General features: G+C 43.2%; 1 protein-coding gene across 6 annotated transcripts; it reads right to left on the reverse strand.

Moving 5' to 3' along the window:
• Window positions 1-30,950: 30,950 nt before the first annotated feature.
• On the reverse strand, window positions 30,951-167,552 carry RNF157 (ring finger protein 157). 6 transcript variants are annotated; one of them, XM_073606162.1, is made up of 21 exons: window positions 167,399-167,552; window positions 166,368-166,520; window positions 150,031-150,149; window positions 121,441-121,529; window positions 116,686-116,832; window positions 113,853-113,970; window positions 106,315-106,381; window positions 102,884-102,927; window positions 94,508-94,555; window positions 94,358-94,429; window positions 91,884-92,043; window positions 88,633-88,745; window positions 86,504-86,736; window positions 86,273-86,378; window positions 79,652-79,763; window positions 71,600-71,802; window positions 71,470-71,523; window positions 61,462-61,507; window positions 60,569-60,664; window positions 35,703-35,743; window positions 34,707-34,843 (listed from the first exon to the last, which is right to left on the reverse strand). In XM_073606162.1, exons 2-20 carry the CDS (start codon window positions 166,453-166,455, stop codon window positions 35,703-35,705), a joined length of 1,956 nt encoding a protein of 651 aa, XP_073462263.1. In that variant the 5' UTR covers window positions 166,456-166,520; window positions 167,399-167,552; the 3' UTR covers window positions 34,707-34,843. The 6 variants fall into 6 exon arrangements, with proteins under 6 accessions (XP_073462261.1, XP_073462259.1, XP_073462260.1 ...); XM_073606160.1 differs by lacking the exon at window positions 35,703-35,743 and having other exon boundaries at window positions 30,951-34,843; window positions 106,321-106,381; XM_073606158.1 differs by lacking the exon at window positions 35,703-35,743 and having other exon boundaries at window positions 30,951-34,843.
• Between the last annotated feature and the right edge of the window lie 79,783 nt (window positions 167,553-247,335).

The following is a 247,335-nucleotide window of genomic DNA, read 5'->3' on the forward strand; positions in this document are numbered from 1 at the left end:
GAGAACTTTTTTCTGGAGGATCTGAAAGGCAGAAGATGCTTGAGGGTCATTTAGTCCAAGTGTCCACTTTAACTGGAAATTTACTTTTGGCTAGACTAGCTTTGCAAAGGTCCATAGTCCTAAACCAGCCAGCAGTAGAAGTTTGTTTAAAATGTATTGTTTTAAGAATGTTTGTTTGACTTTCTAATTTCTAATTTTGACCACGTTGATGAAGAAAATTTAAACGAGCAGGATGAAAAGTTCTTGAACAAACTAAAGTCTAATAGTAAACGTGGTTTTCATTTAAGAAAGTCAATTTGTTGTTCTAAAATCAAATGGCATTTTGAAGTACTTTTAAATGACAGGTCATTAAATGTACTAAGCATTTTCGTACTACTTTTTGTACAAATGTTTGCTCTTTCGGAAATCCAGCTTTAGGGATGGACCCAGTCCATAGATGCTGCGTCATGCATTACCACACAGGTGAGGACCTCTGACCTGAAAGCCACATGTACAGTAATGCCTAGAGGCATAAACCTCACATGGAATGAGATCTAGCCTTAGGCAGCAACTGCTGACAAATACCTGTGGAGCAGAAAACTGATCCTTCCAGTTACTTTCTGTAATTAAGCAGATTTCATTTTATCAGATATTTTAACAATTATAAAGATTGTATGTTGTATTTAGAATCCCTGGATACATAAGTAGCCAGCAGCCATAAGAGCTTTGCTGCACGGACACATCTAGACTACTCAACTCAGGAAATGCCTGTTCCCCAAGACTGGTTCTGGTGGGTAATATAATAACATTTAAATGCACGTTGTGGCTGATTCACTGAAGGACTAAAGCCTGTTCACTTTACAAATAGGGATGAGCTTGATGTCTCAAACACCGGGTGTTCACCCGTTCGTCGAAGAGCGAACATTATGGGGCGTTCACGGCAAATTTGAGCGCCATGGAATGCCCCATAATGCACTGCGAGATCACGGTGCATTGCTGTATGATGATTGGCCAAAGCATGTACCTGACCTGCATGCTTTGGCCAATCCCAGCGCCCTCTGCTAAGAGAGCCATAATTTGCCAAAGGCAGGGTGCCTTTGGCCAATCATGGCTCAGGGGGACTAAGTCCACGCCCCACACTATATAAGGCTGCCTACACGGCGGCCCTGTGTAGTGTTGTTGGTGTGGACGGAGAGATAGCTTGATTTAGATTAAGCAGGCAGGTTATTCAGTTAGTGACAGTGTATTTGAGATTTTATATATATATATATATATATATATATATATATATATATATATATATTGGGGAAGAATTAGCTCATGGGGGTCACCTTTTTCTGAATCACAGTCAGCAAATGGGCACTTTCTTCAAAATCTGTCGGATGCCAGGTTTATTTGCAGGAGGTTTGAAAAATAAAAACAAACAGTAAATTAAATCCTTGCCGTCCGGCGCTAACTAGACAAATAGTCTCCTCTCTATACAGTGCGGGGCTGGTCCCCGTCACCCACAAAACATGCGGAAAAGCAAACCTTTTTAGTCCAACACCCAGGACTCCTCTCACTCAGGCTCCTTCCTGAGTCTCAAAACCAGAGAGCTCTGTTGTGCTCTCTTCCCGGTCATTTAAAGTCCAGCTGAGTGTGGGCTCAAGTGGACCAGAACATCCAGACCGCAACCTAGCCTGCCACAGAGGCTGGAAAAACCCAGGCCGGATTCTGATTCAATCCCTTACAACAGAACAAATGTGAGGTGAAATATAGCGATTATCCACTATATCACCTCGCATACCGTCACATATCCTCCCCCTCTGCTCAAGCCCCTGCGGCTGAGCAATTGACCCAAGCATACAGTGCATGCGGGAGAGGGCATCTGCATTGGTTTGGAGCTTGCCCGGCCTATGCTCTACTGTAAACTGGCTGTAGAGCCAGGAACCATCTTGTCACGCTGGCATTTTTCTCCCTGTTGTCACACATCCACTTTAGGGGTGCATGGTCGGTGACCAGCTTAAATAACTTACCCAACAAGTAATACTTAAGGGACTCCAAGGCCCATTTAATAGCAAGACACTCCTTCTCGACAATATCATAGTTTTTTCATGCTTATTCAGTTTTCAGCTCAGGTATACAACCGGGTGCTCCTCACCATCCCTGTTCTGGGATAGAACAGCACCTAGGCCCACCTCAGAAGCGTCCGTCTGTACCACAAACCCCTTTGTGAAGTCTGGGGTCACCAGTACCGGTAGTACACAAAGGGCCCGTTTTAATTTCTGAAAAGCCTCCTCGGCTTCAGGATTCCATTTGACCATGACCGACCCTCTACCCTTCGTCAGGTCGGTCAGAGGGACGGCAATGGTGGCAAAGTCGGGTATAAACCGTCGGTAATACCCCGTAATGCCTAGGAAGGCCCGAACTTGTTTCTTGTTTACTGGTTGGGCCCACTTCTGAATTGCCTCAATCTTATTGGTCTGAGGCTTGACAATACCCCGGCAAATAACGTACCCAAGGTACTTGGCTTCCTCCAGGCCTATGGCACAATTTTTTGGGTTGGCTGTGAGACCTGCTTCCCTAAGGGAATCTACCACTGCTTGTACGTAGGGCAGGTGCGATTCCCAATCTGGGCTGGGGACGACCACATCGTCCAAATAAGCAGCCACATACGGGCGATGTGGTCTCAAAGTCTTGTCCATCATTCGCTGGAACAATGCAGGGGCCTCGTGCAGACCAAAAGGCATCCGCTTGTACTGAAACAAGCCCTCGGGAGTGAAAAAGGCAGTCTTCTCCCTGGCGGATTCAGTTAGCGGTATTTGCCAATAACCTTTCGTTTTCAGTTGTTATGTATCGAGCCTGTCCCAACCTGTCCACGAGTTCGTCGACCTGGGGCATCGGGTATGCATCGAACTTGGAGACACTGTTGAGTTTCCTAAAGTCATTACAAAACCTGATAGTGCCATCAGGTTTTGGAACCAGCACTATGGGGCTCGACCACTGTGGGACTCTTCTATCACGTCCAGCTCTAACATATTTTTGATTTCTTCCACGACTGCCTCTCGCCTGGCCTCTATATGCCTCTATATGGCTTTACATTTACCCGAACCCCTGGTTCTGTCACTATGTCATGTTGGATTACCTTGGTCAGTCCGGGTAAGGGGGACAAACGCCCTAACGTCACTTTGTTGTGCGACGGACAGGGAATCCATTATGGGAACGTCAGGTGTCACTGGTACCCGGCCTGTTGGAGGCGGGGAAGCAGCCAGTAAAGTCTCTCTGTCCTTCCAGGGCTTTAAGAGATTCACATGATAGATTTGGTGTGGTTTCCTTTTCCCTGGCTGGTAGACTTTGTAGTTTACCTCCCCCACCCTTTCGACAACCTCAAAAGGACACTGCCACTTGGCTAGGAGCTTACTTTCCACCGTGGGAACCAGTACCACACTCTGTTCCCGGGGCTGAAAGTTTGGACCTTGGCACCCCGATCATAGACCCTCCTCTGGGCCTCATGGGCTCGATCCATATGTTCTCGCACCAGGGGCAGGACAGCTGCGATTCGATCTTGCATCAAGGATACATGCTCTATGATGCTTCTATATGGGGTGGCCTCTCCTTCCCACGTTTCTTTGGTGACATCTAGCATCCCCTTGGGATGTCTACCATACAAAAGCTCAAAGGGGGAATAGCCTGTGGATGCCTGCGGAACCTCACGTATGGCAAACATGAGATATGGTAGCAAAAAATCCCAATTTCCCCCATCTTTGTCGACCACCTTTTTTAGCATACTTTTCAAAGTTTTATTACATTTTTCGACTATGGTTTGTAGCAAGAGATATACAAATAAACCGCCTCTGAATCTCTCTTACTCCACTGCGCCAAAGAAAAGTGCAAAGCTATATAAAAGATGTGTAAATGAATACAAAATGTGTGTACATACACAGTGTACAGTGAAAAAAGCTGCCACTTAAATAAATACGTAAACTGATCAGAATCCCAAAACTATACCTCTCACACGTGTACAGATAGAGATAGCGGCGCTAATATAAATTGTGTAAAATAATGGGTCAGAGCAGCATAATGCCTATGACCCTCTACTTATACATAATAATAATAATAATAATAATAGTGTCATGAAAAATGTTATTTTTATCATGAAAAGAAATTTCTTTAACACCCAGTGAAAAGTGTCACTATAAATAATAAATTACAAGAAATGAATGAATAAGTTCAACAGTTGTTTTTCAATCTTCTTGTGTGAAAAATCTTCTACTCTTCCACCACACCACCGTGATAGTGACACCACTCCCTCTTAAGAGCGCACTCACCAGATTGTATAGCCTCCCACTCTCGTGTTCGGCAAAACAGCAATTGAACCACACCTGGGTTGCATGTGATGAGCCGTGAATCCAATCAAGCCAGCTCCATATGTGAAAACGTGAATAAAGTGCTCCACATAGCGTGATACCATTTTGATAGATTTATTAAAATCACTTCAGACACACTTCAATAGTTACACTCACTTTTAAACTGAAACATAAAAGCCTTAAAAAAAAATCCACAGCAAGCAACAGGATCAGTGATCCAACGGTGCACTGCGGTCACAGCGGACCTGAAGTGTAAACTGGTGTATCTCTCACCCAACCTTCTTCATGGTTACACGGCATTCCATCGCACTGACATTAGATGCCGCTGTCTGAGGAGGACTACACTGATCGGATGGCTGGGCCTTAGAAGGTTGGGTGAGAGATACTCCAGTTTACACTTCAGGTCCGTTGTGACCGCGGTGCACCGTTGGATCACTGATCCTGTTGCTTGCTGTGCATTTTTTTTAAAGGCTTTTATGTTTCAGTTTAAAAGTGAGTGTAACCATTGAAGTGTGTTTGAAGTGATTTTAATAAATCTATCAAAATGGTATCACGCTATGTGGAGCACTTTATTCATTTTTTCACATATGGAGCTGGCTTGATTGGATTCACGGCTCATCACATGCAACCCTTCAGAGGGAGTGGTGTCACTATCACGGTGGTGTAGTGGAAGAGTAGAAGATTTTTCACACAAGAAGATTGAAAAACAACTGTTGAACTTATTCATTCATTTCTTGTAATTTATTATTTATAGTGACACTTTTCACTGGGTGTTAAAGAAATTTCTTTTCATGATTGTAATGGAATTTTTAAGTTCTGTATATAATTGTATTGTATTTTGTATGTATCGCACATTGCCCTCACTGTGCACACAGCACTAATAATGTTTTCAGTAAATGTTTACATTCTTTCGAGTCCTGATTAGAATTAGCCTGCCTATGTAACGCCCCTTGTTACCATAAACGTACAATTGTAATATTAATGTGATACCTACGTAATCATGTGCATAAAAACCTTCAATTGCGTCATAATAAAGCAGAACAGTTATTTGGAAAGATGCTGAGCGTATCTTTTGTGTCTGTTCCCTACTGCAGTAGTTATTATTAATTTGGAACCACTAATCAATATGAGGATAGGAGTTGCCTATCATCAATTTAACCGAGTCAGCATGGCGAGCTTTGCCTTAGGAGGGGATTCCAGGTGACCCTGAGTATCCGAAACAAGGAGCTTGAGACGATCCGGGAATTTCTGATAATCAGCCGGCTGAGGTAAGCCTTTTGCTTACATTTGAGTTATCAGACTTCCTTGATCGGTAAGGCATTTTCGGGACAAAGGGTACCCATTTTACTCCCCTTAATCGAACTGTATTGATTGGTGGTTATATGTTATGTTGTCCCTGTCTATTGTCCATTGGAGTGTTATAGATAAGAAAGGGAAGAATAGTGCTTTTCACAGGTATATGTTGTACATCTGCTAGATAAAGTAGTTTAGAGGCAAGAGGGTATAGGCACAAGTAGAGAAGAGAGAAGACTGGCCAGTCATTATGGGCATTGAATTAAGTAAGGGAATGAAGGGTAAGAGACCCTCCAAAATGCCCTGCGCAAGAGGAGCGCTACATATGAACCAAAGGTGCAGTTCCGCCTATACTGAGCCCCTAGATTAATGGTAAAAGTGGACAGGGATCCACAATGGGTAACTGGGTTACCAAGGTCCACAGGGACTAAGAATCATGCAGAGTAAACAGCTAGAGAAACAGCTATCTATGTGAGCAGGATGGATCAAGGGTGACATTAACACTAGACAGAAAGGGACATTTTCATGTTAAGTTGTGGGATGAATTTGGGGTTAGGCACTACAACTATTAGAGTCAGAAACAGAGAAGTGAGAATTAAAACAGAATACTTTATATGTTGGCAGAGAGGGAAGATGGGATGAGCACTGTGGCTCCCCGTCTGATCATAGAAGCTAGATATAAAAGATATCTGAACAAAATAAGGAATTTAGGCAGGGAAATATTAATGAGAGTTAAAAGAAATTGAGAGATTGATATGCATGTGTTGTGTACAAATGGGAAAAATGTAAGCGATTTTAGAGAGATATTGGTGTATGTGTGCGAATGCTGGGAGCTTTAGTTCTATTGCTTGTGTGTGTCATGTACACAGATGTGACCCCCTCCTTTGCGCTCTCATGAAAGAAATGTGGCTGGGATGAGAGGTTAGTGATAAGCTGGAAGGACACCATGCCAATTTCTGTTTTTTAGACAAAACATTTATAACAAAATGTGCCGGGTTAACGAATCTAAACAATGTGATCACAATTATTTTGAATCTGTTTTCCAAACATGGTAAAATGAAGGTTACATTTAACCGTGTATTACACAAATTGAATATCCTTTGATAGTGGAAACAGTGCATTTAAAAAAGGGAAATTAAGTAAAATTAAGTAATAATGAGTATTAATTTCTAATATGAGTTTAACAATTTTATTAATAATATACATATATTGAAACTGGTTTAGACAACCTTTGGTTGGAAATAAAATCCAGGTTAATGGGGAAATTTGTAATGAATGAGATTAGTTTAGATTAAGATAACAATTTTTGTAATTTTACGTTTATTCAATAAGCCCTTATTGAGAGAAAAAAAGATTAAGATGAGGTTGTTATTTGGAATAAAGCTGCCATAATATTTAACAAAGCCAAGATGGATGGGATACATAAGAAGTTTTTCTACAAAAATGAAATTTTAAGGTTCTTGATAATAACTTGATATGCGGTCCATGATGTGAGAGTAATAATAAATAAAATTTATATATAACAGACCCATCACATCAAGTCCACACACCCTGTTAGGATAGATGCCACCTGCAGCCAGTTGTTTTATAGTTTTTGATGCTTTCTGGTCCATCATACAGATTTTTGATCCTTTTGTTTTTATTTATTTTTATTTTTGAAATCCAAAGCAGAATGTGTGGATTGTGAAATGATGTGCCCCTTTTCCCTGTAAGTGCCGTGGTATAAGCAGAAGAATATTTTGGATTTATGGACATCTCTCCATGACCGCAGGGTATTGTTATCATTTATTATAATATTGCCAGGAAAAAGTTGTCTTTTGAAACATGAAACTGGAGTTCTTACACAAACAGTATGATAGAAAACCAGCCATTGTAATATATTTATGCAAGCTGGACCCAGTAATAAATGGTTCACCCCGATATATCAGAGCTGTAGCTTTTATGCAAAGGTGCTATTAGACAAAGTTAGATATTGTTTTGGTCAAACATTTAATTTTTAATGGTCCGACATTCTGTGCAGCAAATATACAGCTAACTAAATGTTTGTCTAATGAAAGGTTTAAAATATGAGTTTGTTTATGTACAAATATAACAATGAAAAATGTGTACATTTGAATCCAGCCACCTTATTGCCTCTATTGGAGGAGGCTGGAGACAAAGGAAGACACGTGTGTTAAATTGATGGTGTAGGAATCAACTGCTGTGAGCCCAGTGCGGGACACACTCCCTGAAGACCCAGATATTACATTTTTTGTAGATTTGAGTATGCAGTTTATCACCCAGAAGGATACTCTGTATTCAAAGTCATTGGATCCTTTTTCCCCAGCTCAAGAAGCAGAGCTCCATGTTTTAGCAAAGCCTGTGAGCTATAAAAAGAATGTATATTTATATAGATAGTCGAGATATAGAGAGCTTTTGGTTCCATTTAAAGGGCCAGAAGTTTGTTTTTACTTCGGCAGGTAAACCAACCAAGCATGCCAAGTTAATTTGATTGGCTGTTTTCAGCCTTCCAGGTTCTTGCTGAGGTAGCCATATTAACTTTAAAACTCACACATGGAAGCAGACCAGGTGACTAAGGATGCTGCATTTACAGCCCCGGACACTTGATGGGTCTGTGCAACTCACAGATTCCACCCTAGTTCTGGCCCAGTATAGCTGGGATTAATAATTCAACTTTAAGGACCCCAGAACGAGAAGAACAAGTGGTCCACAGGGGCAACTTCTTATGAAACAGGACTTTGGAAAAGGTGATCATTTATATCTGCCAGCCACTCTTTTCTCTCCAGCTTGACACATGGACCGTGTCATCAGTCACAAGCAGTTATGGCTGCCTTAGTAAATGAGCGTGGGATAGAGCCAGGGTTCACCACAGTTGTTTTTATAACATACCACTTCTTGTTTTACCTGTTACCAAAGGTGTTACCAAAAGCTGAACATCCCTTCCAAAGATCACAAAAAAGATATATCCCAATGCCCAAGTCAGGATCTTACAAGTATGCATTTTGTCTGTATGGACATGTTTTCTGGATGTCCAGTGGCAAATGCTACTGCAAAGGCCACAGTAAAAAGTGTTATCAGAAGTAGTTTGTAAGTACAGAGTGCCAGAAAGTACAGAGAGTAACAGAGGAAATCATTTTTTATAGGAGAGTCCTTACTAGAAGTTTTGAGGTTTTATTTTTACACCCCCACTGTCTACAATATAGCGGACAAAGTAAAGTAAGAAACTAGAAGACTTTTGCCTGAATGTTTTCTTATATTTTATGAAGCCCCTAAGGGGGATGTTGGACTCTCTCCCTATGGGATTTGGTTTGGGAGTGTGTTACTCACTTGCTTATATTTTGTCTCAGCAGCTGAAGTCCTCCATTCGGATCTCACAGATAATGTTGCTGATCTTTTAAGGTTTTTGACAAACTCATTTATGTGTTTTCTCCCCAATTCCAGATCCTAAAAGTTTGGAAGGATCTAAAACTAAAGCCAGGTGACTTGTGGATTGTTAGGAGACATTTATATATAAGGAAATGTTTGGAGACTCAATACAGCATCTATTTCATGTACAGTTTTTGCAAAACTTGAAGGAAGTCACCTGGATCCACACCAGACACTGCAAAAATGACCAAATTAAAGAAATCTGTGTTTGATTTGTTTCCCTCTTGTGATCACAGTCTAGGGTACTTTTTGATTCAATTACTTTAATTGTAAGGGATATATATATTTGAAAAATAGTTTAGCCATGTTGAAGTCATATTTGTCTTTTGTACGTCTTCCATTTTATGTAGAATTGTCTGTGTTTACATATGCTGATAAGTAAGCATGCCAACAATTCAGCTAGAAGGCCATTCTGGCCACAGGAGTGTACAGCCACTACTCTGTAAATATGTCTTATCAATCATTTGTTTTTCACAATGAAAAGTCATTTGGTAATGAAAAAAAGTTGCTCAGCTATTATATTCTCCACAATGGAGTTTTTGCCTCTTTGGCCAGGACTACCTCCACCTAAGCGTGTGGAGGTTCCAGGTTAAAGGTGATAGCAGGTATGGTTAGTGATCAAAATATTGATCAAAAGAGGGGAGACTGTAATGGAAATTTGTAAGTTCTGTATATAATTGTATTGTATTTTGTATGTATCGCACATTGCCCTCACTGTGCACACAGCACTAATAATGTTTTCAGTAAATGTTTACATTCTTTCAAGTCCTGATTAGAATTAGCCTGCCTATGTAACGCCCTTCGTTACCATAAACGTACAATTGTAATATTAATGTGATACCTACGTAATCATGTGCATAAAAACCTTCAATTGCGTCATAATAAAGCAGAACAGTTATTTGGAAAGATGCTGAGCGTATCTTTTGTGTCTGTTCCCTACTGCAGTAGTTATTATTAATTTGGAACCACTAATCAATATGAGGATAGGAGTTGCCTATCGTCAATTTAACCGAGTCAATGATAAAAATAATATTTTTCATGCAACTATTATTATTATTTTTATGTATAAGTAGAGGGTCATAGGCATTATGCTGCTCTGACCCATTATTTTACACAATTTATATTAGCGCCGCTGTCTCTATCTGTACACGTGTGAGAGGTATAGTTTTGGGATTCTGATAAATTTTTCGACTAGACCATCCGTTTGGAGGGGTGGTAGACAGAGGTACGGAGATGGGAGATTTTGTATAATCTACACAGTTCCTTGGTAACCTTGGACATAAATGGGGTGCCCTGATCGGTCAAGATCTCTTTAGGGATCCCCACTCTACTAAACACCTGGACCAACTCCTTGGCGATAGCCTTGGCAGAGGTGTTGCGCAAGGGTATGGCCTCGGGATAGTGTGTGGCACAGTCCAGGATCGCCAGAACATGCTGGTGACCCCAGGCGGATTTCACAACCGGCCCCACCAGGTCCATGCCCATCCTCTCAAAGGGGACCTTGATTATTGGCAGAGGGACAAGGGGGCTGCGAAAATGGGGCGACAGCGCCATTTGGCGCTCGGAGCACGATTCGCAGTACTCCTTGACATCTGCATACACCCCAGGCCAGAAAAATCTCTGGGAGATTCTCTCCCTGGTTTTTCCAATACCGAAATGTCCCCCCATTATACAACCATGGGCCAGGTCTAGAACCACCCTGCGGAAGGGTTTGGGAACCAGTAGCTGTTCTATCTTGTCCTCTCCATGTTTTACCACTTGATACAATAAATTGTTTTTAATGGCCATGTAGGGGAAAGACACCCCCCAGTTGGGATCTACGGTTTCCCCATCCAACATCTTAACGTTTTCCCTGGCTCTCATGAGGGTGGCATCTCGCAGTTGCTCAACACAAAAATCCTCTCTCCTGACCTCTAAGTCGGGTACCACATTCTGAGGGAAAGAAAGCGGTGCCTTCTAAGCATGGTATATTAAAAATTTTATGGATTCAATGTAAAAAAATAGCGAATACATTCAGAAACAGATAAGAGAGACAGGCATGTATAATGGGTGTCATTTGCACTTATCCAGAGGATGCAGGGCTGGGACCAGTGTGTACCGAGAAGCCGTCCTCGGTAGCGAACGCAGTGGTGGAGTCCAATGCCTTCAGTATCCAGGGGAAGGGATCCGTGAACACCGGAACGTCCTGCTGCGATGTCGTCACTTCTAGATTAAAGTTCAGCGGGAGGGTGCGTGCGTTTGAAGCATGCATGCTTCTTCCTCAGGCTCTGATCAGAGCCTGAGGAAGAAGCGTGCATGCTTCGAACGCGCGCACCCTCCCGCTGAACTTTAATTTTACATTGAATCCATCAAATTTTTAATATACTACGCTTAGAAGGCGCCGCTTTCTTTCCCTCACTTCGTTTCAGATCAACTTCTATCTGCAAGCAGGCAGCCTTCCTTCCTACTAGTTTTTACTGCTTTTATGGACATTGCCAAATGGACTTTATTTAAATAATTTATGTGCTGGTTTATCAGCTGCATCCTCACCCAGAGTGCGCTCAATCCACCTCACTTTGGGTACCACATTCTGGCTACTCTCATTGTCAAGGTCAGTGGTGTTCTCCTGTTCATTACTCTCAGGCTGGGAGCTAGCTTCCAGGTCCTCTGGCTCCCCATCCATGACAGGGAAAAGAAGTGGATCTCCAGCTTCCTCTATCCCACCAACAGCACCCCCCTCCTTTTGGCAAAAAGGGTCCGGTGAGAGTTCCCCTGCTTCCCCAGCAGGGGGAGCTCCATCTACCAGCCTCCCTTTGCTCTCCCAAAACTTCCAAAAATGGGGAAAATCTCTCCCCACTAAAGCTTCATGAAGCAGTGAAGGTACCACCCCCACTGAATAGGTTACAGTGCCCCAGGGGGTATCAACCTCAACCACCGCTGTCTGGTAGTCCCGAGTGTCCCCATGGATGAAAATTACCTCAATAGTACTGGGGTGTAGATTTGTGGGATTTACACAATCATTCCTGACTAGGGTCACCACACTACCAGAGTCTAGCAAGGCTGTGAGTGGCTTTCCATCCACTGAAATAACACACATCTGTTTTTCAATGCGACTCTGACATGATGCAGTCCATGCGACCTGTGCAAACAGAGACATGCGTCTTTTCATATAAGCATAATCGCATTGCATAGGTTCATCATCTATAGGACAGTTTGCAGCAATATGCCCTAATGCATGGCAATGAAAACACCGCATGTGCTCTACCCCCAGTCCTCTTAACGGTCCCAAAAACCTTCTTGGCTTCTTTGGCTAGTCTACAGGTCTAGGACCCACAGTCTCGCCAGCTGTAACAACAGTCTTATCAAACTTTCCCATGCTCTTGAACCCCGGAACAGTCTTACCAGAACGGCCGGGCGATCTTGTACCCCTAAACACACTGAAATGGGGTGTAGACGGGTGCACCAAGTCCTCGGTAGCGATGTACCTCTCTACTAGGTCCACCGACTGGGTTGCAGTTTTGGGATCCCCTTGTCCGACCCACTTCCTCAGAGCAGCAGGGAGCACACGCAGGTACCGGTCCATTACCACACGCTCCACGATCTGAGGGCCTGTCAAGGTCTCCAGCTGCAACCACTTCCTGGTGAGGTGGATCAGATCGAACATTTGAGAACGGGCTGGCTGGTTGCTGGAGTAGGTCCATTGATGCACATGCTGGGCCCTGGACCACCATAGTGACACCTAAGCGTGCGAATATCTCTGTCTTCAGCGTCTCAAAGTCCTGGGCCTTGTCTGGTTCCAGATCAAAAATAGGCCTTTTGGGGTTCTCCTGACAGAAATGGGGCCAACAGACCCTCCCACTGTTCTTTTGCCCATTCTTCGTGGATAGCAACTCTCAGAATTCGCAAGGTATGCCTCGAAATCATCGGCAGGTGTCATTTTCTGTAGCTGGTAGGAAGCACGTACCATCTTTGGTTCCACTTGCACAGGTGGCGAGGACCCCTTCCTTAGTTCCACAAGAGCTTCTGCAAACTGCCGGTTCATCTCCTGCTGGGTCGCCTGTTGTGCTGCAGCGGCCTCTGCGACTTGGCGGTTGGTTTCCTGCTGGGCTGCATCAATTAGCTCACGGGGATCACCTTTTTCTGAATGACAGTCAGCAAACGGGCACTTTTTCCTTTAAAATCTGGCGGATGCCAGGTTTATTTGCAGGAGGTTTGCAAAATAAAAACAAACAAACAGTAAATTAAATCCTTGCCGTCCGGCGATAACTAGACAAATAGTCTCCTCTCTATACAATGCGGGGCTGGTCCCCATCACCCACAAAACATGCGGAAAAGCAAACATTTTTAGTCCAACACCCAGGGCTCCTCTCACTCAGGTTCCTTCCTGAGTCTCAAAACCAGAGAGCTCTGTTGTGCTCTCTTCCTGGTCATTTAAAGTCCAGCTGAGTGTGGGCTCAAGTGGACCAGAACATCCGGACCGGAACCTAGCCTGCCACAGAGGCTGGAAAAACCCAGGCCGGATTCCGATTCAACAGAAGGAATGCGAGGTGAAATATAGCGATTATCCACTATATCACCTCGCATACCGTCACAATATATACAGTCAGTCTAATATATATATATATATATATATATATATATATATATATATATATATATACTCTGCATCCAGTGTAGTACAGTTGCTAATACAGTGCAGGCAGTGTACACAGTATCTAATACAGCGTGCACATTTTCTACTACACTTCTGGTAGTGTACACAGTACACAATACAGTGCAGCCGTAGTACAGTTTCTAATACTTTTCTGGTGGTGTACACAGTATCTAATACAGTGTGTACATTTTCTACTACACTTCTAGTGGTGTACACAGTACACAATATAGTGTAGCCATAGTACAGTTGTTAATACAGTGCAGGCAGTATACACAGTATCTAATACAGTGTGTACAGTGTCTACTACATTTCTGGTGGTGTACACAGTACACAATACAGTGCAGACGTAGTACAGTTCCTATTACTTTTCTGGTGGTGTACACAGTATCTAATACAGTGTGTACAGTGTCTATTACACTTCTGGTGGTGTACACAGTATCTAATACAGTGTCTACAGTGTCTACTACACTTTTGGTGGTGTACACAGTATAAAATACCTTGCAGCCTTAGTACAGTTGCTAATACAGTGCAGGCGGTGTACATAGTATCTAATACAGTGTGTAGAGTTTCTACTACACTTCTGGTGGTGTACACAGTATCTAATACATTGTGGTGTGGTGAAAATAAAATATACATCATGTCCGTAAAGCCACCAAGGAGAGGCAGACGCTCACAGGCAATAAAAGAGAGCAAGCATCCTCTGTGTCTACAGTCAACAGTGCTAGTCGTGGACATGGTGCATCCTCTGCAGGTGGCCGTGGGGCACGCTTGTCCTTTTTTTCTGCTGCTGGCCATCTTATTGAGCCAGAACATGCAGAAGAGTTGGTGGAGTGGATAACAAAGCCGTCCTCATCCTCCTCATCCTCTGTCACCCAGGCTCAGAGTAGATTGCCTTCCAATGCAGCTGCCAAAGCAGCTTATTCCACCGGCTCCTTGTCCACAGTCACTCCTTCCATAGCCCCACCATCTTGCACTAAGGAGACCCCAGAACAATTCGACCACAGTGTCGGGTATATGCTGCTGGAGGATGTGCAGCGATTTGAAGGCTCCGATGTTGGTTCCCAGGTTGAGGAAGAGAATAACGTGAGCCTAGAGAAAGGGGGTGCCCAAGAAGGACAAGAAACTGGCAGTCATGTTCCCCCAGTTGCAGCATACTGCCAAGTTTGCTCCAGTGATGAGGAAGGAGGGGTGGATGAGGTCACTGACTGTACTTGGGTGCCTGAGAGAAGAGAGGAGGAGGAGGAGGCACAACTCCGAGGCAGGATGTCCTCTAGGGGACAGCTTAAGGGAAGCCACCCTATTGCATCACACTGCAACGCTCTGCAGGTACAGGGCGCTGCTGACTCCCCGCTGACTTTTAAAAGTTCCTTGGTGTGGGCCTTTTTCGACACGTGTGCAGCAGATCGCGCCATTGCTGTTTGCAACCTGAATGGATCAAGCGTGGCCAGAACAGCAGCCGCTTGGGCACCACATGCTTTACCAGACATATGACGACCTGCACGGCAGTCCATTGGCAACAGCACTTGAAAGACCCACATCAAAGAAAAAGGCGGATTTCTCCTTGCTCCTCATCTGGGATCTCCAACCCCACTATACCTTCATTCCTCTCAAAAACCTGCACTGAGAGGAATGAAGGTATAGCAATAGGTGTCCCAAGTACTTGCAGCCAATCTGCTATCAGTACACCACCATCTGATTTTAGCAGTCAAATTTCCCTAACCCAGTTGCTGAACCGTAAAAAGAAATTCGGTCCCAGCCATCCACATGATCAGCGTCTGAATTCTAGCTTGGCCAAATTGCTAGCACTGCAACTGCTGCCTTTTCAGCTGGTTGACTCTGCCCCCTTTCGTGAATTTGTGGAATGTGCTGTACCTCAGTGGTAGGTTCCAAAACGCCATTTCTTTTCACGGAAAACCATTCCGGCTCTCATGTGGAAGGCAATATTTTGGCCTCGTTGGACAGGGCGGTCAGCAGTAAGGTGCATATTACCACTGACTCATGGTCCAGCAGGCATGGGCAAGGACGTTACCTTTCCTTCACGGCGCACTGGGTAACTCTGCTGCAGCTGGGAAGGATGAAGGACAGGGTTCAGTATTGTTGGAGCTTGTTCCACCACCACTCCTCCAAAATGCTAGTGGTGATTCTGCCACAGCTCTCTCCTCCACCCCCTCCTTTTCTTCTTCCTCTATGGCCTTTTCTGCAGATTTGTCCTCTGAACCAGCGATGCTCCGTAAGCGTTCAAGGGGCTACGCAAGCAGTCAGGCAAAAAGATGCCATGCGGAGCTTGAGTTGGTCTGCTTAGGAGACAGGAGCCACACTGGGGCAGAGATTCTGTCAGCTCTGCAGGGGCAGGCTCAGAGGTGTTTGACGCCACGCCAGCTTCAGCCAGGAATTGTTGTATGCGACAATGGCACCAACCTTCTCTCCGCCCTCCGACAGGGACACTTGACCCATGTTCCATATTTGGCACACGTCTTGAATTTGGTGGTGCAGCGGTTCTTGAGCAGGTACCCAGGCTTACAGGATCTCCTAAGGCAGGGCAGAAAAGTCTGTGGTAATTTCTGCCGGTCATACAATGCCAGTGCTCGGCTGGCTGACATTCAAAGGGAATGCAACCTGAGGAACCAACTGCCTCATTTGTGACATGCCCACCAGGTGGAACTCAATGTTGGCAATGCTGCAGCGGCTGCACATGCAGCAGAGGGCCGACACTGAGTACCTGTGCGAGTATGGCTCCTGGACAAGGTCAGGGGAGCTTGGCTTCTTTTTGCCACGCCAGTGGCTACTGAGCAAGGATGCATGCACTGTCCTGTCACCATTTGAGGAGGCCACAAGGATGGTGAGCAGCGACAATGCATGCATCAGTGACACTGTCCCTCTAGTCTTCCTGTCGGAGCACATGCTTGGACAGGGGACACAGCACTTGAGGCAGAACAGCGGGAGGAAGAGGAGGACTTCCTTACCTCTCAAGGCCCCCTTTATCCAGATAACATTCCAGCGGGCCTGCCAAACACACAGGAAGAGGAGGAGGATTGTGTCAGCATGGACGTGGAGGATAACACTCAGCAGCAGTCTTCTAGGGATGGTTTTCAGTCCCCAGAAACCCAAGGAGTTGTAGGTGGCTGGGAGGAGGTTGTTAAGGATCATGTGATCCTTAGGGACCCAGAGGACTCAGAATCGAATGCTTCTGCAAACTTACACTGCATGGCCTCCCTGATTCTGCAAAGCCTGTGAAAGAACCCTAGGATTTGTGGTATCAAGGAGAGGGATCATTACTGGCTGGCAACCCTTCTTGATCCACGTTACAAGGGTAAGGTTGCAGAACTCATCCTGCCTTCGCAGAGGGAGCAGAGGATGAAACATCTTCAGGAGGCCTTGAAGAAAGGTTTGTGCAATGCATTTCCAGACCCTGGGAGGTTACAAGGAGGTTTCCTGCTGCTGGACTACACGTTGCTGAGGCTTCATTCAGTCAGAGGAAAAGTGGTGGAGAAGGTGGCCGGCTGACCAATGCCTTTAAACAATTTTTCAGTCCTCAGCGCCAAGGTCTGATTGGTTCAAGCAACCATCGCCAGCGTCTGCATTACATGGTGCAGGAATATCTAGCGGCAAGAGTAGACTTGGAGACCTTTCCAACAGAGCATCCACTGGGTTACTGGGTCTTGAGGATGGACCACTGGCCAGAACTTGCTCAATATGCAATTGAGCTACTGGCCTGTCCTGCATCCAGCGTTCTTTCTGAATGCACATTCATTGCTACTGGAGGGTTTGTAATGGATCATATAGTGTGCCTGTCCACAGACTCCGTTGATAGGCTCACATTCATAAAAATGAATCAGTCTTGGATCAGCAGCTATCAAGCACCTGATGCTGATGTAACTGATTGAATTTTCTATGGATGTGGGATCCCTTGAAGACTGCCTATGCTGACTATCCTATTCCTCCTCAATCTTGATGATGCTAGCTTCCAACAATATTTTTGGTTTAGGGCACCAACACCACCACCCAAGGCCCAATTTTTCTGCCCCTGTTTAACAGGGTCATGTAATTCCAAATCTTGATATAATATTTTACAGCAGGGCCCGTTCCTGCGCCCAACAAGATTAACTGTGAGGGCTTACAGTCTTCTGGTACCACCACCACTACGACCAAAGGCCCCATTTTTCTGTCCCTGTTTAACAGGAGCATGTAATTCCAAATCCTGATATAGTATTTCACAGCAGGGCCCGTTCCTGCGCCCAACAAGATTAACTGTTAGGGCTTACAGTGTTCTGGTACCACCACCAAAGGCCCAATTTTTCTGCCCCTGTTTAACAGGGGCATGTCATTACAATTTTTGATATAGTATTTCACAGCAGGGCCCATTCCTGCGCTCACCAAGAGTAACTGTGAGGGCTTACAGTGTTCTGGTACCACCAACACCTAAGGTCCAATTTTCTGCAGAGTATATAGGGCAGGCCGTATAGTATATATACTGCTGTTCAAAATATATAGGGCCTGGGGGACCCCCACGCCATTTAAAAAAAAAAATTGGGTACGGGGTTCCCCTTAATATCCATACCAGACCCAAAGGGCCTGGTAATGGACTGGGGGGGACCTATGCCATTTTTTCAATGATTTTTATCTTTATTGCCAGGACCCAACAATACATTACAGCCACCAGCAGTTTTTTTTTCCTTTAGAAATGTCATTTTGCTGTGGTATTGTTCCAAACACAGGAAAACTGTGCCACTTTACAGGCATACTATAGGCACCCCCAGGCACGATATTTAAAGGAATATTTGATTTTTATTGTTTTACTTTAAGCACTATTAAAATCACTACTCATGAAAAAACGTCCGTTTTTAAAACTTTTTTTGCATCGATACATGTCCCCTGGGGCAGGACCCGGGTCCTCCAAACACGTTTTATGGCGATAACTTGCATATAAGCCTTTATATTTAGCAATTTTGATTTTTGACGTTCGTGTCCCATAGACTTTAACAGTGTTCACGTGTTCGAACTAATTTTTTGCCTGTTCGCATGTTCTGCTGCAAACCAAACCGGGGGGGGGTCGGCTCATCCCTATTTACAAAGTGGAATTTTACTTTGTAAGATAATTTAACATACCTTAGGAACATTTTTAAAATTTACTTTAAAAAGAATACCCACTCACGTGCACGGAAAATTAAAGAAAAACTAAATTTTTGCTTGCATATGATTTGATGAAGGCAGAACTTTATCCCATTTACTAAGCAAAAATTCACTTTCCAAAGTGCACAGGATTTATCCCTTTAGTATATCAGCCACTGTACATCCAAATGTGGTGGACCCCTGGCCACAACACTTATATGAGGTTGTTGAATATCCCATTCCAAAACCATGAGCAGTAAGATGGAGATGAGAAATGCCCCCTCCCCAACACACACCTTCTTTGAGGCAATAACAGCCTTGATTCCTTCTCCTCTGGGAAGGCTTTCCAAATTATTTTGTGGTGTGTCTATGGAAATTCGTACCTGTTAAGCTAAAGAGCATTTGTGAGGTCAGGTACTTATTGGACAAGAATCTCTGAACTAAGTTGATAATGGTTTAGAAAGATAATGGGATGCCAAGCCATGAAGAGCCCTATAGGTGAGCAAGAGGATCTTAAAGTCTATGCGAAAGCTGACGGGTAGCCAGTGCAAGGACTCCAGGATAGGGTTAATATGATCACATGTACCAGACCTAGACAGGATTCTGGCTTTAGAATTTTGTACATATTGTAGTCAATTAATGGTGGATTTAGGTAAACCAAAAAGTATAGTATTGCAGTAGTCATGTCGGGGAGCACAAATGTATGGATCAGCTTTTCGGCTACAGTGTATGATAGCATAGGACGCAGCAGAGCAATTGTGCTGAAGTGGAAAAAAGATGTTCTGACAACATTTTGTACATGTGGATCAAAGGTTAAATTCGCATCACATATAATTTTTCAATTTACTGTAGACTGAAGCTCAAGTACAGTGCCATCTATAGATAAGCTATTAGGACTGGCCTTACGTAATTGATAGGGGGTGCCAATAAGCATGACTTCAGTCTTGTCACAGTTTAATTGAAAGAAATTCTGGGCCATCCAAGTTTTCATATCAAAAATACAGTTAGATAGGAGAGAGCAACTGTATTAGTGTCACTGGTGATGTCAGTAGCATGTTAGTCAGTTCCCACTCAGTGTCAGATTGCCTGCCGCACTATCGCAGTCCTATTATAAGTCGCTGATCACCGCCATTAATAGTATAAAAAAAAAAAATGACAGTATATAAAACCATAGCTCATAGACACTCACGCAAACCAATCAATATTCACTTATTGGGATTTTTTACCAAATTCATGTAGCAGAATACATTTTGGCCTAATCTTATGAAGAAATTTGTTTTTTTCTTTTTGTTTTTTTATTATTGGATGTGTTTTATAACAAAAAGTAAAAAATATTTTTTTTCAAAATTGTCAGTCTTTTTTCATTTATATAATAAAAAAAAAAACCCAGGGGTGATCAAATAGCACCAAAAGAAAGCTATATTGTATGAAAAAAATTATACAAATTTTGTTTGGCTACAGTATTGCAAGACTGCAACATTACCAGTTAAAGTAGCGCAGTGCCAAATTGCAAAAAATGGCCTGGTCATGAAGGGCGTAAAACCTTCTGGAGCTGAGGTGGTTATAGTTGCTGTCATTGGTACCTGTGGTCCCCAATGAAAGTTATGCACTGAGATTAATGAATGAGATGGAACTCTGCTGAAATTCATCATCCAATCATGTGCAAGCAATATTCTGTTTTTTTTTATTTCCATGCATGTGATTGGGCATTTCTTTGCAATGTGAATTTTCATCATGTTTACTAATCTAATGGTAAAGTTTGTTTTACGAGGGACACCTTAATGTGTAGATGACATGTGGTGTGCATAGAGTGCCATGGTGAGAAGTGGGCATGACTACATTGCAGTGAGTATTGGCATGTCTTTAATGTGTTACTAAACCCACAACAGTAAAATCTGCCTGTATATGCAGCATAGCATGCTTGTTATACTCACTGTGGAACTTAAGGGTTTAATCCTCTTGCATTGTGTAAAAAGGCTGTTTTATCCTGTATGCATAGGTCCTTCCCTCCTGCACTGTCTATCTGGGGAAAGCCAGCTAACATAGGCATAGTAGCCAACCTGCACATGCTCAGTTCCGTCTTTTATGCTGAGAGAATAATTACTTATTCTCAGAGATAGCCAGGTCACATGATATTGACATCATACATTTGGGCGTGTATACAGGCTGAAGTGGAAATCTTCACCTTCCTGAACTCTCAGCACTTGAGAAACTGTGCAGTTTATCACTGACTGGGGTATACAGATCAGCCAAAAAGGTATATAGTGGCAATATTTTAATGTAAAAAAGAAGATTTATAAGCTGTGGGCACTGTGTGTGTGTGTGGGTGCACATGAACTATTTTCATATTACTGGGTTTAGTAACACTTTAAGAAGCAAAGGCAAAATGTAAAATAGAGAAATAGATTGTTTAAGTCTTACAATAGCCCACCTTTTAAATCCTGCCTTCTCCAGGTCTACATCTGACATTGCACCCACTTTTATTGAGTATCCAAGGTAATCTCACTACCCCAAAACACTTTAAACCCTTCCTCTTCTCTATATATCATGCTATGTTAGATGGAAAGTAGTCCTCAAGTGGAGGTTTCCTTTCATGTTTCCTATAAGGACTGGTGTTTGGGTATTCAAAATAGGCTCCCTATGTACTAACTGACATATATAAGTAAAGGTTGTCTCGCCAGGTATGACAAAATATGGTCCACATGTTTAAATTCCCTCTGAACCCAATCCCCCCTTCCCCATGTTTACCCTTCTTCTCCTTTCCCTCCCCCCATTGTCTTCCCAATGTCCCTATAGTACAACATCTTTATGCATATTGCTACTGAGAAACATCTTTTTATGTTTCACTTGTGTTCTGTGTTATTGAAGAATAAGGTCATAGTTCTGATATTAGTAATGAATACCTTTGTCAAAAAGATTGGTGTACCCCCTTTGTGGACTCTTTATGTTTATAATTTACACATGCAATCCGTAAATTAGCTACTAATCAAACTAAGGTATTTACATATTCTGAACAGGCAATAAAAGTGCTTTAAAACCAGCCCTTGTTCACCTCTGCAGCTATAGGCATTATGAAAAAGTAATTGATCTTTGTGAAGGAATTACTTCACAGTACATGCAGCTAGAGATATCAGGGATGCTTTTTTTTAAAGCTCTTTTACTGCTTGTTAAGAATATGTAAACACAGCTGGTGATTGAGGGGGGGGGCAGTTGTGGGTATATAGGGGTTTTAGTAATGTTAGTTGGTCTCAGTTAGTTGGAAGTAGATATTGTTTCTGTAATTATGTTGGGCCTGCGCCACTGTTTTTCTTGCACTTTACTTAAAACTTTAATAAAAAGAATATGTAAACACTGTATTGTCTATTGTTGGGGCACAGGTCCACGTAACTATTTCAGCACAGCTACACATCTTGATCCTCTCACCATAGCCTAGTTTTTCCCCAAAAACATGTATGTATTACTTTGTTATCTTAAGTGATGACAGTTATCACTGAATAAACATAGTCTCATAGTGAAAAAGTAAAAACTGTTCCAGGTGTATAAAGGTACAAAAGCTGTAGTGGTTGAATAGGCATACGTAATAATGCATTGGTATCAGAAGTAAGAAAAAAAACATCTTGCGTCTGTGGAAGAGAAAAAAGTGCCCCAGCATTGGTGGGAAGAAGAAATTCCTGGGCATTGGTGATCGACCCTTGACTTTTGACCTTCCAACAGCTTGGCCAAGCAGCCGCTTATTCATTTCTATAGGGGATAGCTTGATTCTACAGCAGCCCATTCCCTTCAATGCTGTGGCATGTCCTGGACCCCCAGGATTCTGTTCCAAAGCTGGGACAGTCCTGTGGGATCTGGAACAGTTGGGGGGGCAAGGACTGGTTTATATAATAAAATGTTTAGCTTTTATGAAAAATTAGATAGTATGTGTAAATGTAAGACATACTGTAGTAACCTTGTGCCTGTATTACACTGCCCCCTACTGTTCTTACAACACAACTGCAAGAAACCACACCAAACCAAACCAAACAGAAGGAAGTTCAAGGTTTATTCATTTGTGTTCATGCAGGATCTAAATAAATACACATATACATATTGCATTGATACAAATTTGAAGAGCGGCGGGCATGTATTACCCCATCTGGAAATTTTTTTGAATCCTCTAGTCTGAGTTTGCAGCAAAGGTAAAACTAGCAGGGCGTTCTCCATAGTGAGCTGGTCGTGATTTCACATATGCATAGAAAAGGCAGGACACGCAACCTGTTCTCTATAGTACTTGGATGTACAATGCCCTGCAGTTACATACATGTATTATTACATATTGCTCTATTTCACATACATAGGTACAGATGTACAACTGACAAGGTGTTATACAGAATTTGGTATACACAGTGAGGGACATTATTGGCGATGAAATCTGGCACTAAATGTGTACAGCCTTGTGTGTGTTATAGGAGCATAGCGATGTGATTTGGTTTATGTATAGAGGGATGTACAAGGCGTATGGCTTACATGTTGCAGTTTTCAGTTCCTAGCACAAAATATAAAGGTGATATTGCATTCTTCTTCAGTAGTTTGTGCTCAGCTATATACCTGTTGGCTGGGAGTCACATACCCAATTACTTTTATTCCACGCTTACACCAAAACTGACATTTCAGTAATAGGTTGACAACAGCAAATTGGATTATTCCTCTAATGCTCCTATAACTCTGGAATTTAGCAGCAATATCTTCTCCCCGAACAAGCTCCTCCACTCCCTGCGGTCACCATTATTACTTTAATGAGCTTCAGGCAAAACGACACAGACAACCAACTAATCTTTCCAATGCCTAAAGCTGGACAAGATGTTATTGGTGACCATGAGGAGGTGTGAAGTGCAGTTTGAAGATCTTGCAGCGGCATTCTAGGTCAAAAAAGCAACTGCCCATTGTTTTATCTCACCAATCTTCATTAAAGACTAGAACATTAATGAAGAAAACAGGTAGTTTAAAAGTGTCCATACACCACAGGTTCCTGATGAACTGCTCAAAATGTACTTAGTGGATTGCCCCGTCAGCACCCTCCTGCCCAACTTCCTTGAATTAAAAAAATATCGAAGGAACCAGATGGAAAATTGATTTCCAAACAGAAAGCTGCATCCAATCAGCAACGTTTTCGGTATTCTGACACTAGCCACTGTCAGAATACAGTAGCCTAGCAGGTAGAGTTGTCTATCCGTACTGTATAGCATGGATGAAAGAACCTGTTAAACTTTATTTAGTCTTATGCCCCGTACACATGGTCGGACATTGATCGGACATTCCGACAACAAAGTCCATGGATTTTTTCCGACGGATGTTGGCTCAAACTTGTTTTGCATACACACGGTCACACAAAGTTGTCGGAAAATCCAATCGTTCTGAACGCGGTGACATTAAACACGTATGTCGGGACTATAAACGGGGCAGTAGCCAATAGCTTTCGTCTCTTAATTTATTCTGAGCATGCGTGGCACTTTGTATGTCGGATTTGTGTACACACGATCGGAATTTTGTTGTCGGAAAATTTTATAGCAAGCTCTCAAACTTTGTGTGTGGGAAATTCCGATGGAAAATGTGTGATGGAGCCTACACACGGTCGGAATTTCTGACAACAAGGTCCTATCACACATTTTCCGTCGGAAAATCTGACCGTGTGTACGGGGCATTATAGTGTATGGCCATTGGTGCTATGATTTAGCTGTGTATCTGGCTTCCTTAGCATTAACCCAATCCAAGGTGTAAAGTATACCTTTGAGTGTATTTAGGAAATTGTAAAGTGAACATGTTAGTAAGTGAACAGAGGTAAACTAAAGCCAGCCTGAAAGATGATGTATACTTACCTTTCTGGTGGCCCACATCTTAAAACTGCTGGTCTGTACACATCTACAGGAGACAGAGGCATCTGGAGGAACCAGAATGTGTGGTGGGGGGCCAGGAATTCAAACCACCTGAAAGTATGGATACCAATGATGACGGAGATTTACAACTCAGTGTTACCGTTACAAAACTAAACTCCAACCTTCTCTTCAGTCATGCACACTTGTACAGGCTTCCTCTCCTATACTGAAATTGCTTAGTCTGATTTCACTGCACAGAGTTTTTCACAGTGTGCATTAGAAGCTGCAGCAAGTCAAGCCGCCTTGTTTCCTGGCTGGAGGATGTCCAGCATCATCTAGCTCTTTCTTCCTGAGCTTTAAAAATGTAATCATTGTGTTGGTAAGGGGGAAACTAGGGAAGGGAAAATATAAGCAGGTTAAACTTGAGCTTTAAAGTGTTACTAAACCCAAAACAGTAAAATCAGTCTGTATATACAGTAAAGCATGGGTGCTCAACCTGTGGCCCACTAGCTGTTGCGGAACTACAAGTCCCATGAGGCATTGCAAGCCGCTGTCAGTTACAAGCATGACTCCCAAAGGCATTGGCATGATGGGACTTGTAGTTCTGCAACAGCTGGAGGGCCAAAGGTTGAGCACCCATGCAGTAAAGCATGCTTATTATACTCACTGTGGAACCTTAGGGGTTAATCCTCTGCATTGTGTAAGAAGGCTGTTTGATCCTGTCTTTTCTGACCCTCCCTCTCTTTTACTGTTTCCAATTCATCTTCTGATAGTACAAAGCTTTGGAGGCACTCTGCACATGCTCAGTTTAGTGTGTATTGCAAGAGTTTTTTTGCAAGAGGGTGCATGTGATCAGCACAGGGCCAAATCAGCACTGTCCAGACAGAGGGTCAGGGGTCATGCAGCCTTATAGGAAAGTCAGAGGAGAATGAAAACTCCTTCTACAAGCTTTAACCAATGCTCGGCAGGACACTGATAGATTATAGAAGTCACAAGACTGCTATATACTGCTGATGAGAAAAGTTATTTAGCAGTTTATATTTACTAAAATAATTGTATTTCCATGGTCTGTGGGAGACCAGATATAGCGAATACAGGGTCCTGGGTTTAGTAACACTTTAAGGTCCATACTCTTAGAAAGTAAGTATACATCATTTTTTTTTTTTTAAGTTGGCTGTAGTTTACCTCTGTGCATTTACTGACAGGGTCACTTAAAGATTGCCTGTATTTTGTGGATCTGATAGCTAGCCAGGTACTTCTAAGACCTATACTGTCCAGACACTTGACGATACAACCATTCAATATAACAACTGTTTCATTAAAAAGATATTTTCCAGAAATCGACTGCGCTAAAAAATCATCTTGAAGTTGATGTAAACCCAATTCATGAAATTTGAGCTAGACACATATCTGTAGTGTTTTCTTATCTCTCTCCAAAGCACTGAGTCCTGTGTGTTTCTTCTGTCCCATAGCTCTGTAATCAGCCTGATATATTCTGACAAGTTCATTGCAAAGGGGAGATAAAAGCAGCCTGAAGTTTGTGTTGTGGGAGGTTGCTATAAATAGATTAGCAGAATGCTGCTCCATTCACAGCAGAGCTCTGCACATTACTTCCTTTCTTTGCCAATGTGGAGTGGGGGCGTGTGCCTTTCCTCCAATCAGTTGTCTTGGCTGTATGCCAATAATCCACTCCCAGTGCTGAACAGGAGGAGAAAATCTGTAACACAATGTGCATTTTCTAAAGTATATATAAATCTGAAGACAGTAGATATACATGTAAAACTTATGTAGGGAGATTTGTTTCATCTCTGTGTATCACCTGAGGCTGTTCACTGCACTGGGTATATGTGAGGGTTTACATCCACTTTAAGCTACAGTCAAAAAGGGACAATAAATCCTGCATAAAAAAAATTATCTATCTAAACAAAATTTGTGTGTGATAAATGAATGATTGATCAAAGATTCGATGATTTCAATCAATTTTGCTTGTCAGGATGAATTGAAGTCCTGTGATATTTGGTTATTTTGTCAATATGTGTATAGCCATCATTAGGGGCTTTCCGGGGCTCTTAGATTTCTTCTCCCTTTCTATATCAGTGACAACAGTAAAAATCCTTTCCCATGCTATCCAAAAATAAATCAAAAACGTTTTAGCTGGACATTCACTTCAAAGTGGACTGATCCTTTGAAAAAAACAAGTTAACAAGTCAATATTGAAGGGAACAATGACAGGTCAGAGCGAAACAGAGGACAACAAACCAGACAACTACGAAATGAAAAAATGTATAGAACCAATATTATAACAGCTCTTTGCCCTTAAATAAATAGAACAAATATTTAAAAAAAAATATATACACATTAAAAGTCTGCTGTATCTACATATAGAGCATGTAAACATTGCATATATTCATATTCCCTTCTCCATTTCCAGTCCTTGTGAAGATCTGCTATCCAGGGTTTCCTCTGTCAATCTCCTGCTCTTGCTGCTGTCCCTTTCCCTGTTACATTTTGGCTCCATTGTCTTTAATAAGAAAACAGAAGGGTATGGTGATGGAAGCAGTGAGGGGAGAACACTGGCAGAGGAACTTCACAGCGCGGCAACTTTCAGCACGCAATTTCCAAATGTTATGAATGAAGATCTCAAATAAACAGATGCCCGTTCTTATGTAAACTTCCATTTTGCGTATTTAAATGCTCCCATGGTCTGCAGCAGTCTGTACTGTACACATAAGAGGTATAGTCTATAATGAGGTTGATCCATATTATGGGAGTTTCAGTGATTGAGTAATTCTTGCCTACTCCATATTAACATTAGATTTATACAGATATGTAATAAAAGTATACAGAGCTGTACATTAAAGCAATGACTGGAAGATAAAATTTGTGCAATCCTTCTCCTTGTAGAAGAGTTTATGAAGGTAATTGTATGTAATCTGACAATTTGGGCCCATTCAGACCATTGCATTGTGATAATGCATGTTTTACCATATGTTACTGCAATGCACTGGCACGTGTGAAGCTGTGTCTGTGTATTGCCATTTATTTTCAATGGCATCCACACAGCGCAACACAATGCACCAGCGTGTGAGCTATCGGTGTGTTATGGTGCATGGTGTTGAAAAAAAATAGCGCATGTCAGTTAAAAGTGCATTGTGATGCGTTGGCAGTCAAATTTTTTGAAGGCAGCCCAATCATTTGAAACAAAAATTACTGTCTTCAAGTGGATCTAAACCTTCCCATCCTTTACATCCAAGGAAGTTGGCATTTTGGCCTCAGTTTGATCTGCAGTCACCATATTGCTGCACATGTGATCAGCTATGACACAAGCCATTTAATGACTTGAAAGTTCCATTGAGGGCCCAAGCAACCATGACAGTTATCATTCATGGCATTTACCGGATATAATTTAACCAATAAACTGATGGGTTTAGTTCCACTTTAAGAAAACATATTTCATACACAGTGTGAATAGGCCCTATGCAATAATTTTATATAGGATGCCAAAGTCAAGATTATTTTGATAAGACATCCGATTTTGGAAATAATATTATTATTATACAGGATTTATATAGTGCCAACGGTTTGTGCAGTGCTTTACAACATGAGGGCAGACAGTACAGTTACAATACAAATCAATGCAGGAGGAATCAGAGGGCCCTGCTCGCATGACAGCTAAAGTCTACACCGAGATAAGTAAACCAAAACCTTTGATGCCTGCATTTCTAGATAAGGAATTGGTCCATAATAAAAGTATTTTAAAGTAAAATTATTCTTAAAGTGGTTCTAAAGGCAAAAAGTTTTTTTTTATCTTAATGCAGTCTATGCATTAGGATAAAAACCTTCCGTGTGCAGCAGCCCCCCTAATACTTACCTGAGCCCCATCTCTATCCAGCGATGTTGTACAAGAGGTTTGGCTGTACGGGACTCTCCCTCCTCATTGGCTGAGAAAGCAGTGGGCGCCATTGGCTCCCACTGCTGTTAAAGTTAGTGAGCCAATGAGGAGGGGGGGGGGGGCTGGGCCACGGCTCCGTGTCTGCATGGACACAGAGCAGCGGCTCAGCTCGGGTGTCCCCATTCCAAAAAGCTTGCTGTGGGGGCACTTGGCATTGGTAGGGGTCAGAAACGTTGACAAGGGACCCGAGAAGAGGAGGATCTGAGCTGCTCTGTGCAAAACCACTACACAGGGCAGGTAAGTATAACATGTTTAAACAAAAAAAAAAAAAAAAAACTGAGACTTTAGTATCACTTGAATTAACTTTTTTTTTTACCTATTTATCCCCACCCCCTAGGTGCTGCACAGCCTTTGCTCTAAAAATGGCTGACCTTATACTGAACAATCATGCTACAGCCCCATTAATTCCTATTATAAAACCATACTTATGGGAGCTTCGAGCAGTTGCTTGGATGCCAACTTTCTCATAGAAATGAATGGCGGTGTGGTGTGAATGCAAAAGGTCATTTTCAGAGAAAAAGTTGTGCAGCTTGGAGCAGGGCCACATTGTGAAGATTGCTGCATCAGTGGTGAAAGTAAGTATAACACAAGGTGGGCAACATTTGAGGGTTGGAGGCAACAAAGTAAGAAAAAAAAAAAAAATTAAAGTTCTTCCCGGATTGCAATGACCCTCTCTGGCTTCCAGATCTCCATCTACCCTTGGAGGAGCTAAAACAGGCTGTGTACAGCTTTTTAACAACTCTCATGGTTTTGCCTACCCACCACTGTCTACATGTTCTCCATACACCTCTAGGTAGCATCTACAGGAGAGCAAATAATATATACAGAACCCTTTGGTGGACTCTCTATAGGAATATATAGAAAATTTACCTTGGCTGGCGAGTCTAGCTGTTTGGCTATAAAGTCAAACTTGGCTCTCTTCTGCCATACTTGTGGAGGAGTGTCCTTCCAGGGTTCCAAACCCTCCTTACTCCACCCAAAATGCATAAAAAAAAAGCTACAAATAGCCACTGCCTTCTTTAATATCCTTCTAGCAGTCTTGTCTTTATGGCACTCCACTGCATTGCACCACACAATGACTTTGGTGAACAGCTCAGTGTGTAGATGGATGTTCTTGTCAAATGCAGCCTTTTTCATTCCAACATAGTGCTGCTCAAACGCATGCATTCAAATTAAAAACTCAGCATTTGCAAGAAAAAAATGTCCTGCAATAGGAATTGTGCAACACTAATGCCGCGTACACACGACCGGACTTTCCAGCAGAAAAGGTCCGACGGAACGAATCCATCGAACATTCCAATCATGTGTTGGCTTCAGTGGACCTTTTCTGTCAAAAAATCTGACCAAGCTTAGAAATAGAACATGTTTCAAAACTTTCCGATGGACTTGATTCCTATAGAAAAAAAACGTTCGTCTGTATGCTAGTCCGACGGACCGAAAACGACGCAAGGGCAGCTATTGGCTACTGGCTATTGAACTTCCTTTTCTAGTCTGGTTGTACGTCATCACAATCGAAACGATCGGACTTTGGTGGGATCGTGTGTAGGCAAGTCCGTTTCGTCGGAACTCCGTCAAAGTCTTTCGGAGTTCAGTCCGACGAGAAGTCCGCTCGTGTGTACGCGGCATTAGCAATACAAAAAGTGTTAAACACATCGCTGAATGGCCATCTACTCTGCTGAAATCAATAGGGATCTGTTGACGTGAGAAAAAGCACAGATAATTTAATAGTGTCGCATGTATCTGTAGATATAAAACTGCTGTATACTGCAGGCAACATGAATTGCCCATCTGACGCTTAGAATATAGGTACTGAGATAAACTGGCAGAAAGATTGAAATACTGATATATTAAAGGGGTTGTAAAGGTAAAAATTTTTTCACCTTAATGCATTCTATGCATTAAGGTGAAAAAACTTCTGACAGAACCGCCGCCCCCAGCCCCCCCGTTTTACTTACCTGACGCCTCGAAAGTCAGCTTCGCGTTCCCGACATCTGTTCCTCCGCTCACCCTGGCCGCTGATTGGCTGCAGTGGATGGATTGAAAGCAGCGCAGCCATTGGCTCGCGCTGCTGTCAATCACATCCGATGACGCGGCGCGCCGGGGGGCGGGGCCGAGTGATACAGCGAGCGGCTATAGCCGCCGGCTGTATCACGGGAGCGCGCCCGCAAGCACTCACCACCGTGCGAGGGAGCTCGCATTAAGGTGGTGAATGCTTGCGGGGAGGAGCTGAAACAGCCGCCGAGGGACCCCAGAAGACGAGGTTCGGGGCCACTCTGTGCAGAACGAGCTGCACAGTGAAGGTAAGTATAACATGTTTGTTATTTTAAAAAAAAAAAAAAAACACCTTTACAAACACTTTAAGGCCTGAAGGATTTAAACACTTAAAGGGGTTGTAAAGGTAATTATTTTTTTTTTTAAAAAATAACAAACATGTTATACTTACCTTTACTGTGCAGCTCGTTCTGCACAGAGTGGCCCCGAACCTGGTCTTCTGGGGTCCCTCGGCGGCTGTTTCAGCTCCTCCCCGCAAGCATTAACCACCTTAATGCGAGCTCCCACATGGTGGTGAGTGCTTGCGGGCGCGCTCCCGTGATACAGCCGGCGGCTATAGCCGCTCGCTGTATCACTCGGCCCCGCCTCCCGGCGCGCCGCGTCATCGGATGTGATTGACAGCAGCGCGAGCCAATGGCTGCGCTGCTTTCAATCCATCCACTGCAGCCAATCAGCGACCAGGCTGAGCTGCAATGAAGATGACGAGAACGAGCAGCGAAGATTCGAGGCGTCAGGTAAGTAAAACGGGGGGCCTGGGGGCGGCGGTATTGTCAAAAGTTTTTTCACCTTAATGCATAGAATGCATTAAGGTGAAAAAATTTTTACCTTTACAACCCCTTTAATCCTTTTTTTAGGCTCTTTTTTAGGGAGAAAGTTAGTTTCAGTTTAGGGCGAATGCTTAAGGCAAGAATACTCAGCTATGCTCCAACAGTCCAAAGCAAGGTCCCTCACCGGTTCTGGCATCTTTTCCCCAGGCGCCAGTCTGTGTCCATCTTGATTGGCTGTTGCAGTCTGACATCACTCCCGTGCTTGTGAATGAATGGGAGTCATTCATTCTGGCACACTGGCACTGCGCTGGACATTGCACGTCTCTTCTGCAATTAACAGCCTGCCTGCTCACAATTTTTTAGTTTTGCCTTTAGTTCCCGTTTAAATAACAACATTGAAGAGGATCTAACCTGCAACTTGATGATCGTTTGTCAAAGCACCGTGTATCATAAACAACTGTCATGTTTTTTTTCTTCATAAAATACTGTTTTTATCTTGTGTATATGCTTTTTTTGCATCTCACACCAGCCTCCTTCAGCTACTTCCTGTCTAGATGCACCGGCATCCTGATAATGACAATGTTGGACTATCTGTGCAACGTCTGTCTACACAGCCCCTTGTAATCTCCACCAGGGGTGCATGTTATGGTGTGACAACACAGAAGCACAACTGGGAAACAGCTGTCACCCCATGAAAGGAAGTGTCTGAACAATGACCTTATGGGCAGGGTCACCAGGAATTATTTTAAATGAAAATCTGCAGATTTAAAATGATTGAAATTATTTTTTAAATGGCATTAACATGTTAAAGCATATATGTGAGATTTTTATTGATTAGGTTCATATCTACTTTAAAGGACAACTATACTCTCATACCCAAAAAATATTGTGCAAAACATCATTTATATTTATGTATGGTCCATTATTCTGCATTATACAAAATTTACATTTGATATAGGATAACATATATACCTGGTGATCCTGCCAGTGACCCCTCAGAGTGTTAGTCCTGAATGGCCTGCATTTAAAGTGGTCACCCTGATCAGCATTGCCAGATATGCTGAGAAGGAGGGTTATCAGCATTGTCACCAATCATCACAGAGCTGGTATCCAATAGTTCACCCTATGATGAACTTTGGTCTGGCACTGGGGCTTTATAAAAGGATAACTAAACCCAAGAACAATATGTATTATATTGCAACATACACTCCTTAGATGTGGTGGCTGCATTGTTTGTATTTTTTTTTCTTTTTAGCTAGGAACATTTTCAGCAAATATACAAGCTGCTTGTTGATCCTGCTAGAAATGCTGCATCATTGTCACTTTCTGTCAGCTGCACAGAAGAATATGTTCTTTTCTAGCTATCCTCTGTAAACTACAATTGCCCTGTCCCCCATATAATGGGGATGAAGAGATATGGATGTGTTTGCAGTCCATATTGGGTGAGCAACCTGACAACCATGACTCCCCTCACAGATACATTGGAGGAATGACGTAGCCACCCAAGGACAGGAAGTGTGGTATATGCAGGATCACTAGGTGAAAAAACAAAAGAAACGTAAATGAATAAAATAAAAAAAGAATGCAGCCACCACACCAAGGACTAGTAAGCTACAATATATTACATTTTTGCTCTTGGGTTTAGATACACTTTAAACAACTAACAACTTTCCTATACACATTTATTGTATATCTAAGCACTTTACACTAAAGCTTCAACTGGGCTTTTAGGACAACTACACTTTTAGATAAGCTGTACTTGGTGGATGGCTCTTCCTTTGGCATACAATCACGGTCCCATTCATAGGATTGAATGGGGATCGCAAGCTACGTGTGTGGCAGGCGGAGACCATTTTGAAGTGAAGATCTCACAAGCAGGGCCACAGGTGAAATAAGCCTCATGTTGGCAAAACTAGCAGCCACATTTCATATGAAACATGACTCTATAACTGCCAGAAATCATACAAAACTGCCAGGCTCACTGACAAATACAACAAAAGGCAATCAGGACCTAACTGTCACATGCCAGATTAGACCAGAACATAAAAGCCAACATCCAATTCCTTGCTACTGGTAAAGGCATTGTTCCTTGGCTCCAATTTCCATTAATGATCTGCGTTTTCTTAAACTTGCTGATGAATTTGATGTAGAATGGGCTCAGATCATAGACGAAAACAATAAATATATTATATAAGTACACTGGCAGTGCTATGCTCTTCACATGAAAGTACTGGCACTCCTAGACCCTACACAGCATGTGAAATGGCCTATGCTCCTATTATACATGGCTCAGCTCATATGTCTGCCACCACTGGCCTTATGTTAAAATCACTGACAAATCACTCTTATCAACAACACTGGGTCAGCCAATGACTCAGGTGATATAATTAAAGGAAAACTCCAGTTCAGAAAATAAAAAAAAAATAAAAAAAGATTTAGCATGTACTGTATAACTAAAATATGGATAGTTTTGCCAAGTTATCTTCTTATATTCATCTTTCATGTAACTTGTTCAAAGCTCTTCCCACAGAACCTGAAGTCAATTAGGTACCATTTGTCATGTCCTAAGGTTGACTACAATAAAAAATGTCATCTTTGGTGAAAAACATATACACCTTGCTGTACGCCTGCACGTACATTTAGAATGTGAGCAAGTGCATTGGCATAGCATATCTAATTATACAGAACAAAAGCAAGTAAGGATGCGCAATAAAATTTGCTAAAATCTATTGCCATCAGTATAGTGGCCCCAAAAGTGTTTTTTTTTTTTCATAAAAACTGGAGTTTTGCTTTAGGTAAATCACCCTTGTCTATTAATTCCTTCATCCCCCTGAGGATTGGACATTACTAGGCAGCTGAATTAAGCTGCACAGCCGTTAATGACACCAATGCCAACTTTTACAGCAACGAACAATGACAGGCACTGCTACTTACTGAGCACACAGCAGGCGGCGCTGTATTAGTGTGCAGATATCCACCACACACTTTCAGTGAACAATTGCCACCAATCTCTGCTGGAACAAATTTAGCAATGTCACAGCTTACATAATGTAGTGCATGTTTCAGCATTGCCAGTGCCAGGTCCCACTAGTTCAGGATTCATACACAAAATGTGAAGAGGGCAGGAACCACCTTCCTGCAAAGGCAGTGGGTGAAAATGTTGAACTTCTTAATGCTGGAGCGTGAAACAAGGTAGGAGATGAAAGCTGGCATGGGGTAGAGTCAGTGATGAGTCCTGAGCGTCTTAATGGGCGTGGGAGCCTCTCTGTGAGAGGTGTCAATGGGGAAAGCAGCAAATCTTAGAGAGAAGAGTCATCACACATCTTGAGCACCCAGCCGACCTTGTCTGTCTCCCACCTCCTGCAGAGAGATACAAGTGTCTGAAACATGGTATGGATGCCTCCTCTTCTGTGCAGGAACCCCAGGGTAATAGCCATCTAAAGAAAAGGAAAGGACATTATATATAAACCAGACAGAAAGAAATCTATAGGATGTGGATATGTAATGTCTGGAATGAAAATGATGGGCAAATAACATGAAATTCTTTGGGTTGGGTAAAAGAAAAGAATACAGAACATTAAAAAAAGACAAATTAGACAAAACTAGATACTGAGCCTTTTGCATGAAAGTGGACCAAGAACCACCACAGCCAAAAAGACTCTCTCTTTCATTTTCTAACCTAAGCTAGAAATATGTAAGGAAGGATCTGATTGGTTGCTAGAGGCAACACAAAAAAGGCCTTTAAATGCTTAAGGCTCATTCTATTCACTACAGTATGACGTGATTAACACAGAAATGTTAATATATAGTCTAAAACTGAACCATGAAAAACACACAATAAAGTACATTCAAGCAAATTAAAAACAAACCTTTTCCATGTCTTTTAAAACTGTAACCCTGACATATATGGGCAGATTTCAAGAAGATTCAATGGCAATAACACAAACATTTTAATTAGAATGACTAAGTTTTTAATCAATAGCTAATAATATCCCATTGATAGCAATCATCAAAAATAATACATTTGCAGAGAATGTCCACTCAACAAGTTGGAACATCATTACAATTATTGTCTCCATTTTTTATCCATTGTTCATAATTCTAGACTTTCACATTTTTAATTGAATCTTTTGAAAAATTGCCCATCTCCAGTCTAAGGATGTATATATATTCTAAATGTATATACATGGACAATATAATGGTTTATAACAATGGGAAAAGTGTGAAGTTTTAGAGGCTCTTTAATAATGACCAGAAATAGCACTGTTTTATTCAAACCATCAAACTATGTCCTACCTAATCTCCAATTGGAATGGGCTGGGGATCCGGAACAGCCACTGCGGATGGGCGGAAGAGAAAGAAACAAAAAGACAGTGGTAGAGAAGAGACTGAAGCAGAAGTAGGCAGATAGGAGAATGGACAACAGAGGTGAGGAAAGCACATATTTAAGCAGACAAGTGGGGCAGCAGCCTTAAAGCTGAACTCCAGGAAAACAAACTCTTGCCTCAAAGTGGGGCTGCAAGGGTTAATGGCTCATTTAGGTCTAGGGGATTTGGGAAAGCACTTTTTACTTACCCGAGCCGTCACTCCTGCAGGCTTCTCGGCACTGCTGGACTGTTTCCTGCAGCCTCTTCTCCCCTGCATTCCAGCAGTCTTTTCTCCCCTGCATTCCAGAAGTCTAAGGTCCTCTGACATCAAGACGGATGCAGGGTCCATAGCACTGCATTGGATGGGAGAATGTCAAAGGACAGTTCATTTCCAGAGCACGGTGGAGCACCACCCGGTCAGGGGAGTAGAGGATCAGATCAGTAAAAATAGGAATTTTGACATACAGTACTTGTAAATTTCACATTTTGGAGAACAGTACAGGACATGTGAGTTGAGTCCTAGACCATGGGTTATATGCCTTAACCTTCAGATGATTGGACTCTTGACAAAAGCTTTGCTGGGAAACCCCCCCCCAGTGTACCCATATAATTTCACAGTAAAGCATTTGAGCACAAAGAAAGGGCACTGTGTGGTAAAGAGCACCTGATGGAGGACACAGAGGGGCAAAGATCGCAACGGCGTCAAGAAGAGCAACTTCTGGCAAAAAGGAGTCCACAAGGTGTGCAAAGCCAAGGTGTTGGATATAGGAACCCTAAAAGCCAAATTAGGACCCACCAGGGCTAGATGTTTTTTGTGATTCTAAATAGAAGTCACAGCAAGAGAAATGGGAACAAGCTGGAGTTCCCTATTGCCACACTAGGTGAGAACAACCTCACATGACAAGTTAGTGGGGGAAGCAATCTGCATGCTCCTGAGAGAAATGGGGCACCCAATCCAATACAGAGGTTGGAATGTAGCTAACTGATAAAAATCAAGGCATTTGAGATACTGGAACATATCTGGGTGGGAGTCATCATTAAAGATGTATGTACAGCAGACAGTGACCAGGCTATAGGCGACCAGCCTGGAGGTTGGTTACTGTAGGTAGAATAGATGTTTTTGGAGCAGCAGGGGATGTGCATTTTTGAGTGGATAAGGGTCTATGTGCAGAATTTTTAAAAGTCCTTGTAATACTCCCTAAGAGGGAAGGCACTGATTACCCTTTGTGATTGCAGCAAGCAAGTAAGTCTAGCAGAGGAAAAAAAAACGGCGAGAGGACAGCAACAGAGCATCTTAGTGTACCTTTTGCTTTAAGTCAGGGGGTCTCCAAACACTCTAAACAAAGGGCCAGTTTACTGTCATTTAGACTTAAAGGGGGTCGGACTGTGGCCATTGGGAGTAGAAATTGCCCTGGCATCAGTTGGAGGAATAGTGTCCAATCTTTGGTGTCAATGGGAGGAATAGTGCCCCATCATTGGTATCAGTGGAGAAATAGAGCCCCATTGTTGGTGTCCTTGGGTGGAATAGATCCCCATTGTTTATGTCAGTTTGAGGAATAGTGCCCCATCATTGATGTCACCACCAGGAATTATGCCCAATTGTTGGTGTCAGTGGAAGGAATAACGTCTTATATTTGTGGGAGGAAAAGTACCGCAAAGGCCGGATAAAGGCGAGGAAAGAGCTGCATCGGGCTGCAGTTTGGAGAACACTGCTTTAAGTCAGAAGATTCTGTAGGATCATCTTCTGTATATGCAAAGAAAGTTATTATTGATTTCTCCACTTTTCCATGGCCTGAGAAAGTGATAAGGCAGCAATGGCCAGTTGCCAAAGCAAAGGGGGAATTCAAAAGAGTCCCCAGATGCCTATCAACCGATTCCTTAAAGGAGGGAATACAATCATCGGAAACAGTAGATTGAGTATGCAAGAATGGCCAGGTCCACAGTTGGAACAGTCCAAATTGTCTTAAAATCCCCTTCCATAGGGTACAAGGCATCAAAATTATCAGGAGGTGGGAATAATCTCTCTGAGTTGGAACAAACATGATATAGGAATAGACTTCTCTGTGCTCAGAAGAATATGTGGGGGAATAATATTACTAGATGGATCAAGAGACTTAAAAGCATTGCTTTCAAGTTCACAGTAGCCAAAATGTGGCGAGAAGCAGAAGTAACTTCACTAGATTCTGGCGGTGAAAAAAATCACCCACAGACTCTGCTAAAAAGTTAGCGCCCCCCCCCCCCCCCTTTAATTCTGCAAATGGACATGCATTAGGCATCTGTAAGGTAGACCAATTTAGGGGTCTGCAGTGATGTCCCTGTGATACCATTCTCCCAACCAAAAGAACTGCTATCACTTGGAAAGGCTCTTGGAGTTTCCTCAGGGCCTGCAGCGGAATCTATGCTGTTTGTCCCATGTGCTACTGCTCCTGATCACCTGCAGTACTCCATATTGAGGATTTACTCATGGAATAGATTCTAACTGAATAAACTAGGCTCAAGTCGAGTTCCTGTGACTGTATTTCTAAGGTATCAGACAACAGGTGAGACGGCAAAGAATCAGCTTACACTGTGAACAGCAGTGGCAGCCAGAACTGTGCAATTTAAGAGTCTTATACGCACTGCATTACTAGCCAGAAAGGAACTTCCATTAGTTAGATGGAAGAAAAGACCGCCAGTTTTAAATAGGTAAATGTTATAACCAGTGGCGGCCGCTCCCTTAGGGGGCGCTGCGCCCCCCTAATCCATGCGCCCGGCCCCTAATCTACATGCAGGGTGTCAGATGCATGGATTTCAATGGGGTTTTTTTTTTTGAAGCACATGATTAGAGCCTGAGGCTCTAATTGGCTTCAAAAAAGGTGGGCTCGAGATGCCCTGAGCCCATCCAGTTGTGTGACAATAGCGAATATTCGCTATTGTCTTCCTGCTTCTCTTCCCGGGCCAGTCAAGCAGCGGGTCTTAAGACCCGATTGGCTGAGAGGAGAAGCAATCGCATTGGCTGTCATGGAGGAAGCCGCAGAGGAGGAGGAGACGCAGGGTGAAGCCACCGTGAAGAATCAAGGACTAGTATGTAAAGCTACAGAGAAACCCTGTCTTTCCTTATCCACATTGCTAGTCCTGTTCAGAGATCAGGCTTTGCCAGTTGCGGTGCACAAACTCCCACAGGGGTCTTCAACGTCTGGGTGCCACGGAAATAGACCACAGCCCTTGGCCTGTATAGTACCTGGCAGCAAACTGTACTCATTGCATTCAGCGCCAAGAAATGCCCATGCAGGATTCAGTGTTCAAAACAAACATTACAGACCAGGTACAATTTCAAAGATGTACTTTGAGGTTAACCGATCATGAAACTGCTAGTAAACCATAAAGCAATAAGCAGTTAGATTTTGACAGAAGTGTCAGTTGAAGAAAGAAGGTAAAATGGAATAAAAAAATCTCTCCAACAACTGAAGGGGTCTAACACCTAAGGACAATAGCAAACAATTGGAACCGCATGGACTTGGCAGGGTTAAATGGGTATACTGGGGGCAGATCCCAACACAGATTTTGCCAGTGTCCAATTACCCGAAGGTAATAGTATATAACCCATGGTTTAAGAATCAACTCCTACCTCCTGTACTGTATAATTAAGATATGCTTTTACTGTCCCCTTGACAGAAACAAGCATTTAACCCTTGTAGTGCAGGTGCAGCCCCACTGAAAGAAGGAGTTTAAGTTTTACTGAAGTTGGACTTTTAAATGAACCTGTGGCCAGGGTAGGGATTAACATGTATTTAAATATCCTTACGAGGCAATCAATGCACTTTGATACTTTATTGACTTCTGTAGCAGCAAGTACTGTAGAGCAAATTATCTCTAACTACCCTGTCAGGTTTTTATCATTCATTCAGTGCCGCCGACCATAGACGGCAGCGCTGATCTGTGTATTCTGATGAAGGAGAGGTTTCCTTGCCGTCAGGATACAATAGCTCAGCAGGAAGGATTCCCCCATCCACTTCACATGTGTGAATGGGGGGATAGGGTCATTTATTTATGTTCAACCCGCAGGTTGAACGAAAAAAAAATGGATAATGTAGAGTATGGGCTGCATTAGACAACACCAATGCTTCTGCCATATACTTTGAGGATGAATTGCTCCAGAGCTCTACAGCTACAGAGATCAGTGAGGTCTGCAGAGATCATTTACCGCTTGTTAAGGATATGTAAATACTTCAATGTCCATAGCCTGGCCACAGGTTCCAATCCAACTGCACTGTGCAAAATCTTTTAGATTTACCAACAACTACACAAGGAAACAAATCAACTAAAACCCAATCAGGTAGGCCTTGCACTACACAATTGTAGATAAAATAAAAGGAAATTATACACACAGAGTGTAACTTGAATGGCCAGTTTAAGAATATTTTCTTTTCTTTATTTGTTCATTTTTATTTTCCATTAATTTACCCATTTATTCTGCTAAATACTAGAAGGGACAACAAGGCAGAAGTCAGAACTCCAGATCGATATTACAGTGTAAATGTTACATTATTAGATGAATAATAGCTGTAAAAGCCATCCAACAGCAGCCGGCTATATCTTATATGAATAGGCGACTGCAAAACCAATCCAACAACTGCTTGCTGTAGAAATCGTATCTTTAGAGTCAAATGTGGCAGACCGAGATAAGGAAGCTCTGAAATATCCACTGTAGTCACCAATAACCATATACTGAATCTCTATTAAATCCAGCTTCAGGATGCCTCACCATTGCTACCAGACACGGCTGGCAACTCCTGAACTTCAAGGGACCCAAGGAGAGGCAACCTATTATGTAACAGGTAAGAGAGGACAAAGTACAAAATATGACTGTCTGATAATTTTGGGTGGATCGGATGACCACTGCTCTGTCTATAGCTATCTTTCAGGACAAATCTTGTTTTTTTAGGATGCTGCAGCACTACACAGGTTGGATTTTCCTGTCATTTTTATTCCCTCCTCTTGCATAAAGTCAATATTGAGGAAGCCAGCCCAGTACACATACATGCGCACATGTGTGATATATGTATTCATGTTTTTCACGCTAATGGAAAGTCTTGAACTTGCATTAAACCACATTTGTTTAGTTTATTACCCTTTAAAGGCTTGCCCTTTCGTTCACGATATTATGATACCTTGACCATTATTAACTTGACTTTTAGATTATATTATTAGTAGCTTGACCTTTATTTTAAAGCATGAGTTAGCTAACCACACATGAAATCAAACTGTCACACCATACAACAATTTTAAGGATTTCCTGAGAATCTGGCTGTTCCTGAAGAGACATCAGAATACTTTTTGCACAGGTATCTTCAGCCCACATCCAGGTGTAAAATTAAATATGAACCTATATTTCAACAGCCTACCGGCCTTACATGCATAATTCGCACATGCCTAAACAAAGGCATTTAATCAAATACATCTGCGATTCCCAAAAAGCATTTTTTAGCTAGTACAGAAGCTCCACAAACTGTTGGGACATTTGTATGTTAAGGCATTCCATGTAAAAGATACCCATGACAGGCAGAAATGACCTTGCAGATCATAAAAGGTGTTGCATAAAAACTGTAATGGTGTGGAAAAGATGGTAGTGACAATTTGAGTTCATGCATTGTGGTCCAACACCATGCTAAAGCTCAATTTATACATCTGTTTACTTGCTAATAGCATGATCAGTTGTTGCAAATTCTTCTACTTACCTCCCAATATAAGGGTGGACTTACTTGGCGAGTGGGCACTGGGATAAGGTAGGTGTTTTGTGGGCGATGATAAATGAACATTTCTAAGCATTTGAAGTGCTTATTACAACTACAACTGGTTGCCAATTGTCCCTATTTGTCACCAGCACGTGTCGGTTGGTAAAAAGATTGTGGCAGGTCCTGGCACTCTGGTGACAAGTTTAAGGGTGGGCATTGTTTCCATTGAGACATCCGACTGTTTTATGACCAGCGTAGCCCCTACAAGATGCATGGCACATAAACTTGTCTCATCTAAATGAAAAGCATGGCCTCAATTAGTTCTTCAGTATAATGATATAGTTCTATGCACAGAGTGGATCTCACAAAATACTATTTATAGCGAAATGTCTGTATCTGTATAATTGTCCTGTGTATTCATCTCTGTATTGTATGCAAGCTAAGCAAGTCTATAATAAAAGTTTCTTTTAATAACTCTCCTTCCTGGCAACACATTATAACCTTTTCTTTGGTCTTCTGTTGCTCTGTTCAGCCACAGATGCATGGAAAGAAACCCCATGTATGCATGAGTCACTTTACTTGGAGCTTAAACACTCCCACAGTGACAATGCAGGTCCCATCCCTAAGCATCAGCACTATCACATAATGATAAGGCAAGTGAATAATCAGCTTCATACTTGGAAGTATGGGGGGGGATTTATCAAAACTGGAGAAGCATGGCAACGAATCAGCTTCTAGCCTCAGCTTGTTCAGATAAGCTTTAAAACGAAAGATAGAAGCCAAGTGGTTGCCATGCAGAGCGGATCTAGATCCTGGTTCATCCAGTTATGATAAATTTCCCTCCAGGTATTTTTTTTTTTTGCTCACAAAAGCTAAAAATTGAAGGGCCTTTGGGAGCGAAGGAAAAGTTAGAAAGTGATAGTAAGGAAGAAGAAATTCAAGTAAACCTGCACATTGCCGTACCTTGGCAAACCACAGGTAAGCGGAACTCAACCCATTGATTTAATGGTTTTCTAACAGTTACATTCAAGGCATGTCGTGAATGATAACTATTTAACCAAACTGTCATGCCATTAAATGACTGGTGTCACAACTGATCACATGTGCAGCACCTTGCCAACTGCAGATCAAACAGAGGCTAAGATGTCACCTCCTTTGGCTATAATGGATAGGAGGGTTTAGTTCCACTTTAATTACTTTTTATCTCAATGGGACTCATGTATCAGTGTGACGCAAGAACTGCCTTTTATGGAAAAAAGTCTGGCATTTTGCTTCTCAGCCAACTTTATGATAATGATGTTTTGCAATCATTTGATAAGTTGGCAGTGAAGCATCATTTGTCCAATAAATTATTTTTTCTATATTTACAGTTACGGCATGCTTTGCAGAGTCAAGCAAAGGCCTTTCTATTAAAATATAATCCTTCATCAGTTCTAGCTTTGGCAGTATCTGTAAGAGGTGTTAAACAGGGACTCATAGGAAGTATATATTCTTCTACAACCCCTGGCAAAAATTATGGAATCACCAGTCCCTGAGGATGTTCCTTCAGTGGTTTATTGTTGTAGAAAAAAAGCAGATCACAGACATGCCCAAAAACTAAAGGCATTTCAAATGGCAACTTTCTGGCTTTAAGAAACACTAAAAGAAATCAAGAAAAATAATTGTGGTGGCCAGTAACACTTAGATTTATAGAACAAGCACAGGGAATAAATTATGGAATCACTCAACTCTGAGGAAAAAATTATGGAATCATGAAAAACAAACAAACAAAATAACACTCCAACATATTACTAGTACTTTGTTGCACCACCTCTGGCTTTTATAACAATATGCTTGCAGTCTCTGAGGCATTGACTTAATGAGTGATAAACAGTACTCTTCATCAATCTGGCTCCAGCCTTCTCTGATTGCTGTTGCCAAATCATCTTTGCAGGTTGGAGCCTTGTCATGGACCATTTTCTTTAACTTCCACCACAGATTTTCAATTGGATTGAGATCTGGACTGTTTGCAGGCCATGACATTGACCTTATGTGTCTTTCTTCAAGGAATTTTTTCACAGTTTTTGCTCTATGGCAAGATGCATTATCATCTTGATAAATGATTTCATCATCCCCAAACATCCTTTCAATAGATGGGATAAGAAAAGTGTCCAAAATTTCAATGTAAACCTGTGCATTTATTGAAGATTTAATGACAGCCATCTCTCCAGTGCCTTTACCTGACATGCAGCCCCATATCATAATTGACTGTGGAAATTTGCATGTTTTCTTCAGACAGTCGTCTGCATAAATCTCATTGGAATGGCACCAAACAAAAGTTCCAGCATCATCACCTTGCCCAATGCAGATTCGAGATTCATCACTGAATATGACTTTCATCCAATCATCCACAGTCCACGATTGCCTTTCCTTAGCCCATTGTAACCTGTTTTTTTGTGTTTAGGTGTTAGAGATGGCTTTCTTTTAGCTTTTCTGTATGTAAATCCCATTTCCTTTAGGCGGTTTCTTACAGTTCGGTCACAGATGTTGACTCCAGTTTCCTCCCATTTGTTCCTCATTTGTTTTGTTGTACATTTTCTGTTTTCAAGGCATATTGCTTTAAGTTTTCTGTCTTGACGCTTTGATTTCTTCCTTGGTCTACCAGTATGCTTGCCTTTAACCACCTTCCCATGTTGTTTGTATTTGGTCCATGTTTTAGACACAGCCGATTGTGAACAACCAACATCTTGTGCAACACTGCGTGATGATTTACCCTCTTTAAGGAGTTTGATAATCCTCTCCTTTTTTTCAATTGACATCTCTGGTGTTGGAGCCATGCTTCATGTCAGTCCACTTGTTGCAACAGCTCTCCAAGGTGTGATCACTCCTTTTTACCTACATACTAACAAGCAGATTTAATCTGATGCAGGCGTTAGTGTTTGTAATTAAAATTTACAGGGTGATTCCATAATTTTTTCCTCAGAATTAAGTGATTCCATAATGTATTACCTGTGCTTGTTCTATAAATCTAACTGTTACTGGCCACCACAATTATTTTTCTTGATTTCTTTTAGTGTTTCTTAAAGCCAGAAAGTTGCCATTTGAAAAGCCTTTAGTTTTTGGCCATGTCTGTGATCTGCTTTTTTTCTACAACAATAAACAACTGAAGGAACATCCTCAGGGACTGGTGATTCCATAATTTTTGCCAGGGGTTGTATACAAATGATAACTAGAACTAATTCACAAGAGGGTAGTTTTGGACGGTGGAATAGAGATCTAGAGACACTTTGTGATGAGGAGTGGGGTCAAGCCTTAAAAAAATTATTTAGGGTATCCTTATCCTCCTCACAGTGTTTGACTTATTTATCATTCATAGAGTCTATTATACTCCTCCAAAACTGCACTCTTGGGGTAAAGCAAATACACCAAATTGTCCAAGATGTACAACTGGCACAGGCACACTTATGCATATGTTGTGGCGATGTCCAAAATTGCACCGCTAGTGGAAGGGTGTATTTGATACTCTAAATTCCCTGTGTTTTACACAAGTACAGCTTGATTCAAAAATTGCCCTGCTAGGGATTATACCTGAAGATACCCTCCCAGTTGAAATGCACGTGATGTGGCTGAGAACTATGTATATGGCTCGCAAACTTATATTACAAAAATAGATATCAAATTACCCACAAACGATAGATCAATGGATCAAAGCAACTAATCTTAATTTAAGAGGAGAACTGACATATAAACATAGGAGGTGCCCTAAAAAATGTGTAAAAATTTGGCAATGTTGGTTTCCAACTTACCTAAGAAGTCAGCGGAGTATATTGATGATAATATGGAAAGTTAATTTTGAGACAGAATTCTGGATGGAAATAATTAAATGTGAATATATGTAGTATCTACGGTAGTAATGTGTTGAAGGGGTATAAGTAACGAGTGAAATATAGTTTGGTGAGCGCAGATATGGAGGTTTTTTTTTGGTTTTTATTATTTGTGGGTGGGATTTGGCTGGGTAATGTTTTAAAATGTTTTATGTGTTTTTCTTTTATGTTGCATAATGAAAAAAACCTCAATAAAAATTATTTGATAAAAAAAAAAAAAAAAACTGCCTTTACAACCCCTAACATTCAACCTTTCATTCCCCAACTGTCATGTCCCAGTGCAGGTTAGAATCAGATTTTAGGCTTGATTCACCAAGTTATAACACAAGTGTTATCTGTCATAAGGATCAAAATTTTCAGGACAAACAGTTGTTTATAAGTGAAATGAGTCAGCTATCTTTGCAGCACCATAAATAGCTTGTCCCGCCATGTCTTGCCTCATGCAGCAGAAGCCTGTTAAGGGGTCCTATGCTTTAAAGCCCCAGTAGCGCAGAAAGCCCAAAGGGTGCTGCAATATTATTGTAGGGACATGCCAATGTACACGTTGGGCAGCAGGGTCAGGCCGAGCAGGAAGCAGTGAGCACAGCTGACACATAGTGAACATGAACTTTTACAGCAGTTAAGTGACACGTGAGTTATAGAGACAGGAAAAGCAAATATAGTATAAAATACACAAACTGTGAAAAGGAGAAAAGAAAGTGACTAGATGAGGAAAAACTGGAAGGAAAGCAACTTAAAACTTGAAAGTGGAAAAAGCATTGCCTGGACTGAGGGTCTGAAGGATTATTCTTTTTCCCTTAACTACCATATTCTCACATTCTGCACTAGACACAGGAAAGGAAAAACTGGAATGGTTGGAATGAACAGCAAGAATCATCCTTCCTTAGGACACTTTTTATAAGGTCTATAGTGTTGGGGAAATGCAGAGTGGGCATATGAACAATTGGTGAAGAGAAGCACAAAATAATTAAAGGGACCTCTGGAGATAGAAATATGAAAGCTGCCATTGATGACTTGTTCTTAAAGCAGTACTCAACTCCCCCAAACTGCCAAGCATTTTTGACCTATATTCCTGGGTTCTCTTCTGAACACATTCCCACCCACACCCCTTAAACGTTTAGGGCAGTATGGGCAGTATACGTCCAGGGACAAATGCTCAAAATACAAGCAGTCTGTGTTCCAAGTATTTGTCCCTGGACAGCCCATCTGTGCCCTCCGCCCACAGCAAAACACCAGAGGCTCATTCAGCAGGGCTAAATGCTCAGTGTGCCTAAGACCTAAAAATACCTATGGGTATACGCTGGGAGAAAAGAAGTAGAAGTGTGCCAACCTGAGGTCTTCAGTATAAAACAAATACAAGTAGATGGACTCAGAATATGACATAGGTAAATACCAAGCAGACAGGAGGCCAATCATTCATTTAGGAGACTTAAAGTGAGCAGAGTGCTCTGCTGTTTAAAGGAGACATGTCACAGATATAAATATCAGAGATGCCATTGCTAATCTCCTGAGCTGCCTGCCTGACTGTCATGCTCATCCACTGACTTTAAAGGCACAGTTTAAAGATAAGCTTTGAGATTCAAACAGTAGACATGGCCTTTGAATTTCTTATTTAGTGCTCCAATTCACTCCAGTCCCTTTTTCAATGATCTAGGAATCCTATTTGTTTACCAGTTTGAAATGCAGGCGTAGTATTTTCAAACACACTCAGGCCGGGTTCACACTGCTCTGACATGCCATTCCAACTTTGCCCTGCGACTTCATGGGACTTTAATGAATGGAATCCGACCATACGAGGCCTTTTGAGTCTGGTATGAATCTTGAGGGAGAACCCCATACCCAAATTTTTCTTGACCTGCCGGGCTGCATGCTCGGACAAGGGTCTGGTATGGATTCTGGGGGGGACCCCGCGCTGTTTTTTTTTTTTTGGTGTGAGGTTCCCCCTCAAGATCCTCAGAGCACAAGTCACATGCCACAAGTGATGATAATGACCGGACTTGGATGCGACTTACATTCAAATCAATGGGCTGAAATCGTGCTCAAGTCGGACAGGAACCTTTTTCAAAGTCGGACCAGTTAAGACAGGTCTCATTAGGAACAATTTATTTTGACATGTCATGCAACTTATGCTCTCGAAGTCGGAGCAAATGTCGGACCAGTGTGAACCAGCCCTCATTCAGATGCATTCAAGGTCACTCATCTGTTCCTAACTACAGGTAACCACTGAGTGTGCAGATATATGCAAATAACGATGATTCCTTACAGCCTGTCAGTTCATTATACAAGCTGAGCAGCTGCAACTGATCACATTCACCTGTGATGCGGTGCTGGAATCTGCTGTCTCAGATGATCGCCCGTGTGAAGAAGGCCTACCTGTCATTCATATACAATATAGAAAACCAGAAATTAACTGTCAGCGCTAGTTAATTTGGCAAAGCCGCCAGTCACATTCAAATTTGCTTTGGAAGATTGAACCTGATCAGTGAAACATCAAATAGAGAGAGAAATGTAAAGGTGTCAGTAAGCAGACCCACCCATATGTGAGATCTTTGAAATCTGGTTGCATTGGATCACTTGGAAAGTATGACAATTGCTGCCTGTTAAATCCCAAGCTTAGGTAAAAAAAAATAAAAAATATTCAGCATTATATTTTAGCATATTTAGTGAGGATTTGGCGAGGGATAAGTGTTTCTTGTGCTGTTGCCAACTGTCCTAGTTGAAATCCGAAACTCTCCAGACCCCCATACTAGTACCCTATTAATACGAACCACTGGACCTGTCATATGCATCAAGAGGGCTGACTATGCCTGTCCTTTCCACCTTGCTCCTCCATTCATAGAAGCTCTATTATAGTTTCCATGAATGAAAATTTAGGAGGCAGATATTTCATTCATAGTTACATAGTTGGCAAGGTTGAAAAAAGTCCACCCAGTCCAACCTGTGTGTGTGCGCTTTTATGTCAATATTACATTGTATATCCCTGTATGTTGTGAACGTTTAGGTGCCTATCTAATAGTTTTTTGAAATTATCGATGCTCCCTGCTGAAACCACTGCTTGTGCAATAGAATTCCACATCCTTACCGCTCTTAAAGTAAAGAACCCTCTACGCAGTTTAAGGTTAAACCACTTTTCTGCTAATTTTAGTGAATGGCCACGAGTCTTTTAAAATGCCCTATCACTGAAAAGTTTTACCCCTATTGTGGGGTCACCAGTATGGTATTTGTACACTGAAATATCCCCTCTCAAGCATCTCTTCTATAGAGAGAATAAGTTCAGTGCTTGTAATCTTTCCTCATAACTAGGATCCTCCAGTCCCTTTATTAGCTTTGTTGCCCTTCTCTGGGCTCTCTCCAGTTCCAGCACATCTTTCCTGAGGACTGGTGCACAGAACTGTACCGTATACTCCAGGTGCAGCCAGACCAGAGTCTTGTAGAGTGGGAGAATTATCATTTTATCTCTAGAGTTAATTCCCTTTTAAATGCATGCCAATATTGTATGGGCTTTGCTTGCAGCATTCCATTGCTGAGCCTGTCATCTACTAGGACACCCAGGTCCTTTTCCATCCTAGATTCCCCCAGAGGTTCTCCCTCTAGTGAGTAGATTGCATTTCTGTTTTTGCCACCCAAATGCATTATTTTACATTTTTCTACATTAAACCTAATTTGCCATGTAGTTGCCCACCCCATTCATTTGTTCAGATCTTCTTGCAAGGTTTCCACATCCTGCAGAGAAGCTATTGCCCTGCTTAACTTAGTATCATCCGCAAATACTGAGATCGAGCTTTTTATCCCATCATCCAGATCATTTATGAACAAATTACATAGTATGGGTCCCAGGATAGAACCCTGGGGGACCCCACTCTTCACACCGGACCATTCCGAGTACTCATCATTTATCAATACCCTCTGAACTCGCCCCGGTAGCCAGTTTTAAATCCATGTACTCACCCTTTGGTCCATGGCGACAGACCTTAGTTTGTACAGTAAACGTTTATGAGGAACTGTATCCAATGCTTTTGCAAAATCCAGATACACCACATCTATGGGCCTACTTTTAGCTAGATGGCAGCTCATCGCCTCATAGAAGGTTAATAGATTGGTTTGGCAAGAACGATTCTTCATGAATCCATGCTGATTACTGCTAATGATACCGTTTTCATTACTAAAATCTTGTATATAGTCCCTTATCATCCCCTCCAAGAGCTTGCAAACTATTGACGTTAAGCTAACTGGTCTGTAGTTCCCATGGATATATCTTGGTCCTTTTTTAAATATTGGTGCTACATTGGCTTTTCTCCAATCAGTTGGTACCAAACCAGTCAGTAGACTGTAAAAAATTAGGAACAATGGTCTGGCAATTACTTGACAGAGTTCCTTAAGGACCCTCGGGTGCAAGTCATGTGGTCCCGGTGACTTATATTAAGTTTTTCATGTCTATTCATAATTCTATCCTCTGTTAGCCATGAGGATAAACCTTGTAGTTTTGGTTACTGAAGCCCTCTTTCCTCTTGAAGACTGAGGAGAAGAATACATTCAAAACCTTCGCCATCTCTCCATCCTTTGTAACCAGATTCCCTTCATCATTCTTTATGGGTGTCAGAGGAATAACAGAAACTTTGTTTGCCAGTACCGGCATTTCCCTGTACGCCTGCGTGGCAGAATGGCTAATAGGCGTACGCGGGTACGCAATTCAGCACACCACGTCACGGCGTAACGGCGCACATAGACGTGCAAGTTAGCGGACGGCGAAACGGCGTAAGCACGTACGCATGTACGCATCTTAGCCGCACACGTGGGTTCCCCTATTAGCCCTATAAAAGGCAGCCCAGCTCTCTGGCTTATTGCTGGTTTGTCATTTCAGCTTCTGTGTTCCTGTTCCTTGTTCTACTATTGACTCCTGCCTGTTGTGACCCGGATTTCCTTGACCATCCTTGAACTTCTCCTGCACCTTGACCTCGGCTTGCTTAAACGGATTCCTCTTCAGTCTGCTCCAGTGTTTGACCCCCGGCTTCTCTTTAAGGACTTTGCTACTGCCTGCTCCAGTGTTTGACCCCCGGCCTGTCTTGGACTCTCCTATTGATTGATTCCTGTGTATGACCTTGGCTTGTTTAAACGGACTTCCTTCCTACCGGCTTGCTGTGTTTGACCCCCTGGCTTCTCTACATACTTGTTCCAGTTATCTACTTCAGGTCCAAGGTGTTGGAGCCCCAGTCTGATTCCTCTGCTGATCACCGTCCGGGTGTACCCTGCACGGACTACTACCAGACAGAAGTTCAACACGCAGGCTCCTACTAGTGCCTGGCGACCCATGCCTCTCTGTGCCCGATACCCTCTGTACCACCTCCAGGGGTATAGCGCACTCAGCTGCAAGGGGAGCCGCTCTCAGCATCTCGGCCCTGGTGAGTACCCTGACAGTACAAACCAGCCATGTCAGAGGCCGACAGAGCTGGTTCTCCCCTTGAGGCACTCTGTCAGCAGGTGACAGCTCTTACTCAGGCTGTCCAAAGACTTCAAGATGGCTACTTCCAAATTGAGGGCCGTCTCCAGCACCTGATGTCTGCTCCAGCTCCTTCAGATGCAGCCTCAGCCAGCGGGGTGGCCTCCCCTCAAGGTCAAGTCACCCCAGCATCTTTAGTTGTAACGACTCTCCCTGAACCCAGAGTCCCCACTCCGGAACGTTTTTCTGGAAACCGGAAGAAATTTAGAGCTTTTAAAAATGCTTGCCTACTGTATCTAGCTCTTCAACCCAGGACTTTCCATGCAGAATCCATAAAAGTGGGATTCATTATTTCACTACTATCTGAAGAACCACAATCTTGGGCTCATAATCTTCTTGAACAGAAGAGTCCTTTATTAGACTCAGTTGAAACTTTCTTTGCCGCTATGGCTCAGTTATATGATGACCCGCAACGCACAGCTACTGCTGAATCCATTCTGCACACCCTTACCCAAGGAAAAAGACCAGTAGAGGATTACACCGTGGAATTTCGTAAATGGTCTGGAGACACCACCTGGAATGAGGCCGCCCTTAAATACCAGTACCGTCAGGGCCTCTCCGAAACACTTAAAGACGAATTGGCACGAGTGGATACCCCCGACTCTTTGGAAGATCTGATCCAACTCGCCACTAAGCTCGACAGACGCCTGCGGGAGCGTCGCTCTGAACGCTTCCAGTCTTCCCGGCCTACCTGGATGTTACCCCGGGTTCCTCCAGTTCCTGTGCCTATCGCGGGTCCCTCAGCTTCTGCTGACAGTGAGCCCATGCAACTGGGACTGGTCCGGTCCCCACTCACTCCTGATGAGAGACTGCGACGGTGTCAAGCCAATCTTTGCCTCTACTGCGGAGAAGCTGGCCATTTCCTTCGTAACTGCCCTGTGAGACCCAGTAAGTACCGCTTACGGCATGCTATGAACTTTCAAGTTGCTGACTCAACCCAGTCTCACCTTATCCTACCGGTCTCATTACAGGTGGCGGAAGAGGGAATTCGACTGCTGGCTATCGTTGACTCCGGAGCATGCAGCTGTTTCCTGGATGCATCTCTTGCCCAAAGTCTGCACATCCCTCTTCAAGATAAAAAACAGCTCCTTCAGATTTACCTGGCAGACGGGTCTCTACCCAACTCAGGACCCATCACTCAAGAAACCAAGCCCATTCTTGTCTCTACAGACTCTGGTCATCAGGAATTTCTTTGTTTCAACATCATCAACTCACCCATGTTTCCCATTATCTTGGGGTTCCCGTGGCTAATGGCACACGACCCTCAGATCCTTTGGAGTAAAAAAGAAATTCTCTTCTCTTCAGCATACTGCTCCCAGCATTGTTTTGTGCCAACCTCTAATAAGACTGTCCCCTGTTTGACCGTACAACCAGTGCCAGATACGCTTACACATGTCCCTGCAGCATATCACAAATTCCTGGACGTTTTTGATAAAAAGAAGGCCGATAGTTTACCACCTCATCGGCATTATGATTGCCCCATCGATCTGTTGCCCGGCTCCGAGATTCCGTTTGGCCGAATTTTTCCCTTGTCGGAGACCGAGTTGGAAGCTCTCCGCCTCTACATTGATGAAAACCTTGAAAAAGGATTTATCCGTCCTTCTTCCTCCCCAGCAGGGGCTGGTATCTTTTTTGTCGAGAAAAAGGATGGATCTCTCAGACCATGCATAGACTATAGAGAACTTAATAAAATCACCATCAAAAATCGATACCCACTTCCCCTCATTCCTGAACTGTTCCAGCGGTTTCGATCTGCCCAAATATTTACCAAATTGGATTTACGAGGGGCATACAATCTTGTTCGGATACGTGCTGGGGACGAATGGAAGACAGCCTTCAGGTCCAGATTCGGTCACTTTGAGTATCTGGTGATGCCGTTTGGGCTCTGTAATGCCCCAGCTACATTCCAGCATCTAGTCAATGATATTTTCCGGGAATTCCTAGATAACTTTGTCATTGTCTATCTTGACGATATTTTGATTTTCTCTACCACTTTAGAATTACATCGAGACCATGTCAAGAAAGTCCTCTCAGTTCTCAGAAAACACGGCCTGTTCCTAAAAGGAGAGAAGTGTGAATTTGAAAAGACTACCATCCAGTTCCTTGGCTTCATCATCACTACTGAAGGGGTAGCCATGGATCCACAAAAAGTTAAAGCCATCCAGGAGTGGCCGGCCCCCTCAGACAAAAAAGGAGTCCAGCGATTTATCGGCTTTGCCAATTTTTATCGCAGGTTTATTAGGGGGTTCTCCTCAATTATCTCTCCCATCACTCAATTAACTCATCAACAAATCAAATTCCGATGGTCCCAGGAAGCTCAAGATGCCTTTGCCAAACTAAAGAATCTATTCACGTCAGCTCCCATACTTCAGCATCCGGATCCCACTCTACCTTATGTACTTGAAGTTGATGCCTCAGAATCCGCCACAGGAGCCATCTTGTCTCAGAGAAGTGGTATTAAGGCACTTCTCCATCCAGTAGCCTTTGCCTCCCGCAAACTAAGTCCTCCAGAGAAAAATTATAATGTTGGTGACCGGGAATTATTAGCCATAAAAACTGCCCTTGAGGAATGGAGATACTTACTGGAGGGTGCGTCCCAGCCCATCATGATCTTCACGGACCACAAGAACCTGGAGTATCTCCGAACAGCCAAACGTCTTAGGCCCCGACAAGCCCGATGGGCATTATTCTTCTCCAGGTTCAATTTCCATATCTCCTATCGACCTGGGTCAAAAAATGGGAAGGCAGACGCACTTTCCCGTATGTTTCCAGAGGCCAATGAGTCAACAGAACCTGAAACCATCCTGTCCTCTCACAATTTTCTTCATCTCATTCAACCTAACCTTCAATCTGCTATTGAACAGGCCTCTAGGCAATGCACGGAATCCGAGATATCCTCCTTAGAAAAAAGAGATGGTTTGCTGTGGGCCCAGGACAAGGTTTTTGTCCCCTCCTCTGTAAGGCTTAGAATTTTACAGACTTTCCATGATCACAAAATGGCAGGACATTTCGGAGTACGGAAGACTTCTGAATTAGTTCACCGCTCTTTCTGGTGGCCGGGTTGGAGGCAAGACTGTAAAAAGTATGTTCAATCCTGCATTACCTGCCAACGCAGCAAAGGGTCAAACACTAAAGCTTGGGGCCTCCTTAGACCCCTATCTATCCCTGAAAGACCTTGGAGTGAGGTTTCTTTGGACTTCATTGTTGATCTACCTCCCTCTGAAAATTTTTCCACCATCTTAGTAGTGGTGGATCGCCTCTCAAAGATGGCACACTTTCTACCGATGATTGGTACCCCTTCTGCTTTGGCTACAGCAAATGTTTTTATTAAAGAAATAATAAGACTCCATGGCGTTCCCCACAACATCACCTCTGATAGAGGAATTCAATTTACCTCAAAATTCTGGAAAGACCTTTGTAAATCCCTGGAGATCAAAACCTCCTTTTCTTCAGCATACCATCCCCAAAGCAACGGCCAAACAGAAAGGACAAATCAGACCTTGGAGCAATATCTCCGTTGTTTCTGCTCTAGCTCTCAGGATAATTGGTCAACCCTTCTCCCCTGTGCGGAGTTCGCCTATAATAATGCCACACACTCTGCCACCAATCAGACGCCTTTTTGGGCCAACTATGGGTTCCACCCATCTTTTCTGCCAAACTCCATTCCAGAAGTCACAACCCCCGCAGTTCAAGATCGAGTAAATCTCATCCAATCTAATTTTTTACAGATCCAAAAGGCCATGAAGGAAGCTCAAGACAGCTATAAGGAATATTACAACAAAGGGAGAAGGAACAATCCGGAATTTAAGGTTGGGGATAAGGTTTGGCTATCTGCTGTCAATCTTAGATTACCCTGTCCCTCACGTAAACTTGGCCCAAAATTCATTGGTCCTTTTGAAGTAAAAAGGGTAATTAATCCTGTGGCCTTCGAACTAACCTTACCCAGTACTCTAAGAATCCATCCAGTGTTCCATGCATCCCTACTAAAACCAGTAGTTCCCAATTCTTTTTCAGGAAGGGAGGAACCTCCACCTCCACCAGTGGAGGTAGAGGGTGAAGAAGAATTTGAGGTGGAAGCAATTATGGACTGTAGAAAGAGGGGTAGGCAGACTCAGTATCTGGTGAAATGGAAAGGGTACCCACCGGAAGATAACTCCTGGGAACCTGCCAGTAATATACACGCACCTCGTTTGGTTCAGAATTTTCACAGACGACACCCAGGGATATTAGCCAGGTTGGGCATCCGGAGGTTGCCCCTCGGGGGGGGGCACTGTCGGAGGAATAACAGAAACTTTGTTTGCCAGTACCGGCATTTCCCTGTACGCCTGCGTGGCAGAATGGCTAATAGGCGTACGCGGGTACGCAATTCAGCACACCACGTCACGGCGTAACGGCGCACATAGACGTGCAAGTTAGCGGACAGCGAAACGGCGTAAGCACGTACGCATCTTAGCCGCACACGTGGGTTCCCCTATTAGCCCTATAAAAGGCAGCCCAGCTCTCTGGCTTATTGCTGGTTTGTCATTTCAGCTTCTGTGTTCCTGTTCCTTGTTCTACTATTGACTCCTGCCTGTTGTGACCCGGATTTCCTTGACCATCCTTGAACTTCTCCTGCACCTTGACCTCGGCTTGCTTAAACGGATTCCTCTTCAGTCTGCTCCAGTGTTTGACCCCCGGCTTCTCTTTAAGGACTTTGCTACTGCCTGCTCCAGTGTTTGACCCCCGGCCTGTCTTGGACTCTCCTATTGATTGATTCCTGTGTATGACCTTGGCTTGTTTAAACGGACTTCCTTCCTACCGGCTTGCTGTGTTTGACCCCCTGGCTTCTCTACATACTTGTTCCAGTTATCTACTTCAGGTCCAAGGTGTTGGAGCCCCAGTCTGATTCCTCTGCTGATCACCGTCCGGGTGTACCCTGCACGGACTACTACCAGACAGAAGTTCAACACGCAGGCTCCTACTAGTGCCTGGCGACCCGTGCCTCTCTGTGCCCGATACCCTCTGTACCACCTCCAGGGGTATAGCGCACTCAGCTGCAAGGGGAGCCGCTCTCAGCATCTCGGCCCTGGTGAGTACCCTGACAATGGGGCCAATATGATCTGTCTTCCCCCTTTATTCTTAATGTACTTAAAGAATTTCTTGGGATTTTTTTTACTCTCCTCCGCTATGTGCCTTTCGTGTTCTATCTTAGCCGCCCTGATTGCGCCCTAAGGCCTCATACACACAGACGTTTTAAAAAAACGGGCTGTAAAGTTAGAAACAACGCCTGGAAAAAAAGCAGCGTTAAAAACGTGATTTTATTAGCATTTTGATTTGGCGTCAGTGTGCGTTTAACGTCTTTTGTAAGAGTTAACGCTAAGGTGCGTTTTTTTTAAAAAAACATCCCCCTGCTATTTTCCACTCCCAAATTACCCACATAAACATTTTTACAGCTTAAAAACGCTGACGCTAAAAAACGTCAGTATAGTGCTAATGCGCGTTTATGAGCTTTTTTCGGCGTCAACACAGCTCTAGCACTGGAGCCTCAGAACGCACTGGTCCTTGTTTTTTTTTGGAGCTTAAAAATGACCATGCCTGTTACAGCTCAAAAACGCCATGGTGTGTATAAGCCCATTGAATAACATGGAGTGGCGTTCTTAAGCAGCAAAAAAAGCTCAAAAAAGCCGCTGTTAAAACGTCCGTGTGTATGAGGCCTTACATTTCTTATTGCATTCTTTGTACAGTTGGAATGCTGATATGACCCCTCAGCCTTGTATTTTTTGAAGGCCTTCTCCTTTGCTTTTATATGCATTTTTACGTTGGAGTTAGGCCACCCAGGACTTTTATTAGCGCTTTTAAATTTTATTACCCACTAGGATGCACTGGCCAATACCCTTATTTAATATGCTCCTAAAGCACACCCATTTTTCCTCCGTGTTCTTTATTCCTAGGATTTTATCCCATTTAATATCTTCTAGCAGGGAGCGAAGTTTATGGACGTTGGCTCTTTTGAAATTCAGTGTCTTTGTATTCCCCTTGTGTTTCCTACTTGTGTGATTTATACTGAAACTAATAGACCTGTGATCGCCGTTTCCTAAAATGCACCTTATTTCCACATCTGTGATCGGGTCTGTATTGTTAGCAATCAGTAAGTCTAGTAACGCATTGTTTCTTGTTGGTGCATTTACCATCTGACCCATGAAATTGTCCTGCAAGATATTTAGGAAATGGCAAGAATTAAACGAATGTGCGGTTCCTTCTGCCCAGTCTATGTTTGGATAATTAAAATCCCCCATTATAATGACACTTCCCATCCTTGCCGCCTTTCCAAGCTGTGATAGAAGGTCCGCCTCCCCCTCCTCCCTCTGGTTAGGGGGCCTATACCATACTCCCAGTAATACTTTCCCCTTGGTTTCCTCCCTTTGTAGCTCTACCCATAAGGATTCCACCTCCTCCCTTGCTCCATTAGTGATGTAGTCCCTCACATTCACCTGTACATTGTTTTTGTTATACAGGCACAGACCCCCCCTTTTACCCTCCCTATCTCTGCAATATAGGGAATACCCTTGAATGGTTGCCAGCCAATCATGAGAGCTGTTGAACCAAGTCTCTGAAATTCCCACAAAATCTAAATACTCCTCATACAATAGCAGCACTATTTCTCCCATCTTGTCCGCCAGACTCCTGGCATTGGTGAACAAGTCTCGTAGTTGTGTTTGGACGCATGCTATCTCCTTATTGGGTGTTCTGAGGTTGCAATTAGGACTTGTCACTATACTTACTACGGGTTTAGGTGCTTTAGTCAACCTACCAGCAATGCCCCCAATACTACCCACTGAAATTTGTTCCACGTTGGCTATCTCTATATCTGGACCCCCCCCCCCGTCGCCTAGTTTAAAAGCCCCTCTAACTTTTTGGTCATCTTCTCTCCCAGCCGATCTGCACCGTCCCAATTTAGGTGCAGTCCGTCACCTGCTAAAGAGCTGGTAACCGACTAAGAAGTCGGCCCAGTTCTCCAGGAACCCAAAGCCCTCCTTTCTACACCAGCTCTTCAGCCACTTGTTTACTTCCCTAATCTCCCACTGTCTTTCTGGTGTGGCTTGAGGTACCAATAGTATTTCTGAAAATACTACCTTGGAGGTTCTATTCCTCAATTTAGCTCCTAAATCCCTAAAATCGTTTTTTAGGACATTCCATCTTCCTCTGACTGTCATTGGTGCCAACGTGTACCATGACAGCCGGGTCTTCCCCAGCCCCCCCAGTAATCTGTCCACCAGATCCATGATGTGCCAAACCCGAGCGCCTGGCAGACAACATACAGTTCGGCACTTCAGGTCTTTGTGAAAGATTGCCCTCTCTGTCCTTCTGGGAATTGAGTCCCCTACCACCAAAATCTGTCTTTTCTTTTCCTTGACTTTACCCTCGTTGGAAGAGTTCTTTCCCTGGCAGCTAGGGGCATCACTCTGCTCCAACAATGCTGGTCCCTGACTGGTTTCACCAATGTCACTCAACGGGGCGTACTTATTGGAATGTTCCAGTTCAGGATTGGTCTCCCTGACTACCCTTCCTGATTGTCACCCATCTACTCTTCTCTGGTGCCTGCACCTCTTTGTCACCTCCCGCCTCTGTGCTTGCCCTTGCTGGCACCTGCCGGGTATGATCCCAACTCTCCTTTAGTATGTAGAGTCTTCTCAGTGTTGACGGTTGCTTGCCTAGATTCAGAACCTGGGCTTCCAGGGAAACAATGTGCTTACATTTTGCACAGCAGTATTTACCCTTGATCAGATGATCAAGAAACACATACAGGCCGCAAGATGTACACCGAGTTGCATCTCCACAGAAGCCGGGCATCTACCCATTTTCCATTCACAGATCACTTTTCATTCATAGAAGTGATAGTACAGCTTTCATAAATAAAGGGGAAGGGGGGTTGGAAAGGGCAGGTATAGTCGGCACTCTTGGGGAATGTCTGTGCCAGTGCTAAATAGTTAACCCCAAAGCACTAAAAACAACAAGGGCTGACAACACTTAGGGGCTGGAGTATAACGATTGTAGAAGCCGTTGCAATAATCAACAGTCAATGTCCAATGAACTCACTGGCGATTTATTCACAACATGATTAAAGAAAGTAAAAAAGTACTTATTCCATAGAACTATTGATTGTATATTTTCACAATGGCTGTTTATCAAATTACTTTTTAAAAGATTTAAAGATTTAATTGGGCTTAAATCCTCTAAATGCCATCATTCCCGTGACTTGAAAAAGTGCACGTGCGTGAAACGCTTTCTCATGGCAACCAGGGACATGGATATGGAATATGTACTTTTATGCACCTGATACTTTGTTTTTATTGCCAAAGCACCAAAAGATTATGGCTGCGGGGGTTTGGGGGCAGAGACACCAGCAGCCCAGCACCAGCACAAAGGCAACTTTTGAATGTAAGTACTGTCCCGTGTGTGATTTTTAAAAAAATTACCAATATTTAAGCTTTAACTGCTGAACCTTATACACTGTCTCCTGTCTTCTGAGGTGCAGGCAACTGACAACCAAAAAACTGTCAACCTCTTACCCCATGACATGTCAGCTTCAGTGAGTTCCTGAACCTCTTTTTTTCCCTCACTTTTTTTTTTTTCAGAACCAGCAGTGATCGTTAGTTGCTGTCATGTGCACTGCTCTATGCACACTACACAGCCCATGTTCCCTAGTCTGTCTCAGGAGCAACCGAGAAAGGGTGGCTACATTCCTACATACGGTGGGACCATGGAGAATGAATGTAGCCACCAGTGGCGGCTGGTGGGGTTTTTTTTGGGGGGGGGGGCAAACAACCCCCCCCCCCCGGGCTGCCGGTGGAGCGGCACTACCCCCTGCGGCACTAACACAGCCCCCCCACCACCACCCTCTGTCCTTACCTTGGATGAATAGGGGGCAGCAGTGAATAGATTCATGCTATCCATGAATCTATCCACTGCATATAGGGGGTAGAGAGAACAGAGGGGGCGGCGCCCGGGCGCCCCTAATGGATGGGCAGCCCCTGGTAGCCACCCTCTCTCTAACAGGAAGTTGAATCACAGCAGCAACAAAAAAAATCCATTTGGAGGTTTGGAGGGCCCTGAGAGCAATAGAAGGGACTTTTCTGAGTTAAAAATACATACCTGAAAATATTTTTTTTTTTAACCTGTGCTTGGTGTCCCTTAGATTCATTAGGTGGATGTTCTGACACAATTGCAGTATATGCATGTTCACTGGCTTTCACTTTTACTTAGGACCTGCTCTTTAGCACCTTCTAATTCACTCTCCTATGCAGATTAACAGCTCTAATTTCACTTGTAGCATGCTTGTCCAAGGTCAGTGACTCAGACAGTATTGATATCTGGGACAGCTCTATGATTTTGGTTATACCACAAGTGCTCTAATAGACAGCACTGTCATGAACTCAGCCAACTTAAAAAAGGACATAGATGAGATGATGGTAAAAAATAAAAGCAGCAAGAAATGGAAAATAAAACTTAATGTAGAAACTAGAGAAAGAAAAGACATCCAGCAGATTTAAAGGAAAGAATGAGGAGAAGAATGAGAGGACAGACAGGGAAAAGTGAAACACCTACAGTTAGGAGGGATAATAAGTAGGCTTTTCTCCCACTCACTGCTATCTGACGCTGGTTCAGGTTTGTTTGGTGAGATAAACCATTATTAGGGATGGGGTGAAGAGGGAGAGTTCATGTTCAGGAGGCAGCCACTCACCAGCCAGGCAGCCATCAGAGCCCCGCACATTGTCCAGAGCGTCCAGTGTGACATGAGCTGCATTGTTATTGTCACACTCTCTGCCAGTCCTCTGCCCTGCAACAGAGTTAAGGAAGTTAGAGGTGGGCATGATTTTGTAGACTGCCCAACATATATTAGCCTGGGAATCTTGTGAGCACAGTAAGAAGAGGAAGAGAGTTGTCGACTGCAATAATGATGCCATGCATGAGTGGTCTGTACATGCATATTATGAATAACCAGCAAAATATTAAAAAGTACCAGTCCAAAATGGGAGTCTGATTCTCTAGATTATAACAGTGCTGCCATACATTTCAGATGGGTGTGTGTTGTTATTCACTTGTATACTCTCCCTGTCAGAGCAGAAATGTCAACTCAGTGTCAATGTGTAGGGCCACCATGGAGGATGACTGGTTGCCTCCCTCAGCCCGTTCTGATAACTAACACTTTGTCTTGCCTGCAGGAGAAGGGTACAACTGTCAATTAACAAAGTCTTTGTTTTTTTCATGCAATCCAAACAGCAACGTGTGATAGCACACTTTAAATAAGATGGTCTTAGGGCCTGAGTCAAACGGCCTTGGTCTTGTGTCGAAGGCATTAGTCTGAGATGTTACCAAGCTCATTCAGAATTCAATGCCCTATTGTAACAAATCAAAAAACAGAGATTAATATTATTACAAATGCCTTCTACTGACTGCCCATCTTTAATATTCTGCAGGTTTTATGGAGTCATAGCATTCCTTACCAGGTGTCTACAAAACTGCTAGACCCACAGGGAATTAGAGAAACATTCAAACAACACATAAGTGGTGGCTCAATGAAAACTAAAGCAGTACATGGAACATATTCAATGGGGTAAATACTGAGAGTGTTACCATCATCCTCTTCTGGAGATGCAAATTCTTCTTCTGTGACATTTCCCTGAAAAAGCCAAGAAAAAACAACATGACATCAGTGAGCCCATGTGACCATTACCACTTCTTTACAATAAAATCTCCTGGAACTGCTTTGCCAGATATTTCTTAGTGGGGCAGTTGTTTGCCAGATATTTCCAAGCAGGGTAGTTAGTTTTTTTTGCACACAGATGGTTGATCCCGCGGTAACTTTAGAAGCTGCAGTTGTAGGTTCCTATGAGGCGGTGTCCTGCTTGTTCTACGGGGGGGGGGCCTTATCCTATTACGGGATCCATGCACTCAGTCATCAGAGCATGGGATTTGCCTAGAAGGGCTGAACCCCAGGGTGGGGTGGTGTCACCGTATACTCCTCTGTGGCGTAATCCCCGTCTGTCTCACTTTTTTCATATCCAAACCCAATCACTTGGACCAGATATGGGATAAAAACAGTGGGTGTGGTGGGTGTGGTGGTTGGAAATGGGGTATTAACATACATTTGATGAGCTTAAAAGTAAGCACCAGCCCCCCAACTCGCACTTGTTTCATTTTCTCCAGTTCAGGCATGCTTTTTCTGCCCAACTTAGGTCCTCAAATCTGGATGTGCGGGTTGGTGACCTGGAATCGCTGCTCAGGGAAAAAGCCTAAAGCCTCGTCTATTATATACAAGGAATTATTCATAGACACTACCAAGGTTTTGGCCTCCTGTCATGTGGCATGGTTGTTGGATTTCCTACAGCTTGACAACGATTATTGGGACAATATATGGAGCACCACGTTTGCTAGATTGATGTCGGCACGCGATCACTTGATACAGTTCAAGTTCCTTCATAGAGTTTACTACACTCCTGCTAAACTGGTGAGGATTTTCCCTGCGCACCCATCGAACTGTTGAAGGTGCGATGCACCTGGGGAAGATTTTTTGCACATCTTCTGGCATTGCCCGCACTTCCGGGAGTTCTGGGTGGAGGTGGTGGATTGTGTTAGGTTGGTTACTACGATCACCATAAAACCATCTATAGAAGTCTGTCTGTTGGGCCTGGTGGACACGTTAGCACTCAAAAATGTGATCTGTACATTGCTCACCCTGTATTATACACGCAAAGTGATTATCTTGTCATGGAAGAAACCGTTGGCCCCTACCATTATGGCTTGGAAGGCATTGATAAATAATGTTCATACCGATGTATGAAGCCAGATATCTTAATAGCGGGGTGTCTGATAAGTTTAAATGGTATGGGTGGTTGGACAGAAAATAGCTCCACAGTATCGGATTAATTGCCTCCTGGTTGAGGGTTATCATATGTGGCGAGCAGAGAGGTTTGTGTAAGGTTTGATGGACACCAAATAAAATCTCTCAGGCAGGGGAGAGATATACTGTTTACAGCGAATATATATTGTATGCAACCTTCTCTCTACTAACTATAATTTTTCTCTGGAAAGATTGCTGCCTTTTTCTTTTATTTGGCCTGGGAGCTGCATTGTACACTGGTGCTGTTGAATTGTAGTGCTGAATGTTTACCACGTTTCTAAGTTTGTATTTTTCTATGTGAAAAACCTTTTAATAAAAATAATAAAAAAAAAAAAAAATCTCCTGGAACTGCCAACTACAAATAAGCCCTACAATAGAAGGCAAAGGCAGGCATGCCGGCGACTTTTTGGTCTGTAGGACTTAAGCTGGTTATATATGGATCAAAATTTGTCTGGTTAAGCAGGGACTGGCCAAATTTCGATCTGTCTATGGACGTTTCTGTTAAAGAGGAGTTAACCTTCTGATCAACTCCTCTCAAACGGGACTGCTGGAAAATGTGTGCTCGATCAACGCATGCAGCCAGTCGGCTGCAGCGCTGATCAATGTATTCTGGCAGCAGGGGAGTCCTGCTGTCAGAATACAATAATGCAGCGGGGAGGATTTCCCCATCCACCTTAAATGTGTGGATGGGAAAATCCATTTGTTTATTTGATCAGCTGCCTGGCTGATAAAAAAAAAACAAAAAAAAAACAGAATCATCTACGGTCAGTTTTATCTGCAGTTGGTCGTCTGTTGTAGACAATCTAAAGCCTGTACACATGGGCCAAATATTGGCTGGTTCAACAGAAACCTTCCCACATTCGGCCCGTATGTACACCAGCCTGTCCGGCTTCTGCTGAATGGCCCTTCTGGAAAAGCAACATCTGATCAACGCTGGCTGCTAATGGCTGTGAGCGCTGACCAGTGTGTTTAGCAGGGGGCAGTCCCCATGTCAGAACACAATAGCTCAGCAGTGAGATCACTGTACTAACATCGCATATAGTTAGTACAGGGAGCTCCTCCTGAGCTCCTCAGTTCTTTTTTGTTCAGCCCGCTGGGTTGAACGAAAAAAGAAAAAATGGATAGTGTGTACTAGGCATTAAAAATCCTTATGGGGGGATGGGGGGAGATGGGCGGAGCCTAGCGGAGCAGACATGCATTGTTAGAGCTCCGCACCGCTGAGGAGAGAAGAGAAGGACAAAGCGGAGCCTGCAGGCTCAAAAGGTATCCATTTGAACCTTTTTGCCCCAGGGAACAAACTGTGAAAGTTTGGGCAAGAAATATGGTACTGGGAGGAAACCGTGACAGAAATAAAAATCACCTCACAAAGAGCTCACAGGCACTCACTGCAACTAAAGCAGCTCCAGTCACCTCACAAGATACAGCATCAGGGCGCTCTCACAGACAGAAAATGTCACAGCAAGACTCTCCATTTGAGTCAGATACAGAACAAATCCTCTCACAAACTTCTCCACAAGCCTCCTCAGCATCCCCAGTAATATTATTACAATTTGAAAAGATGCTTCATAAGGCTTTAAAACAAACCTCAGACCAAATAACAAAAAGCCTAACCAAAGAAATAAGAGAGCTGGGAAACCGCACCGCAGCCCTAGAAATAAAAATGGATGAAATTGAAATTACAACCCAAGTAAATATAACAGAATTGGAACAATTAAAAGAAGAGAATTTAATACTTCAAACTAAGCTCGAAGATTACGAAAATAGAGCCAGACGTTCAAACTTGCGCATAAGGGGAATACCTGAAACTGTGACAGACCTGCAATCTACTATTACTGCTCTATTACAAGAACTAAAGCCAGATATCCCTATTGAACGTTTAGAATTGGACAGAGTACACAGAGCCCTCACAGCCAAAAAGAAAGATGGACCCCCACGTGATATAATCACAAAATTTCATTATTACAGAACGAAAGAACAAATACTAATTGCTGCAAGAGAAAAAAAGGAACTTAATTTTCAAGGACACAATTATCAAATTTTTGCTGACCTATCCCAACTTACTATTACTAAAAGACGATCCATGAAACCCCAACTAATGGAACTGCAACGCCACAACATTATGTATCAATGGGGCTTCCCCTTTTCAGTCAGATTTAACTACCAAGGTACAATTTACAGAAGCAGATCAGCAGATGAACTACAACAAACCCTTTTAAAATTAAATCTGACAGAACCCACAAGCAGCAACTCTCCCACACGCTGAAGAAAGGCATCATCTTCACCTTCAGGCAGCACTCAGAAAATTTCAGAACAAAATGGGAATCATCATTCTCACAAAAGAGGCCGTTATGCCACATCATCCATGGACCAAGAAGATTCAATGGACTGACATCCTAATTCCTGATATCTCTTCATTTATTATACTAAGAGATGGTTCTCTATAAAAAACCTGTATTTATAACTGAATGTAACTGCATTCTGATAGTCACACACTGTGTGGGATCATGTTACATTCCAGTTATATTTCTTATTACTTCTGATTCATATAGCCTTAGAATATATAAGTGAAACAAGGAAATTCTTGTTCAGTTATATATTATCAGGTAATAACAATAGATTTATTACTTTTTAGGACAAATATGTTCAATAATCCAGAAGTAATGGAAGCTTTTTCTTTCTTTTCTTAAAAAAAAAATTTATTATTACCTAACTAGTTCCTAGAATTATGTTTTTGTTTATTCTAATCTGAAGCAATACAACCTCAATTTTATGAGTTAACATATCTAAACAGTTACATATGAATAAAAAATGTAATTGTTTACTCTAAAAGGGTTAAAATCCCAAAATAATTCAAACTATCTTCATCAATACCAAAGTTATTAACAGTACCTTTCTAACTGAATTATTTAGCCTAGGGCAAGACTAACCATATACAACCACCCTGGAATAAATAATTTCAACAAAAACTATATTCTGCACTCCAATTAATGAAACATCATTTTGATGTCTTTTGACATAGCACTTCTCTCCTGTAAGCGGAAGATCCGTGTACCCCCATTAGCCCTCCTCATTCTCCCAACCATATTATGTGGGAGTGTGACGAAGGCACTTATTCCCCTGAGAGAGATATTTATTCTCTTTCACGGGTAAATTGTGATTACTTGCAAAAAATAATTTATACAATGTATCATCTAATCTCATATGTTTTTTGTTTACTCTTTACTCCAGAATTCACTGGTTTCTTTTCTATCTATTCATCTCTTCAGTCCACACAGGTTGATCTGCGCAGTCAGCTCTGCATAACAAAAAGTAAGTCAAAACTATTTGATCTGTTGCCATGGCACCACTGAATATACTTTCCCTGAATGTTCAGGGAATAAATGTCCCTCAAAAAAGGACCAAAGCCTTCCGTACTTTTCATAACAAGAAGGCTCACATAGTATGCCTCCAAGAAACACACTTCACCAAAGATTCTACTCCAAAATATATTTCTCCTTTTTATCAACAAATTTACACGGCTTCTGCCTGTACCAAGCAAAGGGGAACTCTAATTGCATTTCACCGATCCACACCATTCACCTTATCATCAGAAATTAAAGACCCAGAAGGTAGATACCTGATACTCATGGGTTATATAATGGATACAGCAATCACAGTGATTTCCTACTACGCTCCTAACAAACAACCTACACCATTCCTCTCACATATATTACAAGTGATTAATACACACAAAATAGGAACAGTGATAATGTGTGGGGATTCGAACCAGGTCCTCCTCCCATTTCTAGATAAATCACCTTTTACACCATCCAAAATAACCTCTAGATTACCTTTTTCTCAACTTCTTTCCAAATACAATCTGGTAGATTCGTGGAGAGAAAGTAACCCAATGAAAAAGAAATTCACTTATTTCTCGCACCCTCATCAAACCTTCACCAGAATAGATCATATTTTTCTAACAATAGGAATGATACCAGAAATTATTGCATCAGATATAATTCCGATTCCGTGGTCTGACCATAATGCAGTATACACTACTATAGCCTCAGCCATACCAAAAGCGCATGACCCAACGTGGTACTTACCGGACATAATGCTCAAACACCCACTACATCAGATGGCCATTGAACAAGCTTTAAAGGAATACATATCAATTAATAATACAACAGACATCTCCCCAATAACACTGTGGGAAGCTCATAAGCCTGTCTTGCGTGGTACAATACAAAGACAAATGGCACTATTTAAACGGGAACGCAAAAATCTAGCAAAAAAACTAGAACTCAATTTTAATGTAGCCTACATATCATTTCAAGATAATCCAGCTCAGAGTACAAAATCTCATCTGGAAAAATCTAGATTGGAATACGATCTATTTCTCACTGAGTCAGTTGATAAATCCCTCAAACGCTCCAAACACAATTTCTACATGAATACAAACAAACCAGGTACATATTTGGCTCGGGCATTAAATTCAACTAACAAATCTTTCAAACCAATACGTTTGAAATTATCAAAAATGTTTACACTTGTAATCCAGTTAAAATAGTCCATAAATTTCACTCACATCTCGCAACTTTATACAAGACAAACAATGAATTTAATCCTACAGAGGCTGAATCCTTCTTCTCAAAAATAACCTTACCTGAGTTATCTCAGAATCAAAAAAGCAGTTTGGATGAGCCTATAACTATAGATGAAGTTGCTAACGCCATAAAAGACCTAAAACTTAACAAAAGACCAGGCCCAGACGGCTACTCGGCTTTATACTATAAAACATTCTCAGAAATACTCTTTCCCATTCTCACTGAAACTTTTAACAAACTTCTAGATGGACATTCTTTTCGGCAAGAAACACTAATGGCAATTGTTTGTATGATCCCAAAACCCATTTCTGATGATACTTCCTGTGTGAATTATCGGCCTATCTCTCTGTTAAACCTCGATATTAAATTATTAGCAAAAATAATAGCAAAACGCCTCAATAGCATTATAGGAAAATTAATACATAGAGATCAAGTAGGCTTCATGCCAAATAGACAGGCAGGCGATAATATACACAGGGCAGTGTTATTGGCACATATTGCTAAAAAACGGAAAATCCCTTTATGTTTTCTATCTCTCGATATTAAGAGGGCATTTGACACAGTATCCTGGCAATATATGCAATATTCATTACAAAAATGGTGTTTTGGACCCCACTTTTTAACATGGATCAAAGCATTATATAATAAACCCAAAGCCTATATAAAATATGCTGGATACAAATCTGAAGCCTTTAATATCGAAAGAGGTACCCGACAGGGTTGCCCATTATCTCCCTTATTATTTGCCCTTATACTCGAACCCATGGCCCAATACATCAGAACAAACCAAACTATAACTGGCATTGAAGTAGGAGGTATTACACACAAATTATGTATATTTGCAGACGATATATTACTTTTTCTATCATCACCACAGGTCTCTGGTCCTAACTTAATACCAGCTCTTGATGGATTTGCAGCCCTATCCGGCCTTATGATTAATCCTAAGAAATGCCTAGTGCTTAATATTTCACTCACAAACATGGAAATGATCCCGGCTAGGGCTGCACTCCCATTCACATGGGCAGAAAAATCAATCCCATATCTTGGAATTCATTTAACAGCATCTCATTCTGACTTATTCTCAACCAATTATCCTCCTGTATTAAGACAGATCACAAATCTAATAAAACAATGGTCGCAACTTCCTTTATCCTGGATAGGGAAGATTAATGCAATCAAAATGACTATTCTACCCAAATTGCTTTATCTATTCAGAGTCCTCCCTATTCCAATTCCTTCCTATTTTTTGAGAATAGTACAAAAAAGAGCAACTTCGTTTATATGGGGCTCTTCTAAACCACGTATACCTATACACACACTACATCTTCCCAAAATTAAAGGAGGCCTGGGATACCCTAATTTTACTAACTACTACAGAGCAGCACATTTGGCCAGTCTGTCCAAATACCATGCAAAACAGGAAATCCCATTATGGGTATTTATAGAGGCTTCAGAAAATGACCCTCTATTAATATCAAATTTATTATGGCTTGATCCTAAAGACCGCTTTAAAATTCATAATCCCATAACTAAACACTTCTTATCTCTCTGGGATAAACTAAAAACCAAATATCAGTTACAATCTCCACACAATCCTCTCCTTTCTTTTATCAGAAATCCGGCCTTTTATCCGGCATGGATCTACCCAAATTCTTTTAAAGCTTGGACAACGTCAGGCATTCAGACACTAAATGACTTCATAGCATCTAAATCATTCCTTTCATTCCCATCGCTTAGAGAAAAATATGATCTACCAAACTCTGAGATATTTAGATATCTCCAAATCAAAAATTTCTATACACCATTCCTAAAGGGGGATACACCATTATCCCAATTATCCATTTTTGAATCAATCTGTACAAAAGATCCATTTGCTAAAGGTACAATTTTATCACTTTATAATCAATTATATGGAGTAGCAAATCTTAATAGACCCTCTTACGTTCAGAGGTGGGAGGAGGACCTGGGACGAACTTTAGAAGACACGGACTGGTCTAACATATGGCTCACATCTAAGTCATCTTCACCCAACATCTTAGCACTGGAGACAAATTATAAAGTCCTAACTCGCTGGTACCTTGTACCCGCTAGAGTGGCAAAATATTCACCTAATACCTCAGCTCTTTGTTTTCGAGGATGCCCAGAAATAGGCACATATTTACACATATGGTGGACGTGCCCAGTAATCCAAACCTTCTGGAAGGAAGTCTTCGTGATTGCATCTAAAATATTTAAAAAAATAATACAACCAGATCCATATTTAACTTTACTTAATCTAAAACCGGAATGGTTAACACTCTCTCAATTCAAACTTATGATCCAACTAATAACGGCTGCAAAACAAACAGTGGCCAAGGCATGGAAATCTCCTACATTGGTACTAGCAGAAACAATACACAGAATGAATAATACAATGTCCCATGCTAAGATGGTAGCCATCGATCAAAATCAAATTCCAAAATTTGAAAAACTTTGGCATCCTTGGATAAAACAACAGTTCCTGTCAAACTTCAATGACTCTGTCCTGTTGCCATGGTAACAGATTAAATGACTTACAGAGACACCCATTCTAAGGCTTCAAAGAAAACTAAAAAGAATAATAAACTGACGAGCGGGACAACCTTGTGGACCATACCTCTACCTTTCAACCCTTTTTCTTCTTTCTCTTTCCTTTTCTCCACCTTACGATTAAAGCTCATTATCAGAATTTATTTGACCTATATACACTCTACTTGTAAACAATATGTATAGTAGGTATAAATCATTTAAATACCTACAAAAGTAACTAAGGAAATGATATATATCTTTAATTTAGGTTTACGTGAACCCAATGTTTAATATTTGAAATTTCATGATATTTACCTATATAAACCCTACTGTAAAACAATGAGCTTACTTTATAGATCCTTGTAAACTTACTTTATGTATCTTTATAACATTGTATACTCAATAAACTTCTTTTGACAAGGAAAAATCCTTATGGGAGAGGATTTCTATACATCCAAAAGTATACTAGTATAATAAGAAGTTTCACTCAAGAAGATATACTTTGAGGATACTTTTTGATCCTGCCATAAAACCTAACAAACTAATCTACTACTAATCAATATTTTTTTAAAATTTCATTTGAAGAACTCCCGATTTACATATGTATAGTCTGCTTTCTTTGAAATATGCCTTTTTATTTCCCTAGCCATCACCTCCTGTTTGCAGAGGTTTACTTATGGGTTCACACCTGCGAATGCACCCACCCTCCAATTAGATGCGAGAACCCCAGTGGGGATTCCCACAATCAGCTGCGAGATACAGCCCCATTGAAAGCAATGGGAGGCTGCCGGTTCCAGTAGTTAACTGCTGCTACTTGCATTAAATCTCTCATGCAGGCAGTCTTCATCCAGGGCTGATCACTTAAAAAAAAAAAAGGCTTTAGATACATTGGAAAATAGTGCTAGTTTTAAAAATAATGAACATTATAGCTTTGTGAATTGCTCCTTTATTCCTCCCTGGGCATTGAAGACTCTGCAATAGCTAGTTAGTAGTTACTTTTATAAAAGTAACTGCATTAGCAAAGGAATATCACATTATGTCGTACTGAATTTTAAGGAGACGTCAAACTAGATCAACTGGTCTCATTGATCAGTGTCAGGAAGAAGCACCATCTGTTTTGCATACTAAATGCAAGATCCTCCTTTTCTGCAGCCTTCATTGGAATAGCAGTTGGGGTCCAAATGGTTGTTGTGCAGCAACACAGATTGTTCTTATTTCACGATAGTGAGAATGGGCAAGTTTTTAATAAGCTATGTAATTGAAGCCTGCAACATTTTCAGTGCTTTTTACGAAGCATAAATGCTGGATTCACAAACTACTGCTGCGTTACTGCGTGTGCGTTGTGTCAAGGTGGTCCATTTATTTTAAACGGGCAGCCAACGGAACACAACAAACCCAACAGTGCACATGGCCCTTTGGTTGACACAGTGCACAATGGATAACATGTGATGTGACACCTTGGTCTTGACTATATAGTGTGTTTAGGGTGCCATTCGCAATCATTGGACAGGCATTGCAGGACCCAAGCAGTGCTCTGTAATGTTGTTTCATGCCTTCTGTCTATTCACACCCTCCCCTTTTCACCCAGGCATTAGGGGGGTATACCTCTGCATCCATTTCATCTGCAGACACAGTCACAAAGTGCCCCTCTGGTGATAGCTGGAAAAGAGGCATGTAGATGGTTAGTATATGTTCAGCCATCAATGAATAGTGCTGAAAGCAATGCAAGATTTACCTCTCCCTCTTCTGATGGGGAACCGCTGGGTGCCACTGGAGGTGATGGTGTGATCCCCTCTTCCTCCTCCTCCTCCTCCTCCATCACGCCAGCTGTGTAGGAGCCAGACATGGAGGACACTGTGTCTGTGCTGAGCTGGGACTGCTGGCTGTGGGACGAGGCCATGGACATTACGGACTGTGCCAGGCTACTGCTCAAAGGGTCTGCGCAAGAGATGAGGGTGGAATGGGGCAATGGAGGAAGTAGTGACAACGAAGGATAAGACAGAAGAGGGAAAACAAGATAAAACAGGTGAAAAAGATGAGAGTGAGGATTACAGTACAGGGTACAGAGAAGAGCGAGGCACAGAGCAAGGAATGGTAAGCAGGGGAACAGAAATAAACCAGTATATGGCAGGGTGAGAGATGGGCAGAAAAGGGACGGGTGAGGAGTACAGTTAAATGGTTACAGAAGCATAAAGCAACAGAATTCTCAAAGCTGGTGTAAGAAATGTTTCAGTCATAGCAACAAACAATGTAAAACAAAAAGAGCTCCAACAACCCACCCAAAAAGGAAAAGCGAACAACTGCCTAAATATACATAAGAAATAAAATATCTACATTCACGAGTTACTTTCCAGAAACAATGAATGACATTCATTTTGATGAGAATTTTCGTGTGAAAACGCATCAGTAAAAATAAGAGTAATAAATCATAAATGTGACTGGTACAGTTATATTTTTATTTTGAATAGAGGAGGGATGGGTTACAGTTCGAAAGATTTTCCTTTAATCGTGTCCTGGTGACTATCATCTACAGGATAGAAAGTTAAAGTGTATGTCTGGGTAAAATAAAATAAAAATATTCAGTACATCTCTGCAATACATATAGCAATTTAAAGAGAAAAAAACATGGGGGAAAATATCAGCAAATCCTGCCAGAAATGTGGTATGCATATAACAACCCGTTTCAGCACAGTTATCAGTTAGGAGCTGTTCTGTAGACCAGCAAGGAAGAACTGGGCAGGTCCAATAACACGGCATGGGATTTATGTAATGCAGAGGCACCGTGTTGTCAGACCAGACAGGAATTTAGCTCACTGGATTTTTGGCAGGTCAACTAGTATTTTCTGTAATTGTATCATTATTTTAAAGGAATAAAACATGGGGAAATTGTACATGCATACCAGAAATATACCGATTTTTTTTTACCCTGATAAACACTTTAAGAAGAAATCTTCCTATCGGCGACACAACAAAAAGTAACACTCTCAAAAGAGGTTCTAATCCTTTCCTACTTTAGCCAAAAAAAAAAAAAAAGTTGGTTGAAGTTCCATTTACAGTGGGGACAGAAAGTATTCAGCCCCCCTTAAATTTTTCACTCTTTGTTATATTGCAGCCATTTGCTAAAATCATTTAAGTTCATTTTTTTCCCTCATTAATGTACACACAGCACCCCATATTGACAGAAAAACACAGAATTGTTGATATTTTTGCAGATTTATTAAAAAAGAAAAACTGAAATATCACATGGTTCTAAGTATTCAGACCCTTTGCTCAGTATTTAGTAGAAGCCCCTTTTGATCTAATACAGCCATGAGTCTTTTTGGGAAAGATGCAACAAGTTTTTCACACCTGGATTTGGGGATCCTCTGCCATTCCTCCTTGCAGATCCTCTCCAGTTCTGTCAGGTTGGATGGTAAACGTTGGTGGACAGCCATTTTTAGGTCTTTCCAGAGATGCTCAATTGGGTTTAAGTCAGGGCTCTGGCTGGGCCATTCAAGAACAGTCAGAGTTGTTGTGAAGCCACTCCTTCGTTATTTTAGCTGTGTGCTTAGGGTCATTGTCTTGTTGGAAGGTAAACCTTCGGCCCAGTCTGAGGTCCTGAGCACTCTGGAGAAGGTTTTCGTCCAGGATATCCCTGTACTTGGCCGCATCATCTTTCCCTCGATTGCAACCAGTCGTCCTGTCCCTGCAGCTGAAAAACACCCCCACAGCATGATGCTGCCACCACCATGCTTCACTGTTGGGACTGTATTGGATAGGTGATGAGCAGTGCCTGGTTTTCTCCACACATACTGCTTAGAATTAAGGCCAAAAAGTTCTATCTTGGTCTCATCAGACCAGAGAATCTTATTTCTCACCATTTTGGAGTCCTTCAGGTGTTTTTTAGCAAACTCTATGCGGGCTTTCATGTGCCTTGCACTTCCGTCGGGCCACTCTGCCATAAAGCCCCGACTGGTGGAGGGCTGCAGTGATAGTTGACTTTCTACAACTCTCTCCCGACTGCATCTCTGGAGCTCAGCCACAGTGATCTTTGGGTTCTTATTTACCTCTATCACCAAGGCTCTTCTCCCCCGACAGCTCAGTTTGGCCGGAGGAAGGGTTCTGGTCGTCCCAAACGTCTTCCATTTAAGGATTATGGAGGCCACTGTGCTCTTAGGAACCTTAAGTGCAGCAGAAATTTTTTTTGTAACCTTGGCCAGATCTGTGCCTTGCCACAATTCTGTCTCTGAGCTCTTCAGGCAGTTCTTTTGACCTCATGATTCTCATTTGCTCTGACATGCACTTTGAGCTGTAAGGTCTTATATAGACAGGTGTGTGGCTTTCCTAATCAAGTCCAATCAGTATAATCAAACACAGCTGGACTCAAATGAAGGTGTAGAACCATCTCAAGGATGATCAGAAGAAATGGACAGCGCCTGAGTTAAATATATGAGTGTCACAACAAAGGGTCTGAATACTTAGGACCATGTGATATTTCAGTTTTTCTTTTTTAATAAATCTGCAAAAATGTCAACAATTCTGTGTTTTTCTGTCAATATGGGGTGCTGTGTGTACAATAATGAGGGAAAAAAATTAACTTAAATGATTTTAGCAAATAGCTGCAATATAACAAAGAGTGAAAAATTTTAGGGGGTCTGAATACTTTCCGTCCCCACTGTAATTTTGAAAAATAGGTAATAGGGACAGCATGTGTGTAAAATATCATGGTGTGAAAACTGTTCTTGTAATAATTTCAAAATCAAAGATTTGTTCTTCAGTGGGAAACTGCTCTACTGTACTGTTCATCTTATTTAGTAATCAACAAATGAAGATTCCTTCTGATATTCATGCAACATTTTTTATCTTGCATAGAATTCAAACTATTCGCTTGTTTGAAGTAGGGAATGAGTAATTTTAAAGTGCTTTGGGATTTGGAGCTATGGACTATTTTGTCCATAAGAATGCAGAACTTTTAACACAGGTTCAGCACTTCCATGGTTAATATTTAGTTTGCATTTCTTTAATGTAAAAAAAGATTAAAATAAACATGCAACCCCCCCTTCCCCAGAGCTAAATGGCTTGGAATTTCAGGAATGCAGCACCCTATCTTTATGCTTATGGGCACCAGGCTCTTAGGCACCCCTCAGTGCCCAGGAGGGGGTGCCAGCAAGGGAGGGGACGGGGCCTTTGTCCCACCTACAGTATGTGCCACACATTGGAGGCAAGTTGGTTGTCGTCCCCTTACCAGTGAACTGACTTTAGGGGTCTTTTAGACCCCAAACCAGTTCTCCAGGGTGTGTTCTATGACATAAAAAAAAATTTAAAAAAAGACATCACATAAGTGCTTTTCTGTTCTTTTTTAAACAAATATGTAATTTCCAGGGCCCAGTGATGTTTGCAGATATCGTATATCATTCGATCCATCACTGGCAGGTCAGAGAAAGAAAGGAGAAACATAGTTCTGCTTCCTCATTGCTCAAACATATCCATGTGTCCCAAAACATGGGGTGCAGCCTTGTCCTGATACCAATCCAGGGGGTTAGTAAATGTAAAGAGAAAGGATAGCCGCTACTTCTGACCAGCCCCGGTGAATAAACAATAAAGAGCGGCCTCAGCCTACATGTCTCCACCAAACCACACACCCTGATGCATTTTAACCTGCCCACCGGGACAACCTATGAGACATGGTGCAAGACATCTGAAACAAATTATAAAAACTAGGTACTCTCACAAAAAAAAAAAAATTCATAAAAAGCGTCACTTCTCGAGTTCAGCCTCTATTTTAACATAGAGACTGATTTCTCATTATGCAATTGCTAGTGGCCTGTCTGCTGACCCTTTTGTTTCAGTTTTCTGAATCATTCTCCCAAAATAAGTATGCAGAAAAGGAACTCCTGACTTACCTCTGACTTTTGTGATCTGCTTTCTTTTTCCATGTCTGTGGTTCAGATGATATTAAAACCAGGGAAACAGTCAGGCAACTAGTATTACAAGAAACTAGCAATGGCAGCCATCACGTTCATCCAGTACCCACTGTGCTTACATTCATGGGTAATGAGTTGTCAGTGTCCACACAGCCAGTGTAGCAGTCTGGAGATTTTGAAACCCTTGTTTTTTTTTTCTCCTTCTTTCTGTAAGGCTTCTGTGATTGATCAGAGCAATACTGGTCAGTGCTGATACATAATTACTTTGACCAATCGGAATCACTCCGATTCGTCCCGAAAGCTCATCACCCATGAAGGTAAGTGCAGCAGGGCCTGTGGAGGGGGGGCTGCACCTTTTCATGTTTTTCTGAAAAAGTGGACTAGTCCTTTAACTTAATCTTCCCTTTTGACTTGAATGTATGAACACCCCAACAATGAACTTCTCTTATTTGCTCCCCCTTGGTTTGTTACATATACCTGCTGATCCTGCCCTGTGTCTAATCTACCAGCTCTTCTCTTATACTACAAAACGCCTCCCCCTAGATAAACTAATATTCAGTAGTTCTGCAGAAGACAAGGCTGACACCATTCCTTGCAATTTCAGTCTAGCAAACACTACGTTGTCTGCCATCCATCCACAATTAGGAGTTGGGTGTATTTAGTGCCTTTAGCCAGTTGTTTCTTTCACCTCACAGTGACTAAGTACAGGTAAGTGAAATAATGGAAATTGTGTACAACTGTGGTCCGGACACAAGTTTTTGGATTGACCAACGTTGTCAACTTCAATGGGCGAAGAAGTTTAAATGTGCATAATTTTGTATTACTTGAATATAGGGCAATAAAGAATTTTCTACAATAAAATACATTTACAGTATTACTTTATAAGCTACACTGCTTGGTTCTTGATATAGTAACCTACTATTTTCCGTAGGTTTCTCTCAACCTCTGTGATGTCATTTACTTGGTTATAAGATCTGCACCATTATCTTTGATGAGTCAGTGAACTTTCTATATAATCTTCCCTACTTTTTTAATATTACCTTTAACCAGTTGTGGATACTGGACATACTGTACATGTCCAAAAAACTTAATCGAGGTACACAGAATGTGTTTAGTACTTCCTGTTCTTCTCCCCCTTTGTACTTGTTAGTGTCAAAATCACAGTCGGGACCTAATGTTTAAATAGTAAAACCATTATAATATCTGCTGCTGTCAAAAAAATGTTACCGGATATATATATCTATATAGATAGATAGATATATATATATATCTATCTAGATATATATATATCTATCTATCTATCATCTATCTATATATAGATAGATATAGATATATATATATATCTATATCTATATCGATTTATATATAATATATATATATATATATATATATAATATATATATATATATATATATATATATATATATATAATATATCTATCTATCTATCTATCTATCTATCTATCTATAGATATCTATCTATCTATAGATATCTATATATATATAGATATCTATATAGATATCTATATATATATCTATATAGATATATATATATATATCTATATATATATAGATAGATAGATATATATATATATATATATATATATATCTATCTATATATATATATAGATATATATATATATATCTATATATATAGATATATATATCTATATATATAGATATAGATCTATAGATATATAGCTCTATATATATATATTAGAAACATTGTTACTTTTGTATCTGCTCGGTTTCACATTTTTGCAGATCAAAGGGATAAGCTTTAATCTGCATATGATGTCAGTTAAAACAAATGTAAAAATAACTTGTTTCTATTTATTAATTTACTTTACTGCAGGTGACCCTGCCAGGTCCTGAACCTACTTTACATTCCCATGGAAGCTCAAGATGTACAAAAATTCCACAGGAATTCTTTAACAATTCAGTATCAAACAAAAGCTAAAATATTAGATCTGGGCAGACTGACCCTTTAAAAAGTTGGAGCTGTCTTTTAATTCAGTAGGACACTTCTGATACTTTTGACTCCCTTACCACTATCTGAGTGGTTTTAGGGAAAACCCTCTGATACTCAGAGAGACAAAACGCAGAGTATGCAGAAGGAGGAGATTGTCAATGAAACGTCACAGCACTGGATGATTAAATCAAGTATCATTTTGCACACATGTTGCCTCTATCACCCTCCACCTCCCTGGTTGGATGACTACAGTGAAGACCTGTTATGTTTAAAAGTATATTAGTATGTATAATATATTCATATAGTATTCAGTGTTACTTTCTCTTTCTGAAAAACAGCAAACGGAATTACAGTACATACTCTATATACTTATCCTCTACACATACAGATGTCTCAGGCAAGATGACCAGACTGTCACTTTAACCAGCAATACCTATGATGGAGACCCTGTTCCCATCTGCAAATTTCAGCTGAGGTATATTGTGTGTTTTATATACTTTACTACTAAACTATATGTAATGCCAAATCATATCAAAGATGCAGAAAGCATGAACTTAATGCACTGTATTTGTACCTAAAAAATGCAATGTCAATGGGATTTTGCACACCTTCACCGGGTTAGCTATCTTTGTCCATTAGTGATGAGCTCAGGTGGGTTCAGATATGAATCAGAACCCGCCTGAGTTATCCCACCAGAAAGTTGTCAAAGCAGACAGAAAATCATAGGTGAAATAGGCCCAGGAGCAGACAAGGGTAGTGTATACATGCTGCTGTGGGGCGGGGAGCTTTTGCAGCCGATGATTGGCTGTCCGCGTAGACATTTTCCTGGTGGGAAAGCTAACCCGGGATCGGACTCATGTCCAAACCCGCCTGAGCTCATCCCTGGTGTCGATTTGTTCTGCTGATCATTTCACCTGTTGACCAACCTGTGGACCTTTGGAAGTCATGTGTTTCGCTGACTAATCATTTTATGACCAAGGAGCAGGAGTGGCCATAGAAATGTGCTGAAAACAGCCCTGATCACAGTGTAAATCCTGGGAGCCAAACATATGAAATTCTATCCAGTGACAAGTGTTATTTGACAGTGTTCATCTGATGATGTGTTGCAGCACTGTGTGAAAGGTTACTCTAAAATAGAAGTGTGTGTCATTCATCATGCGATCAAGTGTCTGAACAGATCTTTCTATTGACAGCAGTAAGGATAAGTTCCATTTTGGCCCAAACCCGTGGGAATGTCACAACAGCAGGCCTTGGAACTCCCAACCCTGCAACTGCACATAACAAGGGGAGGGAATGTTGGTGACATCATTGAACTAATATGGCTACATGGACACATTTGGTCAAAGAGATTATCCAAATATAGCCATGTGGTCATAATGGGTTACTGATGTCTCCAGCATTCCTGTCCCTTTGATATGTCAGGTTGCAGAGTGGGGAATTCCACTGCCATGGCTAAGTGGGCCAGCAGCCCGCTATTATGTGTTAGTTTCCCATTGGTTCAGGCTGAACCTTAGCTAATCCCTAGACAGCAGATAAGAGCAGCATTTCTTACACTTTCCATTTACTGTATGTATGTAATGGTGTTTCAGAGATTTCCACAAAGCATCAACAAAGGGTCTGGAGTGGACTCAGAAGGTGAAAAGCTTTGCCACACAAACCTGCAGCAAATATATAAAATGTAATCTGATATTTCTCACTATGAGGGACAGCTGCAACGTGACGCAAAGGGGGATTGTAATGACCACTGTCCTATGTCTCCAGTTAAACAGTGACCAGTGTAAAAAAAAAAAAAAAAAAGGCATGGATGTATACATGGTGGCCTATGTACATTTATGGCCTGTGACAGCATGAGCCCCTTGAGAGAATATAACATTTCATTGGTTAATCAAAAGGATTAATACAGAGTCCCTGACCTTCAGGAGAGGTGATGGTGGAGGAAAGGGGCGTTCCTGTACAGGAAGACTGGTCAATAGCTCCAGAAGAAGACAGAGTCAGGTTTTCGCTCTCTGGGGTAGCTCCATTCTCCTGGGGCAAAACACAAACAATAAATGTGAAGTTTATTTTCCAATAGTCCTTTAAGTTTTAGCAGGGCTCAAGTCTATTTTTTTTGTGTGTGGCAGTTTATTTCAAAGTTGTGCAATTTATTACAGTATAGCACTCTAAAATTCAAAAAGATAAGCCACATGAAGTTTTTTTTTTTTACAAGAACTGGCATTTTACTATATTGCCACCAATATAGTTGATAGAAAATGTCACCAAGGTAGACAGCAAGATGTAGTACCCAATATATCAAAATGGTGCCTGCAAAAATGTAAATGGTGTAAAGCCAGCCGTACATGAATCAAAATTAAGCCAGTTCAGCAGGGATCAGCTGAATTTTGATCCATGTATGCGCATGTTGTTTGTACACAAGTCTATCTATTAATCGATTTATGCACAACCAGCCTGCTGGAAAAATTTCTCTTGATCAGTGCATTCTGACAGCGGGAGTAGCTGAGTGGGAGGTATTCCCCTATCCACCTCAAGTGTGTAGATGGGGGAATCAAGTCATTTTCTTTCGTTCAACCTACTAGTTAAAAAAATAACTCACGTATGGCCAGCCTAAATGGTAGAATTAACTGCTTGCTGACCGCCGGCTGTCAACTGACGACCAGGCGGAGCAGCTCTCGTTGCGGGTGGGTGTCATATGACGGCCTCGCTTTCCTGGGCCACCAGGGGGTGCGCGCGCCGCCGATGGCGATCGCGCGTGCCCGCCGTGTCACTGGGCACTCGGTGCGTGTGCCCAGCGGCCGCGATGTCCGCCGGACACCCGCGATTGCCAGTAACACAGCAGGACCGTGGATCTGTGTGTGTAAACACACAGATCCACGGTCCTGTCAGGGGAGAGGAGACAGATAGTGTGTTCCCAGTACAGAGGAACAGCGATCGGTCTTCTCCCCTAGTGAGTCCCCTCCCCCTACAGTTAGAAACACTCCCTAGCAAACACAGTTAACCCCTCGATCACCCCCTAGTGTTAACCCCTTCCCTGCCAGTCACATTTATACAGTAATCAGTGCATTTTTATAGCACGGATCGCTGTATAAATGTGAATGGTCCCAAAAATGTGTCAAAAGTGTCCGATATGTCCGCCGCAATATCGCAGTCAGGATAAAAATCACAGATCGCCGCCATTACTAGTAAAAAAAAAAAAATAATAATAATAAAAATGTTATAAATCTATCCCCTATTTTGTAGACGCTATAACTTTTGCGCAAACCAATCACTATACGCTTATTGCGATTTTTTTTACCAAAAATATGTAGAATACATATCGGCCTAAACTGAGGAAAAAATTTGTCAGTCTTCTTTTGTTTATAGCGCAAAAAATAAAAACCGCAGCGGTGATCAAATACCACCAAAAGAAAGCTCTATTTGTGGGGAAAAAATGATAATTTCATTTGGGTACAGTGTTGTATGACCACGCAATTGTCATTCAAAGTGCGACAGCGATGAAAGCTGAAAAATGGCTTGGGCAGGAAGGGGGTGAAAATGCACTGTATTGAAGTGGTTAAAGAAAACTTGATAAAGTGCTGGCAGACTTGAATACTCTTTTGTATTGCAAATACTTCATCCTGACCGGATAAAAATATATTTTGTGGCTTATATGCTAAGGACTTTTTGCAGAGACCAAAAAAGGATATGGATTGTTAAAGAGGTTGTAAAGGCAGAAGGTTTTTTATCTTAATGCATTCTATGCATTAAGATAAAAAACCTTCTGTGTATAGCAGCTTCCCTCAGCCCCCGTAAAACGCCTCATCTTGATCTAGCGATGTGCACAAGTGCCTCGGTCGTCCAGGACTCTCCCTAATTGGCTGAGACACAGCAGCAGTGCCATTGGCTCCAGCTGCTGTCAAAGTCAGTTAGCCAATGAGGAGAGAGGCGAAGAAAAAATATGTAATGAAATAAATATTGTTACTGTTTGAAACAGAAACCATAGGCACTCAAAAATAATTCATAAATATATATACCTCAACATGTAACCATAGGCAATCAGAAGATGTTGTTGGTATATCTAACTCAATAGTTGATAATAACAAATAAATATAAATAAATGTTCAAGTGAACTCAGGGTGAGTATAAATGTTCATTCAGGAAAAAACACAATCAGCAATGATAGCAGACCTCCAACTGCTCTTCCAAACGATTGCACAAAGTCACCCGAAAAAGCTGCAGTAAACAGATTGGAATGAAGCCTGGACTGCCGACACTAAGATACAGCCTCGGGAGCCGCGGGCATCATACTCCACCCAAAAAACAGAAAAAGGGTATGGTGTAATACTGTGGGGTAAAGATCAATTGCACATAATGGCGCTACTCACAAAATGAAGATGCAAGACAGGCATTCAGAGTTGGTCAGTGATCGCCGCTAGATCAGCGTGCGCTCCACTGACTACAGGAAACAGCGTCACTGGTTTTCAGACGTGAGCCGGATATTGCGTCAACGCGTTTCGCCCCCCCTCCAGGGCGTCATCAAAGACATAAGTTATATAAGCTAAATTTATATTCACATTTAGCCCGAGGGCTTTCACACTGGAGCTGTGCGCTGGCAGGGCGTCAGAAAAAGTCCTGCCAGCAGCTTCTTTGGAGCGGTGAAGAATCAGTGAACTCACCGCTCCTCCACCTCTGCTCCCCATTGAAATCAATGGAGCAGCGCTGCGATACCACCGGCAAAACGCAGCTAGTGGCCGAATAGCGCCGCTAAAATGACAGTAAAGCGGCGCTAAAAATTTACCGCTGACGCCGGTGGCGGCACAGTGTAAAAGGGGTCTTATTCACAAAGGATCGTATCAGCATGTTACAGAAAATAGGATTTTTGTAATCACCATAAAATCCTTTTCTTAGAGTTCATTGAGTGATACAGGAAGTCTTTCACCTTCAGGTTATGCTGCTGCCTACAGGAGGATTGGACAGTCGGCTAAAACGTTTTATTATAGCACGTGAACAACAGTCAAAAAAACACCAATGCGTTTCGGTCATCAGGCCAGGCCAGCCCAAGACAGCTTCTCTTATTATCAGCATGCCTCAATTTTGTACCAAAGGGTGTAAACATATGCTTGGATAATGGTCTGTCTGAGCAAACTAGAAATAGTGGAACGAAAAACTGGTGTACAATTTCTCAGAAAATCGGGGATGACAAAGAGAGAATTTGTTTTTCTGAAAAAAAAACAGTTGTTGAGAGATAGACTCTTACCGCCCAAACCACAACTTGAGGGAAATTTCCTTTGGGGAAAACGAAGCCAGACAGAGGGATGGAAGAAAGATGACCTGGTTGAGGTGAAAGGCAGACATTAACAAAAAAGGTTACTTACAGCATAGGACCACCAGTTCAGACCCTCGCCTCACAGAAGTGATGGCTACAAGGAACATCACTTTGGAAGTGAGAAAGAAAAGAATGCATTTAAATAGGTTCAAATTGCAGGTTCTGAAGAGCAGTAAGAACCAAATTCAGATCCCAAAGAACCAAAGTCAAAGGGAAACAAATGGAGAGGGCTACATGGGCTACCACGGTCCTAAACAAGGAGTGAGAGGCCAAGAGTCTCTGAAATACCGTAGAAAAGACAGAAACCTGACCTTTGACAGTGCCAAATGCTGGTCCAGATATAGGAAGGAGAGACTTCATGCCAAAGAGAACTTGTAGAGTATAAGCCCTGAGATTTACACAAAGTAAAGAATGCATTCAATTTCTGATATTCCCTTCAGGAAGTAGACTGCTTAGCTTTTAACATTGTAGAAATCACAATTACAAAGATTTTTCTGTCTCCTAAGACCTAGGCTTCAACAGCCATTGTGTTAAGGCAGCGACTATGAAGCAGGATGGTAAATTAGTCCTTGAGACAAAAAATCCAGATGAGCTGGTAGAGCCCACGGAGCATCCACTAGGAGTCTTACTAGGTAAAAGTACCAAATCCATCTGGGCAAATTCAGAGCAATAAGGATCACCAGAATACTCTCCATCTCCATACAAAGCAGGCATTAAAAAGGTTTCAGAGGAAGAAATGCATATATCAGGGGTGTACTATTCCACAGAGTCACCAGAGCATCCACTAAAGAGTCCCTGTACCTGGAGACAAATCTGTACAGTTTTATGTTGAGCAAGAAGGCTAGGTACAAAACACTTGGCATTAGCCACCTGTGACACAGTTCCTGGAATACCCCTGGGTGTAAGGACCAGTACCCTGGGTCTAGGCTTTCCCAGCTGAGAAAGTCTGCTTGCCAGTTGTCCATGGCTGTGATCTACATAGCAGACAATGGTAGAATATGACATTCTACACAGGACAGCATCTGATGGATCTGTCTTGCTGCGGCAAGACTTCTGGTTCCTCCATGATGGTTGATATACATAACTGCCGCAGTGTTGTCCAACTGAAATCAAATCAATTGACCATCCACGAGGATGGTCCACTGCTGCAAAGACAGCCAAATTGCGCTCCAGGATGTCGATCAGGAGATGATTGTCCTTTGATGACCAAGTCTTGGGATTCCTACCCAGCGCAATAGGCAGGCCCCCATCTTGGGGATCTTCCAAAAAACTGGGCAGAAGAACTTCCCTCGATTCGAGAGTCGGATTCCAGAGCCTCCATCCAGGGACAACCTAGTCTTCTGTGCCAAACAAATCAGTCTGTTCAGGGACTGGACTGACTTGTACTATGATGATATAATTTAGTATTTTAGAGGTCAGGGGTGAAACTGGACAAAGGGCACTGCCTCAAAGAAACCTACCATCAGACTCAAGACTTTAATACAAAAGCAGAGAGCTGGATGATTTTTGGACTTTAGAGCAAGAGTCTGAGACCTGAGAGTCTGAAGTTTCTTTTATGGGAGAAAATTTTTTTTGTATGCACTAAGTCAAGGACTAAACCCAGATACTCCATACAATGAGATGGTACCAGCGACAACTTCTGAAGGTTTAGGATCCATCCGAATTGCGGTAATATTTGGAGAAACAATGTCACGTTGGCCGACCAAGCCTATGCTGACTGTTTACTCAAGAAGAGGTTATCGAAGTCACAAAATGGGGATGCCATGAGAACACTGCAGGGCTATTACTGGGTCCAGCACCTTGGTGAAATAGCAAAGTAGAGGTTCCACAGCAAAGCGTAGGAAATGCTGATGCGCTGGAAAGATGGGAACATAAAGGACTATGCCTTTGATTTCCACCTGAAGCTAGAAATTTTCCTTGGTTAAGGGAGGTGATGACATACCTTGTGGATTTCATACAGAATGCCTGAGCTTGAATTAAGACATTTAGTGCTTTTAGGTGCAAGATGAGGTGAATTCCCCAATTGGGTTTATGAACTGTGAACAGGCTTACGTAAACCCCTCTGAAAACGTTCTGCCACAGGAACTGGGGCGATGACAAGTTGATTCAGAAGACACAAGAGGGCTCAATGGAGATCTGCTAATCTGTACAGTGACACAGGAAGGAGGCCAGAAACCGAGGATGGGGAAGGGAGTGAAACTTCAATATGGAGACCATCTCCCAAAGGTTAACAAACTTTGGAAAATGGAGAAGCACCTTCATGATAAGGAAGGGTTTGTCAGATGATTGGCAGACTTTGAGCCCCAAAACTTGTGGGTAGACTGGGAGCTAAGCTTGGTGGGTCTGTACATGGATGCTGCTGGAGTGAGGAAATGTTAACAATAGTGAAAGGAAAGACTGCAAGTCTGTTCCCTGGGCTTCTTCCATTGAAGAAAATAGGTGTGCTTACCACATGTAGTGTGCTCGTTAATGGTATATAGCAGTTATGACGAACCTTGGCACCCCAGATGTTTTGGAACTACATTTCTCATGATGCTCAACTACACTGGAGAGTGCATGAGCATCATGGGAAATGCAGTTCCAAAACATCTGGGAGGCCAAGGTTCGCCATCACTAGTATATAGTGTAGAACTGAAGAGATGTCTCTTGATGGCCATGTAGATCGGACTCCAAAGTCTCCTCTGCATGTGTATGGACAAATGACCAATGGGGGAAATGAGTTAGGAAACCACCAGCAACCAAAAACAACTGTAACAGGTGAGGGTCAAATGGACAGATGTGACCAAAGTCACTGTAAATAGGCAGCAGAAATGGATCAAAGACTTGATATAATTGTTATCCACCACTATGTAAAATCTCATATATAATATTTTACAAAACATTAAATTCTGTTTGTATGCACTAAAATAAGGTTTCATGTATTTTTTATTGAAAATATAGGTTTGATAAACAGTTGCACAAATTTAACTACCATCTTTTTGTTTTACAAGTTCAACCCTTCAGAAAATATATACTGTTTTGAGAATTTTAACTATTCTTCAGGGCAAAAATGTGTATTTTGTTTAAGAAAATAGGCCAGTCAACAAAAGAGTTAAGGATGCTATGATTCACTTGTTCAATGACTGCTATATGCAACAGAATGCAACCCCTGCATGTCAACCCTAAAATCCCACGAATTCATAGAGGTGGATAAATGAATGCATTGATTATGAGCACTTTGAAACCCTTTACTGACCTCGGCAAGTTGAGGTGTTTTTTTCCTGGGACTTCGAATCTCAGCTTCACTAAATGATTTCTCCATTTCATCTTCTTGTAACACAGAGGAATTCTGGGAAATTGACCTGGAAAGGAATGGTATTGTCTAAATTCCACAGAGACTGAACAATGACAGACTGCATATCATTCAATAAACAAGCCTGGGCATTTTTATAAAAAATACTATTGCAAACAATGTACATTGATGTACCTGGAAATACTTTTCTTCAGCTTTAGAGCTTGGCTGCCACATAGGTGCTGCAAAGGTGAGTGCATCCGTAGGTGGGGGAGCTGAATATCACTGCCATATGACGGGAGCACGCCAGGCCGCCGAGAATCCCCTAGAGCCCTCAATGGAGGGGCAGATGGTGATGGAGTCAGGGGTCCATTCAAAGCTTCCAGGAGGGAAACCACCTCATACCCAGGGGGAACATGTTCAGCTGACTGATAAAGGGAAGGTAATAAGAGAAAAGAAAGAATTAGTAGGAATAGGGATAATACATTGGAACAGCCATATAATGAGAGTTATAGGAAATGTAGAGGTAGAGAGGTAGACTAATGACAATGGTGAGAAGTGTATAGCAAAAAAAAAAAAAAAACAAGTTGTTCATGTTTTGTTGATGTACACAAGTAACCCCCCCCCCACCAAATTTTTTTTTCTATCTTTGAAGTGTGACCCACCTTATTATAGTTAAATAAGCCTGAAAAATAACAAAGAGAGCACCTGCTTTGCCCTCACTGAGGAAAGTACAAGGTTAACTTTAAATTCCCCCTTCTCAGCAACACATTTACATTGCACACCAGACACTACGTTCAGAAGCATAAAAACAGAGCCCTGTATAAGCTCTGAATCACTCCAATGATAGACTTTCCCTGCTCTCATATGACAGCATTGTGCCAATCTCCAAGCAGGTTATTCACATGCTCCCCTACACCTGAAAATACCCAGCAGTTGAATGGAGCAGTGGGGAAGTGAAGAAAAGGTGCGCACTAGGTGCTAAGGAGGGGAGCAATAAAACATGCCAGATGCTTTGGCCTACCTGGCCAAAGCACATCTCTTTAGGCTTCTTTGTAAAGTTAACTCCTGTTTATTTAAATCTAGTCCTTAACAGCCACAAAGGGCATCAGGTGACTTTGTGCACCAAATGCCTTTGAAAACCTAGATATTTCCTTGTAAAAGTAATGGTGACATCAACACTGTGCTGTACTGTATACAAGATCAACCACCCTGCACAAGGAGAGAGCATAACAGTGATCAGTCTTTATTACAGGAATCTCCTGCACAAAGAAAAAGCGCAGATCCTTTTTATGCTTTATTACTGCACAAACATGGAGACAACACACAAAAGCACCAATATCCAAGTAGGAATACACATGACTCTTGTATTTGGAAATTTTCCTTTACCCCTGGAATTCAGCTTTCAAATTTCAAGGGAAAAGCTAGAGATCTGGATGTTCTTACTAGCGGGTACCTAACACATACAATGAGCCAGTGGGTGATCCAACTCCCTAACATTGACTAATTTCATGCTTATGGGTGAAGCAACCTATTAGACCTCTTAGACATTGAGGAGGATTTCAGGCGTTTTAGCTTTAGAAATAGCCTCTAAATAGTGCCTGAAAACTGCCTCCCATTCATTTCAGTGTGTCCTTTCACATTGGGGTGGTGTGCTTGCGGGATGTTAGGAAAAGTCCTGCAAGTAGCATCTTTGGGGCGAAAACGCCCTGTCCATTGAAATGAACAGCGCCGCTAAAGCAAGGGGGTAGGTTCACCGTTAGAAAGTTTCACCCGTATTTAACCTGTAATATGTAATATTTTCTAACATTTACCCTCAAACCCAGAATCCACCCCCAACACCGGGACAGTGGGCAGAGGTTTTCCTCTCCCGCAGCTGCTATTACATTTAAAGTCGATGCAGCTGTGCGGGACTCCGCCCACAAAAACGAGTCCTGTTTACCACTGCGGACACATTTGTAGTTCATGGAGGTACAACTGGCAAAAAGCTGGAGGATGTGTCTGCAGGAACCTGACATTGCACCCTCTATCCACTGATTGTGGGTGCAATGCTTTGCAGGCTCCTCTGGGGAAAAAAAATAATAAATGCACATATTTTTTTCCTGCAACCATATATGTATTTATCAATTTTTCCCTAAAAGTGAGTCTTATAAAAAAAAAAAAAACGAAAACACAAAGTATTGATAAATGAGGATTGGCACTTACAGAACACTCAGGTAATTTTACTTAACCATAAAAATAAATTAAATAGAAGATGCCCTAGTATGTTTCTACCTTATACCAAACTATCAAAATGCCTTTCAGAAGCTGTCAGCTACACTCACCGTGTGCTCTTCAGAGTCTGAGGTTGGGGCGGCAATGATAGGGCTGAATCCAGCAGGCGAATGAGGACCAGGGAGCTTTCTCATTGCCCGAATCTGAAGAAGAGCTCGGAAAGCTGCAGGACACAATAATAAGAATAAACAAGATATAAACAAGGACAGGAAATCAGGGAAATATCTGCAGCAAGGACACCTACAGCAATAAAACCCAATTTTTAAAAGGGTTAAGATGAGTTAGACCTTTTATCAGTATTTTGTTTCTGCAGTGTAACTAAGACAGAAAGTGAAGAAAAAATTAATAACTGGAAAAGGTTAAGTATGTTAAACTAATATAATAAAAACATATGCAGTATATCTCTTCAATACATTTCCCCATCTCCTATCCCTTTCTGGACCCTGCAAGTACAGAAAAATATATAACATGACAGAAATGCACTCAGCTCCTAAGTCTTGTTATGGGATAACAAACTGAGTGGTGTCAGCCCTGCCCAGTTGTCTTTTGCTAAACTACTTAAACAGAGTCCCTATCCCATTCTTCTTAACATAGAAAGTAATCATTCTCAAGTCATCATCCCAAGATATGAACAAGGAGGGCTAATTAGACTCTTTGGGATAACATAGGAAATGTGCATAAGATACAGGACAGCTCTGAATTTTTGACATGATCTACAGGTCAATTTGCACACTTATTAAACAAATACATTAGTACTTATTATTATTATTATTATTATTATACAGAAAATTTTCAGTGGAGTATTAAATGGAGCACAAAAGGTAGCAAATAGAAGTTAATTGCTGGGGTTAACATACACTTTAGCATTAAGGTTAAAACCATTCAAAAACATTTGTAAAGCTACACTGCAGCATCAAGGCACCCCTGCAACATGTGTTCCCTAAATTGCATCATATATAGCAATGCATTCATTCAGAGCAGGCTTGCCTTGGAGGTAGCCCCTTCCTTCTTAAAGTGTGACATAACTACAAGCTGCTTGGGGAGTTATTGCCATAATAGTTATAGTGTATCCAAACCCAAGAACCAAAATGTTACATATTGCAGCCTACCAGTCCTTATTTGTGGTGACTACATTTTTTATTTACTTAGGCAAACTATCTATTCTGCAAGTATAGAACATACTCGATGATACTGCCAGAAACCTTGAGTATTTGTGATTTCATGTGGACTGAACCTTAACAATGTTATCAGCTTTTCTGTAGCTACAAAAAAATGCACCCCACCTATGTAATTGAAATGAGGAGAGGAGGATGTGTTTGTAGTCCAAATCAGGAGAGCAGCTTAGGATAACAATGCCGCTCCCCTGTACTGTACAGTGGGTGAGCATTGTCAGTTAAGCACAGGAAGTGTAACTGGCAAGATCATTACATAGAAAAAAAAGAAAAAAACCTGAAAGAAGAAAACTGATACAGCCACATTTATGGACTGCAATATACTGTATTTTTTTTTTTTTTTTTGGTGCAGCTACACTTAGGGGCTTGATTTACTAAAGGCAAATAGACTGTGCACTTTCAAAGTCCAGTTGCACTCTACAAGTGCAATTGCTAAAGAGCTTAGAAAATGAGGGAAAGCTCATCCGACTTCCGTCATCCAATCACGTGCAAGCATGGGTATTTTATTGCAAGTGACGCTTAACCTCTTTTACTAAGCTCTGGAGCAACTGCACTTGAAAAATGCACAATCTATTTGCCTTTAGTAAATCAACCCCTTTAAGTTACACAGCATATTTGCAGATTATGGCAGACTTAACCCCTGGTCTGCTCTCCTCCAGCGCTGACAGATCCACACTCGCTATCACCATTCTCGCCTGTCGTCTTCCTTCGGTCTAACACTGTACCGGTCATCAGTTCCATTTTCACTCCGTTCCCGCTACTATATTACAGGTGCTGAGAGTGTGCACTGCCCTGCGCATGCCCCACAGGCAGTATACACACAAAAAAAAAAAAAAAACGTTCTGGCAAAAAAGACATGCAAGGTGTCTTCTACCAAAAAATCTACCTACTAGCAGTTTTTAAGGTTTAGTTCCACTTTAAAAGGTACAGCAAGACACCAAAAGCTTAAATACACTAAAAGAATCTGAATACCCCTAGTGTGTGTCTGCACCAAAAGTATACCAAAAATAGAAAACGGCAATACCAACTGGCAACAAGGACAGAAAGACAAGCTTGAAAGGAGTTCTAACACTTCCCCAATCTATCCAAAACCAAGTGGTGCTCTACTTTAACCAATGAAGGACTTGTCAGAATTGTGCAGTTTGCAGAGCTTCGAAGACCAAATCAAGCTCAGTCCCAAGTAACTTTTCGTACCTTATAACACTTAAAATGCAAGGAGGAAGTCATTAAAGTGTTTGTTAACTCAAACATAGATATCACTGGCCAGCCCCTCTCTGAGAGCTATGCATACCACACTGTACAAGTCTCTTATAATAACAAGCCATGTAAATACCTTTTTACAATGATCTTCAGGCCGGTCACATGACTCTGCAAAAGAGGCCGAGATCTCCCTCTGACATCAGCCGGGGAGATCACATGCCCGCTCAGTCCCTCCTGCAGAAGCCCTGGAAACCAGCCACGAGTCACATGACCGGCCTGAAGAAGGCTCTAAAAAAAATATTTAAATGCCTCGTTTTTGTAAAAGACTTCCACAGTGTGCTATGCCTTTCTGTAATAGAGTGGCTGGCAGTGACCATTTCTAATTTTTTATTTTCACTATATTGGGGTTTGGGGGGGGGGGGGAGACACAAAACACGGAGCTGACAGGCAGGGAGGAGGGGGTGAGGGGGAGAGAGGAGAGCAGAGCTGCGCTGTGATTGGAGGGACGTACACTGACCACGCAGGTCAGGGCTCAGCAGCCCTGATTATCGTGGTCAGCGCATAGAGATGGACACAGAAAGTTGCAGATTCAGACAGGTTTTTAACCTTCTAGAGGGGGGCAGATTACACAGCACAAGCACTGTGCTGTTTAATCTGCTTTAAGGGACCAGGATCTCTATTTTTTGGGGGGTTAACAAACACTTTAAGAAGCATGTTTGAGCCAACATTTAAAAATTTGCATAGATTAATCGAAAACATTTCATGTTTTTTTTACAGATCAGAGGTAATATAAAGTTACAGTAATGTCTAATAAGAACTGTACAGGAACAACCTTTTTACAGATCAGCAGTAATATAAAGTTACAGTAATAGCTAATAGGAACTGTACAAGAACAGTCTCTGTATAGTTAAAGCAGCTCTGCTACTCACGCAGTCGGCAGATAGGGCAATTGCTGGCCTGGTAACGTAGAGTATCTGCACATGTATTGCACAGGCAGAGGTGTCTGCATGGCAGAATAAGTGTATCTCGGACATCAGATAGACAAACCACACACTCAGCACTGTTGTCACTGACTTCATCTTCTGTTACCTGGTGCAGAAAAAAACAAAAATGGACATCTATAATCCATGCACATTCTCCAGGTCCAGTAACATTTGCCAATATCCATTCAAGGAGGGACTGCTATTTATTGCAATATTTGCCCTAACCCGGTAAATGTCACATTCACTTCAACCATGGGTGATAACATTAGTAATGTCACAGTGAGCCCCAAGGAAATAATTCCTCAGAGTTCCCTGTGCCCTTGCAGAGAAAAGCCACAGGTTTGTTTTAATGCCCCCTCACCAGCAGGTTATACTTCTCCTTCACTCCCCACCATTTTGTTCAGCTGCTGGGAGCAACACATATGGGGAACATTTTATTAATCCTGTCCCATGGCAAAGCAATGCGAAAATGGAGTAGTGAGATAGATTGTGAGACAGGTTTATTACTCCTTTGGCTGCTATCTGCGACGGAACGAAGCAAGACCCTGACCCTGTTTTGTGCCAGTTGTCTGTAGAGTTAAAAATCGGTCATATCTTAAGAAATATATCTTTAAACATTGAAAGCTATCACACTTTCCGGTCCAGAAATACACAGGTCCATAAACCTGTGAGAGACTTTGCTGAAGCAGACACAGTGTGATTTGCAACTAATTGTCTTGCTACTTTGCTAGAAAAATGTCCCTCATGGTACTTTCAGGTATGGAAGAGCACGTGATTTACTTCATGTGACAGTACTGAGCCAATTACCAAGCACCAGTGCTATCACACAGAGATTTCATAGTCCTGTGCAAACTAAACTTGAGTGACTTAAAGTGTATGTAAACCCTCACATATACCCAGTGAATTGAACAGCCTCAGATGATGCACAGAGATGAAACAAATGTCCCTACATAAGTTTAACATGTATATCTGCTGTCTTCAGCTTTATATATTCTTTAGCAAGTGCACATCTTGTTACAGATTTCCTCTTCCTGTTCAGCACTGGGAGTGAAGTCTGGGCATACAGTCAAGACAGCTGATTGGAGGAAAGGCACACGCCCCCACTCCACATAGGCAGAGACTTGCAGAGCTGTTTTGTGAACAGTTCAGTTCTCTGCTAATATATTTATGGCAGCCTCCCACAACACAAATTTCAGCCTGGTTTTATCTCATTTGTTGGAGAATTGTAAGAAGTTATCATGCTGATAACAGAAGAACGGAGCAGGAAAAAGCCACAGGACTTAGTGCTTTGGAGAGAGATAAGAAAATACTGAAGATATATGTGCCCAGCTCAAATTTCATGAATCGAGTTTACATCCACTTTAACCACTTCCAGACCTCCCACCGTCGTTATACATTGCTACTACCATAACCCCGGTATCCTCTTCTTCAGTGGGCAGTCTGCTTCAAGATAAAAGTGGTCTCTGTGGCGCATTCACTGCGAGATTACTTTTATCGGCAGCTGGAGAGGGGCCCCCCCTTCCGATGTGCTCCGGTGTCCTCCGCCACTTATCGATGTCGTCGGTAGCGGTGGAGGCGATCGGATCCTCTCCCTAGCCTGACATGGAGACGAGTGAGGGGACTAGCCTCTTCCTCAGAGAGGGCTCTGGGGAAGAGGCTATTCCTTGAAACGCGTTAGCCTATTGGATCTTCACCTCCTGCCACATGATTTGATGTACTGTGGACTGAACAATGCTGTACTATGTGATGAGCTTTGCTGAAATTGCTGAGTATAATACTTATAACTTTTTATGAAAATAAACTAAGGTTTTAGGATAATAAACTAGGTCGGTGCGCCTTTCTTTCTTTTTTGTGGCTCCAGTATTCCAGACTTCTGCAGTTTTATGAGGGCAGCAAGACTTATCCATATAGAACCAAGATGGAGATATAGCCTACTTATCTAGAGCAAGCATTTTCCCAAGTGCAGGAGAATTTCTGTTTGTGACCATTTGTTTTGCATTTGTAAATATGTAAAGCGTATGACGGCCTTCTTTACTACCTTACCAAAGAGGGGCAGAGGCAAGGACTCGGTGGATTTATGTAAAGTCACCACCTCTTGGGCCCCCTCGCTAAGCATCCTACAATGATGAAGCCCTCATGTGTTGGTAACAGCATGGCCTGATGACCACTTGCCTGTTGCCTCCTTGCTATGGGAATGGATACTGGCCAATTGTAGTCCATGCACAAGCTTAGTCAATGATCTACCTTGACCTGATCCAATAGGCTACTAGTGCTGACCATTTCTGCCAGCGATTTTACCTGGACTTGCTGGTGGCTTATGTACTGTGCCCCTTAGAGTACTTTTCTACATACAAAGTCTAAATTCCATGCAAACCCATTTACATATAATAGAATGCTACAGGAAGCATACATGCAGATACCTTGGAGTCATGTGAATTATATTTATTTTCAATGCCATAGATTTCCTGCAAGAGATAACTGACCCCATCCACCTAAAAGAAAAGACATAAGTTAGTTACTACTAAAGAAAACACAATTTGGAATATCCCTCATATTTATTTGTGTCTCACCACTTGTTTCTGCTTCAGAGGCTTTACACAGTAGCTACTGTCTGCATGCTGCAAGAAAAGAATCACATCAGTTAAAATTGGAGGGTGAAATCAGATCAAAGTAAGCAACCAAAAAAAAACCAAACATTCACTATATTCCCAATGTGATATCGCATATACAGTCTAGATTACACAGTCCACTCATTATATGTAGATTTTTGATCCCCCCCAGGAAGCCACCTGACCCTGTGGCGTAACATGTAGGGGAGGGGCTTATGACGTCACAACACTCCGTACATGAATTGAGAGTGGTAATTATACAAGACTGTTATACCGATTTCCATTGCTAGTTTTAACACTGTATATGCTGAATACGTTTGGTGTGCTTGAAACACCTTTTTAACCACTTAAGGACTGCCCCAAGTACATGTACTGCGGCAGTGCGACTCTTAAGCGCAAAATCACATACATGTACGTGATCATCTTCTTCGACTCTGGGGTGCGCGCATGTGCCGCCGGAGCCCCACTCCTACTGTAATTGGAGACAGCGGGAGCCAATCAGCGGGTCCAGCTGAAGCGATGTCCGTCGGGAACCGGTGATCATTCGTAGAGAGGCAGAATGGCAGTCTGCCTATGTAACTAATGCATACCGTTGTTCTGCCAGAGAGGTAAATGGAGATCTTGTGTTTCTGCTATACAGAAACCTTGATCTCTGTTTTCCTTTAGTCAAAGCACCCCTCCCTACAGTTAGAAAGCACACATAGGGAACACATTTAACCATTTGATTGCCTCTGATGTTAACCCCTTCCCTGCCAGTGTCATTTATGCAGTGCATTTTTTTTAGCATGATCACTGTATTGGTGTCACTGGTCCCCAAAAAGTGTAACTTCAAGTCAGATTTGTTCGCCGCAATGTCGCAGTCCCGTTAAAAATCGCTGATCTCTGCCATTACTAGTAAAAAATATGAAAAAGTCCATAAATCCATCCCATAGTTTGTAGATGCTATAAGTTTGTAGACGCTATAACTTTTGTGCAAACCAGTCAACGCTAATTTTTTTTTACCAAAAATATGTAGCAGAATACATATTGGCCTAAATTTATGAAGAAATTCAATTTTTTACTTTTTTTTATTGTATATGTTTTATAGCAGAAAGTAAAAAATATTGTTTTTTATTTTTTTTCAAAATTGTCGGTCTTTTTTTGTTTATAGTGCAAAAAATAAAAACCCAAGAGGTGATCAAATACCCTTAAAAGAAAGCTCTATTTGTGGGAACAAAAGGACATCCACTTTATTTGGGTACAGCGTCACACAACCACGCAATTATCAGTTTAAGTGACGCAGTGGTGTATTACAAAAAATGCCCGGGTCAGGAAGGTAAAACCTTCCGGAGCTGAAGTGGTTAAGTGAGTGTAACTCTGGAGAATTGGGGAATAAAGTTGTGTGTTTTTTAAAGAGATATCAGCACTAGGTTTTGGTGGTTTCTTTTTTTTTGCCTATGTGTATGGCAAAATATGGAATGATAAGATATACCAAGCCTGTGGAGAAGTGGAATGGTGTAATAGGAGAAACACTGGTGGAACCTACGGTGCCTTGCAAAAGTATTCACCCCCTTGGCATTTTTCGTGTCTTGTTGCCTCATAACCTGGAATTAACATGGATTGTTTGAGGATTTGCATCATTTAATTTACAGAACATGCCCACAACTCTGACCAGTTTCCCAGTCCCGACTGCTGAAAAACATATCCACAGCATGATGCTGCCACCACCATGTTTCACGGTTAGGATGATGTTCTTTGGGTGATGTGATGTGTTGGGTTTACACCAGACATAGCGTTTTCTTTGATGGCCAAAAAGTTCAATTTTAGTCTCATCAGACCAGAGCACCTTCATCCATACATTTTGGGAGTCTCCCACATACCTTTCCGCAAACGCAAAACGTGCCATTTTGTTTTCTGCTGAAAGTAATGGCTTTCTTCTGCCCACTCTGCCATAAAGCCCAACTCTATGGAGCATACGGCTTATTGTCATCCTCTCTGCAGCTCCTCCAGGGTTACCTTAGGTCTCTGTGCTGCCTCTCTGATTAATGCTCTCCTTGCCCGGTCAGTGAGTTTTGCTGTGCGGACGTCTCTTGGCAGGTTTGCTGTTGTGCCATGTTCATTCCATTTGGTTATGATAGATTTGATGGAGCTCCTAGGGATCATCAAAGATTTGGATTTTTTTTTATAACCTAACCCTGACTTGTACTTCTCAACAACATTGTCCCTTACTTGTTTGGAGAGTTCCTTGGTCTTCAAGGCAGTGTTTGGTTAGTGGTGTCTCTTGCTTAGGTGTTGCAGCCTCTGGGGCCTTTCAAAAAGGTGTGTATATGTAATAACAGATCATGTGACACTTTGATTGCACACAGGTGGACATCATTTCACTAATTATGTGACTTCTGAAGGTGGGCTGTGTAATCTAGACTCTGTATATGCAATAGCACATCGGGAATATAGTGAATTTTTTTTTTGGGTTGTTTACTTTGATCTGAATTCATTTTTATTTTATGATATTTGGTAACAAAAGTGAAGTGTGGCACATATTTATCATTATTAGTGCACACAGCTTTATGGGAATGTGTTTAGTGCAAGCAGCTCACAAATAGGGTGTATACACATAGAAGCTCACAAGGTTATATACACGATCGAATTGGGGGGGGGGCGACTGGAAACATCCCTGCAGATACAAATAGGCCTGCGATGATCCACTATCCACAATTTAGGGGACTCTGTCTGGTGGTGAAATGTTAACACCTATATTCTCTATACCAGGGGTGGCACTCCAGCTGTGGTGAGACTAAAAATCTCATCATGCCCCTGCCTCTGGGAATCATACCTGTGGCTGTCAGAGTCTTGCAATACATCATGGGACTTGTAGTTCCATAACAGGTAGGGTGCTGAAGTTGTCCACCCCTGCTCTATACTGAGCAGATGTATTTTTCAATTTTTACTTTCTCTGAATTATCTTCCATAACCTTTTATTTTAAAATAATGTATAGAAATCTGTTAGATTATTTACACAAAAAAAGTTTAAAAGAAACCTTTACTAGGAGAAAAAAAAAGAAAGCCAGGCAGTTGGTAATGTCCTCCATGGTTTCTCAGAACAGGTTTTCCTTATATTACACCTATCATAAGAGAAGCGCAGGGGCTGCTATTACTGGCCTTCTGAAAATGCTAGTTGTCTGGCTATGTTTGGCTTAAATGTTTTACTGGTCCATGAACAAGCATACGGCAAATCAGAAATCTACACTTGTTTCAGGCCAGTGATTTAAACTATTGACCAAAGCATCCTTATCACAGCATTTTTGGAAGGAGAGATCAGCAATGGCAGCCTATTTTTTTCTATGGGGAGACGAGTATAAGGGGGTCAGGTCAATAAAAGATTTTATCACTCTGTCTTAAAGGGGCAAAGTGTCAGGCTCTCTTTAAAGTGTATCTAAACCAAAAAAATAAGCATTTAATATATTGTAGCTTACCAATCCTTCCATGTGGTGCCTGCATTCGTTTTTTTTTTTTTTTCCCACCCTTCCTGGGTGGCTAAGCTCACTCCTTAACTGCTACTGTATTCATGGAGGTATCCATAGCTGTCTAGACAAACATGCTCTATTATATAGGGGATGAGGAGATTAGTTGGATACACAGGAAAGGTAAGCATGTTTTAGGTTTCTAGTTCAACTCATAGGAAGTGACAAGCACACTGCATTGGCAAGATCTTCAATTATTTTCTGTATTTGCTGACAAAGTCTACAAAAAAAGAACAAATGCAGCAGTGGCGTAGCGTGGGGGGTGCCGTGGCCCCGGGCGCGACATTTAGGGGGGCGCCAGTATGTGTCACTACTGGCTGCCTCCTCCTAATTTCGAGTTCCTGTGTCGCCCGCGCTCCGGCCGCCATGTTAAGTGTCCGGCGCCCTGTGATTGGGTGTATAGGGGTCATGTGAGGCGTAGGGCTGGCCTGTCCGTGATCGCTCCTGAAGTCCCACCTCCGCACATGGCCCCCATACACCCAATCACAGTGCGCTGGACACTGAACATGACAGCAGGCAGAGCGTGCGGGAGAGAAGCAAAAATGTGAGCCGCCGCTGTCTTCTCCTCCTCCTCTGGACCGATGCAGGCCAGGACAAGAAGGTGAGTGAGACTCCCTCGTGAGAGTCATGTTACTGGCCCCTGGGGGGGGGGGGTTGGGGGGAGAGAGAGAGACTGTAGGCAGGACAGTATACTGTAGGCTGTATAGTATAGTGGTCAGTATAGTGGTCAGTATAGTGTAGTGGTCAGTATAGTATAGTGTAGTGGTCAGTGTAGTGTTGTGGTCAGTGTAGTGTAGTGGTCAGTATAGTATGGTGGTCAGTGTAGTATGGTGGTCAGTGTAGTGTAGTGGTCAGTATAGTGTAGTGGTCAGTATAGTGTAGTGGTCAGTATAGTGTAGTGGTCAGTATAGTGTAGTGGTCAGTATAGTGGTCAGAATAGTGTAGTGGTCAGTATAGTGTAGTGGTCAGTATAGTGTAGTATGGTGGTCAGTGTAGTATGGTGGTCAGTGTAGTGGTCAGTGTAGTATGGTGGTCAGTATAGTGGTCAGTGTAGTGTAGTATGGTGGTCAGTATAGTGGTCAGTGTAGTGTAGTATGGTGGTCAGTGTAGTGGTCAGTGTAGTATGGTGGTAAGTGTAGTGGTCAGTGTAGTGTAGTGTGGTGGTCAGTGTAGTGTGGTGGTCAGTGTAGTATAGTGGTCAGTATAGTGGTCAGTGTAGTATGGTGGTCAGTATAGTGGTCAGTGTAGTATGGTGGTCAGTATAGTGGTCAGTGTAGTATGGTGGTCAGTATAGTGGTCAGTGTAGTGTAGTATGGTGGTCAGTGTAGTATGGTGGTCAGTATAGTGGTCAGTGTAGTGTAGTATGGTGGTCAGTGTAGTATGGTGGAAAGTGTAGTATAGTGGTCAGCATAGTGATCAGTATAGTGGTCAGTATAGTGGTCAGTGTAGTATAGTGGTCAGTATAGTGGTCAGTGTAGTGTAGTATGGCGGTCAGTGTAGTGTAGTGGTCAGTATAGTGGTCAGTGTAGTATGGTGGTCAGTGTAGTGTAGTATAGTGGTCAGTGTAGTATGATGGTCAGTGTAGTGTAGTGGTCAGTGTAGTATAGTGGTCAGTATAGTGTAGTATAGTGGTCAGTGTAGTATAGTGGTCAGTATAGTGTAGTATAGTGGTCAGTGTAGTATAGTGGTCAGTATAGTGTAGTATAGTGGTCAGTATAGTGGTCAGTGTAGTATAGTGGTCAGTGTAGTGTAGTGGTCAGTATAGTATAGTGGTCAGTGTAGTATAGTGTAGTATAGTGGTCAGTGTAGTGTAGTACAGTGGTCAGTATAGTATAGTGGTCAGTGTAGTGGTCAGTATAGTGTAGTATAGTGGTCAGTGTAGTATAGTGGTCAGTATAGTTGTCAGTGTAGTATAGTGGTCAGTATAGTGGTCAGTGTAGTATAGTGGTCAGTGTAGTATAGTGGTCAGTATAGTGTCGTATAGTGGTCAGTGTAGTATAGTGGTCAGTGTAGTATAGTGTAGTATAGTGGTCAGTGTAGTGGTCAGTGTAGTGTAGTACAGAGGTCAGTATAGTATAGTGGTCAGTATAGTGGTCAGTGTAGTGTAGTGGTCAGTGTAGTGTAGTGGTCAGTATAGTGTAGTGTAGTGGTCAGTGTAGTATAGTGGTCAGTGTAGTGTAGTGGTCAGTATAGTGTAGTATAGTGGTCAGTATAGTGTAGTATAGTGGTCAGTGTATTATAGTATGGTGGTCAGTATAGTGTAGTATAGTGGTCAGTATAGTTGTTGTCAGTGTAGTATAGTGGTCAGTATAGTATAGTGTAGTGGTCAGTATAGTGTAGTATAGTGGTCAGTGTAGTGTAGTGGTCAGTATAGTGTAGTATGGTGGTCAGTATAGTGGTCAGTGTATTATAGTATGGTGGTCAGTATAGTGTAGTGTATAATGGTCAGTAAAGGAATCAGGTTGGTCAGTGTTGAAATCAAGTAGGTTAGTGTAGTGGTCAGTATAGGAATCAGGTAGATCAGTACTATTGTATTTGAAGGGACTCGGGGAGTGCTAAAAGTCCGCAGGTTAGGGGGCGCAAATTACTTGCCTTGCCCCGGGTGCTGACAACCCACGCTACGCCACTGAAATGCAGCCACCACATCTAAGGACTGATAAGCTGCAATATTTTACATTTTTGTTCTTGGATTTATTTATCTGTTAAGTCACTGGAAAAAATAAATACCTAAAGTGTATCACAAAGCAATGTTTTATTTTCGTTTTGAATAGAGTGGGGAAAGGGTATTTACTGTCAAGTGTTTATTGCTGCCTGCATCCCCATTGAGAAGATTCACCCCTCTATTTATACCGGTGACCATTGTCACCAAAAAAGGGGAAATTCAAAATGTTAGATTTGAGATGAGGGGAAACTGTTTTAGAGGGGAAAGCCCCACAGTTTGGGAGTTTTCCTCTAACTTTCCGATGGATCTCTGGGACGTGAAGTGAAGAGAAATTTCTCCAAAGCTACAAAAGATAGCAAAAAATTAAATTAGCAGGGGTTTTAACCCTTCCTACTTTTTTTGCTGGCTATACATAAACTTTAAAGCGGAGTTCCACCCAAAATTGGAACTTCCGCTTATCTGATTCCTCTCCTCCTCCGGTGCCACAGTTGGCACCTTTCGGGGGGGGTACCTGTTTTTTACAGGTACCCAGTCCCCACTTCTGGGAGACTGGGCCGCGGCAAATTGCATCAGCAGCTCAGCGCACCTCCTCCCACCCCTTCTGCCGGGCCAGTGAGAGAGCGCAGCGAGCTTCGCGCATGCGCAGTAGGGACCCGGCCGTGAACCTGAAAGGCTACACTGCTGGGCTCCCTCACCCACAATGGCGGCGGCAGCACCCGACCAGCCGATGTAAACTTTGGTTGTGGTGCCGACATCACTGGACTCCAGGACTGGTAAGTGTCCTAATGTAAAAGCAGTATGTGGAGCTGCTGACTTTTTATTTTTAAAGGGGCGGACGGAATTCCACTTTAACCTGCAAGCTGTTCTGTAAGAACAATTTTCCTCAAGACCACTAGGTGTCACCAGAGTTCATCTTCTACACAGCCAGTCACACACACACATATTGTAGCGGCAGGAATCAGAGACTACTTGCCATGGCTCTGAGTGGCTAGGTGCGACCGCTGGCCCGGTTTACTATACTGACAAGTCACCGGCGGCCACAGCTATTCGCTGCTGTTCACACAGCCAGGAACACAACAGAACTGATTTAGAGTGCTGTGAAAAAAAGAAAAAATACTATCCCCAATGATCCTTATTCTCACTCTTGAACCCCTCTTCTGTATGATCTGGGCCATTGCAGACATAAGGAACCTTCAGAAACGCATAAAACCGCTGCATTTGCAGACGACTTTATATTTTATTATAGCAGACCCTCTTATAACACTTCCTAACGTCCTGCAGGCCTTGCGTGAGTATGGCTCTTTGTCATATTTCATATAACCTGACACATGACCAGCTCTCATCCAATCAAAGTGGACTCCATGGGGCTCTATTGGACTACACACTGAATGGGCTGTCAGTTATTTAACTAGGAATAGTATGCCTACTTCCAGCCCAGAGTAAAAACAGAGGGGGATAGGGGGGAAGTGAATAGAGTAAGATTAGGTGGAAGCATAAGATATGGGTACAGGTGCAATGGTGAAGAGGCTGAGCAGTTGTGTTAGTGGGGGGGTGCTTGTGGGGGCATGAATTGATAGATGGTCCTACTAATATAGTGGTGGCAGTAAAGGCACATTGGTAAGAGGAGGAGATAAGAGGAGGTGAGGGTGTACCAACTGCAGTGCTGGGGGAGGGGGCTTGTGCAGGCATAGAGTGAAAGCAATGAGATGCATGCACAGGTGTCGTTGTCAGAAGGGTTATAGGCACATCGGTAAAAGCAGGGGTGCATGCATGGTGAAGAAACAGGAGCATGCAGGTGTGGCCTTGACAGCATTGGGATGATGTGGATTATGTGGATGGAAGAGGGGGGCCTGTAGGAGCAGTGGTGGTAAGGGTATTGGCCTGGTAGTGATAGAAAGGCGGAAGTGCAGGTTCAATGGGGGAGTAAAGGGGGGTGTACGTGCAGGCATTGGGTAAGAGGCAAAGGACAAGGCTGAGAAATGTCCCCTGTATTTTGTATATCCCTTCTCCCCACCTTGCACCATCTTTTCAAGGTAGACGAACCAAGTGGCAATAAGTAAAAAGAGCGCTATTTAGGAGAATGTAGATGTTCTGAAGTACCTGCCCAATGCTGATGTGGACACAGGCTAGTGCTCCCAACATAGACCAGGAGACACCTAAAGCACAATAACTCACCCTTTCAAATGTTGCCATTAGCACATGGGAGTGACCGATATGTTCTGCAAAGAGATAGACACAAGTTACATCATACACTGAAATTTCTTTATCACGATCAATATAGATTTTTTTTTCCTTTCATTTCCAATCCTTTTTTTTGGAATCTGTACGCAATAAGGTTTGAGATCTGATTCTGATTTCACCCCTACACATGGATGTGTGGATCACTGACAAATGTAAGCAATACAAAGACATTATAAGGAAAAAATGGTTCTGCGCTATGGTGGGTGTGGTGTTGTAAAAACTGCAGGACTCCTGCTTTAGAAATTTTAGGCATGGGCCACCAAGCAGTCAAAAACATCATAGTTACATAGTTGTCAGGTCATACCCATCTAGTCCATCCTGTAACCAGAACACACTAGTTTGCAGATAGTACTTGCCCACTTGTAAAATAATGGACATCTACGACTGTTTAAACAAGGAAACAAACATTTTTTTTTTTTTTACTAGGAAGGCAGCAGAGATTAGCCAGCAATATCAAAGTTCATCAGCAGGAAAAAAAAACTGAAGAGTAGGTATAATTTGAATAGCATAGTTTAATTTGTCCAGCATGGCACAATAAAATAATACATAATACCTCCCTATAACAGTGATAGCAGCAGGCCTCTGGGTCTAATTCCGAGCAGCTGCCCTTCTTCATAGTAACCACAGGGGGTCACTCCTTTTATTTTACGCTCCAGTTTTAGCAAATCAACCCCAAGGTGTTCTTTTATTGGACAAGATGGAGGGGAAGGGTGGTGATCACAACCTCCACCACATCTAATCAGAGGAAGGGACTTCCTGTGGTTACTGTACAGAAGGGCTGCCACTCATCAGTGGACCTGGAAGACTGCTGCTATCAGTGTAGTAGCAGTGACTACTACTACAGTGAATGGCAGCTTCCACAGGGTTCGTTCAGGTATGAGATATGTATGTTTATATTGGTCCCTAGCTGGACCAGTGTAGCTATGCATTAAAAATCATACCTAAACCTCAGCTATAAGTGCTGTGACAGACTTCTGGCACCACCTGGGCTCAACCATACTTGGTCAGTCCACCCAAAACTGATGGATGGGATTCAGTTTTATTTATTGGAGGGTCTTGGAGATCAAAATCACCCACTTTATCTTCCTGCTAACTAGCAATCAAACCTTCAGGATTTGCAAAATGTCCAGCCTGTCGACTAAACATTAAAGAAGCAAGTCTTGCACAAGATTGCTACTAATTTATATTTTGGTACTTACACTTGCTGCATTTACAACACATTTATTAATGAACACAGAGATGCATTAGGTTTTTCTTTTGCTGCAGCAGGCACTGTTGATCAACATATCCGCAAAGTTCGCAGCAGATGCACTGAAGTGGTTGCAGTAAGTTTCCAAACAACCTACAGCACCTGCTCTTTGTTAACATAAGAAGGTTGGTAGGCTGCCAAGTCCTTACTAACAGAAAACAAAATAGGAGATAAACTGTGATTTCAGTGCCTCCCTTTTAAAGGATAAACTGCTCCACAGTGCTTGTAGCTACAGAGGTCATTTTACTGGTTGTTAGGAAATATTTGTCTACAGCATGGCCACATGTTCACTTTACATTACAAGTGTAAAGGGTGGTGGAAAGCATACTCAAAAGGAAGTGTGGGGCCATGTCTTTATCAGGATGACCCTTACACACTAGGGCGGGACAGGGACGTTGACATCACCGCGTTCACCAGATCGTATCCGCAGCTTGAATCTTTGGACGGGGTAATACGATCAAGCATTACTTCCCTAGTGTCGGGTTAACACTTTGTAAATGTGAGTGTTCTTAAACTAATTAAAAGCCTGTGTATTTTACAGATTTACGCTACGAGAGCCTTCCTTCTTTTTACTTGACCTCTATGCCTGATTGGGACCTGCATGTGAGGACCCACTGAGAAGGGATCATACTGAGAGCCAGCACCTTGGAGTTTACTATTCTAAAAGGTTCAGTAACAATCGCAGTAGCTGGTTCCATGGGACCAGCCATTAACTCTGGTGAGTTTATACTTTTTTTCCTTCATCACTGAGTACTATGTTCGATTTTTCAATTTTTATGAACTTTTTTGAATACTTTGAGTTATACTGTGTCGTTTAGCACTGTGCTAGCACTTTATTTTCGCATATATTGCACATTATGATATAAGTATATTGTTGCATATCGCTGAGTTGAGAGTTGAGTTGAGAGGTATCTTGATATAGCGTGGTCTTAACCCGAAGAGTCCCGACGCGCATATCGTGTAATTTGCATTGCACTAGCACTTTATTTTGTTTGTATATTTTAAACCTTATGATAGAAGCACATTGCTATATTGTTGCATTTATATATTTTGGTAGTTGCATTATTAGTTTTAGTAGTCACCATTTTTTGGATATGTTTTTAACACAAATGGTTTCATAACACTATCACTACTTTAATGGGTTATGATCAAAGGGATTGGTCTTTGGCCAGCGCTGCTCTCCTTTTTTATATTTTTTGATCACACTAGTGCAAATTGGAAGTGGCTTTCCCCGCATCCAGTTAGCATTACCGGAGATTGTGACCAGGTCTGGAGCGGGTTCACATATCTCCGTGGAGGCTTGTGCAACAGGGACGCACCGGACCCTGCTGCGAGCCACATCTGTCGGAGGTGTGAACCCAGCCTAAAGGATGAACTTCTTCGCAGTGCCTGTAGCTATAGAGGCCATTTTACTGGCTGTTAGGAAATATTTGTCTACAGCATGTCCACAGGTTCACTTTACATTACAAGTGTGAAAAGGGAGTAAGTGGAAAGGACACTCAAGAGGAAGTGTGGGGCTTCCCTAAACAGTTCTCTTCTTATGCCGTGTACACATGAGCGGAATGTCCAACAGAAAAAGTCGACGGGAGCTTTTCATCGTATATTCCGATCGTGTGTATGCCCCATCGGACTTTTTTTGTTGAAAATTCTGACAGACCTAGAAAGAGAACATGTTCTAAATTTTTCAGACAGAACCAATCCCTATCGAGAAAACCGATTGTCTTTATGCTGTTCCGACGTACCAAAAACGACACATGCTCTGAAGCAAGTACGAGACGGAAGCTATTGGTGTTCAGAGTTTTTCCCGACGGGAAAAACGGTTGTGTGTACAGGGCATAACACTTCCCACCCCAAACACTTATACACACACACACACACACACCTTACTATGGAGTATGCTAGCTTACAATGTAAGGAGTACTGTAAGATGTAAATGCTGTGCAAACTTCATTTAGGCTAGGCAGTAAAAACAAGAGTTTCTACTAAGAACTAAGCACAATTTTTCAGATATCAACTGCTTATTTGCTGGGCTGCATTTTCAAATAAATGTCATTTTAACACGTTTTCAAAACCTGCTTGAAAGGAGAAGAAAAACATGTTGACAGCACTATATCACCTTCACCTTCTTCCACCACTGCATGAACAACCATTGGATACACCTCTCGGTCCAGGTCAAACGTCAGCTAAAATACAGAAAGGGGATACATTTATGTGAATCAAGCATTTAGAAACAAACATTCTATAATGTGTTTTTACTTTGTCTAGTGACCAAAATGAGCTTCTGACAGGTGCCTGCACATACTATACCTGCAGCAGCTATCATTGCCAGAATGCTGGGGTATTCTGATTGGGCAAAGCTTCGGCACTTCCTCGTCATGCAGAAGCTTGTCGACGCCCTCCTACCTCCCTTATATTCCAATTAACCAGTAAGACATCCCATCATATTGATAGGCCTATGGGACTGTATGGTAGTAAGAGGAAGCAGAAGCTAGTATGAGAGCTTGACCCAGTTAAAACTGCCCGGCCTTCAAACAATTAATTCGAATTTTAACATTTCCAGAGAACAACTGTGTCGTTTATAGGATGCAAAAATCAAGACCGGTGCTGCAGGCAATGTGGAGCAATCCATTTTTAGTGCCGGTTCACACAGGGGCAGCCCGACTTGCAGCGCGACTTTGCAAGGCGATCTGCACACGACTTCAGCGGCGGCTTGCAAAATGACTTCTGTATAGAAGTCAATGCAAGTCACCCTGAAGTCGTCCCAAAGTTGTACAGGAACCTTTTGCTAAGTCGGAGCGACCTGAGTCATTCCTATTAGAACGGTTCCATAGTACAGAACGGAGTGCGACTTGTCAGGCGGCTAAGTCGCCTGCCAAGTCGCCCCTGTGTGAACCGGCACTTAAATTCACAGCAGAGTGTCAGGGCTGGGCTCTCAGCCCTTCCTTCTCTGTGCTCAGGTTGCTCAGCTGTTGGTTAATTGCCAGAAACTCATCGTTCCACGGTGGCTCACCTGTTGATCATCTCCTGCTCGTCAGTCCCACAGCCAGCCCCTCCTGGCTATTTAAACTGCCTGGTTCATTTCATCAATTGCCTTCGCCTTGGTCAAACATATCTACAGACTCTCTGCTGTCTTCCTGTTGAAGACTTGCCTGGCTGACGTCCCTTTTGGTTTTTGATCCTGCCTGCTGCCTCTGACTACGCTGATCTCTGGCTCCCCGATTTCCTGGCTTGTTCTGACTACGCGATTTGGCTACCGAACCCTGGCTATGTTTTTACTACATTTACCAGTTGTACCATTTATACAACTTTATTAAAAGGTGTGATTTTTAGTGCATTTTCTGTCTCCGTCTATTTCATGGTTCCTGACACAGAGGCACTGAACTGGCTGCCTCATACTGCTCAGCTCACCCTCCCAGCAGTTACTTTGCAGTCTTCAAGCCTTCTAATCTCTAACGTAAGCATAAAGCAGAAACTACTTCAGGACTTCTTTGAAAATTAAATTTCTCTTTGTTGTCTATACCTACAAATGCACTTTGTTGTCAAGTGCATTTACTACTTCCTAAGAAAACTGAATGCCAACGGCAGATGAAAGATGAACTCTATGCCTACAACTATAGGTACAGCTTACGTACTGTATATACGTGAACTATTTTATTTGCCAAAAGATTTGTAATTCTGTTCAGCCAGTTTTGTGATCAAGGTACACTTGACTGAAAACAAGAACCTTACACGTCACATCACTTTTACCCACTGCTGTTAAAAAATAAAGCCTGGTCACTGAGACTGCTTATTAGAAAATGAAGGAACTTATAGTGGAACTACACTGCATCTGAACACCACAAACCAAAAATACTATTTAGTAAATTTTTAATACTCAAAGCAAACTCACCCGTCCATCCATGTCTCTATGCTTAGAAATCACTATGAAAAACACCCCTAGTATATCAAGCCACAGCTATCTTGAGTAAGGGTAGATGATTCATGTAGCATTTACTTCCTGGAATCCATCTGCCCTTATCTCAGGCATGCTGGCAGAACAGTGTGCTTAACTGAGAAAACCTCTTCTCCCCTCCTGAACATTCTTGGGATGTATGGCCTCATTTACCTAGGCCTGGAAACCAAAAAGTAGCTGAAGAAATGTGAAAAAAAAGTTTAACAACTAAATATGATATACTTTCCTAACTATCTTTACTAATGCTAGCAGCATAAGGGTTAAAAATAGTCAATGTTGATTGAGAGAGTGAAGTTCTGCTCTAAGCACACACTGAAAGGTCATCACTCCCAGCTCTCCTCCCTTTAGCAAGGTTTCAGTGTTATACTGTCAACACTGTGCAATGCAGTAGCTCCTGGATAACTTCCACAACTGCCTTTCCCTCTCCCAGTCATGCTGCATAATGGAAGACATATTCAGGTACCTAGTATATTAGTCTTATTTAAAATACATTTAATACAGCCTGGTTAAATAGTGATTTTGTACATTTGCAACTTTAACGCTAACATATTATCAGTAGCAATGCACACTATAAAAACTTTTTTATTGGCAAGTGATCTTACATGGCACATGGACATTATAAGGCAATCTGACCTCCTACTGCCAGCTTCTCCTCCCAACTACTTGATATGCATGCTCATGTCCTTGGTAGCCTGGGAGATCTGCCAGTCTATTGGTAGCCTAGGGCTAGCCCTACACTCAGGAATCTGTGATCATTTAGAAAGAAAGGCCTCAGCTGATCTCTTATTCACTCGACACGCAAAGCCTCCATTCAGTGAATCGTTGCCTACTGGGCAGTACAGTGCAATGCCATCTAATCTCAGCTATATATATATTTAGATATGAATAGTAAAGTCTTCTCTGGCCAAGGAACCGGTCTTCTGAGGCTCTGTGTCACAATCAATCATTCCTGCTTTATACACTTCAGGATTTTCGCAGCTAGCCTAACCATTTGCACAGTTAAAACACTTCTTTCTATGTGTAGCTTGATTTAAAGTGATTGTAAACCCTTGATTTTTTTTTTTGCTAGTAACAAACATGTTATACTTACCTGCTCTGTGCAGTGGTTTTGCACAGAACAGTCCTGATCCTCCCCTTCTCATGTCCCCTGCCGGCACTCCTGGCTCCTCTCCCCTTGCTAAGTGCCCACCAAGCCGTTTGCTATAGGGGCACTCACGTGGGCTCGCTCTCAAGCCAGCTCTGTGTGTCCATATATACACAGAGCACAGCTCGGCCCCAACCCCCACTCCCTCCTCATTGGCTGTGATTGAAAGCAGCGGGAGCCAATGGCTCCCACTGCTGTCACTGAGTCTATGAGGAGGGAGAGAGCTGCTGCTCTCGTGCACATGGCTGGATAGAGATCAGACTCAGGTACGTATAACGGGGGCAGGGAGGGATCTGCACTTAGGTTTTTTTTTACCTTAAAGAGGAAGTAAAACGCTTCTTTTTTTTAAACCTGCAAAGTAAATGCATAATGTGCTAGTATGCATCGCATACTAGCACATTATGTTAAACGTACCTGCAAACAAAACCCTTGTCGTCCCCAATGGAGGCCGCATCCATCTTCGCCCGTTTTTCTTCCAGGTCCGCAGACTCCGGCTGTGTGACTGACTGGAGCTGCGTGACGTCACTCCCGCGCATGCGTGCTGGTGCCACCGCTCACGGCACAGCCATCTGAAGAAACGGCACGGGTGTCCGTTCCTTAAAAGCAGATGAATCGATGACGTAATTGGCGCAGTATACAGTGAATATCTCCTAACCGGACACATTCACATTTAGGAGATATTTAAAGTACCTATAGGTAAGCTTTATTATAGGCTTACCTATAGGTACAATATATGCATGACGTTTTACTTCCTCTTTAATGCAGAGAATAGATTAAAAATAAAAATAAAATTTCAGCCTTTAGAACTACTTTAAAGTGACCCTTTGTTTTACCTATGTAGAGCAAAGCAACAGGTTCTCTTTCAATGCAGACCTCTACAAATACATAAACTTCCACTGCTCTGCTGTCGACAGTGAATGGAAAGTACCATATACTTGTGACTCCCTGTGTGACAGCGCTGCTTGACTTTTAAGGTTGGTTAGTTTTTTTTATTCAGCCAACCAACCACACAAACAATGTGGATGGAGGAACCACCCCACCAGGACATTGTTTTCTGACAGCAGGACACACCGGTGTCAGGGTACATTGTGGTTAGTGGCTGCAGCTTATTGGCCACAGCTGTTGCTGATCTGAAAATTATGTAAAGTAATAAACTGAAGAATGTTCACATGGGCTTTAAGAGACTATATAGTGGTTTTGCATATACATATATACACAAACACACACACACACACACACACATATACATATACACACACATACATACACAGTACCTCACAAAAGTGAGTACACCCCTCACATTTTTGTAAATATTTTATTCTGTTTTCATGTGATAACACTGAAGAAATAACACTTTGCTACAATGTAAAGTAGTGAGTGTACAGCTTGTATAACAGTGTACATTTGCTGTCCCCTCAAAATAACTCAACACACAGCCAATAATATCTAAACCGCGGGCAACAAAAGTAAACCCCAAAGTGAAAATGTCCGGATTGGGCCCAAAGTGTCAATATTTTGTGTGGCCACCATTATTTTCCAGCACTGCCTTAACCCTCTTGGGCATGGAGTTCACCAGAGCTTCACAGGTTGCCACTGGAATCCTCTTCCACTCCTCCATGATGACATCACGAAGCTGGTGGATGTTAGAGACCCTGCACTCCTCCACCTTCCCTTTGAGGATGCCCCAAAGATGCTCAATAGGGTTTAGGTCTTGAGACATACTTGGCCAGTCCATCACCTTTACCCTCAGCTTCTTTAGCAAGGCAGTGGTCATCTTGGAGGAGTGTTTGGGGTCGTTATCATGTTGGAATACTGCCCTGCAGCCCAGTACCTGAAGGGAGGGGATCATGCTCCGCTTTAGTATTTCACAGTACATGTTGGCATTCATGGTTCCCTCAATGAACTGAAGCTCCCCAGTGTCGGCAGCACTCATGCAGCCCCAGACCATGACACTCCTACCACCATGCTTGACTGTAGGCAAGACACACTTGTCTTTGTACTCCACACCTGGTTGCGGCCACACACGCTTGACACCATCCGAACCAAATAAGTTTATCTTTGTCTCATCAGACCACAGGACATGGTTCCAGTAATCCATGTCCTAAGTCTACTTGTCTTCAGAAAACTGCTTGCGGGCTTTCTTGTGCATCATCTTTAGAAGAGGCTTCCTTCTGGGACGACAGTCATGCAGATCAATTTGATGCAGTGTGTGGCGTGTGGTCTGAGCGCTGACAGGCTGACCCCCCACCCCTTCAACCTCTGTAGCAATGCTGGCAGCACTCATACGTCTATTTCCCAAAGACAAAGTCTGTATGACGCTGAGCATGTGCACTCACCTTCTTTGGTCAACCATGGCGAGGCCTGTTCCGAGTGGAACCTATCCTGACAAACCGCTGTATGCTGTTTCAGGGTCTTGGCAATCTTCTTATAGCTTAGGTCATCTTTATGTAGAGCAACAATTCTTTTTTTCAGATCCTCAGAGTTTTTTGCCATGAGGTGCCATGTTGAACTTCCAGTGACCAGTATGAGAGAGTGAGAGCGATAATACCAAATTTAACACACCTGCTCCCCATTCACACCTGAGACCTTGTAACACTAACGAGTCACATGACACCGGGGAGGGAAAATGGCTAATTGGGCCAATTTGGACAATTTCCGTTAGGGGTGTACTCACTTTTGTTGCCAGCGGTTTAGACATTAATGGCTGTGTGATGAGTTATTCTGAGGGGACAGCAACTTTACACTGTTATACAAGCTGTACACTCACTACTTTACATTGAAGCAAAGTGTCATTTCTTCAGTGTTGTCACATGAAAAGATAGAATAAAATATTTACAAAAATGTGAGGGGTGCTTCAGTGTTTTTAGATCTTTTTGTCAGATGTTACTATGGTATACTGAAGTATAATTAGAAGCATTTCATAATTGTCAAAGGCTTATATTGACAATTACATTAACCACTTCCCGCCCGCCGGCCGTCATATAACATCCTTGTTTTTATTGTCGGTGATTCCCTACACCATAAGGACAATCATAGCGGCTTTTCCGCTGATTGATCGTTCCTAACATGTAACTAAAGGGTTCACACTAATATGATGCCAGACATCGCATGTGATTCGCGCCACATTGCTGTGCACATCACATGCAATGTCTGTGCAATGCGAATTCAGCCATACAATTTGTATGGCTGAAATCACATTGCATTCACACCAAAATGGTGTAGGACCCTTTTTTTGATCTGCACTGGAATGAGATCGCATGGGTGTTCAGACCCATGTGATCTGATTCCACAGTTCGCACTGCATTCTGCAAACTAATTTGGGGTTGTCATTAACTTTCTATTGACACCCGCAGCTGTTCACAGAGAGCAGTGTGAACTGCCTGCGAGTCAGATGCGATGAGGGAACCGCACAGGAATCGCGCTGGTTCCCACATCGCACCAGTTTGAACGGAGACTAAAAATATTACTTTATTATATTATAAAAATATAATTTTAATGCCACCCTTGCTATAAGACCAACTAGGACAGCAATGACGAACCTATGGTACGCAGAGCCCCTCTCTGTGGGCACGCAAGCTAAGTCACCTGTATCGCTACCCCCCGGCAACCGAACCTCAGAATTTTTTTTATATGCCTCCATATCTCTGCACATCAATGTGTTTCTCTTTATGTATCAGTGCATAATGTCACACGATTTTCCCCTACACAGGGCTGTGATTATTTTGCCTTTGCTTGGCTGGTTACCTGGGGATTGGGGGAGTGTCTCTGCTGTAGGGCCGAATAGCAGACGGAGGGGCCCCCTGTGATTGGCTCCCATCGGATTGGCATCATGGGTGCCAGATAGAGACTCCCTTCTGGGGGGGGTCTGCCTGTGGACTGGTGGAGCCGCGCACATGCGCCGGTGGATTTGGAATGCATGGCGCCGCCCCACATGCTGTTGGGGCGGCACCATGCCCTCCAGGCTCAGTTGGTCCCAGAGCTGCACCCATGCATGCACGGTAATCCCCTGAGCCACGTATGTGCGTCCCATGCCATATTTAGGTCCCCAGGCAGGCTGTATCCACAGTACTTTGCCTTGGAGGACACCATTGGGACATCAGTAGAAACCACCTTTTTTACCAACAGGTAATTACCATTATCATCTTGGATGTAGGGCCCCAGTGTCCATATATATAGTATATTGATTGTGTGATTCAAGAAACGCACCAACCATGATGAAGAACCCCATTACTGTCGATGGCCCAGCCCTCACCTGAGCGTTCTGTCATTTGAAAAAGCAAAACATTTTTGGGCAGAATCGTACATTTTTGGTCCCTTGGGGCTCATTTAAAGGGGTGATCAGTCCCATCCTCTGTATGGAGCCACTGACAAGTTTAATTCAGTGTTGGCACTTTGAAATGAATAAGTTGTATTCTTGTTGCAGTTTGGGCACTCAGGCTCAAAAGGGTTCGCCATTACTGAACTAGGACATTAAATTAATGCTAGAGTTAAAAATAAGAACAAATCATATATGTATGTAAAAACACATGAAACAAATGCAACAAAGTCTTTCTCTTACCTCTTCGTCCCGCCATTCAGACGGGTCTACAGTATGTGATGGAAGGCAAAATTGCTGGCTGACACCTTTCTTGAAGTACACAGTCTCTGACTGTAGGTTGCTGGCCTTAGGAATGTAACTGATGGAGAAATAACACTGTTAATAATTGTTTCAGCACAAAGGAGCCAAGATAAATAAAAAATATAACCACGGCCTATATATAACCATACAGATATAAAATGACTCTGTACTAGGATCAACCTATGTATCTAGTAGCCTACTGTGCTTACTTGCAGTGTCTGACCCAAATGCATATTTCCCCACATATCTCTACGGAGTTAAACTCACCTCTGCAGCTATGTTTAAACCACTAGCAATTGTTCCAACCACATGTTCCCCAGTCTGGAGGCAGGATGCGGTCTGCCAATTGTCTGTGCTCACAGCCAGACACAGACTGAAAAAATTTAATGATAAAAGAGTAACTATAAATAACAAATTTTTGTGTCTTATTTAATAACCACAATATCTAATACAACATATTATTTTCTGATCTTTGTTGTAAGTGCCACAAGAAAACTGCTAGGTTGTCTTTGATGTGCAAAAGGCAGCAAGAAACTGCATTGCACCCAAACTCCAAGAACATTTAAAAATGTTAAAATTTACATGGGGCTGTGCCTGAACTACAAGAGCTCATTTTGTCTAGGAGAGAGGAGAAATTGTTTTACTTACCTAATCCTCTGCTCCCCTGGCAGACAGAGCTCCCCCACGCTCCAGCAGTGGAATGACCCTCGGAGTCATCACATCCATGGCCAAGCTATGGACCCTGCTTTGGTCTTCATGATGTCAGGATGCTAGAGCACTGGAGCAATGGGGGGAGAAGAAGCTGCAGGGACCAGTCTAGTAGTGAGGAAGGGGGGAGCAGAGCATCTGGTAAGTAAATCTTTTTTTTCTTTCCCTAGACCTAAGTGAGCAAAATAACCTTTGCAGTGCAGGTCCAGCCCCACTGCAAGGGATTTTTCAGTTGCCCGGGGTTGTGCTTTAAGTTGCCCATAGACAGATCAATATTCATCCGATTCCTGCTGAACTGGTTGAAATTCGTTCCATGGGTGGCTGTCGGCACCACTCAACTTAAAAAAAAAAAAAGTTGATTTTTCCATCGTCTTTTGTCAAAGGAATTGGGCATAAAATTATTGGCTAAACAGAGCCTGCATATAATCAGATGCAGTCACTCTTGGCACTGCAGGTGCCAGCTGTCAGAATACAATACCCAGCACTGCAGAATCAAGTGATTTCTCTTGTTCAGCCTACGGGAAAAGTTACATTGGTGAGTTTAATTCAACTTTAAGCAAACACTTACCAGAGACAGTATCCTTTCTATTTCATGATGCCAGGAGCATTACTCTTACAGTGGAATAAACCCCAAAAAATAAAAAAAATTATGAGGGTGAGACCTTATTGGTCTCCTCAGTCATAAACCCTTCTCCCTGCTTGTCAGCATTTGTGTACATTGAGCCATGAATGAGCAGCTCAGCATATATTTACAGTAGGGATGCACCGAAATTTCAGCCACCAAAACATATCGGCCGGAAATGGCCCTTTCGGCGAAAAGCCGAAAGAGAATTCTTGCCGATACTGGCGCCGAAAATGGGGCGGGGCTTCGCCCCCGCCCCTGTTGCCGCCTATCAAGGGGGCTTCCTATATTGTAGAAGAGAGGAGAGCCGCCGCCGCCTGCTTGATTACAGAGCCGGGAACATCACAGCTTTCACTTCAATAGCTGTGTGTTCCCCGCTGCGCGCCGTCACATACAGCCCCTCCCCCTTGTCTGGGCACTTTTATAGACAGATCACCCGTCCAATCCTGGGACGGGTGATCTGTCTATCAAAGTGCCCAGACAAGGGGGAGGGGCTGTATGTGGCGGCGCGCAGCGGGGAACACACAGCTACTGAAATGAAAGCTGTGATGTTCTCAGCGCTGTAATCAAACAGGCGGCGGCAGCTCTCCTCTCCCTTCACTGGCAGCAATGTGGACACAGGCTGCACTACTGGGGACACTGGCTGCAATGGGGACACTGGCTGCAATGGGGACACTGGCTGCAATGGGGACACTGGCTGCAATGGGGACACTGGCTGCAATGGGGACACTGGCTGCAATGGGGACACTGGCTGCAATGGGGACACTGGCTGCAATGGGGACACAGGCTGCACTACTGGGGACACAGGCTGCAATGGGGACACTGGCTGCAATGGGGACACTGGCTGCATCTGACGGCACTGGTTAGGCTGCATTGATCTCTTGTATCATGTCTCTGATCATCTCCTGTACCATCTCTGCAGTCTCTGATCATCTCCTGTACCATCTCTGCAGTCTCTGACCATCTCCTGTACCATGTCCCCAGTCACTCTCTCCTGTATAAAACTATTTTTAAAAACAGTCACTTTCGGTATCGGTGTTGTTTCTGTATCGGTTTCGGTTTTCGGGATCAAGGAAGATTTATTTTCTGTATCGGTTTCGGCAACAAAAAAAAAAAAAAATTCGGTGTATCCCTAATTTACAGTACCATTCTGTGCCCTGATGATGTGATTCTTAAGTGCATGCATGGGAGTGATGTTATCGTGCCCCAGCCTGCTAGCATAGCAGCTAGCATATATACTAGCATATTATGAATAAAAGCTCCTGGAGCCCAACTTATAAAAAACATTTTGGGGAAATTTAATACTGGTTAAAACTGGCGGTGCCAGGTTCCTGCTGCAAGAATAAGCAGAGTGATCAGATGCAGTATAGAGCTTGTCTAACATTACTTCTTTATAACCTGAGCTTCTCGTTTCTACTGTATCTTCAATTGTTGAATATTCACCTTGCAATTCCCCCTTGAAACTCTTCAGTTGCTTGGTAATAGATAGTAATTGCCACTCGTGCATCGGTATCAAATGTAAATTCCACATTATAATGTACTTTGGAACGGCTGCCCTCCACACTGCTGGCCTTCATTTCTTCTGTACACCTAAAAAGATGCCATGTTACCAGACCCACTATTCACACACAGTACTATTCAAACTGGAAAACATGTTATGAATAATATACCAAAAGAAAAGAAAAAGGAGTACCTTATTGAAGAAGAAACCATTATAGCCCTGTAAAACATGGTTAAAGTAGAAGTTCAACCTAAAACTAAAATCTCTAAATCTACTTGCAGCCACAATCTAGGACTAACTTACACTATATTACCAAAAGTATTGGGACACCTGCCTTTAAGCCACATGAACTTTAATGGCATCCCAGTCTTAGTCCATAGGGTTCAATATTGCGTTGGCCCACCCTTTGCAGCTATAACAGCTTTATCTCTTCTGGGAAGGCTGTCCACAAGGTTTAGGAGTGTATCTATGGGAATGTTTGACCATTCTTCCAGAAGCGCATTTGTGAGGTTAGGCACTGATGTGGACGAGAAGGCCTGGCTCGCAGTCTGCGCTCTAATTCATCCCAAAGGTGCTCTACTGGGTTGAGTTTAGGACTCTGTGCAGGCCAGTCAAGTGCCTCTACCCCAAACTCACTCATTCATATCTTTATGAACCTTGCTTTGTGCACTGGTCCAAATCATATGGTGGAGGGGGGATTATGGTGTGGGGTTGGTTTTCAGGGGTTGGGCTTGGCCCATTAGTTCCAGTGAAGGGAACTCTTAAGATGTCAGCATACCAAGACATTTTGGACAATTTCATGCTCCCAACTTTGTGGGAACAGTTTGGGGATGGCTCCTTCCTGTTCCAACATGACTGTGCACCAGTGCACAAAGCAAGGTCCATAAAAGACAAGGATGAGCGCGTTTGGGGTGAAGGAACTTGACTGGCCTGCACAAGAAAACCTTTGGGATGAATTAGAGTGCAGCCTGCGAGCCAGGCCTTCTCGTCCACATAAGTGTCTGACCACACAAATGCACTTCTGGAAAAATGGTCAAACAATCCGATAGACACACTCATAAACCTCGTGGACAGCTTTCCCAGAAAAGTTGAAGCTGTTTTAGCTGCAAAAGGTGGGTCAACACAATAATGAACCCTATGGACTAAGACTGGGATGCCATTAAAGTTCATGTGCACTTAAAGGCAGGAGTCTCAATACTTTTGGTAATATAGTATATCTAGCTCTGTAAAGCAAAAATCGCTAAACATACCTTTTCTGAAGCTGCTCCGTTCCGGTCCCACGCTGAACTGTCAGCGGCAGCTTCTCCGTGTAGGCGTGTGCAAGAGAGGCAGTCGACAATGGAAGCCCCATAGTAACTCTATGGGAGACGCCACTTCCAAGCTGTTGTCGGCTGTCTCCTACACACAGCTTCCACCGCTGAAGACTGGACTGGAGCGGCTTCAGAAAAGGTATGTATAGCGGTTTTGCTTTACAGGGCTAGATAGGTTAGTCGAAAGCCTCATACACACGATAGGACTTTGTACAAACTTTCCTGTGGATTTTTGTACAAAGGGCGCTGGCCATAAGTTTGTATTGCATACACACGGCAGAACTTTTTCAGCCAACTTTCACCAAATCACGTGGTTTTTCAGCTCTTTACCACCACCCTTTGGTCAACTTCTGTATTGTTGTCTGATATTGTATCAATCTCGCCGCTTTTATCGGCGAGACTGACACCTTGCGAGCTGGGTTCACACTGGTGCGGGGATCCGACTTAGATCCTCGACAATGCCAGGCACTGTGTCTGGTATGAATCTTGAGGGAAACTCCACGCCAAATTTTAAATAAAAAACCAGCATGGGTTCCCCTCCAGGGGCATACCAGGCCCTTAGGTCTGGTATGGATTTTAAGGGGAACCCCTACGCTGAAAAAACAGGCCGCATGCCCTCAACATGGGGTGGTGGGTGCTTTGGGGGAAGGGGCGCCCTGCCCCCTCCCCCAATCACGCTGGAAACATTCTCGCGGCTGCGTACTGTAGTTTGTACAAAAGTCCGATGGTTTTGTGTACACACGATCGGACTTTTGTTGCCGGAAAGTTTGTGCGTTCGCACAGCCAACAAAAGTCCGATGGAAACAGAAAAAGTTTGTCCGATGGAGCGTACACACGGTCAGATGTTGCTCCAAAACAGCTAATTTGCATGTTTGTTGTCAAAAAGTCCGATCGTGTGTACGGGCCTTTAGATTGTGGCTGCAAGTAGATTTAGAGATTTTAGTTTTAGGCTGAACTTCCACTTCCCAAAAGGAAAAAATAAAAGGTGGACCGTAATGTAGGATTGGCAGCGCTCCGTGTTTGTCAGCTTAGGCTCTGCACTGGCTTCAGAAGTTGAAATCCTGTCCCAGGCTTGCCCTGTAACCCTCAGCTCCAACACCCCCAACTCAGGATCTAGAGCTGCTCCAACTCCCCCAACTCAGGATCTAGAGCTGCTCCAACACCCCCAACTCAGGATCTAGAGCTGCTCCAACACCCCCAACTCAGGATCTAGAGCCGCTCCAACACCCCCAACTCAGGATCTAGAGCCGCTCCAACACCCCCAACTCAGGATCTAGAGCCGCTCCAACTCCCCCAACTCAGGATCTAGAGCCGCTCCAACTCCCCCAACTCAGGATCTAGAGCTGCTCCAACTCCCCCAACTCAGGATCTAAGGCTTCTCCAACACCCCCCAACTCAGGATCTAGAGCTGCTCCAAATCCCCCAACTCAGGATCTAGAGCTGCTCCAAATCCCCCAACTCAGGATCTAGAGCTGCTCCAAATCCCCCAACTCAGGATCTAGAGCTGCTCCAACTCCCCCAACTCAGGCTCTTGAGAGGTTAAAAGTGAAACTAATAGGTTCACATAACGCAGCAATAGCCACACATGTAGAACACCGAGCATTTCTCTTCTCTCTATTTCTCTCCCTCGCTCAGCTAATGTGACGCCAGTGCTGATGGAGCGGGGCAGAGAAGGGACAAACAAGCATGCTGGCACCCGGGCACCCAACGTCCTCCTTATCATCCAATGACATCACTAGATGTTAGGACGCCAGCGGCTGGATGGCTGGAACGGTGCACAATGAAAACCTGTGACTCTGTGTAACTAAAAGGCAGGCTTGATCCAATTGCTGGCTTGTATACAATGTTTTTGCAATTTTTAGGCATTTTGTCAAGGCACCTCTGAAGAAACCTGAAAGCACCCTGGTTGAAAAAGGCTGCTGTAGAGCTTCAACACCCCCAGCTCAGGCTCTGGACTTCACTACAGGTTTACTTTTATTTAAAAAAAAAATATTTTATTTTTTCAAACAACCTCTATTATTGAGCTCCTTTAGCTATAGTGAAAGAAAGATCTGGTTGATGGAAGTGTGGCATACATATAGGCCAAATTTATTAGCGTTAACTTAAGAATAATGTAGGTTTTAAAAAGGGTGTGTGTACAGGCTATTCCTGCCTAAGGGGTGAGGATTGGGGTTTACTTATTATGGTTGGTGGTGGAGATTTCTCCAGTTTCCTGCCATTTCCTAATCCTTTACAGCCAAGGAAGCTGCCATTTTAGCCTCTATTTAATCTGCAGTTGCCATGGTGCTGCAAATTTGATCACGTATAATGACTTGACAGCTCAGTTGAGAGCACAAGCAACTGTGACAGGTATGGCATCATTCATGACATGCCTTGAATGTAGCTGTTTGGGAAATTGTTAGATCAATGGGTTTAGTTCTGCTTTAAATGGTACCTGCTTAATGCTCCCTGAGGCCTGTGCTTAGCTGGATGTCTGTCAGATATGTATGGAGAGGACAGACTTTAGGTGATTGCCATAGGTTTTTGCTGAAAATGCAAGTTGTTGTACTGGTATGATGGAATATGTACTGTATGAAGTTTATTGCATGTTAAGCTATGCTAGGATTGTGGGAAAGATTGCAGGGAAGGGGGACCTAATAGTGGTGTGGGAATGATGTCAACGCACTTAGTGTGAGCAGCAAAAATATTAGGGGTGTGGTTTGATAGTGACAGGCCCACAGGGGATTCAATTATAGTTATATGGTCCTCTAGACTTCCATGTCCCATGCTCCCACATGCTGTTACTGTCACATAAAGGCGTATTTTAGGGCAGCGAAGTCATTCCATCTAAGCATTACCCACAACCCCAGAGATTGACAGACTCTCAATATTCAACTTCTAGGACACAGTCTGAGATGTGCTTACATTTCCCCTGTTCCTCTGCAGTTCCATTAGCTAGAGGATTGACAAGCAGATATGGAAGCGAGTTAAGATCAAAAGACTGCACTGTAGGCATACTTGTGAGCTAGCAAGCTGAACGTGCTGGGGCAACATGACAATAGCTTGTAGTACACACAACAGCATGCATTCCTAGAGTGGCAATGCTGCTCTTGCTAAAGGAGACACTCAGGAAGCGTTGCCACCCTACGACAGGAAGTTGACATCCAAGCTTTCACTAGCAGGATCATCACAAACAGGCAAATATAAAGCCAACTACACACAGGTGTCTACTTAAGGTATGTATGAGCAATTTAAAAAAAAAAAATATGTGTAGGGTATGAGGGGGTGTTCAAAAACTGTAATTTATTCTCTTTATTCTTTTATTCTCTGAGAAGGAGAAAGATGGTGTTTAGAAGCAACTTACTACACATACAGCCACACAAAAAACATAATTTGTTGTTCAGTCACCTTACTAAACGCAATGTGTCCTTGCGGATGTTGATCAGACTGCGCAGTGTTTTCACTGGCTCCTGTGGAGAAGGTGCAGCATATGGGAACTAAAAAAAGGGAAGACAGAAAATGACTATCAGGAATCTCCACTGCAAAATACATAACAGCACACTAGTTTTAAGGTGCAGACAGTCATCAGTAAACAGTGATGTTGGACGTTACCATGAACCCCGCATGCAACTATGATTACGTCGGCATTATAACAAAAGGTAAATTGTGTACAGTAGGGTGGCAGCATTTTATTGTGGTGGGGCTTTATACTTTTGCCCCCCTCCCCTTGTTGGTCATACTCAACTCTCCTTTGGTCCCCATCCACTCCATTCACCAGCTGAAGTGAAGGGGAAAAAAAGCTGTTAAAGGTCCCAGGTAACGGCTGTTGAAGGGGTTTGATTATATAAGCAGAGTGGGCATCTTCTTTCTGACAAATCTTCCTGGGTCTCTGCTTTCCCCACTACCTACTCACCTTGGTGCCAGCCTTTAGCAAATATACACCATAGCACTATGTAATGAAGTGGGAATAGAGGTTGGGCGATGCCTCCTATAGCTACATACAGTGCCTTGAAAAAGTAATCATACTCCTTGAAATATTCCACATTGTGTCATATTACAACCAAAAATGTAAATGTGTTGGGATTTTATGTGATAGACCAACACAAACTGGCACACAATTGTGAAGTAGAAGGAAAATGATAAACGGTTTTCCAAATTTTTTACAAATATAGATGTGAAAAGTGTGGCGTGCATTTGTATTCAGCCCCCCGAGTCAATACTTTGTAGATCCACTGCAATTACAGCTGCAAGTCTTTTTGGGGATGCTGCTACCAGCTTTGCACATCTAGAGAGTGACATTTTTGCCCATTCTTCTTTGCAAAATAGCTCAAGCTCTCTTAGATTGGGTGGAGAGCGTCTGTAAACAGCAATTTTCAAGTCTTGCCACAGATTTAGGTCTGGACTTTGACTGGGCCATCCTAACACAATATGCTTTGATCTAAACCATTCCGATTTTAGCTCTGGCTGTATGTTTAGGGTTGTTGTCCTGCTGGAAGGTGAACCTTTGCCCCAGTCTCATGTCTTTTGCAGACTCTAATACCGTGTACACACGGGCGGACTTTTCGACCGAACTTGTCCGCCGGAACGAATCCATCAGACAATCCGACCGTGTAGGCTTCATCGGACTTCCAACTGACCTTTTCGGGCGAAAATCAGATGGACTTTAGATTTGAAACATGTTTAAAATCTTCCCACCGGAGCCAGTTCCTATCGGGAAATCCGTTCGTCTGTATGCTGGTCCGACGGACCAAATACGACGCAAGGGCAGCTACAGAACCTGCCTGCGAGAATGTTTAGGATCGCGCTGGTTCTCGGCGACAGGATACTATATATCTCGCGCTTGCTGCAATAGGAAAAACACATTTTCCTATTGCAGCGAGCGCGAGAGGGAAGCGACAATGTCCCTTAGGTCTGGTATGGATTTTAAGGGGAACCCCTACGCCGAAAAAATGGCGTGGGGGTCCCCCCAAAATCCATACCAGACCCTTATCCGAGCACGTAGCCAGACCGGTCAGGAAAGGGGGTGGGGACAAGCGAGCACCCCCCCCCTCCTGAACCACACCAGGCCGCATGCCCTCAACATGGGGGGCGGGGGCTTTGGGGAGGGGGGGCGCCCTGCGGCCCCTCCACCCCAAAGCACCTTGTTCCCATGTTGATGAGGACAAGGGCCCCTTCCCGACAACCCTGGCCGCTGGTTGTTGGGGTCTGCGGGTGGGGGGCTTATCGGAATCCAGGAGCCCCTTTAATAAGGCGGGCCCCCCAGATCCCGGCTCCCCCACCCTATGTGAAGGAGTGTGTCAATAAAAAAAACACATTAGACAGGTTTTTAAAGTAATATATTAGGCAGCTCTGGGGGTCTCTTCTGATTCCTCCGCTCTCTCCTGCTTCTTCTCCCACTCTCCGGCCTCTTCTCCTGCTCTCCGGCCTCTTCTCCCGGGAATTTGTCTCCCATGAATTTGTTGCACACGTTGGTAATAACAATGAAAATGATGCACAGGTTTCATTAATCTGACACAAGGTTTTGACTATATTCACACCACTAGAAATGTGTTGCTAATAAAATGCATGAATCACCACCTCTTGGCCATCCAGCAATAAAGTCTGATTGGCCTACAGTACTAACCAACCTGAGCACTGGTACACAATATGCTATCAGAAGCCAGCTTGAAGATAGCTCAACCAAGTCAAATTCCTGTACTTGCACTACATTTAACAATTTTGTAAAACTGAAGTTTAGCCACATTTTTTCTATTACTATGCAGAGCCTGGAATATAACTTACCTCTAATGAACTGTATCCTACATCCTGGCCGCTGCATAGTATAGAAATCTTCTCCCCGCTGCTGCTAGGTCCTTCCCACAGTAATGATCTCTCGGCACTGAGTTTGAAAGAGTCCCAGAATGCAAAAATATCCTGTGATTGGAGGTGATAGATCCTGTCATTCATCTGCCCATCCTCCATTCATAGAGCATTTTGCATTCTGGTAAAGAATAGTACAAGCTCTAGGAATGGAGAAGGCAAGCGCTGAAACTCTTTCACACTCATAGTAGCTGATGTGAACCCCAAGTAGTGCCGGAAGGTCAATGCTGTGTGGAGGACCCAGGGGCAAGATTTCTACACTATGCAGCAACCAGCTGGATATGGGACACACTTCAGGTAGAGTATGCTCCTGGTGCTGCATTGAGAAAAAAAAAAAGTCTGGAGATTGTCATGCTGGAATACCCATCCACAACTCATTTTCAATGCCCTGGCCGAGGGAAGGACGGTTCTCACCCAAGATTTGATGGTACATGGCCCGTCCATTGTCCCTTTGATGCGGTGAAGTTGGTCTGTCCATTAGCAGAAAAACACCCCCAAACATAATGTTTCCACCTCCATATTTGACAGCGGGGATGGTGTTCTTGGGGTCATAGCATTCCTCCTCCTCCAAAACACGGCGAGTTGAGTTGATGCCAAAGAGCTTGATTTTGGTCTCATCTGACCACAACACTTTCACCCAGTTCTCCTCTGAATCATTCAGATATTCATTAGCAAACTTCAGACAGGCCTGTACATGTGCTTTCTTGAGCAGGGGGACCTTGCGGGCACTGCAGGCTTTCAGTCCTTCACAGCGTAGTGTGCTACCAATTGTTTTCTTGGCAACTATGGTTCCAGCTGCCTTGAGATCATTGACAAGATTCTCCCATGTAGTTCTGGGCTGATTCCTCACCATTCCTCATGATCATTAAAACTCCACAAGGTGAGATCCTTCATGGAGCCCCAGACCGAGGGAGATTGACAGTTATTTTGTGTTTCTTCCATATGGGAATAATCGCACCAACTGTTGTCACCCTCTCAACAAGGTGCTTGGCGATGATCTTGTAGCCCATTCCAGCCTTGTGTAGGTCTACAATCTTGTCCCTGACATCCTAGGACAGCTCTTTGGTCTTGACCATGGTGGAGAGATTGGAATTTTATTGGTTGCTTCTGTGGACAGGTGTTTTTTATACAGGTAACAAACTGAGATTAGGAGCACTCCCTTTGAGAGAGTACTCATAATCTCAGCTCGTTACCTGTATAGAAGACACCTGGGAGCCAAAAAAATTGCTGATTGATAGGGGATCAAATATTTATTACACTCATTAAAATGTAAATCCATTTATAACTTTTTTTGAAATGCGTTTTTCTGGATATTTTTGTTGTTATTCTGTCTCTCACTGTTAAAATAAACCTACTATTAAAATGATAGACTGATCATTTCTTTGTCAGTGGGCAAATTTAAAAAATCAGCAGGGAATCATTACTTTTTTCCCCTCACTGTAGGTCTCCTCCTCCTTTGTTCCCTGCTGACTATGTTGTTTCAACTACATTTGGTCTGGTGTTATAGCCCCTCATTCTTGGGTTAAATATCAGAAGACATCTTCTCCAAACCTAGATGGCTGCCTAGGTCCTTTGCTGGTTGCTGCTTTATGTTCAAATGCAACTTACTGATACTATAACCCTTGTGTGGGCATACTTTAGCTGTTACCTTTTGAAACCCAACGAAAGCTTTCAAAAGAAAAATTATTCCTTGCACTGGGGCTGTGCTTGCTGTGCAAGAGTTATTTGCTCATTTACGTCTATATACACCTAATCTTCTGGTCTTCCACATTGCTAGACCGGTCCTTGCAGCATTTTCTCCCTCATGCTCCACTGGTCCAAGTCCTCTGAAGCCATCAAGACCAATGCAGGGTCCACCAGCAGAGTATGGGGGAACACCATCTGCACCAGGTTAGTGGAGGATCAGGTAAGTTAAAGTGTTTCCCCTCTCCCCTAGACCTAAATGAGTAGTTAGTCCTTGCAGTGCAGGGGCAGCCCCTCTTCAAGGGATCATTTTTAGGTTTCCTGGAGTTGGCCTTTAAAAGTGTTCTTGTTAAAGTGCATCTTAACCCAAGAACACAAATGTAATTTATTGCAAATTTAGCAGTGCTTAGAGGTAGTAGGTTTATTACCTGCTGATCCTACCAGTAGTACACTTCCTTAAAGTTTTAACACCCCCTAACCCTACTATATCTGTGGAAAAGCAGCTCTGTCACCATAGGAAAGACTTATACAAAACCTCTGCCTCTCCTCTTTTCTGTAACATTGGGAGGAAGTGGTTTGTAGAGCACAAAAAGAGCTGCAAAAATGAGCATGGATAAGAGTTTTCTAGCAGGACCAATGGTTATCAAACAAATATTACAATACAAAACGCTTTTCATTTTTGTTTGCTTTTTTTTTTTTACCCAACCAAAGGAAACAAATAAGACACATGTATTGTTGGGGTGTACATAAACTTTAATCATGTGTTGACAAGTAAGGAAGCCCATGAGACCACGATGTCACCTATTCCTCATGTGAACATGGGGAGGGGTGACTGGCTCTGGACAGAGCTATATATTTATCTGGATATTTTTACAAACTACACGTACCCTCCATCTGTGCTGCCACTTTGGGGTAACCAGAATCGCATCTCCCCTTTGGAAATAAGTGTTTAACCTGGTCACTGCCTGATGGGCAGGCTGCTTGTTGGAAGGCATGGACACATTTTTTCCCCCGAAATACAGAGAAAATTTAATAAATAAACTTAATAAACTACAACTGTATAATTTGCCCCAAATGTAAAAATATTCCCACCGAAACCACAGGGTATATTAGTGGCAGTTGAAAAATTCTTATTTTAGGTACGGCCTTTGGGGCTGAACACAGAGTTGGAAAACGCAGTTCTATATTTAATGCTGTATGTCAACCTCAATCAGAGCCATGTGCTGATACATGACTGCCCTGCAGGGATGACGGGGGGCTCGGGAGAAAAAACTAAATGAAAACGATTCATGCAAATATTCAGGATGATGTATGACAAAGGAAGTGAACAAGCACAAGTGGAACTGTTGTCCATAGAAACTGTATTCAGGGCCCGTTCACATGGTGTGCAGCAACAGGTATTTTTCTGCACTGGATAAACTCCAGTCACCACAAGCACACACATTTTTTTTTCTATGTGCCCTGATTACACCACAGCGCTGATGTGATGTGCGGTGCAGAAAAATGCAGACATGCTGTATATTTCCTCAGTGCAGCGGATGGCACCGCCTGTCACTGCACTGCCGTGTGGAGGCATGAATGAAGACACTTCACATAAAATTTTAAAAGAAGAAAAAGTAAACAGTGAGATAAACTGAAACACACATTACACATTACCCTGTCCTCAAACTGCAGGACAAAACTGTCAACGCTAAAACAGAGGAAGACGAAGGTTGGTTTCTTTATGGAGTTTATTTTTTTTATGAATAGGACAAATTTTATGATACCTTAGGGTCCTTTCACACATGAACAGTTTTGTGATATCCTTGCCTATTCAATGTCAGTTTGCATTTTGACAGCGGACTGTGGCGAACCTGTGTTGGCTCTAAGACCCCTTTCACACTGGAGGCGTTTTTCAGGCGCTTTAGCGCTAAAAATAGCGCCTGTAAAGCCCCTAAAAAATGTCTCATCTGCAGTCCCAGTGTGAAAGCCTGAGTGCTTTCACACAGGGGCACTGCGGTGGCAGGAAGTTAAAAAAAAAGTCCCGCAGCGCCCCAGTGTGAAAGCACTCAGGCTTTCACACTGGGACTGCAGATGAGGCATTTTTTAGGCGCTTTACAGGCACTATGTGTAGTGCTAAAGCGCCTGAGGACGGGGTAATGTGTAATGTGTGTTTCAGTTTATCTCAATGTTTACTTTTTCTTCTTTTAAAATTTTATGTGAAGTGTCTTCATTCATGCCTCCACACTGCAGTGCAGTGACAGGCGGTGCCATCCGCTGAGGAAATATACAGCATGTCTGCATATTTCTGCACCGCACATCAGCGCTGTGGTGTAATCAGGGCTCGAAAAAAAAAAACGTGTGTCCTTGTGGTGACTGGAGTTTATCGAGTGCAGAAAAGTAGCTGCATACCATGTGAACGGGCCCTGAACACAGTTTCTATGGACAACAGTTCCACTTGTGCTTGTTCACTTCCCTTGTCATACATCAACCTAAATATTTGCATGAAGCGACTGCAAAGTGCCTTGGCAGCGGTGCTTTGCGGGCACTTTTAACCCTTTATTCAGCCGCTAGAGGGGGTTAAAAGCGCCCCACTAACAGTTGAAATGCGCCTCTAAAACGCGGAAACGCTGTAATGCCCTGTACACACGATAGGATTTTCCGATGGAAAATGTGTGATAGGACCTTGTTGTCGGAAATTCCGACCGTGTGTGGGCTCCATCACACCTTTTCCATAGGAATTTCCGACACAAAAAGTTTGAGAGCTTGCTATAAAATTTTCCGACAACAAAATCCGTTGTTGGAAATTCCGATCGTGTGTACACAAATCCGACGCACAAAGTGCCACGCATGCTCAGAATAAATTAAGAAACGAAAGCTATTGGCTACTGCCTCGTTTATAGTCCCTACGTACGTGTTTTACGTCACCACGTTCAGAACGATCGGATTTTCCGACAACTTTGTGTGACCATGTATATGCAAGACAAGGTCGAGCCAACATCCGTCGGAAAAAATCCATGGATTTTGTTGTCAGAATATCCGATCAACGTCCGACCGTGCGTACAGGGCATTAGTGTGAAAGTGCTCTAAGGGCAACTGTATATGAACAGACTTGTGACCGCTTAAATCAGGCTCTCTGTTCCATCATGTTTAGATCTGGACAAAATACAGAAAAGAATGCAGTGCTTTTCGGATTTCTTCTTTTTTCACATGACCTGGATGAACTAGGAAGTAGGTGGATGTAAACAGACACAAATCTCTTTAAATACAGCCGCCCATAGAGCTGCAAGGAGCTTCTGATCAGACTTAATAAAAAAATGACAGATGGGCCATATCGGAAAGTCCTTATGGTAAAAATTTGCTTTTGAATCATCAATCAGGGATCACTTAAAAAAAATGAGGCTGGTTCAATAAAGCATTTGCAATACTTTTCTGGCATTAAATTTTAGATAGAGTAAGGAAGGGTTATAACCTCTGTCACATTATTTTTCGCTATCTGTGTCCCATTGCAGAGATTTCTCTTCACTTCCAGCACCACTGCCAAACAGGAAGTAAGAGGAAATTCCTGTAAATTAGGGAATTCCTTGGGGACCCTCAGGTCACCAGAACTAGTGTCCCCATTGGAAGATTTCCCCTCTACAAATTTTCTGGGGACAACCCAAAATTTGGGATTTACTTTTACTTTCAATGATAATGGTAAACAGGACAAATCGAGAGGGTGAATCTCCGTAATGGGGGCACAGACAGCAATAAGAACGGACAGGGGTTCTAATCCATCTCTATTCTGTCCAAAACTAAAAAAAAAAAAAAATAGTTTTGCCTTTAGTTATACTTAACCACTTGCCGACCGCTGATGTACGTCCAAACTTTGGTGGTGGATATCGTTATTATGGCAGCAGCTAGTTGCCATAACCCCGGTATCCCCGTTATCCCCGTTTTCGTGCGGCGGTCGGCTTCGAGATCACTTTTATCGGTGGCGGAAGAGGGCCCCCCCCTTCCGGCGCGATCCGGTGCCCTCCGCCGCTTACCGGAGCCGTCGGTAGCGGCGGAGGCGATCGCGTCCTTCTCCGTGCTGTGCCTGGAGACGAGTGGGGCTAAGATGGCGCCCACTCGTCTCCATGAAACTGCTGGGCGGAAGCGATGTCAAAACGTCACTTCCGCCCATACGTCTTAAAAAGGCAAATTTTTTAAAATTACTTGTTTTTTTTTTTTTTTTTTAATTGCATTTTAGTGTAAATATGAGTCCTGAGGTCTTTTTGACCCCAGATCTCATATTTAAGAGGTCCTGTCATGCTTTTTTCTATTACAAGGGATGTTTACATTCCTTGTAATAGGAATAAAAGTGACACAATTTTTTTTTTTTTTTAGACTGTGTAAAAATAAAAAAAAAATTTTAAAAACCCCCCGTCCCAAAGAGTTCGCGCGCAGAAGCGAACGCATACATGAGTAGCGCCCGCATATGAAAACGGTGGTCAAACCACACGTGAGGTATTGCTGCGACCGGTAGAGCAAGAGCAATAATTCTAGCCCTAGACCTCCTCTGTAAACGCAAAACATGCAACCTGTAGAATTTTTTAAACGTCGCCTATGGAGATTTTTGAGGGTAAAAGTTTGACGCCATTCCACGAGCGGGCGCAATTTTGAAGTGTGACATGTTGGGTATGAATTTACTTGGCGTAACATTATCTTTCACAGTATAAAAAAAAAAAAAATTGGGCTAACTTTACTGTTGCCTTATTTTTTTATTCAAAAAAGTGAATTTTTTCCAAAAAAAGTACGCTTATAAGACCGCTGCGCAAATACGGTGCAAAAAAAAGTATTGCATTGACTGCCATTTCTAAGTAATTTTCTAGCAAAAAAAACGGAAAATTGTATACTCACCTTTCCGTAATTTTCCTTTCCTGTCGCATCTCATGGCAGCATACACCTATGGGTTGTGGCTCCGCCCCCGCAACCTGATAGGACCGCGTAGCTATTAAAGTCTAAGAGAGCCCCTGCTCCAGCATTCTCCGTGTATATATACCTCACCTCAGATGGGTGGGCATTTGTATGCTGCCATGAGATGCGACAGGAAAGGAAAATTACGGAAAGGTGAGTATACAATTTTCCGTTTTCCTGTCGCATCATGGCAGCATACACCTATGGGGAATAACTCGCAAACTGGGTGGGTATGAGCAAAAGATACGTTTTTTATTTAGAAGGTATTGAGGAGTTAGCCTGAATAATTGCTCTCCCAAATTCTACCGTGGACAATCTAGCGGAGTCCACTTTATAATGAGAGATAAAAGTGGTTTTCGAAGACCAAGTGGCTGCTTTGCAGATGGTTTCGGCTGATACCCTGCAGTAGGCCGCCCAGGAGGTCGCCATTGCCCTTGTGGAGTGTGCCCTTAAGCCCTCAGGTACTCGTGCATTGTTAGATGCGTAAGCTCTCTTAATGATCTTCACCAACCATGCTGCGATGGTGCGAGAGGTTGCTGCTTGTCCTCTTCTAAACCCATGAGGAATGACCAGTAGGTCCTCTGTCTTCCTTAAATTGCTGGTTGCCAGGAGGTAGGCCTGGATATTCGACTTTATGTCAAGCGGATGTGGATCACCCTGTTCTGTGGATAGGGTGGGGAGACATAGTTCTTGGTTAAAGTGGAAAGATGATGACACTTTCGGGATGAAGCGATCCGATGGTTTTAAGACTACTTTGTCTGGATAGAACATCAAGTATGGTTCCTTAGCCTGTAAGGCCTGAATTTCCGATACCCTTTTAGCTGATGTAATTGCTATTAGGAAAGTGACTTTGAGAGTTAGGTCCCACAGGGAAACATTCTCTAACGGAAAAAATGGCTCATGGGATAAGGCTTCCAACACTACTGAAAGATCCCATGTCGGGAAGGAAGGTTTCCTAGGTGGTCTCAGCTTTAGGCAAGCCTTCTGAAATTGGATGATGAGAGGTTCTTGAGCCCATTTCACTCCTGTCATAGCGGATAGGGCTGATACATGTACCTTCAGGGTACTAGACCTAAGACCTTTATCTAGACCTAACTGGAGAAACTCGAGGATCTGAGGAACTGATGGAGATGCCGGGTTCCAGGATTGCTGTTGTGCGACTAAGAGAAAACTCTCCCAGACCCTTTTATAGGTTTTATTGGTCGTGGATTTTCTGGCCTGGAGGAGAGTGTCTATCACTTTCTGGGAGCAACCTTGGACTAAGAACCTAGTCCTTTCAATCTCCATGCTGTTAGATGCAGCCTCTCCGGAAATGGGTGAAGGAGTTGCCCCTGCGACAGTATATCCGCTGTCATTGGGAGTGTCAGTGGTTCTGCTGTGCTCAATTGGAGGAGCGTCGTAAACCATGGTCGTCTCGGCCAAAATGGGAGGACTGCTAGCACTGTGGCTTTCGACCTCTTGAGTCTGAGTAAGAATCTCGGAATGAGTGGTGTTGGCGGAAATATGTACCCCAAACGGAAGTTCCAGTCGTGTTGTAGGCAATCCGTGCCTTCTGCCGATGGGAAAGGAATTCTGGCTAGATATCTCTGGCATTTCGTGTTGACCGGTGTTGCCGCCAGGTCTATATCCGGTATCCCCCAGGTCTGGGTTATGAGGGTAAAGGCTTGGTGACTTAAGGCCCACTCGTTGTTTGATACAAAGGTCCGACTTAGAGAGTCGGCTAGTTGATTTTGGACTCCTGGGACATACGCTGCCGTTAATCCCGACAGGTTCAGCTGTGCCCACTCGAAGACTGGACGGACTTCCCGCATCATGGAGCGACTCCTGGTGCCCCCCTGCCTGTTGATATAGGCAACTGCCACTCTGTTGTCCAATTTTAGCAGGACCTCTTTCCCCCTGAGGAGGGGGCTGAAGGCTAACAGAGCTTGGAAAGCTGCTTTCATCTCCAATATATTTGAAACCACGTTCTGTGTTCTGAATGTCCAAAGGCCCTGGACTGCGTGATGGCGGTAGTGTGCCCCCCAGCCCTTCAGGCTGGTGTCTGAAGTGATTATTTCCTGAGGAAGAGGGACTATATGCCTGCATCTCTTCAGATTGTTCAATCTGGTCCACCACCAGAGTGATTGTTTTATTTCTTTCTGGACTATGATCGGCTGAGACAATGATACCCCGTTCCATTGTTTTAACAATGATGCTTGCAGAGGTCTGGTGTTCCATTGGGCCCATTGTACCATTGGGATGGTTGCTGAGAATGACCCCAGTATGCTGAGGTACTCCCGGGCTGGTAGTGTGGTAGAGGCTAATAACTTTCTTGCCTTCTGAATGAGGCTGGGAATTTTTTCCTGCGGAAGTTCCACCGTATTGAGACGGGTGTCTAGTTCCGCCCCCAGGAATATCATTCTCTGAGTGGGCTGCAGATTGCTGTTCCCCCAGTTTATGATCCAGCCGAAGTTTTGTAGGGTGGTAATCAGAATGGATCGATGCAGTAGAAGGGAATCCTGATTGTCTGCTAGCAAAAGCATGTCGTCCAGGTAATGATGGACCCTCAATCCTTGTTCTCTTAGTAAGGCTATTACTGGCAGTAAGATTTTTGTGAATGTCCTTGGAGCGGTGGAGATCCCGAACGGGAGGCTTCGGAATTGAAAATGATGTAGACCTACCGCAAAGCGGAGAAATTTTTGGAATGAGATGTGAATGGGGACGTGCAGATAGGCGTCTTGTAAATCGACGGAAAGCATCCAATCCCCGATATTCATGGCCCGAAGAATTGACTGGAGGCTCTCCATTTTGAATGTCTCGACTAAGATTGAGCGATTGAGATTCTTTAGATCTAAGACAGGGCGTAGATCCCCCGATTTCTTCTTCACCAGAAACAACGGGGAGTAGAATCCCGTTGACCTTTGGGATATTGGAACTTCCACTATGGCTTCCTTTTGTAACAGGTCTTGGACGTACTTTGTCAGTAGCATCCTTTTTTCCCGAGATGCAGGTAATCTGGTTACAGAGAATTGGTCTCTTGGAGCCCGTGTCTTGAATTTCCATTTGTGGCCGAACTGGACAGTGTCTATCGTCCATGGGTCCTTTATTGTATCCGCCCAGACCTGCTTGAAACTCATGAGTCTGGCCCCCACTAAAGCTGGTTGGGCGGACGCACCTTCAAAAAGACTTTTGTTCCCCTGACGCAGGGGTCTTAGACTTTTGGAGCTTGAGGAATGATGACTGGGGATTCTTCCAGTTCCTCCTATACTCTTTCCCGGGCCTGTAGGATCTTGCCTCTCTGTATTTATCTGGCAGATTTCTTCTAGAAACCGGTGGTCTCTGCTGCCTGGGCCTCCTATCTGAAGGGATGAGTCCCGATTTTCCCCCCGTGACTTTAAAAATAGCCACGTCCAGTTTTTCTCCAAAAAGGTTTACGTCATCAAAGGGTATTTTGCACCAATTGGATTTTGAGGAGGGATCTACCGACCAGGGTTTTAACCAGAGCGCCCTTCTGGCCATTACTGAGCTTAACATTGCTCTTGAAGTGGTTTTAATTATATCCACAGAGGCTTCTGCGACAAAGTCGCCTGCAAGACTAAGTTCTTGGAGTGCTGAGATAACTTTCTCCTGCTCTATTCCTTCCGATACCAGCTTCTCGGCCATCGTGGACCAGCTTGAGATAGCCTTACCGACGGCAGCCAATGCTATTGCTGGCCTGCAAGCGCCACCTGCCGAGAGGTAGGTTCTCTTAAGATCCAGATCGATCTTTCTATCCAGGACGTCTTTGAATGTGACTGCATCCTCTATTGGAAGTGTTACGTGCCTGGCGAGGCGCATTAGGGAGGAGTCGACCACTGGAGGAGATATTAGTGGGTTGACGTTAGGCTCTTTAAGTGGATAGAGTTTTGATAATCTGTTGCTGAGGCAAGTTTTTTTCTCTGGCTTTTGCCACTCATCCTTAATTAGATCCTCAAGTTCCTCAATGAACGGGAAGTTCTCTGGGTCTTTTTTAAGATTTGGAAAGTATTTCCTCACTTTTTGAGGAGTTTCTTTTTCTTCCACCCAGTCGATCGCCTCTTTTACTGACTTCACGAATGGGTCGATCAATGAGAAGTCGAAGCCGGTGGATGCCTCTAGATCATCAGTGTCAGAGAGAGGGTCTGACGTCTTTGATGATGATGGGGCAGTGGATGAGGTACTTTGTATAGGTCTGCTGGCTTCTGGCTCTGCGACTTGTGGTGATGGATCAATTGGTTCTCTTGCCTCTGTTTCTCTGTCCTTAGTTGCCTCAATGAAGCATGTGCGACAGGCCAGTTTGTCTGGAAGTGCTGTAGCACCGCAAATCCAGCAGGAGTTCCCGGGTGGACGGGAAGGCTGGGTGACAGGAGATTTCCTGCACGCAGGGGATTTTTTGTGGTGGGAGCGACTATGCCTTGATCTTGATCGGCTTCTCCTGCGACTTGATCTGCTCCTCCTGCGACTTGAGCGGCTTCTGCGACTTGAGCGACTTCTGCCGCGCTCTGAGCGACTCTGCCTGTGGCTTGAGCGGCTCCTTCTTGAAGGCTCCCCTCGTCTTGAATGTGACGATCTGGAAGACCTGGTGGGGCTGTTCAATTTAAACAGCATTAGTGAGGGCTCTCTTTTTCCTTCTCTTCATACTTACCCATCATCCCCTCTTACCTAGTAGGCTGGCGATGGTCTACCTGGGCAACGGTCTCCATGAAAGGTGATGAATCAACCTATAATTATATAGGTGGCTTAGCATGCATGGGATAGCAGATAGTAAACAAGCAAAGAAAAAACCATCATAGATCTTACCTGGGCGTGGAGATAGCAAGAGAGAGACAGGGTAGAACAGCTGGGTAGAGAAGCAAAAGAAATCCGGTCAAAATTCCCCCTTACAGGCTCAGGAGAGAAGAGACAAGAAAATGCTGACATTACAGCATTTTTAAACTTGCCGCCGTCTCGGGGTGATGACGTCACGCTCGTGCATGCTCAGATGCGCTCTGAGGCCTCCGACGCCATTTTGGAAGCTGGAAAGTGGGATGTCCTGACAAGCTGGAGCTATGGAGACAGACAGGAGGGGAGTTTCCCACAGGTGCACAGAAAGGAGCTGGAGACCGCTGCGATCCATAAACCTGTTTAAGGTTTGTAATGTATTGTAACATACCCCTGAGACCATCAGAGTGGGGTTCCTTCCATTGAGCTCATTTAGAGGCTGTACAGGATAGGACTTCCACCCAGGAGAGGCTAGAACCTGGCTGGGGCGAATGTTTTAGGTAAGGGATGCATGTTTTCGGTCCTTGACAGGTGAGGAAAAAAAGGAGAATGCTGGGGCAGGGGCTCTCTCAGACTTTAATAGCTACGCGGTCCTATCAGGTTGCGGGGGCGGAGCCACAACCCATAGGTGTATGCTGCCATGATGCGACAGGAAACCTGTTTTAAACATGTAAACACCTAAAATCCAAAATGAGGCTGGTCCTTAAGTGGTTAAAGTATAACTATAAAGTATAACTATAATATAAAGTCCTGCACCAAATTCATGAAAGCCGTGTGACAGATTTCTTGCCATTTTCAAAGCATTTAACAAATTCAGGTAGATCTCATGTAGTTCTGTGATTCTTATGTGCAACACATTCTACCACTATCACTGTGACAAACTCATTAAAAATACTGCCATATTGATGAAAGTACTGTAAATAAGACCTCTTCCATGTTGGAGTGAAGTTTGTCGCATATGTAAGCATTGTGTCGCAGACAATTCTGCAACAAATTCATATACACGTTACCGACAGTTGCATGAATGTCTCAGATTGCATTGTTTCTTGTATGGACAGGAGACAAACCCTCCTTATGAATGCCAGGGAGTGTCCCCATTCATTTCCATTCCAACTCTACTGAGCTGTTCTTAAAGAAATTGCACAGGAGAAATGAAACTTGGCTTCTGCTTACGACACACATTTCTTTAAATAATCATGTGCCTATATGAGCAGTGGTTCCAGGAAATGTGCTGTTTCATGTATGTCAAGAAATTGATCCAGAAACTAGAGTGGAGAAAGACCATCAGTCTCCAAACTATGGACAGTTATGGCTCATTGGTTGCAGTTTACCAGTCCCTGCAACGAGAAGGTCGTCCATGCAGGGCTTTTTATTGCACAGAGGACATCGCTGTGTGGATTGGCAGTGGGAACACAGAGCAGACCACCAACACAGGGGAATTTATTACTCCCACCGAGCACCAACACAGGGGAATTTATTACTCCCACCGAGCACCAACACAGGGGAATTTATTACTCCCACCCACCACCAACACAGGGGAATTTATTACTTCCACCGAGCACCAACACAGGGGCATTTATTACTCCCACCCACCACCAACACAGGGGCATTTATTACTCCCACCGAGCACCAACACAGGGGAATTTATTACTCCCACCCACCACCAACACAGGGGAATTTATTACTCCCACCCACCACCAACACAGGGGCATTCATTACTCCCACCCACCACCAACACAGGGGAATTTATTACTCCCACCGAGCACCAACACAGGGGAATTTATTACTCCCACCGAGCACCAACACAGGGGAATTTATTACTCCCACCGAGCACCAACACAGGGGAATTTATTACTCCCACCCACCACCAACACAGGGGAATTTATTACTCCCACCGAGCAGCAACACAGGGGAATTTATTACTCCCACCGAGCACCAACACAGGGGAATTTATTACTCCCACCGAGCACCAACACAGGGGAATTTATTACTCCCACCCACCACCAACACAGGGGAATTTATTACTTCCACCGAGCACCAACACAGGGGCATTTATTACTCCCACCCACCACCAACACAGGGGCATTTATTACTCCCACCGAGCACCAACACAGGGGAATTTATTACTCCCACCCACCACCAACACAGGGGAATTTATTACTCCCACCCACCACCAACACAGGGGAATTTATTACTCCCACCCACCACCAACACAGGGGAATTTATTACTCCCACCCACCACCAACACAGGGGAATTTATTACTCCCACCCACCACCAACACAGGGGAATTTATTACTCCCACCCACCACCAACACAGGGGAATTTATTACTCCCACCGAGCACCAACACAGGGGAATTTATTACTCCCACCCACCACCAACACAGGGGAATTTATTACTCCCACCGAGCACCAACACAGGGGAATTTATTACTCCCACCCACCACCAACACAGGGGAATTTATTACTCCCACCCACCACCAACACAGGGGAATTTATTACTCCCACCCACCACCAACACAGGGGAATTTATTACTCCCACCCACCACCAACACAGGGGAATTTATTACTCCCACCGAGCACCAACACAGGGGCATTTATTACTCCCACCGCCACCAACACAGGGGAATTTATTACTCCCACCCACCACCAACACAGGGGCATTTATTACTCCCACCGACCACCAACACAGGGGCATTTATTACTCCCACCGCCACCAACACAGGGGCATTTATTACTCCCACCGACCACCAACACAGGGGCATTTATTACTCCCACCGAGCACCAACACAGGGGAATTTATTACTCCCACCGAGCACCAACACAGGGGAATTTATTACTCCCACCCACCACCAACACAGGGGCATTCATTACTCCCACCCACCACCAACACAGGGGCATTCATTACTCCCACCCACCACCAACACAGGGGAATTTATTACTCCCACCGAGCACCAACACAGGGGAATTTATTACTCCCACCGAGCACCAACACAGGGGAATTTATTACTCCCACCGAGCACCAACACAGGGGAATTTATTACTCCCACCCACCACCAACACAGGGGAATTTATTACTCCCACCGAGCAGCAACACAGGGGAATTTATTACTCCCACCGAGCACCAACACAGGGGAATTTATTACTCCCACCGAGCACCAACACAGGGGAATTTATTACTCCCACCGAGCACCAACACAGGGGAATTTATTACTCCCACCAACCACCAACACAGGGGCATTTATTACTCCCACCCACCACCAACACAGGGGAATTTATTACTCCCACCGCCACCAACACAGGGGCATTTATTACTCCCACTGACCACCAACACAGGGGCATTTATTACTCCCACCGACCACCAACACAGGGGAATTTATTACTCCCACTGACCACCAACACAGGGGAATTTATTACTCCCACCGACCACCAACACAGGGGAATTTATTACTCAGAATTTATTACAACTGACCACCAACACAGGGGATATTTTACTCCCAATGACCAACTACTCACAGGCATTTATTACTCCCACTTACCACCAACTAATATAATTTATTTCTTCCAATGGCCAAAAATACAGGGGATTTATTACTCCTACCTACCACCAACACAGAGGCACTTATTACCCCCACTGACCACCAAAGAGGATTTATTACTTCCACTGGCCACCAACAAAGGGTCAATTATAACTCCTACTGACCACCGACTTAGGGTCATTTATTACCCCACTGACTACCAACAAAGGGGCATTTATTACCCCACTGACCACAGACCCAGGGGCATTTATTACTACCACTCATTACCAGCACAGGGGATTTATTAATCCTACTAACCACCAAGACATGAGATTTATTACTCTCGCTACCCGTTTTAACCCCTTAAAAACCTGCACTGCCGCGCTGCAAACGCAAACATTAAACTCAGTTGCAGAGAGGCCCCATTCAGTTGAAAAGGTTGCAGTCGGCTGGTGGTACTGCCTGCCGAACATGATGAGGGGATCATTTTTGCCACGCAATGATGTGTTGATAGCAGAAAAAATGTGCATCGCAGTTTGTTGTGTATGGGGTTGTGTACCCACAGACTTGTCAGGGTGCTCATGCTGACCCGTGTGCACACCCAAAAGCGCCTACAATTGGACAGGTGAGCATCAGAACTGAACCACAGAGCAATGGAAGAAAGTGGTCTAGTATAATAAATTACCTTTTATATTTGCATCATGTGGATGGCCGAGTGCATGTGCATCACTTACCTGTGGACATCAGTATGGGAAGAAGGCAAGTTGGTAGAGGCTGTGTGATGCTTTGGGCAATGTTCTGCTGGGAAACCTTGGGTCCTGCCATTCATGTGGATGTTAGCTGACACAACACCTAACTAAACATTGCTGCTTACAAAGTATACCCCTTCATGGAAATGGTAAGCCCTCATGAGCGTGGCCGCTTTCAGCAGGATAATGCCCCACACTGCAAAAATGCTTCAAGAATGGTTTGCGGAAAACAGCAAGTTTGAGGTGTTGACTTGGCCTCCAAATTCTCCAGATCTCAATCTACTGAGCATCTGTTGGATGTGCTGGAAAAACAAGTCCGCTCCATAGAGGCACCATCTCGCAACTTGCAGGACTTAAAGGATTTGCTACTGATGACTTGGAGCCAGATACCACAGCATACAGTTGTGCTCATAAGTTTACATACCCTGGCAGAATTTATGATTTCTTGGTAATTTTTCAGAGAATATGAAGGATAACACAAAAACATTTCTTTCACTCATGGTTAGTGTTTGGCTGAAGCCATTTATTCTCAATCAACTGTGTTTACTCTTTTTTAATCATAATGGCAACAAAAATTACCCAAATGACCCTGATCAAAAGTTTACATACTCTGGTGATTTTGGCCTGATAACATGCACACAAGTTGACACAAAGGGGTTTGAATGGCTATTAAAAAGATAACGTGTGTGTGTGTGTGTGTGTGTGTGTGTGTGTGTGTGTGTGTGTGTGTGTGTGTGTGTGTGTGTGTGTGTGTGTGTGTGTGTGTGTATATATATATATATATAAAAGGGTTATGAGTTTCTGGACTCCTGACAGACCCTTGCATCTTTCATCCAGTGCTGCAGTGACCATCAGCTCCCTCAAACTTAACGGTTCAAAAACAGAACTTCTTCTCCTACACGCCAACAAAAATTCCAAAATTAAGACCCCGTGGACACCTCCCACCATCCTCGGACAGACCATCGCTCCAAGCATCAAAGCCAAGAATTTCGGAGTCATCTTTGACTCAGGAATGACAATGGATGCACAAATAGGATCAGTGGTGAGCGGATCCCACCATCGCCTCCGCCTCCTACGTAGACTCATCCCCTTCATCCCAGAAGAGGACAAAGCGGCAGTTGTGGGAACAATCATCAATTCCCGACTCGACTACGCAAATTCGCTCTACGTAGGACTATGTAGAGCTTACAACTCATTCAAAACACGGCGGCAAGACTGTTAACAGGAAAAAAACCCTGGGAATCTATTTCACCATCCCTAAAGTGCCTACACTGGCTAACCGTAAAGAATCGGATCAAATTCAAGACCCTCTGCCTCACCCACAAATGCATACAAGGAAACGCTCCGCTATATCTCCAGGAGAAAATAAAACACTACACAACCAATCGCAGCCTTCGATCAGCTAACCAAAACCTCCTCATCATTCCCAAATACTGCTACAAAGCAAAGGGAGAACGAAGATTCGCAGTCCAAGGACCTCGACTATGGAACGCTCTTCCGACCCACATCCGCATGGAAGAAAACCATCAGGCCTTCAGGAAAAAAACTAAAGACCTTCCTTTTCTAAGAAGCTGGCAACAGAGAACGCATTCTAGCGCCTTGAGGCGATTCAGTTCGCATTTGCAGCGCTGTACAAATCCTTCATTCATTCATTCAAAGATGGGCTGCATGGTCGAGTCGCCATAAGAAAGCCATTACTACACAAATACCACAAAGTATCCTGCTTACAATACGCCAAACAGCACAGAGACAAGCCTCAAACCTTCTGGCACAAAGTCATTTGGAGTGATGAGACCAAAATTTAGCTTTTTGGCCACAACCATAAAAGCTACACCATTCCTACTGTGAAACAGAGGTGGATCGCTGCTGTTTTGGGGATGTGTGAGCTACAAAGGCACAGGAAATTTGGTCTGCGCTATAGCTGGAAGACAGTGACAGTGCAGTTGTCTGATTCTGTGAGGGGGTCTGTTGACGTCCTCCCACAACCCTGCCCCCGGGGTGTGCATCGGATCAAGGTAAAGGGCCAATCACAATGGCCCTTTACCATGTGATTATTTATTTGGAAAATTTTATAACAATTAAGAAAAGGGTGTTTTTTTCAAAATTGACGGTCTTTTTTTGTTTGTTTAGCAAAACATAAAAAACCCAGTGGTGATTCAATGCCACCAAAAGAACGCTCTGTGTGTGAAAAAAAATATAACAATTTCATATGGGTACAGTAGGGGTGTTGAAAATAATCGTGTAATTGATGCATTGCAATGCAGCCTTAAACGATTCTGCATCGATGCAGAGAACTGCAGCATCGCGATTGCATCAATTACATCATCGGTACCTGTCAGAGTCCTCCCCTCCCTCCTCCTCTCCATGCCTAAATGTGTATGTGTGATCACACACAGCGGGGGGGATCTCCTGCTGTGACACTGACCTTGGATCTGAAGCACCTGGCAGTCGCTGTAACAAAGTCCCGGCTATGATAGACAGCGCACTGATCCAATGCCGGGAAATTGGGCTGCACTGATGGGCAATGATAAGGCTGCACTGATGGGCACTCATGAGGCTGCACTGATGAGGCTGCATTAATGGGCACTGATGGGCTGCACTGATGGTCACTGATAAGGCTGCACTGATGGTCACTGATAAGGCTTAACTGATGGTCACTGATAAGGCTTAACTGATGGTCACTGATGGTCACTGATGGTCACTGATGAGGCTGCACTGATGGCCACTGATGAGGCTGTACTGATGGGCACATATAGGGCTGCACTGATGGTTTTTGATGAAAATCATGGGCAGTAATCGTGATGCATCAAGGAATCGAAACGAATCGTTGACATGATAATCATAATTAAATTGAATCGTGTGACCAGTGAAGATGCGCACCTCTAGGGTACAGTGTTGCATAACCGAGCAATTGTCATTCAAAGTGTGACAGTCCTAATAGCTGAAATATGGCCTGGGCAACAACAGAGCACAGCAGGGGATCGGCATCTGAAAAAAACGGAAGTGTCAGATACTGAAGATTCTTCACTAGGTGTAACTCAGAAGGGAATAAAAAAAATCATCAGTGGCAGGCCTAGTAAGTACTGTTACATTTCTTTCATGGGCTCAGGCTGGGTGTTGGTTTTTTTTTTTTTTGGTTTTGTTTTTTGTTAGCGACAAAGTCACTTTAATGCAAAGCAGCTAAACCCTATAATAAAGGAAATACGTTTTATGACTGTAAGCTATAAAAGCATTGGAGAAGGAAGAATGTTGCTTCAGGCACAGGTGAGGGAGCTCACAATTCAGGTCAGCCTCAACCAACTAACCAAAAACAGCAAAGAATCTTGCAGCACTTGTCCTTATGTATATATTGTTTACAGATCAAATAATCAGGTTAGTCTAGTAGCTCCAATACATACTTGCCTCTCGTGCCTTTTATCTATGCCTGATGCTTACCCATGGCTTGGCTATAGTGTTCCCATTTAAATAAAAATGACAGTGTGACTTTTGCAGCTTTTTAGATCTGGGACATCAAAGCAATCAATGGCTCAATACACATGGGGACACTGGGATGTGTTGGCTTTGTGTTGTGCCCTGAGAAAATGAACATGGACAGCAGCATATGGTCACATTTCATATGCCGGTCCGATAGGGGCACTGTCTTATAGGTATCGTGCTTCTGTACCATGCTGATATGTACAGAGAAAAAAACAGAACAGACAATCTTTTTTTATTTATCTATCAATATTTTGTAGAATCACCGTTTACTACAATTACAGCTGTAATCTTTTTGGGGAGGTCTCAACCAACTTTGCACATCTAGAGAGTGAAATTTTTACCCATTCTTCTTTGCAAAATAGCTCAAGCTCTATCAGATTGGATAGAGAGTGTCTGTGAACAGCAATTTTCAAGTCTTCCACAGATTCGCAATTGGATTTAGGTCTGGACTTTGACTGTGCAATTCTAGCACATGCTTGATCTATACCATACCATTGTAGCTCTGGTTGTATGTTTAGGGTCGTTGTCCTGCTGGAAGGTAACCCTCTGCCCCAGTCTCAAATCTTTTGCAAACTCTAACAGGTTTTCTTCTAAGATTGTCCTGTATTTGGCTCCATTCATCTTCCCATCAACTCTGACCAGCTTCCCTGTCTCTGCTGAAGAAAAGCATCCCTAAAACATGATGCTGCCACCACCATGTTTCACGGTAGGATGGTGTGTTCAGGGTGATGTGCAGGCTTAGTTTTCCACCAAACTTACCGGTTTGCTTTCAGGCCAAAAAGTTCAATTTTGGTCTCATCTGACCAGAGCACCTTCTTCCACATGTTTGCTGTGTCCCCAACATGGCTTCTCGCAAACTGCAAACTGGACTTCTTATGGCTTTCTTCTTGCCACTCTTCTATAAAGGCCAGATTTGTGGAGTGCACGACTAATAGTTGTCCTGTGGACAGACTCTCCCACCTGAGCTGCGGACCTCTGCAGCTCCTCCAGTTATCATGAACCTTTTTGCTGTTTCTATGATTAATGCTCTTCTTGCCCGGCCCGTCAGTTTAGGTAGATGGCCATGTCTTGGTAGGCTTGCAATTGTGCCATACATTTCTGGTTTTGGATGATGAATTGAACAGTGCTCCGTGAGATGTTAAAAGCTTGGGATATTTTTTTTTATAACCTAACCCTGCTTTAAACTTCTCCACAACTTTATCCCTGACCTGTCTGGTGTGTTCCTTGGCCTTCATGATGCTGTTTGTTCACCAAGGTTCTCTAATAAACTTCTGAGGGCTTCACAGCTGTATTTATACTGAGATTAAACTCTATTTACTAATTAGGTGACTTCTGAAGGCAATTGGTTCCACTTGATTTTAGTTAGGGGTATAGGAGTAAAGGAGGCTGAATACAAATGCACGCCACACTTTTCAGATATTTATTTGTAAAAAAAATGAAAACCATTTATCATTTTCCTTCCACTTCACAATTATATGTCACTTTTTGTTGGTCCATCACATAAAATCCCAATAAAATACATTTACGTTTTTGGTTGTGGACATTTTCAAGGCACTGTAGCACTTTGTGTTATTAATGTTTTAATGTATTTGTGATATTTGAACACCTGCTAGGGTGGGGCTTAAAACATGTATTAGTATTTAGGAATGTGGAACATTTGTGCAGGCACGTTGGGTGCTGTAAGAAGGAAGGTGAAAGTGAGGTGGGCACTATGAGATGGAGAGAAAGGCGCATATGGTGATGAGAGAAGGGGGGTGCAGGCTTAGTTGGCAGTGAGAGAAATGAGGTGGAGGCATGGAGGGTGTTGAGAGAAGGGAGGGGCCAGGCACTCTGTGGTTGTCGTGAGAAGGGGGTGCTTCAGGTGTGATAGGAGCTGAGAGAAAGGGAAGTTCATATTCTTTGGATCCTGGGACCCAGTGCAGGAGAGGTGTTTACTTGATCATGCAGTGGGGTGCCAGAGAATGCAGAAGGTGGGTTGGTTGATAATGCTGGGGGGGTGCTCATTGAGATTGCAAGGGAAGGAGGGGGGGTGTAATAGTGCAGTGCTGAGAGGAGAGGTGCAAGTGTGGTGGGTGGTGAGAGAAGGTGATATTCTGCTTTGGCGGGTGAAAGAAGGAGGCTGCAGCTACAGTGGGGCCTGAGAATAAGGTGGTGCAGAAAAGGGTGGTCACTGAAAGAAACGGATGATGTAGCGGGTGGTAGGAGAAGAGGGCTGCTGGCACGGTGTTGAAAGAAGGGGCACTGCAAATGCATTGGATAGTAAGACAAAAGGAGGTGCATGTGCAGTGGGTATTAAAAGAAGGTGGGTGGATGTTCAGAAAAGAGGGTTTTAGATACGGTGGGGGTTAAAAAAAAGGGCGGTGAAGTGGTGGGTTCTAAGAGAAGAGGGGGGGGGGGGGTTATGTACTATGGGTGCATAAACTCTGGGCGCAATGCTGGGAGTTCTAGTAAGTTGTGTGCTTGGCCCCTGCATGGCAGGGACTAGAAGATGACGCGGTCTTATTGGAGGAGGACCAACAGTGATGGGGACAAGTTTTCAACCTGCCCAAATTAATCACTCCTTGATTAACTGGCTGGCTGGTTGGCTGATTAGAGGCCACCAACTGACACGAACATGCCACCCAATCCTGCTATCAAGTCTATGGTATCCTTATAGCGGTCACACATGTATTAATATGATCATATAATCAATCATTCAATGCAACTAAACTGATTAAATTGAAAACAAATTTCAAACCAAAGACCCTCCACTCGATCGATTTAGTGAGATCTGGATTCATTTTGACTTTGCCAAGTTGATCGGCCATGGTGGAGTTTTGATGATCACTTCTGATCGATTGAACAAATATCTGAGAGCGTGGTGGAAAACCAATCCTAACTTCAATCTTTTACATCATCTAGATCATATTACTGCATCTAGATCATATTTTCGATTGATATTTTTTACAAGTGAGAAAAATAAATACAGTGTGGTGTACATCTTTCAATATTTTAAGCAATGATGAACTGCTTGTTTGTTATCTAAATTGGTCACAAATTGCTACGTATATTTCCACCTTTAGACGTGGATATGGCTCATGCTGGCAGTGCAGTGAAGAACAGCATTGGGAGAGTCAATTATTGGCTTGTTGCTTACTAATTAGGAAGTCCGTAAACACAAGAACTGACCATTATAAATTACTCTTTAGAACTATTGATATATAATAACATTTATGCTTGTACTTGCCAAGCCACTATTACTATTACTACTAATCAATGGGCAGACAACACTGTTGACCTAATATCCAGATAACAATAGCAACTGTTCATGAAAATCCATCATGACCTACAGGTACTTCTTCAGATACTGATTGGCCGGGTTTCCAAAATGGTTCCTGACTGCCCAAACTAGATTGAGTGTCCTTTTACTAAACCAGGATAAAGACAAATGTATTTTTTTTATCATACATGAGGTCAGAAAATTGTCTTTATGTACTGTACACTGCCAACACTACCTCCCAATAATTACTGCGTTTTATGAAATGAAAGAGATAGAAATATACAGATTGATAAGATGCAAATTCTAAAGCCATAATCTCTTGGATCTGACCTATTAATGTATACCTAAAGCCCAAACTATGTTTTAGTCTTGATTTATGGAGTAGCAACTTGACTTCCAACATCAGGAGCAGAGATGAGATTGAGCGTCCTTCTATTCTCTAGCCAAACTCAGGACTTGTAATCTTTTTTTTAAACTCCAATGAACTATGGGCCAGGTCATTCCCACCCCGCCGCTCATGTAAACAACAAGGTGGACTGTGGGGTAAGAATGAAGTACAAAAAAAGAAAAAGAGTGCGAGTTCAGGGTTTGGCTAGAGAGGACGATCAAGCTCATACAGTATCTAATTGGGAGACAAAAAAAATCTTTTACGTGTCTTTTGCATCCTCCTGAGTGTAAGAAGTAGGGATGAGCTAACTTGTTCGGAAGTCGTTGCTGCACACCACCAATCATGGGCGGCCGAGGCATTCCCTGCCCTGCAGGTGCACATACACCAGCGCAGCGGCCTGAATAGGTGCAGCTGTGTGGTGAGAAATGCTTATAACTGGCGTCGTAAAGTGACAGGATCTGAGCTCATCCCTGGTAGGAATTGAAAAGGAGCCTGATGTCCTTCAACACTGACCAATTATGCTTTGGGGGTGCACATTTTTTTTCTTCTTCCACCACTCTTAATGCATCTGCCCAATATGACAGGGCATATAGCCAGGTATTAGTACAGCAGAGGGCACAAACTTATTGTCAGGCTGGTTTCACTTTACAGTAAGGCATGGGTGCTCAACTAGTGGGCGGCTGGCATATTTGGCCCACGGAGCCCTCAGATGTAGCTTGTGACCTCCAGCTCTAAGATGGCAGGTTGCAAGCCCAGATCAGGGGTTGCTGACCCACCATCCCAGAGTATCAGAGTGGATGGAACTGGTGTTGGAGGAAGCAAGCAGCTATGGAGGGAGCATAAGCCACATAAGACGATGTTTCCTCTATATCGCCAGCTCCTGCCCCAGGTGAAGTACATTGGGTATTACTCCGCCTGGGGCAGGAACCTTTCCAACAGCCAGTAATGCCAGCAGAAAATGAAAGATAAAAAGGTTAGTTTATTAAATATCACAGTTTAGCAATGGGCATATTATTATCATAGTTTTTCAATGGGCATAGTTTTGCAATGGTTATTAAGCTGCTTTCACACTGATTCGCACGTGCAATGTAGTGCACCTGCGGCTTTCCTGCAGGTTATCTGCACTGAGCCATAGACTTCTATTATATCCAGTGGGTTTGGTGCGCTTTCTGAAAGCGCATGAAAATTCCTGAACGTCGGGGTTTTAGTGCTCCATCAGAAAGAGCACCGCACACGCAAGATGTAATAGAAGTCTATGGCTCAGTGCAGGTAACCCGCAGGAAAGCTATTGGTGCAGTGTGCTACAACCGCGGTGTGGGTAAACCTCAGCGCATCAGTGTGAAAGCGCCTTATAGGGGGCTCAAGACAGTAAGGGCTAATTAAAATTTTTGGTTTGAGGTCAGTAAAAGCCCATAGTTCATTGTGGCCCACGACGCGTTACCAAGTGACCCTCGCTCTTCAAAAAGGTTGAGCACCCCTGCAGTAGGGGGTGCACACATTTTTCTTGGACTGGTTTCACATATGTACTGTATGTTGTAGTAACTTGTGGTGAAATGTACATTTTAGGCTGGGTTCACACCATTGCGAATTGGATGCATCCCCCCCCCCCCCCCCCCGCATTCAATTTGCAATAGCAGGAGATTTTGGCCAGCTCTCTATGGAGCCGGTTCACATATCTCCGCAGCAGATTCAGTGCGTTTTTTGGTCCATTTCAGGTCCGAATTCAGCCCATAATTTGGGCTGAAATTGGACCTGAAATAGTGAACCAGCACACACCAGACTCCTGCTGTAAGCTGTATGCGGCTCATATGTGAGCCGAGCCTCACTGTGTTACTGCAGCACACGTAAATGAGAGGTACTTTCCATTAAGAAAGGCACCCCATGTAATAGCTGTCAACATACCTGCTCTATCACGCAACACATACCAAGTGCTGCAGGTACTGTTTCAGGCTGGGTTCACACTGCAGCATGGAGCAGCTCACAGCAGAGGTCCGATGCATCCCTGTTCGCCGTTTCCGGTCCAATTTAAGTCCAGATTTTTGGCTGAACTTGGACCTAAAAAACGGACCAGAAGACACACAAGACTCCTGTGCAATTTGCACAGGAGCCGCTCCGGAGATGTGTGAACCGGCTCCATCGAGAGCCAGTCACAATCTCCAGACATGCAAATTGGATGCAGGATTTCTCCGCATCCAATTCGCAATAGTGTGAACCCAGCCTTAGGTGCACTGAGGTGCGCTGCCAGCCTATTCAAAATGAATGGACTGCATTAAGGCAACGTGCCAGAAAGCACAAAAATGCATGCAATAACGTCAGCGCGTGTATCAAGGGGTCCTTATTGTTTGTCAAAAAATAAATTAAACGAATAAGCACTACTTCATGACAATGCAATGCATTTCTCTGCAAGTGAGCCGTACTACTTTAAAATGTACAACCATCAAAACCCTGTACATTTTTAAAAACTGCCAATGATAGCAAAAGGAACAACAGTTTAATAAACAAGGCCAATGAGCACCCTTCACCAATGTACTAAAGCAACAATAATTCCATAAACATCTGAATTTTGCCACCTATTTGGCCTTACTGATTAAGAAAAAGTCTATCGCCTTGTTCGTTTTTTTTTTTGGCAAAAAGAAAAGAAAAAATTAACACAGCTATGCGCAAAATACATCTTACTGCTCAAAAAAAAAAAAAAAAAAAAAAAAAAAAAGACAGAAGATACTATATTAAAATGTCAACCCGTTCACACAGAGGAGATGCTGGAGATGGACCAGTGCCAGCAACATGCATATTTCATCAAGTCTTATTACAGATGACTTAGCAACCCTGCAGGCCATAATTGGGTTAACACTGTGCACCAATGAATTATCAGCAATAGCTGTAATCAAGGCAGCAGGGGTTAATTGTATGTGACAGCAAGAGGTAAGCAGATTGTGTCTACAGAGGGGCGGTAACACCATTTCAGCAAAAACAACACACATATGACATTACGAGCTGTGTGTGATGTATTATTGAATTCAAAGATCCTGAGCAGTAAAAAAAAAACAGATGACTTAAACACCTCCATGTGCAGTAGTAGCAGCGAGGGTTAATGACACATGTGTGTGTGGGATTAGCCATACACGTGTGAGCACTGCGCTCCGTCCCTCCACCAAGAAGGCGGTGGTATCCTAATATGCCCCCGAAATACAGGCTGGCACAGGAGGGAGGGAGCACAGTATGGGCACAGTGAGCGGAGGTGTGAAATCACTTGGCGTGTCAATCAGTGGGGATGAAAAACGTGTATGAGCTTACTGCATGAAACAATTTACGTGCTGAAGAGTTAGTTACACAGACGTACACACTAAAGGAAGGATTCTGATTCTGAACGGCACATATGTATGTACATTACCGTGACAGGGCGGCTGCCCAGGAAGTTCAGGTCACTGTTCTCCCCAAACAGGTAACCCTCTGGATGGCTGGATTCGAACTTCTCTCCACCCATGATAAAGTGGCTGGCAAAGTAACTGCCTAGGAGAGAAAAGCAGTGAAGGCCTGAGATTAGGAAATCAGATTGTAGATCTCATGAATGAATTTATTTATTACAGGTCTTTATATACCACCAATTTACATCCTATACTGCCACATCAGTCCCTGCTCCCAAAGGAGCTTACAATCTAAAGCTGCCCATACACCAGTAGAATTTAATTTGAAGATTTTTGTTTTAAGAACATTCATTCAATTTTCCAATGGGGTCTAGTGGGTGTAGGGTTGCCACCTCATTCCTTTAAACCCGAACACATATGAATTACACAGGTTCTGAGACTAATTTAGTGCATATAAGGCACCAAGTGAGTTTAATTACCACCTTAATCAGCCACAGAACCTGTGTAATTAATATGTGTTCGGGTTTAAAGGGATGAGGTGGCAACTCTAAGTGGGTGGCAAATGAACATTCGCTTTTGACCGCAGAGAAGGTAAAATTCAAAGGAGCGGAATGGAAAAAAAAATTATAAACAAACACATTTCGAACAGTGAATACTTTTCATTCAGGTAAGTCCTTGTCAAAATGAAATGGTAAAAGGGTTTTCGAAGTACTTTCGAACGACATTCAATTGATAAAATGTATCGACTACTTCAATCCCTACACTGGCTCCCAATCACCCAGCGAATTAAATTCAAAATACTAACCACAACATACAAAGCCATTCACAACTCTGCCCCAAGCTACATCACTAATCTTGTCTCCAAATATCACCCAAATTGTCCTCTCCGCTCTTCTCAAGACCTCCTGCTTTCAAGCTCTCTCATCTCCTCCTCCCATGCTCGTCTCCAGGATTTCTCCAGAGCCTCTCCCATCCTCTGGAACTCGCTACCTCCATCTATCCGGCTAGCCCCTACTCTTGCTACCTTCAGGCAATCCCTGAAAACTCATCTCTTCAGGAAAGCCTATCACGTCTCCAACTAATCTCCTACCACTTCCACCAGCTCATTCCCCACAGTTACAACCTTTTGTACCACCTGCCCCACCCTATTAGATTGTAAGCTCTTCTGAGCAGGGCCCTCTTAATCCTATTGTATTGTATTATATTATAACTGTATTGTCTCCCTTTTATATTGTAAAGCGCTGCGTAAACTGTTGGCGCTATATAAATCCTGAATAATAATAATAATCGACTAGAACATTTGCACAAATCTTCGTACGAATGCCTACCTGTGTATGGTCAGCTTTATTAAGCCACATGCTAGGGGTAGTTTGGACAGGAGCCAACTAATCTACCAACATATCTTTAGAGTGTGGGAGGAAACCCAAACAAACCAGGGACCTCAGTGCTGTAAGTGCTAAGGCTGGCCATACATTATATAATTTTCCTTTAGATTTACCAAAACCATATAATATAAAGCTCAAACCTAAACACTGTTAACCACTTGCCGACCAGCCGCCGCAGTTTTACTGCGGCAGAATGGTACAGCTGGGCGAAACAACGTTATACAAGGTCGCTTCGCCCTGTGACCACTAGGGGCGCGCAGAGCCGATGCGAGTGCCCGGCGGTCGCGATCACCGCCGGGCTCCCGCAATCGCTGGTGACACACCGAGAACTGGGATCTGTGTGTGTAAACACACAGTTTCCGGTTCTCTGAGGGGAAAAGAGACTGATCGTCTGTTCATACAGAGTATGAACAGCGATCTGTCATCTCCCCTAGACAGTCCCCTCCCCCCTTCAGTTAGAACACAGAGAGGGAATTAACCCCTTGATCGCCCCCTAGTGTTAACCCCTTCCCTGCCAGTGACATTTTTACAGTAATCAGTGCATTTTTATAGCACGGATCGCTGTATAAATGCCAATGGTCCCAAAATAGTGTCAAAAGTGTACGATGTGTCCGCCATAATGTCGCAGTCCCGATAAAAATTGCAGATCACCGCCATTACTAGTAAAAAAAAAATAATAATACTTAAAAAAATAAAATAATAATAAAAATAATAATAAAAATGCCATAAAACTATCCCCTATTTTGTAGACGCTATAACTTTTGCGCAAAGCAATCAATATACGCTTATTGCGATTTTTTTTTTTTTTTTTTTAACAAAAATATGTAGAAGAATATATAATCAGCCTAAACTGAGGGGGAAAAAATATTTTTTTTTATATATTTTTGGGGGATAATTATAGCAAAAAGTAAACAATATTGCGTTTTCTTCAAAATTGTTGCGCTTTTTTTGCAGAGGTGATCAAATACCATCAAAATACAGCTCTATTTGTGGGAAAAAAAGGACGTCAATTTTGTTTGGGTGCAACATCACACAACCGCACAATTGTCAGTTAAATCAACGCAGTGCCGTATTGCAAAAAGTGCTCTGGTCAGGAAGGGGGTGAAAATCTTCCGTGGCTGAAGTGGTTCATTTGTATGCAATCAGGCAGGCCCTTGCACTACATAGTTGAAGGTAAATCTAAAGGAAATTGAATAAGAAAATTGTATAATGTATGGCCAGCTTTACTGCTTAGCTGCCCACGAGCACATTGAACAATATTATCGTTTAATTTCAAATTTAAAGCGGAACTCCGGGAAAAGGTATCTTTACAAATACCTAAAGTTGACATTTAGCTACAAAAAAAAAAAAAAAAAAAAAAAAAAGGATTCATATAGAAATTTTCACTGCAGGGATGCCCTGTCCTCTTCCTTTCTCTGAACTTCCAGTGCTGCAATGGTTAACAGCTTCAGGTCTTCAGGCAGAACAGAAATAAAACTGGTCTGACAGGGACCCATCATCTCCTTCCTCCTCCTCCACTGGAAAAAGTTTCATTGATTTCACTGCTTGTAACATTCTCTGTTAATGGGGGAGAGAGTCTTGGGACTGATCAGACTTTCCCCCATTCACAGATCATCTAACAGGCAGTGTGGTCTAAGAAAGAACTTTTCCTAATGGAAGAGGAGGAAGGAGGGGGATGTCCCAGTCGGACCATTTGTGCTGCTGTTCTGCCTGGAGACGCAAAAGTAGTTAACCATTGCAGCACTGAAGGTTCAGAGTCAGGAAGAGGACCGGGCATCCCTACAGCAAAAACTTCTCCAGCATCCAGCTGCCTGCACAACATGGGACGTACTTCATAAAAGGGATGGGATGGGACTAAATCTGTAGGGAATTTTTTAAGCTAAACTTCAGCTTTAAAGTGTAACTCAACTTTTGCTGAGAAAAAAAAAACATTCCCCTCTGGGTGATCTATGTACATTGCTGGGATTTTAACAAGCTTTGTTGCAGATTCCTACCTTTTGTTATTCTGAAGAATTCACTGTTTGTTCCTCTGTGCCCCTGTGCTGAGTGAGTCTAATGGGAGTGGTTTCATAATTATCAATCAGCTGTGCACCTGCAGGGCACTAATGAGGAAAGCTGCTGGGCCTGCATCCCTTTAGACATGTTCCTATTGGGAATATCTCACCAAAAAATTACATTTTTGTTCCAGGGGATGCCTGATATCTGTATCTTAGTGCAGACCTCTGGGAAAATCAATGAGCCAATCACACAAGCAGGACATGTTTCTTCGGGGCATTGTGTACACATTCTCTGTAAGGCTCAACCAATTATCGGAGCGGTCGGTATTCACATTTTTCAAATGTGCAATTTTTTTAAATGGCAACCTCAGAATAGGTAAGTATACAGATCTTTCCTTTCACAGCATAGCTAGAATGGCCGTGCGTCCATTGACACAGATCAGGCGTTTCGGCCCCGCCCTCCACTCCCTCATCACAGCATCACAGGCTTAGGCCTGATTCACACCTATGCAGGGTGCAGTTTGCATATTCCACGTGCATTTTGCATTTTTCAATACACGCTTTTGATCGACTGAAGTCTATGGAACCAAAAACCAGAAAAAAAGTTCCTGGCCCGCTCCATAAAATGCACAGATGTGAACTACATCCATAGGAAACCATGTTGAATGGACTGTAGTGTGTTTCTGCAAAATTGAATACGCACTAAAAAATGCATAGGTGTGAACCAGGCCTTAAGCTCGATACACACTATACAACTTTTGTTGTTAGATTTCCCTTCAACTATGTAGTGCAAGGGCCTGCCTGATTGCATACAAATTGATAGTGTTTAGGTTTGGTTTCATATTATATGGTTTTGGTAAATCTAAAGGAAAAAAAAAATCTAAAGAAAGTTGTATAGTGTTTATCCAGCTTTAGAATGAGGGTTGGAGCAGGTTTAGGTTTTGTTAGTTCCTGACAAGCTGCACCTGGGTGGCAGGTGACAGTGGCAAGCGACATGCTGCATCTGGTGGCAGGAGACAGTGGCCAGCGACATGCTGCATCTGGTGGCAGGAGACAGTGGCAAGCGACATGCTGCATCTGGTGGCAGGAGACAGTGGCAAGCGACATGCTGCATCTGGTGGCAGGAGACAGTGGCAAGCGACATGCTGCATCTGGTGGCAGGAGACAGTGGCAAGCGACATGCTGCATCTGGTGGCAGGAGACAGCGGCCAGCGACATGCTGCATCTGGTGGCAGGTGACAGTTGCCAGCGACATGCTGCATCTGGAGGCAGGAGACAGTGGCCAGCGACATGCTGCATCTGGAGGCAGGAGACAGTGGCCAGCGACATGCTGCATCTGGAGGCAGGAGACAGTGGCCAGCGACATGCTGCATCTGGAGGCAGGAGACAGTGGCCAGCGACATGCTGCATCTGGAGGCAGGAGACAGTGGCCAGCGACATGCTGCATCTGGAGGCAGGAGACAGTGGCCAGCGACATGCTGCATCTGGTGGCAGGAGACAGTGGCCAGCGACATGCTGCATCTGGTGGCAGGAGACAGTGGCCAGCGACATGCTGCATCTGGTGGCAGGAGACAGTGGCCAGCGACATGCTGCATCTGGTGGCAGGAGACAGTGGCCAGCGACATGCTGCATCTGGTGGCAGGAGACAGTGGCCAGCGACATGCTGCATCTGGTGGCAGGAGACAGTGGCCAGCGACATGCTGCATCTGGTGGCAGGTGACGGAGATGTACAGAGTATCTGTATCGGCCCTAAAAAAACTTATATTGGTCAACCCCTAATTCTGTGTACAGAAGACCTCCAGGTAGCCATATTGCATTGTATTTTCAGAAAATTACAGCGGCTGCAGATTGAAATGGAAAGTTCATTTTTAAAAACATTCAATTGCAATATGATTTGTGTTGCAATTGTATATGCTATATTATTTTTTCTTTATTTGCTATTCCCCCCCCACACGAAAGTGGAGTTACCTTTTGTGTAAGTGTAAAAAAATGTTACTTCTGGGCAGGTGAGTAAACCATGCAGATTGCTTCTACCTGCAATGCAATTCATACATTGTCCTGGATAGAGCGCTGTACTTTGTGCTGTAGCTATGAGAGCAGCGACACTCATAGAAAGAAGCGATCGTGTCATTTAAACGCCCCTTCACAGAATTGTAAATTAGTAACAGAATACAGTTACATGCATTCTAAGAATAGACAAGGGGAGAGGAGGGGCAGAAAAAAAAAGGCACAATCTTTTTTTCTTTTTTTCTTTTTTTACTGTATTTATTATGGAGATTTTTCAATCATTCAACAGGGGGACTTCTGTATTTCATGGCAGCTCTCAGCCTTCCTGAATTGCTGGTCAGTGGCAGGCAGAGGCTGCATTAAACCCCCCCCCCCCACTCCCCCCCCCCACTCCCAGCATTGGCAGACTGTAACAGACATTCCAAGCAGTATTGTCAGCCCTGCCTTAGCTTTCCCTTGCTGCAACAGAAAAACCCCCCCTTATGTTATGGAGGAAATCCACACAAACACAAGGAGAACATGAAATCTCCATGCAGACAGTGTTCTAACTCCTAACTGGGATTTAATCAACTGCTACAAGGCACAAGTGCTAACAACTAAACCACTGTGCTAAATGGACCCCTTAGAAAAGCCTTTCTTAAAGTGCTACTAAACCCACAACAGTAAAATCAGTCTGTATATGCAGCAAAGTATGCTTGTTATACTCACTGTGGAACCTAAGGGGTTAATCCTCCGCATTGTGTAAAAAAGGCTGTTTGATCCTGTCTTCTCTGATCCTCCCCTTCTTCCAATGTCCCCAATCCATTTCCTGATAACATAGAGCCTTTGGAGTCACTCTGCATATGCTCAGTTTGGTGTGTATTGCTAGAGAGGTGTTTTTTTTTTTTTTCTTGGGAGGGTGCGTGTGATCGGCACAGAGCAAATCAGCACTGTCCAGACAGAAAGTCAGGGGTCATGCAGCCTTATTGGACAGTTAGAGGAGAATGAAAACTCCTCCTACAAGCTTTAACCAGGTACTGATAGATGCTCGAACTGCTAAGAAAAGGTATTTATCAGTTTATATTTACTAAAATAATTGCATTTCCATAGTTACATGGTTGGTAAGGCTGAAAAAAGACACAAGTCCAACGTGTGTGTTTGTGTGCTTTTATGTCAATATTACATGTACTGTGGGAGACCAGATGTTATGCAGGGTCCTGGGTTTAGCATCACTTTAACTAGGCTTCCCCATAGCTTGTTAGGAGTTCCTTGAGCAATGAGAACATTTTTCCTTTCAGATAACTATCCACTGACTCCAAGGATCTTTCTTCCATGGACCACCACCCCCAATGAAAGGCCATTCTTCCCACTGACCCCCAATGAAAGGCCATTCTTCCCACTGACCCCCAATGAAAGGCCATTCTTCCCACTGATCACCAATGAAAGGCCATTCTTCCCACTGATCACCAATGAAAGGCCATTCTTCCCACTGACCCCCAATGAAAGGCCATTCTTCCCACTGACCCCCAATGAAAGGCCATTCTTCCCACTGACCCCCAATGAAAGGCCATTCTTCCCACTGACCCCCAATGAAAGGCCATTCTTCCCACTGACCCCCAATGAAAGGCCATTCTTCCCACTGACCCCCAATGAAAGGCCATTCTTCCCACTGACCCCCAATGAAAGGCCATTCTTCCCACTGACCCCCAATGAAAGGCCATTCTTCCCACTGACCCCCAATGAAAGGCCATTCTTCCCACTGACCCCCAATGAAAGGCCATTCTTCCCACTGATCACCAATAAAAGGCCATTCTTCCCACTGATCACCAATGAAAGGCCATTCTTCCCACTGACCCCCAATGAAAGGCCATTCTTCCCACTGACACCCAATGAAAGGAGCATTTTTCCCACTGACACCCAATGAAAAGAGCATTTTTCCCACCGACACCCAATGAAAGGAGCATTTTTCCCACTGACACCCAATGAAAGGAGCATTTTTCCCACTGACACCCAATGAAAGGAGCATTTTTCCTACTGACACCCAATGAAAGGAGCATTCTTCCCACTGACTACCCACGAAAGGAGCATTCTTCCCACTGACTACCAATGTAAGGAACATTCTTCCCACTGACTACCAATGTACAGAGCATTCTTCCCACTAACTACCAATGTAAGGAGCATTCTTCCCACTGACCACCAATGTAAGGAGCATTCTTCCCACTGACCACCAATGTAAGGAGCATTCTTCCCACTGACCACCAATGTAAGGAGCATTCTTCCCACTAACTACCAATGTAAGGAGCATTCTTCCCACCGACCACCAATGTAAGGAGAATTCTTCCCACTGACCACCAATGTAAGGAGCATTCTTCCCACTGACCACCAATGTAAGGAGCATTCTTCCCACTAACTACCAATGTAAGGAGCATTCTTCCCACTAACTACGCACGAAAGGAGCATTCTTCCCACTGACTACGCACAAAAGGAGCATTTTTCCCACTGACCACCACACTAATGTATTGTGATCTATAGTAACTATTACCAGGGTTCCCTGAGCCCAAAAATTTATTTTAAGGGTTCCTCTACCTTTAAAAAAAAAAAGGGGACTAAGAAGGGCTGCGTTAGTGCTAAGTGACGCGAATCATACACATACAAACTTCCCAAGTTTGGGTAAAAAGAAAAATTGAAAAACCAAGATCTTTGAGTGTTCCATTTTGTTTCCCCCATACAGTTGCAGTCTCCTACATTCTGTGATATATTCAGGGACAGTCACCGAGAAGAAAAGTTATTTTGGAAAAAAAGAAGTGCTGACAAAGAACTCTTATGAATAATCCATGCTGCAAGACCTGTCAGGCATCTAACCTCCAGAATGCATTAATCATAATTCACCGTCTGCTCCATGAGTGCGCTACTTATGCAGATGACATTAATCGTGAAGTAGCCACAGACCGCCGAGCCCCCTCCTGCGCTGCCGACGCTGGACCAGAACAGACTTTCATACGGAAAGGGTTAACGGCTGGCATAAAACAATTTAACACTCATAAAAATCCAAGGCCTTTCTCTGCACAATGCATTATTCATATAGACTGCTTTCTGGATAGTGTGCATTATTAAAGAGCGGAGGTAGAGGTGCACAGGAGGACGAGGCCTTCAGAAAACGTGGGGATAGAACTAACCTGAATAGGCTGTAACACATGAGGGTCTTGTCTAAGGAGGTCTCAGACTGCCGTGGCCTTTCTAGTCCCTTTATTACCTTCAAATACGCAGCTAACATGATTTTTTTAATATACGAGCTTTATGACTACTTTGTAATGAAGACCACACAACCTCATATGTGGTGACCTTTCATAGGACATACTATCCAAGTACAGCACATGTACTGCCAGCCTCCGTGACATAAATCTGAAACACTCCGTGTCCCTGACCACGGTGTACAGAGAGTAAACTGAACTGGCAGCTCATGTGAAATGACAGCATGCGCTCAGCAGACACTGATTAAATGACACCGGCGCTGCGGAGATGACTGCCCCTGTACGACACTCTGCAGGGCTGATGCAGCAGGCTAATGCAGTCACACAGTATGCAGACACGCTGATCACTTCTAGCTTCTCCCTCCATCACATCAACTGTCACACGCTACTATTTCTGCAACCACACGCTGCTCCCACCACAGCTCGGGAATTCGCTCCTTAAATGATATATCCCTGCAATCGGATTCACAAGAGAAATAAATCAAAAAATAAAAAACACACTAGATGGGAAAATTAGCACACTGAACAGGATCTGAAAGTTTATTTTGCAGATCCAGTTATTAAAATATAATTACTATATGAACGGTTCTTAAGCCCCCATTTATGCTAGCCGCCACGCTGTAATGCACGACAATAGAAATCACATTATTCTCTATAGTTCACCTCATTGCAACATAGTGCAGTGTGATTTGTGAAAAGGTGTGGGTGCTTCTTCTGGAGCTACACATACATGTTTTGGTGCTTTTTTCGCTTAAATCTGTCTCTTCCTTCTAGCAACAATTCCTTTACAGCAGATATCGCTAACCATTGTCAAAAACAAAATTTCATGAAGCATGAAAAATGCGCTACAAAAAGGTAATGAAAGATACACGACTATACAGTAGTACTAGTGTGAACCAAGAGACTCCCGGCAGATTAAAGTAACATTAAGGCTACTTTCACACTGGGGCGGGCCGGTTGTCGGCGGTAAAGCGGCTTTATTTTTAGCGCCGCTTTACCGTCGTTTTAGCGGTGCCCTGCTAGCAGCCGAAAAAAGGGTTAAAACCGCCCGCAAAGCACCGCTGCAGCAGCGCTTTGCCGGCACCGTCCCATTGTTTTCAATGGGCAGGGGCACTGTAGGAGCGGTGTATACACCGCTCCTACAGCGCTGCAAAGATGCGGCTTGAGGGACTTTTTTTACCGCCCTGCAAGCACACCGCGCTAGTGTGAAAGCCCTCGGGTTTTCACACTGGAGGAGAGGCTCTTTACAGATGCTATTTTTAGCGCTGTATCGCCTGTAAAGCGCCTCAATGTGAAAGTAGCCTTAATCTTTGTTTTTTTTTTTTTTCTTTTTAATTAAAATAATTAACATGTTATACTTACCAGCTCTGTGCAGTGGTTTCTTTTGGAAAAGTTGTTGTCTATGGGGGTACTCGTGCAGGCTTGCTCCCAAGCTGCCCTGTCTCCGTCCATTGACACAGACCAGGTGGTTCGGCCCCACCCGCCGCTCCCTCATCACAGCATTTGTTTAACAGCAGCAGGAGCCAATGGCTCCTGCTGCTTTTAATCTGCCCAGCGAGGAGGGAGACAGCGGCAAGAGCCACTGCTCTTGTGCACATCGCTGGATCGGGGTCATCAGTGGGCGGGCTGCTAGAACCCAGAGGAGACATCCAGTCTTCTTATAAAGTCAGCAAAAATTATGGTGGTGTGGGACCTGGCATGCAGCAGCATTTGACAGATCACAGCACGACAATGCTGAAATTGCTGAGCAGACAAGATGGGAGAGGGCTATGGTCACAGTTAACCCTGGGCTGGGTGGGATTTGAAGTTCCTCTTTAAAGTGGAAGTTTAATCAAATAAGCCTATCCTATCTACCATGTAAAGGAAAGAAGTGTATACTTACCTATGCTGAGGGCGATCTGGTCCGGTCCCATGATCTCTTCAGTGGCCAGCTTTAGTAAAGAGGAGAAACCACTCGCAATGGCTGCAGAGCCTGGGCAATGATGTCACACATAGGCTTACTATGGGGCAGCTGTTTTCAGCTGTCCATCCTATACTGTAGCTGGTGCTGGGACACAATCATGTGACCAAACCGGAGCACCCTCAGAATAGGTAAGTATACAGATCTTTCCTTTTACAGGATAGATAGAATGGAATGGGGACACTCGTGTAGGCTTAGAATGGAGATTGGAGCAGGTTTAGGTTTTGTTAGTTCTTGACCGCAATTCCACTTTAAATGCATTTTTAAATACAACGAAGCACCCGAATTTGACTTGATTTCATCCTCTAAGCACTTGGAATCCATCAGGTATCCTGCTTTCACATGTATTAACTAGGAGCATGCTGACAAGAAGCGAGAGCAAAGAGATGACCGTGTCTGTCTGCTGCTACTCCTTCATTGTCCAATCACAGGCTGGGGAGAGGTGACCTAGCTGTATTGCTCGAACTGCAGCAGGGAAAAGGAAAGTCACCAGGCTGTCTATACTGGGTGGTAGGTGTCAGGAACAATAATGGATATTGGGCCCTCTATGCACATTAGATGGAGTGTGAATACATGCCACCAGATCGTCAGAGCACCCTACTGGAGTTGATGGAACTTAGTAGAGGGTACTCCTGTACATAAAGCAAGCTGACTACAGAACATGGTACAAAGACAACAGGCAACTTCAGAAACAGGAATAGGCCATACAAGTAGTCAACTACATCCTAAACCTAAAGTCAGTAACCAGAGAAGCAGGAATGCAGGCCCACAAGAGCGAACATGGACTGAGGCCTAGCCTAGGAAATGACTTAGGCAACAGGTGTTGAACTAAGCACAGCGAGGTTGATTGACAGGCTGAATGGGGGATGGCTATGTAGCCACTGGATCAGCAGGTGGGATCAAACCAGGCCTATACAGCCCAGTAGATAGATCCTGTAGATCTGAACAGGCTGCAGTACAAGGTAAGAGATTACACTGATAGAACTACACAGAGTTGTAGATCAGCTTCATGGCTGTGCAATTCTCATATCTGGGTGAACAGATAAATCAGCTCCAAGATTTGTATTCTATTGCTGTTTGCCTGAAGTTCTGCTTTTAGACAAAAAAAAAAAAAAAAAAAGATACAAATAAACAAAAACTATAAATGTTCCTTCTATGGAATGTATACCTTTCTTAGCATGTGAGGCCTAAACAGCATCCAATGACTTGCATACTTCTTAGGTTCAGTGCCAACTTGTTTCACTCCAAACCCAGGCAAAGGTAACTAAGTAGCCATATACTGTATGTATTGGATGCCATCCATGATGACTGCACCATGTTATTGTAAGCCAAGAGACAACATGTAAACTCCATAACGTTGTTAAAATACCAAATCTTCAAAATCTGACCCCCCCCCCCATTATCACAATATATGGGCACACCCCACCCATTCACACCGAACAGCCTCAGCACCCACGTGAATGAAGCCTTAAGCTGGCCATACATTATACAATTTTCTTATTCAATTTCCTTTAGATTTACCTTTCAACTATGTAGTGCAAGGGCCTGCCAGATTGCATACAAATTGAAAGTGTTTAGGTTTGACCTTATATTATATGGTTTTGGTAAATCTAAAAGGAAAATTGAATAAGAAAATTGTATTATGTATGACCTAAGGGCTGTATGGGCATTTGAATGGATTATAAAGGGTGGTTTTCATATTACAAAGCTAAATGCAATTGTACAAAAATTGTATGATCAGACTTTATAGTGTATGGGCAGCTTTATTCAATCAGCTATGAAAGGCTCCCTGATCTGAGGATTGGCTTGTCAGGGAATGAAGACTAACCAGTGCAAACTTTCTTTATGTAGCCATATTCAAGGACACTGCAGTCAGAGGAGACGGTACTCAGCTGCACAGCCACTGCAATTGTACAGGGGATCATCTATGGAGATATATATGCACTTCTGAACAATTCTGCATACATAAAAGACCTACATTCAACCTTTTGAGTCCTCTATACATTTTATCTATGGCACCTTTACATCATAAGAAACAACAGCATACGTGCACACTGTGTAATCGTTAGTTTTAGAGCGGAACTAAAGTTCACTGTGAGCAGGAAGGCTTTTTATTGCAGCAAAGACCTATAAAGTCTTTGCTTCAATAAACTACACACCTACCTGATCACAGCGATCTCCAGAATGTAAATTGAGCTGCACATACACAGCTCAGATTACAGCAGCCGGCTTGATCCTGTGTGCTGGGAATGACTAGCACATGAAAAGGAGTGATGTCATTCCACGCCGGCCAATGAAGAGGCCTGAAAACCAGCATACAGGAGAAGATGCCAGAGGGACCATTGGAAAGGTGAGTATCTCTGCCTTTAGTTCAACTTCAAAGCAGAACTAAACCAATCAACTCACAGATTGATATAAAAAAAAAACAGTTATATTCCTGGGAATGCTAACTGTCACATTTGCTTGCACTATTAACCTTGCGCTATTAAACTGTCAAACCATCAAATTATTAAAGGGTAACTCCACTTTCATGGGGGAAAATATAGCAAATCAAAAAAATATATATTATAAACGTATACAATTGTGACACAAATCATATTGTAATTGAGTGTGTACTGACCACTCCCCAGAAACATAATTTCCTGCTTGTGTGATTGGCTCACCAATTTTCCTAGAAGTTTGCCTAAGGCTGCCCATACATTATATAATTTTCTTCTATAGTTTTCCTTTAGATTTACCAAAACCATATAATATGAGGTCAAATCTAAACACTTTCAGTTTGTATGCAATCAGGCAGGCCCTTGTACTACACAGTTGAAGGTAAATCTAAAGGAAATTGAATAAGAAAATTGTATGGTGTATGGCCAGCTTTAGATACAAATCTGATTTCAGGCACCCCCTGCAACATAAATGTCATTTTTTTGGTGAGATATTACCAATAGGAAAAAGTCTAAAGGGATGCAGGCCCAGCAGCTTTCCTCATTCATGCCCTGCAGGTGCACAGCTGATAGATAATTATGAAACCACTCCCATTAGACTCAGCCCAGAGGCTCAGAGGAACATACAGGGATTACTTCAGAATAACAAAAAGGTAGGAATGGTTGTTATAATCCTTGCAATGTACATAGATCACTCAGAGGGGAATGTTTTTTTTTTTTCTCAACAAAAGTGGAGTCGCACGACCGTGCAATTGTCAGTTAAAGCGACGCAGTGCCGAATCGCAAATAGGGGTCTGGTCTTTGGCCAGCCAAATGGTCCGGGGCTTAAGTGGTTAACTAATCACATATGCAGAATCAGCAGTTACAGATCAAACAGAGGCTAAGATAACAGCTTCCTTGGCTGAAAGGGAAAGGAGGGTTAAGTTCCGCTTTAAGTTGGGTGTATAGTAAATCAGGAGGACCTAGTGGATGGAATTTTAAATAACGGAAGACAAACAAAAAGGTTCGGCTCACAAAACTTTCCACAAGCATAGGGAGCTAGATTTTTCTGCCATGTAACTGTTATTTATAAATATCACTGGACATGGCTGAAAATTACTGTCACTTTTTTTAAACTAAGGATCCATATCCTGGTGTTTTGGCTTTGTAAACTGAACTTATATCACAATTCTGCCATTTTCAATTCTTGCACATGATCTACACAAAAGACTCAACCCAAAAAGTCTTTATATCAGGACAAGGGTCCTTTTTTTTTTTTTTTTAAAGTGACAGTTATTTTCATTCAATTAGCTTTAAAAATGACAGTCTCATGCTGAAATAAACATCCTTATCCTTGCTTAAAGCTTTGTGAATTTAAAGTGGAGTTCCACCCATTTGTTTCCTCCCCCCCCCTTTCTGGTGCCACCTTTCGGGGGGGGCATATACCAGTCTTTGACAGGTATCCTGTCCCCACCTCCAGGAGACCGGCCCACGGCGAATTACGTCAGCGGCTCGGCTCCCTCCTCCTTCCCCTGCCACCGGGCCAGTAAGGAGAGCGCATCTGTGCCTCGCGCATGCGCAGTAGGGACCCGGTGTGAAGCCGTAATGCTGCACTGCCAGGTTCCCTTAGCGACAATGGCGGTGGCAGCAGCGCCTGACAGCTGATGGAAACATCAGCTGCGGTGCCGACATTGCTGGGCTCCAGGACAGGTAAGTGTCCGATTACTAAAAGTCAGCAGCTGCAGTATGTGTAGCTGCTGGCTTTTAATTTTTGCAGCGGTGGGCGGACCTCCGCTTTAATTCTACAGTCTTAAAATGGGGCTAAATCCTCCTATCCTTTACAGCCAAGGAAGCTGCCATCTTGGCCTCTGTTTTATCTGCAGTTGCCATGGTGCTGCACATGTGATCAGTTATGATACCCACCATTTGATGGCTTGACAGTTCAGTTGACAGCACACCCAACTGTGACAGTTGTCATTTATGGCATGCCTTGAGAGCCAGTTCACACCACATGTAGTCCAGTGCATTTTTTTTCTCCATCAAAAACACATGGAAAGTAGGTTATATGGCTTTCAATGGCATAGTTCACACCAGTGCTTGCAGTTCCAGAAAAAAGTAGAACATGCTGCATTTTTCCTGCACTGGGCTGTACTGGAACACACTGGAATGCACATGTCCTTATTTAAGGTTAAGAAAAAAAGAGGGGGAAAAATGCACTGGACTGCGCCAAAAACACACATGCAGAAAATGATCTGGAATGCATCCGGATTAAGTCTCTATGGTGTGAACTGACCCTCAATGTAACTGTTTTTGGAAACTGTTATATTTATGAGTTCTGCTTTAGGCATAGTTCACACCAGTGCAGTCAGTTCCAGAAAAAAAGTAGAACATGCTGCATTTTTCCTGCACTGCACTGTACTGGAACACTGTAATATGCATCAAAAATGTACAGGAAGGTGACAAAAATGCGTTAAAAATGCGCATGCAGCAACGCATCTGGAACAGATCTGGAATGCATTTTTTGTGGCGTGAACCAGTACTTAAAGCAGACCTTTTCAGCCAAGGAAGCTGCCATCTTCACCTCTATTTGATCTGCAGCTGCCATGATGCTGCACATGTGATCAGTTATGACACCAGCCATTTGATGGTTTGACAGTTTGGTTGAAGCACAAGTAAATGTGACAGTTGGCAATCCCCTGTTTTTTTTTTTTTTTTTTTTTAAACCATTAAATCAATGAGTTTAGTTCTGTTTTAAAGGTGAACTCCAAACGGTTGGAAATTACACAAATGAATCCAGCTCTGCAATGAATACATAATGAAATGTATTTATTTAAATGCAAGTAGTGTAAGTGCCTGAGTTTGATTGGGATCAAGGGAGCCAATCAGCATGCTGACAGGAGGAGAGAGCGGAGTGATGAAGAGCTCATCAGACTGCTGCTTCTCCTTTTTGCTCTTCGGTCACAGTGGTGAAGAGTGAAACTCTAAAGCCCCATACACACTATCAGTTTTTCTGCTGAGTTTTTCCTTTAGATTTACCAAAACCATGTAGTACAAGGGCCTGCCTGATTGCATACAGATTGAAACTCCTAAGGTTTGACCTCATATTATATGGTTTTGGTAAATCTGAAGGGAAAACTGATAGTGTGTATGGGGCTTAAGTGAACGTTAAAATTGCAGCAGAGAAAAATCAGGTCCCTCCACCCCAGAGGGCTGTGCATAATGGCATAGCTGTGTAAATCTCAAGACTGGATAGACAAATACAAATCCTTTGGCAGGTAAAACCGCTCTTATGTAGTATTTAAACTGTGTATTTACCTGTTGGAGTTCATCTTTAAGGAATGATATATAGGTAGTAATCGGCACTCACCAGATTTAGGGGGGTATCTGTAGATGGAATTTGAGGGCATGTCCACCTCTTCGACTCCTGCGTGTTGCCGGCTTGTAAGCGCCCCCATCCTCCCGGGGATGATGATGAAGCTGCAGGATCCTAGTAATGATCAGCCATCTCACCTGTCAATCACTGACACAAACAGGAACTGTGACTGACACCTTGTCACTTACTCTGACACCCATTGTATTGGAACAGTGACACTTAAAATGATATTACACACTTTCAGCTCCTGATTTAATCACTTACTATGATGCTTCCTTTATCGTTTAGTCCTTGTTTATGTTCTGGTTTAAGCTGGTTCCCCTGCTTCAGGGTGGCTCCTTTATCTTGCAGCATCCTATGGAGCCACCATTACAGGCAGGGACCAGAGTTGTCTCCCTATACTGTGTGCATCAATAGAAACACACAGCCCTGTAGCCTAGGATACCAAGGCACTCCCCTGCTCCTCTCTACTAACAAACTGACCTCAGACTGCACTGTCATCTCTTTCCTGTGAAGACCAGAAGTTCAGGGAAGCAGAACTGAGAGAGCAGGAGCCAGCAGCATTGAAAGTTGCAAACAGCAAGTGCTGGGGTAAGAATTTTACCAAATAGTTTCATTAGAAACACTGAGGGCTTTAATATGACTGAGGATACCCCAATCCTTCCCTTTATTAGTAGATGCAGTCATCATTAGTACTCTGTACATCCACACTGCTCTTATCTAGGTCACCCTCATAGACTGCCATGTATTCCAACCTCATCCACTACTTTCCCCTGATGATGATCCATCACACTGCAGCCAACATGGATCCTCTCCCTGCATGTCAGTCTATGGCCCATATGACAGTGTCATGGCCAGCTGTCAGTCCCCAGGAATCCCCCACAATCCTGTACTGCAATAGTGGATTGTCATGATAGACTCCATACACCGCCCGGTCCTCTGTACTCTGCTCTCACCACCATGTGATCACCCCTCATCCCATCCCATCCATCCCATCCCCCGATCCCTCTCCCGGCTGAGGTTACCTGCCCGCTTCTCTCCCAGACACCGGTCCCCTGCAGCAGCTGCAGAACACATCACCGTGACGTCACTGGATCGCTGGACTCTCCGCCCACTCGCTTATCTCCGCCACTAGAGAGGGAGGAGGCGGGGACACCATCGCTATGACAACTACCTCTCCTCACCCGGGACCACGTGTTTAAAGGGCTCTGTGGGGGGAAGGGTTGAGAGGTGGTGGGAGGAGAAAGGTGACGGGGCGGGATATGAGCTGTGTGTGTGTGCGGTGTTCAGAGGAGGAGAGGGTATGTTTATAGTGACACGGAAATATAGTGTGGTCTGGTATCACCTCAGAGACTGAGAGGTAATAGTACACGGAGCAGGGAATCATGGCGACCAAAGGTCACCGGTACATTCAATTGCAGATACAGCTGTGCGCCCTCTGGTGGAAGATCTGGGACTACAACTGTGTTATACTAGAATCAGAGACTAAAGACAGGAGAGAGGCTGCAGCTCTGTCCCCCCCCCCCCCTACACACATTCTCCCCCCTCTGTCATCTTATATCTCCTTCTATCCCCTCCCTTCTCCCTTTTATCTCTTGTCTTTCTCCCCCTTTTCTTCCTTTGTATCTCCTTCTTCTCTATCTGCCCCCACACTTCTCCTCCACACCCACTTCTCCCCCACCTTCTTCCTTTATCACCTCTATCTGCTCTCCCACCCTCTTACTGTAACTCCTTCTCTATCCCCCCCCCCACCTTCTTCCTTTATCACCTCTATCTGCTCTCCCACCCTCTTACTGTAACTCCTTCTCTATCCCCCCCCCCCCCACCTCTTCCTTTATCACCTCTATCTGCTCTCCCACCCTCTTACTGTAACTCCTTCTCTATCCCCCCCCCCCCCCACCTTCTTCCTTTATCTCCTCTATCTGTTCTCCCACCCTCTTACTGTAACTCCTTCTCTATCCCCCCCCCCCACACCTTCTTCCTTTATCTTCTCTATCTGCTCTCCCACCCTCTTACTGTAACTCCTTCTCTATCCCCCCCCCCCACCTTCTTCCTTTATCTCCTCTATCTGTTCTCCCACCCTCTTACTGTAACTCCTTCTCTATCCCCCCCCCCCCCCACCTTCTTCCTTTATCACCTCTATCTGTTCTCCCACCCTCTTACTGTAACTCCTTCTCTATCCCCCCCCCCCCACACCTCTTCCTTTATCTTCTCTATCTGCTCTCCCACCCTCTTACTGTAACTCCTTCTCTATCCCCCCTTCTTCCTTTATCTTCTCTATCTGCTCTCCCACCCTCTTACTGTAACTCTTCTCCAACCCCCCCCCCACCTTCTTCCTTTATCACCTTCTTCCTCCTTCTCTATCTGCCCACCCCCACACCTTCTTCCTCCCACACTTCTCTCCCCCCCTTCTTCCTTTATCTCCTTCTCTATGTGCTCCCTCTACTATCCCTCCCTCCCACCTTCTTCCTTTATCTCCTTCTCTATCTGCCCACCCCACCTTCCTTTTATCTCCTCCTTCCTTCTCTATCTGCCCCACACACACTTTTCTCTCCTCCACCCCCACCGTCTTCCTCCCACCCCCCACCTTCTTCCTTTTATCTCCTCCCTCCTTTCCTCCTTTTCTATCTGCCCCACAGTTCCCCTCCACCCCCATCCCCCCCCCCCACCCTTCTCTCTCTATCTATCTTATATCTCCTTCTCCCCATCTCCTACCTCTCTCCCTCCCTTCTCCCTTTTTATCTCTTGTCGTCCCCCCCCCCCCCTTTCTTCCTTTATCTCCTTCTTCTCTATCTGCCCCCACACTTCTCCTCGACACCTACTTCTCCCCCCTCCCCCACCTGTATCTCCTCTATCTGCCCCCCACATTTTTTCTCCCCCCGCCTTCTTCCTCCCACACTTCTTCTCTCCCACCTTCTTCTTTATCTCCTCTATCGCTCTCCTACTTCTCCCTCTCCTCCCCTTCTCCTATCTATCCATCCCTCCCACCCTCTTACTGTAACTCCTTCTCTATCTGCCCCCCCACTCTTCTCCTCCCCCATCCACCTTCTTCCTTTATCTCCTTCTCTATCTGCCCCCACACTTTTTCTCCTCCACCCCCACTTTCTTCCTCCCTACACTCCTCCCCCCACCTTCTTCCTTTTTATCTCCTTCTCCCTCCATTCCTCCTCTGTCTGTCCCCCCACAGTTCTCCACCCCCACCTTCTCTCTCCATCTATCTTATATCTCCTACTCTCTCCCTCCCTTCTACCTTTTATCTCTTGTCCCCCCTTTTCTTCCTTTATCGCTTCTCTTTCTGCCCCACACTTCTTCTCCTCCACACCCACTTCTCCCCTCCCCCACCTTCTTCCTTTATCTCCTCTATCTGCCCTCACACTTTTTCTTATCCCCCCACCTTCTTCCTTTATCTCCTTCTCCTTTCCTTCCTCCTCCTCTATCTGACCCCCCCCCCCCCACACACACACACACACACACTTTTTCTCCTTCACCCCCACTTCTCTCCGCCCCTTCTTCATTTATCTTCTTTCTCTCTCTGCTCCCACTCCTATCCCTCCAACCTTCTTCCTTTGTATCTCCGTCTCTATCCGCCCCACACTTTTTCTCCTCCACCCCCACCTTCTCCCTCCCACACTTCTTCTCCCCCTTTACTACTGCAGTAGCTACATCCTGTTTGCTGCATTGATGTGGCTTTCAGCAAAGCATGCATTACATAGACCTCAATAGTAGTTCATATAAAGTGTGAACGGGGTTTTAGGCAGAAAGTAGAGTGGTGTTCTGCATGACCCCAGTTCTTGAGGCCTATCACAAAGTCTATATTTGTATTGGGATTTTGGTTTTACAAATAAATATCTGAAAAGTGTGGCATGCATTTGTATTCAGTCCCCTTTACTCTGATACCCCTAACTAAAATTTAGTGGAACCAATTGCCTTCAGAAGTCGCCTAATTAGTAAATAGAGTTCACCTGTGTGTAATTTAATCTCAGTATTAATACAGCTGTTCTGTGAAGCCCCCAGAGTTTTGTTAGAGAACCTTGGTGAACCAACAGCATCATGAAGGCCAAGGAACACACCAGACAGGTCAGGGATAAAGTTGTGGAGAAGTTTAAAGCAGGGTTAGGTTATAAAAAAAAAAAAAATCCCAAGCTTTGAACATCTTGCGGAGCACTGTTAAATCTATCATCTGAAAATTGAAAGAGTATGGTACAACTGCAAACCTACCAAGACATGGCCGTCCACCAAAACTGACAGGCCGAGCAAGGAGAGCATTAATCAGAGAAGCAGCCAAGAGGCCCATGGTAACTGTGGAGGAGTTGCAGAGATCCACAGCTCTGGTAGAAGAATCTGTCCACAGGACAACTATTAGTCGTGCACTCCCACAAATCTGGCCTTTATGGAAGAGTGGCAAGAAGAAAGCCATAAGAAGTTCAGTTTGCCATGTGGGGGGTACAGCAAACATGTGGAAGAAGGTGCTCTGGTCAGATGAGACCAAAATGTAACTTTTTGGCCTAAAAGCAAAACGCTATGTGTGGCGAAAAACTAACACTGCACATCACCCTGGACACACCATCCCCACCGTGAAACATGGTGGTGGCAGCTTCATGTTGTGGGGATGCTTTTCTTCAGCAGGGATAGGGAAGCTGGTCAGAGCTGATGGGAAGATAGATGGAGATACAGGGCAATCTTAGAAGAAAATCTGTTACAGTCTGCAAAAGATTTGAGACTTGGGCTGAGGTTCACCTTCCAGCAGGACAAAGACCCTAAACATCCAGCCAGAGCTACAATGTAAAGGTTAGATCAAAGCATATTCATGTGTTAGAATTGCCCAGTCTGGACCTAAATCCAATTGCGAATCTGAGGCGAGACTGGAAAATTGCTGTTCACAGATGCTCTCCATCGAATCTGACAGAGCTTGAGCTATTTTGCAAAGAAGAATGAGCAGAAATGTCACTCTCTAGATGTGCAAAGCTGGTAGAGACATCCCCAAAAAGAATTGCAGCCAGTGGCGGAATTATCAGGGTCACAGCAGTCGCACTTGCGAATGGGCCTGGAGTTCTGCCATTTCAGGGAGGCCCGCCCACCAGAGTGAGGGGCCCGCCCGTCTGCTAGTGTAAGGGGCCCACCTGTCCATTCTGGCTGTGCTACTGAGGGCCCGCCTGTCCGTTTATTCCACTGTGCTGAGAGGAGTCAGAGCTGAGAGTCTGGACCACCCCGCCTATCCTCTCCACTCCAGAGAAAATCCATGTAGGGAGGTGGGGGCGGACACTGAAAAAGAAAGCTGACACCAATCGAGGTGAAGGGGAAAGAGCTCTCCCCTCTGCGAGGAGTCCCCATGAGGCAAGGGCATCCCTGGAGGCACGGAGGCGGAATCGGTTGATTGACTTTAGTAAGTGACAAATTGCCAGTGCAGTCGAATTCGGCCTCCAGCACTTCTGCCTCTTGCTGATCCCACCCCACCACCACCGCAGATCTCATCCCTTAGCCCCCCCCCCATCTCCTCTACAACAGAGGTGATGGGGGGGGGGTAGGGATGAGATCTGTGGTGGTGATGGGCAGACGGGATCAGTAAGAGGCAGAGGTGGTGGTGGGAGAGGATGAGACCCCCCTCAACACCACTGGTGCTACCCCCTCAACACCACCACTGCCACTGAAAAATAAAGTATCAAAATCATGCTTTTTCTGGGTGGGTGTACAATTTCAGGGGGTATGCATACTTTTTCAAGGCACAGTATTAGAGGTCGACCGATATGGGTTTTTCTCTGGCCGATGCCGATATTTAGAAATCGCGGTGGCCGATGGCCGATATGTGATGCCGATTTTTTTGGGACGATATATTAGGCCGATTTTTTTTTTTTTTTTTTTTTTCCTTCATCTCATAAAATTTAACAGTTAGACCCCTTTCACACTGGGGCGTTTTTCAGGCGCTTTTGGGCTAAAAATAGCGCCTGTAAAGTGCCTGTAAAACGGCTCCACTGCAGTCTCAGTGTGAACGCCCGATTGCTTTCGCACTGAGGCGATGCGCTGGCAGGATGTTAAAAAAAAGTCCTGCAAGCGGCATCTTTGGAGCGGTGTATACCGCTCCTCCACCACTCCTGCCCTTGAAATGAATGCGCACCGATGCCAAAGCGCCTGCAAAGCGTTTCGGCAGCGGCGCTTCAGGGGCGCATTTAACCCCTTCCTCGGCTGCTAGCTGGGTTATAAGCGCCCTGCTAGAAGCCGAATAGCGCCGGTAAAATGACGGTAAAGCGCCGCTAAAACTAGCAACGTTTTACCGTCAACGCATGCTTGCTCCAGTGTGAAAGCAACCTTAAGTGATACAGAAAATTTTTTACATTTATTAAACAAAACAAACCTCCAATCAGTTCACTTGTATGTAGAATTTAGATTTAAAAAAAAAAAAAAAAAAAACTATATCTTAAATATTAAATACACAAAAACAGGTAATCAAAACTTTTGGATGGAAAAAAATGGGCTAACTTTACTGCTTAGTTTTTTTTTTTAAATTTATTAGTGTATTTTTAAAAAAAATATTGTGTTTGAAAGACCGCTGCGCAAATACCGTGTGACATAAAATATTGCAACAACCGCTATTTTATTTCCTAGGGTCTCTGCTAAAAAAATATATATATATAATGTTTGGGGGTTCTAAGTGTTTTTTCTAGCAGAAAATACAGGATTTTTACTTGTAAGCAACAAGAGTCAGAAAAGATTTAGTCTTTAAATGGTTAAACTGAGAGCTTCTACACACTGAGCTCAGTTCATTCATAAGTGTAAACATTGTATCCTTCAGGTTCTTTTTATCAGATTTGTCAGGCTGCCCAGAGGAGGGGAGAAGTCTCTTCACAGAAGTTTTCAGGCAACTTGTATTGACTTCTATTACAGAAGTCATTTGCAAGTCCGCTGATATCGGCCTTTTTTATCAGCACAATCTGCTGATGCCAATTAAGTAAAAAACACCAAATATCGGCCGATATATCGGTCGACCTCTACACAGTATGTGTCTTTAAATCAGGAGAAGTGCAGTGTCATGCTAAGCAGATCAAACACAGCCTCTGAAATGTGTACTGGTTTATTAAAGTCAATAGCAATTTAACTGACCTGTGTCTGACATTTGTTTCCAACGCACATCAAACGCAGGAAAATAGCATCCATGCACATGGTCAAAGCACCATGGTCCATCTCTGAGTTGAATCTCCTCCCATTCCTTTTAGTAATTTTTTTTTTTTTTTAAACCGTTTTTATTCACTTAAAGTGGTTGTAAACCCTTACATATTCCTAGTGAAGTGACTGGCCACAGGTGATATACAGAGATAAAACAAATCTACAACATAAGTTATACCCGATTATCTACTCTACAGCCATTCAAAGTGCTGAATTTTAAAGCTTTTCTGAGAGCTGAAGTTACACTCTGCAGGGCTCAGTGGGGAGAGCTTTGACAGCTGATTGGACGGAAGGGACACACCCCACTTCACACAGGATCAGAGTTGAGCCTGTCAATCAGCTGGAGATCTCTCTCCTGTCACCATTTTTCTCTTGGTGTCAGAAAAACTTGTCAGAAGTGATTCATGCTAATAACCGAGGCACAAAGCAGCAGCAAAAATGTGACACTTTTATGCCGCGTACACACGATCGGAATTTCCGTCAGAAAAAACTTGGATGGTTTTTTCGACGGGAATTCCACTCAAGCTTGCCTTGCATACACATGGTCACACAAAAGTTCTCTGAACTTTCGCCCATCAAGAACGCGGTGACGTACAACGAGCCGAGAAGATTAAGTTCAATGCGTCCGAGCATGCATGATTTTTGCGCGTCCGAATTGCATACAGACGAACGCATTTTCGGATAGGAACTTTTCCCGACCGAAAAATAGAGAACATGCTCTCAATCTTTTGCTAGCTGGAATTCCACCAGCAAAAGACCGATAGAGCATGCACATGGTCGCATTTTCCGACAAAAAGCTCTCATCAGAGTTTTGCTGGCGGCATTTCCGATCGTGTGTATGCGGCATAAGTGCTGTGGATCAAGACAAGTACACACTGTAGAGGGATATGCTTTGCTCATATATCATGTAATAGATTGATTCCTATGATAGTCCTCCCCACCTAGTGGCCAAAATTCTGTATATTTTCTCATTGAGGTTTTTCAGACAACTTTACCGCATTATGGCCCCTAGATGGCGCTAAGGATCATAGGAAGTAAAAATTACGGCTGATATTTGTGCAGCCTACATGAATGTGTGTGGCGTTCATCCAACGAATGTTTTATAAATTGAAGCTATAGCATGTACAAGCCTTTATAAGTGTGTGTGTGCACGCTCTATTGTTCTATAAATCAGCCCTATCGTGCTCAATTCACAAAGTTACCACACCAGGATAAGGAACCTTGTTTTCAAAAATGTTACCAAAATTTTACTTTGCATCAGCAAGATTTGAATATGACAGTCATATGGATGAAATAGAGATACCTTGTGTTAAAGGGTTAGTTAATTTTCAGAAAAAAATGAATAGGTAAACTAACACCCTACACCCTCCCCACCTTCCCAGTCCCGCTGCACTTACCTTTGTGGGTGGTGAGCTGTCAGTGCCTACGCAGCCAATGTAGCGTTCCAGAGATTTGAAATCCCTGCTCTTCTTTCTGTAGAGCTTCCAGGATGGATCAGAGCAATTTTGATTGAACAGCACTGGCACATGACTGCTTTGACCAGTTTGGAATCACTCTTATCCATCCCGGAAGCCCTACAGAAAGAAGGGGAAAAAGAGCGGGGATTTCAGATTCCAAGAGTTACAGACGCATGGGCACTGACAGCTAATCACCCACAAAGGTAAGTGCAGTGAGGACAGTGGGTGCTAGGAAGGGTGTAGGGTGCCCGTTCACCTTTTCATTTTTTTCTGAAAAGGTGATCTTACGCTTTAAAGGTTTGTGACACGAGACTTTACTGCTCTTGGGGTTCATGGAGCTCTAACAGTCTCTCAGATGCAGAAAAATTCAAACATTTACCGGTATTATGCCTTTTATAGCTCCTCTGTACCTCCCTGCAGGCAACTCATTAATATAAAAATAGATGAAACCCAACACCTCTTTTAGGTGCCTGCCTCTTCCTTCCCTTGCCACTAGATGGTGCTAGACCTATTAAAAGTATACCTGTAGGATCTGGAGCAATAATTAGAAAGAAAGTCATCACAGAGAGCTGAAATTCATACAACTCTCTTCTTATCTCCCTAAGTAGACATGACTCATACAGTGAAGTCATTGTTGTAGCTGTCAGGTTTTATTGGGGAAGAGGGCTCATTTGCATATTGAATACTTAACAGACCTCAGCAGGTGCAAAACACTTTTACATATAGCTGAATATATTTACACCATTATATTACAAATTGTATTTTTTAACATTTGGCATTCTTCTTTAAAGGTGCAAGTTCCATAGCTGTCATCCTTATCATGGTATCGTCGCTTAGTGAATCATTGACCCACAAATCCAGAATACATACCTGTCACTGTCCTAAAAGTAAAGCAATACATAATTTTGATACTTGTTTTACTCTCATTGGCAGCATGCTTGTTCCAGGCCAGTAACTCAAGAATTAAAGCCTGGGAACTTGCATTAACAGAGGGGGGGGTGGGCAACAATGGCAGCCTCTGTGCTTCACTGATGACAGGGGTATTTTAATATGCTTGTACGTGCTCTATACAAAATACCTTTATAAATACATGTGATTCCAATAGCCCATATAATTATCAAGGCTATCCAGCCATGACAGCAGTCATGCATAGTTGTACAGCTGAGTTTCTTACAGTGTGCAGTAGAAGCTGCTGAAAGTCAAATAGCGCCCCCCTCATTTCCTGTATGAAAAACACATCCAGCATCATGTATCCCTTTCCACCCCAGTGTAACTGCCCATGATAAACTCAGGAGATTCCACTTTACTTCCTGTTCTAAAGACCTAAAGTGAGAGAAAATCAGAAAATTTGACCCCACTGCTTACTCTCCCTCCCCATCCCCTGTTATGTGGGGGTTCTCTTCAGAAAACATTCTCACCTACCCAAATCCACTGTTCTGCTACCCCAGTCTGTATTCCGAGCCACCGTCTTTGCCTATTCAGTTTTTGGGAGCTGGCCATCTCCTCTGAGTTTAGGCATCAGGCCCTTCAGGCTGGGATCACACTAGTGCGAATTGGATGTGGTTTTCCCCGCATCCAATTCGCATGACAGGAGGTTGTGACTGGCTCTTAATGGAGTCAGTTCACACATCTGCGTAGCAAATTGCACAGGAGTCCTGTGTGTCTTTGGCTCTGTTTCAGGTCTGAATTCAGGCAAAAATTCGGGCCTGATTTGTCCCTGAAACAGAGCACGGGGATGCACCGGACTCCTGCTGAGACGCATGCGATCTTGGTATGAATCCAACCTCGCTGTACCTCCCAGCTCTGCCTTATGATCTGTGTATTTGCTCCTGAGGCCTCCAGGGAAATATCATGGGGATATCCCTGGAGGCTGTATGAGCAGGGAACGTCAATCACACCTAGCTTTTTATATTGAACGAGGCCAGGAGCAGGGCTTAAGGTCCCTTTGGAGAGTGAAGGTCCACTAAGCGAGGAAAGTGAGGAAAATGCCTTAGTTGTCACTGAAACATGTCCCCACTGGAGGATTTCCCCTCAATTCTTGTTTGGTGACAATTAGGGATGAGCTTGATTTTCGAGTCGAACATTGGGTGTTTGCCTGTTCACTGAACAGCGAATATTATGGGGCGTTCACAGGAAATTAGAGCACCGCAGGACTCCCCATAATGCACTGCGAGATCACAATGCATTGCTGTATGATGATTGGTCAAAGCATGCACCTGACCTGCATGCTTTGGCCAATCACAGCACGCTCTGCTGAGAGAGCCATAATTGGCCAAAGGCAGGGTGCCTTTGGCAAATCGTGGCTCAGGGAGACTAAGTCCACGCCCCACAGTGTTTGCACAGAGATAAATTGAGCTATATTAGGCAGGCAGATTAGTTAGTGGCAGTGTATTTGGAATATATATATATATATTATACTCTACATTTAGCATAGACTATATATTCAGTCAGTGCAGGCAGTGTAATTTATATAACACAGTGTATTGAAGTGGTTAAGGGGTACCCCACGCCAATTTTTTTGGCATGGGTTCCCCCCCAAAATCCATACCAGAGTCTTGTCCGAGTATGCAACCTGGCAGGCCGCAGGAAAAGGGGGGGTGAGAATGCGCCCCCCCCCTCCTGAACCGTACCAGGCCACATGCCCTCAACATGGGGAGGGCGCTTTGGGGTCCCCCCAAAGCACCCTGTCCCAAAGTTGATGGGGACAAGGGCCTCATCCCCACAACTCTTGCCCTGTGGTTGTGGGGGTCTGCAGGCGGGGGGCTTATCGGAATCTTGAAGCCCCCTTTTAAAAAGGGGGTGCCGTTATTGAAGAATTGTCAAAAACTGTCTCCTGTCGTTTTTTACTTTTTTGACAGTTTTTTTTTGTGAATAGGTAGGGGTACAATGTACCTGATACCCATTCACATAAGGAGGGGGCCGGGATCTAGGGGGGACCCCAAAGCACCCTCCCCATGTTGAGGGCATGTGGCCTGGTACGGTTCAGGAGGGGGGGGGGCGCTCTCTCGTCCCTCCCCTTTCCTGTGGCATGCCAGGTTGCATGCTCGGATAAGGGTCTGGTATGGATTTTGGGGGGGGGGGACCCCACACCATTTGTTTTTATCAATTTTTATTTATGGATATTAAGAGTTCCCCTTAATATCCATACCAGAGCTGAAGGGCCTGGTATGGACTGGGGGGGAACCCACGCCATTTTTTTTTTCAATTTTTTTTTTAATGTATATTGCCGGGATCCGGCAATACATTACAGCCGCGATCAATTTTAAATGACATTTTTTCCATTTAGAAATGTAATTTTGCTGCGGTACTGTTATAAACGCTACTATGTTCTACTTTCCAGTCAGACTAAGGGGACCCCCAGGCACGATATTAAAAGGAATATTTCATTTTTATTGTTCCACTTTGAACATTATTAAAATCACTGCTCCTGAAAAAAACAGCAGTTTTAAAAACTTTTTTTTGCATTGATACATGTCCCCTGGGGCAGTACCCGGGTCCCCATACACTTTTTATGGCAATAACTTGCATCTAAGCCTTTACAATTAACACTTTTGATTTTTCACGTTCATGTCCCATAGGCTTTAACGGTGTTCGCACAAATTTTTTGTCTGTTCACATGTTCTGATGCAAACCAAACCGGGGGGTGTTCGGCTCATCCCTAGTGACGACTCAAAATTTGGGATTTTCCTTCACTTTGAATCCCAGAGACAGTGGTCTACAGGACAGATAGACCCTCTATCTTAGTAGCCTGGACATAGACAGCTATGAAGCTTGGTTCACACTGCGTGCATGCATTTCCATGCGTCACATCTTGGGCAGCCCATTAATTTCAGTGGGTTGCCCTACACGCAAGAAATTAAAAAAAGAAGTCGCTGACCCTTTTCCAAAATTGTGCCGCATTAAAACACATAGTGCTGCAGCACCATGCGTTTTGGTGCATGCGTTAGCAGATGTGTTGGGGTGCCATTAATGATTAATGGCATTGCTGTAAATCTTCTTAATAGCAGAGTCTTTCTCTGCTAGTTGGGAAAGAGTGCAATTTTGCGCCCGTTCTAAACCTGCACTAATTTGAACCTAGCCTTAAAATCTGATAGGAGTTGTCATCTTTTCCCATGCCCAGACCATCATGGACATGCTCCCAGCATGGGCCCACAGCCTAGACTGCAGGATAAAGGTAAATATAATTTGTTTTCATTTTTTTAGTGATGGGGTAGGGTGGACTACAGGGAGGGTGCTTGGCAATAAAAAGGAGTTGGGCTTTAACATGTTAAAAAACAGCACCCATGTAATTATGAATAGCTTTGTTTTCATTTCCCAATGTTTTAAACAAATTATAACTGAAGCTGCCTATTAAACATCTGTCAGATGTTTCAAAGAAAATTTTGATTGTCAGCTTCTATAGCAAGGAATATTGTAGTTGCCCTATGACATGCTGTTTCCTGCACATCCTGTACACATTCATACATGCTGGCAGCTCTGCAAACATTCCGCAATCTAAAAAACGAGAGAGGAAGTGAGTCACCCTCCTACACAAAGGACGTGTTTGCATGGTTTTTCTGTAGGGGCATCAAAAGTTTTCATGAATACCACAAGACCCGGTCCTGTGTACAGAACAGCTTACCCTAGATTTCACACAGTGATGCCTGTGAATATTTTCCAACTGTATTCAATGCTGTATACAATTGGGCATAACCGTGTGACAAGCCAGTGCTAATGTAACAAAGAAAATAAATAGTGTGTGTGTGTGTGTGTGTATGTATGTGTATATATATATATATATATATATATATATATATAAAATCACCCTGGAGTTTGGGCAGGGTTGCTCCTCACAAATTTACTTGCCAGCAGTAGTTATCCTGGTTGATTGTTAGAGATCTATTGATATCTCCCTAAGTTTGGCCTTGTTGCACTTTTCTCTTCTACCACTAGGTGGCCGGGTACTTGGTGGTACTAGGTACGAGAAGGGCAGCGCAAGGTCAGGTATATGATGTATCTCAGCCAATGGGCAGGGGTTTTCTTGAATCCCTTGGCCTGCTGGGAGATCCTATATATTCGGGTGGAGTCAGGTGATCTGTGTTCTGTGCCACCTGCATGGCTGTCTGAGTGGATGTGTGTTTTATTTCTAGGCCGGAGATGGGGCTAGGGTTGCCACCTGTCCAGGATTCACACGGACAGTTCGGGTTTGGAGTCACGTGTCTGGGTTTCAGACTGCCTGAAACCCGGACACATTATTTAGACTGGACTATGGCTTCTCAGCAGGGTTGCTGGCTGCAGTTGTCTAAGCAGAGAGTGTCTGTTACACTCTTTCACACTGCCCAAAGCCAGCACTAACAACCCCCCCCCCCCCCCCCCCCAAAGCACACACACAGATGGGAGAGGAGAAAGGGCTCCATCTGCCCCTCACCCCTCACCCCTACCCCTCTGTATCTGCCCACACTCCAATCCCCGGCGCTGTGCCTCAGAAAAGGAAAGTTGGGCTGGAAATTTGAATCCAACAGCTTCAGATACATCTGGGTGAGAGGTACTGACTGCCAAGGGGTGAGTGAGCTTACCATCCATCCCTGTCTAAGATTGAAGTCTCCCCCTTCTCTCTCATGCCTCTGAGTAAGTACACCAAGGCAAATCAGGGTTCTCAGAGCACCCCTTACATCAGATTTCCCCTTTAAACCAGAGGCCACAGTGTTTCCCCTTACATCAAAGTCTTCTCTGTACATCAGAGTTCTCAGTGTTCCCCTAAATAAGGGTTCCCAGAGGATCCCTTATGTTAGAGGCCCCAGAGTTCTCCTTTATATCAGAGTCTGCAGAGTCCCCCCTTACAGTGAAAGGGAACTCTGCGAGTTCCTCTGTAAAGGGAGACTCTTGTTATTAACTTCATATGATTAGAAATGTTATTTAATAGCAAAATATATGTATAGTTTATACTATAAAAAAAAAAAAAATTGGCGTGCGCCACTAAAGTGTTCGGGTTTGACTTGAAGAAAAGGTGGCAACCCTAGATGGGGCCTATCCCGGACACATCTGGCTGCTTGGCTATCTGAGGGCCTATCCAGAAGCAAAAGAGCAGCGCAGGGTTGGGACTGCGGCTTGCAGTCCAACCAAAAGTGGCGGTTCTGTCAGCTGGAGAACCTGTCATGTTCGGAGGTAGAGGGGAAGCTGCCGCCAGTAGGGAACTATCCGCCTTATTACCAGGGACCACAGTGAGTAACTGAAGCAAGTACCGGAGCAGTATTCCCACCAACCGGGGACGGTGAAGAATCGGGAAACTTCAATGGGAATCAAGCCAGGGACCCAGCCAAGGGAGGTGATGCTTGCAGAGCAGCCTTGTGTGTCAAGCCAGAGACCGAGCAGGCCAGCAGGGGTGAAGCTTGAGAGATATCTAGAGTGCCAAGCTAGGGACCAAGCAGAGAAGCGGGATGGACGCTTGAGGAGATACCACTGTAAAGATTGAAGGAGCTCAAGGGATTCAGTGGCAGTGAATCTAGTGAGAGACCCGGAGCTCAGTGGGCTGAAGAACTGCAAGGAGTGATTGTAGTGAAGGTAAGGGAACTTTTAGGGTTTGTGTTTGGAACTGCTAAAGACTGTTGCCATAGGAGACGGCATTCCTACACATGCAGATATGGCGTCTTGCTGGGTGCCTTTCCCTGCATGGCTGTCCTCCTATTGAAGTCTCGGAGTCTGCCAATTAATCTTGACCCTACCTAAGGGTGTCCTGTCCCTTACCCTCTCTCCCCCAAAAAAGGTTTAAGAGAAATAAACTTTCTTTTGCATCCAAGAAGTGTCTGGCGCCCAATAACTTAACAACTATACACCCACCATGCATCACAACCCACTACATACAGAAGGATGTCAGCTGTCCCTAGCCCTGGAGGTTCTCATTAGATTAAAGGAGGCCTGGGACCTTGCTACATATATATCATAATGTAACGCCAGGGTTGGGCCCCTTTGACCTCCAGAAGGTTTTACCCACTTAATGACCAGGGCATTTATTGCTATTCAGCACTGTGCTACTTTAACTGGAAATAGAGCTTTCTTTTGGTGGTATTTGATCACCACTGGGTTTTTTTTTTTTTTTATTATCTAAATGAAAAAAGACTGAAAATTAAAAAATAAATAAATAAAACATATATATATATAATATTCTACTTCCTGCTATAAAACAAATCCAATACAAAAATCATTGTTTTTAATAAATTTAAGGCAAAATGTATTCTGCTACATGTCTTTGGTAAAGAAAAAAAAAAAATCTCAAAGTGTATATTGGTTTGTGCAAAAGTTATAGTGCCCAGTGTGTGTGTGTGTGTGTGTGTGTGTGTGTATATATATATATATGTATATGTGTGTATATATATATATATATATATATATATATATATATATATATATATTCTGCATTGTTGGCTCTAGTGTGTCATCTTCCTCTTGACAATACCCCACAGATTCTCTATAGGGTTTAGGTCAGGCGAGTTTGCTGGCCAATCAAGCACAGTGATACCATGATCATTAAATCAGGTATTGGCACTTTTGGCAATGTGGGCAGGTGCCAAGTTCTGCTGGAAAATGAAATCCGCATCTCCATAAAGCTGGTCAGCAGAGGGAAGCGTGAAGTGCTCTAGAATTTCCTGGTAGAGGGCTGCGCTGACTTTGGACTTGAAAAAACACAGTGGACCAAAACCAGCAGATAACATGGCTCTCTAATGAAGTTAAAGATATTTTTTCACCAAGTTGTCAATTTATAAGATATTTCTAACACATAGGCATGTACATAGCAACAAATACACCCCAAAACACATTCTGCTACTCCTGAGTATGGCGATACCACATGCGTGAGACTTTTACACAGCATGGCTACATACAGAGGCCCAACAAGGGACTATATACAAGATTTTAGTAATGAAAACAGTATCATTAGCAGTAATCAGCATGGATTCATGAAGAATAGTTCTTGCCATCTATAAACCTCCTATGAGGAGGTGAGCTGCCATCTAGATATAGGAAGATCCATAGACGTGGTGTATCTGGATTTTGCAAAAGCATTTGACACAGTTCCCCATAAACGTTTACTGTACAAAATAAGGTCCGTTGACATGGACCATAGGGTGAGTACATGGATTGAAAACTGGCTACAAGGGAGAGTTCAGAGGGTGGTGATAAATGGGGAGTACTCAAAATGGTCAGGGGTGGGTAGTGGGGTTCCCCAGGGTTCTGTGCTGGGATCAATCCTATTTAATTTATGCATAAACGACCTGGAGGATGGGGTAAACCGCTCAATCTCTGTATTTGCGGACAACACTAAGCTAAGCAGGGCAATAACTTCTCTGCAGGATGTGGAAACCTTGCAAGAAGATCTGAACAAATTAATGGGGTGGGCAACTACATGGCAAATGAGGCTTAACCACTTCAATAGCAGGCAGTTACCCCCCTTCCTGCCCAAGCCAATTTTTTAAAATATTTTTTTATTGCATTTTAGTGTAAATATGAGATCTGAGGTCTTTTTGACCCTAGATCTCATATTTAAGAGGTCCTTTTTTTTCTATTACAAGGGATGTTTAGGAATAAAAGTGACACTTTTTTTTTTTTTTTAAAGAACAGTGTAAAAATAAAAAATTAAAAGGTAAAATAAATAAGAAAAACATTTTTTTTTTTTTAAACTCGCCCCGTCCCGCTGAGCTCGCGTGCAGAAGCAAACGCATAGGTGAGTAGCGCCCACATATGAAAACGGTGTTCAAACCACACATGTGTGGTATCACTGCGATTGGTAGAGTGAGAGCAATAATTCTAGCCCTAGACCCCCTCTGTAGAAGAAAAAGAAAAATCCCCTATGTGGTGGACTTTAAAGGCACAATAATTTTTTAAGAAGATTTTAGTAGAGTGTTTTTATAATTTCAAAAGTATTTATTATAAAAATGTATAGAAAACATAAAAAACATGGAATGTTTAAACACATCTAAAACTTATGCACCATCATAAACAATGTAATACAATACAGTCTATACTTTTTTTGCATCCGACGCGTTTCAGAGTACTAAGTTGTCTCCTTCTTCAGGTTGTATACCCACTTTTTGGACTTCTACCTATAGGTATGCCTAGAATAAGGCTTACCTGTAGGTAGTGGAAATATCTCCTAAACGTTTAGCAGATATTTCACTTGTAGTCCTCCGAAAATTCCAACGGCGCATGCACGGGGAAGAAACAAAACTAAGTGCCGTTTCTTCCCTAGCTTTTGCCGTTAATCGCGGCTCCCGTGCGCATGGACGGGAGTGACGTCACGCGGCTCCGGCGAATCACAGAGCCGGAGTCCACAGCCTGGAAGGAGGAGGGGCCAGAAGATGGACGCTGCCTACACAGGGGACATCGCTGGATTTTTTTCCAGATAAGTGGCACATAATGAGCTAGTATGCGATGCATACTAGCCTATTATGCTTTTCATTTGCAGAATTTGCAGCGAGCAAAAGAGGAAGTAAAACCCATCAGGGTTTACTTCCTCTTTAACATTCCAGTAGGTGTCTCTTTAAAAACATACGAGTGCAAATGCTTTCAAGTTCTCATTCAAGAAATCCTTAGTGGTACATGTGTATGCAGGTATCAATGTCAGACCCAGGGGGGAATTGTAACGTGCCGTTGACCCAACAACCCCTGGGGCACCCCCCGTTGAACCACAACTTGAACAGCAGAGATTTGTGACCGCTCGTCTCGACATCCAGCAAACAAATAAGAAGGATGTGAAGACATCCTCTGTAACTCAAAACATGCAACCTGTAGAATTTTTTAAAAGTTGCATATAGAGATTTTTAAGGGTAAAAGTTTGTCGGCATTCCACGAATGGGCGCAATTTTGAAGCCTGACATGTTGGGTGTCAATTTACTTGGTGTAACATTATCTTTCATAATATTAAAAAAAATTGGGCTAACTTTACTGTTGTCTTATTTTTTAATTCAAAAAAGTGTATTTTTTCCAAAAAAAGTGCTCTTGTAAGACCGACCGCCATTTTATTCTCTATGGTGTTAGAAAAAAATGTATAATGTTTGGGGGTTCCAAGTAATTTTCTAGTAAAAAAAAATGTTTTTAACTTGTAAACAACAAATCTCAGAAAGAGGCTCGGTCCTTAAGTGGTTAAATGATCGATCAACTTGGGTGCAAACAGCCTGCTGGATTTTACATGTGACTATCGCTAGTGGCTGCTACAGTCACTGGCAATATTCACCATCTTCTCCCGGCAAGGACGGCTTCCCGATGTAGGAAAGAACTTTGCTTCCGTCTATGGCTTGCCTAGAGCAGGGTCCCCATATAGCAGGGTTAAAGTGACACTAAATTATCTCCCTATTCTCTAAATATAATCCATAAAGTTCCAGTTGTTTTTGTGCTCATTAAAATCCAGCAGCTACAAAAAGTGTAGCTGCTGACTTTTAATAAACACACACTCGCCTGTCCCATGATCCAGCGATGCGACTGCCCGAACCCTCGGTTCTCTTCCTCTCCCCGGCATGAAGGTTGCGGCTTTACAGCCGGGTGTACACTGCACATACGCAAGTCGCGCTGCGCCTCTTCAGTGGCCGGGCAATCTTCTGGGACCTGTAACGTGTCCCAGAAGATTGCAAAGAGGGAGGGGGAGAGGAGAACTTTGAGCAGCCCAGGCAGAAGTGGGAGCAGGTACCTGTTAAAACCAGATACTTGCAGCCCCCCCCAAAAAAAAATGAAATGCCAAACGTGGCACCTAAGGATTTGAGGAGTGCTTAAAGCGGAACTTCCACTTTTGGGTGGAACTCTGCCTTAATTGCGATGCAATGTATTTTTAATGACAATTTTTTTTCCTACTGTGTTTTTCTGCCTCCTTGTAACATCCTATGTGAGCTCCCGAACCGCCTCTTTATCCCCACGCTTCCATTTGTTTGGCATGAAGGTAATAGCCTGCACCGCCACACAATCAGAGTGTAACAATTAGACACAAAGTACAACAATTAGTTGCTCATTTCATGACATAGTGGCTGGTGCTTCTTTACACTGGGAAGAGTCTGGCAACAATTGGTGGAGGAATTATAATTAATATGTTTTTTAGACTATACGTGATTTTTTTTTTTTTTTTGCACACACATATATATATATATATATATATATATATATATATATATTAGTATATACTTTTATTTTTATTGTGATATACCACACTTTAGGATTTGATGTTTTATATTTATGTTGATTTTGCGCTTTATATAGATCTGTAACTAATTGTTGCACTTTGTGATTAATTGTTGCACTCTGTGTGGCACTGCAGGTGATTATCTTTATGGTTCCACAGGGTTTTATATATTAACCTTTCTGATAGCAGCCTCCTTTATCACAGTGCAGATCTTATTATAGGTATTTGAATTTGTTAGGCATGAGCACTGCACATTAGATGCAGTCATGTGTACTGGTCTATGCACACTACAAATCCCATTGTCAATCCCCCATCAATGGAGATCACAAGAGAGGGTGTCTTTGTTTTTGCATACAGTGGGACTACAGAGAATTAATGTAGCCACCCTCTAACAGGAAGTCAGATCACCGCAGCAAACAAAAAGGAAATTAGAAATTTGGAGGAGACTGAGAGCAATAGAAGGGACTTTTTTGAGTTAAGAATACATTTTTGAATAGTATTATTTCTTTTAACCACTTCTGGACCGAGCCTCTTTTTGAGATTTGTTGTTTACAAGTTAAAAACGTTTTTTTTGCTAGAAAATTACTTAGAACCCCCAAACACACACACACACACACATACATATATACATATACATATATATATATATATATATATATATATATATATATATATATATATATATATATATATATATATATATATATATATATATTATATAATTTTTTTTTCTTTTTCAGACACCCTAGAAAATAAAATGGCAGTCATTTAGGACATAAGACAGCAGTAAAGTTAGCCCAATTTTTTTTCTATATTGTGAAAGATAGTGTTACGCCAAGTAAATTGATACCCAACATGTCATGCTTCAAAATTGTGCCCGCTCGTGGAATGGTGACAAACTTCAGCACTTAAAAAATCTCCATTGGCGATGTTTAGAAATTTCTACAGGTTACCAGTTTTGAGTTACAGAGGAAATCTAGGGCTAGAATTATTGCTCTTGCTTTAACGATCGCAGCAGTACCTCACATGTGTGGTTTGAACACTGTTTTCATATGATGGCATGATTTGCGTATGCGTTCGCTTCTGCACGTGAGCTTGGCGGGACGAGGTGCTTTCGATTTTTTTTTTCTTCTTCTTTATTTTACTTTTTTTTATTTATTTTTACACTGTCCTTTTAAAAAATAAATGTTTTGGGTCACTTTTATTCCTATTACAAGGAATTAGGGTTGTCCCGATACCGATACTAGTATCGGGACCGATACCGAGCATTTGCGCGAGTACTTGTACTCGCACAAATGCTCCCGATGCCTTAGCCGATACCTTGTAATGGGAGACAGGAACTTGGCGGGCGGAGTCAGGGGCGGAGTCAGCGGGCGGAGCAGAGAGCTGAGCGGAGAGCGAGTCCTCCGTGTAATCAAGCAGGCCAGGTAGTGCAGAGTGCAGGGCTCGGCGACCGGAGCAGTCACATTCAGTAATGGAAGTTCATGTGACGCTCCATGTTGCCGTTACACTGTTGTCAGTGCTCACTGCTTAGAAATCCCGACGCCCATCTTGGTACACCCTGCCAGCAGCAGACACCCAGCCCATATAGTTCAGGCTGGGTGTAACAAGATGTCCGCTGCTGCTTTATTGAGGCCAAGTGTAAGGTGTACCAAGATGGGCGTTGCAGAGGCAGCATAGAAAAGAGCAAAGGCTCTCATGCCCATAAGTGCCACTGCCAGCCATCAATCAGTGCTCATCAGTGCCCATCCAGCCAGTGCCACTGCCAGCCATCAGTCAGTACCAGCCATCAGTGTGTGTGCCACCTATCAGTGCTTGCCACATATCAGTGCCCATCAGTGCGTGCCACCTATCAGTGCGTGTCACCTATCCGTGCTCATCAGTGCCACCTATTAGTGTGCTCAGTCAGCGCCACCTATCAGTGCCAGCCATTAGTGTGTGCCACCTATCAGTGCCCATTAGTGTGTGCCACCTATCAGTGCCCATTAGTGTGTGCCACCTATCAGTGCGTTTCACCTATCAGTGCATGCCACCTATCAGTGCCCATCAGTCAGTGCCACCTTTCAGTGCCACTGCCCAGCTAACAGTGTGTGCCACCTATCAGTGCTCATCGGTGCTGCATATCAGTGCCACCTATTAGTGCACTGCTCATCAGTGCCATCTATCAGTGCACCTCAGTCTGTGCCAGCCATCAGTGCGTGCCACGTATCAGTGCCCATTAGTGCATTCCACCTATCAGTGCATGCCACCTATCAGTGCCACCTTTCAGTGCCACTGCCCAGCCAACAGTATGTGTCACCTATCAGTACTGCATAATCAGTGCCACCTATCAGTGCTCATCGGTGCTGCATAATCAGTGCCACCTATTAGTGCACTGCTCATCAGTGCCATGCCATCTATCAGTGCACCTCAGTCATTGACAGCCATCAGTGCATGCCACGTATCAGTGCCCATTAGTGCGTGCTACCTATCAGTGCCCAGCCATCAGTGTGTGCCACCCATCAGTGCTCATCAGTGCTGCATAATCAGTGCCACCTATCAGTGCTCATCACTCAGTGGTATCTATCAGTGCCAGACAGTCAGTGCCACCCATCAGTGCCCATCCATCAGTGCATGCCACCTATTAGTGCCCATAAGTAAGTGCCACCTATCAGTGCTGCTTAATCAGTGCCACCTATCAGTGCTGCATATCAGTGCCAAGTAATCCTATCTGTGCCCAACAGTGCTGCATATTAGGGCCTCCTCATCAGTGCTGCCTCATCAGTGCCACCCAATCCTATCAGTGCTACATATTAGTGCCTCCTCATCAGTGCAGCCTATCAGTGCCACCTCAATGCCCGATCAGTGCAGCCTCATTAGCAGTAGCACACATCAGTGAAGGAGAAAAAGTACTTATTTACAAAATTTTGTGACGGAAACTAAGAAAGGCTTCTTTTTTTTTTTAAACAAAAAATAAAACCCAGCAGTGATTAAATAAAATAAATACCACCAAAAGAAGCTATATTTGTGTGAAAAAAATTTGAGTACAGTGTAGCATGACTGCGCATTGCGCAATTGTCAAAGTGTGACAGCGCTGAATCCGCTGATAGCTGAAAATTGGCCCGGGTAGGAAGGGGGTGAGAGTGCATGATATAGAACGAAGTAGTTAAACAATGGACACTTTGCGCTTAATTGTTTTTTTGTTTTTTTTTTCACCCAAGGTCGAGCAAATTATCAGAGCCTTTCAGTGCACACTGCACAGAGACACCAGCAGAGTGTCAGCTGTGTGGAAGTATTTTCAAATTAACGAGGACAACCCACGGATTGCAGACTGCAAACTTTGTTCTGCAAAATTATCTAGAGGTGGTACAAAAATCAGTTCTTACAATACCAGTAACCTGATAAAGCATTTGAAATTAAAACATAAAAGTGAGCATGGAGAATTTACCGCTATCGGTAGCAGCAGTAGCACTCAGCAGCCAACTCTTCAGCAAACTTTTGCCAGAAGGGAAAAGCTGTCAAGAGACAACCCCAGAGCTGTACAAATAACAGAGGCGCTCACCCAATTTATTATTCTGGATGATCAACCTCTTTCAATTGTTGAGAACATGGGTTTTCATCGATTTTTTTTTTAATGTGTTGGAGCCGAATTATGACATTCCCAGTCGCCATTACATAACAGACATCATCTTACCAAAGATCCACGACACGGTTAAAAAGCACGTTAACATCATGTTGCAGAAGGACATAAAGGCAATTAGCTTCACCACCGACATCTGGAGCAGTAGTGTGAGTCCACTGTCTCTCATCAGCTTAACGGCGCAGTGGATAGATGGCGAATTCTCTTTGCATCAGGTCATGCTCCACACTACAAAATTTGAAGGCTCCCACACCGGTCAAGCAATAGCAAACATACTTGAGGAAATGCTTCAGACTTGGGCGATTCCCAAACGTTCTGTTCATGTTGTGGTCCGGGACAGTGCAAAAAACATGATAAAAGGTATGGAAGTTGCTGGACTTCCCAGTATTTCATGTGTGGCACATACACTGCAGCTTGCTGTCTCAGAGGGACTGTTATCACAGCGCAGCATTGCAGATGCTGTGGGAGTCGGGCGCAGAATAATTGGCCACTTCAAACATTCTAACCTGGCATACTCTCGGCTGCAGGACATCCAGATACAGCTTGGCCAGCCAGTAAGAAGACTCCAGCAAGACGTGCAGACTCGTTGGAACAGCACATTTTACATGCTGAAGTCTCTGATTGAGCAGAAACGGGCCCTTGGAGTGTATGTGTCTGAATATGAGCTCCCTGCCACCATTACTGCAAACCAGATGGAGAAGATGGTGAATATCTTGGCTCCCTTTGAAGAGATGACTCGCCAAGTGAGTTGTTCAGATGCATTTGCCTCTGATGTAATTCCTGCAGTAACAGTGCTACAGAAAGTTTTATCAAAAGTGTATGAGGACCAAGGTATCAAAACAATGAAGAGCACTTTGCTTGCTGCTTTGCAGAAGCGCTTCTCTGATACTGAGCGAAACCCACTTTACTGTATCGCAACTTTACTCGATCCAAGGTAATGTTAATTTTTCTGCTATTAAATGTAATTGTTTTCTTAATTCACAGAAAGAATATGCTGCATTCATTCATTGTTGTTTATTTTTTTCTTCTAGGTATAAAGATCGATTTTTCTGTAATTCAGACACTTCCAGGGAGGCAAAAGAAATGTTAGTACTGGAACTGCAAAACATTTTTCAAGAGACAATTGAATCTGAGCAGCATGAAGAACCAGCTTCCAAAAGGCCTCACCGTGACCAGCCAGGTACCAGTCTGGACAATGTATTTGCAGAAATTGCTGGTGGAGGATCATCTACATCTGAGAACAGTGCTCCAAAAGCTGCTACTATACAGCTGGAAGCTTACCTGGGAGAAATCACTGTACCTCGTTCAGAGAAACCCCTGAAGTACTGGGCAGTTCATAATGTGAGATTTCCAACTCTGGCTAAAATGGCCCAAAAATATCTTTCTGCCCCATGCAGTAGTGTGGAAAGTGAAAGACTGTTCAGCTTAGCGTCTAATGTCCTTACTGATAGCAGAAACAGTCTTATGGCTAAACATGCAGAGATGCTTTTATTCCTCAAAAAGAATTTGCCACTAATTTTTAAGAAATAATTCTATTAGCTATATTGCCTGTAACTTTTGGTTGGTTGTGTGATTTTTTTTTTTTACATTTGTTATTGTTGTTATTGTTATTAATATATTTTTTGTATTTACCAACATGTTCTGTGATAATTCTTTGAGTTTACTGTGTGACACAAGCAAATAAAACAGTTTTATTCTTTTGTGTCTTGAGTTACAGTTCTTCATAATTATAAAGAAGATATCATTAGTCTGTATTGTGGTTTGAAAACTGTCACATGACATTAAAAAAAAGTATCGGTAATCGGTATCGGCGAGTACATGAAAAAAAGTATCGGTACTTGTATTCGGTCTTAAAAAAGTGGTATCGGGACAACCCTACAAGGAATGTAAACATCCCTTGTAATAGGAAAAAAAGCATGACAGGACCTCTTTAATGTGAGATCTGGGATCAAAAAGACCCTGAGATCTTTTGAAAAAAAATTCTCCTTTAAGAGCATTGGGGCGAAAATGTGACGTTTGACGTCGCTTCTGGCCTCCAATGTTATGGAGCCGAGTGGGGGCCATCTTTCACTCACTCTACATCCAGTCTCTCAGGGGAGAGGACCCGATTGTCTCTGACGCTACCAACGGCTCTGGTAAGAAGCAGAGATGACCGGAGCGCGGCGGGGCACCTCTCCCGCCGCCGCTAAAAGTGATCTTGCGGCAAATCCGTCGCAGAGACCACTTTTATCTGAAAGCCAGCCAGCTGTGATTGGCCAAAGCATGCAGGTCATGGTGCATGCTCTGGCCAATCATCATACAGCAATGCATTGCGCTCCCGCAGTGCATTATGGGCCATCATGCTCTGCTGGAATTTGGGGCGAACGTCCCATACTGTTCGGTTTTCGACGAACAAGCGAACAGCCAACGTTCGAGTCTAACTCATGTTCAACCCAAACAGAAAGCTCATTCCTAATCATCAGGTGCACTCAGAAAATAGTGACTGCTGTGTTTTGCTCGGGGGTTGTATGAGATGACAGTGTTCTTCCCAATTTACTGTGGGAAAGGGTGCGCAAACAGAGAGGGGGTGTCTGTGGCATTAAAGTGACAAATTTTATCAGGAAGTGGAAATGGTGCCAATTTTTTTGCCACAGATTGCAAAATGTCCACATTGTGTAAATTGCAATCCAGGTTGAATCACAGTTCACGCACATCATTTTAACCGTCTGATTGTGCTGAAGCTTTACCAAATTATTCTAATCCTTGGGACATAAAGCAGGTCAGTTGCTATAAGATCTAAACCTGCGTCTCTCAGCTAAGCAACCTATTGTACTCTTTCCTGGAAAGCAGCTTTGGCCTGTTCCTACTGAATGTTTCATAAAACTAAAAAAAACACATTGATTAACACAATAATAACTGCAATATTTACTGCAATATACAGTATTTAGCAGAAAACATTCTCAGAAATATTCAACTGCACAGTGATGTATGGAAGTCTATGCCTCAAATTATGAACTAGTCTGGGATTTCCTTCAATAAACATTCAATAATTGGCTGAGGATAAGGCCCAAACTATACAAGTAAGGAAGTCTAGCTACACTCTCCAACCCACATGTATGAATTTGTACTCCATCTTCTCTCAGCAGAACATACACTCGTTTCCGGTTTATGTCTTGGACATATTGGTTTAACAGCTGAAAAAGGCGCTGAGCTTTGTTTGAAGAGGGAGAAGCCATATCAGCACATTAAATTAAAGCGAGACTCCGATATTTGTACCCAGATAAAGGTGATGCAGCTGTCAATGTACTGGCAAATATTCAATTCTGATGTCATTTACAACACCAATATGGCTGACTGGTTTAGAAACAATATTTTTTTGCCTTACAGTGAACACCCAAAAGATAACTAAATGTAAACAAATGTATTTGTTTTCTTTTCACATCAATTAAGAACTGTTCAGGGAGAACGTTGTCTGTACTGCCTCTGGGCACAAATGTACTCTGCATGATGCAAAATTCTATTGCTTGATGCATATATAATAATAATAATAATAAACAACATATTTTTTGTTTTTTTGCAGGCTAAACCTGCTTTGCAGGAGGCCACTGTGATGTTTATTCTTTTTATTTGTATTTTATTGGATGTCATTTTATATACAGCTGTGACACTGATGGACAGGATAAAATGAGTCCTAGAAGCCCAGTGGTCAGAGTACACAAGAAGAAGAAGCCGACACCTAACTTTCGGAAGTGTTTTAGGATTGTCAGCTGAAGTTCATGATCCCTTGCAACTTCTGACTTCTAGATTTGATTGGTGGGCTCCTGAAATCTACATTCATTAGTCTACTTCTGCTGATGGATTTTCTGTGATATAGACATATTCATTGCTAGATTGATGATTATATTTACTGGGGTAGAGGCAATATCTGGATTAAAAAAGTACTGTATATTATTACACATTGTCCAACTGTATTTAGTTTTTATTTAGTATTATTGTTCCAAATTTCAGTATTTTAGTAAAATTACAATACATGTACAGTCAGTTCCATAAATATTGGGACATCGACACAATTCTAATCTTTTTGGCTCTATACACCACCACAATGGATTTGAAATGAAACAAATAAGATGTGCTTTAACTGCAGACTTTCAGCTTTAATTTGAGGGTCTTTACATCCAAATCAGGTGTAGGAATTACAACAGTTTGTATATGTGCCTCCCACTTTTTAAGGGACCAAAAGTAATGGGACAGATTAACAATCATCCATCAAACTTTCACTTTTTAATACTTGGTTGCAAATCCTTTGCAGTCAATTACAGCCTGAAGTCTGGAACGCATAGACATCACCAGACGCTGGGTTTCATCCCTGGTGATGCTCTGCCAGGCCTCTACTGCAACTGTCTTCAGTTCCTGCTTGTTCTTGGGGCATTTCCCCTTCAGTTTTGTCTTCAGCAAGTGAAATGCATGCTCAATCGGATTCAAGTCAGGTGATTGACTCTGGGGCACCGTCATATGACGTCTACACAGAACAAGAGCCACGCCGTTCCTCCGTCATTTGATGGTGTGGTTAAAGTGACGTACTCGGGTTTAACCATTTAACGACCAGCCACTGTCGTTATAAGTCCTTACTTTGACGTGGAATACCGTTGTTATGGCAGCAGATAGCTGCCATAACCCCGATATCCTTTCAACATGATCCCTGATTGGGGTTATGGCAGCTATCTGCTGCCATAACAACGGTATTCCACGTCAAAGTAACGACTTATAACGACAGCGGCTGGTCGTTAAATGGTTAAACCCGAGTACGTCACTTTAACCACACCATCAAATGACGGAGGAACGGCGTGGCTCTTGTTCTGTGTGGACATCATATGACGGTGCCCCAGAGTCAATCACCTGACTTGAATCCGATTGAGCATGCATTTCACTTGCTGAAGACAAAACTGAAGGGGAAATGCCCCAAGAACAAGCAGGAACTGAAGACAGTTGCAGTAGAGGCCTGGCAGAGCATCACCAGGGATGAAACCCAGCGTCTGGTGATGTCTATGCATTCCAGACTTCAGGCTGTAATTGACTGCAAAGGATTTGCAACCAAGTATTAAAAAGTGAAAGTTTGATGGATGATTGCTAATCTGTCCCATTACTTTTGGTCCCTTAAAAAGTGGGAGGCACATATACAAACTGTTGTAATTCCTACACCTGATTTGGATATAAAGACCCTCAAATTAAAGCTGAAAGTCTGCAGTTAAAGCACATCTTATTCGTTTCATTTCAAATCCATCGTGGTGGTGTATAGGGCCAAAAAGATTAGAATTGTGTTGATGTCCCAATATTTATGGAACTGACTGTACATGTATTGTAATTTTACTAAAATACTGAAATTTGGAACAATAATACTAAATAAAAACTAAATACAGTTGGACAATGTGTAATGATATACAGTACTTTTTTAATCCAGATATTGCCTCTGCCCCAGTAAATATAATCATCGATCTAGCAATGAATATGTCTATATCACAGAAAATCCATCAGCAGAAGTAGACTAATGAATGTAGATTTCAGAAGCCCACCAATCAAATCTAGAAGTCAGAAGTTGCAAGGGATCATGAACTTCAGCTGACAATCCTAAAACACTTCCGAAAGTTAGGTGTCGGCTTCTTCTTCTTGTGTACTCTGACCACTGGGCTTCTAGGACTCATTTTATCCTGTCCATCAGTGTCACAGCTGTATATAAAATGACATCCAATAAATACAAATAAAAAGAATAAACATCACAGTGGCCTCCTGCAAAGCAGGTTTAGCCTGCAAAAACCAAAAAATATGTTGTTTATTATTATTATATATGCATCAAGCAATAGAATTTTGCATCATGCAGAGTACATTTGTGCCCAGAGGCAGTACAGACAACGTTCTCCCCGAACAGTTCTTAATTGATGTGAAAAGAAAACAAATATATTTGTTTACGTTTAGTTATCTTTTGGGTGTTCACTGTAAGGCAAAAAAATATTGTTTCTAAACCAGTCAGCCATATTGGTGTTGTAAATGACATCAGAATTGAATATTTGCCAGTACATTGACAGCTGCATCACCTTTATCTGGGCACAAATATCGGAGTCTCGCTTTAATTTAATGTGCTGATATGGCTTCTCCCTCTTCAAACAAAGCTCAGCGCCTTTTTCAGCTGTTAAACCAATATGTCCAAGACATAAACCGGAAACGAGTGTATGTTCTGCTGAGAGAAGATGGAGTACAAATTCATACATGTGGGTTGGAGAGTGTAGCTAGACTTCCTTACTTGTATAGTTTGGGCCTTATCCTCAGCCAATTATTGAATGTTTATTGAAGGAAATCCCAGACTAGTTCATAATTTGAGGCATAGACTTCCATACATCACTGTGCAGTTGAATATTTCTGAGAATGTTTTCTGCTAAATACTGTATATTGCAGTAAATATTGCAGTTATTATTGTGTTAATCAATGTGTTTTTTTTAATTTTATGAAACATTCAGTAGGAACAGGCCAAAGCTGCTTCCCAGGAAAGAGTACAATAGGTTGCTTAGCTGAGAGACGCAGGTTTAGATCTTATAGCAACTGACTTGCTTTATGTCCCAAGGATTAGAATGATTTGGTAAAGCTTCAGCACAATCAGACGGTTAAAATGATTTGCTTGAACTGTGATTCAACCTGGATTGCAATTTACACAATGTGGACCTTTTAGCAATCTGTGGCAAAAAAATTGGCACCATTTCCACTTCCTGATAAAATTTGTCACTTTAATGCCACAGACACCCCCTCTCTGTTTGCGCACCCTTTCCCACAGTAAATTGGGAAGAACACTGTCATCTCATACAACCCCCGAGCAAAACACAGCAGTCACTATTTTCTGAGTGCACCTGATTAGGGATGAGCTTTCTGTTCGGGTTGAACATGAGTTAGACCAGTGTTTCTCAACTCCAGTCCTCAAGGCGCCCCAACAGGTCATGTTTTCAGGATTTCCTTCAGATGAAATGGCTGTTGTAATTACTAAGGCAGTGAAACTGATCAAATCACCTGTGCAAAATAATGGAAAGCCTAAAAACATGACCTGTTGGGGCGCCTTGAGGACTGGAGTTGAGAAACACTGAGTTAGACTCGAACATTGGCTGTTCACCTGTTCGTCGAAAACCGAACAGTATGGGACGTTCGCCCCAAATTCCAGCAGCGCGTGATGGCCCATAATGCACGGCAGGAGCGCAATGCATTGCTGTATGATGATTGGCCAGAGCATGCACCATGACCTGCATGCTTTGGCCAATCACAGCACCCTCAGCTAAGAGAGCCATAATTGGCCAAAGGCAGGGTGCCTTTTTGCCAATCATGCCTCAGGGGGACTAAGTCAACGCCCCAAACTATATAAGGCCGCCTGCACGTCTGCCTCGTGTAGTAGTGTGTTGTTGGCGTGGATGGAGAGAGAGTGTCATTTAGATTGAGCAGGCAGATTATTCAGTTAGCTGCAGTGTATTTTATATATATATATATATATATATATATATATATATATATATATATATATATATATATATATTACACTGCAGCTAACTGAATAATCTGCCTGCTCAATCTAAATGACACTCTCTCCATCCACGCCAACAACACACTGCTGGGCATCACTGATGTAATTTGTTACATAATGGTGCCAGTGAGTGCCCATTTGTGGGCACTGATTGACACAGATTGGGCATTCATTTCCACATGTGGATGGCCATGGGGTACATACCTGGCCATCCACATGTTGCCCCCTTCCCTGGTGGTCCTGGCAGCTTCCCTGTTGGTCCAGTGTGGGCATCCGAGGGGGGGCTGCGCTGATAAACAATCAGTGCAGACCCTACCCTGTCAGGAGAGCCACCGATTGGCTCTCCTCTACTCGCGTCTGTCAGAAGCGAGTGAGGAAAAGCCGATCAACGGCTTTTCCTGTTTATTTTACATCATAATCAGCCGTGATTGGACATGGCTGATCACGTGGTAAAGAGCCTCCGTCAGAGGCTCTTTACCGAGATCGGTGGTGCGGTGTGTCAGAATGACACACCGCACCACCGATCACCGCGATGCGCGCCCCCCGCGGGCACGCAGCGGCTGTTATCCTGAAGGACGTCATACGAAGCCCAGTCAGGATAACTGAATCACCACCCAGCTGTCATTTTGCTATAGGCCGTGCGGGAAGTGGTTAAATACACTGCAGCTAACTGAATCAAAAGGGTGCTTCTACTAAATACTGAGCAAAGGGTCTGAATACTTAGGACCATGTGATATTTCAGTTTTTCTTTTTTAATAAATCTGCAAAAATGTCAACAATTCTGTGTTTTTCTGTCAATATGGGGTGCTGTGTGTACATCAATGAGGAAAAAAATTAACTTGAATGAAAATGAATTTAAATGATTTTAGCAAATGGCTGAAATATAACAAAGAGTGAAAAATATAAGGGGGTCTGAATACTTTCCGTCCCCACTGTGTATGTATGTATGTATGTGTGTATATATATATATATATATATATATATATATATATATATATATATATTCAGGTCCATAAATATTGGGACATCGACACAATTCTAATCTTTTTTGCTCTATACACCACTACAATGGATTTGAAATGAAACAAACAAGATGTGCTTTAACTGCAGACTTTCAGCTTTAATTTGAGGGTATTTACATCCAAATCAGGTGAATGGTGTAGGAATTACAACAGTTTGTATATGTGCCTCCCACTTTTTAAGGGACCAAATGTAATGGGACAGATTAACAATCCTCCATCAAACTTTCACTTTTTAATACTTGGTTGCAAGTCCTTTGCAGTCAATTACAGCCTGAAGTCTGGAATGCATAGACATCACCAGACGCTGGGTTTCATCCCTGGTGATGCTCTGCCAGGCCTCTACTGCAACTGTCTTCAGTTCCTGCTTGTTCTTGGGGCATTTTCCCTTCAGTTATGTCTACAGCAAGTGAAATGCATGCTCAATACTATTCAGGTCAGGTGATTGACTTGGCCATTGCACAACATTCCACTTCTTTCCCTAAAAAACCCTTTGGTTGCTTTCGCAGTATGCTTCAGGTCACTGTCCATCTGTACTGTGAAGCACCTGCCTGCCTGAAGTACAGTGGGGACGGAAAGTATTCAGACCCCCTTACATTTTTCACTCTTTGTTATATTGCAGCCATTTGCTACAATCATATAAGTTCATTTTTTTCCTCATTAATGTACACACAGCACCCCATATTGACAGAAAAACACAGAATTGTTGATATTTTTGCAGATTTATTAAAAAAGAAAAACTGAAATATCACATGTTCCTAAGTATTCAGACCCTTTGTTGTGACACTCATATATTTAACTCAGGTGCTGTCCATTTCTTCTGATCATCCTTGAGATGGTTCTACACCTTCATTTGAGTCCAGCTGTGTTGGATTATACTGATTGGACTTGATTAGGAAAGTCACACACCTGTCTATATAAGACCTTACAGCTCACAGTGCATGTCAGAGCAAATGAGAATCATGAGGTCAAAGGAACTGCCCGAAGAGCTCAGAGACAGAATTGTGGCAAGGCACAGATCTGGCCAAGGTTACAAAAACATTTCTGCTGCACTTAAGGTTCCTAAGAGCACAGTGGCCTCCATAATCCTTAAATGGAAGACATTTGGGACAACCAGAACCCTTCCTAGAGCTGGCCATCTGGCCAAACTGAGCTATCGGGGTAGAAGAGCCTTGGTGAGAGAGGTAAAGAAGAACCCAAAGATAACTGTGGCTGAGCTCCAGAGATGCAGTCAGGAGATGGGAGAAAGCTGTAGAAAGTCAACCATCACTGCAGTCCTCCACCAGTCAGGGCTTTATGGCAGAGTGGCCCGACGGATTCCTCTCTTCAGTGCAAGACACATGAAAGCCTGCATGGAGTTTGCTAAAAAACACCTGAAGGACTCCAAGATGGTGAGAAATAAGATTCTTTGGTCCGATAAGATCAAGATAGAACTTTTTGGCCTTAATTCTAAGTGGTATGTGTGGAGAAAACCAGGCATCACCTGTCCAATACAGTCCCAACAGTGAAGCATGGTGGTGGCAGCATCATGCTGTGGGGGTGTTTTTCAGCTGCAGGGACAGGACGACTGGTTGCAATCAAGGGAAAGATGAATGCGGCCAAGTACAGGGATATCCTGGATGAAAACCTTCTCCATATTGCTTAGGACCTCAGACTGGGCCAAAGGTTTACCTTCCAACAAGACAATGACCCTAAGCACACAGCTAAAATAACGAAGGAGTGGCTTCACAACAACTCAATGACTGTTCTTGAATGGCCCAGCCAGAGCCCTGACTTAAACCCAATTGAGCGTCTCTGGAGAGGAGGAGGAGGAGCAAGGAGGAATGGCCAATTTTTTTTTTTGGATCCCCAAATCCAGGTGTGAAAAACTTGTATCTTTCCCAAAAAGACTCATGACTGTATTAGATCAAAAGGGTGCTTCTACTAAATACTGAGCAAAGGGTCTGAATACTTAGGACCATGTGATATTTCAGTTTTTCTTTTTTAATAAATCTGCAAAAATGTCAACAATTCTGTGTTTTTCTGTCAATATGGGGTGCTGTGTGTACATCAATGAGGAAAAAAATTAACTTGAATGAAAATGAATTTAAATGATTTTAGCAAATGGCTGAAATATAACAAAGAGTGAAAAATATAAGGGGGTCTGAATACTTTCCATCCCCACTGTATATGTATATATATATATATATATATATATATATATATATATATATATATATATATATATATATATATATATATATATATATATTCAGGTCCATAAATATTGGGACATCGACACAATTCTAATCTTTTTTGCTCTATACACCACTACAATGGATTTGAAACGAAACAAACAAGATGTGCTTTAACTGCAGACTTTCAGCTTTAATTTGAGGGTATTTACATCTAAATCAGGTGAATGGTGTAGGAATTACAACAGTTTGTATATGTGCCTCCCACTTTTTAAGGGACCAAATGTAATGGGACAGATTAACAATCCTCCATCAAACTTTCACTTTTTAATACTTGGTTGCAAATCCTTTGCAGTCAATTACAGCCTGAAGTCTGGAATGCATAGACATCACCAGACGCTGGGTTTCATCCCTGGTGATGCTCTGCCAGGCCTCTACTGCAACTGTCTTCAGTTCCTGCTTGTTCTTGGGGCATTTTCCCTTCAGTTATGTCTACAGCAAGTGAAATGCATGCTCAATACTATTCAGGTCAGGTGATTGACTTGGCCATTGCACAACATTCCACTTCTTTCCCTAAAAAACCCTTTGGTTGCTTTCGCAGTATGCTTCGGGTCACTGTCCATCTGTACTGTGAAGCGCCGTCCAATGAGTTCTGAAGCATTTTGCTGAATATGAGCAGATAATATTGCCCAAAACACTTCAGAATTCATTCTGCTGCCTTTGTCAGCAGTCAGATCATCAATAAATACAAGAGAACCAGTTCCATTGGCAGCCATACATGCCCACGCCATGACACTACCACCACCATGCTTCACTGATGAGGTGGTATGCTTTGGATCATGAGCAGTTCCTTTCCTTCTCCATACTCTTCTCTTCCCATCACTCTGGTACAAGTTGATATTGGCCTCATCTGTCCATAGGATGTTGTTCCAGGACTGTGAAGGCTTTTTTAGATGTTGTTCGGCAAACTCTAATCTGGCCTTCCTATTTTGAGGCTCACCAATGGTATAAATTTTGTGGTGAACCCTCTGTATTCACTCTGGTGAAGTCTTCTTCTCTTGATTGTTGACTTTGACACACACCTACCTCCTGGAGAGTGTTCTTGATCAGGCCAACTGTTGTGAAGGGTGTTTTCTTCACCAGGGAAAGAATTCTTCGGTCATTCGCCACAGTTGTTTTCCGTGGTCTTCCAGGTCTTTTGGTGTTGCTGAGCTCACCGGTTCTTTCTTTTTAAAGATGTTCCAAACCGTTGATTTGGCCACATCTAATGGTTTTGCTATCTCTCTGATGGGTTTGTTTTGTTTTTTCAGCCTAATGATGGCTTGCTTCACTGATAGTGACAGCTCTTTAGATCTTATATTGAGAGTTGACAGCAACAGATTCCAAATGCAAATAGCACACTTGAAATGAACTCTGGACCTTTTATCTGCACTGTTCACTTGATTTGGATGTAAATACCCTCAAATTAAAGCTGAAAGTCTGCAGTTAAAGCACATCTTGTTCGTTTCATTTCAAATCCATTGTGGTGGTGTATAGAGCCAAGAAGATTAGAATTGAATTGTGTTGCTGTCCCAATATTTATGGACCTGACTGTGTATATGTGTGTGTGTGTGTGTATGTATGTGTATATGTGTGTATATATATATATATATATATATATATATATATATATATATATATATATATATATATATATATATATTTAAAAACACTGCAGCTAACCGAATCACCTGCCTGCCAGAAGTATATTAGAAACAGTACACCAGGAACAGCCTGCAGTGAGATATAGCTAAACTGTGTGCAGTGGATATATATATATCTCACTGCAGGCTGTTCCTGGTGTACGGTTTCTAATATACTTCTGGCAGGCATATATATATATATATATATATATATATATATATACACACACAAATACATGGCTAACTGTGTGTGTGTATGTATGTATGTATGTATGTATGTATGTATATATATATATATATATATATATATATATGTATATATGTATGTATGTATGTATATATATATATATATATATATATATATATATATATATATATATATATATATATATATATATATATATATATATATATATATATATATATATATACACATACACACACACACACACACACAAAATCCCCATCATGTCCGGAAAAGGGAGAATTGTGGTCTGAAGAAACCGCTCTGCCACCTCCATCCCTAAATACAGCAAAAAGAAGGGGAGGACGGCCTTGGGACTTTGAGTGAGGTGGGAGAGATTCGGAACACTTCCACAATCAGTGCAAAAAATGTTTTATTGATCACAGAGTGCTAAATACATAAATGGGATCAGCAATAAGTGTGCGTTACCCGGCATAGTGGCCTAGTTTAAAGCATAGGTAAAAAACAAATACAATTCATTACACTTGATTTATACATCCATAAGAGGTATTATACATAGTGAATCGCTAGAAAGCTAAAAATACACATACATCATCTGAATTAGTAAAATACATAATACACATGCATGGATAGCAGCAGTATGTGACCATATGATGACCAACTTCAAGTACCCAACAAAATGGGCGTGCATGTGGCATCGATAGTGCCCTATGCGTTTCGCGAGTCTCCTCTCGCTCATCAGGGGCTGATGCGTAATTTGTATGTCTAAAACAAAAAATATTGAGAATAATGAGGGTGTGAAAATAACTAATAAGTCGGGGTAAACAAGATGGTTGGCACGGGAGGTCTGTAACAAAACGACCCCGTACTTACCACTTGACTGGATAAGGTCACCAAAAAACCGGGTCTCAAGATGGCGGCAATGAGCAATGCCGGTACGGGGGCTGAGGGGGAGTGGCAACCAACAACCGCTGCAGGATAGACCAGGAAGCACGGCAAGGACTGCAGGAGCTAATGTGGTAAGTGGTCTGGAGATGTCCATAAGCATATCTAGAAAAAATATATATAGGGATGCATGAGTCTCAACAGATGTACCCAGAGTAGACTAAGCATCAGAGGGTCATCTCTAATCCTCAGGAATAACCGAAAAGGATTAAATAAAAAGTAAAAAATGAAATATGTATATATATGTACAGGGTTAACATTGATTCCTAATATGAAATGGTAAAAAATAAAAATAAATGAATAGACCGTCATGATGACAAATAATTAAAGGCAAGGGCTGGAGGGAAGTGCACACATACAAATAAATATATAATATAAAAATAGATCTAGATTGTATAAGGGTAAATGTGTGAACCAGCGAAAAATGTTAAATTAAATTAAATTAAATTAGATAATCTTGTGTGTGGTGAGAGGGTATCACCTACGCAACAGGTTTTATTAAGTGGAAAAAAGATTTAAAGGAATAATACCTGAGTAGATGTAAAAAGTCCCAGGCATAAATGGTGCTCTCACAGACCCAAAACCATAACAGCAGACCAACTGACCACAAATGCAGGCTGCAGCCACGCCGAGCCCCCGGATATACCTACAGTGGCCACGGAGGCCACGCCCCCAGCGTCATGTACGGATGGTGATAGGCTGATGCTGGAAACGCCAACCAGAGAAGCCAGATGGGCGTGACAACAGCCGCTCACCCATCCGGGGTGTTCCACACAGCCCAGGAACGCGAGGTCAGAAGACATCGCGCATTGGGCGTGAAAAACATGACGCCGATGTGCAGGGGGCCCCGCCCGCCCGTGAGGACAGGTGAGGGCAGCAGGAGGTCGGGTAAACCTCCCCTTTGCACGTCGCAGCCCCCAATGCCGGAAGTGCAGTGTCACCACCAAACAAACCACAGCAAAAGGGAGCCAAACCAACCCGGAAGTGAAACCTGATTTTAGCTGGATGTATTGGTGAAAATGGACCATTGGTTAAAACCGACCACATTTTGGCCTAATGGGTGTCTTCCACCCAGGTACATACAGAGAAGGGAGAATTGTGGTCTGAAGAAACCGCTCTGCCACCTCCATCCCTAAATACAGCAAAAAGAAGGGGAGGACGGCCTTGGGACTTTGAGTGAGGTGGGAGAGATTCGGAACACTTCCACAATCAGTGCAAAAAATGTTTTATTGATCACAGAGTGCTAAATACATAAATGGGATCAGCAATAAGTGTGCGTTACCCGGCATAGTGGCCTAGTTTAAAGCACCCAGATGGGTGAGCAACTGTTGTCACGCCCATCCGGCTTCTCTGGTTGGCGTTTCCAGCATCAGCCTATCACCATCCGTACATGACGCTGGGGGCGTGGCCTCCGTGGCCACTGTGGGTATATCTGGGGGCTCGGCGCGGCTGCAGCCTGCATTTGTGGTCGGTTGGTCTGCTGTTATGGTTTTGGGTCTGTGAGAGCACCATTTATGCCTGGGACTTTTTTCATCTACTCAGGTATTATTCCTTTAAATCTTTTTTCCACTTAATAAAACCTGTTGCGTAGGTGATACCCTCTCACCACACACAAGATTATCTATTTTAATTTAATTTAATTTAACATTTTTCGCTGGTTCACACATTTACCCTTATACAATCTAAATCTATTTTTATATTATATATTTATTTGTATGTGTGCACTTCCCTCCAGCCCTTGCCTTTAATTATTTGTCATCATGACGGTCTATTCATTTATTTTTATTTTTTACCATTTCATATTAGGAATCAATGTTAACCCTGTACATATATATACATATTTCATTTTTTACTTTTTATTTAATCCTTTTCGATTATTCCTGAGGATTAGAGATGACCCTCTGATGCTTAGTCTACTCTGGGTACATCTGTTGAGACTCATGCATCCCTATATATATTTTTTCTAGATATGCTTATGGACATCTCCAGACCACTTACCACATTAGCTCCTGCAGTCCTTGCCGTGCTTCCTGGTCTATCCTGCAGCGGTTGTTGGTTGCCACTCCCCCTCAGCCCCCGTACCGGCATTGCTCATTGCCGCCATCTTGAGACCCGGTTTTTTGGTGACCTTATCCAGTCAAGTGGTAAGTACGGGGTCGTTTTGTTACAGACCTCCCGTGCCAACCATCTTGTTTACCCCGACTTATTAGTTATTTTCACACCCTCATTATTCTCAATATTTTTTGTTTTAGACATACAAATTACGCATCAGCCCCTGATGAGCGAGAGGAGACTCGCGAAACGCGTAGGACACTATCGATGCCACATGCACGCCCATTTTGTTGGGTACTTGAAGTTGGTCATCATATGGTCACATACTGCTGCTATCCATGCATGTGTATTATGTATTTTACTAATTCAGATGATGTATGTGTATTTTTAGCTTTCTAGCGATTCACTATGTATAATACCTCTTATGGATGTATAAATCAAGTGTAATGAATTGTATTTGTTTTTTACCTATGCTTTAAACTAGGCCACTATGCCGGGTAACGCACACTTATTGCTGATCCCATTTATGTATTTAGTACTCTGTGATCAATAAAACATTTTTTGCACTGATTGTGGAAGTGTTCCGAATCTCTCCCACCTCACTCAAAGTCCCAAGGCCGTCCTCCCCTTCTTTTTGCATCATGTCCGGAAGGCCACCAAGGAGAGACAGACGCTCACAGGCCACTAAAAGAGGGCAAGCAGGCTCTGTGTCTACAGTCCACAGTGCTGGTCATGGACATGGTGCATCTTCTGCAGGTGGCCGTGGGGCACGCTTTTCCTTTTTTTTCTGCTGCTGGGACACGGACAGAAAAATTGGGCCTTTGGTGGTGGTGGTGCCACAACACTGTAACCCCTCACAGATACTCTTGTTCGGCGCAGGAACAGGCCCTGCTGTGAAATATTAGATCAGAAATTGTAATTACATGCCTCTGTTATACAGGGACAGAAAAATTTGGCCTTAGGCAGTAGTGGTGGTGCCCTAAACCAAAAATATTGTTGGAAGCTAGCATCATCAAGATTAAGGAGGAACAGGATAGTCAATCAGCATAGGCAGTCTTCAAGGGATCCCACATCCATAGAAAAATCAATCAGTTACAACAGCATCAGGTGCTTGATAGCTGCTGCTGATCCAAGACTGATTCATTTTTATGAATGTGAGCCTATCAAGGGAGTCTGTGGACAGGCGCACTCTATGATCCGTTACATACCCTCCAGCAGCACTGAATGTGCGTTCAGAAAGAACGCTGGATGCAGGACAGTCCAGTAGATCAATTGCATATTGGGCAAGTTCTGGCCAGTGGTCCATCCTCAAGACCCAGTAACCCAGTGGATGCTCTGTTGGAAAGGTCTCCAAGTCTGCTCTTGCCCCTAGATATTCCTGCACCATGTAATGCAGACGCTGGCGATGGTTGCTTGAACCGATCAGACCTTGGCGCTGAGGACTGAAAAATTGTCTAAAGGCATCGTTCAGCCGGCCGCCTTCTCCACTGCTCTTCCTCTGAATGAATGAAGCTGTCATGGTTATGCAGTAATCTTTGTCAGCTTACCTCTCCTCCATGTGTTCACCTTTTATGGCCAGCCACTCTCACCTGGCTACTTAAATAATCTCTCCTTAAAGCATGGCTCCACCCCAGCCCCTATCGGGCAACTCTATATTAACCTGTGCACTGCAAGCCTGCCTTGCTGATCAACCTTTGTGTGTTTAGTTTTCGTGTGCATCTTGCTGTGTCTTCTATGCCTGATTCCAGTTGTTTTTTTCTCGACTATCCCTTTCTGCTTGTGACCCTGACCTTTGGTGTGTTCTATGTTTATCCTTGTCTGCTAGTCATCCTGACCTTTGGCTTATTCCCTTACTATCTCTGTCCTCCTGTAGCCTACTATGGGCGTGAGCTGGGAGACCCTGGGGGTCGTGATCTGGAGCCAGTTGCAGCCCAGTCCATCCTCACCACTAGAGGCTCTGGTGAACACCTGCTGGCTCTTAGACTCCGCGCCCTGGGGAATCTTATGCTCTAGCCCCTGTGGGATCCGTATTGGTGTTCCAACGGACCTGCCTTCCTTAACCACCTAGACTCCCATCCGCAGCAGTCAGCCGTAGGGTCCACTACCTTTGCGGTGCACTCCTGACCCCAATGGTGTTTATCTGTCACCTTGCCTCAGGTGACCTGACAGCAACAAGTTGTCCAGCACCAGGAAATTGTAACCTCACAGAGTCTGGAAATGCATTGCACAAACCTTTCTTCAAGGCCTCCTGAAGATCTTTCATCCTCTGCTCCCTCTGCGAAGGCAGGATGAGTTCTGCAACCTTACTCTTGTAACGTGGATCAAGAAGGGTTGCCAGCCAGTAATGATTCCTTCTCTTTGATACCACAAATCCTAGGGTCTTTACGCTGCATGGCCTCCCCGATTCTGCAAAGCCTGCGACAGTTTGCAGAGGCATTCGATTCTGAGTCCTCTGGGTCACTAAGGATCACATGATCCTTAACAACCTCCTCCTAGCCACGTACAACTCCTTGGGTTTCTGGGGACTGAAAACCATCCCTTGAAGACTGCTGCTAAGTGTTATCCTCCACATCCATGCTGACACAATCCTCCTCTTCTTCCTGTGTGTTTGGCGGGCCTGCAGGAATAATATCTGGATAAAGAGGGCCTTGAGAGGTAAGTAAGTCCTCCTCTTCCTCACACTTTTCTACCTCAAGTGCCCTGTCCATTATTCCATGAAGCGTGTGCTCCAACAGGAAGAGAAGAGGGACAGTATCACTGATGCATGCATTGTCGCTGCTCACCATCCTCGTGGCCTCATCAAATTGTGACAGGACAGTGCATGCATCCTTGATCAGTAGCCACTACCGTGGCAAAAAGAAGCCAAGCTCCCCTGTCCTGGTGCCATACTCACACAGGTACTCATTGATGGCCCTCTGCTGCGTGAACAGCCGCTGCAGCATTGCCTACGTTGACTTCCACCTGGTGCACATATCACAAATGAGGCGGTTGGTGGGCAGGTTGCATTCCCTTTGAATGTCAGCCAGCCGAGCACTGGCATTATATGACCATTGGAAATGACCAGAGACTTTTCTGGCCTGCCTCAGGAGATCTTGTAAGCCTGGGTACCTGCTCAAAAACCGCTGCACCACCAAATTCAGGATGTGTGCCAAACATGGAACATGGGTCAAGTGTCCCTGTCGGAGGGCGGAGAGAAGGTTGGTGCCACTGTCACATACAACCATTCCTGGCTGAAGCTGGTGTGGCGTCAACCACATCTGAGCCTGCCCCTGCAAAGCTGACAGAATCTCTGCCCCAGTGTGGATCCTGTCCCCTAAGCAGTGGTTTAACCTTAAACTACGTAGAGGGTTCTTTACTGTAAGAGCGGCAAGGATGTTTAATTCCTTTCCACAGGCGGTGGTCTCAGCGGGGGGCATCAATAGTTTCAAGAAATTATTTGATAAGCACCCGAACGACCGCAATATATATACAATGTAATACTGACATATAATCACACACATAGGTTGGACTTGTGTCTTTTTTCAACCTCACCTACTATGTAACTATGTAACTCATGCACCGCATGGCATCTTTTTGCCTGAGTGCTTGCATAGCCCCTTGAACGCTTACAGAGTACCGCTGGTTCAGAGAACAAATCTGCAGAAGAGGCCATAGAGGAAGAAGAAGATTAGGGGGTGGATGAGAGAGCTGTAGCAGAATCACCCTAGCATTTTGGAGGCGTGGTGGCGGAACAAGCTCCAACAGTACTGAACCCTGTCCTGCATCCGTCCCAGCTACCAGCATAGTTACCCAGTGCGCCGTGAAGGAAAGGTAACATTCCTGCCCATGCCTGCTAGACCATGAGCCTGTGGTAATGTACACCTTACTGCTGACCGCCCTGTCCAACAAGACAAAAACACTGCCCTCCACATGCCGGTAGAGAGCTGGAATGGCCTTCCATGAAAAGAAATGGCATTTTGGAAACTGCAACTGAGGTACAGCACATTCCACAAATTCACGAAAGGGGGCAGAGTCTACCAGCTGAAAAGGCAGTAGTTGCAGTGCTAGCAATTTGGCCAAGCTAGCATTCAGACTGTGAGCATGTGGATCGCTGGGACTGAATTTTTTTTTTTACGGTTTAGCAACTGGGGTAGGGAAATTTGCCTGCTAAAATCAGATGGTGGTGTACTGCTAGCAGATTGGCTGCAAGTACTTGGGGCACCTATTGCTATACCTTCATTCCTCTCAGTGCAGGTTTTCGAGAGGACTGGAGTAGGGTTGGAGATCCCAGATGAGGAGCAAGGAGAAGTCCGCCTTTTTTCTTTGATGTGGGTCTTTCAAATGCTGTTGCCAACGGACTTGTTGCCTTATGAGTTTGTGAAATCTACATTAATAGCTGTAAAATATTGGAATTAAGAATATATTTAATTGATATTTAATTTATTTATATTTAATAAATATATGTAATTTAGCTTTTATCTATGTAGGGCGGAACATATTATCTTTACAGAAATCTCTGGTAGACCAGACAAGTCGGTGCCTAGGCTTGTGTAAACAAACAATGGGATCCAAACCTCATTGTTTTACACATACTCACTTCAAAGGATCCCATGCTGGGATATGCAATGAAGGGAGGCCAACCCGTAATCAATACTTAACTTCCGGGGAAAATTCAAGTTAAGATCCTGCTCAGAATAGTCACAAGGATTTGCATTAAAGGGGGCTGACTTATGCAAAGTATAGGGATTGGAGATGTAGCCAGTCCTTAACCAGGAATAGGGAAGCTCACCAATCACAGCCACGCTATGCCAACCAATGAGGCATCAGCATGTAATGATATACATAGACTAGATGGGAGGGAAACACACACTTTTATGGGAGAGCAACCATCAGAATGTAACCTTGGTGCAAAGAGTAATTATGGGAAAGGTCTGCATTTTACTTGTAACTAAATATAAAACTAAATATAAATAGTGTCTGTGTTAATCCAGCTGAGGTCTAAATGTCCAATTAATTGCTTTTTATGAACTTGCTTGTATTTCAATTCTCACAGATCACAGTTGCATGATGAATTACATTTGCAAGGTGATTCACATAAAGATAAAAGAAAAACCATCATTGCGCAGTGTATTTAAATGCTAAAAGACTGGGCAAACAATGTAATCCACTCACACATTTGCAGTAGCTGAATCGCTTTTGTTATAATGGTCAGACAGCTTCACCGCTCATACAGCTATCGCTGTGTTTGCCTAACACTAGGCGAAGATGTCACACTTAGCATTTATTCACTTTATTGATTGATATATTTATTTGCACCTATTCACTTTACTGATTGTGATATCAGGGTATATGTTTTTTGATGCATTTATTCACTTTATTGAATATTTATTAGCACTTATTCACTTTACTGATTATGATATCAGGATTTTTTTATGGTTTAGGATTTTATATATAAGCACCACTCCGACAGATGGGGATAGTTTGATAAGCGCACCAACATATTTTATGTTGATTTATAGCAACAGGTGTCACAGCACTAATTGGTTGATTGCAGCTTACACATTTCGTTTTGGTGTTTTGTTATTTTATAGCGAATCCACATCGGCGCTTTAGTTTTCTTTTTTCACATTGTGTACTGTGTCACCACCAGAAAAGTAGTAGCAACTGCACTACTGCTGCACTGTATTGTAATTACATTTTTTTGATCTAATATTTCACAGCAGGGCACGTTCCTGCATTCAACAAGAGTATCTGTGAGGCTTTACAGTGTTGTGTTGCCACCACCACCGCCTAATTCTTGATATAATATTTCACAGCAGGGCCCATTCCAGCACCCACCAAGAGTAACTGTGAGGGCTTACGGTGTTCTGGTACCACCAACACCTAAGACCCAATTTTCCGCAGAGTGTATAAGGCAAGCCGTATAGTGTATACAGGCGGTCCACTATTTTCAAACATCCGACTTACAAACAACTCCTACCTACAAATGGAGGGAGACAACAGGAAGTGAGAGGAAATCTACCCCTAGGAATGGAAATTATCTCCTGTAAGAGTTAATATGGGAAAAAGGTGTTTCCACTGATGCTTTATCACCAATCCTTGTTTCCCTAATAACCTACAATTTTCCAAATCCAATTGTCATTGGGACAGAAAGTGAAGTGAATTCTTCTGAACAGGGGTACAGACAGCAAAAAAAAATTTACTGGGTTGATAACCCTGCCCTATATTATCCAAAGAGCTTAAAAATAGATTTTTGGGCTGGAGCTACACTTAAAAAATGTACCTGTTACAAATCATAAACAGATTCAACTTAACAACAAACTTACAGCCCCTATCTTGTTTGTAACCCAGGGACTGCCTGTATACTGCTGTTCAGAGTATCTAGGGCCTGGGGGCCCCACGCCTTTTTTTTTTTTTTTTTTTTTTATTTGGGTGTGGGGTTCCCCTTAACCACTTGACAACTGGGCACTTAAACCCCCCTCGTGACCAGACCAATTTTCAGCTTTCAGTGCTTTCACACTTTTAATGACAATTACTCAGTCATGTAATACTGTACCTAAATGAATTTTTTGTCCTTTTTTTCATACAAATAGAGCTTTCTTTTGGTGGTATTTGATTACCTCTGGGTTTTTTATTTTTTGCGCTATAAATGAAAAAAAGACCGAAAATCTTGAAAAAAACAAAACGCATTTTTCTTAGTTTCCATGATAAAATTTTGCAAATTATTAATTTTTCTTCATAAATTTTGGCCACAATTTATACTGCTACATGGTCAAGCATGGTAAAATAACCTTTGGTAAAATAACCCAAATTAGTGGATATTATTTGGTCTTTGTGAAAGTTATAGAGTCTACAAGCTGTGGTGCAAATCATAAAAAATTGATCACACCTGATGTACTGGCGGCCTATCTCATTTCTTGCTACCCAAACAAGCCAGGAAAGTACAAATACCCCCCAAATGACCCCTTTTTTTGAAAGTAGACATCCCAAGGTATTTAGTAAGATGCATGGTGAGATTTTTTATGTTGTCATTTTTTTCCCACAATTCTTTGCAAAATTATTTTTTTTTTTCCACAAAATTGTCATTGTAATAGGTTATTTCTCTCACATGACATATGTATACCACAAATAGTGCCCCAAAATACATTCTGCTACTCCTGTGTATTACGATACCACATGTGTGGGACTTTTTCACAGCCTAGCCACTTAGAGAGGCCCAACATGCAGGGAGCACCATCAGGTGTTCTAGGAGCATAAATTACACATCTAACTTGTTGACTACCCATTACACTTTTGAAGGCCCTGGAGCACCAGGACAATGACACGTGACACTGATGTGGCACTGATGACAGATGGCACTGATATGTGACAATGATGACAGATGGCACTAATATGGGGCACTGATGACAGATGGCACTAATACGTGGCACTGATGACACGACACTGATGACAGATGGCACTAATATGTGGCACTGATGACACATGACACTGATGACAGATGGCACTAATATGTGGCACTGATGACACATGACACTGATGACAGATGGCACTAATATGTGGCACTGATGACAGATGGCACTAATGACACGACACTGCTGAGAGATGGCACTAATATGTGGCACTGTTGACACGTGGCACTGATGACAGATGGCACTAATACGTGGTACTGATGACGTGACACTGACAGGTGGCACTGATACGTGGCACTGATGACACGTGACAATGATGAAAGATGGCACTAATATGTGGCACTGATGACAGATGGCACTAATACGTGGCACTGATGACAGATGGCACTAATGACACGACACTGCTGAGAGATGGCACTAATATGTGGCACTGTTGACACGTGGCACTGATGACAGATGGCACTAATACGTGGTACTGATGACGTGACACTGACAGGTGGCACTGATACGTGGCACTGATGACACGTGACAATGATGAAAGATGGCACTAATATGTGGCACTGATGACAGATGGCACTAATACGTGGCACTGATGACACATGACACTGATGACAGATGGCACTGACAGATGGCACTGGGTACAGATGGCATTGACAGATGGCATTTTTCCTTTAGAAATGTAATTTTGTGGAGGGACTGTTCTAAACACAGGAAAAATGCGCCACTTTACAGGCATACTATAGACAACCCCCAGGCACAATATTTAAAGGAATATTACACTTTTTTATTGTTTCACTTTAAGCATTATTAAAATCACTGCTCCCAGAAAAAACAGCCGTTTTTAAAACTTTTTTTTTGCATTGATACATGTCCCCTGGGGCAGGATTCGGGTCCCCAAACACTTTTTATGACAATAACTTGCATATTAGCCTTTAAAATTAGCACTTTTGATTTTTCACGTTCGAGTCCCATAGACTTTAACGGGGTTCACGCAACTTTTTGGATTTGTTGGCATGTTCTGCCGCAAACCGAACTGGGGGGTGTTCGGCTCATCCCTACTGGTGAGCCACTTGCACTTAGTTCAACATCAGCATCATTAATCTAATGCCTTTATACACAATGAGGATATCGGATGAATGATCGTCTGTTTTTTTTTTTCTGTATGCTAATCTCATATCAAAAAGCAATAGGTTACTAAGGTTACGAAAATTCTCATACAACAGAATACAACTTCGGAAGTGATGTAATGTGTTGTATTGTATTGTATTGTATTGTAGTATATTCTTTTCCTGAGCATGCATGGTCATTCACTTCGAAAACTGTGTTTTTCATCCAATTTTCTTATCGCGTGTACTAGGCTTTAGTCAGACAGAGCATTTGTTAATGACTAGTGATAGTGATCACTAGTAGCTGGTTAGAAGACGTTTAGAGGCAGAAAAAACACACTGAGTGCGTGTACAGGAGCAGCAGGGTTTTGCCCAAAAAAATGTTTGACACATGATAACACTAGGTGCATCAAGTGCTTGAGCATTAATTCAGTTCAATGGCCAAAATTAATTATCGTTCTGACCAATGAGATGAATTAAATCCTAAGTGCTTGACACACCTAAAACACTTCTAGAAAGGGTTTACAAGTGTCAAGCTTTTTTAGTGTCAGAACGCTGCTGCCAGGAGGAAAGGTGTTTAGGAGAGCTTGGCAAATGCCCTGTGTGCATGTGGCCTAATTCTCAGTGACTTCTTATCAACAGATGTTAGTGTTTGCTTTGAGGGTCTGTTGATGACTGAGGGTCAAAGCAATTCAGAGTGCAAAAAATAATGAATGTATATCTATTTAAAAGCTCATTTTGAACCCCTTGCCTCCCAGTTCCCCCACCCCCTTCATATAAGCTGGTCTGGTGACCTCATGGGTCCTTCCTCTTCTTGCAGTTGAGGTTGACCACAGCCATTCCTTACTTCAGCACTGAACAGTAGTACTGTAAACCCAGGCTGGCATGATGAGGACCCCCACCCCCAGGGATGTGTCTATGACAACCTAAGCTCACAGGAAAGGGTTGAATAAAGTTGGTTGTCTTTCAACTCAGAGTGGGCAGTTATCAGCAGTGTAGAACACAAAGGGTATTGCTGGAGTGTGAGTAGTCAAAAATAAAAAGGGGGGTAAGGGAGGAAAGAAAAGGAGAGTTGTTTGAAGAACCTGAATGAAATGGTAGTTCTACTACACCTGTAGCACTGAGTCGAGCCTGGTGGAAGATAGTCCACAATCAGGAGCTACCAGATTGCCAGGTATTCATGTATAGTATCAGAATTTAAGGTTTGTTTTTTATGCAGCATAACCTGGGCAACCCTAGATTTAGTTTCTGCCAAACTTAATGTTTCAGGCTTAGTCAGCACTGTAAATATGGATCAGCAAATTGCAGATTTGCAGGATTGTGTGTGTGGTGGTTCTCAAGTTGAGACAGGCATATTTTGCCTGTGAGGGTACTGTATGTATGTATGTATACAGAATATTTGTTCAGTCATATGTGACTCCTGGAAATTCTGTGGGTTAGCTCTATGGGCATTAGACAATCGCCATGTCTAATTTGCTTGAAAGCCTTTTCCATTTAATTTTCTTGGCCAATATTTTAGGAGGTAAATCGCAAGGTTTTTCCTCAACCCTCACGAATTGCTGGACATGGGACTGATATGCAGAGTGTGATAACACATGTGCATATCCAATTTGTATAACAGGGTTGATTTAGACAGAAAAGAATTACTCCAAAAACATTCTGGTAGGGTATGGGAGGAAACCAGACTTTTCAGAGGAAACCATTGCAAACACAAGAAAGAACATGCAAATTCCATGCGGAGAGGTACTGTGGGGCCTAATAATTCGGCAAGCATATTGAATACCTTATGACCAGAATCTTTTGTCCATGGGGCTAGACCACCAAATATGAAAGAAGGTGTCAGTCCACCCACAAACATGAAAGCATGCCAGGTAATATCCCAGTACATAATTTGCTATCTTTGTAGGTACAAGGTAACAATAAGTGATAACATTAAAGTTTTTTTCCACTGCTAGAGCAACACACCAGCATTAGTTCATTGCCCATATCTGGGCTCAGTGGTCTTCCTCCAAGTCTACTTTTAGGTCTATAGCCCATTTCTGGTAGGCAGACATCATGGTTTATAAAGTGTTTTTTTTTTTTTTGGAGCTGTTGAAAGACTTCTGTGCTTGGGAGTCCACATTTTAGATAAAAAGTCTGGGAAGGGGTTCACACCCTGTTTTTCAGGTTATGTATACATGTAGTGTTGCACAGGAGCCATTTTTGGATGGCCCAGGGAAATTCAAGGCTTAGTTGAAAGGCTGGGTTTGGGATAAATGACACACGGGTTATGGGAAGAGAGGAGGCCGTCAGAATATTTAATGTTGCCCAATACTGTCATTGTGTGTTTCCAAATCAGGTTTGTAAAGTGTGATCTATCTATAGGGTGGAGCCAAAGAAGGTTACATATTCAGGATGGAACGATGTCTGCGGTCTCAAGTGTTACATCCATTGGGTTTTCTTAGTGAGCACGGTCATTTTGAAAATCGGGCTAACTGTGCTGCTTGGTAGTGCTTAGGTTAGGGAGTCCGAGATCTTCTTGCCGTCTACTACGGAAAGAAGTGGCCCTGTTAAGTCAGAGTCTGTGGTTACCACATGTGAAATGGAGTATCCAAGAATTTGGGCCTGTAAGACTATCGGCAAAACCCTGAAATAGCAGAGACATTTAGGAAGGTTAGACATATTGAAGGCAATTCTGCCAAGCCAAGAAATTTGTTATTTATCCAGATTGCAAGCATGAATTTCAGTTGTGTTGCAGAAGTGGGGGATAGTGAGTGGTGTAGAGGCTTATGAGTTGGTCAGATAGAGCCCTAGGATAGAGAAGTGAATGAAGGATCCATTAAAAGATGTAAGACTGTTCGAGGTAGAGAACTGTTTGCAAGGAGAGTGTGAGACTCCTAATACTCCCAGAATACAATTAATTTCCAGAATATGGGAAGAGGAAGAGCAAACGGACAAGAGGAAAACGAGGAGGGAAGAAGAAAAGGGGAGTATTAGGAGACCGTATTTTTAATTTAAGCCGAGCTAATTTTGCAGAGGAAGAATTTAGGATTTTATATTTAGGTCTCAAGTATGCCCCAGACAAGGAAATTGACAAATTTGAGGTATACATAGATTTGCAGAAATTCATGAGGAAACTTAACCTCAAGAAACATTTTGCTATAAAGGGTATGAGCCAGCAACAGGATGTTGCGGAGTTTTAGCATATAACTTTAAGGAATAATTCCATTTTCAATCCGAAAGACCCGGTAATGAATGTTTGGGTGCTTTCAGAAGGATGGTGGAAGATGACCTAAGGAAACTTGAAAGAAAGAGGGGGGACTAAAGATATATAGAAACCCCCTGGTAGATCCATTGTTAGTGGTATCAAGTCACTATTTTCAAGATTAGGTGAATACCTCGACCAATATCTTAAACTGCTGGTACAGAAAGGAAAGTCCTATCTTAGGGATAGTATCCAACTGATTTCTGAACTAGAGGGCATGGATGGCAATGAGAGATGCCTCCTAGTCACCATCGATGTCAACTCATTGTGTACAAGCATAGTTCAGAAAGACAGTATAGATGGGATAGAAAAAGCACTACATGAACAAACAAACCTAAGACAGGAACAGATTGCATTTATTCTGGACGGCCTGAAGATGGCAATGGGGAGTAATTATTTCTGGTATAAAAATTATTACTATGTACAAACTAAGGGGGGAGCGATGGGGGCACTCTATGCTCCAAGTCTCGCCAATCTGTTCATGAACATGTGAGAGGAAGAACAGATTTATAATGTTGAACGACCCCAGCTCCAATTCTATAGACGGTACATAGATGACCTTGTCATCCTATGGGAAGGTTCAGAGGAATCCTTGGATATCTTCTTTAAGGATATTAATCATAATAAATATGGCATTACTTTCACTGGAACTTGGAATTCTCAACAGATAGATTACTTGGATCTCCAGATATACAAAAAAGAGGACAGATTGTGGACTAGAACGTTTAAGGCAACTGATAGGAATGGGTATATACCTACTTCCAGTTGCCATCACCCTAAATCAGTGGTCATCAACCCTGTCCTCGGGGCCCACTAACAGGCCAGGTTTTATGTATTACCTTGGGGAGATGCAGACTAGAATACTGCAATCACTGAGCAGCAAATGATATCACCTGTGATGTATTTCAGTTATCTTGCAAACCTGGCCTGTTAGTGGGCCCTGAGGACAGGGTTGATGACCACTGCCCTAAATGGAAAGGGAATATCCCTAAGGGCCAACTTATTAGACTACAAAGGAATTGCCATGCACTGGAAGACTTTTGGGATCAAGCCGAAAACATGAAGAAGAAATTTAAGGAAAAAGGATACCAGAGAAAATATCTAGAAAAAGTAAAATCTGAAGTGAGCCTGGCTAGGAAAGATCCATTAATGAAGAAAAAGAAAGATAAGAACACCAATAAACACACAGAAATGGTGTTCATCTCTGGATTTAATAGGCAATACCGTAATCTAGAGCACATAGTAAGAAAGTACTGACCAATTCTGAAATATCATAAAATAATCTCAAAAATCCTTCCAAAAAAACCCCCGAAATTCATCTATAAGAGGGCACCTACTCTTTAGGAACCATCTGGTGCACAACGTGATAGATCTACCTAAGGGGGTGAAACTGTTCTCTGAGCTAAAAGGGTTCTTTAGATGTCAGAAGTGCTTACCCTGTAGGGTGAATAAAAAACTGCCCAGGAAAAAGGAGTCTTTCAGGTCTACAGTAAGTAATCAGGAGCATAAAATTAAGGAACTGATTACTTGTACTAGTACGCATGTCACCTATGTTATTGAATGCCCATGTCGGCTACAATATGTTTGCAGAACCACCAGACCCCTGTTTATTAAGATCAGGGAACATATAATATCAGAAAAGGGTTCCCTAAACACAGCCTCTCCAGACACTTTAAAGGGGTACATCATCGTGACCCCACTTGTCTTATCTTTTATGGTATAGACAGAATTAAAGGACACTTGAGGAGAGGTAATAAAAAGATTCAAGTGTCACAAAATGAAACTAGGTGAATATATTTATTGGGGTCCCTATTTTCTGGGGACCTCAACATGGATATAGACCTAAATTGGAAATGAAACAATTTATAACACCTTTCCATTGAAACATTCACTCATATGATTAGACTCCTTCCCTTTTATACAATATATACCGCTACACATTGTTTTATCTGCACCTAGAGAAAATGTTCTCCTCACCTTTTCACCCCTTTTTTTACTTGATTCCCCTATGTATGTATGGGTTATTCCCAGAATCTGTTTTTTCCCCACTTGGGTTGCCCTTTACACATATTAAATATACGTACATATACCCCCTCTTGATTAAATATTGAATCATCATATTTCCCTGTATATGTAAAAAAAAATTTAACCTATACATGTTTTAAGGTAATAACTTTACCTGGCATCTATACAATTTATATATTTAATTTTAAAGACCATCACAAAATCCTTAGACATAGTTATTAACATCTCATTCCTTTATATACTAAAGGCACAGGGGGCAAACACAAGGCCCGCGGGCCGAATCCGGCCCGCCAGGACTTGTCATGTGGCCCGCGCCACCTCTTTGATCTCCCAGGCAACAAGAGTAAACATCCTCCGTCACGCCAGTGGCGCCGGCTTTGTGTGAGCGCATGCGCGGCCAGCCGATCTCCAAGTGAACATTTCCCGCTCTCTCTCCTTAGTCCCTCTAGCAGAGCCAGCTGTTTCCGAGCTGAGCGCATGCGCGGTTGGCCCGTCTGAGGTTCCTGGCAGCTCCAACTGCTACTTTTTTTTTTTTTTTTAATCTAGCGGGTTGCAGCCTGAAAGCAGGCTATTTGAGGACTTGCTGTAGTGTTGTGGTGCTGAACACAGAGATCCTCATACACAGGGAGGTACCAGAGCTGGGCTAGGTAGGAAAGAGCACAGATGTGAGAGGTTTTTTTTGGGGGGGGGGGGTTGAGGGCTGTGGAGGCAGAGGTGGGAGGATGGAAGGAGAGTGGAGGGTGCAGAGGTCAGATGTTGCACACTGTGCATAGCATACTCCTGTACTCCGTAGGCAGCAAACTCCTGTACCCTGCACTCCGTAGGCAGCAAACTCCTGTACCCTGCACTCCGTAGGCAGCAAACTCCTGTACCCTGCACTCCGTAGGCAGCAAACTCCTGTACCCTGCACTCCGTAGGCAGCAAACTCCTGTACCCTGCAATCCGTAGCCAGCAAACTCCTGTACCCTGCACTCCGTACGCAGCAAACTCCTGTACCCTGCACCCTGCACTCCGCAAGCAGCAAACTCCTGTACTGTTAGGTTCAACTTTTAAACAAGTTGCTTAAGTTTATATTGCTTTGCCAAATTATTGCTTCTATAAGAATAATGACACGGAGTCAGGTATGTCTGTATCAAAGTTCTGAGCATCCCCAAAAAGGACTGCTCCCTTTACTTCTTTTATAGGCAGTTACAAAAGCAGTAATCTTATCGGCATTACCAAATGAGGTTAAGGTACAAAGAGTTTCTCATCAGCGAACATGTAATGATTATTCAGCAGTTCCAAATTCCATCTAGATACAGATTGATGGAACAATTGATACGTACACAGGTAAGAAAGGAGCACAAACAATTTAAATAGAACAATTGATACGTACACAGGTAAGAAAGGAGCACAAACAATTTAAATAGAACAATTGATACGTACACAGGTAAGAAAAAACAGAAACACTTAAAGTGGAACTCTAAGTCATTATTTCAACCCTATCAATTTCCCCCTTTGACATCATCCTCTCCTTCCCCCTGGGTCCTCATGAATAAGTTCTAGTCAGTTTTTCCCCAGAGTCCTTTCCCTGACCGCGAGTTGTCAGAGGGGTAGAACCCATCCCCCTAGGTATTACCAACATCTTAAAATTCAAGAAGAGGAGTTTTATAGGAGTAGGGTGATGTCAATACACATTTATCAGTATACCCTGTCTATTCTCCTAATTTTCCTATTTATTTTCCTGTATACACATATATTCGTGATTGTAAGTGATATTAATATTAGAATAATAATTACCATTGGACTTAACAACCAGTGAAAGGTATTGGTTGCTGTAGAAGACATTCCACTAAATATATCCCACCAATGTGGTGCAGTATCCTGTTGTATCTGTGAGGAAAGATGTACTAGTCTACCTTTGTCAATAATAATTTGCTACTTTAGGATCATCTATAGCCCATTCGAAAGTTGTTGTTTCCTCTACTTCAAGTACATTAATACCAGGAGTCCATGCATATATTTGTAAAACAACAATCTTCAACAAAAAATCTGTAAGTAGATATTTCATCATGTTGTTTTCTCGGGTTGTTTCTTGCAATGTGATGCGTGTATCCAGGTAGGTTTTCCTTCCAGCTTTACTGAGGTGGCTGTGGTCAAGAGTACTTGGTAAGGACCTTCAAACCTGGGTTCCAATGTCTTTCTGGTGTGTTTCTTCACATATACATAATCCCCTGGTAGCAGCGTATGTGTACCTGTTATTGAATTAGGGTCTGGAAGAGAAGAATACACACTTTTGTGGATCTTAGTTAGACGTTGTTGTAATTGTATCACATATGCAGTCAAACTATCACATTGCAATTGCATACTCTGTGGAAAATATAAACCTAATCTAGGTGCATTCCCAAAAAGTATTTCGTATGGGGATAATCCTGTTTTTCCTGTTGGAGTGTACCTTATAGAGAACAAAGCCAAAGGCAGGCATTCTGGCCAAGGCTTGTTTAACTCTTGCATGGCTTTTTGTATTTTTAACTTTATTGTCCCATTTACTCTCTCCACTGATCCTGAACTCTGTGGGTGGTAAGGGGTGTGAAAACTTTGTTGAACCCCTAACATGGTCATCACATTCTGCATGATTTCTCCTGTAAAGTGTGTCCCCCTATCTGATTCTATGGTTTCAGGAAGACCAAACCTAGGTATTAACTCAGTGATCAGTTTCTTAGCTGTGGCTTTAGCTGTAGCCGATTTTACTGGATAACTTTCGGGCCAACCTGAGAATAAATCGATACACACGAGGACAAATTCAATAGGGCCGCTCTTAGGCATTTGTATGTAATCAATTTGCAGTCTCTGGAAGGGGTATTGGGCCCGGACCTGGTGTTTTCGTGGGGTTTTTACTCTCTGTCCTGGGTTATTCAGGAGACAGATTTGGCAGGCTGCACAGTAGTTTCTTGCAGTGCTACTGAATCCAGGGGCGAGCCATCCTTGGTTCACAATCCTATACATGGAATTGGAACTGACGTGTGTGGGTAGGTGAACTGCCGCTGCCATTTCTGGGTACAGAGAGGCAGGCAGGCATATTTTGCCTCCTTCCCTCCATACATTGTCAAGGTCTGGTGCTGCTCCCATCCTGACCCACTTATCTTTCTCGCTCTCCCCTGCTTGCTCCTGTAATTTACTCAGCTGCTGCCATGTTGGTTCTGGGATACTCACCTCTACCGCTGCTAAGGTCTCAGGGCTTCCTTCCCCTAGAGCTGCCTGTTTTGCAGTCAAATCTGCAAATGCATTTCCTTTTGCCTCAATTGTTTTTGCGCTCGTGTGTGCCGCTATCTTCATAATGGCTACTCGTTTAACCTTTTGAAGATTGTTCAGGACTCTCTTAATCCCTTCTCCATGTTTTACAGGTGTACCTGCTGCTGTCAGATAACCTCTAGCCCTCCATATGTGGCCATAATCGTGCGCTACACCATAAGCGTAGGCAGAGTCAGTGTAAATATTCCCTTCTCGTTCTTTTAAGTATTCTAGGGCTTGTTCTAAAGCTTTTAATTCTGCTTCCTGTGCTGACATGTGGGCTGGTAAGGCCTGTGCTTCAATTACCTGCGTATCAGTCACTACAGCATACCCTGTGTGATATTTACCCTTGTCATCAGCAAACCTACTACCATCTATATATAAGGTGTGCTCAGCATTTAAAATCGGTGTATCTGTAACATGTGGGAATCCCATTGTCTCCTGTTCCATGAGCTGAAAACAATCGTGCTGATCTACTTCTTTAAACAAAAGAGTGTCAGTGTCCTCATTTCTTTTCTCACTAGTACTATTAGTACTATCATTCCCCCTTGCCAAATCTGGTGACTGAAGAGGCAAAAAGGTGGCCAAATTTAAGGTTGTACAGCGCTGAAAAGTAACATTTGGAGGTAAGAGTAAAGTACACTGTAATCTTAATTGCCTAGCCATTGAAATGTGTTTGTGCTGTACCTGAGACAAGATTGCATGTATGTCATGTGTGGTATGCACTACGACTGGATTGTCTAGAACAATCTCTGATGACTTATCTATGATAATTGACACTGCAGCTACCGCCCGTACACAAGACGGTGAACCTCTAGATACTGGATCTAATGCTGCTGAAAAGTAAGCGACTGGTCTTTGTTTTACATGTGCCTGTGTCAGAACACCTGTGGCGTGTCCAGTGATCTCAGCAATGTACAGATTAAATATCTTGGTGTAATCTGGTATACCAATAGCCGGGGCAGAAATCAACAACTTTTTCAAAGTGATAAACGACTCATAAGCTACTTCTGTAAGCACATACGGTACAATTTTCAAACATCGTATAATGGCTGCATCAAAGCGCTAGCATGTGGTATCCACTGTCTACAATATGACACGATACCTAAAAACATACGCAATTGTTTGAAATTCCGTGGGGGTAACATTCCCTTTATCACTTGAACCCTCTCCTCAGTGAGATGTCTCGTACCCTGTGATATACAATGTCCCAAAAAGATAACTTTTTCCTGACACACTTGTAACTTTTTCTTATTAACCTTGCAACCTTTTTCTGCCAAAAATCGCAACAAATTAAGGGTGGTGGCCAAACAAGTTTCTTTGTCAGGGCAGCATAACAATAAATCATCCACATATTGTAACAATACACAGGAATCTGGTGGTACCCATTCTCCCAACACCATTTGCAATGCTTGCGAATACAAGGTAGGTGAATGCGCCATACCCTGAGGTAGGCGTGTCCAGGTTAGTTGCCGATTTTTTATTGAAAATGCGAACCAAAGTTGGCATTCTTCAGCAACCGGGACGGAAAAGAAAGCATTCGCTAAATCTATAACCGTAAAGTACATACTGGTTGATGGTATTTGTGACAGTAATGTATGTGGATTGGGTACTAAAGGTGTCATCGGGGCTAGTATTTTGTTGACCGCTCTAAGGTCTTGGACCATTCTATACTTAACCGGACTACCGGCTACTGATTTCTTTTTAACCGGGTACAAGGGAGTGTTTGCCGGTGATTTTACCTCTTTTAGAACTCCACTTTTTAAGAAGGATTGGACCTGCATTTCTATGGCCGTCTCTTGGGGTGCACTAAGTGGATACTGCTTTTGTTGGGGAAGCACTGCTCCTGGAATCAGCTGTAGGGTAACCGGAGGTATGGGCAAAAGTCCAACATCAGCTGGATGTTTTTCCCATAGTTCTCCTGGAAGGGACGACAAAATCTGATCTAAGTCTGAAGGAGGTGTGCCGGACAATTCCGATTCCTCCTCTAGGTATTGTATCAGGTTACACATCTCCATGTGTTCTTGATTATCCCCTATAGCTAAGGTGACAGTGCCATCTGGGTGATAGGTAATGTTAGCTCCTATTTTCTGCAAAATGTCAGCTCCTAACAAATTAGTGGGGGCTCCTCTGGATACCAGAAAGCGTGAAAGGAACATGTGGTTTCCTACTTTAACTTTCAGAGGTTTTGTAAGCGGGGCGTCGGCTAAAATGCCATCATATCCAGTTATTAGTAAAGTGTCAGGTGATTTTTGGCCAGGCAGTAGTTCAGAGTCAGAAAGTAACGAGCGTGAAGCTCCTGTATCGACTAAACAAGAGATTTTCTTATTACCAACCGTTATATTTGTCTTAAGCATTGTTGTTTTGGATTTTTCTAAAACCGGGGTGAGTCATGCTCGTGGACCATCTCCCTGCTGCCTGATATGACTATTTTTGTTGTCCCTGGGCTGGTTCCTTCTCTGATTAACTGGAGAATCAACACCTTCCTCTCCTTCATCCCTTATTCTTTTCTTACAGTTGCGTCTGATGTGACCAATCTTGTTACAGTAGTGACAGGTAAGGGGTTTGCGAAAGGAACCTCTACCTTGCTCTTGGGGACCCCCGAGTGCGTTGATAGCATGAGATTTCCTCCCTTTGGTTTCTGCTAAGTCCGCCTCTATGCCTTGCGCTTTTTGTAACAACGTCCCTCTATCTCTAGTTGCCCTCCACTCTGGTGTGCAGGCTTTCAGTCTCTCACTTATCTGTGGAATTAATCCCTCCATAAATTGTCTATTGAAGGCTCGGATTGTGACTGGCAGGGCCAAGTCCAATCCCTCATCTGCCATCATACTTTCCATAGATAAGTAAAATTCCGATACAGTCTGTCCTGGCATTTGCTTCATGGGTGATATGGACCCCCTCTCCTGTTGTTTTGCCTGACAAAAAGCTTCTAATCTAGCAATAAAAGGGGCCCTTGAGTCTATATGTCTGACATGTCCTGTCTCTAAATTGCCATCCCCATCAACTTGTCCTGCAGGTCTGTGTGGACCTATTTCTGTCATAAACTGGTTAAACAGGGTCAGAGTCATTTTGTGTCTGCATAGATCCTCCCCATCCTGCCAGGTCGCTTCATGTGTATTCATTAACTGTGTCACAAATCTACAAAAAGCAGCTGGCTTTGCTACCGGGTCTGGGGCGCTCTGTATTAATGCCATAAGGGTGTCTGCCGACCATGGTGCCCAAGTCCTTATTTGCATTCTACGAGTGACAGTAGGCGGGGCATTTGGATGGGCTGCTTGTCCAAATTCTGGATTGTTTACCTGAACAATGCGTGTATCAGTGCGTACGGGAGCTACAGTTTCTGGATGAGGTTTTTGTGCCCCACAATGCACACATTCTACTGCCCATTCTGGGTTTTGTGCTCCACGATCCTGACAAACCCATCCTCTCCCCTCAAGTACCGGATATATCTTGTGTGGTTTGCGTTCTACGTCAGTGTATGGGGGTGGGATGGCTGAGCTGGGAGCCTCGACATTTTTTGTTCTTCTATCTTTCATATCCCAACCATCACAATCTGGATTATACTTCCACCCCTCTTCTTTCGCTCTATTTGAGACCTTAATTAAGCATTGAACCTGACGCATCCATTGCTTCTCTAACACCTCTCCTTGTCTGTCCCTTTTTATTTCACTCCATACATCCGGGTCTAAGCCCGCTGCTCCTTTCACCTTAAATTTACGAAGGACATCCTTTAAGTCCTGTGCTTCGGTTTTCCCATAAATGTTCTTAATTATCTGTGGCACCGTATAGTGCGCCACAATTCCCTGACGGGGTTTTGTGTTCCTCTGGCCCATTCTAACAGTCCTGCCTAGGTAGCGTGTGGGACACTTAGTGTACAATATAATGCGGCTACAACATATACAAGAATGAATAATTACTTTATATGCTAGCCCAATAGCAAACCAGCTAAGTTACACTAGTTCCTCGTTGCCTTCCTCCTAGGGTGCTAGAATTCTAGAAACCTCTCCGGAATGAGATTTCTGAAACCGAATTACTTTATATGCTAGCCCAAAAATAAATAATTACTTTATATGCTAGCCCAATAACAAACCAGAATGCGGCTACAACATATACAAAAATGCGGCTACAACATATACAAGCATTCCTTTAAGTGGCCAGGTATCCGACTAGATCTCGAGACTTTGTTGAGACCTTATTCCCTCCCCGTATCTGGGAATCCCTCTCATACACTCTTATTCCTGCTTTATGGAGCAGACAGGGCTTATACTCTCAACCCGTCTATGGTTTATGAGTTAGATGTGAGGTTAAGCATAAGCGTCAGACCCCCAAGCTCACAAGCCCTCAGGTTCCCAATCGTGTGAGGTAAGGCGCATTCCGTTGCTTAGTTCGGCAATCCCCTTCTAACTCATACCATCCTTGACCAGGCTCATTCACTTTCTCAACAAGACAGACAAGACAGACAAGACAGACAAAACAAACAAATAATTCCAGCAATATAAACTAAAATATGCAGTAATTCTAGACTCACCACTACAGAGGCTGGTGTTTTAAAACCAGGAGAACCGTAACTGACAGAACGGATAGGCACAAATCAGGGGAGCACAGAATATAAGAAAAATAAAGCTTTTTCTTACCTGCGCAGGTTTTTTTTGATCTGTGGTTCCCGGAATGCCTGTCTTTTTGTTCCGTCAGCCGCTTTCGTCCACCTCTTGTAGTATCATCGGTGAGTCCCTGTTTCGGGCGCCAAAGTGTTAGGTTCAACTTTTAAACAAGTTGCTTAAGTTTATATTGCTTTGCCAAATTATTGCTTCTATAAGAATAATGACACGGAGTCAGGTATGTCTGTATCAAAGTTCTGAGCATCCCCAAAAAGGACTGCTCCCTTTACTTCTTTTATAGGCAGTTACAAAAGCAGTAATCTTATCGGCATTACCAAATGAGGTTAAGGTACAAAGAGTTTCTCATCAGCGAACATGTAATGATTATTCAGCAGTTCCAAATTCCATCTAGATACAGATTGATAGAACAATTGATACGTACACAGGTAAGAAAGGAGCACAAACAATTTAAATAGAACAATTGATACGTACACAGGTAAGAAAGGAGCACAAACAATTTAAATAGAACAATTGATACGTACACAGGTAAGAAAAAACAGAAACACTTAAAGTGGAACTCTAAGTCATTATTTCAACCCTATCAGTACCCTGCACTCCGCAAGCAGCAAACTCCTGCACCCTGCACTCCGCAAGCAGCAAACTTCTGTACCCTGCATTCCGCAAGCAGCAAACTCCTGTAGCCTGCACTCCGTACGCAGCAAACTCCTGTACCTTGCACTCCATAACACCCAGTAATAAACAAATGCAGTGTCAATTATTTACGATAATAAAGAGTGGACACATAGTCCTACAGATACAACCGACCCTTTGAGGGCAACAATACTGCTGATGCGGCCCCCGATGAATTTGACAATGTTTTGTGTAATTTTTGGTATGAACGTGCAGCGTTAGAAATATTGTATAAATGGACAACTTTGTGTAAAAAAAAAAAAAAATGCATTTTCATTTTCTTTCCACATTTTCCAAAAACTTGTAGAAAAAAATGACATGTTCAAAAGACTCGATATGCCTCATAGATTATACGCTGGGGTGTTTTCTTTCCATAATGAGGTCATTTTTGGGGCGTTTTTATTGTCCTGGTGCTCCATGGCCTTCAAAAGTGCAAGAGGTAGTCAAGAAATTAGATGTGTAATTTATGCTCCTAGAACACCTTATGGTGCTCCCTGCATGTTGGGCCTCTGTATGTGGCCAGGCTGTGTAAAAGTCTCACACATGTGGTATCGCCATACTCAGGAGTAGTAGTAGAATGTATTTTGGGGTGTAATTTGTGGTATGCATATGCTGTGTGTGTGAGAAATAACCTGCTAATATAACAATTTTGTGAAAAAAAAAAAAAAAAGAAAAAAAATCTTGATTTTGCACTTCAAAAAACTCACCATGCCTCCTTCTAAATACCTTTGAATGTCTACTTTCCAAAAAGGGGTCATTTGGGGGGTATTTGTACTGTCCTGGCTTGTTAGGGTCTCAAGAAATGAGATAGGCCGTCAGTACTTCAGGTGAGATCAACTTTCAGTGATTGGCACCATAGCTTGTAGACTCTATAATAACTTTCACACAGACCAAATAATATACACCAATTTGGATTATTTTTACCAAAGATATGTAACAGTATTAAATTTGGCCAAAATTTATGAAGAAAAATTACTAATTTGCAAAATTTTATAACCGAAACAAAGAAAAATGCTTTTTTTTTTTTTTTTTTTTTTTTTACAAATTTTTCGGTCTTTTTTCATTTATAGCGAAAAAATAAAAAACCCAGTGGTGATCAAATACGACCCAAAGAAAGCTCTATTTGTGTGAAAAAAAGGACAAAAAATTCATATGGGTAGCATGTTGCCTGAGTAATTGTCATTCAAAATGTGAGAGCACTGAAAGCTGAAAATTGGTCTGCAATCCTTGTTCCCTAACTGGTGGACAAGTGACTCGATCCACTATTTGGGGGTTGAAATTACTCCGGACCTGTCTGCTCTTTATTCAGCCAACTTCACTCCATTGCTTCTTTGTCTAAAGGCCGAGTTACTGCACTGCCATTCTCTCACCCTAACCTGGTTTGGACGTTGCAGTGCACTCAAGACCATCAAGATGAAACAGTGGGTTGCCATGGAACTTGAGGACTCCAATGACACGACAAAGAGCTGGCCATGGATCAGCTTCTCCTGACCAAAAGCTCTCAGGGACCATCCTACCCTTGGCAGCACATTAGTAGTGGCCAGTGATGCTTTTCGATGCTCCTTATTATCACCTACTCCCTCCCCCATGATGCCTGTATTGGGTAATCCAGAATTCACACCTGGTCTCCAGAACCCTCACATTTTGTCTTTGGCTGTCAGTGGACGGCTACATCTCTGTGACTTTCTAGGGCCCGATGGACAGCTCTCCTTCTCTGCATGCGAGACAGCCACAGACCTCCCTCTTAACTTCTGGTGTGGTATACAGAAGTGTAAGTTTCTCCGTCGATGCTCGCGCTCCCTGGGTATATTTCGACCGCTTACGGAACTGGAACACATTTGCCACAGGAAGGAACCAATCCGGCACTGCCTTTCACTGATCTATGGGTCCCTGATCCGACCGGCGACAGGGTATGAGCCTGGGTTCCTTTCAAGATGGGAATCAGCCCCTGATATCCAATTCCCCGATACACACAGGGAGAAGGTTCTAGAACTTTGTGCAGAAGTCTTCCATAGCCATTAAAATACAAGAGACTGGATACAAGATTTTGACTCGCTGGTACAGGGTCCCTGTCGCTCTACACTGTTTTTATCCTCAGGTCCCCAGTACATGCTGGCGGTGTGCTAATGCAAACGGAACGATGTACCACATCTTTTGGGACTGCCCCAAACTTAGATCCTTTTGCCGAGAGGTGATCGGTATTGTCAGGGACGTGCCGGTGCCCGTCGGGCGAACATGCGTGCGCGCGTGCGCATGAGCGGCTTTTCCAGGGCAGTTCAGCTGAATTCCCCACCGGGGGGCGACCTTCTACCTCCCCAGCTGGTGCCGGAATATTTTTCGTCTCCAAGAAAGATCAGACTCTTCGGCCATGTGTGGACTATCGGGAGTTAAACAAAATCACAGTTAAGAACCGCTATCCGTTTCCCCTGATACCCGAATTGTTCCAGGAGTTGAGGTCTGCCAGCATCTTCACCAAGCTGGATTTAGGAGGAGCCTACAACATGGTCCGCATCTGGGCCGGGGATGAATGGAAGACGGCTTTCTGGACCCGGTTTGGCCACTACGAGTACTTAGTCATGCCCTTCGGCCTATGCAATGCCCCTGCCACATTCCAGCATCTGGTCAACGATGTATTCAGAGACTTCCTGGATATCTTTGTAATCGTCTACCTGGATGACATTTTAATTTTTTCCAGTTCACTTAATCAACAATCGGGAACATGTTCGCAGAGTCTTGGGCCGTCTTCGTTTGCACGGACTGTATGCTAAAGCGGAGAAGTGCGAATTCGAACAAAAAGACATTCAGTTTTTGGGGTTAGTGATCTCCCCAGCTGGCATCAAGATGGACCCTCAGAAGGTGTCCGCCGTGCTAGATTGGCCAGCCCCCCTGGACAAGAAGGGTGTGCAGCGCTTCATTGGATTCGCAAATTTCTATAGAAAATTAATTAAGGGATTCTCTGCCATCATTTCGCCCATCACGCAGTTAACCAAGCAGAACTGTCGTTTTCACTGGAGTCTGGAGGCTCAGGAGGCCTTTGAAGAATTGAAAAGGCGCTTCACTTCAGCTCCGATCCTCAGCCACCCTGACCCATCTTTACCCTTCATTCTGAAGGTTGATGCTTCCGAAGTGGCCGTGGGTGCAGTCATCTCTCAACGGCAGGGCAACAAGGACCTGATGCATCCCGTGGGATTCTTCTCTAGGAAACTCTCGCCGGCTGAGCGGAATTATGATGTGGGTGATCGGGAACTACTTGCTATCAAGACAGCATTGGAGGAGTGGAGGTATCTGTTAGAGGGCGCAGTTCACCCAGTTCTAATATATACCGATCACAAAAATCTAGAATACTTGAGATCTGCTAAGAGACTGAAACCTTGACAAGCTCGCTGGGCCTTATTCTTTACACATTTCCACATCACTTACCGGCCAGGAACTAAGAACGTAAAACCAGACGCGCTATCACGCATGTTCGATAGCCCTAAAGACCTGCTGGCAAATAATTTCTTACTTCTTCAGACGGATCTCCTGTCTTTGATCAGAGAAGCATCGCCAGAACCTTCAAGTCTCCAGGGAACCACGTTAACACCTCGAGATGGATTATTGTGGAGAGGAAGTCAAATATTTGTACCAGAGAACGAGAGTCTAGGTGCTGACCTTGCTTCACGACCATCCACTTGCAGGACATTTTGGGGTTCGTAAGACCCTTGAACTCGTGCAACGCACGTTCTGGTGCCCTAATCTGAAAGAATTCTGCAGGAAGTACGTCAGCTCTTGTCCTGTTTGCATCCAGAACAAAACCTCCAGGAACCGAGCCTGGGGACTGTTGAGGCCATTGCCCATACCAGATAGGCCCTGGAGGATGATAGCAATGGACTTTATAGTTGAGCTACCATGCTCGGAAGGATGTTCGGCGATCTAAGATGGCCCATTTCGTGCCCTTAAAGGGGACGCCCTCTGCTGTAGAGACGGCCCGTGTCTTCATCAAGGAGATCGTCAGGCTGCACGGAATTCCTGCAAATATAGTATCTGATAGGGGGGTGCAGTTTACTTCACGTTTCTGGAAGGCCCTGTGTGAGATCTTGAAGATTGAACTAGCCCTGTCCTCAGCATACCACCCCCAAACTAATGGGCAAACAGAAAGGACAAATCAGACATTGGAGCAATACATTAGGTGTTTCACATCTTTTGTACAAGATAACTGGGTGTCCCTGCTGCCCCTAGCGGAATTCGCTTATAATAATGGCAACCACTCTGCCACTGGTCAGTCTCCCTTCTTTGCCAATTATGGTTTTCATGTATCTTTTTTACCTGATTTTCTTCCAGAATCCCCAGTTCCAGCGGTCCAGGACACACTACAGTTTCTCAGTCACAATAATCAGATGTTACAGGAAGCGGTATCCAAGGCACAAGCAGACAGTAAAAGGATCTTCAATCAAAAGAGAAGAGGAGATCTAAACCTTCAGCTTGGTGATAAGGTATGGCTGTCTACCAATAACATTAAACTGACTTGTCCTTCTAAAAAGTTTGCTCCTAAGTTTATGGGGCCCTTCCCGGTGAAAAGGAAGATTAATGAAGTATCCTATGAACTGTGTTTACCTGACTCACTTAAAATCCACCCTGTATTCCATGTGTCGCTATTGAAGCCTGCTGTGACCGATCCCTTTCCTGATAGGGAACCAGGATCCCTGAACCTGTCTTGGTGGACGGAGATGAGGAATACGAGGTGGAGGCCATTCTCGATTGCAGAAAGAGATTGGGGCAAGTACAGTTTTTGATTAAATGGAAAGGGTATGGTCCAGAGAATAATTAATGGGAACCTGACAGCAATATCCACGCTAAACGTTTGATCCATGCCTATTTCTCTGCTCATCCTGAAAAGAAGAGTTGTCTGGGCATCCAGAGGCTGCCCGTTGGGAGGGGGCAATGTCAGGGACGTGCCGGTGCCCGTCAGGCGAACATGCGTGCGCGCGTGCGCACGAGAGGCTTTTCCAGGGCAGTTCAGCTGAATTCTCCACCGGGGGGCGCCGGCGCGCTCCCGCTGTTTGGCGCCAAGGACTCTTTAAAAGGTTGTCAGATGCTTCCATCAGGTGCTGCTCGTCTGCAGCTCTGCACCTGAGTTCCTGTATCCTGCCTGTTGTTATTTGCTATTGACCCGGCTACGTCTGACCATTCTCCTGTCTCCAACCTGACCCGGCTTGTCTGACTTTGCTTATATCTTGTGACCCGTTGCCGAACCTCTGCCTGCCTGCCCATTCTGTGATCATCCCTCCTGCCATATACCTGCCTGATCTCCTGCCAAACGGACTGTCTGACTCTGCTTTGCCTGTGTCCTGTGACGCTGTTCCAGTCTGCTCTTCCAGCTCCAGGTTCTGCTGCGGCCATATCTTCTACCTGCCTGCTAACCAGCTTCTATCTGACTGCATCCGCAGCCCACGTCTTCCCAGCTCCTGTGTCAGCCACCGCAAGGACCCGCACCAGGCACTTCTACCCACTGTGCTCAAGAGACCACTGTTCCCACTCCAGTGGCTCCTGAACCAGCGCTTAGGAGAGGTCTTCTTCTACCAGTCGGGCTCAACTACCAGGTACCTAACAGGTATCATCAAGCAATTGACTAACGTAGACCTAGAGGGGAACCCCGCTGCTTGTCTGCTGCATCTCTTGAACCCTCCAATCAAGAAGTATAAGACTTCCCTCTGGATCCAGTTGCTGAATGCGGCTAAAGCATGCATCCCCTTATGTTGGAGATCCGAAAGCCTGCCCTCAAAATACTTGTGGTTTTCCAAGGTTAATGAACTCCAGGACATGGAGGATCTCACAGCTACCCTACATAACCGAGAGGAGACCTTCCGAGACACTTGGAGACCGTGGCAATACTTTATTTAAACTGATGCCCTCCTTCAAGGTGCCCCGCTTGCGGACTGAACCCCTGGGGTCGGCAATGTTCCCCGGGCAAGAGGCCCCCCCCCGCCCTCCTCCTGAGTTCCTTTTCTCTCGCACCTGAGATGCTTACCTTCCTTCTCCTTTTCCCCCGTTATCTCCCAATGCCATCTTCTCCCCCCCCCCCCCCCCCGGTCCTCACCCTTCCTGGTACAATAACTCAACTACCTAATTCCCACACTGGTCACCGGGAAGGTCCCGCTTAAAACCTAGCTGCATGGCTTTACATATACAAATTGAGTGTGTGTGGTCTTGCACATTGTTACTCTGTCTGTTGCATATACCTGGTGAAATGTAGTGCATTCTTGTTTTTGAATCATCTGTGTTCTGATGGGTCTTTTGACAATTTTACTGAGAATGGTTCAATGTATCTGTTAAATGCTGACCATGCCTTATCCATTCATGTTTCTGTTAAACTGTGAATTGCAACACATGGTAAATAAAGGGATTACAAAAAAAAAGTATCACTTCAGTCAAAATTATAAAATGTGTCAAAGGAGTGGTTATTGAATAAAGTGGAACTTAGGTCACCAATACTTGAGTGCCTAGAGTTGTGTATATAGTGTCAGCCAAGCCAGAGAGTCAGACTTGCTGCTTCGCACGGCCACTCCCAGTGTTACTATGTCTTACCTTTTGCCACAATGCAGCCATGAAGCATTGTAATGTAATGTAACTCTTTAAAAAGTTATATATAGAGATGGTAATGAACAAAATATCCAAAAACACAGATAATATAATAAGGACTTAAAGGAAAAGTTCAGCCTGAGCTTTTTAGGCTGGGCTTCTCCTAAGGGTTACAGGAGTGCAATTAGTTTTGCACTCCTGTGACCCGTTTTCAGCGGAGAGCGGTCTGAAGTCCGCTCTCTGCTGACGTCACTGCCATCAGTCGAGGCACCGCGTCATCTTGACATTCCAGGTCTGGTATCCGCCAGCTGCCTTGATTGATGGCAGTCTCAGCAAGCCGCTGAGATGGCCTCTCCTCTCAACAGCTCATCGCTCCAATGAGCGTGGAGAAGCAGACCAAGAGCGATGCTGACTGATAGTCAGCATCGCTCTGCTTGCGGAAAAGTGAGAATTGAGCCATCAGCAGTATTCGGTGGCTCAGTTCTCAGTGAAGAGGTGGCGGTGGACAGATGCAGTATTGGTCTGATGCTCCATCCACTGAAGTAAGTATGATTAGAGAAAAAAAAAAAATAGCATACTTCTCTTTTAAAGTGATTGTAAAGTCTTGTTTTTTTTCAATAAAAATAACAAACATGTTCTACTTACCTGCTCTGGATTTTCACAGAGCAGCCCGGATCCTCCCTCTTCTGTGCTCCTGGCCCCTCCTACCCCCAGAGCAAGCAGCTTGCTCTGGGGGCACCCGAGTCGCAGCTCTGTGTCCATTCAGACACAGAGCTGCATCCCGCCCCCACCCCCGCCCCCTTTCCTGATTTGGCTTGCTGACTGCCTGACGGCAGCGGGAGCCAATGGCACCACTGCTGGGTCTCAGCCAATCAGGAGGAGAGCCTCGGATGACTGAGACACTTGTGGACATCGCTGGATAGAGATGGAGCTCAGGTAAGTATTAGGGGATGCTGAGGCAGCTGCTGCACACATTAGTATAAAAACCTTCTGACTTTACAACTCCTTTAAGCTGGGCCATATAGGCATAGATTTATGTTGCTCATGTGAGTTGAAAAAAATCTATGAGATTCCTCCACCCGTGGTAAACAGTGCAGATGGTTGATTTGCCCCTGCCGGCACTGGTGGCTGTAAGAATACCCGGCTCCTTTGGCTCATGTTTGTCGAGCCAGGTGGTGGCAGGAGGACCATCCACAGATCGAATTTGGCCCGTTTCAGTTATTCTGACTCATTACCCCTTTATATACAACATTCAAAAGGAGGTGACAGCACATAGCGGCCATAGCTAAACATAAATAGATTGTAGATTGTGTAGATTTCTCCTCAAACCCCGGGAGTCAGAGAGATAGGAAGATGGGAATCTCTCCCCCTGGGGCACACTGGCAGCAAAAAACACTTTTGGGCACATTTATAGAGCAGTAATCTAACATTCATAGCAGATGAATCTTTCTGGTGCATGTGTTTTAAATGTCACTAAATGATTCACCACTAGAGAATTTTTGGTGAAAGTCACATTCGCTCCTTCATAAAAATTCCCCAGTGTATTAATAGGGAATGGTAAGAGGCATTTGCTAACCTTTATCCAAAAACAAAAAAAAACTGTTTGTGACTGCAGTGTGAGCTGGAGTTTGGCTTTAATTTGTTAGTGTATCTAAATCTGCTAGTACATTCAACCAGGGGCAGCAGCAAACAAACCTGCCCCACCCCCCCCCGCACTCCCTGGGGCTCTCTTGTGATTGATCAAAGCGGCGACACTACTCGCACTACAATTTACCCCCGTACACGGCTCTGCTTGCACTACAACCCTCCCCAGGCGGTGATCCGCTCACACTGCACCCACCGTCTGATCCATGGCCTTACCTTATGCTGCGGTAGAGGTGCGGGGAGGACAAAGTGATGGTGCACTGCTGAATCTGAGGTAGGGCTCCTGGAACAGGCTGTTGCTGCAGAGGCCGTTGCTTCTCCTCCCGGCCGAACAGGAGGCGGGTCCTGAGACCCCTGGCCAATCGGTTCTCAGGACCCGCTTCATATTTGGTCAGGAGGAGAAGCAGGAAGACATTGACTAATATTAATTTGCTAAATTAAGTGGGTGGGCTTGGGGCGCACTGCTCTGTTTTACTGACCAGATCACCAGGTGAAAACAGGAAAAAAAAAGCCCCCCTGCATCTAATTATTGGTAGGCTGCAGCCGTACGTCCTCAGTAATCGGTGTCCCTAATCACTAGCCCCCAGTGTAGCGTGAATAAACAGTATAGCTGTAGCCAGTCACCTGTCAGTGCCACCAGAACAGTGTACCCTATCACTAGCTACATCAGCAGATCATTGCCACCAGCCAGTGTCCCTGATTGCAGTGAAGCCAGACTGCTATAGTCCTGATCACCGCCATACCCCACACCAGTGTCCTGATCACTACTATACTAGTGCCAGTATCAGAGCAGGTATCCCCAACTGTTTCCAGTGTCCTGGTGCTCCAGGGCCTCCAAAAATGTGGCAGGCAGTTAGAAAATTAGATGTATAATTAAGGCTCCTAGAATGCCTTAAGGTGCTCCTCTCCTCTCGCCATACTTGGGCGGAGTAGCAAAATGTGTTTTAGGGTGTAACTGTTAAAAATTACAAAAAATTAAATAAAATAATTAAACTCTTACCTCTTACTAAATACCCTGGACTGTCTACTTACCAAAAAGGTGTCATTTGGGAGTATATGTACTGTGCTGCATTTTAGGGCCTCAAGAAACATCAGTACATCAATATTGATTAGTTTTCAAATATATACACCATAGTTTGTAGACCCTATAACTTTCACACAGACTAAATAATATACACGGATTTGGGTTATTTTTACCAAAGAAACGTAGCAGAATACATTCTGGCCTAAGCCCCTGTTCACACTGGTGCAACTTGTCAAGACTATTTGCAAAATTTTATAACTGAAACTAAGAAAATTTTTTTTTTTACATATAGCAAATTATTCTGTTTGACTGCCTCAGAAGATAATGAATCATGCGTAAGGCGGAGTCACGCACTGACATCATTTCCGGGTGTGATAGCAGTTAGTGAGCCTGTGGAACGCAGCTGGAGCGCACGCTGCAAGCGAGACACACCACGGGTCTGAAGCTGTCATTTCTCCTGTAGTTGTAGAACTTTGTGAGGAGTTTCCATAGTATGGAACATTTGTTTTTATTTTTTATTTTTACTTTTTTTACTATTTTTTTACCATTTTAACTTTGGAATAAAAACATTTCCTTATTTAAAAACTACACTATGGGATGATCGGTGCATCCAGCCTATATATATGCTATGCGAGATACCCCTGTAGGGGTTACTGGAGCTGGTGAGTGGGACCCAAGAGGGGGAGCACTTAAAAGTCACCTGGATTTTGTTCCTGTGTATCGTCACCAAGCACTTAACTATCACATAAGACTTTGGTTGGATTGATTTTTTTGAAGTATTTTTTGGACTTGGCACACTAATTTTTTGGGGTCGTTTCATATCATTTCAACTATTTTTTAATATTTTACATTTATCTTACACTTTTGGGATTATTTATTATTTTTATTTGATTTATTTATTTTCATATACCTGTATTGTTGTTATTGTAGGATCACATTTTTTGTATCACTTCTAAACATTTATTTATATCTAGTTTATTTGGCAACCTAGTGAGGTTTGCAACACTAGCACATGCACATTGGTAATTTATTATGATTGCACTATTGGTATATGCACATTCAATAGTCACTATAGAGGCACATAGCAGCTAACAAGTGAACAACAGGGTCTGTCGCCTTTCATTATATAGGTAGCGCCATTTACCCTCACACTTGCACAAAAATATAGGGTACCTTTTAAAAATGCTTATAAACCAAAACGCGTCTAAATGCCGGTACCGCGTTTAGCATCTGAAACGTGGAAATCTTCGGGGTCTGAACCCATTTTTTTGCTTTCGAAGAAACGCTGTTAAACGCAAGTGCCTAAAAAGGGTAATAAACGAGACTGTGTACATGGTCACATAGGATAACATTGAAGGAGTTCAGGGGCAGTTGAAAAAAGCGTCCAACTGCCTCTGAATGTACGTTTAGCAGCGTCCCGTCTACAGCTAAAACCTGGCAAGAGTCCTAATCCCTCTCCACTCTATATCTATACAAAACTTAAAAAAAAAAAAAAAAAAAGTTTTGCCTTTAGTGACACTTTAACCACTTCAATACTGAGCACTTTCACCCCCTTCCTGCCCAATTTTCAGTTTTCAGCGCTGTCACACTTTGAATGACAATTGCACGGTCATGCAACCCTTTACCCATATTACATTTTTATAATTTTTTTCTACACAAATAGAGCTTTTGTTTGATGGTATTTTACCACTACTGGGTTTTTTATTTTTTGCTAGATAAATGAAAAAAGACCTAAAATTTTGAAAAAAAGTCCTTTTGTTTCTGTTATAAAATTTTGCAAATAAATAATCTTTCTTCATAAATTTAGGCCAAACTGTATTCTGCTACATCTCTTTGGTAAAAAAAAAAAACCCAAATCTGTGTATACTGTATTATTTAGTCCACAAAATATAGTATGTATGTGTGTGTGTATATATATATATATATATAAAACATACAGTAGGTATGGAAAGTATTCAGACCACCTTCAATTTTTCACTCTTTGTTATATTGCAGCCATTTGCTAAAATCATTTAAGTTTGTTTCTTCCTCATTAATGTACACACAGCACCCCATATTGACAGAAAAACACAGAATTGTTGACATTTTTGCAGATTTATTAAAAAATAAAAACTGAAATATCACATGGTCCTAAGTATTCAGACCCTTTGCTGTGACACTCATATTTACCTCAGGTGCTGTCCATTTCTTCTGATCATCCTTGAGATGGTTCTACACCTTCATTTGAGTCCAGCTGTGTTTTAATATACTGATTGGACTTGATTGGGAAAGCCACACACCTGTCTATATAAGACCTTAGCCCCGGTTCACACAAGGGCGACTTGTCAGGCGACTTAGCCGCCTGACAAGTCGCATCCTGTTCTGTACTATGGAACCGTTCTAATAGAAGAGACTCAAGTCGCGCCGACTTAGAAAAAGGTTCCTGTACTACTTTTGGGGCGACTTTAGGCGACTTGCATTGACTTCTATACAGAAGTCATTTTGCAAGTTGCTTCACAGTCGGCCTGCAAGTCGTGTTGCCCCTGTGTGAACCGAGGCTTACAGCTCACAGTGCATGTCAGAGCAAATGAGAATCATGAGATCAAAGGAACTGCCTGAAGAGCTCAGAGACAGAATTGTGGCAAGGCACAGATCTGGCCAAGGTTACAAAAAAAATTTCTGCTGCACTTAAGGTTCCTAAGAGCACAGTGGCCTCCATAATCCTTAAATGGAAGACATTTGGGACAACCAGAACCCTTCCTAGAGCTGGCCGTCCGGCCAAACTGAGCTATCGGGGGGGGGAGCCTTGGTCAGAGAGGTAAAGAAGAACCCAAAGATCACTGTGGCTGAGCTCCAGAGATGCAGTCGGGAGATGGGAAAAAGTTGTAGAAAGTCAACCATCACTGCAGCCCTCCACCAGTCGGGGCTTTATGGCAGAGTGGCCCGACGGAAGCCTCTCCTCAGTGCAAGACACATGAAAGCCCGCATGGAGTTTGCTAAAAAAACACCTGAAGGACTCCAAGATGATGAGAAATAAGATTCTTTGGTCTGATGAGACCAAGATAGAACTTTTTGGCCTTAATTCTTAGCGGTATGCGTGGAGAAAACCAGTCACTGCTCATCACCTGTCTAATACAGTCCCAACAGTGAAGCATGGTGGTGGCAGCATCATGCTGTGGGGATGTTTTTCAGCTGCAGGGATAGGTTGCAATTGAGGAAAAGATGAATGCGGCCAAGTACAGGGATATCCTGGATGAAAACCTTCTCCAGAGTGCTCAGGACCTCAGACTGGGCCGAAGGTTTACCTTCCAACAAGACAATGACCCTAAGCACACAGCTAAAATAACGAAGGAGTGGCCTTTACAACAACTCAGTGACTGTTCTTGAATGGCCCAGCCAGAGCCCTAACTTAAACCCAATTGAGCATCTCTGGAGAGACCTAAAAATGGCTGTACACCAACGTTTACCATCCAACCTGACCGAACTGGAGAGGATCTGCAAGGAGGAATGGCAGAGGATCCCCAAATCCAGGTGTGAAAAACTTGTTGCATCTTTATGGCTGTATTAGATCAAAAGGGTGCTTCTACTAAATACTGAGCAAAGGGTCTGAATACTTAGGACCATGTAATATTTCAGTTTTTCTTTTTTAATAAATCTACAAAAATGTCAACAATTCTGTGTTTTTCTGTCAATATGGGGTGCTGTGTGTACATTAATGAGGGAAAAAAATGAATTTAAATGATTTTAGCAAATGGCTGCAATATAACAAAGAGTGAAAAATTTAAGGGGGTTTAAATACTTTAGGTGCCCACTGTATATAATCTCTATCTCTCCATCTCTGAAAATTGATCAATTATGATGTATTGATGGCCTATCTAATTTTTTGAGGCCTGAAACTGCCAGAACAGTACAAATATGCCCCAAATGACCCATTTTTTGAAAGTAGACAGTCCAAGGTATTTTTTTTTACTGTCATCGATGCAGTACAGCGCCATCAAGTAACTGATGTTGTGGTGATCAGGGACTGGTGACAGTATGTACAAAAATAAAGAAAATAAAAAAATTAAATTGTTCATTTTTTTAATATTTCTTTTTCCACTCTGCCTGTACCATGTGATCACTCTGATCAATCGCAGAGATCAGCACATTCTCATGTGACCTGTTGTGATTAGTCACATTGATCGCATGGTACCAGTGGACATAGCGGGTGACCGACTGTGCACGTGCGATCCTGGGAGGAGGTCATATGACATCCACTCAGAACAGCAAATGTCCTGCCTGGCCGTCATTTTACTGTAGGCCAGCAGGAAGCGGTTAAAGAGTGAGGGCCAGTTCACACCACATGCAATTCAGTGCGTTTTTTCTGCATCAAAAACACATGTAAAGAAGGTTATATGGTTTCCAATGGCATAGTTCACAGCAGTGCGGTCAGTTTTCAGGGCATTCCAGTTCCAGACCAACCTTTGTTGTAGATTCCTACACTTTGTTATTCTGAAGAAATACTGTAACTTCTTGTTAGTCTGTGTCCATGTACAAAAAGAATCTAATGGAAGTGACTTTATAATTATCAATCAGCTGCTGCACTTGCAGGAGTCTAATGCGGAAACTTCCAGGAAATGACATATCTGGAGAGAAAGTGAAAAGTAATTTTTATTGACCACTTTAGCTCCAGGCACTTTGTTTACATGTAACAATCAATATTTTTTGCTAGAAGTCTTAAAACCCCCAAACATCATAGTTTTTTTTTAACCTTTTTGCTGCCAGTGCAGTTTTTACACACCTGTTTAAAAAATAATTTTCGGCCTGAAGTATACACACAACCCCAAAACATGATATATTTTCTCAAAGGAGATACCCTAGAGAATAAAATAGTGGTAGTTACAATTTTTTATGTCACAGGTTATTACCGCAAAGGTCTAGGCAATGAATACTTTCAGTAAAAAAACACTAAATAGATTTTTAGGCCAAATGAACACAAATTACCCAAGTTTTTGACAAAATATAAAAGATGAGGTTGCGCCAAGTAAATAGATGCACAACATGTCCAACCTTAAATTTGTGTGCGTCAGTAAAATGGCAACAAACTTCAGTACCCTATATTTTCTATAGGCGATGCTTCAAAAGCTATGGGTATTAGTTTAGTGTTATGGCCTTATGTTAGAATTGCTCTCCCTCTGATGTGCGCAGCGATATGTAACGTGTATCGCAATCAACGTTTTCATGTGTAGGCGCCCGACACATGCGTTTACGTTCGTATGTGCGTATATTTGGGTGTGGGGGGGCCCTCAAAAAAAAAAAAAAAAACGTATGTGCATATTTTTTTGCAAAAAAATTTTTTTTTAAAAAAGTTTCTTATGTGATGTTTTTAGGTGACAGGTTCTCTTTAATGAGACATGCATCTCCCCTGTGCTCCACTGAATATTTTGCAATGCAGATTGCATTGCAAAACATTACTTCCCGGTCAGAGACGTTACTTTCCGGCTCACAAGAAGGGGAGAAGAGCGGACTTCTCCTCCTCCCCCTCCAGCCACCGGCACACGCCATCTTGCTCCCGGGCGGGCCGCCGGTATCGGGGGTGTGTGAGAACCATTGGGCGTCAGCGCTGCTGCCCAAATGCTTTCACATGACAGGCAAGAGTCTGCCTGTCAGTTTCACACACAATCCCGTATGATGTACAGACCTGGCAGCGAAAGGGTCAAAGTAGATGTCCTGGAGAATAAATTGGTGGGCTTTGCAATTTTATGTCGCACAGTATTGGGGCAGCAGTTTTTCAAACGCATTTTTTTTTTTTGTGGAAAAAATACACCTTTTTTTCATTTTAATGCAAAAAAAAAAAAAAAAATTACATAATCCAATTTGTTGATCCCAAACATGTCACTCAACAGCGACAAATGACGTAAATTTTACTAGACATTACAAAATGCCTTTACAGGTTACCACTTCATATTTACATACCAGGTCTGGTGCTAGAATTACTGTCCAGGGATATAGTGGTGAACCACAAAGAGAAAGATTTTCAATAGAGCGTTGCCAACATCCCAAATTAATATTGTAAAAGGGACCCTAAAGAAGAAGGGACACTTGTACCCCCCGGTACAGAGGGACTTTGAAGGCGAACAAACGAAAATTTATAAAAGCATATTATATATAATATATATATATATATATATATATATATTTTTTTTTTTTTTTTTTTTTTATTCATTACTTTCCATGATCTGACATTTGTGGTGATACCTCACGTATGGGACGATCGCTGATTGTGTGCGTTCTCCTATGCACTTTTTTTTTACACTGTCGCTTTACTTTTTTTTTTTTTTTTAAATCACTTTTATTGCTGTTACAATGAATGTTAACATTTCTTGTGATAGCAATAGGCATGTGATAGGTACTCTTTATGTAGAGATCTGGGGTCTACAAGACCCTAGATCTCTCTTCTGCCCTTAAAAACATTTCATCACACCAAGATCAGTGTGATCAAATGCTGCTTTTCATTTTTTAAAATGGCATTGTTTACATCTGGTTAAACCGGAAAAGAAGGTTATCACTTCTGGGTTACTATATCAGAGCCGAACAAAGCCAATCTAAGGATTTTAATCCCTTCCCGATGATGTAACACACTGTATATGCGGCCTCACGAAAGTGGGCTTTTTTCCATGGGGCCGCATATATGTGTATCTCCCTTTGTGCTGGGAGCGCGCTCCTAGCACAGAGACCGGGATCTCATGGAGAGCTCCGGGCTCTGTACCAACGATCGGGACCAGAAACTCCTGATTCCGGGTCAACTGATCGCTGTGGTAGTCTCTGATTGGCTACCACGGTGATCACCCACCGTGAAGCCCGCCCCTAGGTTTCTCTCTGTGTGAATGGAGAGGGAAGATGCAATGTATCTTTCTCTTTCCTTGCAAAGAAGAAAAAAAAAACTGTAAAAAAAAAAAAAAAAGTGTTTGGGTCAAGCAAGGGTCAAAGGTCAAGGTCAGTATATTTTGGGCAGGATGTTTTTTTTTCATTGGTGTCTTTTAGGTGGGACCAAAAAAAAAAAAAAAAGCAAAAATGTGCACTGTTGCTTTAGGGCTGCACTATGGGTACAAACAAATAACCTACACATATGTGTTATCTCTGCAGTTGTCAGGAGCAGGACCATTTATTTTGGGTTGTTCTTTGGTAGGTTAACCACTTCAGCACCGGAAGGATTTACCCTCTTAATGACCAGGCCACTTTTTGCGTTACTTAAGTGACAATTGCACAAGCATGCGACGCTGTACCCAAATAAAATGATGTCCTTTAATCCCCCACAAATAGAGCTTTCTTTTGGTGGTATATACGGTATATCCAATTAAAAAAAATGTAAAAAAACATTTTTTCATCAATTTACACCAATATTTATTTCTTCTACATATTTTTGGTAAGAACAAATCACAATAAACGTATATTGATGGTTTGCGCAAAAGTTATAGCGTCTACAAAATGGGGAATATTTTTATGGCTTTTTTTTTTTTTTTTTTACTAGCAATGGCGGTGATCATCGATTTTTAGAGGGACTGCGACATTGCAGCGGACAGATCAGACACTTTTTTGGGACCAGTGACATTATTAGTGATCAGAGCTAAAAATAGCCACTGATCAGTGTATAAATTACACTGGCAGGGAAGAGGTTAACACTAGGGGGTGATCAAAGGGTTAAGTGTGTCCTAGGGTGGTGTTTCTAACTGGGGGGGGGGGGAGTGAACTGACTGGGAGTACAGAGAGAGCTGTTCCCGATCACTAGGAACAGGTGATCTCTCTGTACTCCCCTGTCAGAACAGGGATTTGCTTTGTTTACATAAGCAGATCCCCGTTTTGCCTCTCTGAGGAAGCGATCATGGGTAGCCGGCGGACATCACAGGCGCCGGACCCACGCATCGGCTCCCCAGCTGTGCAGCCTGTGCGCAGTGTCTCGCACATAAAATGACGTACGAGCATGTATATATGCAGTGGGTGGTCCTTAAGTGGTTATGGTAGTAACAAGAAACAGTTAAATAAAAAATCAGAAGGTAACCATTTACTACCAAATAAAAGCTTAGTTTGTCCTGAAAAAAAAAAAGGAATAATCCACCTGGATGCACAAAGTGGTTGTGGTGATATGTACAGTTTTACTAACGCAAGTCAAAGCTGCAAAATTGTTCCTAGGGATTTAGATTAGTTTTACCCTTAGCTGTGAAGGGGTTAATAACCTTTGTAGCAGATTCTGATCTTTTTGTTATGCTGAAGAAATAGCTGTTTGTTTCTCTGTGTAAAAGTGGAAAATGAATCTAATAGGAGTGAGTTTATAATTCTCAATCAGCTGCTGCACCTGCAGGGTTCTAATGAAGAAAGTGGCAGGGTCTGCATTCTTTTTAGAGGTCATTTCACTTTGGGGGTATCGCACCAAAAATGACATTTTAGTTGCAGGGGATGCCTTATATCTGACCTAGTGTAGACTTCAGGGAAAATCAGTGATCCAATCACACAAGCCAGAAGTAACATATCTGGAGAGAAAAGGAAAAGTATTTTTTTTAAATATTTATTAACAATGATTATATTATTGTTTTTGTTTCCCATGACCATGGCGTTACCCTTTAATCTCCTTCCACTCGCTGTATAGACAAACGATGGTGGGCAAGATCCCCTCTTGTTCTGGGATGACCCACTATTAGAGTTGCACCGATACCACGTTTACAAGTACCGATACTTTTTTTTAAGGTCATGTGACAGTGGCACTAATATGCAGCACTTATGAGGTGTGGACTGTCAGTAGTTTTATTTACAATGCTTTCTTTTTTTTTTTTGGGGGGGGGGGGGGGGGTGGTGTCAGTTTTTTTATTATTTTTTTCAATTTAACCTTAAAAAAAGAAAATTGTAATAAATAAATATTTAATCAGCTCTGTTGGGGGGTTTTGGTGAGATATCAGAGGTCTAAACAGACCCCTAACATCTCCCTTTTGATACAGAGAAAGCAACAGAGGACACAGATTCCCCAGATCCTTTCTCTGCAGCCTCAGCTGTACTGAAGATGAATGGACAGGAGACAGAGGCTCCTCTTCATTCATAAACTGAAGCATTGTGTGTTTACAATGCTCAGTTATGAATGGACAGAGTCCATTGATCACTGACTCTGTGCATTCAGAAACGGAAGGAGCCGGTAAATGACATTTACAGGCTTCTTCCTCCACTCTCCATCCTGACAGATCTGGGACGAGGGTGGGACCGGAGGAGGACCCGGAGAGCTTGAGGAGCACACAGAAGACCCGGGAATGATCGGTGTGGTGGTGGGGGGGGGGCAGTTACAAGCACCAATCTCCCTGTATAGCAATAAAGCAGCTGACAGCTGCAGGAGGGAGAGGAGGAGAAGTGGCCGAATAGCGCTGCAAAATTAACAGTAAAGTGCCGCTAAAAATGGCAGCGCTTTAGCGCCGACGCCCCCAGCGTGAAAGGACCTTAAGACCCCTTTCACACTGAGGCGTTTTTCAGGCGCTACAGCGCTAAAAAGAGCGCCTGACAAAAGCCTCAGCTGCAAACCCAGTGTGACAGCCCGAGTGCTTTCACACCGGGGCGCTGTGCTGGCATGACGTCACAAAAAGTCCTGCCAGCGGCTTCTTTGCAGTGGTGAACACACCGCTCCTTCACATTGAAAACAATGGGGTAGTGCTGGCAAAATGGCACTGCAGCGGCGCTTTGCGGGCGGATTTAACCCTTTTCAGCCGCTAGCAGGGGTTAAAACCGCCCCACTAGCAGCCGAATAGCGACGCTAAAACAAGAGTAAAGCAGCCTGGGGCGGCTCAGTGTGAAAGGGTATTAGGCACCTTTCACACTGGGGCGGTGGGTGCGTCTGCGCTTAAGTGCCACTATTTTTAGCGGCGATTTCGCAGTGCTATTCGGCCACTAGTGGGGTGCTTTTACCCCCCACTAGCAGCCGAGAGAGGGTTAAAACCACTGCAAAGCGTTGCTGTAGCAGCACTATGCCGGCGGTACAGCCGCGATGCCCCATTGATTTCAATGGGCAGGAGCGGTGTATACACCACTCTTTCACCGCTCCAAAGATGCTGCTAGCAGGAGTTTTTTTTAGCGTCCTGCCCGCGCCCCGCTCCAGTGTGAGAGCCCTCGGGGCTTCCACATTGTAGTGACAGGAGCGGCTCTTTCAGGGCCTTTTGCAGGCGCTATTTTTAGCGATGTGTCGCCTGCAAAGCGCCCCAGTGTGAAAGGGGGGGGGTAAAAGATTTCCCCCTCTAACTAAGGTATGTGTGGAGGACAGCTGTGGATTGTTTTGGTAACAATGGTGACCGGTACAAAATCTGACCCTCCTCCTCTCCGTCCAAACCTGAAGCAAAGGCTTGGCCTGTAGCACACAGGAGGGGACTTGCAGGCTCCTGTCTGTCATGTATGAGGAGTTATGGCCCCTCTTGTCAGTCAGGCCGGCCGGTATGTGGTGTGAAGTCTGA

Source organism: Aquarana catesbeiana, linkage group LG12 (assembly GCF_042186555.1).
Source record: "Aquarana catesbeiana isolate 2022-GZ linkage group LG12, ASM4218655v1, whole genome shotgun sequence".
Classification (NCBI taxonomy): domain Eukaryota; kingdom Metazoa; phylum Chordata; class Amphibia; order Anura; family Ranidae; genus Aquarana; species Aquarana catesbeiana.

Coding starts and splice junctions, on each gene's coding strand:
- RNF157 (XM_073606158.1), bottom strand. CDS start 166,455: ATGGGGGCGCTTACAAGCCGGCAACACGCAGGAGTCGAAGAGGTGGAC. Junction 121,530..150,030: donor TGGGCAGCCGCCCTGTCACG/GTAATGTACATA, acceptor CCCTTTTTTTAG/TTCCCATATGCTGCACCTTC. Junction 102,928..106,314: donor AGTGGTGGAAGAAGGTGAAG/GTGATATAGTGC, acceptor ATCTCTTTGCAG/AACATATCGGTCACTCCCAT.